The following is a 262,735-nucleotide window of genomic DNA, read 5'->3' as shown; positions in this document are numbered from 1 at the left end:
AAAGTTGAGGCAACTAGATATTGTTTTGAATAATAATAAAATTATCAAATTCAAATTAATATAAAAAATTAATTGAACTTATAGATTAATTTTTTAATTGAAATCAAAGTGAAATTTTATAATTTTAATAAAAAAATATTTAATATTTAATAACTTATAAAACTCTGGTCAATACATTTTAATATATGTACTCCCTCCGTACCGCCAGGAAGTTTACGTACACTGTTTGCATGTATTTTGAGACTCTCGTAAAATATAGTTCATTTTTAATTTTTTTTGAATAAAAGTTTAAATTTCAAACTTTTTTTCTGAATTATAAAAAATATATATATATAATATAAGTATGCTTTATAAAACTCTTAAAATGCGTGTAAACAGTAAACGTAAAGAATCTAGTGGAACGGATGGAGTATAAGATTAGGGCGGATAACTAATTTAATATTAATATCAAAGTAGATTTATTAATTTATTATGAATAGTCAGATTTTGACAACGGAGCTCTGGAGATGCTCTGATCCGTTCAAATGTCAATGATGCCTCAATGGAGGCGGTTGCTTAAATAATGTCAGTGTGCAGGTAAATGTGTAAATAAATGGCCTAAAATGAGTCAAAGTCAAATTTAATATTCTGTTCTATTTACAAATTAATTTGATTTTTGATAAAATATTTATATAGCTTAATAGTGTAAATTATTGTTTTAAATTTTTTTGATTGAGTAGCATACATAGTAAAATCGAATTTGTAAAAAGCAATAAAATTTTATTTTATTATACAATTGAATTGTCTAATTTAAGTGTCAGAGAATACTAGTAATGCCGATTGCAGATAATTATAATGGCCGTGTTTTGGAAGTTAACGGGTTGAGAAAAAATTAGAGGTTTGGGATAAGTCAGAGGTTTGACCATTTCAATCCGTTAATGATAGTGTTTGATAGTTAACGGAGTGAAATAGAAGTTTGAGCTCAAAAAGTTAATTTTCAAAAAGCTACTTTGAGGAGTTTTTTGGTTAGCGGTTTTGGTATGTGTCATAAAAAGCTAAAAAAACAACTATTTGTCAAACAGTTTTACATGAAACGCTAATTCAATCCGATAATCAAAACATCTATTTCAATCGGCTAATCAAAACATCTAGTTCAATCCGCTGACAGCTAACCACTAATTCTCGAACAGGGGCCAATGACAGGGAACACATTCAAAGCAACATAGCCACGGGTAAGGTCTGGGCTGGTTTTGGTAGTAGCAAATATTTTTAAATGTGAGAGGGTAATATTGGGCCACATTTCTAAGTGGGCTGGGCTTAGTTTCAGTTAGTTAAGGCCAACTAGTCTGGGCTGGTTTTGGTAGTAGCAAATACTTTTAAATGTGAGAGGGTAATATTAGGCCACATTTCTAAGTGGGCTGGGCTTAGTTTCAGTTAGTAAAGGCCAACTATTTATATTTAGGGCGTTGGATCAATTTTTTGTTGGTGTGAAGAGTCAAAATAGATTTTCTGCATTTTCTCAGAAAATGCATAAGAACTGGTTTGTAAACATTTTACTTTTTTAATTATTGTATTGTTCTGCTGTGGTATAAGTATAACTACAGTGTTCTCGTACCAAAGACGGGTTATGTGTATTTGTTTTTAAACTTTCTTTTTTTTCAAAATGTTACTTACTTGTAAGATTTGTTAACTCATGTATCTGGCAATTAAATTGATATAAGTATTAATTTCACCTAAATATGCAGCGGACTCGCATGTGTGACATGACTCGTGAGACTAACAAGAGTGTTGTATCATTAGTGCTTCCAAGATTTTCTTAACTCCTACCCCTCCGTCTATTTTTAGTTTTTCACATTTAATTTTATCCCGATTAAATGAATCAAATTTGACTGAAATATATTAATATTTTATCAATTGATAAAATAAAAAAAAATATGTCATTGAAAATAACTTTTAATCTATTTTAAATGTAATTTTCAGTTTTTAAAATAATGAAAGAGCGACTTATAATCTATGATAAAAAATTAGTCAATTTGACCAATAAAAATAAAAATGTGACAACTAAAAAGTAACAGAGAGAATACATTTCTAAACAAAATTAATTTAAATTCCACTCGACTTCTCCATTTTTAAATTAATTAAATTTATATTCACATGAACATGTGATATGTCACTTGAGACATTAATGATAGTTATTAAATTATTTTTCTAGCAAAATGAAGAACATATAATATGGTTGATCAATAATGGGAGGTGCACTCTTTTAATATAATACTACTAATTGTTTTAAAGATAATTTTTCGATTGACCTAAACACAAAATTTTGACTTACCTTGAATTTACTCAAAAAATTAATTTTAGATTAAATTCCAGCCCAAAATACCTAAAACCCAACTTTTATCGTAGAAATCATGTTTCATATTTAATTTATTTATCACTAAACCAGGTAAAGAAAATTGAGTGATGAAAGAACAGTGAAGCATCACGCAAGAACTATGTAGAACAGTCCAGACACCCCCTCCGAGTCACAAAATATCTTGCCAACCTGCGCAGCAGACACATCATCATGTACTAAGATACTTAAGATTACTTCCTCTGTCCTATTAAGGTTTTCTTTTCTCTCTCGTTTTGAGAGCCGACTCCCGTATTAGGGTTTCAGCCGTCACTTCTCCGCCTCCCAGATCTTCATCTTCTCATCAATTAACCCCTTCGCTCTCTCATCCCCTCTATCTACTTCTGTATATTAAAAGAGAACAAGGGGCAAAAAGAGCCAATAAAATGGCTGTGAAATGACTAACATATCCTTATTCAACAAAAAATAACAAAAATGCCACCATTTTATCATAAATGCAAAAATTGATTAATTTTATTGTAGTGAGCATTCAAACCTCTATCCTCGAGAATTTAATGCAAGATCATAACTTAATAAATCAGTAAATCTTTTAAGATGCTTTTGATTTTATTATAACTTTTAAATAATATTACGGTTATCCTATTTTCATATATTAAAAGAGGACTATGGGTAAACGTAACCTATAGAAAATTATTGTTATATCCTTATTTAACAAAAAAATAATAAATATGATAATATTTTATGATTATTGTTAAAAATAGATTAAATATTATTGTTATGGGATTGTTAAAATCAGACAGCACTCTCATAATATATATTGTATTTATATTAATTATTATTATTATTGAATAATATAATTTGATTTTATTATATATATATATATAATATGTTTTGTTACGTAAATGCACATTATTTATCATATCATAATTTTATTTGTTGTAAGAATTTTCAAATAATATAAATTAGTTTAATTTTTTATTATGACATTACATATAAATAATAGATGTAAATTCAATTGTGAAGTTAAGTTTGTTATTTTTGTTATTAGACTTATGTTGTTTGAGTTTAAGTTTTATGCGAAATGAGTCAAATTTGAATCACTTGTGAACACCTCAAACAATTTCAATATTTTATTTTATTTTTTTAGTTTTGGTTCGTCTAGAATTTTGATTTAACATTATTAATTTAAAAAAACTTATTAAATGAATTCCAATATAATATTACCCAATATCGCAAGGAAAAAGTGTACAAGAAAAATATAAAAAGATATAATAAAAATTATTTATTTTTATCTATAACCAACTCGAGTACGAGTTTAAAGGTTGAGTTTGAATTTACACAATAATAAAACTCTACTCAAATTCCTTAACGAACAGTTTTTGTTGTTTGAACTCGACAATGAACCGAGTCGAGTCGAGTTCCTGACAAACATTTGTGTTTGTTTACGGTCCTAATTTCATTCTTCTTCTTCTTTTTTTTCAACTAAAAAGTCTAAAATCTTCAAACATAGGAAAATCGAAGATCTCATTTCGATATTGGTCAAAAGTTAGGGACAAGACATGTACGATTACCTTCATAACACAGAATATAAAAATTGTCCCTAAGAGCACGATTTTTTTTTCCATAAATAGGATGTGGATATTAAAGAGAACGTGATCAGCGTAGAAGCATTGGTAAAAAGTCTATTATCGATACTAGAAATATCCTTCTTCAAAGATCGCAAGAACGTCTTTAAAAGAGTGTATGAATATATCTTAACGTGCATGATGAAATATGTCACTTATATGATTTTAAAATGTCCACTCAACTTGAAAGAGAATTTGATTATTATTCGATTATAAAAACTTTATGTTCATTTTCAATCTAAAATTAATAAATAGTCCGACCACTTGAATAAAAAGAGCATAAGTGGATGTAACATATGATATTGAATATAAGTTTAATTTTCTCATGTCGAACACCATCAAGCTTTTTTTGTCTAACCGATATATAAATTTTGTCAATAATTTCACATCTGGCATCATTTACATTTTTCAAGTACAAAAATATATTAAAAAAAATAGATGAATTAATAAATATATATTTCAAAAATAAAAAAGTATCAAAATTTAAATTTGTTAAATAAATTAAATAACAAATTTAGAATGTGATTTTAAATCAGAGACCCGTGCCTTGCACGGGTTTCTACGCTAGTTATTTCACTAGTTTTTCAATAAAACCAAAATCCAATCTTGTTTGAGTGCCTTGTTATCAAGGTTGTGTGCCCATCGTTTTGGGATGTTAGTGTGTGCCTTTTTTGGGATGTCAGTGTGTTATGTTTTCGTATTTTTATGTGTCTTGATGTGTCGTTCGATTATCAATCTGAAAAGGATTTATACGGTATTTTGGGAGATCGGTAAGACTCGCATCGATTTCGGAACGATGGTGGATACCGCAAGAGCTCACCTTTCACAACAAATAATTGTTCATGTTTTGGGAACGTTTGGTGCTCCAGGATCAGTTGATTTGACTGATAGTTCTGAACATTGGGCTACAGATGATGCTTACGTGAAGGTTAATTGCGAGACTACTAGTTTCATAAGTGATGTAGGTTGGATTGCTCGAGATATCATTGTAATACTTTTTAGATCAAAGAATATGAATATTCTATTTGTTAAGCGATCTGAAAACAAAACGACTATTTATTTAGTTCGTTCTTTGTTTCACAATCAGATTGTAGTTGACAGTTCGGGGATTTGTCCCGGTTGGATTTGCGATTCGTATTAATAAAATCCTTTGTTTGTCAAAAAAGATAGTAAGATTTGACACATGTACAAAATTTCAGACCAAAGGGCAAAACACCTTCTCTAGAACTTTCCACACCGCCTCTTATACACCCTCCTCTTCTTCATTACTCTCACCTCACCATAAAAATTAAAAAATATAAAATAAAATCCCCTCTAATGTTTCTGATCATTCCAAAAAAACCCAGATCACAAAATAAAAAATCTTGAAAAATGGAAAATTTCAAGAATAAAGCAGAAGAAATGGAAGTGAAGGTGAAAGAAGAAGCTGTAATGTTACATGGTAATCAATCTGCTCCTGCTCCTGCATCTTCTTCATCATCTTCTTCAACACCACAGCCAATGGAAGGGCTACATGAAGTGGGCCCACCTCCATTTTTGATCAAGATTTTCGACATGGTGGAGGACCCTAATACTGATGATGTGGTTTCTTGGAGTCAAGCAAGGAATAGCTTCATTGTTTGGGACTCTCACACATTTTGTGTCTCCATGCTTCCTAAATTCTTCAAGCATAATAATTTTTCTAGCTTTGTGCGCCAGCTCAATACTTATGTAAGTCTTTCTGATCAAACCCTTTAAAATTTTAGGGTTTTTGCATGATTTGTGCTTTTGTTGTGATAATTTGTGCTTGTGATGTGCTTGGATTGTGTTATTTTCAGCTGGGTTGGGCCAGAAATCTCATATTTCTTTTGTATTGTGCTTGAATTATAAAAATATTATGTGGGGTTTTCGAAATTTGTGTTTATGTATGTTCTTTGAGTGTGATTATTATATGTTTAAATTTCAGACCAGTAGTTACATTGAGTGACTGTACTGAACATCTCTGATAGTACCAGGAGTGAATGAGATTGTGTGGTCTTTTGTTTTTAATGGCCTGATTGCTGAACATATATACTTTTTGTATTGATAAAATATGTGATTATGAGTACTTGTATTTCTGGTAATTAAGCATGTCATGATGTTAATTATGTATCGACTATGCGAAAACGTGTTTATAGTGATAATTTGCGATGCAATTCTGGCATCTATTGGGAGTGTATTGTTGTGCATTGGTTGCTGATCAAATATATGTTGTAATCAAATAGAAGATGTTGTGTCTTGTGTTAATAATTATGTTGTTGGATGTTGAAACTTTGTAGTGTCATTGTTTTTGCGAAGTACTATGATTCTGACTTAGTTATATATGCCTAATTGGTATAGGGTTTCAGAAAAGTGGATCCTGATAGATGGGAATTTGCACATGAGGGTTTCCTGGGAGGGCAGAAGCATCTCCTGAAGACGATAAAGAGGAGAAGGAATGTATCACAGGGGATGCAACCAAAAGGAGGAGGACCTTGTGTCGAATTAGGCCATTATGGGATTGATGGGGAGTTTGAAAGATTAAGGAGGGATAGGAACATGTTGATGGCAGAAGTTGTAAAGCTCCGCCAACAGCAGCAGGATTCCAAGAATCTAATTATTGCGATGGATAATAGGATCCAGGCGACAGAAGCTAAGCAACAAAGTATGATGAATTTCCTTGCCATGGCTATCCGCAATCCTCTATTCCTCCAGCAATATATGGAGAAGCATGGAGTGGATCCAAAAAAAATTGAGATTGGAAGGAAAAGAAGGTTGACGCTAAGCCCTAGTGTGGACAATCTTGAGAACCAAATTTCGGATTATACAAGTCAGCAGCAAGAAGCGGCCAGTAATGCTGAAACTGAAATGGAGTCATTCTTGTCAGCTGCAGAGGATAACGAGTCAAGTGATAATATCAGGGTCCCAAAGGTACCTACGGATGATGAGTACTTGGATGCCTTCAATGAAAATATGTGGGAGGAATTACTTGGTGATGATCTTAGAATTGGGAACAAAGATGAAGCTATAGCAAGTGATCAGCCTAGAGTGGAAGTTGACAATCTAGCAAAATCATTGAGTTGGGATATTGATGGGCTAAAAGACCTTGTTGATCAGTTGGAATATCTCAGGTCGGATCCGTGACTGGCTAAACTTTACACAGATGAATGAAGTGGTATATTATGTTTGCATTTTGGTAAAGGAAATTGGTTGGTCTCTGCAACTTCATCCCTGTACCTTAAAAATCATCACTACATACTTTTTTACTTATTTTTTTTTACTTTCCTCTTATGGCTAATCGCATAATTTGTGTCATACAGCAAGGGAAGGGGATGATGAAAGTTGCAAGGAGGCTTATGTGTCATGAACCCTTGAAGATATCGAATCATCTAATAGTTCACTATTATTATTAATAAATTTTCTTTTCTCCATTTCAGTTTCAGCTTCTGCAGACATCTTTGGTGTCTCTGTGGTTGTGGTGCTTATGTTTGTTCTGTACATTTTGCAGGAACCAGGAAGGTACTGTCTCTAGAGTCTGGAAGTCTTGAACGACAACGGCTGCGGTTATCTCTATAAAAGGGTTCTTGCTTATTGTTAGTGTCTTTGTGTCATATGAAGCTTACCTTCATGTTCAGACCACTATGGTTTCTGTGTTTTATCAGTGTCATTCCAAAATAACCGTGTATGTAGTTGTGTCTTGAAACATTAAGGTTGTGTTGTATTATGATTCTGGTATGTAGAAGTATATTGTTACACTTTTTTTTTTTTTTTATATGTTATCTACTTTCTTTTCTAGACATACTAAGCTTCAATCTGTAAGAATCATTTTTGCTAGAAGATTATGGAGTACCTGATATTTTTTGTATTTTGAAATCCAAAGTTGTAACTTGTAACCGTGGTTGTAGAAATTGAGAATAGGTTGTAGAAATTGAGAATAGGAACTAATCTGTTGGAGAATTTTCAGTCAAATTGGAGTAAATTTTCTTAAGAATTAATGGATGATTGATTAATTAGAATTTTTCAATATATCAGAGATCTTTAGAACCTTGCTTGCAACACATTTAACTGAAAGAATTATTGCCAAATTTAAGTTAAAAGGACTGTCGCAAGGTATAAAATGAACCATTTAATGTTTTTATTGAATACACAAGAGGTCTTGCAAAGAGATATCATGTCTGGTTAATGAACAATGGCTCTGATTGGCGGCTCACAGAATAATTTACATCCTCATTGGGATTTCTTACCAATGGAGGATTGTTCCTAGGCAAAGATTGCTACAGTTGTCAAAAATTCTGTTTACATATGGCATGATAACAAAAATCAGTTAAATTTCATCCAATGGTCTACTCAAGTCGGAACAAAATTAAATCCGAACATAATCTACTCAGCTCAGTTATACAGAACAAGTCATTAGACAGGAACAGAATCCGATATGATTTCACAATGGCCAGGAGAAATCTCATGACCAGTTGCTGTTTGCTCATCCTCGGGACACGACTGCTGTAGGAGACATATATCTTTGTTTAGCGGTAGCTGCTTTAGTCGGGTTCATATACCTTGGCTTGCTAACACTGTTGTCGCCAGTTCTATTTGATGCCATGTTTTTGTTTCTGGAAAGAGTCGTCGATGTGCAGAATGAAGGCGATGCTGAGCTCTTGCAATGAAATTCAGAGCTTGGACTCGAAGATGAACGAGTGCTTTGCTCAGTAATAGAAGGTTTAGCTGAAATCCTTGTGGTTATATTGTTTTTTCTGATTTTCAGAGAGCATGGTTCCGAAGATTTTGAAATGCTAGCTTTGATATTGTCGTTTATGTAGGCTTTAGGAGGTGGAGTTACTTCTAGAGGATCAGATTCAACTTTATTCATTAGTCGATTCTCCCATGGTTTCGCTGACATCCATCGCTCTAACCAACTCCAGCCCAAACTATTTTTAGGGGATGCCATCAATAAACTAGTCTGTGAGTTAGAGCTTTGAATAGATTTCCGCTGCTGAAATGAAAGAAGTTAAGATTTTGATCCTTATTTGGTAAGAGAACATTCAGTGATCAAATTTGCAATTGATATACCTTTTGAGCATGAGAATATGCAAGGGCTCTTTCTCTTTTGAAGGCTCCATCTTGCCTCATTTTTATCTTTGCTTTCACTTCTTGAATAGTGCCTCTCCTGTCACACCATCCCTCCTGAATTTTTGAAAGATGAATCGTCACACAAGTAAAAAGAGATTTTTTTTTAATATATTTTTTTAAGACCAGAAGAGATTTTAGTTTGACAACAGACTTCAAAAGAAGCATTCAATGATGAAAATAAACAAAAAATTGTACCTCAGCATCTTTTAGGAGTTCAGCCTTGCTGCGGCGTTCATTTAGCATGTCGTGCACAGCCTGTCCTTCCATGGACATACGTACACGTCGAGCTCTGACTCTTGCTTGAACGCGAACCAGTGCCTGCATACACCTGAGGGTTACAGCAGCTTGCTTTCTCACTTGTCTGCCTCATACTAAAGCTTGAATCCTAACCACAGCTTTTAAGGCCCTTAAAGCTCTTCTTGCCTACATTCACCACATTTATCAAATTAGGAACAGTTGCTCAAATTCTAAACACCATATTAAACTATCAAAATATAAATTATGGTCACTGTAAAACATCTACAATTAGCAAGTTCAAGGAAAAAGGCATATAAAAATAACTAAATATATAACAGACAACTGCTCGACGTCTCCACAAACTAAGGTAAAAAAAAAAAACGCACTGGCAAGCAACAACTAAACTCCGCTATCATTTCAAGTAGAGAATTACATATCATACGATATGGAGTAGCTTGAATTAATAATCAAGTGGCTCAAAACCATACTAATACTGTCTGACAGCCACGTTGTACCCATTTAAGATTTAATATCGATCTTTTCATCATGAAGATATTAGAATAGAAAAACAGACACTCATACAAAGTATCTGACAGTTCAATTTAAATGCGTAATGAAAAACTGGGGAGCTTCAGGACATAATCTGTCACTAGTTTCAGTAAATTCTATACCTGGAGGGATTTCACAAACAACAAGATAAAACTACATCAGTATTCGGTGTGTCCCCCTCGGAAGAGGGTTACAGTTACACTAAGGTAAAAGGATCAAAACGAATATCCCTTCTTATTGCAAGTCCTAGAGAGTTTCTTCTTATCCAGCTCCCGGTGAATGCCTAATAAGGCTGGCCCCATGTCAGAGTCTGATAAATGTATAATCTTACCTTATTGTGAAGATAGAGGTTGTTTAAGATAAAACACTTACAAGAAAAATATTTATGATTGAAATTACTTGGATTTTATAATAAGTATTTGCAATTTTCTGACAGTCAGTATGAAGGAACCTACTAATTCTACTACACATTGCCGCATTTCTTAAGAGACAAACTGATAACCAAATGAAATATGACAAGATCATACCATAGTTTCATTCAAACCGCCACTAAATTTTAAACATCTACACAATTAATCAGATTGTAAATAAAATAAACACATACCAGAAATCCACGAAAAGCTGTTTGAATCCGAATGGCTGCCCATTCTTTCCTAACAACCTTGAAATCCCTAGGAGGAGCTCTAACTACAGTAGCAACAGCAGCAGTGAAAGCAGGATCACCACCCCTAATTGATGATATATCAGAACCGTTCGAATAAGTAATCGATCTATAATGACGGTTTCCTGTGAACCCCTTCCAAGCTGATGACACTAAATCCCCAGATGAACTCCTCCACATCTTCCATTTCTTGCCCTTTCCCCCACCTTTTTCCTACACAAAACACAGACACAGAACTATGCTACATTATTCGAAACACACATTTATGCACACTTCTTAGCTAGGAGTACCTTTTAAAACACATTCAAGATGATATTCTTACTCAGAAAACAAAGCTGAACACACACAAAAATATGCTTCTCAGTTATTCTACATAAACAATGTAAACATGAAAATTACACAATATCTCACACACACACACACACACACACACACACACACACACACACGGTCACTCACTTCCTAGCTACACTAGCATAATTTTATTCATAATACAAATTCTCTCCCCTCCCCCCCCTCCCTCTCTACCTCCCTCCCTTTCTCTCTACCTCTCTGACAGACACTCTTAGTTAATATAAAGATGCAATTTTAATGCAACACACAATGTTGGCTACCATACAAACACACAAATTTTCTTAGCCATCATATAAAACATAGTAAAGATGAGATTTTTATTTTTATTCAAGAAAAATGCATACCTGGGCATCCTTTTCGGGCTTTTTGAGCCCAATTATTGTTTTTACCCATTTTCCAGAAGCACCCATTTCGCCTAAGTTCTTGATTAGTAGATTTAAGCTTAGAAGTCTGCAGAAAAACTATAAAACTTTCATGGCCCTTGAAAAAAAGAGTTAGAATTAATAAAGAAAGATGGTGAGTAAAACAGAGGTCAGAAGAGGGCTAAAAAGAGAAATGAAATTAAAATTTAGGGAGAGATTTTTATTTTATTTTTTTTGCCAGGAAATCTAGGGAGAGATTTGTGTTTATCGGGAGATGGGTACAAGAAGAGTGGGCAGAGTGGTGTGCAAATGAAAAGCCGCTTCATTTTTGAATTTTAAACATTGAAAACAAGAGGCAAGACAAGAGTCCAGGAGGACACATGGAAAGTAGCAGTAGCACAGGATGACAGGAATTTTCTTAAATGGTTTTCTTCAAAATCAAACCGAATCGAACTCGAATTCTATCAAATCAAAGTTTGATTTTGAAACTTTAATTCGTTCAAATTTATTTCTCATCCATCCCGGATTTCCTGAGTAAATAAATAAATTTCTCTTTTATCTAAGTAAGCTGATTGTTATCAAGAAATTATGTTATTTCTATATAAGTTAACATAACTAATTAATAATTTTGAAACAAATGCACCAGACAATATAGACATAATTGAATGGATAATATAATTAAGATTTGGGAGTCTATCGAAATTCATTATTATACTTAATTAGTACTATATATCTTTGTCCGTCGGAAATGCCAGCCGCAATTTTTTTATTATTACATAAATTCAAAATTACTTCTACATGTTTAATAAAATAGATACAGGTAGATAAAAATCAGATTTAGGATTTGTCCGTCTGTTGACAGGTAAGAAAACTGAGAAGGGAAGGGAGCGGAATAAAACTAAATGATATTATTTTTTATGGGAATTTTAAAAATGAATTCGTGCCAAATATATATAACTCATCAAGACAAGACAGAGAAATTAAGAAATAAGTCAAAATCACCCTGCGAACAAAACAATCTCAGGCAAAATAAACAGCTAATAGCCGGGATACATTCGCAAGCAAATCATCACAAATTTTCGAATATTAGGAGTATGAGCGTGTGTTTTTAAGTTATTTGATATCCATAGTTACTGATTAAAAAAGAAGATACATATTTCTGTTTTCTGGGGGGAAAGAAAAAGTAAAGAAGAAATGACTAATAAAGAGCAGTGTTGTAAAAAATGATAATCAGACTTAATCGGTGAAGTCATATAACAAAGATTAATCGAGGATTAATTGAATTGATCAGAGATTAATCAGATTGATCGGTGATTAATCGGAGATTTAATCAATTCAACGAGCTACTAAACAAAGATTAATCAGCGATTTTTAGAACAAAGATAAAGAGTGATCGGCCTCATGGAAATGCGGCACAGAGATCACTCAAATCATATCAAAAGACTAGAAATGGCCGCATAATAGGTATGTTTGGCAACAATTTTTTAAAAAAAGTTAATACCATTTTTTTGAAAAATATTTTTTCTTATTATTTTTATGTAAACTAGTTGAGAATCCGCGCGTTGCGGCGGCATATAAAAATTACATTAATGATTGAAAATTAATATTTATAGAATAAAATCAATTTGCGGCGACTTATAAAAATTATATTAATGATTCAAAATTAATATTTATAGAATAAAATAAATTTTATATTATAAACATCTCGATAATACCAATATTAATTTTTAAAATTGCAAAATTGGACTATAATTCATATGTGAAAAAAATGATAATAAGTTTCCACATGTAATTAACGATTTAAAGCACGACGAATCTTAATTTTAATTATGTTTTTCTTTTTGAAAAGTAATCATGTTCTTGACTAACATTGTCATTAACTTTTCCAAACACTGCTTCTTAGACACATACACCACTACCTGCATATAAAAAGCATACGACTCTAGTGATTGATGACATCAATAAAACAGACACTAAGCTTGCAAACAACAACAAATACGTCCGACGACCAAAACAAATATTATAAAAGAATCACCAACAAACATATATCATTGTAATTAGGGGTTAACCGAAACTGAAATTCTATGAAACCGCGGTTAAAAAACCGGATAACCGAAAAATGAAAATTTGGTTACCGAAAACCGAACCGAAATATAAATTTCGATTAACCGAACCGAAATTATTTTGATTATTCGGTTCGATATTCGGTTAACCGAACCGAATGCACACCTTTAACTGTGGTATTGAGAGACAGTGTATGTTGTGTTTAGATGATCCAAAACCCCACAACCTATAAGGGTATTTATAGGTGCCGAGAAACTTGTGCGCTACTCTTTTCCATAATTAAATAATTTGAAATAGAATCAGATTAAAAAATTTGCAAGCTACTATATTCCATAAATAATCTGAAATAAAATCAGATTAATACTTTCAATTTATTATATTCCATAAATAATCTGAAACAGAATCAGATTAATTTATGCCAAGATATATACCATATCAATGAATCTGAAACAATTTTTTTTTGATATCTTTCATCCAAAAATTCCGGAAAATTAGAAAAATAGAACGGAGCTATCTGAGAGGCGCCACCTACACGCCCCTCGCTTCTCCTTTATATAAGTATATTGATGTTGAATAGTTAATTTTTATTCGTTATTTGTCAAAAATATAAAAATTATTTCAAAAAAAAAATAGAGTTCAATGTACTATTTTTCAGAATTGAGTATTTATTTTTGAAAAATAAAATTAGTCAAACAACATCACTATCCTATATATAAACAGGACCGGCTCAACTCACTCTAAGGCCTTAAGCAAGATTTTAATGTAGGCCTTTTTATATATATATAAATATTTTTATTTTATTTAATATATAAAATTATATATTATTTCTAATAAATTTTTATGTAATACTTATTTTTTTATATTTGAAATAGTTTATATTTTGGATTCTTATAAATGATTATACATATATTTTTTATGAGAACATAATAATTATATTTACATTTTACTCAAAATTTATACATCATTTATATATTTTTATTTTTTTAGGTTAATTTATATATTAATATAAAATTTAAGCTAATTAAAATTTTCAAGAATACTATACCAGAAAAGATAGAAATCACATAATTTATAATAACGTAAAACTTACGAAAAACAAAATAGATATTATTTATTTCAAGAGTATATATACTACATTTATCAAGTACTTGCACATATTACTGAAATATTCAGAATCATTTGCTCCATCTAATTCTCATTTTTTAAGTTAATCTTATTTATATTACTAATATTATATTATTATTATTATATATATATATTTAAATTAAAATAAATTATATTTATTTTAAATATTTATTTTCATAAATACAAATCAAAATTTAACTATTATAACATAAACATATATATAAAATTATATAAAATTTGAGGCCCTTTTAGAGCTTGGGGCCCTAAGCAACCGCTTAGTTGGCTTCACTGTTGAGCTGACCCCGATATAAACACTCTTTTAAGGGCAGTAAGAAAAATCAATTCTTACGACACGTGTAAATTAGAGCAGACTAGAGTACAAGACCTGATTGATTTCGGAGTTAAAAACTTATTTCAATATATAATTTTGTTTTTTTACAGAAAATGATCAAACATTTTCCTCTCTCTGGTCATTGAAGTGTGACCGCGATAATACAGAATTCCTGAAAGAAAGATAATGTGATGGCGTTTATTTGCTAAAAGATCATGATAGAGGTGTTGCATTCATACATTTTATGTGATATTTGTTTTAAATATTCGTCTTGCAATGCTCCATTTTCTATTATTTGCGTCTCTCAATTTTATTAAATAGTATCATCATAAAAATGTAAAATTTTATATTCATGATATTGGTGAAAGTTAAATATATACTTAGTCATTATCTTTATCATTATTAACTGTCTGAATTGAAATTTAAGTCACGGATCCTATTTTAAAAACTGAGGGATAATTTGTTTGTGAAATTGTGAGAAGATCAGTGATAGTTTGTTCGTGAAATTGTGAGAGGGATAATTTGTTTGTGAAATTGTGAGAAGATCAGTGATAGTTTGTTCGTGAAATTGTGAGAGTTCCTTCAAAGACGGTTCACTTTTGCTCATAATTTTTTCTATAATAAATAAAATGAAAATGTGCTCAGTAAGTGGAATTGCAAAGGCCATTATTACATTTATTTAACTTAAAATAAGTATTTAATACTTATGATAGATATTTATTTATAAGTGAAAAATAGTTTTTATTTTATGTTTTTGGATAATTTTTTTGATACATATAAATTATCAGGTATAATAATAAAATATTATAAATTATCTTTTACAATTATTGTTTACATTTTTTAAAATCAAATTTTGAACATAAAAATAAATCACAAAAAACTAAAACTTTTGATTTATCAAATTTGACTTAAAAATTAAAAATTCCTGCTCGCAGAGGTTTGGACCATCGTACCAGTTACCAGATATGCTAGGCGATCAGCACAATGAATAAAATCACTTCAGAATATCATATAAAAGTGGATGCCATACTTTTTTCCTCCAATGTCTCTAAACTCTGTTTGCTGTTATTACTCCTCAAAAATACTTCAACAATCCTAAAGATGCATACCTCATTTCTGAACCTTTGATGTTTGATTTATGGCTTTGACGGTCTAACTTTCCATCTGACGTGTTTCACAGTTTCAGAACATCTTAATTTATGTACCAAAAAAAAAGTTGAGGTAAAAGATTGTTTTTAGCATTCTTGGATAGAGAGTGGATCACAAGCTTGCATTTTTTTAAAATAATTTTATTTTCATGTTCATAATTTATATAATCGACTGTGTTTGAACATAATGTTCTGTCTATAATCCTAGACAGAGATACTTACTATCTGTCATGTTGTTAACAAGAGGTCGATTGTTCAAGATTAAGCATAAAGACGGGCTGTCCAGAGAAATGAATTGTAAATAATATAACAAGTATGATCTAAGGCTATAAGTTTCCATACTACTTAAAAATATGGATCCAGAAGCAAAACAGCAAGCAGAATCTCGAGGTGAAACACAAAAGACAGATTAAAGAATGAGAACAGAAACGAAGAATTTAATTCAGAACCACTCATAGAACCTATTCTTAAGCCAGCTGAAACTCTTCTTAAAAGACCCTTTAACTTTCCCTTCAACAGAATAAACTTTATAGCTAGCAACTCTCCTCTTCCTCTGAAACTCTGGATCACTGAATATAGATGATCTCGATGCTGTCCCGTTTACACTTGTGCCCTTCTTGAACTGCATTTCCTTGTTTCGTGTAGACGAGGGAGCTGTATACGTTGAAGTGTATGCAGAAGCACTGTAAGACCTGAAATCGTGAGGATTTGCTGTGGTGCTTCTGGCTCCGTAGTATCTTTCCATCTGCAGACCTCCATGACCGTATGAATTTGTTCTGTAATCTCCCATTATAGGTCTCGAAACAAGAAGAGAGGAGACTCAGATGCCTTGATTCTTGTTTTGAAGGCTCTGTGTGAGCAGAGAAGAGGGAAAAGTAAAGAACTGAACAGGGTGATGGAATTATATATACTCAGCCAACCTGTTATCAGTAGATAAGAATCATGTCTGACAATCTGGATTCCACTGATACTCTGTTTTACTGCTTGGAATCTACTGATGAATATTTGTTTATTCGATTTGCTGACAGTAAAATATTGAATTATGAAAGTAAGATTCAAGAAAATAAAATGTTATTTGATTTCCTCCGAACGTATGATATTAGATAAATGAATATTTATCGAATCGTTGTTAATCGTACACCGATCATGTACAGAATAATATCATATTACTGCCAATAATTACACATAATTCACTTTAATTAGTGGGGACATCTCTCATCTCTTACTTGCCTTTACCTCCTATTTACCTGCATATCACATGGATTAAACATAGACAGCGTGTTTAGTGGACGCTTATGTGCTAATCATTGTGTCTAAAACGAAGTTAGCTTGACTAGTCAACAGATAATTGAGCAAAATCAGTGAGCATTATACTTTTTTTGACAAATATAACTTATAGCCTTTCAAATGAAATGAGTATCTGTTCTAAGATATTCTCGAGTGAGCATTATACTTTTAATTCATGCTCCTATTCGAATAAAACGCTCCATAGAACACGGCATCTAATTGTATCTTCAAACACGATAATTGCCAACAGGAGAATTTTTCTGGTTTCGTGTTTCCTAGCCATATACAACAAATCTACTTAATTTATTCAGCAACAAGTTAAGCTTAATCATACAAGTTGATGAACAGATGAAAACAGCAAATATTCAGATAAAATAATACACCGCCAGCCCCTTTCATCATAAAACTACAAAATCTGGTGTCCCCAAAAGTCCAATATTCACCAACCCTTCCCCCATACTCTTCCCATGCTAATACTATAAGAATAAGGCCAGCAAAGCTACATCACACTTTCTCCGTAAATATGTCAGTTCCTCGGAGTATTTCAATTTAACACACTTTAGCAAGAACTATGAGGTAGTTTATAAAGATATCATGCTACAAATGTACAATAACACCAGTTGATTTTCACAAAGTCGCCGTATGGCACTTCAACGTCAAACTGACCACAGAAGAACAGAGGTCAAGAGATAACATTAGTAATCCTGATGTAAACAAGCCAAGACCAAATACAAACCCACCACGAGATGAAATGGAACACAACTTCCAGTTAAGTCCGAGTAGCAAAGGATTTATTGATATGGCAATACATTAATAATATATTTAAACTATCATTGTTTCCATGTATCATTGAAGAAACTACAAATGAGATGGGAGCAAGACATCGACGCAGACTAATTTCAGATTCTGAATATATACAAGTGTCAAGCAGAATAACAAATTAGTACACCTTCATAGAAAATTAACTTATGCATGAATATAGTAAAATTTAAATATCAGCTATTTAGATCATTGCTGCAGGTTCAAACATCCCACAACACAAGTTGAAGGGTAAACAACATATAAATCCACCAAAATTTGCAAAGGTTAAAATACAACAAAATGCGCAAGGGTTGTCCCAATCAAAGTCCAAAATCCAATATATGTGTCTAGTAAACCCCGACTAGATAGGATAGCGAATCACTTTTAGAAAACATTTACCTCATTACATCAATTCCAAACTAAAGAAGATCAGCAACATTAGCTGGCAGCTCCTCAACTACTACATTATAGAACTTCTGTATGTCAACCAACATCCTGTCATCATCCTTGGTAACAAAGTTGATCGCAACACCTTTCCTTCCAAAACGTCCACTACGCCCAATCCTATGAAGGTAGTTCTCTGGCTGAGTCGGCAGGTCATAGTTTATCACAAGGGAGACTTGCTGGACATCTATACCACGTGCCAGGAGATCAGTTGTAATGAGAACACGAGAGGAACCAGAGCGAAATTCGCGCATAATTATATCTCTAGTATTCTGATCCATGTCTCCATGAGTGGCGGAGACTGTGTGATCACGGCTGCGCATTTTGTCAGTCAGCCAATCAACCTTTCGCCTGGTGTTGACGAAAATCACACTCTGAGTAATAGCCAAAGTCTCGTAAAGATCACACAGTGTCTCCAGTTTCCATTCCTCCTTGTCAACGTTCACATAAAACTGTTTAATACCCTCAAGAGTAAGCTCATCTCGCTTGACGAGAATCCTCACAGGCTTATTCATAAATTTCCTAGTGATTTCAAGAGCCTCGGGAGGCATAGTGGCAGAAAAAACTCCAACCTGAACTTTTGGTGGTAGCAACTGAAAGATATCATAAATCTGCAACAATGAAGTAAACATTAGAAGAAATGGATCCACCTTTAGCAATATACAGTTTTTATTAGTATATGAAACACAGCAGCTTCTACAGTGATAAAAGAGCATTCAAATGAGACAACATACACCTAGGTTAAATATGTTCGAGCGACATGTTACAACACTATATTATAAAAAACAGATTGAAATCATGCATTATGTACAAATATAGTTTAAACAAATATAAGCTGGTATAGTTGCATCAGATACAGCAACACCCATGAATTGATTACTATACAAATCATATATTATAGGTAAGACAGATACCTGATCCTTGAACCCTCTTGAGAGCATTTCATCTGCTTCATCCAGAACAAACATCTTGATGTAATCTGAACGAAGTGATTGTCTTCGCAACATGTCAAATACACGACCAGGAGTACCAACCACGACATGAACTCCACTTGAGAGAATTCGCTGATCTTCGCGGACACTAGTTCCACCCACACAAGCATGAACCTTCACACCAAGATAGTCACCTAGTGCTCGCATAACCTTCTCAATTTGTTGCGCAAGTTCACGAGTCGGAGCAAGAACCAGAGCTTGACATTCAACAACATTAAAATCAAGCTGCTGCAAAACCCCAGAGCAGAAAGTTGCTGTTTTCCCAGTACCAGATTGTGCCTGCTGAATAACATCTAGCCCCTTGCAGAATGGAACAATCCCCCTCTGTTGAATTGCGGATGGCTTCTCAAAACCTTAAGGAAGGACAGAAACGAAAACATAAATTTAGACAACCACAGTAAACAGTTTCTAATAACAAATCAAAAGGTCATTCATTCGTTAATAATATAATAAAATAAAACATCGCCAACACACTGCAACCCCCATAGAAAAACAAGCCACAAAAAGTTCTAAAGGAGATTTTGAAATCTCAAGCTAGAATTGGAAGAACATTATAAGAGATCATCAGATTAATCATCAAGTCAACTGATGTATAGGTTACTGCTGAGGCATAAACAACCCTTAAGTAGTAATTAAACCAGTGTAATATTCATTAAATACAGGATACTATTGTTAGACATTATAAAATTTACAATACATAAGTAGAAGCACCATATTGAAAAACAAATTAAAGTGTCATGTACCGTAAGCATAGATGCCTCTCAAAAGGTTTTCCTGCAGTCCCATAGCATCAAAACTATCATAGACCTCATCATATGATGTGAAGAATTCTTCTCCCTCGGCACCAAGTCTGCTCCAATGAGTTCATTAACCGAATAAGAATATTGTTGTGATCATATCCAATCAAATACACTAAGTTTTCATTAAAAAAAATATAATGGACAAAGACAAACATATTTCACTTACATCTCAGTCATTTTTGCATCAAATTGCCGTGCATCAAATTGAGAACCTTCAGGTGCAGCTCCAGCCATGATTACTATAATTATAAGAGATACATTTTCCTCATCAGAAGGTTAAATAATAATCAAACATAGTAAGTATGGGGCATGTAATCGTATATTGATCATCTACGTCAATATATAGATAAAAAGACAAGGCCATCACTAATTGCCTTTTCAAAGAATATGAATTGTTTTAGAAGTTCAAAAAGGAATAAAAAAGTAAATGAGGAAAGCGCACTCTCATACTCCCTGTCCTTTTATTACTTGAAAGGAAGAAATATTACCTTAAGAAATCCTATACTTCTTAGGAATAATTTTTGAGAGTTGTATATATATGGCACAATAGTGTATACGTACACTCCTAGCGCTGACCAAGCCAAATTTAGTATCAAAATAAAGAGCTTGCTGAAAAAAGAATACACCCAAGCAGCTTTGGCCATTTGCAAAAGTAAAATATGCCAATTAGAAGGCCTCCATATAATTGTGGTAAATTGATCATAAACACTTTCAGAACTACACTATTTTTAGCCCTTCAATAGAAGTGGAGTCAAAAATATTTAGTGGAGAAAAATCTAAGCACATATTTTTTATTAGTAACAGTTGCTACATTACTAGTTGCTGTCCTCAGCTACAAGTCTTACATCACAACTCAGCTTTAAAAAAAGGATCACACAATACATAGATATTAACTATTCATATTCAAGAATACATATTCATTACCTTTTCCCACCAAAATAAGTACACGTGAATGCATGAAAACCTCTCTATGCACCATTAGCAAAGCAAGTATCCAGATTCTAAACTAGAAACACATTCCTTCTACAAGTAATTAAATTCTTATCTTGCCTAATTATATACGCAGCATTCTCCCAAAAACAAACACATATAAAATTTAACTTGTTATACCAGATTATCTATTTAATAACACATGTCAGTTCACATGATTTAAATCATTCGGAGATAAATCAATAAAACTCTAAAATCATCCCAAGACATATTAATAGAACTCTAGAAACAACAGCTCCAACTATAACCACTATCAGCTCTTACTATAATCACAATCTTAATGAACTATAATCGATATAAGTATTTCCCAATATAATCCACCTACATACAACCTTAAACAGTATATATCCAATTCATGCTTAATCAAACATAATAACACACAAGAACATCAATCCAAATAAACCCACATATAAATTTATCAACTTTGTCATAATTTCACACAAGAACATCATAAAGTTATCAACTTTATTATATTCTACTAAAAAGAAGCAAACCCAATAATTTTACTACAAAACCCCCCATTAAAATTGAATAAAAATCCAATCAATCAAGAACACAAAAAATCCAATATCAAGAAATCAAGAAGCTACATCTGACACAAATAAACACATTAATATATACATAAGCAACATACAGATATACTTATTTGATTAATAAGCTTGAAATACTTACAGATTGCAGAGAAAAATTGATTTGAGAAAGGTAGGGTTAGGGTTTAGACAAACTCCTAGGATGTACGCCGCAGGAGCTGAAAGACTTGCAAGAGAAAGAGATAGACGAGTGTGTCTCAACTTTTGTTTTGTATTGACGGGGGTATGACTGTATAATTACTTTTGTGTTTTTTCTCATATTTTTCCTGGGTTTTATAGATAATTTAGTTTTTTCGATCCTAAATCGAATTTGAATTTGAATTTGAATATGAATATGAATATGATTAATAATTAAAAGTTATTTAATTTTAAATATCGTTTTTAATCGTCGGGATAAAGACTTAATCCATATTGACTTGAGATATAAAATAAGATGTTTATAATATATATATCGGAAAAGATCGATATATCTAATAAAGTCGAAAAATCTCTCAAATCCGGCCCAAAATTTTATAATCCGATTCTCATCTTTTGATTATTGTTATTCCAGCAATATGTAAATTTATTATAACCACATTTTTGTGTTAATATGATCATATGTTTCATGCATTTCAATCTATAAAATTTATAATGAACGGGTAGTTAGGAGTGAAATTATATAAAATTATTTTATAAAAATATTATATCAAAAAGAAACATTAGTGGAGTGAGATGGTATTGTTGCTTTTTTCGTCGATCCTTCGTGTCCTCTGGTCCTGCAGATCGTTCATAGTGGTTGCCGAGTGGTATTTACTCGATTGCAAAAGTATCTCGTAGCTTTTGTTTAGACTTTAGTTATAACAAAATAATTTACACTCGAGTACTATATACTCGCCATATTTTCTTGAGGTACTATATACTAGCCATATTTCTCCTAATCCAAATTAAAGTACTGTATACTCCGTCCCATGGATTCTTTACTTGCTTTTTAACATGTATTTTACAATTTATATAAAATATAATTTCAAAATACTTTTTAAAAAAATTTCTTCTCTGAATAAAAATTTGACGTTAAATTTTTATTCAAAGAATAAAAAATAAAAAAAATATTATGAAACTATATTTTATAAAATCTCAAAATGCGTGCAAACAGTAAATATAAACAATCCGATGAGATTGAGGGAGTATATAATTTCACGAAGTCATATTCCTCGAATTCAGGTACTATCCTCAACTCTCAAGAAAGAAATATTTCCTTAAAACAACCGCCTCGAAAGATCCAGGCTTCTGTAAAACCTTCTGTGAAGCATTCATTATTCACATCAAAAGCAAAAGTTTCTACTCTATCCAGATAATTTAACTCTTTTAACACATGAGCAGGTCTCCACAGCCCTGGTTGCAATACCATGGGGATAGCTAGGTACTGGGACTGGTTAACAGAATTTAAGAAGCTTACAGCATCATCCTTAGAATCGAAGTGTCCCGTCACCAGAATTGTGTAGTTTCCAGCCCAAATCGAAGTGTCCCGTCAACAGAATTGTGTAGTTTCCAGCCCACACCACAAAATCATCAACGGCCGAGACATAGAATTTCCTGACAGTAATTTCTGCAACATATATTATCATATTCATGTTGAAGATGGAATGAATGAAGCTGTTACTGGAGATTTATAGAGGGTCGAAGTCTCTACTAGTATTCAACTATAGTTTTATAATTGGCCTACATTGCAGGCGGGTTTTAATCTATCATGTCGTGATCTATCCTCCAAATATTGGCATATGACGATAATCTTTCAAACACATATGAAGACTGATAGTAAAGTAAATATAACATTCAACGCTTGGGAATGCTCTCACCGTATGATATTTTTTGATCAACTGTTCATAATGCTGTAAGAAGTCAGAGCATCATCCAAGGATGAGACCACATTACAACTGAACCTGTAGTGTATCTACAGCCCAGCGTGTTGCTAATACTGATAAATGTACACAACATGATTAAGTTAGGTTCGTGAAAGATCCGCCCACCAGTATTATAGCACTCTAAGGAGCTAGCACTCTAAGAAGCAACATTATGTGACATTTTTCCTCCTTAAATATAAAGCCAATAAATAACCGAGTCCGCCATCAACTGAAGACAGAGCAACAATAAGCAATGCTACAATAACAAGTGTTAGAGTAGCAGTCTTCAGCTGCATACAAAATTACAAAGTTAACAGCATATCTACCATAGCATATCTACAAATGACAGAAATTAGGAATACGAATGCAATTAGCATGAAACCATTAGTATCACTTGGAATGGGAAAAAAAAGCTTCAAATTTAACGTTATCAAGGCGGTAAGCAAACTAGTTAAGCTCGTATTAACATATTCCACAATAGATATACGTATTAAACATTTAAGAAATCTCTGTGACAGGGGTACAACTAACCCGTCCCATCTGAAACTCTAAAGTTGGAGAAACATTGTAACATTTAAAGTACCACAGGTAAAACGTAGTGCTATCAAACATTTTCATCACTGAGTAAAGCATGTGTATCTAGTACTCACCGTGCTCTGGAAACTTGGCCACTCTATGTATTTCAATTGACCGGGTTGCTCAGCCAAAAATGCAAGTAATAACCGCAAACCTCTGAAAAATGATCATAAAACAGACACTCAAATAAAGCGATGTCTTTTCTCCTCAGATCCTATGATGATAGTGTTTAACTTTAAAGTGATTGCATTAATATTCTAGTACTACATATTATAATATACCTTAAAAATTCCTTCAACTTGACTGACCAGTGGGATTCTTTACTCACATCATCATCATAAGTAAACTCAAGACGGTTACTTCCAACTGATTGAACATATCTGGTGCCACCACCCCTCTGAAAAGAATGGTGCATTGTTAATCTATGAGAAACAAAGAGTTAACTGACATCTAAAAGTTATGAATCATGAATCCTTCTTCACACTTTCAAGAAAAAGAATTACTCTTTCCAAAATTTGAGGGAAACTAATGATTTTGTGCCTGCTCCAAAAAGTAGGTCGAATAGGGTGTACCCCTTGAATTTTGAATAACAGCTTTGGGTGGACTGTACAATCAAAAAATCTAATAAGTTTATACACATCAAAAAAGGAATAAATACAAACACCATATAAAAGAACCTGCAAAATTGGTTAATAATCCAGAACTGACAGCCATCCTATAAAATAAAAAAACAATAATAATAAATCAATTTTACAAAAATAAGAGATAAATAAAAGGACAGATAAGCTACAAATCTTCAAATTCTTTCAAAGCAAACAAAATTAAGGTATCGTTCACCAAATAAGTGAGCTTGCAACAAATTCTAATCTTTATTCAAGATTTTGCAAACCGAAATGGAGAAACACCTTATAACCCAGTGTGTGACTAATTTATATTCTGCAAAGAGCATTTTTATAAACAAAAAACAATTAATTTTTAATTCAAAGTGATTTCATTAACACCACTAGTCCTAGAGAGTAGAGACTACATCAAACAAGTAAAATCAAATGAGATTCATGAAAGGTCATTGGTTTAAATCCTGATCATCATTTCCCCTCGTGGTATAAGTGTATAGCTAATATCCAACACATAAAAACTGCAATCAAATTCTAGATACAAAGCATATTTAGAAAAGACAAGCTAGATAAAATATATTCAGCGATCAATAAACAAAATTACAGCTGAGCAATTTAAGCACGACGGTTACCAAAATCAATATTATAATTATGTCTGTATGATTCCAACTCTAACTTCTAACTGAAGTTGCAAACTTTAACAAGGAAAAGAAAAAGCAAATGAATAAAATTGTTGGTTAGGACTTATATGTTTTCATGACCATAAATGAGGCACGTTATATTGGTGAAATGGAGAACACTCAAACAGCTCCGTTCACTGGGAAAAGAAGGAAATATGCTAAAATTGAATGCTTATATATACCGCATGCTGCATGGCATCTCTATCATAATTATTTTTACAACTAATTAAACTCAAGAGAGCTTCAAAATTACACGGTTTTTATAACTTCATTAGTGGAGTCGAATTTAAGTTGCATCCCGAGCTATAAAGAATAGCTCTGATTTAGGTAACAAATCACTAACTGATGTATATTCCACCAAATGTATTTCTTAATTTTCAACAAACGCGAGTGCGCAACACTGCAAGAAAAAAACTCTATACACCATTACCAGAGCAAGTATCTGAATTTTAATTAAAATAAATTATTTCTTGCTACAATCGTGTAATCATACACACAACCAGTTCTTATCCAGCCCAATTATACACGCGGAAATTCCCCAAACAACGCGTCTACAACAATCAGCTTCAGATACCAGCTATTCTAGTCAATAAAAGGCCAATTCACATGATTGAAATTGTTCCAGGGTTGAACATCAACAAAACGCAAAAACCTGCTTAATCAAACAAAATCACACCCAAGAACATCAATCCAAATAAACCCACATAAAAAGTTTTCATCTTTAACACAATCTAGCAGAAAGAAACAGAAAAAGTTTATCTTTTTTATAAATTCAGCCTAAACGGATAAAAAACCCCTAAAGAATGAAAAGAAACTCAATGAATCAAGTATACTGATTCCCACATCTGATGTAGATGAAAAGATCAATCTAAACATAAATAAATACATAGCTATATTATATATATTGTGCTAATTGACTTACTGATTGTTGAAGAGAAATTGAGTTGAGAGTGGACGCCCCAGGGATAAGAGAGGCTCATTCGTGTATGTATACAGCATTTGCTTGTTTCTTCGAGTTCTGGAGAAAAATGGCAGGAATTCAAAAAAAAAAAAAATTAATTTTTTTAGATATTTCGTGTGTAAAAAAATTAATTCGTGTGTAAAAAATTAATTTTTAATGGACCTGACGCTACTTTTTTCTCTTTGATACTTCCAATTCTTTTTTGCAGGGTACTTTAATCATATATTGTTATTATTATTTTTCTTTTAAAAGTTTCAAAATAAAATATTCTCTTTGTCCCCGGAGTTATATACATTGGGGATTAGAATGTGGCACATACTTTAATAATTCCGTAAAGTATAGTTCCGTAACTTAATTTCAAGATTTTTTTTTCTGAATAAAAATTCGAATGTTATATTTTTGTTCAAAAAAAATAAAATTTTAAAAATAAGTGATAGAATAATATTTTATAGGAGAATTGAAGCGTGTGTTGAGTAGTGAAAAAAAACGCACAGAATTAAATGGGACATGAGGAGTATAACTAACATTATAATTCAATAAAATAAAATATTAAAAATAGCAATATGGTCAAAAAATTATAAAAATATTTGTTAAAAGATCAAGCCACTAATATGATAAAAAACCGGGTGATATTATTTGATGATTAATTCTAAAAAATTATATATGTAATTTGATCATTTAAATTTGTAAATTAACTTGCAATAGCTATAACATTTTTCCGAAGGTAATTAACGAAAACTAGTTAGTTAAAAATTTGGCATAACTAACTAATAATGGATCTTTTTTTCATTTACACAAATTGGTCATCAATTTCATAATACAAGTTCTTTTTTTGAGAAAATATACAAGTGAAGAGAAATGTAGATTTGAACCAATAGTTTCGGACATTACTTGGAGTGCCTTCTCTTCTCAGCTGTCACCACAAGGTCAAGAAACTATTGAGAAATCATTTTACAGAATCCTCCTGATGATTTTTCTGCAAGGACGTTGAGCCTAAGAGCATCCCAACCCACAGGAGTAAAAGCAAAAACCGGGCATAGCCCGGTAAACTCCTGCTACCTGTGCTTATTTTTGGTCCTTATGCATTCATTTGTACAATCTTTATAAATGTGCATCTACTTTTACATTCTTATTCTTCAAATCCAAATTCTCAAGTTCCAAATGCTTGAGAATTATATTATAAATTAAAACAATATTATATAAAGAAAGATAAGATTTGATGTACTCATCTGTAAGTGGAAATGGGCTCGTGCATTGAAGCAGTGTGACCGGGGTCTTTTTAAAATCCACTGGATGATGCTTATGTAACATTAAAAAGGACCCACATGCTCTAAAGAGCTGATTCCCTTAACATTAGCCCAGGTGATTTGCATGTGTGCTGGTTCTCCTTAGGAAGTGCTTTTATCTTGAAACTCCAGTCTCTTACATTTGCCACAATAATCTAGCAGGGAGCAGTTTAGAAGACGAATCAGTTTTACACGGTAAGCTGATAAGTCTTTGCAACCATAATTAGTACTTATTTTTCATCTCCAACTAAAAAAATATATATCATATTTCTCTTTAATCCCCGCCCTATCAAATTTTTTTAAATCCGGACATGTTATAGATGTTTGTAAATAGAGCTGTATCATGCTTATAAAACGAGAATGTCACCGACAAACAAGAATGAGAAAAAACTAAAAATGAAGTTTTAACCTCGATATTAAAATTTGACATACCAAATATTTCAACTATTCCTTCAGATATTCAATTTCAGACTGAGTTGCCGGCTCTATCACTCTGTTAACAGACTTGGAACTCTCCTTCAAAGGGAGTTGTAGCTTGACTTCAGTCTCGATCATGAATGAAAAGCTCAAACTGTTTAAGTGGCTCGAACCCATTCACTGTAAAGAAGACAGTTACACTCAGACAACAGAAAACATGCACTTACTCAATCAGAATCCATAGTAAAACAACATTACAGATATTTTTCAGATATCAAACAATATTATGCTAAATTCTGGCAATGTTGTAGATGCCACACAGATGTAACAAAGAAATGGGATTGAATATTTTGGCGACAGTAAATAAGAAAAGAATGAATCAACCACTGTAGAACTTTAAGGTCTGTCCATGTCGAGCTTCTACAGCAGGCCAACAGCAGGAACAAATAAAAATTTAAAGCATCACGCTTCTCAGCGGGAGCTTTGATGTAACAGTAAGAGAAAGAAGAAACTGAAGACAATATTTTAAATGTTGGAAGCTACCACATAAATGTAAAAAAGAAAGCACTTGAAGAAGCGCATTATATGAGTCACACCGCACAAGCAGCAGAAACCTGAAAAGAACTTAGAAATACTTATATGATCCAAGAATTCAAAACAACGTGCTTAAAACAAATTGAATCTACTTCCCATGACTTATCTTCTACATATATAGGTTGTAAGAAAACTCAATCAATTTAGTAGTTAATCTTAGAACAGTAGACAAATAAGCAGGAAGCGTAATTTTTCTACCAAGTACAGCAGTAACCTATAGTAAAAACCAACGCCCTACGATCAAAAGCAGATTCAGATACTGAATAAGACTAAGCTATTCATTACAATTTCTCTTACGGATACATTTGTTTGCAGCACTGCTATTTGGTATCAAATCTATTTTCTCGACAAAATTTCCCAAGAACTATTCAGAAAAGTAGAAGGCGGCTGGGATTATACATAAATTTTGGTAAAAATGTGGCTTAGAAGAGTTTATTTACACTTACAGTAAAACTGTACATGCCAATTAGGCAATCACAACTTACAGAGCAATCGCTTCTGAAATAGAAGTTCTCACTGATCTTTTGACCCTTCGAAGCAAGTCTTCCTGTCAAGTAAACATACAGCTAGCGAAGGAATGCAAACATAACACATATAATCAATGCCTACATCTATGTAAATTTCAGAGGATTCAATTGTGGCTTAGTTTGTTAAGGGCTTATTGTTCAACAACTCAATTATAAACAGGACAAAAACACTTGGTATTAATCAAAAGGACAACAAATCTCCTTGAACAAGATATAATTTTCCACACTAACCTGATTATAGATTACTAGAGCTGGAAATAAACGATTTGCATACGAGCCATGAGAAAATGCAGGATATTGGGGACCAATGCTATTTTGTTTTTTTCAGTCTGCATAATCAATTGAGATACATTAATATGAACTAACTTAATTAGAATAAACCAACTTACATATAATTTAGGAAACCTATCCTAGTAAGTGGTGGACCACGTCTATTTTAAAAGCAAATTTTATATCTCGACTAACTAATAGATAATCTACAAACATGACCTTCTATTAAAAATAATTCATTTTTTTGTAGTTAGCTTTGAGTTAATTCTCAGCACTCCCTTTCAACAAAGTGCAATGCTTACCAACCCTTCCACTCATACTCTTCCAAAGCAACTTATAAGAAAAGGCCACACAAAGCTAACTTCTCTTTTACAAAATTCCAGTAAGAATCCATAAATTTTGTCAATTTTTTTCAAGACATTGTTACCCACATCAATGTGAAGAATCCTCTGTAAACCAGCCAAAATCTATATAAAGGACCACTAGAAAAAAATCTGAAGAGGTAGTAGAATGAAGCACAGCTTTCAGCCGATAATTCGCATGTTGGGCACTTTCAACCAAGTATGGGTAAAACAGGTTGATACTGAAAATACAAAATACTTGGTAAAAATATCACTGCATTTATTTTCTTTCACATGTAAGTAAATTTGTAGAACCTATAAACTCGGCAGGAGCAAGATATCAAAAAATTTCTTCCAATTCCGAATATAAACAAGTTTCAAGCAGAATAATAGATAATCACACCTTTATAAAATCAAATTATACATGAACAGAGTTAAATGTAAAATTGTTGCTGGTTCAAACATCCCATACTACAAGTTGTAGGGAGAAAATAGGACACGTATAAATCCACCAATATTTGCAGAAATTAGAATACAACAAAATGCACAAGGGTTGTCACAATCAAAGTCCAGATCCAAATATGTGTCTAGTAAGCCGTGACTAGATAGGATATCAAGTAACTTTCAAAAACTTGTACCTTGTCACATCAGTTCCACACTAAAGAAGATCGGCAACATTTGCTGGCAGCTCCTCGACCAACACATTATAGAACTTCTGTATGTCGACCAACATCCTGTCATCATCCCTGGTAACAAAGTTGATCGCAACACCCTTCCTTCCAAAACGGCCACTGCGTCCAATCCGATGAAGGTAGTTCTCTGGCTGAGTCGGCAGGTCATAGTTTATCACAAGGGACACTTGCTGGACATCTATACCACGTGCCAGGAGATCAGTTGTAATGAGCACGCGGGAAGAACCAGAGCGAAACTCACGCATAATTATGTCTCTCGTATTCTGATCCATGTCACCATGAGTGGCAGACACTGTGTGATCACGGCTGCGCATTTGGTCAGTCAGCCAATCAACCTTGCGCCTGGTATTGATGAAAATCACACTCTGGGTAATGGCCAAAGTCTCGTATAAATCACATAGTGTTTCCAGTTTCCATTCCTCCTTGTCAACATTCACATAAAACTGTTTAATACCCTCAAGAGTAAGCTCATCTCTTTTTACGAGAATCCTCACAGGCTTATTCAGGAACTTTCTAGTAATTTCAAGAGCCTCGGGAGGCATAGTAGCGGAAAAAACTCCAACCTGAACTTTCGATGGTAGCAACTGAAATATATCATAAATCTGCAAAATTAAGTAGATATTAGAAGAGATTGATCAGCCTTTAGCAGTATGCAGTCTTAGATAGTATTATAAAATGTAACAGCCTCCACAATTATGAGAACATATTCAAATGACAATATACCCTCAGAGCAAGACGTGTTTAGCTAATGTTAGAAGCACTAATATATTTAAGAAAAGGAAAAAAAACCAGAAATCATGCATTAGTAGTGGTAGAGTAGCATCAGATAGCCTATTAAATAAGCAACCCACACAAATTGATGACCATGCAGATCATAGGAAACACAAAAACCTGATCCTTGAAACCTCTTGAGAGCATTTCATCTGCTTCATCGAGAACAAACATCTTGATGTAATCTGAGCGAAGTGATTGTCTACGCAACATGTCGAATACACGGCCAGGAGTACCAACCACGACATGAACTCCACTTGACAGAATTCGTTGATCTTCGCGGACAACAGTCCCACCCACACAAGTATGAACCCTTACACCGAGATAGTCACCAAGTGCTCGCATAACCTTTTCAATTTGTTGTGCTAGTTCACGAGTGGGAGCAAGAACCAATGCTTGACATTCAATAACACCATAATCAAGCTGCTGCAGAACTCCAGAGCAGAAAGTTGCTGTTTTCCCTGTACCAGATTGTGCCTGTTGAATAACATCTAGCCCCTTGCAGAATGGAACAATCCCTCGCTGCTGAATTGCGGATGGCTTTTCAAAACCTTAAAATTGATGAAAACAAAACGACAAATTTGGACAATATTATCAGTTTCTGCTTATCAGAAAGTTGTTCAGTGATAGTAAATAATAAACAAAAAGAATCAGTGGATACATTCCCATGGCAAAACAAGCCAAAGAATGTTTTGAAGGACAGTTGAAAGACTTAAGCTAGAACTAGAAGAATGATCCATGAAAACATTATATTAATCATTAAGTATACTGTTGGATAAGCTACTGGCAGAGGCATAAGTAACCCTTGAAGTCATGGAAATTGGTGAGTTGTTTTTTTAATTTCAGGATGTCATCATACAATTTTATAATATATAGCTGCAAGCACCGCATGAAAGAAAACAAATTAAACTATCTGTTACCAGCTTACCGTAAGCATAGATGCCCCTCAAAAGGTTTTCGTGCAATCCCATAGCATCAAAACTGTCATGAACTTCATCATATGATGTGAAAAATTCTTCTCCCTCAGTATTAAGTCTGCTCCAATGAGTTCATCGAGCGAAAGAGGAACAGAGTGAAAAAGACAATAATATTTGCATATGACCGGAAAAACTGATCAAGTAAAAACAATAAACTGATCACTTACATCTCAGTCATTTTTGCGTCAAATTGGCGTGCATCAAATTGAGAACCTTCTGCAGCCCCAGCCATGATTACTGTACATAGAAGAGATGCATTTTCTTCACAAGAAAGTAAAAAAGCAATCAAACATGTAAAGTACAGATTTGACCCCCAATTAAACCCAGACCACTGATGCAAATATATGATTTAATGAAGTAAAATAGTATATCAAAAGAAATGATATGTTTTGCAGAGTAGAAAAAGTTGTATAATAACGATCAAAAATATATGAGACTACTAGCAGCCTAGCACAATCAAACGAAAAGCCTCTTTATATGCTGATTATTTTATTTTTATGTAAAAATATAAAAGCAGAAAACACTCAAGCAGCTTGGCGCCTTGGCCATTGAACAAAAAAGAAATATGCTAAACAGAAGGCCGAAGTATACTGCATGATAAATTGATCAGAAAACAATTTACAACTAATTGAAATGGAGCTACAGAAGTTTAGCACTTCAAGAGGACTGGCGTTGAAAATATATTTTGGGGGCAAAAATATGTGCATATAATTTTGTAAGCTCCCTGCTACCAGCTGCTACTTTACTACTTTACTAATTGCTTACTCAGCTACCAGTCCACAACATGACATCGAAAAATGAACCCGATGAATGATGATGATGTAAGCATTCACATATTATTAGTTCTTCGACAAAATTAGGTACACAACACTTCATGAAAACCTCTCTATTCACCATAACCACTGTAAGTCTGTAAGTGTCCGAATTCCACGACAAACCCGCATCAGAATCAACTTAATATACCAATTTTTTTCCTTAATAACAGGGGACTTAACATATTTATTATCACTACAAGTCTACAACCATAGTATACTCCAGTTCAACCTTTTAGCAATCAGCTGCTACTATAACACAGTGCTGAACAAAACTATAAGCTATACAAAAATTTCCTTTACAAAGTCCATGCCAGATTAAGCCTTAAACATCATAATCCAATAAAAATGATTTCTTGAAGTAAAAAATCCTACTTTTATTATATGAAATCATCATATTATTAGAATATGATCCTGATAAGCCCTCTTCCTAACACCTTGAAGTTTTAGGAGAATTGATCACTTAATATGGTATCAGAGCTTAGGCTCGGGAGACTCGAAGTGATCCACTCTCGACCCATAAATGAGTTTTCGAGTGAGGGGAATGTTAGAATATGATCATGGTATGCCCTTCTCCTAACACCTACCTTCACGTTCAAGGAGAATCGGTCACTTAACACATATCATCAACAAGAACTTCATTCCAAATAAGCCCACATAAAAAGTTTTCAACTTTATTGTAATCAACAAAAAAAACCCATCACAAAGTGAAAAAAGAATTGAATAACTTACTATGCATACAGACATATCAAAGAACCAAAAACTACAGCTGATTCATATAAACACATCAAACTGTAAATAGATATTGAATAACTTACTGATTGCAGATAGAAAGTCTCTTGATTAAAGATTTCAAAGTAAGGTTAGAATTTTTTTTTTGAGATGTTGAGAAATGTTGATCAAACTAGTTTGTGCAAGTTTTGTTTTATGCAGAGAAAGTGTGACTTGTATACTTCATGTTCTGCTTTTCCAATTTCTTATACTCAATACTAAATATTATATAAAAAGAATATTCCATCGAAAGAATTTAGGATTTTCTGAAAAATAATACAAGGAAAATAGCAAATACACACCTTTTTTAACGTAATGATTGCAAAATTAGTGTCGTCTTGATTCTATTACAAGTTTACGATTTTTGAAAGAGAAGAGTTAAAAACTTGGCAAAAATATGTTAGCAACATCAGTCTCTCCCTTCTCTTCTTTACTTCTCCGCTGATCTTTCTAGCTCTCTATCTCTTTCCCTCTCTCGCTCCCCCTCTTTTTACTTCTCTCTCTAGCTCTGTGCTACTTCATTATTTCTGGTCGTTATTTCTCTCACTTTCTTTCTCATCAAAATTTGAGTTGGGAAAATGAATTGATTAATTAGGATTTTAAAATTTGAGAAAATCAAAAGTTGAATCAGACTCGGTTAAAGGACATAAGTGTATGTATATAATTATGTGTATATGCTTGTATGTGTGATTGTGTTGTTGGTTGATTATGAGGATTAATTGTTAGTTGTTATGGCTGTTAATTTTGATTTTATAGTTGTTTTTGTAGTTGCTTTTCAGATATTATCATTTTCGGCTATGAATATCATCATTTTCCAAAGGTTTAGGGGTCGTTTGGTTCTATTGTAGTTGTTAATTCTATTGTAGTAGATATCTTGGACGCAGAAGAGAGCTTACATTTATAGTATTCTTATGATTTTTATTTGAAAAATTATATTTTTACAAATAATTCAAAAATTATAATATTTTAGCAAAAATCTTTTCAAATTTGGACATTTACAAAAAGTCCCTACTATTTTTTTCATAATAAGTACTCCCACCAGCTAGTTTACGTTCACTGTTTGCACGCATTTTGAGGCTATCATAAAGTATAGTTTCATAATCTTTTTTCAAAATTTTCTTTTTTTGAATAGAAGTTTATATATCAAATTTTTATTCAGAACAAAATTTTTTTTAAAATATATTATGGAACTATACTATAAATTAAGGTTGAAAAGCATGCCAAAAAATAACTTAAAAAAATGAGAGGAGAGATAGAGTAACAGGTCTGTTTGCTTACGTGTCACGCGTGGGCGTGGCCCGTGGGGATGGGGAGGGTGTTTTTACTCTTTAATTGTAGAGCTCCGGTGGCAGTAATTTTGTTGGACCGGACTGGATCCACATGTCATGGGCTTGGTAAAACGAACTAGAGAATTTATAGTCCGTTTCCTTCCATCTTTATATCCTTGCTAAATAATGATGCCCGTCCCAAATTTAATTTATCTGATTTATATTCAATACAGAGATTATGTCAAAATAATAAATACGGGTATTTATTTTTCTTTTTCATAAAATAAAGACCTCTTTCGAGAAAAAAACATATGATATAATATTTATTGATATTAAATATTCAAATAGATATTTTTTATTTATAAAAATAAGTTACTTATTTGAAAAATAATATACACATTTATATATGTACTGTTTTCACAAATAATAAGACAAACAAGATCTAAAACTGGCCCAGATATTCTATAATTAGTTGGGACGATGTGGAAATGATCATATTAAATTCTATAAAAGTCCAGATTATCTGTTTACATGCATATCGTTCGTGATATTAAAACATTTTATCACGAAAAGATCGGGTTAATTTTTGGCACTGTGAAAATGCAGTGAGTTATCATAATTTTTAATCTTTTTTTTTAAAATTTTAACGATTTCAGTACCTTATTCGTTGAGTACAATTTATTGACTGGCTTGTGCTTTAAAAAAACTACCTCTTCATTTTTTTTTTACAAATTAGTCTTAAATATTTTTTATATAAATATTTGTTCTGATACTTATTCAATTAGCCAGAATTCAATGCGCAAGGGTCAGGACGAGACAATATAGAATAAACCCACCCTTTGAACTATTTGATCGTACCGACTAATTAACTAAACTTGATTCATTCACCAACAAATTAAATCCACCCAACAATACAGCCTTTGCACATAATTATGCGTGATGATAATGAAGAAACCACTGGAGCTATTGCAGTAGCTTGCAAATCTCGGAAAATGAAACGAAAGATAGTCGAATAAATAAAAAAGAGAAGAAAGAGTGAAAGAAACAGAAGCATGTGGATGGGGAGGTATACACAAAGGCTCACCCCAAGAAGCCATGTGGAACAGTGGAAGATAGGGAGGGGACCTCCCCCACCATGGGCCGAAAGTATTCTAAATGCTTGTTCGTTGTGTGTGTGTGAGGAATTATGAGACCCAGAGAGAACATGCTTATCAAATCTTGACTGCATAACTGCATTATCTTGCTCGATCAATCCCATTAGGGCTACCACCATTATATAGAATAAAAGGAGGTGGATGTGCCTTTATTTTGCTTGCCAGAAAAGATGCTGCTGCCGTATGTACAAATTTTTGTGAGTTGTGACCCCTTTTATGCACACATATATTTATTCTTGAGACGAAAATGAACTCTGCCTTCCTGAAAAAAGAGCGAATTAATGAGTCCGGTTAACGAAAATCGAAATTTTAAATTAACATGTTCGTATTTGAATTAGTGATTTTGGGATATGTAATAAGAACTCATTTTCACTTGATGAATAAATCATATTTCCACGGTCCTTAAAATACTCATCGTCATACTTTTTATTTTCATTTCCATCAACTGTCCAAATGACTTTCTTCCATTCACTTGTAAAAGTTATACTTACACTGTGTGTACATGTTAATGTTATGTTTATATGTTAGGATATACATCTTTCTCGCTTTCTTCCGAGAATTTTAATTATGTAGTAATAATTTAAGTTTTATTCCAATTAAACAACTCATTCATCTCCCACTTCCCAAAAGGGCCAACTCATATATATGGAGTATGACCAAATCAGTTTTAACGATCATTTAATTATTATTAATTATTTTGAGGAGAACAATTATGAAATAATTAATTAATGTTGATACCTAGTTAGTCGTCAGTTAGATTAATCATGCTCTTCAGTGGGAAGGCCTGACGTACTAGCTAACAAATGTCAAATGATTCTACATGCTTTACATGCATATAATTATACATAAATATTAGTGTTAATGAAAAGCATGCATACTTTAAAGTGCTTTGTTGAAAGGGTCTTTCTAGTGTGTGCCCAAGGGCACACATTAAGCTCTAAATTTGATGAGTTTAGTGGATTTTGATTGGTGGAGTTGGTGTAAATGCAAGGGGGCCATCCATATTTATGATTACATGACCAATAAGAATGCACCAAACTCATAAAAATTAGTGCTTAGTGTGTGCCCTTGGGCACACCATAGAAAAACCGTTGTTGAAATACAAGATCTTCGCATGGCCTTCGTACTGATGATCTTCTTCATCTTTGTTAGGGTGTGTATAACTGATTATATTTTTTAATTGTTAACTTTAACTTTTTAATAGAGACAACGGGGCGGTCGTCACTGCAATTTGTTATTAATCACTTCCAAAGTTAACGAGAATTTGGATGTTCAAAGTAAAATTAATTAAAAGTATATCAAGATCATCTCCAACCATAATTTTCACCATAATTTTCAGTTAAAAATTATAAATATATACTTTAAATTAAAAATGTAAATATTTTATTAAAAAAATCAACTCTCATGATACATTCTTGTTTTTATAAATATATATAGTCTACCTCATGATGTTTGTTATATTTGTCAAAACTCTATAAACAATAGAATGCGAACATGAAAAACTAGACTTACCTAATTTATTATAAACATATTTGGGCTCAATGATTGGACAATGCAAACATAAAAACTTTTTGTTAGATAAATAAACAAATAGATGATCCATATTTGTATCGCTCATGATATATAAGTCGACCATCTATTCTAAAATATTAATAACATTTTATTTTTAAAATATAATCAATTTATATTGTCGAAACATAATATCTTATCCGTTCAATAAACTTTAGAGATATGGATTATGTAAAAACAACACTTTGAAATATGTTTCAAAAGTCATAGCGACATATAAAAAATAACGGAGGAAGTATATTCCGAGCACGTGCACTTTCCCGATATTCTGAGCTTGTTTTTCGATAAATGAGTTTATTCAATAATAAAAAGTCATACGGCATCTACATAAACCGTCGCAATCACTGATTAATCCATTATTCTTGGAGATAAAATCACGTGATTTGTTGAAGATGATATATACACATGCTTCACCACTTTCACTTCTGCCGTAACCAGTTTGAGCTATACCTTTGACGACTTCCGCCATAACCAATTTGAGCTATCGACTGATGAGAATGCAATCCCCTAACAACTTTTATCACTAAATCAAACACTACTCACACAAATGGTGAGAAAATAACAAACTTCACCCAAACTCTTCCGAGCTTGTTAATGTGTATTGAAATTTGACTAGCTAGCTGAGGATTTTTCAACTTAAAACTCCAATTTAACTCATAATTAGATCATTATTAATAAATTTAGTTTTGGTAACATAAAGCTTATTTATGTAAAATTAAATTGTATATTCTCTCTCTCTAAAACTCATCTAAGACATTTATATGTTCTTACAAATTATAACAGAAATAGTGCTCACACAAACCACTATCACAAATTAAAACAAGACTATGGAACATTTGAATCTGGAAGATAGGCTAGGGTTAGAAGACGAGAACGGCTAGCGATCTCTGCAACCCAACGGTTGGGGTTTCAAGCATCTAGCTTTTTGAATTTCACAATAGTGGAACATATATATCCATTATCATTCTGGTCCTACAAATCGATGCTCTCATGCCGGTACTTTAGCTAGATCAATCCTTCGATCTTTTGCACTTCACTATTTCAATAACATAAATCTTAGATAACACCTTTCCTTTTTGGTCAGGAGATCTTAGAAAACTTGAAAGAACATTTTATTCCTGAAAAAAGAGAGAGAAGAGAACAGTGTATTTATATCTTAAAATGGATATAATATGTATTGTTAAATTAAATTAATTTAAAAAGAATTAAATATAATATGTTTTAAAAGAATCATAAATAGAGCTATTATTAAATTTTAAATCAACTTTAAAATGTAATAGCACACGTATTAAATATATAAAAAGATAAACATGGACTTTCCTATATACTACTTCGTCCGTCCCAACCATTTGTATACATTTAATTGGGATACGGAGACCAAGAAAAAATATAAAAAATGAGTAAAGTTAGATGAAAAGTAGGTATAGTGGTGGGACTCATTTATATTTAATAATAAATTTGAGATAGTGGAGGAAAGTAGTGAGTATAATAGTGTTTATATTATTATTAAATGGAGATAGTGATAGAAAGTAATTGGTAGTAATGGTATTTTATATTATAGAAGAAGGGTTTTGGTCCCTGACAACTGATTGTCAGGGAGGCTTTATCTAACACACAGCTCCATTACCATTATCTAGATCTGTATTTCAAGGGTCAGGATTGAAACCCATTTTTTTAAGTATGCGCTATAATTTTCCGCGGATAAGGAAAGTTTCTATCCACGGAAAATTTCCACGGATAGGAACTTTCCCTATCCGCGGAAAATTATAGCGGATATTTAAAAAAACGAAATTCTAATCTGGATCCTTGAAATATAGATCCGACGGTTCTGAAAGTGTGTGTTAAATAACCTGTACCCCTGACAACTGGTTCAGAGACCATGACTTATAAAAGAATATATACAATTGGTGTCACAGCAAAAAAAATAAACTGTATATAAATGAATGAGACAGAAGGAGTAAGTCTACAACCAAATACAGTATTAATATTATAAACAGGCCTATTGATACACAACAACACATAGCATATATTCTTTTATTCTAATATTTATCTCTTGCCCAATTAAAGGGAACCTCTCTTCCTCTCACTTTCCAGTTCTATATAAAGCACAGCACCCATAACATTTCATCTCACATCAAATGTAGCTCTATCTACATTCAGCTAGTAGTAGTACCATTTCAGTCAATCAAAACATGAAGTCCTCCCTCTCTCACCCTTCCCACACACATATATAGCTATACTTATTTTAAATATTTTCGAAGCATTTCATTCTAGGGCTTATTCGGCTGCAACAACAATGGCAAGTTCCATGTATTCATTTAGGGTGTTTATAAAGAGGGTAAGATTGGGAGGTGACAGAAGAAAGTGAGCACACATCAACTTTTGGCATTTTTATGTTCAAATTTATGCGTGCTCACTCTCTATCTGTCACCCCCGCCACTTCGTTAATCTCTCTCTCTCTCTCTCTCTCTCTCTCTCCCTCCCTCCCTCCCTCTCTCTCCCTCCCTCCCTCCCTCTCTCTCTCTCCCCCCCCCCCTCTCTCTCCCTCCCTCGGGGGCAAGGAAGATGACAGAAGAGAGTGAGCACACATAGTAATTTTCTTGCAAGATGGATATGCTGGAAGCTCTGTGTGCTCACCCTCTATCTGTCATCCCATCCGTCTCCCAGCTTAGTCTGTATGATCTCTTTGGTCATCTGTCTATCTTCATCTCGCTGATTGGATGTGTGTACAGGTAGATGCAATTGAAGGCCACGCCAAACAGCCTCCTAATTTACTTCATATTAGGTCTAACACTTTATTATATTTATATGATTCACCAATTGCTTGTTTATATATACTACATAATTAACTAAGTTTATATTTTGGTAGTATTGAAGTGATTTTTTATTGATTAAAAGGAATAATAGATTTTTAGCAGACGCTTGATGAAATGGGTCGATTATGTACCTGCTTTTCGGCTTCATTATTAGTAATTATTACATATATTACATATCCTATATGAATCGATAACAGCAAATATTGTTCGGCAAAGGGATGTGCTGCACTTGTGATTTTGCAGGTCTAGTCTCAACTTCTTTTGCGGTGGGTGATCAATCTGCTGAACAACAAATCAACTTCTTTTATTATATCTTAAGTTGATCCTGAACAACAAATCAATAATGTTTGTAATGAATTGTATATGTAGAGATCCTTGTTATTTGATGACAATATAATTAATATTTTTGATCGTCAAATTATATTTAATATAATATAAAGGACAAAATAGGTATTGTCTGTTAGTGTGCCTTTTACTTAAATCATCATTATCGATAAACTGTATATGCCTGAATGTCAACTCATGCGACATGAATTCGCAATAAAGCTTGAAAGAGCTCTAATTAGTTATCATGAAACGGAAGAAGACAGACACCATCTGGCTATAATTGCCGATCTAAAGATGAAATCATGATGGAATAATTGTTCCTTGTACATTAACCAATATTTTTGAAAAAAAATCGATTTATTATTCTGTAACACAAAATTTCTTGAAAGAATTGAGTTATTATTATGTAACCAAACATTTCTAAATTAAAAAGAATGATTTATTATTATGAATAGTACACCAAAGTACTCATTGGACAGTACAACCAACCGTCTTCCTCACCATCGATTTTATATTTGGTTTTATAGCCGAACATAATCAATCAATTCTATGCGATCAATTTTAATTGGTTCTTTCTGCTGTGTTCACGACACTGACAACTAGCGTCCCTATTTATCTGTTCATTTTGAAAGTAAAAATTTGTCCCTGTTTGTTTGTCTATTTATATAATCAAAGCAAAATATTTCATTTTTACCCTTATTTATGTTTTCAATGTGACTGATAAACATGTTAGTTTAATGCCAATAACTCATATAAAAACGTGAAGAGTCTTTGATTTTGTTCTTCTACCTATAAATATCATGACTATTACTCACTGATTCATTAAATTTGTATTCGATAATGGAGTAATCCCACCAATATTTCCCAACAATTAAGGCATTAAATAAGGATATTGCTGTACGTTTCTTATAAACTTAAATTTTCTTAATATGCGTGAAAATGTTAAAAATGGACAGATAAATAGGGACGGAGGGAGTATCTTTTATATATTTAAATATATACTTAGGAGATTTTGATTGGTCAGAATTTTTGTGCATGTAAGAGTGTCGTCATTATTAAGGTGGGATGAGAGTCAATCAAAATACACCAACCAGTGGCGCACACTAGAAAACCTTATTTTAATTTTATTGTGATATTAAATTACGTGTTCAAAAACTATTAACTCATGTTTTGAAAAGAAATATTTTCTCCATAATTTTAAAAATATGATACTGTAAGAGGTTTTAGTGTAGTAAATTTTTTTTAAAAAAATTATTGAATAATCCATGATCATGTAACGGCTCACTTTAAGATTACGGTATTTGGTTAGTTTTAAAAAGTCCCGTTCCTATATTTATAAATCAAAAATAGTTTATTTATAAATAAAAAAAATCAATAAAGTCAATTGCTGAACTGTAAGTCAGAATTGAATAAGTTGATAATCCTAACATTTTTAGTGACTTATTTTTATTTTTAAAATTTTATTTTCTAAAAATATAAATGTCCATTTTAAAGAATAAATTATAATATTTTATTATAATATTAATAATTTTTATACCGATAATTTATAAATATAAAAAATTATCCAATTCAAACACATAAAATGAAACTAGTCCATTGAAATTGAGAATATTACGCCAAACCTCGAATGTTAAGAACCTGTCTATCTAAAATCTTAAAATATTAGAAGTAGACTCAAATGGATCTTATGCTATATTTCAATGATATCAAACTGCCCCAATATTACTTTTTTTTTAAATTTCTTTTTGTCGGTATAGTTTGGTGTATACTCTTGCTCGATCATATTCAGGTTTGTGAAACCAAATTTGACTCAAAGCTGATCCATTCATTAGCGGCGGCTCTGATAACAATCTATAAGCCTGTGCCCAAAATGTGAGATGATAGTGAAGAAATTACATGGGAGTAGAAGTGGAGAACCCTGCAAATCTCAAAAGAAAAAACTAAAGATACATGATAATAAAAAAATAAAAAAATGTAAAAGAAAAAGAAGCATGTGTGGATGGGGATCGAGGTACGTATACACAGCACAAAGGGTCACCCCAAGAAGCCATGTGGAAGATAGGGAGGGGACCTCAGCTCCCCACCATGTATGTCTCATCGTGGCCGAAAGTATTCTAAATGCTTCTTCTTTGTGTGTGTGTATGTGTGTGTGATGAATTATGAGACCCGGAGAGAACATGCTTATAATCAAATCTTGCTTGCAGTCAAAACGGACTTTATTATCTTGCTCGATCGATCATTCCCATCAGGGGCTGCCACCATTATGTATAGAATAAAGGGCTTTAATCTTTGCCAGGGAAGAAGATGCTTCTACCATTAATATGTGATTGCTATTTGCTGATGACCGCCTTCCAGTGGATACCTCATTTACATGAACGTCGTTTCAAAATATATGTTCATTTTTTTTTAAAAAATTCAATATAATTAACATAATATAATTCATTATTTATATCACATATTAATAATTTATATTTTTGTGATCACTATATGCCACAATAAATATGATTATGAATGAAATTTTCTCTAAACAATTTAAAAAAATATATTATATAATATTTTAAAAATGGGCGCGTGTATAACAGAGGGAGTGACTGTGAAGAAGTCCAAGTTTAATGATGGAACACTAGGCATAAAGTAATTTACGAGTTAGTGCCATTTAGATTATCTCTCAAAAAAAATATATACATAATTAACTTATATGTGAGAAGTTATTTATAATTGAGAACTAATTTTTGATTTTTTATTAAGATATTTATTTTTGATATACATAGACACCCCTGCATTATCTCAAATTCTCAATTAATAGAAGATGAAAAAGTACATACAAATTGGCTGATCAGAGCTTTGAATCGGCACCCAAGTCTAGCAAAATACCAGTGCATGTGTTATCACGACAGAAAATGTATAAAAAAGAATTACTCACAAAAGTTGTCATCTTTTTTCCAAATACTCTTTAGTTATTGTAATAAATTAATCCCATCATCTTAAACCTTTGTTATACATCTTAAATATATAAATTATCATTATATGAATTCATAGTTTAATCATAGTTTTAGTTCATTTTCGTAGAATTATAATATGAAGAAAGTATTATATTTCATAGAAGCAAAAAAAGGTAATTGTAATATAATTTCATGAGATTATAATTTTTTCAATTAAAATTAATAATATAATCAACCTGCAGTGAGTATAATCTATTTAAACAGATATGATTGTAGTGTTTTAATTAACTAATCTTGTTTTACCCTAATTAAAAATTAAAAATCACTGGTTAAAAGTATAAACACGGTCTATATTTTAGAGAAAAAAAGTTCAACTAGCTAGCTGGCGGCGCAGTCTTGCATGATAACTGCCTCAAGATGCTTAACCATCTTTCAATTCATATCTGCTTTAAGGATCAATTAATCCTCAGTAGTACTAATTTTGAGTAATTAATTATTTTTATATTGATAATTGTACGTTAATAAGATACCTAGTCAGTTCGATTAATCATACTCTTCAGTGGGAATCGCCTGACGTACTAACAAATGTCAAACGATTCTATATGCTTTACAAGCATAAATTATACATAAATATTAGTGTTTAGTAATTGGTTTATTAATGAAAAGCATGCATACTTTAAACGCTGCTTTTAAGCATGCATACTTTAGTGTATGATTTTTCTAGTATTATTCTAACAATTCAATCAATATATGAGTTTAGAAAAATTAACGAAAGAAATTAGAATGAATTTTCAAAAATAAAATTATTATCAAGACGCAATCTTCTTATCTAAAAATAGTTCGAGCTTTTATATTTAGAAATATTAATTTATAATTTTATAAACTTTCCAGAATAATCATATTAATTTATTATGCGGTCAATAAGTATAAGTGTTAATTACCCATAAAAAATGATGGGAGTACCAATTAATTAAGAATTGTAACAAATCTAATCTATGTCAAGAGGAATATATTCATGTTAAAAGCTGTGCGAAAATATTTTAAACGTGATTATACAAGTACAGAATCGTTTGTTCTTTCCCAATCTCTATGGCCTATTAGGGTTTATATTTGTCTCTAGAGCGCATCATATGGGTGTCCTTTGCCTCCTAGCCAGTGGTTTCCACTTTCCTCGGCTTAATAAAAGAAACAAGGTGGGGTGTCTAATTCATTAGGTTGCAATTCGATGCATGAGAATGAGATTTCTAACATAAAAATGTATTTCAAGTTTGCAAAATAATCATTCTTACTTACAAAGGTTGTTAATAATTTTTGTGGTTTAAACATTCCATTGCAATTACTTATAAATTAAACTTAAAAAGTTAATCATCAACTAAGAATTTCTACCTAATACATTGGATTATAACCAAAAGGGAACAAGAAATTTAAGATATATGCATCTTAACTATCTTTACTTAGACTGAAAAATAAATTACATAATAAATTTTGATATTTAGCGGATTTCTTTTTGTTATGTTTCCACCATAGAAGAATGGGTTATTTTTGACTGTCATAAAATAATCTAAAAAGACTATTTTCGGCCTTCTACAGTCGAAAAAAATCATTTTCGACCGTGACAGAACTGGTCGAAATTATACTAATCGAAAATATGGGTTCGGTTGAAAAATAATTAAATTCAATTGCTATTTTCGACTGTCTTTTTCGACCTAAAAAATATTTTCGTTGGAAATTTGAATTTTCTGCTCAAAATTTTTAAAAAGGTTCCCACCGCGTAGATATTTTTGGTCGGAAATTATTATTGACCAAACTCGTAGACGGCAAGAATGGAGGCTTATTCTCGACTGGATACATTCGATCGGTTCTTTTTTCGACCAAAAACGGTCATTTATAATATACACTACTAGAAAAGCGGGCATTTCCGACCAAAATTTCCGACCGACCAAAGTGGTCGGAAAAAAAGCGGTCATTTCCGACCGACTTACCGACCAAACGCGATCGGCCGTAAAAAATGGCGTCATTTACGACCGTTTATCGACCGCGACAAATCGGTCGGTTATAATGGGCGTGGGTCCCGCTCACCAACGTTCTTCAGCTGACATGAACGCCACGTCGGTAAAACCGACCGACCCATTTCCGACCGCATGTGATCATTTCCGCCCACCTTGACTGGTTTAAAATAATTGGTAAGTTTTTAACTAGTTCTTCAACCTGTTGTTTTTAATCAGGTCGAAATTCGTCACTTTTCTTACGGTGTTCATTTGCTTTCTTGCTCTACTGCTTTTTCAGTCTTTTTGCCGGCACTTTCGTTAAATTTTCCTCCATTTCCTGTAACTACGGTTAACATGAGCAAAATAGATTAGATTTTACAGCTTCTAACACAGAAAATTCAGAACAAAATATTGTTTGGTTTAATATAATTTTATTTAACATGTTAAATATGTTTTTGATAATAAGAAGAGTCAAAATATTTACAAATAAAATGACCTTTATAATGAGATGTTCATGTGTGTTCTACTTATATAAAAAAATTCCTTTAAAACATGTTATTAACTAAAAAGGCATATAAACTGTCTAAATACCGATCGATGACAAATTTTTTTAATGCTTCAGTTTTAATATATTATTAAAACTGAAACTTTAATATATATTTTTAAAATAAATTATAATTTCCCTTATCATAAAATTTTTTAGTTTCCGTTGCTTTCATAATAAAACTCACATTTATTTTAATTTTTGGGATAAATATATTTGTAAGTTCTGTAGCAAGATTAATACTACTTAGTGCACATACAAACCGCTATCACAAGTTGTAGGTACCAAGAATGTTGACTACAGAACTTTGGAATTTGGAATATGGGCTAGGGTTAGAAGATGAGAAAGAAAGGCTGGTGATTTGCAATCCAACGATTGGGGTTAAAAGCATCTAGCTTTTTGAATTTGCAATAATGGATATATATTCATATTCATTCTGGTCCTCCAGATTAAAAGGTTGGAAGCCGGTAATGGATGAGCAGTGATCAGCAGCAGAAGTTAATGAACGTTTTGGAAATTTAGAATTACGAGAAACATAGGTAAGCGTAATGTACATAAGCTTTTTTGACTTTTTTTTTCATAATTAAGACACTTTTAGGTGAATGAGTTGCACGTGAGTACAATAACCGAAAGGAATGACTTCTTTACATGAAGAAAAATATTTTCATCTAACCGAAGGGCATGCATGATGTCCCCGGAAATTTAGATAAAAAACCCCTCAATGTCAAAAAGAAAACAACCGAAAGAAAAGCAACCCGCAAAAGAAAGAATCGGACAATATCAAACACTAAAGTCCACCATCTAACCGAAATAACCCGAAAGTTTAGATAGTGAAACTTCAGGGCATGAAATTACCCAAAAAAGTACCCAATATCTTTTTTGACTTCTAGTTGATAAAATATCGTACTCAAGCAAAATAAGTCATAAAGAGATATAAATAAGGTTATAAATCAAATATTTTTTCTAATTTAATTTTACAAAATATTTTTGAACAAAAATTATCTACAATCACAATTTATTTATAAATTACTTTTATTTTTAATAATTTATAAATTATTAATAAATTAAAATTATTCAACCAAATATTTTAAACTCATAACTGATGAGGTAAATACCATCATACATCAGATGATACTAAGTCACAATTATAATGTTACCAAACAACCTATCATCTGCTATGGCATGAGGATTGACCGATATTGTGGTGATGGAAAAAGCTGAGCAGCTCAAGCCCATCCCCAGATATATATATATATATATTTATTCCATCTCTTCCATGCCCAATTAAAGGGAACCTCTCTTGCTGTCACTTTTGAACCCTATATAAAGCACAGCACCCATAACATTTCTTTTCACATCAAAGGCAGGCAGCTCTATACTTAGCTACTAAGAGTGAGTAGTCTTAGAATATATTATTAAGATAAATCGTGAAGTTTCTCTCCCTTTTACTGTATATATAGCTACTTAATTAACTTTGGAAGCATGCCATATTAGGGCTTTGTCGGCAGCAACAACAACTGCGTGTTACATTTGTGCATGTATATGTGGTGTTTAAGAGGGTAAGATTGGGAGGTGACAGAAGAGAGTGAGCACACATCAACTTCTTGCATCTCAATGCTTGAACTTATGCGTGCTCACCCTCTATCTGTCACCCCCGCTATTTCATTAATCTCTCCCTCTCCCTCTCCCTCCCTCTCTCTCTCTCTCTCTCTCTCTCTCCCTGCCCCTTCACCCCCCCTTCCCTTCCCTTCCCTCGGGGGCAAGGAAGATGACAGAAGAGAGTGAGCACACAAAGTAATTTCTTGCATGAAGGATGCTGGAAGCTCTGCGTGCTCACCCTCTATCTGTCATATCCATCCCCTCGATCACTCTGTATCAGGAATTGCTTTGAGATCTCTCCGTCATCTGTATGTCTTGTTCTCGCTGTTGCTGATTGTATGTGTGTCCTATTGCCTATTTATAAGTGACCAGTGTTTATCTATACTCCATAATTGAATTATTGAATATATATAATATGTTTATGAGTGAACTTGTGGCCAAAATTTACACCGATTTTGAAACGTTGATCAGTGTTTCAAATTCTTAAAAAGGTGGCAAATTTTGACTCCGTTTTTTAAAAGTGTGGCTCCCGTTAAATGTCACTCAACGGGAGCCACACTTTTAGAAAGGGAGCCAAAGTTTGGCCACCTTTATGAGAATTTGGAACTCAATTTATCCCTTTGTCCGTTATTCTCGTTAGTGACACTTAAAGGCATCCGCACTTTTAAAAAGCGGAACCTAAGTTTGGCCATCTTCATGAGAATTTGAAACTCCGGCCAATATTTTGAAAATCGGTGTAAACTTTGGCCACAACTTTTGAAGTTTACTCAATGTTTATTGATTAAACAACTGTACGTATAAATTGTTAGCAAACTTATGCTTGCTGAAATGGATAAATTATTTACTTGGGTTTTGTTTATTAAAAATGTGAGCAAAGGATTTTGCAGGTTGTCTCAGTTTTACTTGCGGTGGGTGATCGATATATTGTGCTAGCTGCTCAACTCAAACAGCCATACCGGTGGTGTGGTACTAAACCTGGATCAGGATGTCTGTTCAAGGTTTTCTTGACATTGTGTATTGTTGTAATTTGGCCTATATTTTGAAAGTTATATATATATATGGTCGCACTCAAGAGAGAACCACTACTTAAAATAGAAGTTTAGTTACACTAAAGAAATCCTAAATTTTAAATAGATTTTCAGGATCTAAATCTAAATACATATTTTTTTGCATAGTTGTTTGTGTTCAAAAATAATCTTACATATTTTTAACATCATTGTATTTGTTCAAAAATAATTTCAAACTATAGTATATAAATACGACATTCCTTACGTGTGCAGTTCTGCTGCAGAACTCTAATTAATACTAGAAATGATGCTGAAGGTTTTAAAGATTCTTAGACTAAGGTTAATGATTCTAAGCGGAACATGACTCATAAGCACTTTGTTATCAAACAATAGATTAATTCTGTTGTTGGACTTGATTTCACTCATAGTAGTAAAAAATATATCACACGAATTAGGAATAAGATATATTCGGTTTTTAATCAGAAAAAGAAAATTTTAAAAGTGTGTCTAAATCGTGGATGAGTTCATGAACCTGCGTTCACACACATAAAAACTGCATAGAAAACCTAATACAAATGTCTTTCCACCATGAAATAGAAAACCTAAATCGTGATGCAGGCTGAGACATCGCCCTTTAACACGAGAGGAGATAGCGGCAGTGTGGCTGAGGCGACCACATCACACCATTAAACAAGATATATATCTTTGAAATAAATAGTATTAAACGTCAACCTGTTGTGACTAAAAGCTTTATTTGTTAGTTTTAGAAATCTTATCAATTATGTTTAAACAAGATCACTAATTTTTCATTTTCCGAAAACTATATTTCATAAAATTCTATCTAGACAAGACTATTAATTTTTCATTTTCAAATAAAACTACTATTCAGATTAGTTGCTTTTGACTTTATCAAATTTTTGCTGAAAAATTGTTGTTACCGTTTAAAATAGCAATATCATAAATTAATCTATATTAGTATTTTTGGAGAGCCGGATTCCCAAATTGATATATTGTTGAGTCACTTTAAATAACAGTATTTTATATCGACACCTTTCGCATACAAACATGATCTGCTGGTATATATTGTATTTCCTACTAAACTTTAAGAATTCCGTTATACTAACTTAGACTTCTCACAATTCTTTGCCTCCACATTCTAATTTAAATGCATCTAATAGGTAGATTTTCGTATAGCATAGACACACGAAAATTAAACTTTGCTGAGCAAAAATACACAACCAATCTTCTCAATGAACAAACCTCAGGCGACAGAAATGGCAACTTCCACAATTTCATTCCACAAGATGAATTCGACATTGTCATTGCTATTACTGACATGTATGAGATGTAGCAATATTCATGTTACAAAACAATGTACTGTAAAATCAGCGTTATACGAGACTCAAACAGGTATGGGATACATCCCCAAAACGGGACTAACAACTATCCTGCGTTCCATAAATTTCAGTATGCTATAGATAATTTCTAAACAAGTTTGAACTGGTTACGATATAGTGAAGTACATAATATTCAACGCTTTACTGGGAAGGCACTCATCTTCAGTATCTTCTTTGAACCAATCACTGATAATGCTATGAGAAGAGGCAGTCACAGATTCATCGGGCCACCTAGCAATGAGCCTAAAACCAAATTTAGAAGCAGCTGAAAGTATAGAGGGTTCATCAACTCTGCGAAATATATGGCATAATATAAAAGCTGGTTCTGATTCTTGATTGATGTTTTTGTTAGATGAAATCAATTCTTTCGCAGTTGCAAACAAGGGCAAAATAGCTTCTGCAACATAAGTGACATCTGTTCCTATAATGACATCGAACCCACCTGATTTTAAATCCTTAATTTCTTCTATATGGTCTTTATTACCCCACTCTAGCCTCTTCACGATAAGTTTGGATAGTGAAGAGGATTGGAGATTTGAACTAACATTTTCGGACATTAGTTCAAGTGCCTTTTCATCTCCATCAGTTGCCACAACAAGGTCAGCAGATTCAGTAGAAATCATTGAACAGATTCCTCCGCACCCACAACCCAGCTCTAACACCTTTTTCCCTGCAACAATATGTTGATTTGTTGCAAGGACATGAGCCATAAGATGAGCTGATTCCCATAGCATCAAACCAGTTGATTTGCATGTGTGCTGGTTCTCTTTAGGAAGTACTTTTATCTTGAAACTCCAGTCTCTTACATTTACCTCAATAATCTAGCAGGGAGATGTTTAGAAGACGAGAATCAGTTTTAACCCAAGCTAATAAGTCTTTGCAACCATTATAAAGCTCATTCCCCATTCCCAACCGGAAAAAAAAAACAGTCACATTTCCCTTTAATCCCCGCCCTTACAAGTTCCCCTTTAATCAGGCCATTCTGCCATATTATATAAATGAGACAGAGCTGTATCATTTAAGAAAAAGGAAAATGCCACTGACAAAATAAGAATGACAGAAAACTAAAATCTTACCTCATTTCTAGAATTTGACATACCAAACATTTCAATAATTCCTTCTGACACGTCAATCTCAGAATCAGTTGCAGACTCTATCACTCTGTTATCAGACTTAGAACTCTCCTTCGAAAGGAGTTGTAGCTTAATTTCAGTCTCAGTGATGGATGAGTAGCTCAAACTGTTTAATTGGAAGACAGCCTGAACCCATCGCCTGTAATCAGAAGACAGTTACACTCAGACTAGTAGACTACGAAAACCATGCACTTATTTTAAATCAGAACTCATTAAAATAATACAGATATTTTTCAGATAAAAAATGATACTATCCCAAATTATTATCAATGTCATAAATACTACAGATGTAGCACAGGAATTAGGATATAATATTTTAGTTTTACTAAGGTCTATTAAGATTCTACAACAGGCCAACAGCAAGAAAAAAAGTAATTAAAAGCAACATGTTGCTACACAGGAGCTTTTATGTAACAGTACGAAAACCAAGAAACAGAGGAGAATATTACGAATGGAGGAAGCTTCTACTGAAAATTGTAGCACGAAAAAAAAGTAAAGAGGAAGCCCTTGAAGAAGTGCATTACTCAAATCACAAATGGCCATGCAGCAGAGAATAAGAGCGAAGTTAAAATAAATATGTGCCCAACAACTCAAAAGACTAGAGCTTCCTTGTAAATATAATAGAATATTACTTCAAATGCCTTGCCTTCTACATAAGCTAGCAAAGTCATGCAATTCATTAAACAATGTTTTTATAAATGTTAACAAATAAACAGGGAGCCTGGTTGTCCTACTAACTACACCAATAACCTATATGCATAGAAACTGACAATATTACAATCTAAACCAGAATCACAGACTGACTAACCGATTCATAACTATTTCTCGTGAACGATTTTCCACTTGCTTGCAGTGTATACTGTGCTCTTTGGTATCAAATCCAATTTGCTTGACCAACTTTCGCAAGAATTCTTCAGAAAAGTAGAACGCGCGCTGGATTTTACATACAGTTCAATGAAAATGTGGCTTAGAAAGTGGAAAGAAAAGGTAGCTTGGAAGATCCTATTTACACTAACAATAGAACTCTTCATGCCAATCACAACTTACAGTGCCATCACCCCTGACATAGAAGTTCTCACTGATCTTTTGATCCTTCGAAGCAAGTCTTTCCTGGTCAATTGACATACAGCTAATGAAAGGATGCAAGCAGAACATGTATTTATTAAATGCTTATTCTATGCAAATTTATTAAAATTTAATGTGGCCTTTTTTTGTAGGACTAGTTGTTCAACAACTCAATTATAAACAGGGCATAAACCCTTTTTACTGGTCACAAGGAAAACATATATCCTCGAACACGGAATTTTCCATACTAACTTATAAACTTTTAAGCTGGAGATAAACAATTTGCACACAAGACATTAGAAAAAGCAGGATACTGGTGACTATAAAGTACAAATTATAGTGGAGCATCACAAATCACAGCATAAGATTATACTGCAAAGGCAGTTTTAGATTATTCCACTATAAATAATGACATGAAAACTGAAGCAACTGTTTTTTTTTTTTTCCTGCACACTTGTATCTTCTCTTGGGAATGCTATTCCAAAATAAAGATTTAAATATTAGGTATGTAGATATCAAATGTTTATCATGAGGTAATGCATTCAAAATTTATACAAGTAGCCATCACAAGCTTTTACTTAATATCATAATATCAGCGCCAATTATAAAATTTAGACATTAAATGCAAGTACGCAACCATATAGTGGTATCAAGATCATTCAGTAGAAGTAAACCTGAGCGAGGTCCCCGGCAGCATAGTCGCGGAACAAAACAAAACCATTAGGCTGGAAAGAGGGAAAAAGGCAATCATATTAGACGAAAGAATAAAAAGTAAATGAACAATAATAAGAAAAACTTTAATATTTCTGCAAATCAAATGATACACATTTATATAATGTCAGTTGCTCGTTTATCCAATTCAATGATCTTGTTGACAAATATTATAAATTAAATCGATAATTCATCAGATTTAATACGGAACTGGGGAACAGGTTGGGTTGACAATTCTAATTAATGGTTTTGGCATCTAGAAAAAAAAGGTTAGTTTTAAAAAAAAGTTTCTTTTTGTTCATTCTTCATTTTTAATCTAAGCTCGTTTAGTGACCATCATAAAATCATAAGTCTGTTCGGTTAAGCTGAGTCTAGATAAATTTATATTGGTTGATATACATATCTTACCTTGAGAACCATTTTTATGTTTTGCAACACTTGAGACATCTTCTCAGGGGATACTGCAGATAAGACAAATATCTGCTTTACAAGTCAGCTTCAAGCACAAGAATATAAAACTATAATTGTGATATGATACAGGCGAAAGACCATCAAGAAGTATGCACTTCAGCACGTTGCTGTTCAGCTATACTTCAATTTTTATCATAGGGGTTCTGATAAATACCATGGTGACAATGTCAACTGAAGCTGGAGATATTTGCTTAGTTAGGTCCTCAGCTGTCAGATCACAAACAAATGCATTCACCCGAGTCTCTATAAAATCTTTATGCGTCTGAAGGGAAAGGAAAAGTTGACCATTAATTGATGTAGATCAACAAATAAAGACAAGTTTCATTGTCTCCAGCTCATATTATTAGTAAGAGCATTATCTATGTATTGGGATGCAAAATGCCATCTAAGCTAGAAATGCCAACAAAGTGTTATGTGGCATTCCTGATAAGCAAAAATTATCAGACAGACCTACAAAAATCTGGTACTATATAACATACATTACAGCAAGAGCATTTTCTTAAGTAGTTAACAAAAACTTTTTGAAGTATAAAGGGTAGTATGACCCTGAGACCACATACACCCACAGTCTTCCTACATTAAATGATGAAAATGGAGGCTTGTAGCAGGTATTAGAAGATTAATTATGCAAGTGAAGATACCAGACTACGTAGGTGCTACATTTTGATTTAATTAAGAGTTAATTGCAAATTGCACCCCCTTGGTTTCGCCTATTAGCAAAATAGGTTCAATAGTTTTACATTAGACACTTTACATCCCTTTATTTTGTTTGAAAAATCACTTTGCACCCTTTCCGTTAATTCTAACCGTTACCGTTAACTTTTGCAGGGGCATTTTGAGAAATTTATTATATTTAATTAAAATCAGACCTTTATTTAAATTTTTTTACCATCTAAACGATATTTTTCGGAAAAACTTAAAGAACGAAAGTTGTAGAGAATAAAAAGATCTTCTTAGAACTATAAGGTTCAAAATTATCGTAATTCTTTTTATAATTATTCAGGGTAAAATTCAAAAATTAGCAATCTTGTAAAAATGAACAATCGTTTTTAGATAATTATGATAATTGTGAACCTTATTGTTTTAAAAAGATCTTTTTATTCTCTACAACTTTCGTTCTTTAAGTTTTTCCGAAAAATATCGTTTAGATGGTCAAAAAATTTAAATAAAGGTCTGATTTTAATTAAATATAATAAAATTTCCCAAAATGCCCCTGCAAAAGTTAACGGTAGTGGTTAGAATTAACGGAAAGGGTGCAAAGTGTAGCGCGGTTAAAAGTAAGGGGCTGCAAAGTGTTTATTCCAAAACTATTAGGTGCAATGTGCAATAAGCTTAAACCAAAAGGGTGTCAAATGCAATTAACTCTTTAATTAATATTTTTTGCTGAGATATTAGTGACTGTTTAAGTCTTTTCAGTAAACCAATTATAAATATATAAGAAATATTTTATCTAAATCATACATAAAGAAGATGAAGATTCCATATTGAATCCAGATTAAACAAAGGCCATGTTTGGGGATTAGCTGTTAGCGGATTGAATTAGATGTTTTGACTAGCTGATTCAAATAGATTATTTGACTAGCGGATTAGATTAGCGGTTTATTGTAAAAATGTTTGGAAAATAGCTGTTTGATTAGTTTTTTGTGACACATATCAAAACCTCTAACCCAAAAAGCAAAGCTCCTCCAAGTAGCTTTTTGAAAATTAGCTTTTTGAGTCAAAACCTCTATTTCAATTCGCTAACAACCAAACACTAGCATTAGCGGATTGAAATGGTCAAACCTCTAATTTTACCCCAAACCTCTAACTTCCAAACAGGGCCAAAAAGAAAGTTGCCTTGCAATCATGGTGAGGAATCAAACCTTAACCAACTCCACAGCCCGCGGTGAGAAATCACATGCATGAACATAAATATCCGGATACGTAGCAACTAAAGGAAAGACTGTGTTTCCAGCTCCACAGCCAATCTGCTCGGCAAGAATAATAAATGTAAATTAACAATATAAACACTCCAAAACAACGACAATTAATGTCAGTAGCAAGAAAATGCAGATCCAATACGGATATGGGAAACAGATGTGTCATAAGAATGACCAGCCTCGCAAGACGAAGATAAGTTGGTCATATACAATATTTGTACTTCTAAAAATACAGCTTTGTTTTCTTTTGTAAACAACTTTCAAAATTTGTATGTGCATATGTTAATTTGCATTTCTCAATATCATGCGTGTAGCCAAATGTAAAGTCGTATTAAAATTTTTTATATACAAAATAGTCAAAAAATATCTAGTGTTAACCTTGATTTTAGACAAGCATGCAGACAAAGAAATTATCAACAAATGTGTATCATTTCTCCTAATTTCTTAACTAATCAATTCATCTCAAGCTCATTTTGTTCAAATTCAATGCAGAGACAACAAAGCCTTATCTAGCTCGTCACTGGTCAAAATGCATATGGCAAAAACAAATACATCTAAACTTCAAAATGAAAACAATGTATACAATAATGAAATATAAATAGCTTGGGTGCTTCACTTAAATGAATAGGAACGCAGGGCATAGTGAAATAGTAAAACTTGCCTCCAATACAACTTTCTTTCCCGCTCCCTGAACACCCAAAAAAGAAAATGTAAACAAATTTTAAAGATAGACATACATGCATTATGACAACAACAACCATAAGAATATCGTTATGTTTATTACACTCACAGAAAAGTATTGTCCCCATTCTTTGTCCAAGTAGTGTCGATCCTTGAAAAACTGATAAAAGAAAAATGTGAACCAATATGAGCCACATAGCTGCTTAAAAAACAGTGAAGATGGATTCCTTTATTTTATATATTTTTAAGTAACTGTAGAATTCAGGTCGATAAACACCACTAATGAGAGAATATAGAATAGGTACAGGTCTAAGAACGACTATAAAAAGCTCAATTTTCCAAGACTACAAGGAGAATATATATCTACATGTCATGTTACTAAATTAAAAATAGTTTCCCTTTTTTCCATTATAACTTTAAAAAGTAACGAAAAGCGGATGAGGTCTACCCTGTCTTGATGGCGCTTGTAGAAATTATCCCAGTACTTCTTCGCTTCTCTTTCATACTTCACTGCCACAGAGAAAGACGCAGTTATAGCAAATGGAATAGTGCATACAAGGGTTTGTGCATCCATACAAGCTATCAGAAATGTGTTTGTGAAGTGTGATACAGAAAGAGGAGAGGGACAGAGACGTCTCCAGAATGGGGGAACTTCATTGCTTGGGGTGGGATATATCTGTATCCTCTGCGGTGGTTCCTGCTTCAACTCCACACTGCCTTGTGTATCAGATGCCATTTCGAAACTATTGCAAGCATAACACGGAATATGATTCCTAGTGAGATTATATACAGGAACTATTCAAAATGTAAGCAAACAGTATGGAAAATATGCATATGGCATCAAATATATTTTGCGGCCTTGCGGGTGACATGTTCCGCAACCACTTAAATCTGGCATAATTCATAGTAAGAATTGACAATGAAGTAGAACCTCCGTACACATGCAGAACACATAAGAAGTAGATATATGCAAAATTTTGACTAATTTGGATTACCCTAGTAATGACAACTTTGTTAAACTCAGTCTTACAGGTTGTGAGAACACCAATTAAATCTTGGAAAGGTGATGTACCCTAGAGCAAATACCTACTTTTTACTATTTGAATTTTACAATTGGCATAGCACATTGGCAGACAACCTGGGAAGGGGAAAGGAGAACATAAAGCCGCCAGGAGAAACCACTCAGAAATTAGATTACATATTTGATCCGAGTTTATCTTGGACATAAGTTTTAGGCTGTCTCTTTTCATCTTTCTAAAACAGAACTAATTATTTCTTTACTAAATATTAGAAATACCTATATCTATTAATTATTAAAACAGTATATCTTCCTTATTACTCTATTTCTCCATCAACAGCTTCTTCCAGAGCTTGCGTTTGATTTTTTATTCCCCCCATGATATGAAATAAGATAACGTTCCCAAGCAGATTATAAGTTGTTGTAGAAGGAACTATCAGAAGGTAACATTTTCTTTAAGGTGACAAATTTTATTAGTATCACAAACTCAATATTGACCAGAATGTTTCTCACTAATCAAAACATCTATCTTGAGGAAGTTGAGTCTGCATCCTATGCTCTCTGCCACTATAATAGATTTATAACTCTAGCAATGATGTAGCACAGTATGAAGCATAAGGATACAAATAAAAACAAGAAAATAACAACATTTGGTGAACTGCAGAAAATCTACCACCCCAAGCATATCTCAGAACAGTCTTACTATTGATACCAAAGTCTCTGATAATTAGGTCTGTGAGCTCCTCTAATATGTGGCAGAATTAATGATACGTGTCAGACTTTAATTCTAACAAAGTACAAATTGACCAAGATGTGAACATTTGGACTCATTCGACATAATCTTTCTGCAGCCCTCCTTAACCAACAATAAGGACTCCAATGCCAATTATTGGGGTTGTTCATGAACCACGATAAGCCTCAGGACTAATTATAAAAAAGGTTGAGGTATGCCCAAACATACTTTGAAAAATAAATTGCAAAAATGTCGACTTGAGTATATCCAACAATTACCACGATTCCAAAAACAAGAAATTCCAAGAATTCCCAAAGAGCAACAGTACTCTTCAAAACACAATAATCTTTTCCCAGAAAATTGCTAAAACCGAAAAGTTCAAAACTTTCAAACTAACTTCAAAACCCACATCAAACACTACATCATAACACAATATCTGCAAACAATTCAGCAATGAATGAATACTACCACAAACATAAAGAAAGATATCCAATTATGAGAATTACAAAAGATCCAACTGATAACTGATTCAAGATACTTAAAGAGACAACTTTATGAACTAGCGATATAGAGAGTTACATAGATATATTACAGTCGATCTTGAAAGGGTAAGAAAAATACCAATCTTGCTTGCTGAGATCTGGGTCTGCTGCTTTATTCAGCGTGTGTGTTTAGTGTCTGTAAGTGAAGACAGTTGAGTTTGATAAACTGCCGCCAGTAGCTTCTGTCCTTAGACACGGTCTGGGTGTCAAACTGGAAAATTAAAACCCTGATTTGCTTTGTTTATTTTGATTGATACACAAAAAATGGCAATCGTAAGTCCTAACTAATCTGAAACTCGTCAAAATTTGGGTTTTGGCCCCATATAACCATATTTAGCTTCAAAATGCCCTAAATAACCAAATACCCGGAAGATGGCCCTCAATAACCAATAGAGACGTTTTTGGAGTAGCGTTTTTGTTAAAACAACAAAAACGCTACATCGTGTAGCGTCTCAGTTGAATAAATACTTTAAAACGCTACATCGTGTAGCGTCTCAGTTAAATAAATATTTTAAAACACTAAAACGCTACACGTAAAAGCGTTTAAGTGTTTATATTTTTGTTAAATTTCAAAACGCTACTTGTAGTAGGGTCTTATTAAGCGATTAATTCAGTCTTTCTAAAACCCAAACCTAAACCCTAAATGTTAACAGTTATAAAATTATCATTCTGCCAGCGTCTCGGCTTCAGGGCCTTCGGCCCTTCAGCCTCGCTTAATTAGGGTTTAGGCTCGAGGGAGTAGGGCCTACCGGCCCTACACCCTCAATCCTAAACCCTAACCGTCGGCCAATTTATATAAAGTATGAATTAATCTTTCTAAAACCCAAACTTAAACCCTAAATGTTAACGGTTATAAAATTATCATTCCGCCGGCGTCTCGGCTTCAGGGCCTTCGGCCCTTCAGCCTCGCTTAATTAGGGTTTAGGCTCGAGGGAGTAGGGCCTACCGGCCCTACACCCTCAATCCTAAACCCTAATCGTCGGCCAATTTATATACAGTATGAATTAATCTTTCTAAAACCCAAACCTAAACCCTAAATGTTAACGGTTATAAAATTATATATAAATTTATGAATAATTGTTTTTTGTTTGAAATATATATATATATTCTGATAAAAGTAAAAACGCGACTCCGTGTAGCGTTTTCCGTTATAGTAAAATGTGAAAACGCTGCACGATTTAGCGTTCCGCTGTAACATAGAAAACGCTATTTCATTTGCGTCTCTTTTGGTCATTGAGGGCCAATATTTTGATATCGGTTATTTAGGGCAATTTGACTCTAAATCCGGTTATTTGGGGCCTTTTTTCTCAAAATTTACTGGAATTTGTCTAAAATTTTAATATTTTAGAGTTTTTAGTTAAATTTAAATATATCCTGATTTTAGTAATTGATAATTAATGATATAAATTCTAAAAATAAATTAGAAATTTTTAAACAAATCGGATTCTCAAAATATTTATTGATGAACTGTTTTGATTATTAGTATAAAAAATACGAATAAATATTCGGTTTTTTATAAATAGTTATTAACTTGATTAGTTTTTTATAAATAGTTATTAACTTGATTGGTTATTAGTATACTAAATTAATTTATATCAACCGAAAACGGAGAATTCAAAAGACACCGTCCAATTAGATAATTCGGACTAATCAAAACTTAATAAAATTTAATTTATTATTCTAGTTTTGTGTACATTGATTAAAATTCATTTTTTATTTAATTAAATTAATTACACTTGTAACCTTTTTATATATGATCTATATTTAATTGTTTATTCAAAATACCGAGTTGATTTCCATTAGCAGTATATAATTCTCAAAGAGTATAGTGATAATTTTTTTTTATTTTTTTTTATCATCATGATTATTATCGGACATTATTTAAAAATACACATTGTGCATTTGTAACACCAACTATACTCAGCGCAACCCGAAACCCGAAACCCGACACGAACCCGGCCCAACCCGAAATGACCCGAAATTATAATTTTATTTCTAATAACTTCAATTTTCAGTTTTATTCAATTTCAAGTGATTTTAGCTTGACCCGAAATCGACCCGGACACGAACACGACCCGTTACTCGAAATTACCGCCCCTAACTCAACGTTCAGAATCAGTGCATTTTTCGTCCAAAAACCATACAAATTATACAAACTAGAAAGTTAAACGTTACAAGCTTTAAGAGTTAGAACTACAACTCACTTCACTTTCACTTTCACATTTTACTCTGGAAATTAATATACAACTATCACCAAACAATAATTATTTTTAGTTCTAAACAGCTAGGAACATTGCTAGACAAACAATAAAATGAAAGAGAAATGCAAAGTGAAAAGAAATGCAACAGCCCTGTGAGATGTTGTAGTAATAGTAAGGAAAGGTGAAACTCCTTTGCTGCCCTGTCCCTGGCGGCCCTTGACCTGCAACATAGTTTGGTGGGACCGGAGGCGAAACTGCATAAGGATTATTGCTCCATGCAGCAGCATATGGTGGTGGTGGTGGCGGAAATGCTGGTAAAAGAGGTGCTGGTTGATCAAAAATGTAAGGTTCTGGTGGCGAGAAATTGATTGGAGGCAGAGGTGGTGGTTGATCATAATAGTAAGGTTCTGGTGGCGAGAAAGTGATACGAGGCAAAGGTGGTGGCTGATCAAAGTAGTTTGATTCTGGTGGGGAGAGGTTGATGTGAGGCAAAGGTGGTGGTTGGTCAAAATTGTAAGGTTCTGGTGGTGAGAGACTGATTGGAGGCAAAGGCAAATGTCGCGGTGATTTAGAAGGCATTGCTGGTGGAGCTGGTGGAGGCGGTGAGCAGATAAAAGGGCAAGTTGCACAATTACTATAGCATAGTAGACTTGAACTTACCGGAGGTGCTTTGAAGATATGATCTTGAGATCTTGCAGTAGAGAAGTTAACCATTTCGAAAATCCCATGCATGAAGAGAAAAACCAAGTAGAATCTTGGCATTATTACTTTACTCATGGGATTTTTCATTTGGGTGATTATTTACACCTATTGTCAGTGTGTATGTTCCAGCTATACCTGGCTGGGATCCACAACTAGTACTCTTTTTGTGTGTGTGCACGCGCGTGTGCTAATAAGGCCTTTAATTTTATCTGCTCATAGGCTGTCTGGGACAAAAGATGGGTGGTGAGGAAATTAGGTTTAGAGGAATAAAGATGGTAACTTTTGAGTTGAGAAGAAATGATGAATTGAAGGAGATCTTAATAGTGATTTTGACTTCAAATTTCAAATATTTGCTTTCGGTGGTGATTGATGCACAGATGGATTCAGTATAGTGTAGTAAAAAGTGATCTGGAGTTTTACCAAGGGGCAATATCATGAAGTTGAATGTCTGTGACACAAATTTGGCGACAATGGTGAAGAATGGGACCTTAAGAGCAATGGCAGCAACTTTTTCCTTTTTTACTTACTTTCTAGCTAAGTGAAAGAGAACCTTGCTTATAACAATTATGTATGATTTGAACATAACAATTTAACTACATGAATATTGAAATTTATCTTTTGTTTTTCTTCTTTGTGTTATGTATAAGCATGCAAAGAAAAAAAGATACTGCAATAAAAACTTTCAAACGCGATGTACTTAAATTTTTGTCACTATTTAAAACTGTATGCCCAAAATTCCAAGAAAGACTCGCATGTACATGGAAAAAGATCAAATTCTGAATCTTGAAGAACAAGAACCTGTCTGGTATTGGCAATCCAGTTCTATCGTTTCCAGCAGCGTTAATGTCATGGTGTGCTATCTTCTTTCAGGAGATGTAGCAACACTTTCCTTGGTTTCCTGACCATTCAAAAAAGTTGAAAATTTAGAAAAGTATATTTGCTACTGCTAGCTACACTGAAATATGGCAAGAAACACTAAAACATAAAAAGTGTCATAGTTCCTTCTTCTGCTGCAGTTTTTAATAATCCGATTTTGTTTTTCCGTTGAAGGCCCTCAAACATATGCCTTAATAGTAGTTTTAGGGCCTTTGATGACTTCACCGGAAAATTTTACTAGAAATATACACCGACATACTGCTATCAGAGGCAAAAAAAAAATTTAATGCACGAAGATCTGCTGGATGACAGATTCGCTTGATTCAGTGACACTGTCCAATGGACAACTGGTATCAATACTAGTATATACTCTACTCATTCTGAGCAAATTAAAAATAGATTTCACCTTAACAAGAATATCCAGTAATAAGAATGTTAGAAACTGACTTACTGCCACTATCATGCATTGGTTACTTTTACATATATAATGTGAACTGAAGTGTCATGAGACTTCAGTATGATTAATCCTCTCTGGAATGTGAGGGAGCTCATTAATCACTAGAATAAAAGGTCTTAAGCATAACTTTTCAAGACTAGACATGACAGAAAATTTTTAGAATCCCCCCTCCCCTCCCTTTTGTTTCTAAATAAATATGGTAATACTATAAAAATTTAGAACTATTTACTGTGTAATAAGTGCTTCACCTACCTGCATATCATTTAGAACAGGGCCTTGACTTGATTTTCTCTTTCCGAATTCTCTTAAACGGTTAAGCTCAGGCAAAACATCTGAACCAAGATTTGGTCTGTCTTTCTTCTTTAGCTCAGCACATTTCAGTGCTAGTTTCGCAAAGCTAAGAGCCTCTTCCACAGGCCAATCTGGCACGGACGGGTCAAGTATACTTTTAAATGCTCCCGCTGTGATGGCTTTCTCTACTTGGTGAGTGAGACCCATTGGGGGCCTTGCAGTTATAATCTGAAGCAGCATTATTCCAAAAGAGTATACGTCTGATTTAACACCCAATCTACCCGTTTGTTGGTATTCAGGATCAATGTAACAAAATGTTCCTGCTGCTGCAGTCATCCGATATTGTGAGACATTGTCAGCTACTGGAGCTGGGACTAATCTTGATAAACCAACATCACTAATTTTACATGTATAGTTACGGTCCAAAAGGATGTTGGCCGGCTTGAGGTCACGGTGCACAAGGGGTTCTGGTTTTGCATTGTGCAGAAACAGAAGTCCAGTGGCAATCTCAGCTGCTATTTTAAAACGAACTCTCCATGGGATTGTAGGGGTGTTTCCTTTACGGAACAGTCTATCTTCCAAGCTGCCATAATTCATATATTCATATACTAAACATCCATACTTGGGACAGGCGCCTAAAAGAAGGACCATGTTGGGATGCCTCATGGAACTTAGAACCTCGATCTGTACATGACATCAACAGCTTTTACATGACTTAAATAGCACAACAGAAATAGTATGCTAAGCATTTTGTGTGCTAGCAAAAGTCAGTTATGGATGCATTAAAGAAAAATTTGCAACCTATTAAGTGTATAAGACCCGAATATAATAGAGTACTAGGATAAATCTTAAGCAGCAATACCTCTTGTTGGTATTGTCGTTTCCCTTGGGCAGCAGCACCACCACCTGATCTAAGAACTTTGATGGCAACTGCAGTGTGGTCAAGCTTGCCTTTATAAACTGGTCCATATCCACCTTCACCGATCATTAAGGAATCTGAGAACTTATCAGTAGCTGCCTCAATCTCTTCCAAGGTGTACTTTCTGTACCGAACATCATTTTTAGATAAAACATTCAAAGCCCTCTTCTTTGCTGCAGCATCTTTCTTGACCTTTAACTCTGCATACAATCTTCTCTGTGCTTCAATATCAGCTAGCCTTTTTGCTTTTTCAGCTGCTTCAGTTGCAGCCCTGCATTTCACCTTTTCCACCTTGGCCAAAACGAGTGCTGCCTCATGAGCAAGCCGCACTTGCTCATATTTTGGAGCTTCTTTTTGTTTCCATTGGTGAATCTCTTTGACCTGAATTTTTTTATCACATATAACTATCTGTCTACAGAAAATAAAATTAGGAATATAAAATTCATAAGATTACTTGCCAAAATATGAAGGCAGAATTAAACAAACCCCTGAACTCTGACCAGATTATTCATGACCACAGATTGACTAACAAGAGTATAGAGAAGTTGCATCATGATATTATTTTTTTCGTCAGCCATTAGGGTTATACTATAGGGAAAATGTCCCATACTCATCGTCGTTATTTTCATTATTTATGATATCAACAGACCTTAATTAGAACTTATTAAAATGAAATTATTCGTCAGGAAATGATCAAAGCTCTATTAAGAAGTCTGTTACCATCCTTTTTGCTCTAGCGGCTTCTCTGCAAGCTGATTTATACATGCTTATGGTTTGCTTCAGCTCGTGCTTCAGTCTTTTCAACTCTGCATCCGAATCTTTCTGCCAATTTCAGATAAAAATATGTCAGATAATATATTGAGCCTTTCTCTATGGAAGCAATAACTCCTACATCATGTCGTTTGCACTTACAATGGACAATGGTTGAGTTGCATCCTCGTCATTTTCAGATAATTTGTTAGAAGTTACGTCTTGGGCAACAACAATGGCTCCAGATGGCTCTGGGAAATCTTTATCATCATGAGGGGACTCACAACTATCATCCCTATTGCACATATGAAAGATCAGTAGTTTCTAGTCATCACTGTAGTCAAAAACTATTGTGCTTGCCAAAAAATCTTAAGAAAATATTAAAAGGTTAATAATTTCAAAGATACCTAACATCATTGTCTTGTTTATAATGCTCTACTGAAACTTCAGGCGGTGTCGTCTCAGGACTGGAAAGATTTTCGACATCCAATGTTGCTGGTCTAACAGACTGTAGCTTGTCATTTGCAACAACATACACTGAACAAAACTCTGGTGCAGATTCTGTGACCATTTTCGCAACATCACTGCTCCAACATTAATGCATATTTGATTAACATTAGTAAGATAACATCATATATGTCCTTGTGTGCAAGTAAGTGAGAAATTATGTTTGATAAATACCCGGTTGATGATACACCAAGAACAATATTGTTAATCCTTTTCTCAGTTATATACTGCACAAGTGACTTGGAAACATCGTTATCTTCGAGGACAACTGCTTGTTGTTTAAACTGAAACAGAACTCATTGAACATCAAAAGTCAGTTAAGATGTTAACTCAGCAGATTTTAAATGTTTTGCAAATTTGCAGACATAATTAGGACATTTCTAACTCATTAATCAGTAATTTGCAGCAGTTATCGAAATGATACCACATTTTCTTGTACATTTATAAATCACAACATTGACTTACCCCTTTTCGCGTGCAGTACGTACTAAATGTTTTGATGAGCTTTGATGTTTCGTTTTCATATGATTCACCATTCGCATTTGTATCAGTACTATCAATATCAGAAGAATCTGCAAATTAATCGGTACCTCAAATATCAGAATTAAAAAAAAAAAAAAAAAAAAAACGAGCCTAATCACATACTTTTCCTAATTTGTTTTTTTCAAAAATATCCAAGTTGCTTTCAGAAATACGATGCAACCTCGTTTGCAACGCCACTAATTTGAAAATCAACCGTTTTCAACCAATGTTCAACCTCATTTACAAATTCGACCGTATTTCTGAAAATAAGTTTCAAAACACGGGTATTTTTGCAAATTTTCCTATTTTATCATGGCAGCATGCATGCATAACGTACCATTTTGTTTCTTGACATGAATCAGAAGAAGTGCAGGGGAATCGCTGTTGCGAGTCAAGAGATTGTTGATAGCCCACCTAGCGGCATTCTGGCTGCTTTTGCTTTTCGCAATGGCCACGGCCACGACATTGTTGGCCGAGGCAGAAACGCTGCTGTCTTCCGGTGGGAGAGGGTGGCTCATTTTCGAACAGATGAATGTGCAACAATCAAAGAACAATCAAAATTTTATTTGATCGCAACAAAATCAAATATTTATTTGATTTGATTGTCTGTTTTAATCTAGTTGTTGCTCTTGATCACCATCTGCTCCTCTCCCACCGGAATTTTATTTATTTTTGCAGCTTGGTTTCTTTGAACGAACAAAGCCCCGATATAAACAACTTCGTATTCTCGTTTATATACTTGTGTTTATTCACGCTTTGCCATTTTAGCCTTTTTCTTCTTTTGTTAAATTAGCCTTCATATTTATTTTTCTTTTATTTAATTCTAGTAAAATATTTTGCTTTAGATAATGAAGATGAATATATTTCTCAATCTTCTACTTACGAACATGCTAAATCATACTCTTTCCGTCCTTAATTCTTAACATTGGATATGGGAGACGAAATTCGGTACGCAAACTCTTATAAAATATAATTTGATAAATTATTTTTAAGTCTTTGAATAAAAATTAATGTTTAAATTTTTATATAGAATAATTTTTTTTAAAAAAAGGATGTATGAAAAACTAAGCTTAGTATACGTCTTAAAATAGTAGTTAAAAAAATGTTAAAACTAGACGGACAGAAGGAGTATCATTCAGTAAACTCAACCGTGATTTGGTTGTATGCAGGTAAGGAATTAGGGAAATAGAATTCAGGACGTGGAATTTTAAACATTTTTCTTAAATAATTTTCAAAGCATATAATCTGTAACATTATAAATTCTATAATATTTTAATTACAAAATAATATAACAATGTATATTTGTTAAAGTAAGTAGTGTTGATGAAAAAAACAATAATAAAAGTTAGGATTAATTTGTTCAAAATTAAAGTTGAGGAGCACATAAGTTAATTTATAATGTATATATGACTACTCTTATATAATTAGTTAATTTGTATAACTAATTGATTGGTAAATATATTTCTCTTTTTGATTAAGTTTCATAATAATTTATATAACTAATGAACTACTTAGAAAGTAATTTGAATCATAATTTATTAAAAAAATTCATTAAATGAAATACTTTTGGAAATTTGACAAATACTAACTTTTGGATAATTATTTGCAAATATATTATCTTGTCTAAAATGTTACAAATTTATTATCTTTTAAAACATACAAACAAGTAAATTGTAAATATATCTTGTTTTACTTCGCATATGATAATATATTGTTGTAAGAATATGAAAGTTGCATTTGTATTCAGTTACACAGTATATTCGCAATTATTTTGAAATATAAATTTAACCACAAATACATAAACGAAAATCACAAAACACCCCCCCCCCCCCACCCCCACACACATATTCAAATAATTGTAATCGTAACCACTTGCAATTAACTTATTATGCAAATAAATGTAATTTTCAACAGATTTTTTCAAAATTGTATTTGTGGTTGCATGCATGATTGCTAGTAGTTGCAGATATGGTTGAAAATGCAACCTCCGTATTTTTGCAAATATTGTTTGGATTGTAATATATTTATTATTTTTTTTAAAATGTGACAGTATATTTGCGAAAATTCTTTTAAATTTTCAAATAATAATCGTCTCTTCAATCGTAAACACACGCATCTCTATAATGGATATTATAATTTTTTTTCAATGGTATTTGAAAGACCCGACATACATAATCTATCCCAATTCTCTGTACATTAATCTCGAATTGAAAATAACTATTCTCATCCCAACGTAAACAACATGATTTGCTTAATTTTTAAAACATATTTTCTCATATTTTAAATAACCGTCATCATCCCAACCGTAAACACACAAATTTCTACTATGGATATTGTATTCTTTTTCCTCAAATTAAAATAATATAAATGTGTTTAAACTGGTGTCTAACTAAAGATGTGTTTTAAGTTAGACTTTATTTTACTTTCATACCCGGTCTTCCGCATAGTAAAAGATCATACTTCCTTTTCTCTTTATGTAACACACACACTTTTTATTAATTATTAATTATTGAATACTACTATTCTTTAGTATCTTTTCTCTTTATGTAACACACACACTTTTTATTAATTATTAATTATTGAATACTACTATTCTTTAGTATCCTTACATGGAAAAGTTATATAGAGTCGAACGTTTATGCTTGAGTCTTACAATCTTCGTAATTGCATAAATTATAATCAGATGGCTTCAATCTAAGTTTTTTTATTCTACAATATATTTAAACATCCCATAACCTAAATTTTAGGTTAACAATGTAATCAACAAGTAGAATTATTATTTTTATAAATTACAGAATACTATATTTTACAATATAACTACTAACCAAAACAATGACTTAATGATTGTCAAAGTTGGAAAATGTTAATGATTAATTGATAATGATGTTTAAGATTATTTAGAAATGATAAATTATATATAAAATTTGATAATGAAATATATTATTTATGATTAAATTGAAATAATTATGAATGATAATTCCAAGACTCCAGTTTATATATCAACTTATGTTCTTGTTTCATTTATTTTTTATATTTAGGAGGATCCTTAGATAAAGATTTTAGATGTATTCGGTTAATAGATATTAAAGTCTTATTATCTTTGCATGTTTTTCGATTAGATTATAACTTTTTTTTGAATGAAAAGAAATCCCTTCTAAAGGTCATTATATCTCGAGTCACGACTCATCGTAGATACATATCCTCAGAATAAAATGTCGTCACCATTTTCAATAAACTAAACTCATATTATGAATAACTGCTGTCATCCCAACTTTCAAAAAATTTAATTTCGAATATTAAATTATCGTTGTCTCAACCGTAAACGCGTTCAATTTATCCCAACGGACACAATTTCTTCAAACATTTAATAAATTAATTAATATGAGATCTCAAATAATTGTCGAGTCCCAACTGTAAACGCATAATATGCTTTAATTTTCTTCAAATTCATTTCAAATTTTAAATAACTGTCGTCTCCCCAACCGTAAACGCACATAATCTATCCCAATTATTTATAAATTTATCTCAGATTTCAAATAATTATGAGCGTTCCAACCGTAAACGTACATAATATGTTGAATTTTCAATGAATTAATATCAAATTTTAAATAACAATCGTCACCTCAACTGTAAACGCACACATCTCTACGATGGATATTATAATTTTTTCACTGATATCATATATTAAAATTAAATAAATGCATCTAAACCTGCGAGTCTCTCTGTTCACTGTATATACCCGGAAGATGTATGACAAATTGTGTACCTTTTTCAATAGATATTTGACAAAGTTAGTTCTATGTTATAATGACATGTTGTTGAGTAGCTTCTTGAACCACCTAAATTCTCAAAAACGTGTAAAACCCACTCCCTATAAATCAAATACCATCCTCTCCTCCCAAAATACGCAAAACCAAACTGTCCAACCGCGTAGTCTCTCATTAGTCACCGTCTTTTACCTGCACACACCTGTGTGTGTATTTTACACACACATATAAATACATTTCACCATTTTCTCATTTCCCTCGAAGCTTCCTTTCATATCAAGCCCCTTGCTTTCACACTACTGCTTCCCTTCTTTTCAACTCCCCATTTCCCATACATCTCTCTCTCTCTCTCTCTCTCTCTCTCTCTCTGCCGAAATATGTACCTGTCAGATTATTTGTCAACGTAATCTCGTAACGCGTTCACACATTTTTTTCATTCAGACAATTGGTCGAACATTTCAACTGCAACTACTTTTTATTACTATTCTTTTAGCTTTCCTATATGAAACTCCCATCTTTCTTCGAAGAAGGCGATTCTTATATTCACAACTTGCTTAAAGAGACATCATTGGGTCAAATGAACGAGAATAGTGGAGAGATTTTGGGGAATAAAAGGCAAAGAAGAGTGAATAAGGGTAGAGATGGTGGTGGTGGTGATGACGGTGGTTATAATGGAATTGGAGGAGATGGGGTTGATGGGGGGAGTGTAAGAACAAAAGGGTTGAAGGAGATTATCACGACTTTGTTGTTGCTTGAGGATCAAGAAAAGGGTGATAATCAAGAAAGAGAGAGAATTAGGGTTCAAGAAAAGGGGGAGTTTGAGGAGAATTATAAGAAGAGGAGGGAAGTTATGATGGAGTGTTATGATAAAGTTCAAGGGTTTGATGAGAATTTGGAGAATTCTGATGGGGTTCGGAAGAGGAAGTCGAGAAGTGTTGTGGCTGCTGCTGCTGCTGCGGTCGTTGGTGAGGTTGGGAATTCGAGTGATGTGGCAGGTACTAGTGGAGGTGGGGTTGGAGGTGTTGGAGGTGTTGCGGGTGGCGGTCCGCAGAGACGGCTGTGGGTGAAGAATAGGTCGAAAGCGTGGTGGGATCAATGTAACAGTGCTGAGTTTCCGGAGGAAGAGTTTAAGAAGGCGTTTCGGATGGGGAAAGATACGTTTGAGATGATTTGTAATGAGTTAACTTCTGCAGTGGCCAAGGAGAATACTATGTTGAGGGATGCTGTTCCGGTTAGGCAACGTGTGGCGGTTTGTATATGGAGGTTAGCAACCGGGGAGCCACTTAGGCTTGTCTCGAAAAGATTTGGATTGGGGATTTCGACTTGTCATAAGCTTGTACTTGAGGTTTGTTTGGCAATTAGGACCGTTTTGATGCCTAAGTATCTTCAATGGCCTGATGAGGAGAAATTGAAAAAGATTACAGACGAGTATGAATTGGTTTCGGGTATTCCTAATGTGGTTGGAGCAATGTATACTACACATATACCTATAATTGCACCTAAGATTAGTGTGGCAGCTTATTTCAATAAGCGTCACACAGAGAGAAATCAGAAGACTTCTTACTCAATTACTGTTCAAGGTGTTGTGGATCCAAATGGGGTGTTTACTGATGTGTGTATTGGTTGGCCGGGTTCTATGCCTGATGATCAGGTTTTGGAGAAATCTGCGCTTTATCAGAGAGCTAATGGAGGGCTTTTGAAAAACATGTGGATAGTTGGCAGTTCTGGGTACCCTTTGATGGACTGGGTGTTGGTCCCTTATGCACAGCAGCATTTGACCTGGACTCAACATGCTTTTAACGAAAAGATTCGGGATATACAGATGGTTTCGAAAAATGCATTTGCGCGGTTGAAAGGAAGGTGGACTTGCTTGCAAAAACGAACAGAAGTGAAACTTCAGGACTTGCCTGTGGTGCTTGGGGCATGTTGTGTTTTGCACAATATCTGTGAGATGAGGAATGAGGAGATGGATCCAGAGTTAATTTATGAGCTTGTGGATGATGAGATGGTTCCTGAGATTGCATTGAGGTCGGGAAGTGCAATCAAGGCAAGGGATTCAATTGCTCATAATCTTTTGCACCATAATCATGCCGGCACTTCCTTTTTGTCTTGAATACTTGTTGGAACATTTTGTACCCTGAAGCGTATACCTTTAGTTTTTTGTTGTTTGCTTGTGTTATATCATGTAGGACTTTGTTTCGCACTAGAATGCATACACAGGATTCACCACAGTTCCTATACTTGAATTAACAACTGACATATATGTATTGTTAATTTGTTATCATTTTAATACACATTACTTGATTGAATATAATTTCATGTCATCAGTGCTATCAACTTATCACATTACTTGTACTCAGAGAATGTTAGATCATGGATCAGGAACTGTTACAGCTTGATTGTCATATAGCCATATCTGTATACAGCTTGATCTTACTGTTAGTTCTAATGACAGTTGGGGCTGACTCGGTGATTGTAACCAGCTAGTTTTTTCTTTATTCTGCTATTTCACTTGCTGTATATGAATTATGGATACTACTAGTATGTATTTTGGGTACTGTCACTTTGCAAGAAATTTTAATACTCATATTTGTCTCCATTGAGACTCGAGTTCTCGACCTCTGGAGCATCACTAGCCTTGCAGATTAATGATAAATCAGGAGGTGATATACTTCAGAGTTTTTTGTCAGGTTCTCTAAGTCGATTTACAAGATCAAAGATTACTTAATATGTTCTGTTGGATTCCAAGTTTTGTCCATCTTGTTGATTTATAGATACAAGTTATGTGTGTGGTTAATACAATAGAACATCGCTTTCAGATTCAATTTGTGAATTGCGTAGTTCATGCCTGACATGCATCCCTTTCATGCTAGATTAAAATACATTGCATTGGGTTTTTTGAGTAAACTAAGAGGGGACTTTGTGTGCTGAGATGGGTAAAGAAGATACCTTGAATAGGATTATAGAAAGTCCTCTTGGCTAATTTTGTTTTGTCAAAAGTTTGTTAATTTTCGCTGCTAGAACTTGTCAGTGATGATGACTCGATGACTAATTTTATTTACTTCTGGCTTATTATTATCTGAATTTAAAAAATTACTCCTTCCGTTTTGAAATATAGATCGTTTGATTTTTTGGCACACACTTCTGAGTCCTTTGACCGCATAACTAAAATCATTATTTTTTAAAAAAAAAATATTCTGAATTATAATATTAATCATATATTTTTATTAAAAAAAAATTCTGAAAATAATGATTTTAACTATGCGGTCAAAATACTTAAAAGTGCGTGCCAAATAGTCAAACGACTATATTTCAAAACAGAGAGAGTATAAACAAAAAATACATCTATACTATACTATTAAAGCCGAAACATTAAAAGTTTGGTCGGTCGGTACGCGGGCTTTTATACAGACTTTTATAATTAACGGGCTCCAAACAAAATTAGTGGGCTTCAAACAAAATATAAACAAATCAAAACATAAAACAAATATACAATCGCTTAAATACTATACTATTAAAGCCAAAACATTAAAAATTTGATCGGTCGGTACACGGGCTTTAATACGGACTTTTATAATTAGCCGGTTTCAAACAAAATTAGTGGGCTTCAAACAAAATATAAACAAATCAAAACATAAAACAAATATAAGATCAAAACATAAAACAAATTTAGGACCTATTTGACTATACCAAAAACTAAAGTTAAACCTTAAAAATATATACGCATCCATACTATACTATATTATTAAAACCAAAACATTGAAAGTTTAGTCAGTCGGTGCTTGGGCTAAAATACGGGCCTATTTATATGCCAATTATTCTTTTTAACTAAAATATGTTATTTTTTTATATATTTTCTAACTAAAAAAACTCCATTATTTAAAATAACATCGAAAAACTTAGTAATTACCTTTTTAACTAAAACACATTATCTTTTTTATATATTCCGATTAAAAAAAATGGATTATCTACAATTAACACGGGCTACATATATCATAATTTTATTCTCACAATAATATTATTTTACTATACTATTAAAGCCGAAACATTAAAAATTTATTCGGTCGCTACTTGGACCAAATTATGGGCCTACTTATATAATCAATTATCTTTATAACTAAATCTATTATCTTTTTTTATATTTTCTAACTAAAAAAAACTCAATTTTCTAAAAATAATATTGGACAACATAGCAACTACTTTTTTTAACTAAAACACATTATCTTTTTCAGAATCCTAACTTAAAAATCGATTTTCCAAAAATAACACATGCAACAGTCATATAAAAATGATATTATATATCTATATTATTATACCTTTAAAACCGAAACATTGAAAGTTTGGTCAGTCGGTACTTGAGCCAAAACATGCAACATTCATATAAAAATGATATTATATATCTATATTATTATACCATTAAAACCGAAACATTGAAAGTTTGGTCAGTCAGTACTTAAGCCAAAATACGGGCCGATCTATATACCAATTATTCTTTTTAATTAAAATATGTTATCTTTTTTTAACTAAAAAAACTCCATCATTTAAAATAACATCGAGAAGCATAGTAATTACCTTTTTAACTAAAACACATTATCATTTTTATATTTTCTAACTAAAAAACAAATATTATACAATTAACACGAGCTACATATATAAAAATATAATATTATTATATATAATTATTAATAAATAACCTGTGATATTTTTCAACCAAAAGACATTAACATTATTTTTAAATACACTCATGGACTCACTTTAAAAATAATATTATAAATTTATAATATACTATAATAATGTTAAATCCGAAACATGAAAAGCTCAGTTAGTCGGTAGGTCAGTCGAGTTCGATGAGCCAGTTGGTATTCGACCCACGAACCTCCTTAATTTATAACATGTTATAATATATGTTTTATTATCTATTAAACCAAAACATCTAGGTTAGTATGATGGGTCGGTATTTGGTTTGATGTGACTTTTTTAATGTGATATGTTCCATACTATATTATTAATTATTAATAATGAAATATTAAAAGATTGATTTATCATATGTTAAATAAAAAATTTATTTAATCATATTATTCTATCATGATTTTATTCTCATAATAATATTAGTTTAAGTTAAAATATATATAATAAAATAGCAACTATTATAACCGCCCGTGCATTGCACGGGTTATAAGCTAGTAAAATGTTAATAGCTAATCAGTGACTTCACAATTGCCCTCTTTCCCTTTCTGAAGGTTTTATTCTCGTTGATGAGCATCAAGTCATTGTTATGGGCCTGCATCTCTATAGAAAGTCAAGAAAGATTGTTTTTTGTGGCACTGTTTGTCAAAAATATTGAATGTCACATTTGACCTTCTCAACCACCACAATGCTTTCTCCTGTCTTTAATTTATGGGGACATTCTCCTGGTCCCCGTCGGCACATAATGCACTGCTTCTTATTCAGCTGGGCTCCCAGATGGTCATGATCATCTCTTCACATAATCTATAGAAAATTACGACATTAAGGATTACAAAAGTTCCAAGGCACACAAGAAAACTGAAGCAGACTGCCTAGAAGCGGTAAGCTGGGCAGGACAGTAAAGTTATTTATAAATAAAAAATAATTTTTAATTTTTTAATTTATCGGATATAAAAATTATTCATATAATATTAAAATATCATAAATTATTTTTAAAATGTTTGAAAAATCAATTTAAAAAATAAATATAAGTAATTAATAAATCTAGAGTTTTCAACTTCCTATAAATTTGTGAATTGATTTATTAATTTTCTTACGAATAAACTGTTTCGCAGCCAGGTACGCAAACTAGACCCGACCAAACCCGCACGTGAGTCACGTGACTAATAATCGGCAGCTGTACTCTGATTTACATGTACAGATATAAGAGCAAAAGAAAACAGAGTACTAGAGTAGGATAACTATAAACAGAGTAAGATTTAAGAAAAGCCGATATTTTTCTTCGGGCTTTCCGGTGTTTCCTGATACATGGGTTGGAGGCTAAAATAAAAAAATGGAGTAAGAAGCGAGAAGTTTCGGTGCTGCAATCCATATGCCCTAAAGCAAATCAACTTCGGTTCTATTAAGTGGAATTCCAAGCTGTTCCTGGATGGTTGGTAAGAAAGTTGTGTGAGACAACTATAGAATTTTCGTTTTAGCGCTCCTAATTAAGTTCTTTTTAAGCTTAATCATATAAGTCTCTGTAAGATTCTGATTACAAAAATTATTTCACATAGTTTCGGTACGTATTTAACTTTTCCCGACTATTTTCACTATTACTCCCTCTGTGCCTTTATTATACGTCTGAAATTGATGGCTCAACATACTTCTTAAGATTTGTATGAAAATATAATTTTGTATTTTAAAAACCAAATTTTTAAAAATAAATTATAAAATTACTTTATAAAAGTTGATCAAAAAAAATAAAATTACTTTATAAAAAGTCTTAAAATACATGTCTAACAATGAAAAAAAAAACCGTGGACGGTGAGAGTGAGAGTTGCTGACATCAAACCTTGGTAATTCCGTTAAAAGTCAAACTAATCACGATTTTTGGTCTCATACAACATTGTGAGAGAAGCAGAAATACAACCAGGTGAAGAGCAGTCTCACCCTTTGAGTTGGTCTGTAATAGTAGTGATTCATCGGCACTTAGAATCTCTTTCACGCATGCTATACTCCCGTGTTGGCATGCAAGATGAAGCACCGTATTGTTGACAGGTGTCAGCTGATCGTGTTTGAGGTGCAGAATGGCGAAGAGAACACCAGATATCTTAAGTTTGGTAAAAAAATTGAGTCAATTTTGTAATCATAGACTCACTTGATACATTTATGCAGTAAGTGACCTGCTTGATGATTAACCAATATATATACCTGGTTGTCTGTAGTATTGGATAAAATGGATTAAACTGAACTAGTAATGAATTTCATATGATGGCAAAACAAAAAGGAATTATCACGTAAAAACAAAACATTGTGATATACTGTATCTTATTACATCTCAGCTATTGCAGTCATGGAACTTGAATTTCTATCACCAAACCTTTACACACACTGTCGCTATCTAAACAATTGGTAACAAACTAACTGTTTTAATTTGCCGCAATCTAAGATTGATGACACCACCTTCAGCTGTTTGTGCCACCAGCAGCATCTATAACTTCCACATCCGTGAAGCTAGAAAAGTCACCACGCCTTGTCCTAATTCGTCTCAAAATTCTCCGGAAAGGTGTATACAATACTCTCCACAGACTGGCGTCAAGTGTGTTTTTAGACCAACTATACATCTCACCAAGGTAAGCGTAAAATAGGAGTATCACAGGCATGTACTTTCTGAAAAAAGGGACGATAAAAGAAAAGACGAGAAGAAGGAATAAAGAAGAGACCATACAAACAATAATGGCCAGAGCTAATGAGTGATACAGCAGGGCAAAAGTGCCTGCAATAAAAGCCACCATCATTGCTGCAATCGATATAACGTTGAGCACTACAGCGCTCGTGAGCAACAAAAAAGTGACACTCGGCCGCTTGTATCTGAGTGATGTTGTGAAGTAAAGAAACAGTGCGGAAATTGAAAATAGGAGGGCCACTGTATCTGCTATCATAAATATCTTGAAGGCCGGCTTTCTTAGAAGCAGCGGGGAGCCTTGGCTGCTGTCAAAACCACCGGGCACAGTGAATCCTGCTGTCAAGGCTACTGTGGTCACTAGTGCAGCCACTATCATATGGCTGTTCGCCATCTGTTGGTGCATCGTGATTCTTTCTTTGGCAGGTACCGGATCATACTTATATACTGTTTGCACTGTACCTTGAGTCCAAGCGTTCCAAAACTTATAAATCTCGTCTCTACTTGGATGTACTCCAACCACCTCCTAGAAGATCGTTAAAATAAGAACAGCCAGATGTTAGAAAGTATATAAATTTTTTCAGGGCTAAATTGCAAACTGTTTGCCTCAATTATGGAGTTGGTGCACTTTGTATACCTCAGTTATGGAAACTAGCAAAATGCATGGTGAACTAATGAAAACAGTGCAAAGTGTGTATTGTCGTTAGTTTACTCCTTAACACCGTTAATTTGCTGCAATGCTCATCGTCTTACCCAGCTTGGTGCTTTTATTCTTCTGTTTGCTAACTATGGTAATACTCATGGCCAACAAATCACTGATACACTTGCTAACTATGAGATATGTATCATATCTTCGACTTGTATATAAGCTAAGATATGAGATAGTCCTCGTCAATCTACAACCCTAATCATAAGTCATTCCGGTGAATAATGTTATACTCATACATTGGATGTTCATTAATTATATTAGGTGATGTATTAAACAATACTCCTTCTGTCTCAAAATAATAGTCTTATACGATTTTTTAATAGTCAAATTGACCCATCTTTCATCATGCAGTAATTAGAGCATTTGGAAGTCATATTAAATTCGTTATACGTACCGCATCCATTATAGCCCGAGAAAAATTCTGGTAAACCACTTCTGATGGAGTCAAATTTGTGTTGTCTACTATATATTGATCAGTCTTCTGTAGCCACTCCCGCATTTCGGGAACATTATATCCAAGCTTGGCAACTAAGTGAAAAGGCGTATTCCCTTCCTGGTCTCTTTGTATAATAAGAGTATTCAAAGTATCAAATTTTCGAGTTTTCGATAATATGAATTTGAGCAGGGGCTTCTTGTATTGTTGCACGGCAATGTGCAATATATTTTGACCATTTCCATCTACACTCTCCCACATATCAGGCAAATATTCCAGAAGTTTCTCTACCACCTTATGATATCCCTTATATGCTGCAACATGAAGGGCTGTCTTCTTATATTTGTTATCTGGTAGGTAAGCCACATTGCTGTTGACTCCCAATAAAAATCCAATTGAATAGTACTGATTGTTATCTGCGGCAAAATGAAATGGCGTCCATCCATCATTATCTGCTACACAGATAAGGTGGCTGTTGCTTTCCAGTAGAAGTCTCATGCATTCTAATATTATATCATCAAAACGAAATTCATAAGAAGAGGTCATCATAAATAGCTTAACCTGTGCCTCGAGGACACATGATAGACAATCGAAAAAATATATACCTTTTCATTAATAAGGAAACCTATTTAGTAGAATTATTTAATTTTGATTAATTTAACTCATTGTATTTATTTATAATGGGAAAATTACTCAAAATTGAAAATACTACAATTTTAAAAGTATTCTTAAAAAGACTGTCAGTTTGAAACTTTCAAAATTAATACTTTTTAAGTTTGATTTTGAAAAATATGATTTGCCACTTATTCTGCAACTCAAGTTATAATTTTTGATTTAATTTTTGAAAAAGTTGATTTATGTGGGTTGATTTTAATGATTGCAGTTGGGAAGCAAAAGGTAGGCCTCTACCAAAGCCTAACAGTCTTGTAGCTCCATATCAATATCATATCATTACAAATCAATATCGTATGATTACCATATTATTAACAATTGTGCTTGTACTTCTAGCAGATGTTACATATCGAAATTTTCACCAACTGTACGCTTCCAAGTTCCAACTCTACCTCTCACGGATGTTACACTCAACTTATGCAAATCATATCAATTACACACTTCCAACTATACCTCTAGCAGATGTTTTCATATTGATACGTTAAGTATCATTGAAATTTTAAGTTGGAAGATGAAAAAAAATACAAAAAGTCAGATTTCAAAAAAGATCACCGATAAGAAAATTCAAATTAAACACGGAAGGGATCTTATGAAACCATGTGTGGCAAATTGTATATTGATTGTGTGTGACAAATTCTATGGGGCCATTAAATTATATTCATCCAAAAATTTATATTAAGGGTTTATATTAAGTTTTGTAATTTATACACTTATGCTTATATATATATCGTACGTACCATGTCCTCTTTTACTCACGGTTGCAGCATGCAAGGCAGTTCGTCCACAAGGACCGCCGAACGTTGGCGATTCACAATTATCAAGAACTACTTCTATGACACCATAATAACCCCTAACTGCAGCCAGGTAAAGTGGAGTCTCATCAAACCTGTTCCGAGGATACGAGAAACCTGGATCTTCTTTTACTAACAGTCCAACTACTTTCTGGTGATTGTATCGAACTGCCGCATGCAAGGCAGTTTCAAATTCCAGATTCGATGTTCTAATCAGATTTTGCAGAACCGTAGTTGTGTTTTCAAGATCAACAGGTTGCCGGTCCGAAGACTTGGCCTTAGTAATAAGTGCTTCAACCGCGTCAAAGTGCCCCTGTCTTGCTGCTTGATGAAGAGCTGTCTCACCTCTCGAGTTGATCTTTAATAGTAGTGATTCATCAGCACGCCCTAGTATCTCTTGCACGCATTTCCTACTCCCGTGTTGGCATGCAACATGAAGCACCGAATTATTTGCAGGTGTGAGGTGACCACCGACTTCACGCCAGTCCTTCCTCTTTAGGACATCAATGTCATCATCAATGAGAGCTACATATAGTTCGCTGTCCATTTGTTTTACTGTCTTGTATTGAATACCCACCCAAAAATATGCAAAACTAGGAAAGGAAGATCGTTTATATTTAAGCTAGGATAGATGTGTTGCTCCCTAATTAATTTAACTTTTGAATGAATATGGAGCTGATCTGTCTAAGTAAATTAATTACTGCTGTTTTCATTATGTAGACCTAGAGTCAACTAAACTATGTATATTTAAACAAAATAATTGGGATGTTAATTAATTACTTCATCTAGAAATACATATCCCTTTCAATTTTCAAGAAATCAAATCAACCTATCTTTCAACTTATATATATAATGGATGAGAAAGAATATAAAATTTGAAATACAATTAAATTAAGAAATTTCGTAAACAATTGAACATGACGAGCCCGTTATCCGCGACTACCTTCCTAACAATAGTGACCTCGAGTTGATTGTCTTTAAAGTCAACGACGGTAACTTATGATCAGGCACCACACCATGATTGATGATCAGGTACCCCATAAAAATAGTCAAGCTGACTAAGTTCATTTTTTTAAATGAAAACAATAATATTTAGACCTATTAAATTTCAACACATTTCATTCTTTCCGGATTATTAAAATTATATCATGCATACATATATGTCAGCCTTATCAGGTAACTACAGAGAATATATCAGCCTGGTGTATACTCTTTGAAGACCTTAACTATGACCTGGTGTATACTCTTTTTGAGAGAACAGAGTGAGAACAATGTCCATTTACAAGCAATAAGATATCTTCTTGTAAAATTAATTTTATGTACTTCACGGAATGAAGTTTATAACATTACATAGTTACATGGTTGGAGATCAGGCCCTAATCGCTCATAGCATAGGCTACTTTCTTATATCTAGTGTAGATTTTCCTGAAAAATTTAATGCACACATAAAAAACAAGGAGAAAGAATAAAGAAGAGATGATACAAACACTAATCCGCAGAAAGGATGAGTGAGCTAGCACAGCATAAGTCCCTGCAATGAAAGCAAGCATCATTGCTGTAATGGAAACAACGTTGAGCACTACAGCAGCACTGATCAGGGGTCCTAATACACGAGTGGCATCATACATTGCTGTCAAGAAGTACAGAAATAGCGAAGAAATGGAGAACAGGAGGGCGATTGTATCAGCTACCATAAATATCTTAAAGGCAGTTTTTCTTGAAAGTACTGCAGACCCTTGGTTCGGTCCTTGGTTCCCGTCAAAGCCACCTGGCATATCGAATCCTGCTGTCAAGGCTACCGTAGTTATCAGAGCAGCCACTATAACATGAGTGTTCACCATTTGTCTTTGCCATTTGATGCTTTCCTCGTCAACTCTTTCAACTTCTACTACTTTTCTTCCAACCCAGTGGTTCCAATGATTTCCAACAGTGTCTAAACTGATTGTCCCTCCAACTAGCCCCTGGACAATTGTTAACATAATGATCGTGAGATAAGTATGTCAAGTTCAATTTTGTTAGTGTAAAACAATATTTCTATAAAATTATCATTTCCTCCGTCTCAATTCAAATGGCTACAATCAGCGTGGCTCATGGGTTCTAAAATCGAACAACCTGACCCGACCCCCCTTATTTAGACCGAATAACCTGAACCAATCAAACCCAAAATTTTCACAAGTCTTAAACCCAGCCCAATCATGAATAGTCCATGAACATTTATCCTGATTTTAGAGTCCGCTTTAGATTGAGACTTGCGAGTTGAGAGACTTACAAACTGAGTCAACGGAATTAACTAACTTTAACTGCCACATGATGTTGATCTTACTGATTAATATGATGTCATAGTAATACTTGTTATACTTGTATAAAAATGGTAGGAAGTATTAATCTGTTGTTTTATTTTTTTCAATTAATAAGTTAAAATATGATACTTATTGTTACCATCAGTATTCAATAAGATCAACAAAACAAAGCAACTATGCACACAACTCGCTGTGTCAATTATGAAAAAATATGTATTAAGCAACTTATGACTAACTAATGAGCGACATAGTTCTTTGCTCGTACTCCCACCGTTTCAAATTACATAATGTTTCAAATTAGTTGTCCACTTCAACTTTCAATGTAGTGTAGTTCATTATTTGTATCTTCAAGATCAATTTTATACCACATATTTTGTATTTAAATTTCCAAGATCAACTATATTCCACATATAATATTTGGTCAAAGCAATATATATGACTATAAATGAAAATTTCTATGGAATTAAAATTTGCTTAATATGCGTAATTTTTTAAAAGTGGACATGTAATTGAAACGGATGGAGTATATATGTACATACCTCGTCAATAAGGGCACCGGTTTCTTTTTCATAAAGCGCTTCGAAGATAGTGATATTTTTGTTGTTTACTGTATCCCAGTCAGGTCTCCAGTATAATGCATCCACAAGTTCGGGAAAAAACAATCCACGCTCAGCAATTAGATGGAGAGGCGTACATCCAAACTTGTCTCTTTGACTAAGAAGGCTACTCTTCATTTCAAAATCTCCAGATACAATGAATTGAATCACAGATTTTTGCTCCTGTAATACTGCAATATGCAATATATTATGACCATTTCCGTCGACACTCTCCCAAGCATCTGGCAATATATTCAGAATTTCCTTCATCACTTCTAATTTTCCTTTATATGCTGCTACATGGAGAGCTGTTCTCTTAAGTATTTTATCTGGTAGGTAGGCAACAGATTTATTTACACTTAACAAATATTTAGCTGATCTAACAAGATCATTATGTGCAACATAATGAAATGCCGTCCACCCATTATTCTCTGCTACGTTTATAAGATCATTGTTATTTTCCAGTAGACGCATCATACATCCTGAATATCACAAAGAAATTTATAAATTTTTAAAGTGGAATTGTATATATAGCTATGCAAGCCAGAAACTTATAGCTAAAAGGAAGATCATAAAATGCTACTCTATTTACCAAGGTTGGACTAAGGAAACTTCTGGAATTAATAGTTAGCGATACAGAATTCATAAGCTGACATACAAGCATATGAATTGATTTATAAGTAAGGACATTATGTAATGGGGGTCACGCTCAAGAGGGAACCAATCCTTAAAATAGAACCTTAGAACCACTAAGGTTCTGCTGCAGAATCCTAAATTTTAAATAGATTTCAGGATGTAAATCTAAATACATGTTTTTTGCATCGTTGTGTGTGTTCAAAAATAATTTCAAAATATAATACATAAACACGACATTTTTTGCATGTGCAGTTCTACTGCAGAACCCTGATTAATACCAGAAATAAGGCTAAGGGTTCTAAGAGGAACATGACCCAATGTAATAGATAAAGCTGTACTTTTTCCACTTTACACATTTACTGTTGGCATATAAATTTGTGTAACACCCTACATATTTGCCATCCATTTCAAACTGAAGTAACTTGTGCATCCTTAATAATTATTCACACAGATAATTAAACATTTTTAAATTGTAAAGAAAAAACCTACCAAATTAAACGGGAATCTGTAGATATAAAATTACTAAACTAGGGGCATAAAGCAGACTGAGAATCGGAACTAGACCAAGAACCGCAAGAAATCGCACCATACAAAGGCAAACCGAAGAAAAAACTGCACCGATAGGTTTTCAGTATATTTCCAAAGTGCATCCCACCATAAACCGAATTGAACTGCACTTAATTAATAATATATATTTATTATATATGATATAAATTTTTCATAAATCTAACTTTCTATTTATACAGAGAGAACACCAATAACAGATAAAATAGCAAGTTATAATGGGTCATTCATAATTACCAATCTACAAGTATATGACTTAATATCTTAATGTATGAGTTTTGCAAATGCAAATCCATTTCTTGTCACATGCAAATTATTAAAATGAGATATTATAGAATCCATAACAAAATCCAAAATAGAGTTTAGAATAGAATCATATATATATATATATATATATATATATATATATTATTTTTATTTTTCGATAAATTTTACATAGAATCATGTTACTTTTAATTCATATTTAGAGTTAATTGCAATTGGCACCCCTTTGGTTTCGGCTTATTGCACCTAATAGTTTGGGAAAATACACTTTGCAGCCCCAGACTTTTAACCGCGCTACATTTAACACCCTTTCCGTTAATTTCTGCCGTTACCGTTAACTTTTGCAAGGGCATTTTAGGAAATTTTATTATATTTAATTAAAATCAGACTTTTATTTAAATTTTCTGACCATCTAAACGATATTTTTCGGAAAAACTTAAAGAACGAAAGTTGTAGAGAATAAAAAAATCTTTTTAGAACAATAAGGTTCAAAATTTAAATAATTATTTAAAAACGATTGTTCATTTTTACAAGATTGCTAATTTTAGAATTTTTTAAAAATAATTATAAAAAGAATTACGAAAATTTTGAACCTTATAGTTCTAAGAAGATCTTTTTATTCTCTACAACTTTCGTTCTTTAAGTTTTTCTGAAAAATATCGTTTAGATGGTCAGAAAATTTAAATAAAGGTCTGATTTTAATTAAATATAATAAAATTTCCCAAAATGCCCCTACAAAAGTTAACGGTAACGGCAGAAATTAACGGAAAGGGTGTTAAATGTCGCGCGGTTAAAAGTATGGGGCTGCAAAGTGTATTTTCCAAAACTATTAGATGCAATGTGCAATAAGCCGAAACCAAAGGGGTGCCAATTGCAATTAACTCTTCATATTTATTGTTAAACATGTTAGATAGTATAATAATTCATAATGAAAGATTAATTAGTTTAGAATCAGAATTTAATTCAAATTTTAGATAAGATTCTATATCCGATTTTAGAGTGTTCTTCTTTTAAGGGTATCCTTCTTTGAGCAATGGCATGTGTGTGTGTGTGTGTGTGTGTGTGTGTGTGTGTGTGTGTGTGTGTGAGTGTGAGGACCGGTCACCATCACAAAGCCAAAGAATTAGATATGGGAAAAATGGGAAATTAATATCCATTATATGTAGATAGTATAACTAATAACGTGGATCTTGTATTCTTGTGTGACTAGTTAGAAAGCTATTTGAGACGGCAGGGGGTACCATTCGCAGCCTTGTTTACCATTATCATATTCTTAGACAACTTAAAGCTAAGAAAATAATAGATTCTTATTGTATGCTAATTTGATCAAGAAAATTGGAAATAAACAATATTGGACCCAAAACGCCAATCAATATAAACTTAAACATAAGCAAAATAGATTAACACGAAAACAGAATACGGCTCATGTAATAAATCAGCATGGAAGAGCAATCAAGTTGGGTTAAACTGTAAGATGGTATATATATGTTGCACTTACCATATCCGCCATAACTCATTGATGCAGCATGCAAAGCCGTTCTTCCATTGGGACCATCAAAGCTTGGTGATTGACAATTGTCGAGAATAATATTGACAGAATCGGTGTAACGCCTAACAGAAGCCAGGTAGAGTGGAGTTTCAAAATACTTGTTCTGAGGATATGAATAACTTGGATCTTCTTTTGCTAACAGTTCAACCACGTCGTTGTGATTGTATCGAACTGCAACGTGCAAGGCAGTGTCAAGTTCCGCATTGGGTGCTCTAATAAGATCTTGCAGGAGCGTAGATGATTCCTTTTGGAGATTATTAGGTTTTAGTACCGAAGACCTGGCCTTACGAATGAGTGCTTCAACTGCACCATAGTGCCCTCCTCTTGCTGCTATGTGAAGAGCGGTCTCACCTCTTGAGTTGATCCGTATTAGTAGTGATTCATGAGAACTTAGAATTTCTTCGACACATCTTGTCCTCCCATGTCGGCATGCAAGATGAAGCACCGTATTATTTCCAGGTGTCAATTGTTCGTGCACATTAGGCCAGTCACTCCCCTTTAGAGCATCAACGTCATCACAGGTGACAACATTATACAAGTCAGAATCCATATGAGTTACTGTATATATGATCGCCAAAAATTGCAATTCGAGCCAATGAAGAAAGTTTAAGTTTATAGACTGTGCTGACTATTCATACATGCACAAAGGCAAGGTGAATATATATAAATGATAATGGTGTCTGTAACTAACAATAATTAGTCAATCACTCTTAAAAAATACTCATTAGTCCAGAGTTAATTAAGTACAGATACAAGTAACTTGTTTCTAACTAACAATAATTAGTAAAATAAGTTGATCATGTGCAGATGTGAATGAACATGAAACTTATCAAAACTTCTGACTGTTTTATGCTCTTACAAGCATTTTATTTCTCAACCAAACAAAAAGAGTAAATTGATTTAAACACCTTCAAAAATGTTAAATATAAGTCAACTATATACTTATATTAACCACTGTACATAGAGTAATCGATTTTTGATTAATTAAGTAATAACCAAGTAGAAGGATACATCATACATGATTAATTAATTTCAACTCTATCACATTATCACATGTGAACTCAAGTTCGGTTTCATCAGATTCCGAGTATACGATAATTGTCCTCGGAAAATAGGCTGTAGACAGCTGCCTGGAACACAAATTCAGCAAGCCACACTAATATTAAGACAAAGCATATGCTTGTGCAATGCAAGTGGTAGAATTAGTACTTAAAGAATGACTAATAGTATTGACCTGGTTTTTTCTATACAGAGGCATTTTATCAAACACCTTTCACTCCTTCCTCAAGATCACAAATATATAATATCATAGGCATGAAGACTGTTAATATAACATTTATGAGAATGGCTAAATACAAAGAAGAATATTAAATCAATACCTCCGTCCAACTCGCCGCAAATTTGAACGACGACTAAGCCGCTGGAGACTGTAGATGAGAGACGTTAAGTTGCATTGTAATCAAAATTGTTAGATGTATTCGGTTGTAAGTTGTTACGATGGTATTGGATCAAAATTGATCCATTTTGGCAAGTACTTGCTTTGAAACTTAGGAGGCTCGGCTGTGGTTTCATGGTAAAAAGTATTTTGAAATCTATACTATTATATACTTATATATAATAAGCAGGGAGATAATTTGGTCGCATGGTCACATGGTCCAAAAGCTTATCATCCGTTGGATCGTATATTGAGCAAATAAGTACTGTTAGATTAGAACAAAATTAACTATTAATTCTATAAGGCAACTGATATCTAATTGCATCTTTATAATTCCTTTTCTGAATTCAAAACAAATTCTGTCTTTCACATGTTTATGATTTTTTTAATCCGAAATAAATATATCCTACCAGCTTTAATTGTGGAATCATATAAATCGCACCGTCACAAAATTATTTTTATCTAATATATTTTAAAATTAATAAGCCGAATATTTTAATCCAAAATAAATATTTCCTACCAGTTTTAATTGTAGAATCATATAAATCGCACTGTCACAAAATTATTTTTATCTAATATATTTTAAAATTAGTAAGCCAAATTTAAATCATATTATAATAATTCTAATATAAAATACATTTATAAATAAAATCTAATGGAAGTTGACGTCACATATTCTACTCAATATATATTAAAATTTGATAGAAAAAAATTAATACTTTGGCATGATACATGAGAGAAAAGGAATGGCTTGATTACAATAGTTTATTTGAAACCATTGATGACTGTGACGGTATATTTTATACGGCATCGCCACTGTCGGATGATGCAACATGTGTAACCAGTTTTTTTTTTACAGAAACAAGTCTGAAAAGTAGAACCTATATATTTTTACAATAGTTCTGACTTATAAACAAATCATAATTTCAAATTTTATTTAATTAAAAATTTTAATTTATTATTTATAAATTAAATTCTTTCACACCACTTACAATATATTTAAAAAGTTTATAAATAATTAAAAAGCTCGCGTGCCTTGCACGGGCTATAAGCTAGTACTATTAAAGCCGAAACATTAAAAGTTTGGTCAGTCGGTACATGGGCTTTTAAACGGATTTTTATAATTAGTTGACTTCATATAATTAGTGGACTTCAAAATATAAACAAGTCCAAACATAAAACAAATACAAGACCTTTTCCTACGCTTTTTAGACTGTGTTTGGTTTTCACTATGCAATTGCTTCCTCCGGTTTCTTTCGGATTTAACCAACCTTTTCCTGTTTATTTATTTTATTTTTTAAATTAAATAATATGAAAATTATAATTTATAAGACACTAAATTTATTAATACTATTCTTGTCCTCACTATATGCCCACATAACTACCCTTTTTAACTAAAACACACATGCAACATACACATATAAAAAAATAATATATAAAATTATTAATATACAATTGATAATATGTTTCAACTAATTACATTAATGTTATTTTAATTACTTCATGATATCACTTTAAAGGTAATGCGGTCGAGTTTTATCAGCCGGTCGATATTATTTTACGGGTCGATAAAATTTATTTAATCATATTATTCTATCATAATTTTATTCTCACAATAATATCAGTTTAGGTAAAATTATATACAATAAAATAACAAATATTATAACCTCCCGTGCATTGCACGGGTTTTAAGCTAGTATTTATACAAAAACTCAGAGCGGAAATCAAATTACGCTGGAAACTAAACATTACCGTTTTAAAACCAAATTCTATCCCAATTTCCAACCATCTTATTCAAATATATTCAAATATAAATCTAAATTCATTCATCTTTATAATATATATATTTTTTGATTTTAAATATTTTAAAATATGATTAACTAATTTCATCATTAATTATAATAATACGATTAACGACTAGACAAAGATAAAATATTATAAAATAATTCGAAAAAGACAAAACGGTAAATAAAAATAAAATTAAGTATTAAAAATTACATTAAAATACTAATTCTCGGAATTAGTATATTATTCCCACAAATGTTCAATTAGTGCATTTCAAAGTTCAAGATGGGCATCTTTATCTTTGATTTTTCTATAATGATTGATAAATTGTTGAAATTTTATGTATTTTGAAATTTTAAATTATAATTAATCGTTGTTTTAATTATATTCTAAACTTAATTAATTTATCTTTAATAACATTAACAAAATCAATAAATAATAAAGTAGCAATATTTTAATGTTAAAAAGATTTGGATCAGTGAATAGTAGTGATCCAAATTTGGACCACTGAATATCACTGATCCAAATTTGGATCACTTTTTATTCCACGGTTAGAGTGGTTTGGGGTAAAACGCCTCAAATTTGGATTTTGAATCACGGTTGGAGATACCTAAATATAATTGGTCTAAGATTAAATATAATTAAAATTGTTTGATTAGTTGCAGGTTGGTTAAAAAACTTAAAAGAAAAAAGTGAAAGACTGATATCTAATTGGTTAAAATTATATCAAATATCATTGATCGATTAACTGATTATAGTAAAGGGTTATAACTCATCACTCTAAGTATAAAAAAAATGGAGGTAACTGATTTCATTTGATTACCGCACGGAAAGGATAGGAAGGCCCTGCTCCCGAGTATTTTTTAGAAAAGAAAGTAAGTGAAACTAAACATGTTTTCATTTTCATCTCATTTTGGGAGTAAAACTTTTGGAATGAAAGTATACTATATTTGCATCCATTTCCAATTGTTTTCCACCTCTTAAAAAACTCGAGAGCACAAACAGGAGTGAAAGTTACATAACTTTACTTCTTTTTACTTGGTTTCCTCCCTAATTATAACTCGGGAGAAGGGCGTTAAAACATTGAAATGTGCTTGACAAAATAAAATTTATGAGAGTATTATTTTACAGTTCAGAGATTTTAGACTAAGTCTTTAAAAACAATTCCGGAATGACGATCATTCGCTGATTGGCGTGGTCTCCACACGATATCCCGGAATCGGCACATCCTCACAATCACAAAATTTCGGAAGTGAAATTTAATACCGTGATATATCCGGCGAAGCCACAAACGTATTCGAATTATAGGAATCGTAACATGTTTATCGAAATTTTATAGCTAAGAGGAAAGACAATGAGAAGGAATAAAGAAGAGAGGGTAGAAACACCAATGGCCAGGACTAATGAGTGTGCCAGCACCGCATAAGTCCCTGCAATGAAAGCCACCATCATTGCTATAATTGAGGCAATGTTGAGCTCCACAGCAAAAGCGAACGAGGTAAAAAAAGATTTCTTCTTGAGTTGGAATGATGATAATGAGAAGTAAAGAAACAGAGAAGAAATTGAAAATACGAGGGCGAATGCATCTGCTACCACAAATATATTAAAGGCGGGCTTTCCTAGAAGTAACGGGGAGCCTTGATCGGGTCCTAAATTTCGTCCGGTCGGTTTTAAGTCGACACTTTTTTTTGGCGGTCGGTTTTAGCCGGTCGGTTTTGTCCTGTTTTTTTGTAGTGTTCACTAACTGATAAGACCAAAAATGCCGCACCTCTGCTGATGATGACCGGGCTTCTCGTGACAGTATAGTGTGGTAGTGATGGTAAGGAACCTGCAAAACAATGCAAGATCGGGGGTGGGGACCGATTCGCACCTCCGGCGTGACAATCAGTCTTAGCGTCTTTCAGAGAAAATGATAGTGGAATTGTTTGTGAGCGTACCTGACTTCTCTTTCTCTTCCTCTATTTATACTCCTTGAGGATTCTTTGTCGTCAGCCCACATTGGTGACGTCATGGCTTGACCTCCTGAAACCCGCATGTGTGATGACGGGTAGTTGTGATGTCGGGGATCATGCTTCAGAGTCCCGTTCTCCCTGTCCGGGTTCATTGGTTCCCGTAGTTTAAAGGGATACTTATCATTGCCCCCCTGCTTCTTCATGTAGGCCCTAGGGTCTTCGTGGTGAAGCATATATTAGGATAACCCGGGTGAGGCCTTCACTTTTTGTGAGGTGGGGTGTTTCTTTATGTGGGTCTATATATATGTGGCCTTTGGCTCTTCATTTCGCACATTAACTTTTTCTTGTTTGTTATCTTCTCTTTTTCATCAGCCATGAGTCGTTCGCTGGACGAGTGTGATGCTATTCTGGACAACATGTGCGACTGCTATCGCATGAGTGCTGAGAAGACACGTTGGTATGGCGACAACATTGGTCGCCGTTTCCGTGAATGTGCTGAGGATATTTGCGGGTTTCACAAGTGGGTGGATCCTCCAGTTTGTACTCGCGGCCGTGAAGCTCTTAGGGATCTTCAGCGGCGCCATGAGGTTGAGTATGAGAAGTGGTGTCGTCGCAGGGATACGTTGTCAGCTTGGTATGAGAGCCGTCTCGTGGACGAGAAGCGTAAGTTCACTGAGACTCTTGCGGGGCTGTCCATCCTCTGTGATGTGGTGAAGGATCTTGTTCGAGAGGCTACCGACACCGTAGATCCTGCTCCTCCCGCTCCTATGTCTGTCTCCGATGCGGAGGAGTGGGAGTAGGTTTCTATGTAACCCGGACAGTGTTTTATTTTGACGTTTCCTTTTGCTATCGCAGTTTAATGTACCGCCTTTAAGGCGTAGTTTTCAGTTGTTTTGGTTTATATCCATTTCGCTTATTGTCTAGCTTTCCTCTTGACGCTGTCGGGTAGTTTGTATAATGCATGGCATATATTTTATTCTGGTTTTCCCTTTATCATCTTGTCGTTTGTCCTCGTTTGTTTCTATTTTAATATTCTTGAATGCTGACCGCATGTGTGTGGCTTTGCCCCCCAAGTAGGGGGTAGGAGAAGGTGTGAGAAATATTTTTGTTCAACACAGCTGAATCCTGGCTACTACTTTTGGTAAGATGTTCTGGTTTCTTCATTGCCCCCCAGATCTAGCTGTGGTGATGTGGGGAGATTAAGGGTTGACGGGCTCTGTGGGGATGGCTGTCATGAATTGTATGACTCAATAATAATGGTGTTGTTGTATCGGTATCTGTGCCGCGCAAATTGTAGCGGGTAGAAAGTGTGGTGACGATACGAGTAAAAATAAAAATCAAAATCCAAATCAAGATAAAACTAAGAAAAATGAAATATAAGTATACGGATCTGTATGGCTCTGACGCCTCCCCACATATGAATGTGAATAATAAAAATAGGGTAAGGAAATACGACTAGTGGTGTATTTAAGAAATGGTTAAATACGTCACGAGGATATATTTTCGAGATTTTTAATCGGGCTTGCGCGCTACATTCGACATTCGATGTTTCGTATATGAAAATTGTGATCATGCTTCAGAGTCCCGTTCTCCCTGTCCGGGTTCATTGGTTCCCGTAGTTTAAAGGGATACTTATCATTGCCCCCCTGCTTCTTCATGTAGGCCCTAGGGTCTTCGTGGTGAAGCATATATTAGGATAACCCGGGTGAGGCCTTCACTTTTTGTGAGGTGGGGTGTTTCTTTATGTGGGTCTATATATATGTGGCCTTTGGCTCTTCATTTCGCACATTAACTTTTTCTTGTTTGTTATCTTCTCTTTTTCATCAGCCATGAGTCGTTCGCTGGACGAGTGTGATGCTATTCTGGACAACATGTGCGACTGCTATCGCATGAGTGCTGAGAAGACACGTTGGTATGGCGACAACATTGGTCGCCGTTTCCGTGAATGTGCTGAGGATATTTGCGGGTTTCACAAGTGGGTGGATCCTCCAGTTTGTACTCGCGGCCGTGAAGCTCTTAGGGATCTTCAGCGGCGCCATGAGGTTGAGTATGAGAAGTGGTGTCGTCGCAGGGATACGTTGTCAGCTTGGTATGAGAGCCGTCTCGTGGACGAGAAGCGTAAGTTCACTGAGACTCTTGCGGGGCTGTCCATCCTCTGTGATGTGGTGAAGGATCTTGTTCGAGAGGCTACCGACACCGTAGATCCTGCTCCTCCCGCTCCTATGTCTGTCTCCGATGCGGAGGAGTGGGAGTAGGTTTCTATGTAACCCGGACAGTGTTTTATTTTGACGTTTCCTTTTGCTATCGCAGTTTAATGTACCGCCTTTAAGGCGTAGTTTTCAGTTGTTTTGGTTTATATCCATTTCGCTTATTGTCTAGCTTTCCTCTTGACGCTGTCGGGTAGTTTGTATAATGCATGGCATATATTTTATTCTGGTTTTCCCTTTATCATCTTGTCGTTTGTCCTCGTTTGTTTCTATTTTAATATTCTTGAATGCTGACCGCATGTGTGTGGCTTTGCCCCCCAAGTAGGGGGTAGGAGAAGGTGTGAGAAATATTTTTGTTCAACACAGCTGAATCCTGGCTACTACTTTTGGTAAGATGTTCTGGTTTCTTCATTGCCCCCCAGATCTAGCTGTGGTGATGTGGGGAGATTAAGGGTTGACGGGCTCTGTGGGGATGGCTGTCATGAATTGTATGACTCAATAATAATGGTGTTGTTGTATCGGTATCTGTGCCGCGCAAATTGTAGCGGGTAGAAAGTGTGGTGACGATACGAGTAAAAATAAAAATCAAAATCCAAATCAAGATAAAACTAAGAAAAATGAAATATAAGTATACGGATCTGTATGGCTCTGACGCCTCCCCACATATGAATGTGAATAATAAAAATAGGGTAAGGAAATACGACTAGTGGTGTATTTAAGAAATGGTTAAATACGTCACGAGGATATATTTTCGAGATTTTTAATCGGGCTTGCGCGCTACATTCGACATTCGATGTTTCGTATATGAAAATTGTGTGACGTTAACGTTACTTGGGGGAGGCGAAGCGTGCCTAGAGTATTAGGTGTAGGTTAGTGGTAAAAAAGGAGTTGATCAGTCTTTCAATTTGAAGTGATAAAAAGCCCACCTCTCACATTACTTGTCTTTTCTTTAACTTGGTAGATGTGTTGTGGAGCTCTTCTTCATCTTATACTTACAGCCAAGCCGCGAAGCGCGTGATTTTCGGAAAATAGAGGTGAATCTTCTTTACTGACGGGTGTGATTTTGCTTTTCTCGTATGTATATCCTTGTCATTTTGTTTATTGTCAATGAATCTGTCATGTTTGTGAAATTAGGGTTTGACTATGTGTTCTTGACTCGGTGTCTTGTTGTATACTCTTGTATATTTGCCTTCGGTAGTCTTTAACTCGTAGTGTTGCTCTTGTTGTGGTGTTTGTGTTCTTCAGTTTCTGAAAGTTCTTTCCGTTGTATGTATTGTCGAGTTGGGATGCATGTGTTGATCGATTGTTACTTTTGGGTGTGTTGTCGTATATTTATTCGTTGTGGGTATGTACGTCATATTGTGGGTATGTTGTCTCATTTATAGATGTCTGATCGTGGTGGCGCGTCTGTCGTTCAATCGAACGTACGCACCGTTGTGAGTTTGTTGAATGAAGACGGGTCTTGGTCTGACTCTGCTCGTTTTCAAGTGCCGGAAGTTGAACAGTTGGACAAGGAGGAATTATTCAAAAGTTATCATGAGTATAATCGTACCCATGGTGTGCCTCTGCCCGTTTTTGACGGGGGGGCTCTGAAGAGAGATTTCAGTCATTATGACAGCTTACAATACCCCAGTAGTTTCGATGTACAAAGGCATGGTGATAAGGTATCTCGTGCCTTTCAGATTGGAGGGGGGTATTCATGGCGGGCAGCCAGTAGTGAGGAGAGACTATATTCTCGTCCAAGCGATGGGGCCATTGCCATTCCGCTGTCTCATTTTAAAGCTGGTTTGAGGGTTCGTCCCCATCGCTTCTTTGTGGCTTTGTTCAAACAGGAGTTTCGTTGTTCGCCTGCGCAATTTTCGCCCAATGCCATTCGATTGATTTTGTGGTTCATCGCTGCTTGCAATCGCTTACACAAACAGCCGACTTTCAAAACTTTTTTCTCTATCTTCTATGTGAAAGCTTCAAAGAAAGAGCCTTTCTATGAGCTCGTGCAATTTTCACGGAATACGAAGTTGGGTGCCGTGGTGTCGGGGTATAGTCCGATAAAGAAACCTCGTTGCATGAAGAATTGGTGGAATGAGTATGTAATGTTATTGGGTGGTGAGTGGGCGTATATGCCGGGGTTTTGCACGGGGAGTTTAGTAACCTATAAGGTTCCGTCGGAATTACATACAAAGGAGGTTCTCGAGTGGTTGTATCAAGTGTTGAGGGTTTTTGGCGAGGCTTGGGACGCGTCAGTATTTCATCAAGTGTCTCACCTTAAGCAGCACAATTGTGAGTGAGCTTAGTTGGTTTTCGTGTGGTATCCCGTCTGTTTTCTGTTTGAATATGTGTCTGTCTTCTTGGATGGTAGATGTGGCGTACGACTTATATGATTTAACATGTAACCATGCTCTGAGTTTAATGAATATTTATGTCTGTCATATATATGTTGATTGTTTGCTTTGTGTGATGCAGTGTATCCTCCTCATTCCATGGATAATGAAGGGTTTAGTTGGAATGTGGATGATTCAACCTTAACGAGTTTCATGACTAGTTATCCTCGAGTGCCTGAACACCTTCGCAAGAGGAAAGGAGGCGGAGGTAGTCGAGGTGGCCTGGTGGATCCGGGTGAATTAGAGAGTGGGACGACTGGGATGGAGGTCGACGATGTTCCCCCAGGAAATACTGGGAATGATGAGTCATTGCCTTCCCCGGATGAGGATTGGGAAGATAACCAACCTTTGGCTAAATTAGGGCGGGCCCGTCGTCGACTCACGAAACGTGGGACACGTGTCGGTCACCAAGAAATGTCTGGCCCAACTCCCGAGGTTATTATATTGAATGCATCTGTAAGGATATGTATCTCCGTACTTTATAAATACTGTCGTCTGCTTTTAACCGAGACTCCTTTGTTTTTGCCTTGGGTATTGTTTTGGCTCGTTCGGGTCCTGATTTTGTTCTCGTTTTTTTGCTTCTTGCTAAATGTCTGTTCATTTTATGCAGGATGAGAATATTCCCGTAGATGTCTTTGACTATACTGGGCCTTTGGAACCTAACTCTGGGGATTTCTTTATGGGACTCTCCGATGAAGTAGACCCTACCGCTGGATTGCCCCCCACTGATGTGACTATGGGTGATCCAGAAGATCTGGTGTCTGTGGATCACTGTGGCCAAGGGACTGCTGATACGGATAAGCAGCCGGTGGGTGGTGCTTCTCCCTTGCACTTGCCTAAATCTGGGGGTGTGCCGGGGAAATCTCCTGTTGTGAACGTTACAGATGGGTCTGAGATTGGTGATAAGGTCGGGAAAGAAGCGTTCGATATTGAAGCCTGTTCTTCGAGGAAGCCGGTGTCTGTTATTGGTAGGGACGAAAGTGGCAAGTTGACGGGTAAACGTGCAAGGCCTAAGAAGTTAGTTCCTTCGCGGAGTGTGGGCATGTTGACCCGTGAGCAAGTTAGGAGTCGAAGTCAGGTGGTTCATACAAGCTCATCGGAGGATGAGTATGAGCAATTTCCCGAGACTGGGGAGAGGCGAAAACGGGTTGGATTCTTATTTCGCACTGCACCGTATCCACTTCTTCCTGATTTTCTGACCGGAGATGATCAATGGAAGTTGGAGGGTTGTCCAATTCAGAAACGTGTAAAACGTGCTGAGCGCTTGGCAGGGCTGGTTGTGTTTACTTACTTTACCTGTGTCTTTTGATTTTACTTCATCCTGTTATCTGCTTAGTTCTCATGCTTCTGTTTTTGTGTATGTGTTAGGTTGTTGGTGAGTTGGCTGGGTTGACTTCTGCTTTGACAACGGAACGGGCCCGTTGTGACAGACTACACCAACACCGACAAGGATTGGAGACGGATCTCGAGAAAATGAAAGCTGACCTTGCTAATGTGGTATCTTCTGAGAAAAACGACTTTGAAAAACGCATGGAGGCTGTTCTAAAGGAAAGGGATGATTTACGGGTACAACTGGCCCGGGCTGAGGGAAGTCTTGTTTCTATGAAAAACACGTCAACTGAAGTTAGTCAGCGGTTGAAGAAGAGTGAGGATGCCCGTCGACAAGCGGATGAGTCACTCGTGTCTCTGGGGGTAATGGTAGAGGGACTAAAGGATGCACTGGCTGAAGTGCCTACTCGTGAAGCTGTTATAGACAGCTACAAGTCTAGCGGCGAGTACAAGAGGGAAATTGTTGATGCTCGTTTAGCAGCTGTCGGGTCGTTCAAAGAGAGTGAAGAATTTGCTGAAGAGCTTAATCGTGCGATGGCTCGTGGTGTTGAAGAATATAAGCGGAGTGTTGCCGGGGTCAGGGATCGGGAGGAAGTGGGTCGTGAAGCTGTGGCTGCGTTCCGGGCAAGTATCGCTTTTAAACAAGCTGTCGGCACTGAGGCGGGTAGGATGTCAGTTCAGATCGTGGAAGGTTGCCGTGAGTTTTTTAAGGAGGATATTCATCGTCCCGTGCAGGAATTTGGGCTTTTCTTTACTGAGTTTGTCCGTCAGCGTCGTGACCATTCGAGTGGCAAGCTTGTTCCTGGGTCATCCAGCGTTTCTCCACCCCTTTAAACTATGTTTCATCGTGTGTATTATCTTTTGTATTGTCGTATGTAATTGGATTAAGCCTTGCTGTGCTGATTGATGTTTGCAGAAACTGCGCCCTCTCTCCGTTTAGTCGTGAAATATGTAATCTTTTTTGTCAGCACTGTTATCGTTTATGTACTCGGAATGGGGCATCTCTGGTCGATGTTGGTATTATTTGTTTTTTTTGCCTGAGTATGATACTTTTATGACAGTATTATTTGGTTTTTTGCCTTGATTATGTCTGTTTCTGCGAATATGTTGAAGTATTTGAATATTGTGTTTTGTCCGAAATGTTCTTATTTGTCTGCTGCGTTGTTTTGTTTTTGTCTGAGTAATTTGTCTATGTTTGGGGACTATTTTATGTGTCTGTGAATATAATCACGATTGCGACAAAAGATTCATATTGCATTTCGATGACCAAGATTGTGCCTGTGGTTTACATTGACTTGTTGTTCAATTACGACGGATATGACATAGTTCCGCCTGACTTTTTAGGGAAAATAAAAACTACTAGTGCTGTGGCTCTTTCATGCGTAGAACTTCCTTAGCTTTTCTCCATGCCACGTGTTGTTCACTTCCGTTCCGTCCATGCGCTGGAGTTTATAGGAGCCAGGGCGAAGGACCTCGCGAATTTTGTATGGTCCTTCCCACTTCGGCATCAATTTCCCAGTGTGCCGCGGGTCAGACGCTTCTGTGGCGCGTAGCACCATGTCCCCCGTCGTGAATGTCCTGACCCTTGTCTTCTTTGCAAAATATTCCTTCGTTTTTTCCTTGTATCGGGCCATATTTTCCACCGCCCTCTCGCGTGTTTCTTCAAGCAAGACCAGGTTGGTTTTCAAACCGCAATCATTATCTGTCTCATCGTAGTGGATTAGACGATGTGATGGGGACCCAATTTCTACGGGTAGCAGGGCTTCTGTCCCGAATGACAACTTGTAAGGAGTTTCTTGTGTACTCGTTCGCGCAGTGGTCCTGTATGACCACAGGACACTTGACAACTCTTCAGGCCATTTCTTCTTTAGACCATGCAGACGTTTTTCTAGCCCCCGGACGATGATCCTATTGGTCACCTCCACTTGCCCGTTGCTCTGCGGGTGGCATACGGACGCCCTTTTATGCTTGATGCCTAAGTCGGATAGGTACTTGGTGAATTTTCTCCCGACGAACTGGGTCCCGTTGTCTGACACAAGGACTACGGGTATACCGAACCTGCTGACTACGTGCTCCTGGACAAATTTGATGGCGTCCTCCTGCGTGATATGCCGGAGTGCTTTGGCCTCTGCCCACTTCGTCATGTAATCGATTGCCACCATCACATATTGAAGTTCGTTTCTTGCCTTGGGAAACGGTCCCATGATATCGATCCCCCACATAGCGAAAGGTATGGGAGATAAGATTGACGCTGGGAGTGTCGGTGATTGTCGTGGCATATTGGCGAACTTCTGGCAGCTGTCACATCGCTTCACGAAGTCTTTGCAATCCGTTGACATGGTAGGCCAAAAGAATCCTTGCCTGATGATTTTATGGGTCAACGCCTTTGCTGCCATGTGATCCCCACAAATGCCCTCGTGAACCTCACGCATACAATAATTCGCTTCTTCCGCGTCGATACATTTTAGGATGGGAGCATCAAAACTTTTTTTGTATAGGCAGTCATTTTCAATGAAGTATTTGGCGGCCTGCCGTCGTACCTTGTCCGCGATGTCTTTGTCCGCGGGCAGCTGGTTGTCTTTTAGGAAATTGATGACGGGTGTCATCCACGTGGCGTCGTCTTGGTGAATTTCAAGTATCTGACTACCCTCTGTGGTTGGTGCGTGTAGAATTTCAAAGTATACTGATGACTCTAAAGCCTCCTTTTCAGATTCAGCCAGTCGAGATAAGAGGTCCGCCATCGTGTTATCTGTGCGGTCAACTTGGCGTAATTCATGCCTGCGAAAGCCTTCAAGTAGACTGCGGGCGACGGCTTGGTATTTCGCCAAAACCAGATCGTTGGTCGCATATTCTCCCGTGGACTGACGGACGACCACCTGTGAGTCGCTGAAAACTGCAATATTGCGGGCCTGCAGATGTTTGGCCAGTCTTAGTCCCGCTATAAGTGCCTCATACTCCGCCTGGTTATTCGTGGCGTGAAAGTTGAACCTTATTGCCTGCAGGATTTGGAAGCCGTCGGGGCTAATGAGGACGACGCCCGCTCCACAGCGATCTTTGGTAGATGATCCGTCGACGAAAAGTTTCCAAGACTTTTGAGTCTCATTGTCATCACTGAGTGTGTGCTTTGTTTCGGGATGAGTGTCCAGCTCTGCGAATGTGCATTCCGTCACGAAATCCGCTAGGGCTTGGCCCTTAATAGCTTTCCGGGGTGTGTAGATGATGTTGAACTGACTGAGCTCCACCGCCCAGTTGATCAGCCTACCCGACATGTCTGCCTTGTTTAATATCTTCTTCAACGGTTGATCAGTTATAACCTTTATATCTCTGCCTTGAAAGTAGTGTCGCAGCTTCCTGCTTGCCGTGATCAATGCGTAAACCACCTTTTGCACGGGAGGATAGCGTATCTCGTAATCTTTAAGGACTTGGCTTACGTAGTATACGGGCTGTTGTCCTGCGCTTCCTTCCTTGATGAGTACTGCACCGACTGCCCGCTCCGAAGCTGAGAGGTATAGTGATAGTGTCTCAGCGGGTCCTGCAGTAGCCAATAGCGGGGGTGCAACCAGATAAGCTTTCAGGTCTTCAAAAGCCTGCTGACACTCTTCCGTCCACTCAATTTTTCGTGAAGTGGATGCTCCCTTCAAGGTTGCGAAAAAAGGCAAACACCTATCGGCCAGGCGGGGTATGAATCGTCGAAGTGCTGCCAAACTACCCGTCAACCGTTGTATTTCCTTTGCCGTCCTTGGCGCCTGCATGTCGATGATTGCCTTAATCTTTTCCGGATTAGCTTCGATTCCTCTTTCGCTAACGAGATATCCCAAGAATTTTCCGGATCCCAACGCAAAAGTGCACTTGCTAGGGTTCAATTTCATGTCGCTCGCACGTAATTTATTGAAGCATTCCTGCAGGTCCGAGAGATGTGTTTCAGCTTTCAGTGATTTTACGATCATGTCGTCAACATAAACCTCCATATTGCGCCCCAATTGATCTGCAAACACTTTGTTCATCATCCGTTGGTATGTGGCTCCTGCGTTGATTAAACCAAAAGGCATGACCTTGTAACAATAGACCCCCCTGTGTGTAATGAAGGCGGTTTTTTTCCCTATCTTCTGGGGCCAATTTGATTTGATTATACCCCGAAAAGGCGTCCATAAAGCTAAGCATCAAGTGCCCCGCTGTCGCATCTATGAGTTGGTCGATGGAGGGGAGTGGGAAAGGGTCCTTAGGACATGCTGCGTTCAGGTCCGTGTAGTCCACACATACCCGCCATTTCCCGTTGGCCTTTTTGACTAGGACCACGTTAGCCACCCAATTCGGGTATGTGACTTCACATATCAGACCAGCCTCTAACATTTTGTCTATTTCTTCGTCGATCGCCTTTTGTCGTTCTGGTGCAAAATTTCTTCTTTTTTGGATTTTGGGTTTTGCTCCCGTGTGCACATTCAACTTGTGTATAGCGACTGATTCGTTAAGTCCTGGCATGTCCTTCGGATGCCATGCGAACACATCTGCATACTCCCGTAAGAGGTTTGTCAGCCCCTCTCTCATTACAACATCTAACCCGGCGCCTATGCTGATAACTCTTTCTGTATTTCCCGGAACAAGCTCTATCGTTTCGACAGCAGTGGCGGGGATTATGACGGGTGTCTTGTCTCTTGCTAAACATGTCTTTAAACATGGGTTAATGTTTTGACTTTCTTCGTCTTCGTGGTCGTGCTCTTGTATCCCCGGTGACGGGGAATCTCCTTGCTCGATTGTTTGGATTTCCTTCCTTTTTTTGTACTTGCCTGGATTTCTTTCTTCCCGTTCTTGTTTTCTTTCCTTCCTTTTCTCCTCAGCTTTTTCGCGCTTCCAGTTCGAGGGTTCTGTCTGCGCCATCATTAACGCCGACCCGTAACATGCCCGCGATGCTGCGGTATCACCTCGAAGCTCTCCTGTTCCTGTTCGTGTCGGGAATTTCATCCTCAAGTGCGTGATAGACAAGACAGCCCGTAAGGTAGCCAACGCCGGCCGACCGAGAATTATGTTGTAGGCTGACGGGAGGTTAACCACATACAACTTAACTTCTTTGGTCGTCGAATTAGGGAAGGTTCCGAATTGTACCGGGACCCGCACCACTCCTTCGATGGGTACCGCGTTATTATCGAAACCATACAATCTTTGACTCGGGGGGCACGGCTTAAGTTCATACCCTTGTAGCTTCATCCTTTCCCAACAATGTGTGAATAATATGTCTACTGATGACCCGGTGTCGACCAACACCTTTTTGATGACGTTATCCAAAATCTCTACACTGACTACTAATGCTTCAGTGTGCCCGGGTTGGGTTCCTTTTAGGTCAGCGTCTGAGAAGACAACAGTGTGGTCTACCGCCGTGTCCTGCTCTACAGCGTAAATGTTGTTCCCTTGTGCGTGAGGGGGAGACGAGCTGCCTCCAATTACCACATTAATGACATTTTTTCCTTTGTCGCTTGCGTTGGTTCCAGATGACCCGGGAGTCCCGTGCTGGTATCCTGTGTTCACTATCTGTCGAGGCAGGTATTGGTTAACATGCCCCTGCCTTAGTAGTCGCTCCAAGAAGTGTTTCAAGGACTTGCAGCTCTCCGTTGTGTGCCCATGCGTGTCGTGATATTCGCAATGTTTAGAATTGTCTCGGTCAGTGGCCGACGTCCACATCGGTGGAGGTGGGACAAAGAATGGTTTATTGCGGATTTCCCTGAGGATGTCTTCCCTGGGCATGCTGAATACCGTGAATTCTGGTTCAGGCCTTTTCTCTCGCCTGTCCGGTGGCGGTGGTGGCGGAGACGCAAGGTGCGTTTTGTCTATGACAGGGATGGTCATGCTTTTGACTAAGGCTTCCCCGGCTGTTTGTGCCGCCGATGCTTCCTGATATTTCGAGTGATTGTCACGGGTTCTTTGGTAAGACACTTGCTCCCTCTGATAATTATGTCGCGACTGGGTCTGCGGGGCTCTCGTTTGCTTTAAGACTTTCATCGTTTCTGCCTCCGTTATAAAACGTGACGCCAAGGCGTAGGCCTTAGACAAGGTGTCGGGCTTCTGATTCATGAGCTCGCAGATATATTTTTCACATTCATACGGATTTAGTCCCCTTCTGAGGTGTATCAGTGCCTCTGTCTCGTTGACCACCTCTATCTTGTCTACTGCTTCCTTGAAACGTTTTAGATAACTTCCCAAGTCTTCTAGGTCTCCTTGCCTAATGGACTCCAGGTATACTGTGTGGATCTCATGCGGTTTGTTGGCCCTGAACTTCGCCAGGAAAAGTTTTTTAAACTCCATCCATGTGTCGATGGTCCTCGGAGGGATTCTATTGAACCATCGTTGCGCGTTCCCCTTTAGGCTAGTAGCGAAAAAGCGACAACTGGTTAGGTCCTTGTAGTCATAAAACTTTCCCAGCTGATCAAACTGGTTGAGATGGTCCTCGGGGTCTCCTTCCCCGTCATAAGCATCTATGTTGGGGTGTTTCAGGTGCCTTTGCTTCCTTTCATCTTCGAGCCTCTGTGTGAACGGGGATTCTCCTTCCAAGGGGTTAATTTCTCCTTCCACTCTTTTCTTGAGCGCGTCGATAGTGTTGAGGAGGTCTTGACGGGCATTTGTCTCCGGGGTCTTCCCCGATCCTTTGTCTTCAGTCTTACTTTCCTTGCGGGCTTCTTCTCGCTTTCTTTTCCTTTCCGCCCTGTCTTTCTCTTCTTCTCTTTTCTTGCGCAGATCTCTCCAAGTTTCTTCTCTATGGTGGTCTCCGCCATGCCTTACGTGTGATGTGGCTTCCGAAGACCCTAGGCGGGAAAACACTGACTGTTCCCTCTCGCTGCGACTGGGGTTCCTCTTCTGCGATGGTGGTTTATCATTCCTGTGGGATTCTCCTTCTCCTTCTTTCCATTTCGCCTTCAGTCCTTCCAATGTCTCTCTCAGATCTTTCGTCTGTTTCGCAGTTAATCCTTCTAAGTTCATTTCCTCCCACTTGATTCGTCCTGAGGACTGCTCTTCGGATCGGTCGTTGTGGCTCTTTTCCGCAGTTGTCTTTTCTGGGTTTGGGTTAGTATGATCATGGGCCCTTTTGGTTCGGGATTCTGTTGCGGTCCTTACAGATGCCATGCTTCTTCTCTGTTTCCTAAGCAGTGAAGATCAGGGGAGGAACTTCCTTCACACCACCCCCTTCCTGGCGCGCCAAATGATAAGACCAAAAATGCCGCACCTCTGCTGATGATGACCGGGCTTCTCGTGACAGTATAGTGTGGTAGTGATGGTAAGGAACCTGCAAAACAATGCAAGATCGGGGGTGGGGACCGATTCGCACCTCCGGCGTGACAATCAGTCTTAGCGTCTTTCAGAGAAAATGATAGTGGAATTGTTTGTGAGCGTACCTGACTTCTCTTTCTCTTCCTCTATTTATACTCCTTGAGGATTCTTTGTCGTCAGCCCACATTGGTGACGTCATGGCTTGACCTCCTGAAACCCGCATGTGTGATGACGGGTAGTTGTGATGTCGGGGATCATGCTTCAGAGTCCCGTTCTCCCTGTCCGGGTTCATTGGTTCCCGTAGTTTAAAGGGATACTTATCACTAACAGTTCAACAACTTTCTGGTGATTGTATCGAACTGCCGCATGCAAGGCAGTTTCGAACTCCACATTCGATGATCTAATCAGATTTTGCAGAACTGTGGTTGTGTTTTCGAGATCATTAGGTTGCTGCTCCAAAGACTTGGCCTTACTAATAAGTGCTTCAACAGCGTCAAAGTGCCCCTGTCTTGCTGCTAGATGAAGAGCTGTCTCACCTCTCGAGTTGGTCTGCAATAGTAGTGATTCATCGTCACGTCCTAGTATCTCTTCCACACAGCTCTTACTCCCGTGTTGGCATGCAACATGAAGCACCGTATTATTTGCATATGTGAGTTGATCACGCCAGTCCATTCACTTTAGGAAATTAACTTGATCATCCAGGAGAGCTGAATACATGCGTCTATCCATATGCTTCATAGATAAAATTAGAATTATGTATATAATCGCGCGATTCAATTTGCAACACAAGGAGCGGGGGAACATCTACATTTATAGACTCCACCGTTATTCATAGATTATACTGTGCAAATGTACTTTAACATTTAATTGGAGCAAGATGCAAATATTTAAATGACAGTGGTATGTGCCATGTGGTGCCTAACAACAATTTTTCAACTGTACCTAATAAACACGATATGACACAATCAAAATACCGAGTTAATTGTAAATTTAAAAAGTAATTTAATATAAGTGAATTATTTTTAGTTAATTTTTTGTTATTTTTATATTATATTTTTGATAAAATTTTATAAATTTAAAGAAACTTATTGAATTTATAGTTGACATCAAAATTTGAACATAAACATCGATATTATTATAAAATTTCAGAAATTAGGTATATAATAATGAAGATATAATTTTAACTATTCTCTGGATATACAAAATTGGTACTCCCTCCGTCCCTAAATACTTTTCCCGTTTGCCTTTATCACGTTTGCCAACACACACTTTCTATCATTAATATCTTTAATTTCGTATTAGTATTAAATATAAAAATTTCACCGTATTAAAGTACTCATAAATACGAATCCAACAAGATCACTCATGACTATATTTCGTCTTATAGATTAGACGTAAATAAGTAATTTGTCTCATGTCATGAACAGTCCCGACATATGAAACGGGAAACGTTTAAAGAAACAGAGGGAGTACAATATTAATTTGATCAATCAATACCGCTGTCCAACTCTTTCACATGATCACGATCTGGTACCCATAAAAATAGTCAAGCTGACGGGTGCATTCACATGAATGACAATGGACCGTGACATATATATGTGCCAGTAACCTCGTACTCCCTCTATTTTATTTGAACAGAGAAGATTTGTTAGTGTCAAAACCTAATATATGTTGAATGATTTTACTTAATTTTATATGTTAAATATTTTATATTTAAAATACAGTATAATTGGCTTTTAAACATATTTTTTTTAATATTTTAACCTCATTATAAATTTTTTATTTTTTGAATAAAATTATATGACTGACATTTTAATATTAAATTTTTTTAACAATAATGATATTAATTATGTGATAAAAATTTAAAATTATATACTAAAAATTTAAACAAAATATATTTCTAAATAGATTAAATACTATCTAACTAAAAATAATCTCCAGACTGAATTAATTATATGAAGCGTACAGAGTAAACGAGAGTAATGCGTACTCGCTAAATTTAAGTTAACATGGATCGCACTTGCCTAGTTGCCTTTCATTTTCCCATGTGCCGCGAGAAGTGGATCTGCTTAAGGTCATCAGCACGTTACAATCCCGTACAATAAAACACATGTTTTTCAGTAGTTTTAATAAAATATTAGAGACCTTAAAATAATCTAATCTTAATAAATCTAGTTGTTACTTCTTTGATCTTTCTATTATATGATGATATGATCACGATGGTACCCCATGAAAATAGTCAAGCTGCACTCTACAGGGCGCATTCACATAAATGACAATGCCCCGTGACATGTGCTAGTAAGCTAAATCCTCTGCTTTTGCTATATATACAATATTCGGTATGCAATTATTATATTATATATTACATACTTATATATAATAAGCATAAGTGAGATAATTTGATCGTATGATTATATAGTCATGTTATTATTAAAAGTTTTGTCCGTTAAATCATATACAGGACATATAAGCACCGTTAAATTAGAGAAAGAAAAGTTGTTCTATCCTATATGGCAACTGATATCTCCTTGCATATTTATGATTCTTTTTCCTAATCCAAATAAATTCGGTAATCAATTTGTTGATGATTTCTTTTATAATTCAAAATAAATTTATTATCTACCAATTTTTCTGAAAACATATAAATCACACGGTCACAATATTAAATTTTATAAGCAGAATTTAATCCCCGCATAATAAATAGTTAATATCACAAAAAACTTAAAAATTTGAAAACAAAATAATTAATAGTTAATATCATGAAATTATTTTAATTAAAAAATTCAAAACATTATCAAATTTGGGAAAAAAGTTTGTTCCTTGACCAACTTAAAACTGATCAACATCTCGAATATAAACCACCCCACATCAGGCTTACTAACTTTCCTTCTCACTTCTGTAAAAATCATTATATAAATATAAAATTTTATTAATATCAAAATATGAATATGTCAGAGGGATTAAAAAAATAGGAATACAATATTTCATGAAGAATATCTAATATCAATGATAAAAATAAGTCGCGACCAAAGGACTAGACAATAGTTTAATACTGCACAAGTAGTTCTGACTTAAAAAAATATTATTTCATATTTTATTTTTATTTAATTATATAATTTATTATTGATAAATAATTTTTTCTTCATTCTAAATATATTAACTATAAAAATTAAGTTGAGCTAGCTCTCTGCTAGTACATGCACGTACCTCGTCGATTAGGGCACCGGACTATTTTTGATGAAACACCTTCTGTAGGAGTTAATTTTGTGTCGTTTACTGAATCCCAGTCAACTTTCCAGTCATTCGTATTCTGGAGTTCAGGAATGTAACATTCAAACTTTTTTTTTTGTTGCTAATTATAACATTCAAACTTAGCAATCAGGTGAAGAGTTGTATTTCTATCTTTGTCTTTTTGAATAAGAAGGGCATTCTTGATATCAAATTTTAGTATTCCTGACAAAATGAATCCGATCAAGTTTTTTTGGTCTTGCATGACTGCGATATGCAAAATAATCTGACCATTTCCGTCTACACTCTCCCAAGCATCTGGTAAACATTCCACAAGTACCTTTAGCACAGAGTCGTGTCCTTTATCTGCTGCTACATGAATAGCTGTTCTCTCGTATTTTTTATCCTTCAGGTAAGCCACAGATTTGTCCAGTTGCAGTAAAAATTTTACCATTAATTCAGAAAGATTGTTATGTGCCGCGTAGTGAAATGCCGTCCACCCATTATTATCTGCTACCTTTATGAGGTCTTTGTTCTTTCGTTGATTGGTTGCAGGTTGGTTAAAGTCCGTAAAGAAGAAAGTTAAAGACTGTGATATCTAATTGGTTAAAACTCTTTTGAATATCCTTGATTGATTAAATGATTACAATAAAGGGTTACTCCCTCCGTCCCCCTCATTTGTTTACATCGATAGACGGGAGCTCGGCACGCATTTTAATACTCTCGTAAAATATTATTCGATAAATTATTTTGAACTTTTTTTCTTCTGAATAAAAATTTGATGTTTAAATTTTTATACAAAAAAGAAAAATTTTAAAAATAAGTTATAAAACTATGTTTTATATGCGTCTTAAAATGCGTGTCCGAGCAGTGTGAAAAAACTATAAGAAAATGAGAGGGGCAGAGGGCGTACAATTCATCACTGTAAATATACAAAAATGGGGTAGTAGATTTCATTTAATTGCCGCACACAAAGGATCATCTTGTAATATTATTAAAATGTGCTTGACAGAATAAAATTCATGAAAGCATTATTTTACAGTTCAGACTAAGTTTGTACAAACAGGGCTCGCTGGTTGGCATGGTTTCCTGACAATACCCCAGTGTCGCCACCTCCTCACAACACCTGAATTTCGGTACTGATTTCTAATATTGCGATACAACTGGCGAAGCCACGAACGTGATAGAACTATAGGAACTGTTAACATGTTTATTGAAGTTCTAAAGCTAAGAGGAAAGACAAGGAGAAAGAATAAAGAAGAGAGGGTAGAAACAGCAATGGCCAGAACTAATGAGTGTGACAGCACACCGTAAGTCCCTGCAATGAAAGCCACCATCATTGCTGCAATTGATGCAATGTTGAGCACTACAGCCAATGCGAACAACGTAAAAAAGGCTTTCTTCTTGGGATGGAATGATAACGAGAAGTAAAGAAACAGAGAGGAAATTGAGAATAAGAGAGCAACCGTATCTGCAACCACAAATATATTAAAGGCGGGCTTTCTTAGAAGTAATGGGGACCCTTGATCGGGTCCCAGATTGCCGTTAAAACCACCTGGCATGGCGAAGCCTGCTGTTAAGGCGACTGTGGTCACAAGTGCAGCCACTACCATATGTGTGTTCGCCCTTTGTCTTTGTATCTCGATCCTTTCTTTGGAACCTCTTAGATCAGATCGATCCATCTTTGGCATCTTACCGCCAGTCCAATTGTCCCAAAAACTATAAAAAATGTCTCTAATTGGATGTGATCCACCGTTCTCCTGGACATGGTCATATAAACAATGGCGAGTACTAATCGATAAATTTAACAACAAACTTTATCATGTTACCAATTAAAACCATATGAAATTGAAATTCAATTTGTCACACGTACCTCATCATCCCTTAAGATTGGAGAATAATACTGATAAAGCGCTTCTGCGGGAGTCAAATTTGTGTCGTCTACTACTTCCTGGTCAATCTTCTGTATCCATTGCGGCAATCCAGGAATATGATATCCAAGCTTGCCAATTAGGTGAAGTGGTGTATTCCCTTCCTTGTCTTTTTGTATGATAAGTGTATTTAAAGTATCAAATTTCCAAGTTTTTGATAAAATGAATTTCAAAAGGGAGTCCTGGTTTTGCTTCAAGGCTATATGGAACATATTTTGACCATTTCCATCTACACTATCCACAATATCCGGCAAATACTTTAAAAGTTTCTTTATCACTTTCGTGTATCCTTTATATGCTGCTACATGAAGAGCCGTCATCTTATCTTTTTTATCTGCTATATATGCCACACTTCTGTTGGCATCCAATAAATATCCAATAGAACGCCGAAGATTGTTGTCTGCCACAAAATGAAACGCTGTCCATCCATTATCATCTAATACCTCAATGAGGTCTGCGTTGCTTCTCAACAGAAATCTCATGCATTCTGTCATATCATCACAAAATTGATAATTACCATCTAAATAGAGGTGCTTATATGTAAGCCAGCCAAGTCACGAACTTCACAGAAAGAAATGAAATACTCACTCCGTCTCTTTTTAGTTGTCACCTTTGGTTTTGTGCCGGTCAAATTGATCAAAGTTTGATTAAAATTTATTAATATTTTATTAATTGAAAAAATAGAAAAATTATGTCATCGAAAATAAATTTTAATCTACTTTAAGATGTAACTTTCAGTTTTTTAAAATAATGAACGAGTGACTCATAATCTTTGGTCAAAAATTAGTCAATTTGACCAACAAAAATAGAAATATGAAAACCAAAAAGGGACGGAGGGAGTAATATTTAGACAGATATAGAGTTAAAAATATATATAGAAAGAGAGAAACTAATATAAATCATTACATCAATCTAATTTACTAGGGTGTATTCGATTGGGATTTTAATACATTGTTTTTTAGCTATAGATTTTAATGGATTGTATGGGATTTTGATTTTGTGCGGATTCTTGACGAAATGTCGCAGAGTTGATAGGATTTAGGTACAATGCTTCAAAATCCCATTGAATTTGGTGGGATTTCAAAAAACTTAAAATACATTGAAGAATGCCACAAAATCCATCATTTTATGAAATGAAAAAAAATCCATCAGCATTTGAATACCATCAGATTTTAATGGATTTCAAACAATCTCAATCGAATACCTTCGGATTTTAAAGCATAATTTAAAATCCCAATTGAATACCACCAGATTTTGTAGCATAATTTAAAATCTCAATTGAATACCTCAAGATTTTAATGGATTTCAAAAAATCCCAATCGAATACCCTCGGATTTCATGAATGCAAAAAAATGCTTTAAAATCCCAATCCAATATACCCCTCTTAATCTAATGCACTTCTAAAATTCACCACACACGATAAATTTGTACATGATTTCACAGAATCCCTCCATTTTTAATTTGATTTTTTCCGTCAATCGGTTCCCTTTCTTTTGAAATCCGACTTTATTTTTCTGTGTATCAACAAACCTTCCATAATTTTAAAACTATTTAATTGTGTATTAATATAAAATTATATCTATACATTATACAGTACGTACCGTATCCTCTTGAACTCATCAGAGCACCATGCAAAGCAGTTCGTCCATGGGGACCCCCGAATGTTGGTGATTCACACTTCTTAAGAATTACTTTGGTCACACCCCCGTAACCCCTAGCGGCAGCCAAGTAAAGTGGAGTTTCGTCAGACTTGTTCCGAGGATACGAATAACCTGGATCTTCTTTTACTAACACTCTAACTACTTTCTTGTGATTGTATCGAACAGCCGCATGCAACGCAGTCTCAAATTCCACATTCGAAGCTCTAATCAGCTTTTGCAGAAGCGTAGTTGTGTTTTCGAGATCATTAGGTTGCTGCTCCCAAGACTTGGCCTTACTAATAAGTGCTTCAACAGAGTCAAAGTGCCCCTGCATGTCTTGCTGCTAGATGAAGAGCTGTCTCGCCTCTCGAGTTGGGCTTAAGTAGTAGTGATTCATCGGCACGTTCAAGTATCTCTTGCACGCATTTGTGACTCCCGTGTTGGCATGCAACATGAAGCACCGAATTATTTGTAGGTGTCATTTGATCACGTACTTGAAGCCAGTCTCTCCCCTTTAGGACATCAATGCCATCTTCAGTGAGAGCTAAATATAGTTCCCTGTCCATATGTTTTACTGTGTATGTATTGAATACCCACCCAAAATTATTGTAAAGCTAGGATTAGGAAAGGAAGATCGTTCACATTTAAGCTAGAATAGCTGCAAAGTTGTGTTGCTTCCTAATTAATTTAATGACTCAATTGCCCTTGAATTATTGGTCGACTGGCCCGCCTCTTAAGAGCATCTCCAATGTGAGGTGCCAACCAAAGTTGCTAAACATGCTTATTCATCAAAAATATCAATATCTTATTTTCTCTTTCTTTTAAGTTGCTTTTGGCACCCCTCTTATCAATATTCACTCCAATGGTTGGCAACTAAAGTTGTCAAAAATACTATAATTTTGTTTATCTAAAACTAGATAGGATATTATAGGCTTTTATGACAATAAATGAATTTTTCCCATTTTGGGAGGGTGCCAAAGGGTGCCAAAAATTGGCAACTTTGCTTGGCACCTCTATCACTCCAATGGGTAGCCAAAAAGATTGTTATGCCATGTCATGCCACATGGTATTTTGGCACCTCTCTTGACACCCCCATTGGAGATGCTCTAATAATGCAGAAATTTGTATGAACATGGACCCGATATGTCTCCGTAAAGTAATTAACTTTGTTTTTTAGACGTCAAGTTAGTTACAGTATCGTTTCCTTTTTTAACGTCTCGTTCGATTAAATACGTTTTTAATATAATAATATAAAATATAGAATTTTAATTTTATTTATTAGTTTTTGACTTTTTTCACTAAACTCACATTATATTTTAAATAGAGATTATTACACTTTGTACTCCTAGATTTGGGTCATTAGCAAAACAGTACCCGCACTTTGAAACGTGATAATTTGTACCCAAAATTGAAGTTTTTAGTTTGTAACCCTGACCCCTTAAAAACTAAGGGTAAGGTCAAGTATGTGACGGGTAACGATGTGTATATTAGTTTCTAACAGCTATTTTATCTCATGTGACCCTCAAAGTTTATGTATTATATTTTAAAATTATTTTTAAACACACACGATGTATAAAATTAGGGATTTAGATTTATTTTTTAAATACATATTTGAAATAAATTTTCAAATTCTAAATCAAAATATATATTTTTTACATTTTTTTACTGATCGACACGTATTTTAAGACACATATAAAATATAATTTTATAAATTTTTTGTAAAATATTCTTTATAAAAAATTAGATATTGAATTTTTATTTGAAAAAATACATAATAATTCATCCAATTGTATTTTATATAAATATTAAAATACATGTCGAATTCTCAGTATAAATATTCGACAATATAAACACCTGAGGTTACGTACACAGTAAGATTAGCAAGCCACCTGTGTATCTTGGCAGTCATCTCTTCGTATAATGGTGACATAAACATGCTGACAAGGGCCCGGGCAAATAATAATTATGGTGGGTGACAGCACTGTGACTCTGCCTAATCAATGGTAGCACATTCTCACTGCAACCAGGTCCCATCAAATTATATACTCCTGTATTGAGTTTGAAAAATGTAAAAAAAATGTGTAAACTTAAGTGAAAAGTGGCTGGTGGAATTTATTCATATTTAATAATAGATTTGAAGTAATGAAAAAAAATAACAGGTTAATAGCGTTTATATCATTATAGAATAATGATAGTGGAACTAGTATGTGTGATGGTGTTATATATTATTAAAAATTATTATAGTTGAAATATATAAAAATGATGGGACATAAAAAAAACTGTATTGAAATGAATGAGAAGTAATTTTCTCTCCCACTCAATAATATATACTCCATCTGTTCCAGCATATTATTGACGTTTAGTGTTTGCATGTATTTTGAAACTCATGTAAAGTATAGTTTCATAATGTTATTTTAATTTTATCATTTTTAATAAAAATATAAATGTCAAATTTTTATTCAAGAAAAAATAATATAAAAAAACATATTATGGAATTATATTTTATAGGAGAATCAAAATGCGTGGCAAAAAGTAACATAAAAAATTGGCTGGGAAAAAGTAAGTATTGAAATATAGGGATTTCACCTGCATTTTAAAACTCTTAGAAAATATAATTTTTACTTATTTTCTGAAAAAATATGAATATAAATATACTTTTCAAACATTTATTTAGTGAAAGAAAATTCTAAAATAAAAATATATTTTATAAAAATATTAAAATGTATATTGAACAATGGAAAAGAACATATATAAAACTGAATGGGATAAGGAGACCGAAAACTTATGGAAAGTACTGACCAATTATTAACCAAGGCACATGGGTATTTACTTATTGAAGGACTCCTTCTGGGCTACCCATGTATTTTTATTTGGGTCGATAAGTATCGAATTTCCAAAGGAAGTTTTGGTTTTGCTTTATATGCAACATATTTTGATCATTTTTAATTTACAGTATCCAAAATATCCGGCAAATATTCTAAAAGTTTCTCGATCACCTCCGCGTATCCTTATATTTTTTATCTGCTATATATGTATATCTAATTTTGTCTAACCCTCTAACTTCCATACATGCTTAAATATTTCGCTTCCGACCACCTCACAGAAATCATTAAAAAGCAAGTTTCATCTCAATAATAATTTATTATATTCTTCCTAACAACTTTTTTTGTACGGAGAAGCATAAAATTTTAATTGTTTAAAGTTCAAAATATAATCAGTAACAGATCGCATCATAACAAAGAAAAGTAAACAAGATATATGTATTGTTTATTGACCAAATACAAATCTTAAATACATTATACACTACATACTATATTCTCTCTAAATCACCTCCCGAATCGTTTATTTTGCTTTACTGTTGAACCGACCTTTGATTTTTAATATTAACGGCACGAGTTTATGTATATTTATTGGAAGGGTTGCAAACTGTTTTCGCGGGTTAAACTAATAGGGTGCAATTTGAATCATTTAAAGTAGTAGTATAAAATCGTTTTTGAACGATAGTAAAGAAGTGCGTTATGCAATTATCTCCCTATTTTATGTAATAACATGTTCAAGTTTGATCAGCGTATAAGAAGTTGTTTTGACCAAACTATTTCTGTTTACCCGCAGCCGGCAGGTGGTGACGGCGGCTCAAGATCCGTATCGAACTTCAGTGGAAATAATTAATATTGCTACGGTTGTTCTAATGTTATGTTTAATTTGATTAGGGTGAAAGAAATAAAATGAGTGAAGGAGTAGAAACTCTTTAAATTGATACTCGGTAAATTAATAAACACTCTAAAATAATAAATTTGTCTGGTCCCGATTTGGGCAAATGTAAAAAATTGAAAAACTCGATAAAATAATAAGATAATAATTTTTCGGGAAATCTTTTTATAATTTTTGGTCCCAAGAAAATCATTAATAATTCATAGAAGTTTGCTTAAGAATACCATACATTGAACACATATATTCCTCCTGCTTACATTTACTGTACATTATTTCAAAAAGTCATTATTGATATCCAATACATATAAACACAGTAGTTATTAATTTATGTTAAGTCCCAAGATTCGCAGCAATATAATTCTAAGAGGCATAGACGAATTTACCATTTTGTTTGATATGTACAGTATAATCGGTTAGAAACTCTTTAAATTAATAATTATTAATTTATCGATAAATTAATAACTCTCTAAATTAATAAATTTCTCCGGTCCCAACATTATTAATTTATAGAGTTTTTACTGTAAAAGAAAATAACAAAGGATAGAATGGAGACTTAAGAAAGAATGAGTGCGCGTAAATTTTATATGATAAAATTTGACTATAAAATAGGTATGATGTGGAATGAAATATTATTTTACAAAATAAAATAGTTGAGCTTAACCAAGAAGGACAAAAAAAAGTGGACAGAATGAAATTAGTGAACTACTAAACATTTATTAAATTATAGTTCCAATTCCATTCTATTAGTTCTATTTTCATTCCCCGCCAAACACAACATAATATTTCACTGATTTTTCTTAAGAACTTTGTAAGGAATATCCCATCCAACCTCCAGACTTACAAAACTTGAGGTGCGAATACGTGTCGTTCTGTGTGCTGTTTGGCTGCCTTTATAGATTATTATGTGCGAATTAAGGCTATCAGCTGAATTACAAGTAATCCAGGGAAAACTGTTGTTTCGGATGTATTAAAAAATATAAAATAAAAAAGTATAAACAATATTGTTGGAATTCGATTAAAATATACTAGCATCTCAAAAATCATATATTTTATATTATATTTATGAGCCATTTAAGACTATCAGCTGAATTACAAGTAATCCAGGGAAAACTGTTGTTTTGGATGTGGCCATCTAGCATTTTCCGGGTATGTACCTCACTCGGGGGTTCTCTATATTATTGGATAAAATGGATTAAACTGAACTAGTAATGAATTTCATTTGATAGCAAAATAAAAAAGGAATCATCATGTAGAAATAAAACATTGTGATATACTGTATCTTATAATTACATCTCAGCTGCTATTGCAGTAATGGAACTTGAATTTTTATCACCAATTAAACCTTCACACACACCGACGGTATCTAAACAATTGGTAACAAACCAGCGGTTTTAATTTGCCAGCTCACATTGTTGACTCGTCACCTTCAGCTGTTTCATTGATCTGTTCCGTATACGCCCTCGAAGCAACCATGACCATTTGTCTTAAGACGTCTCTATCAATATTTTCTGCGGAAAAGTCACGAGTATTTGTCCCAGCTGCTGGTCTCGAATTTATCCGGAAACGGGTGTTCAATATTCTCCTCAAAAAGGTGCCGAGTGTGTATTTAAACGAACTATACATCCCACGAAGGTCACCGTATAATTGCAATATCACAGGGATGTAGCTTCTGATAAAAGGGACGCTAAAAGAAAAGATGAGAAGAAGGAATAAAGAAGAGAGCGTAGAAACAATAATGGCCAGAGCTAATGAATGATAGAGCACGGCAAAAGTGCCTGCAATAAAAGCCACCATCATCGCTGCAATAGAAATAACGTTGAGCACTACAGCGCTGGTGAGCAACAAAAAAGTGACACTCAGTCGCGTGTGTTTGAATGATATTGAGAAGTAAAGAAACAGTGCGGAAATTGAGAATAGGAGGGCCAATGTATCTGCTATCATAAATATCTTGAAGGCCGGCTTTCTTAGAAGCAGCGGGGATCCTCGGTTGCTGTCAAAACCACCAGGCACAGTGAAACCGGCTGTCAAGGCCACGGTGGTCACTAGTGCAGCCACTATCATATGGCTGTTCGCCATTTGTTGACGCATCATGATCTTTTCTTTTGCAGGTATCGGTTCATATCTATCTGTTGCTTGCACTCTACCTTGAGTCCAAGCGTTCCAGATATCATGAATCTGGTCTTTACTTGAATATACTCCAACCACTTCCTGGAAGATCGTGAAAATAAGGACCGCTAGGTATTAGACAAGTATATAAACATCTGAGTAAATGACAAAATGGTGGATGTAGTTTTCCACTAATGGCCGGAGTATACTCCCGCTTTTTAATAAGATGACATGTAGTTTTCCACTAATGGCCGGAGTATACTCCCGCTTTTTAATAAGATGACAACCGTGAACCTCTGTTAAATTTCCTCTCTTAACTCCAAGAGTTAACGACAAAGTGGTGGAAATCCAGCCAACATTTTGTAAAACAGGGAAAACTACATCCACCATTTTGTCGTTTACTCTTTTATTTTAGAAATCTAAATTTATATAATTTTGAATTGTTCATGGTTTGTGAAAATTGCTATCATATGAGTGTGTTGGTGATTTAAGTTTCTATTTGACTACTTGAACTTTAAGTTTAGATAATACTAACATCTTCAAAATTGCTTTGATATAAACATCAAGAACTTTAGTTTTCCGATTATAAGACTGACTGTCAGAATCTTTTTAATGAAAGGATTTGGATTATAAAAAGTGACCCAATAAACGGAATCTTTAATTTAGAAACTTATACAATCAATTATCAATAATTCATAGACCAATATTTCAATTTTCCCTTTATAATATTAAGCACTAAGGGCATGTCAGCATATGTTATGTTTAGAAGTGGAAATGAACAGTCCAACATCACCCCTCACCATTTCATTTAACTTTGACTGAATTATTTATATATTATATAATTAAAAAATATTTAAAAACTATATCTTTATAAAGTATATAGTATCTATTTTAAAATATAATTTATAATTTTTTAAAATAATGAAAAAATTGTCCATAATTTTTGGTCAAAAAAGATCAATTTAATCATTAAAAGTCATAAATTTTAATGCACCCTAAAAAGAGACGGAGGTACTTTAAGAGAGACCTGTACATAAATTTATTGCACCCTAAAATTAGTACATAGACCAACAAAGATGGGACTGTCCAAAATAAGAATCAGCTTAGCATTACCATTACAAGTTAACCATAGGCTTAATTTCACTGAAAAAAGTCAAGAAAAACCGATCAATAAGTGTGGGATACTGCTGGGCAGGAGCGTTTTAGAGCTGTTACTTCTGCTTATTACAGAGGTGCTTTTGGTTTATGTTATTACTAGGAGACCCACTTCTGAGAGTATCAGACGATGGCTTTCTTTCTATCTCTCATCAACTACACCGGAGACCGCCGCTGGTGGCCACGGCGGGACTCCCTTGCTACAAATTTTCTTCCCTGATTACTTCTTTCCCACTGTCAAACACTAGCCCCAACCTAATTCAGTCAATCATTTATGAATTTATAAAAAATCCCAATTAGAAATATACACTCTAATTTTAACACAAACCTTACAAATTCGTTTTTTACCCCTCTTTCCATTACTTCTTATGTGATATATGACAGAAGCCACCCTTTTAAAACGCGGAGACAAAAGTGGCCGCCTTTCAGAGAATCTGACCAACTTTTTGTGACTCGATATAAAGTTTGGGCACAACTTTAAAATTTACTCTTTTTTTAAGAACTTTAAAATTTACCTTTAATATTATTAAGTGACGTATTCAACAATATTTAACAATAACTTTTATTATGTTTGAGTGTATTCTTGACAATTCAACTACAAAATTTATCATGTCATAGTATGAATATGAAAGTCATATTAAAATCGTAATTATACGTACCTCATTCATCATGTCGTTATAAAAATTCCGGTAAATCACATCTGATGGAGCTAAATTGGTGTTGTCTACTATATAATGATCAATCTTCTGTAGCCACTCCCCGATCTCAGGAATATTATATCCAAACTTGGCAGCTAAGTGAAGAGGGGTATTCCCTTCCTGGTCTCTTTGTATAATAAGAGTATTCAAAATATCAAATTTTTGGGTTTTTGATAATATGAATTTGAGCAGGGGCTTCTTGTATTGTTGCACGGCAATGTGCAATATATTTTGACCATTTCCATCTACACTCTCCCACGCATCAGGCAAATATTTCAAAAGTTGCTCTACCACCTTGTGGTATCCTTTATATGCTGCTATATGAAGTGCCGTCTTCTTATATTTTTGATCTGGTAGATGAGCCACATATTTGTTGACTCCCAGTAAAAGTTCAATTGAGTAGCACTGGTTGTTATCTGCGGCGAAATGAAATGCCGTCCATCCATCATTGTCTGCTACATTGATTAGGTCTTCGTTTCTTTTCATCAGGAGTTTCATACATCCTAACATATCATCAAAGTGAATTTCATGATTATGTAATTTACAGAGGTACTTATATGCAGCTGGCTGACCACAAAATTCGTTAAAAGGAGTAAAGAATTATATACTAAATAATTTTGTATATATCTTATTAAATCACATAAAATTCGACAGGGAGGTTGTTTGCTAGTAACAATTTGTGTAACCATACAGGCTGCAGTACTCATTTTAAATAAAAGTTAGCATTCTTCTTTACACAAACAAACAGGTCAAGAAAAGTCAAACGTACCATGTCCTGTATAACTCATTGCTGCAGCATGCAAGGCAGTTCGTCCATGAGGACCGCCAAACGTTGGCGAATCACAATTATCAAGAATGACCTGAGTTACATCATCATAACCCCTGACCGCAGCCAAGTAAAGTGGAGTCTCGTCAAACTTGTTCCGAGGATACGCGAAACCTGGATCTTTTCTTACTAACAGCTCAACTACTTTCTGGTGATTGTATCGAACTGCCGCATGCAAGGCAGTTTCGAATTCCACATTGGATGCTCTAATCAGATTTTGCAGCGCCGTAGTTGTGTTTCCGAGATTATTAGGACGCTTATCGAAAATCTTGGCCATCCTGATAAGTACAGAAACCGTGTCATAGTGCCCCTGTCTAGCTGCCAGATGAAGAGCTGTCTCACCTCTCGAGTTGGTCTTTAATAGTACTGATTCATCGGCACGTAGTATCTCTGTAACGCATGATATACTCCCGTGCTGACATGCAACATGAAGCACCGTATTATTTGCAGGTGTGAGTTGATCACGGACTTCAGGCCAGTCCTTTCCCCTTAGGACACCAAAGTCATCTTCAGTGAGAGCTACATATAGTTCGCTGTCCATATGTTTTACTGTGTATGGATTGAATAGCTAGCCACCCAAAAAATATTGTACACCAGGATTAGGAAAGGAAGATCGTTCACATTTAATCTAGGATACATCATACGTACATATAGGCAAGCTGCAAAGATGTGTTAATTAGTTTAATTACTCATTTGCCCTTGAATTATTGGCCGACTGGCCCGCCTCAGTTAATAATGCAGAAATTTGAATCAACATGGACCAGATGACCAGATCTGTCTCCGTAGAATAATTAAAGTTGGTTTCATTACGTGACCGTTTGACTAATTTTATTTTTTAAAAATGCATCTTTTTAGAGAAATTATAATATAGAACTATATTTTTTTCTGAAATAAATTATTATTATTTTATTAATTAATGAATATAAAATACAATTTAATATTTATATATATAAATATTAAATATATATATTATTTTTTAAAAAATAAATCCTTATATTTGAAATGAAAAATTTGATCCAAACAACACCCGCGTATATGTGTACCTAGGTCTAGGGGAGAGCGTGGGTCGGTTCGGCTCGGTTTTTGGATAAAACCGGAACCGCAACCATATATCTTCGGTTTCAAAAATCGAAAACCGCAACCGCCGGTTCGGATTCGGTTTCGGTTTCGGTTTAAAAAACTCCGGTTCGGTTATAATCGGCTCGGTTCGGTTTTAAAACCGATAACAATAAAATTGAAAAATATCTCATCGGCACGTTCAAGTATCTCTTGCACGCATTTGTGACTCCCGTGTTGGCATGCAACATGAAGCACCGAATTATTTGTAGGTGTCATTTGATCACGTACTTGAAGCCAGTCTCTCCCCTTTAGGACATCAATGCCATCTTCAGTGAGAGCTAAATATAGTTCCCTGTCCATATGTTTTACTGTGTATGTATTGAATACCCACCCAGAAATATTGCAAAGCTACGAAACGAAGAACGTGTCATACATATACGCAATAACGCAAGCTGCAAATTGTGTTGCTCTCTAATTAATTTAATTACTCAATTGCCCTTCAATTATTGGCGGACACAATCAATTACGGAGAAATGTATGAATCAGAAATTGAAAGTAATCGATTGATCTTTTGGTTAAGTATTTTTAAAATATCAATTAAATTTTTTTTGCATAAATTAAGGATTTTAGTCAAATAATCATCAAATTAATTAGTTGATTTTGTTAAGAATTAATAAAAAATAATCATCAAATTAGTCTAAAGAGAGTCTAATTAACAAATACATTCAAACAGATACACTCAGAGCAACTAGATCATGCAGACTGTATGATGCATGCTGAGTACTTTGTACATTAGAAAAATAATATAAAATATAGTTAAGAGGGAAAGTGTGCTCCTCATTGTTGAGGAAGCAAATTGAGCTCTTAAGTTCTTGAAGAGGTGCTAAGAAACATAGAGCTACTACTTTGTATTGGCTCTTTGGATCCTAGAAATTAATTTTCAAATTTCAATAACTCAAAACTGGTCTGCCTTGCACAATCTTATCCAAATGATTTCTCTTTACTAGACTTGGAGTTGTTGCCAAATCAGTTACACAATTTTATCTATGATATGAGAGTGGAGATTAATCTGGACTTTAAATTATAGGAAATCTTTCTGTCATGATGGTTAAAACACACAGACACACTATTCATCCCTTAGTTTATCTTCTGGTTGAGTTAACTCTGGGTTTACCGGTTGTATTGCTATTGTTGAGAGAGTTTTTTTTTGCTATGAAAACAATTAAGACTTATCAGCGTAGTAGGATGGAAGATGCATGAATGAATGATAGTATGATGATATATATTGAGAAAGCTATTTATACAAGTATAGATGACGAAATATTTTTCAGCCCCCTTAACTTTTAGTCCTGGTTCCGCCACTGATCATGGGTTTGTGTTATATCGGTGCTCCTAGTCAGGTAGGTGGTAAAACTACACTTCACTCACCGACTTTTAAAAAAACTAATTAACGGTGTTAAGCAACAATTAACATTTGTACACACTATGTATAGTTTGTCAAAGTCGGTGTACGCTTTGCTATAATCGAAAATACAGGTACACACATCGGATATGTCGGAAACTCCAGGTACACAATTTGTAATTTACTCTAAAAAAGAAGCAAAAGTTGTGCTTCTTTTTCTTTACCCAAACGGGTAAAGAAAAATAAAAGTCAGAAGCAGAAGTTACATCTGGCTCCTAAACAGGCACATATATTAATTAATAGTAGATCCCTGCATATACAACAACCACGCCGATTAATCAAATTGATCAATAACATATGAATATAGTGTTTAGCATTTACTCATAAGCCCACACTAATAATTATATAATAACTACAAGAATACAAGTAAATTCAAGTGATGTTTCATCAGATTTTACGGATTATTTTTCTATAAAATATTCCAACCATCCCATTCAATAATTGTTTTATCAAATCTTTTTCATATGTTTGTCTTTCTATGTAGTTCAATATAAATATTATACAAACAAAAGACACAATTGTGCGTCCGCTAGGTGAAACAATCCAACGGCACTAGCTAAAGGCTGAGAAAGCCACCCTGCTATTTTCGAAGTATGGCCATTATAGAGATCTGAGATATTGAAGATATGACCCAACACAAGTCACTTAACACACTACCGTTGCGGTCCTTGCTGTTGCGGAGGTATGAAATAAATTAAGATTTCAAATCTGACAGGCCATTTAATTAGCTAGTCAGCCTGCTGGTAACAGGTTGCACATGGATCATTTCTTTCTTCTACACTTGAACAAACAGATTCTTGCCGGTAAACGAAGAGTAGTGCTAGGTGCACATAATTGTGTACAGAAATTTTGTATATAATGATGTGGCAAGTGATGTGGTGGATTTTAATTGGGGTGGTTGGTGTAAATGCAGGGGGCCATTTAATTAAAATCTGTCACATGTCATTATGCACATGTTTTTGTACACAATTATATGCACCAAGCATTTTCGGTAAACAAAACTAACTGCCACTGCCCACTAGGATAACTGGAATTACGGAGCGTCATTTTCGCTTGTTTCTGTCGTCACATTAACATCATGTACTCCCTCTGTCCCAGTCAATTGTATACGTTTCTTTTTCACTGCTCGACACGCTTTTTAAGGCTCTTATAAAACATAGTTCCACAACTTATTTTTAAGATTTTCTTTTTTTTATAAAAATATAAATGTTATACTTTTATACAAAAAAAGAAAATCTTAAAAATAATTTACAGAACTATACTATATTGAAGCATTAAAGTCCGTGCCGCGCCCCCGTCCCCCAATGTATACTATTGACCGGGACGGAGGGAGTAATACTTTTAACACGTTGTACATGATTGGTCTAACATTTAGCTGTGAAACAATTAATATGGATTTTTTCACTTTTCGACACACACTTTAATGTTCTTATAAATTATTATTCTACAACTTATTTTTAAAATTTCTTTTTCTAAATAAAATTTAAATGTTATATTTCAATTTCGAAAAAAAATATTAAAAAAAAATCACTAAACTATAAATTATAAAAGTATTAAAATACGTGTCGCGTCCCCATACTCCAATATTTATAATACTTAGGGAATCATTTGTTAAATCTTGACAATATTTTTTGAACGAATAAAATTCTAAACCATTAACAAATCTGAATGACGAAGAGATGATGTTATTTGTTAGTGCGGTTTTTATTTTTTCTGAATGACACAACTTATTATGTTAAATTCTTTATTTAAATATTTGGATAAAAGACTATTATTATTTATTCTAATGAATGTGCAAACTATCATGATGATAAAAAATTACTTGTTCAGTCCAGCTTGACTGGTTCACCTGTAAACAAATGCCCCTTTGGGGGACGGAGAGGGTAGGTGTTGTCTCTAATTAATTAGTTAAAAATAAAATAAAATTCTTACATGCCGGTTAAACTTTTTAAAAAAAGAAAGTCAAAGAAGAAAATCAAAGACTGAGATATCTGATTGGTTAAAACTCTTTTAAAAATCATATAAACTGATTACAATAAAGGATTACAAATTTACAATTCATGAATGCAAGAATACAAGAATGGCGGTAGTAGATTTCATTTGATTGCCACACAGAAAGGATCATCTTATAAAATTAGCAAAATGTGCTTGACAGAATAAAATTTATGAGAGTATTATTTTACAGTTCAGACTAAGTCTGAACAAACAGAGCTGGAATGATGGTCGCTCGCTGGTAGGCATGGTCTCCACCCAATATCCCAACGGTACCTCAGCAGAAAACCGAACATCGGTAGTGATTTTAAATATTACTTATAATACATCCGGTAAAGCCAATGACGTATTCGAACTATAGGACACACTAACATGTTTATTGAAGTTATATACTCCCTCCTTCCTTCTAACAAGTATACATATGCATCGAACACGAAGACTAAAAAAAGTGTATAAAATAATATAAAGTGATGAGAAATGAAAGAAAAGTAGGTAAATTAGTGGGTCCCATCAATATATAATTGATAAATTTGAAAAAGTAGCTGAAAGTAGTGGGTGAGTGTGGTTTTTATATTATAAAAATTTACTATTTTGGGAAAGTTGTGAAATGTATAAAATTAAGTGGGACATCCAAAAGAGGAAAGTGTATAGAATTAAATGGGACGGAGGGAGTACTCTTTTGTCCCGGCCAATTCTTTACATTTGGTCTAAGCATGGAGTTTAAGAAATATATATAAAGTAGTGAAAAAAAAAGTGGGTGAAGCGGTGAGACCATTAATTTTTAATGTATAAAAGTGAGATAGTGGAGCAAAAATAGTTTGAAAAGGGAGGAAAAATTAGACAGTATGGGATCTATCAACTATTTTTGGTAAGATTTGAAATATAAAAAATTAGATGTATCATTCTAAAAAAAACTATAAAAAATTTAGTGAGACGGAGCAAGTAGCGGAGAAAAAAATAAAGAAGAGAGGGTAGAAACACCAATGGCCAGAACTAATGAGTGTGACGGCACCACATAAGTCCCTGCAATAAAAGCCACCGTCATTGCTACTACAATTGATGCAATGTTGAGCACTACAGCCAATGCGAACAAGGCAAGAAAGGTCTTCCTCTCGGTTGGGCGGGCAATTTCGGGTTTCGAGTCGGGTTCGGATCGGGTTGACAGTCATGAGTTAAAAATTTTACCCAAACCGAATTCAATCCGAAATTTTAATGGGTCAGAATGCCCAACCCGAACCCGGCCCGCACTCACGAGTAACCCGAACCCGACCCGAAATATAATACTTATTAATAAATATATTTTTTAAATAATAAATAAATATTATTTTAATTCAATTAAATTAATTTATATTAAATTAAATAATTTGTTATTAAATTTAAGTAATAAATATTACAAAAAATATAAATATATATCTTATATAAATATATAATATTTATATTATATATTAATTTTCGGATAATTTCGGGTCAATTTCGGGTAACCCGAATTCAACCCGAAAATGACCCATTTTTTTGGGGTTGATTTTGGGCCAACTCGAATTCAACCTGAACCCGAAAAATTTCAACCCGAATTCGTATTTTACAGGTCGAATTCTTGTCGGGTTATTGGGTCGGGTCCAATATTACCACCCCTACATCTCGGGGTGCAATGATAATGAGAAGTAAAGAAACACAGAAGAGATTGAAAATAAAAGGTTATTTTCATACACCATTGATTTCATATAAATTATTATATCAAAGTAATCACCATTCTCATAAAACACTATTGATCTCTACGGACTCATTTAAGCCATCATAATTACTATAGATCATTTCGAGGATCAAATAAGTGCTTCTTACTTAAGGTAAAAAGATGAAGTAGAAGTTAGAAGTAAGTAAAAACTTATAAGTGATAAATTGTTTAAGAAATAAGTAGAATTCATGAAATAAAAGTTAGTATTCTTAGTTTTTTATAAGTACTTCTTGTATTTTTACACGAACGGTACAAATAAGTGCTTCTAACTTATAACTCCACGAGTCAGGCTTAAAACCCGACCAAACACCCACTATATAAATCGTCACATTAAATATTGATGAAAAAGTTAATGAATAGATGATGTGTTTGTTACGGTCATTTTATATTCTATCATAATCTCCAGTTCTAGTTCCTTTTTATGTTCCATGTGATTAGAAATTTAAATATAATTTTTCAAAATTTAATATAATGATATATATAGCGATTTTAGTGGCTAATCACGATCGGATAGTTATTTCACAATTTTTGTCTTAAAATGGTGTACACTTTGATATAAAATCCAATATATTAACGTTGTATTAATCACTGAATTTTATTTCTATTTCTCATGCTGTATAGCAATGTTTAAAAAAGCAAAAATTTGAATTAATAATAATAATAATAATAATAATAATTTAAACGTATAATATTATTAATAATTTTTTTTTAATATTTTCTTCACATACTTATAGTATATAAAAATTAAAATTAAAAATAAATTAACAAGTCAACATCATTTTGACTACTTATTCCATTTAATGACGGTTTAAATTATTTAAAAGGTCATCTAATTTTAAACAACACTTAATGACCCGCTTAATATAAAATTGAAACGTCTAGCACATCGATTACGTTTAGATGGTCGCTTAGCCTTTTTTAAGAACGCACTGATATAGAGTAAGAAATTGTGTCATTTTTAAATTAATATAGTAAGTCATGTTAATTCTTTTTCTAGCTAGCTATATATTACTCCCTCCGTTCTAATTTTTTGGTCTTATTTGATATTTTGTGATTAAATTGATCAAATTTTGACTGACAATAATTAATTATTCTTATATGATTTTTAAAAATCAAAAAGTACATCTTAAAGCAGAATAAATGTAGATTTTAATAATATATTTTTTTAAAATTCAATATATATGGATATCAATTAAAATTAGTCAATTTGATCGCAAAACGTTAAACAAGACAAAAAAAAAATGAAACGGGAGGTGTATATCTGACTTATGAATTTTAATGGTTCGAACCTATAGGCCTCGTTTTTTTAGTTTACTACCCTGCCACTTGTCTAATTGTACTCAAACAAGTTTGTAAGGGGCTGTTCCGTCTTTGTGTGCAGTATATATATTTCATACTCCCTCCGTTCCAGTCATTTGTATACAAATGATTGGGACACAGAGACCAGAAAATTGTATAAGAAATAACTAAAGTTAGATTTGAGATAGTAGAGGAACTATAGAATAAATATAGTGGAAGAAAGTAGTTAGTATAATAACATATTATATTATAAAAAAGTTTACTATTTTTGGAATGTATACAATTGGTGGGACGTCCCAAAAAAGAAACTGTATACAATTCATTGCGACGGAGGGAGTACCTACGTCCCGGTCAATAATATACATTGGGGGACGGGGCCGCGACACGAACTTTAATGCTTCAATATAGTATAGTTCTATAAATTATTTTTAAGATTTTCTTTTTTTGTATAAGAGTATAACATTTATATTTTTATACAAAAAGAAATATTTTAAAAATAAGTTGTAGAACTATGTTTTATAATAGCCTTAAAAAGAGTGTTAAGCAGTGAAACACAAACGTATACAATTGACTGGGACAGAGGGAGTAATGATTATTTTGCTAATTTCACACATGTTGGAAGAGGATTAAATTACTGACATTCTTTATTTCTATTTAAATTGTACTCCCTCCGTCCCACCACGTTCTTTACGTTACTTTTGGGCACGCATTTTAAGACTCTTATAAAGTATAGTTCCATATTATATTTTTTTTTTAAAAAAATCCTGAAAAAAAGTTAGATGTTTAAACTTAAATTCAAAAAAAAAATATTTTAAAAAAACATTATCGAACTATACTTTATAAGAGCCTCAAAATGCGTGCAAACAGTGAACGTAAACAATCTGTTGGGACGGAGGGAGTACATATTAATTTTAATCAACGGTTATACAATAATGAAAGATTCATTTAATAAGATACTCTCTCAGTTTCAAATTAGATGTCCACTTAAAAAAATCACACAGTTTAAGAAAAGTGTTTGTTCACAAATTAATTGCATTAAATGATCAAAATATGTAGAGTGAGATTGATGTAGGAAATATAAATAATAGATATGTGAAGTAGAATTGACTTCGGAAATATGATTTTGCATTAAAAGTTGTAGTGGACAAGTAATTTAAGACAAAAAAAATTTCTTGAAAGTAGACATGTAAATTGAAACGGATGGAGTATCAATTTTCAGGCAGGTACTCAGAATACCCCGCCTCAGATTTGATCAGATACGCAATTGTATATGTAGTACTCTTTTGCGGAAAGCACATTAAAAACTGAGCTGAATTACGCGCAATACAGGGAAAACTGTTGTTTTGGATATAGTGCATTTTCCCGGCGTGTCCCTCACTGACTCGGTGGTTCTTTGTATTATTCGATTATGTGGATCAACTAAACTAGTAATGAATGCCATTTGATAGTACTCTCTCCGTCCCTTTTTATTTGTCCATTTTGGAAAAAAAAACACATACCAAGGAATAATTGATTGTGTAAATTTTTTCATTAAATACCTCTAATTAATATCTTGAAAATGGTGGAATACCCCTACTTTATGTCTTGAAAACATGAATTCAACCAAGTTTTAAATAAGTCAAGCCTTGAAAATTGAAATTATGGAGATATATTTGAAAAACTATCTTTAAATTAGTTTTGAAAATATAAATGGACAGATAAATAGGGACAAATTTTTACTTCCAAAGTGGACAGATAAATAGGGACGGAGGGAGTAGCAAAATAAAAAGAAATCATGATCATGTAAAAAGAAGACATTGTGATATACTGTATCTTATTACATCTCAGCTGCTATTGCAGTAATGGAACTTGAATTTCTATCACCAAACCTTTACACACACCGACGCTATCCAAACAACTGGTAACAAAGTAACAAACTAACTGTTTAAATTTGCCGCTATCTCACATTGTTGAGTTGCCACCTTGAGCTGTTTGTGTCACCAGCAGCATCTATAACTTCCACATCTGTGAAGCTAGAAAAGTCACGACGCCTTGTCCTAATTCGTCTCAAAATTTTCCGCAAAATGGCGGCATGTGTGTATTTAAACCAACTATACATCTCACCAAGGTAAGCGTAAAATAGGAGTATCACAGGCATGTACTTTCTGAAAAAAGGGACGCTAAAAGAAAAGACGAGAAGAAGGAATAAAGAAGAGATCGTGCAAACAATAATGGCCAGAGCTAATGAGTGATACAGCACGGCAAAAGTTCCTGCAATAAAAGCCACCATCATTGCTGCAATCGATATAACGTTGAGCACTACAGCGCTCGTGAGCAACAAAAAAGTGACACTCGGCCGCTTGTATCTGAGTGATGTTGTGAAGTAAAGAAACAGTGCGGAAATTGAAAATAGGAGGGCCACTGTATCTGCTATCATAAATATCTTGAAGGCCGGCTTTCTTAGAAGCAGCGGGGAGCCTTGGCTGCTGTCAAAACCACCGGGCACAGTGAATCCTGCTGTCAAGGCTACTGTGGTCACTAGTGCAGCCACTATCATATGGCTGTTCGCCATCTGTTGGTGCATCGTGATTCTTTCTTTGGCAGGTACCGGATCATACTTATATACTGTTTGCACTGTACCTTGAGTCCAAGCGTTCCAAAACTTATAAATCTCTTCTCTACTTGGATGTACTCCAACCACCTCCTAGAAGATCGTTAAAATAAGAACAGCCAGATGTTAGAAAGTATATAAATTTTTTCAGGGCTAAATTGCAAACTGTTTGCCTCAATTATGGAGTTGGTGCACTTTGTATACCTCAGTTATGGAAACTAGCAAAATGCATGGTGAACTAATGAAAACAGTGCAAAGTGTGTATTGTCGTTAGTTTACTCCTTAACACCGTTAATTTGCTGCAATGCTCATCGTCTTACCCAGCTTGGTGCTTTTATTCTTCTGTTTGCTAACTATGGTAATACTCATGGCCAACAAATCACTGATACACTTGCTAACTATGAGATGTATCATATCTTCGACTTGTATATAAGCTAAGATATGAGATAGTCCTCGTCAATCTACAGCCCTAATCATAAGTCATTCCGGTGAATAATGTTATACTCATACATTGGATGTTCATTAATTATATTAGGTGATGTATTAAACAATACTCCTTCTGTCTCAAAATAATAGTCTTATACGATTTTTTAATAGTCAAATTGACCCATCTTTCATCATGCAGTAATTAGAGCATTTGGAAGTCATATTAAATTCGTTATACGTACCGCATCCATTATAGCCCGAGAAAAATTCTGGTAAACCACTTCTGATGGAGTCAAATTTGTGTTGTCTACTATATATTGATCAGTCTTCTGTAGCCACTCCCGCATTTCGGGAACATTATATCCAAGCTTGGCAACTAAGTGAAAAGGCGTATTCCCTTCCTGGTCTCTTTGTATAATAAGAGTATTCAAAGTATCAAATTTTCGAGTTTTCGATAATATGAATTTGAGCAGGGGCTTCTTGTATTGTTGCACGGCAATGTGCAATATATTTTGACCATTTCCATCTACACTCTCCCACATATCAGGCAAATATTCCAGAAGTTTCTCTACCACCTTATGATATCCCTTATATGCTGCAACATGAAGGGCTGTCTTCTTATATTTGTTATCTGGTAGGTAAGCCACATTGCTGTTGACTCCCAATAAAAATCCAATTGAATAGTACTGATTGTTATCTGCGGCAAAATGAAATGGCGTCCATCCATCATTATCTGCTACACAGATAAGGTGGCTGTTGCTTTCCAGTAGAAGTCTCATGCATTCTAATATTATATCATCAAAACGAAATTCATAAGTAGTTGCGCCAGAGAAGAAGTCATCATAAATAGCTTAACCTGTGCCTCGAGGACACATGATAGACAATCGAAAAAATATATACCTTTTCATTAATAAGGAAACCTATTTAGTAGAATTATTTAATTTTGATTAATTTAACTCATTGTATTTATTTATAATGGGAAAATTACTCAAAATTGAAAATACTACAATTTTAAAAGTATTCTTAAAAAGACTGTCAGTTTGAAACTTTCAAAATTAATACTTTTTAAGTTTGATTTTGAAAAATATGATTTGCCACTTATTCTGCAACTCAAGTTATAATTTTTGATTTAATTTTTGAAAAAGTTGATTTATGTGGGTTGATTTTAATGATTGCAGTTGGGAAGCAAAAGGTAGGCCTCTACCAAAGCCTAACAGTCTTGTAGCTCCATATCAATATCATATCATTACAAATCAATATCGTATGATTACCATATTATTAACAATTGTGCTTGTACTTCTAGCAGATGTTACATATCGAAATTTTCACCAACTGTACGCTTCCAAGTTCCAACTCTACCTCTCACGGATGTTACACTCAACTTATGCAAATCATATCAATTACACACTTCCAACTATACCTCTAGCAGATGTTTTCATATTGATACGTTAAGTATCATTGAAATTTTAAGTTGGAAGATGAAAAAAAATACAAAAAATCAGATTTCAAAAAAGATCACCGATAAGAAAATTCAAATTAAACACGGAAGGGATCTTATGAAACCATGTGTGGCAAATTGTATATTGATTGTGTGTGACAAATTCTATGGGGTCATTAAATTATATTCATCTAAAAATTTATATTTAGGGTTTATATTAAGTTTTGTAATTTATACACTTATGCTTATATATATATCGTACGTACCATGTCCTCTTTTACTCACGGTTGCAGCATGCAAGGCAGTTCGTCCACAAGGACCGCCGAACGTTGGCGATTCACAATTATCAAGAACTACTTCTATGACACCATAATAACCCCTAACTGCAGCCAGGTAAAGTGGAGTCTCATCAAACCTGTTCCGAGGATACGAGAAACCTGGATCTTCTTTTACTAACAGTCCAACTACTTTCTGGTGATTGTATCGAACTGCCGCATGCAAGGCAGTTTCAAATTCCAGATTCGATGTTCTAATCAGATTTTGCAGAACCGTAGTTGTGTTTTCAAGATCAACAGGTTGCCGGTCCGAAGACTTGGCCTTAGTAATAAGTGCTTCAACCGCGTCAAAGTGCCCCTGTCTTGCTGCTTGATGAAGAGCTGTCTCACCTCTCGAGTTGATCTTTAATAGTAGTGATTCATCAGCACGCCCTAGTATCTCTTGCACGCATTTCCTACTCCCGTGTTGGCATGCAACATGAAGCACCGAATTATTTGCAGGTGTGAGGTGACCACCGACTTCACGCCAGTCCTTCCTCTTTAGGACATCAATGTCATCATCAATGAGAGCTACATATAGTTCGCTGTCCATTTGTTTTACTGTCTTGTATTGAATACCCACCCAAAAATATGCAAAACTAGGAAAGGAAGATCGTTTATATTTAAGCTAGGATAGATGTGTTGCTCCCTAATTAATTTAACTTTTGAATGAATATGGAGCTGATCTGTCTAAGTAAATTAATTACTGCTGTTTTCATTATGTAGACCTAGAGTCAACTAAACTATGTATATTTAAACAAAATAATTGGGATGTTAATTAATTACTTCATCTAGAAATACATATCCCTTTCAATTTTCAAGAAATCAAATCAACCTATCTTTCAACTTATATATATAATGGATGAGAAAGAATATAAAATTTGAAATACAATTAAATTAAGAAATTTCGTAAACAATTGAACATGACGAGCCCGTTATCCGCGACTACCTTCCTAACAATAGTGACCTCGAGTTGATTGTCTTTAAAGTCAACGACGGTAACTTATGATCAGGCACCACACCATGATTGATGATCAGGTACCCCATAAAAATAGTCAAGCTGACTAAGTTCATTTTTTTAAATGAAAACAATAATATTTAGACCTATTAAATTTCAACACATTTCATTCTTTCCGGATTATTAAAATTATATCATGCATACATATATGTCAGCCTTATCAGGTAACTACAGAGAATATATCAGCCTGGTGTATACTCTTTGAAGACCTTAACTATGACCTGGTGTATACTCTTTTTGAGAGAACAGAGTGAGAACAATGTCCATTTACAAGCAATAAGATATCTTCTTGTAAAATTAATTTTATGTACTTCACGGAATGAAGTTTATAACATTACATAGTTACATGGTTGGAGATCAGGCCCTAATCGCTCATAGCATAGGCTACTTTCTTATATCTAGTGTAGATTTTCCTGAAAAATTTAATGCACACATAAAAAACAAGGAGAAAGAATAAAGAAGAGATGATACAAACACTAATCCGCAGAAAGGATGAGTGAGCTAGCACAGCATAAGTCCCTGCAATGAAAGCAAGCATCATTGCTGTAATGGAAACAACGTTGAGCACTACAGCAGCACTGATCAGGGGTCCTAATACACGAGTGGCATCATACATTGCTGTCAAGAAGTACAGAAATAGCGAAGAAATGGAGAACAGGAGGGCGATTGTATCAGCTACCATAAATATCTTAAAGGCAGTTTTTCTTGAAAGTACTGCAGACCCTTGGTTCGGTCCTTGGTTCCCGTCAAAGCCACCTGGCATAGCGAATCCTGCTGTCAAGGCTACCGTAGTTATCAGAGCAGCCACTATAACATGAGTGTTCACCATTTGTCTTTGCCATTTGATGCTTTCCTCGTCAACTCTTTCAACTTCTACTACTTTTCTTCCAACCCAGTGGTTCCAATGATTTCCAACAGTGTCTAAACTGATTGTCCCTCCAACTAGCCCCTGGACAATTGTTAACATAATGATCGTGAGATAAGTATGTCAAGTTCAATTTTGTTAGTGTAAAACAATATTTCTATAGAATTATCATTTCCTCCGTCTCAATTCAAATGGCTACAATCAGCGTGGCTCATGGGTTCTAAAATCGAACAACCTGACCCGACCCCCCTTATTTAGACCGAATAACCTGAACCAATCAAACCCAAAATTTTCACAAGTCTTAAACCCAGCCCAATCATGAATAGTCCATGAACATTTATCCTGATTTTAGAGTCCGCTTTAGATTGAGACTTGCGAGTTGAGAGACTTACAAACTGAGTCAACGGAATTAACTAACTTTAACTGCCACATGATGTTGATCTTACTGATTAATATGATGTCATAGTAATACTTGTTATACTTGTATAAAAATGGTAGGAAGTATTAATCTGTTGTTTTATTTTTTCAATTAATAAGTTAAAATATGATACTTATTGTTACCATCAGTATTCAATAAGATCAACAAAACAAAGCAACTATGCACACAACTCGCTGTGTCAATTATGAAAAAATATGTATTAAGCAACTTATGACTAACTAATGAGCGACATAGTTCTTTGCTCGTACTCCCACCGTTTCAAATTACATAATGTTTCAAATTAGTTGTCCACTTCAACTTTCAATGTAGTGTAGTTCATTATTTGTATCTTCAAGATCAATTTTATACCACATATTTTGTATTTAAATTTCCAAGATCAACTATATTCCACATATAATATTTGGTCAAAGCAATATATATGACTATAAATGAAAATTTCTATGGAATTAAAATTTGCTTAATATGCGTAATTTTTTAAAAGTGGACATGTAATTGAAACGGATGGAGTATATATGTACATACCTCGTCAATAAGGGCACCGGTTTCTTTTTCATAAAGCGCTTCGAAGATAGTGATATTTTTGTTGTTTACTGTATCCCAGTCAGGTCTCCAGTATAATGCATCCACAAGTTCGGGAAAAAACAATCCACGCTCAGCAATTAGATGGAGAGGCGTACATCCAAACTTGTCTCTTTGACTAAGAAGGCTACTCTTCATTTCAAAATCTCCAGATACAATGAATTGAATCACAGATTTTTGCTCCTGTAATACTGCAATATGCAATATATTATGACCATTTCCGTCGACACTCTCCCAAGCATCTGGCAATATATTCAGAATTTCCTTCATCACTTCTAATTTTCCTTTATATGCTGCTACATGGAGAGCTGTTCTCTTAAGTATTTTATCTGGTAGGTAGGCAACAGATTTATTTACACTTAACAAATATTTAGCTGATCTAACAAGATCATTATGTGCAACATAATGAAATGCCGTCCACCCATTATTCTCTGCTACGTTTATAAGATCATTGTTATTTTCCAGTAGACGCATCATACATCCTGAATATCACAAAGAAATTTATAAATTTTTAAAGTGGAATTGTATATATAGCTATGCAAGCCAGAAACTTATAGCTAAAAGGAAGATCATAAAATGCTACTCTATTTACCAAGGTTGGACTAAGGAAACTTCTGGAATTAATAGTTAGTGATACAGAATTCATAAGCTGACATACAAGCATATGAATTGATTTATAAGTAAGGACATTATGTAATGGGGGTCACGCTCAAGAGGGAACCAATCCTTAAAATAGAACCTTAGAACCACTAAGGTTCTGCTGCAGAATCCTAAATTTTAAATAGATTTTAGGATGTAAATCTAAATACATGTTTTTTGCATCGTTGTGTGTGTTCAAAAATAATTTCAAAATATAATACATAAACACGACATTTTTTGCATGTGCAGTTCTACTGCAGAACCCTGATTAATACCAGAAATAAGGCTAAGGGTTCTAAGAGGAACATGACCCAATGTAATAGATAAAGCTGTACTTTTTCCACTTTACACATTTACTGTTGGCATATAAATTTGTGTAACACCCTACATATTTGCCATCCATTTCAAACTGAAGTAACTTGTGCATCCTTAATAATTATTCACACAGATAATTAAACATTTTTAAATTGTAAAGAAAAAACCTACCAAATTAAACGGGAATCTGTAGATATAAAATTACTAAACTAGGGGCATAAAGCAGACTGAGAATCGGAACTAGACCAAGAACCGCAAGAAATCGCACCATACAAAGGCAAACCGAAGAAAAAACTGCACCGATAGGTTTTCAGTATATTTCCAAAGTGCATCCCACCATAAACCGAATTGAACTGCACTTAATTAATAATATATATTTATTATATATGATATAAATTTTTCATAAATCTAACTTTCTATTTATACAGAGAGAACACCAATAACAGATAAAATAGCAAGTTATAATGGGTCATTCATAATTACCAATCTACAAGTATATGACTTAATATCTTAATGTATGAGTTTTGCAAATGCAAATCCATTTCTTGTCACATGCAAATTATTAAAATGAGATATTATAGAATCCATAACAAAATCCAAAATAGAGTTTAGAATAGAATCATATATATATATATATATATATATATATATATATTATTTTTATTTTTTTTGCTCGATAAATTTTACATAGAATCATGTTACTTTTAATTCATATTTAGAGTTAATTGCAATTGGCACCCCTTTGGTTTCGGCTTATTGCACCTAATAGTTTTGGAAAATACACTTTGCAGCCCCAGACTTTTAACCGCGCTACATTTAACACCCTTTCCGTTAATTTCTGCCGTTACCGTTAACTTTTGCAAGGGCATTTTAGGAAATTTTATTATATTTAATTAAAATCAGACTTTTATTTAAATTTTCTGACCATCTAAACGATATTTTTCGGAAAAACTTAAAGAACGAAAGTTGTAGAGAATAAAAAAATCTTTTTGGAACAATAAGGTTCAAAATTTAAATAATTATTTAAAAACGATTGTTCATTTTTACAAGATTGCTAATTTTAGAATTTTTTAAAAATAATTATAAAAAGAATTACGAAAATTTTGAACCTTATAGTTCTAAGAAGATCTTTTTATTCTCTACAACTTTCGTTCTTTAAGTTTTTCTGAAAAATATCGTTTAGATGGTCAGAAAATTTAAATAAAGGTCTGATTTTAATTAAATATAATAAAATTTCCCAAAATGCCCCTACAAAAGTTAACGGTAACGGCAGAAATTAACGGAAAGGGTGTTAAATGTCGCGCGGTTAAAAGTATGGGGCTGCAAAGTGTATTTTCCAAAACTATTAGATGCAATGTGCAATAAGCCGAAACCAAAGGGGTGCCAATTGCAATTAACTCTTCATATTTATTGTTAAACATGTTAGATAGTATAATAATTCATAATGAAAGATTAATTAGTTTAGAATCAGAATTTAATTCAAATTTTAGATAAGATTCTATATCCGATTTTAGAGTGTTCTTCTTTTAAGGGTATCCTTCTTTGAGCAATGGCATATGTGTGTGTGTGTGTGTGTGTGTGTGTGTGTGTGTGTGTGTGAGGACCGGTCACCATCACAAAGCCAAAGAATTAGATATGGGAAAAATGGGAAATTAATATCCATTATATGTAGATAGTATAACTAATAACGTGGATCTTGTATTCTTGTGTGACTAGTTAGAAAGCTATTTGAGACGGCAGGGGGTACCATTCGCAGCCTTGTTTACCATTATCATATTCTTAGACAACTTAAAGCTAAGAAAATAATAGATTCTTATTGTATGCTAATTTGATCAAGAAAATTGGAAATAAACAATATTGGACCCAAAACGCCAATCAATATAAACTTAAACATAAGCAAAATAGATTAACACGAAAACAGAATACGGCTCATGTAATAAATCAGCATGGAAGAGCAATCAAGTTGGGTTAAACTGTAAGATGGTATATATATGTTGCACTTACCATATCCGCCATAACTCATTGATGCAGCATGCAAAGCCGTTCTTCCATTGGGACCATCAAAGCTTGGTGATTGACAATTGTCGAGAATAATATTGACAGAATCGGTGTAACGCCTAACAGAAGCCAGGTAGAGTGGAGTTTCAAAATACTTGTTCTGAGGATATGAATAACTTGGATCTTCTTTTGCTAACAGTTCAACCACGTCGTTGTGATTGTATCGAACTGCAACGTGCAAGGCAGTGTCAAGTTCCGCATTGGGTGCTCTAATAAGATCTTGCAGGAGCGTAGATGATTCCTTTTGGAGATTATTAGGTTTTAGTACCGAAGACCTGGCCTTACGAATGAGTGCTTCAACCGCACCATAGTGCCCTCCTCTTGCTGCTATGTGAAGAGCGGTCTCACCTCTTGAGTTGATCCGTATTAGTAGTGATTCATGAGAACTTAGAATTTCTTCGACACATCTTGTCCTCCCATGTCGGCATGCAAGATGAAGCACCGTATTATTTCCAGGTGTCAATTGTTCGTGCACATTAGGCCAGTCACTCCCCTTTAGAGCATCAACGTCATCACAGGTGACAACATTATACAAGTCAGAATCCATATGAGTTACTGTATATATGATCGCCAAAAATTGCAATTCGAGCCAATGAAGAAAGTTTAAGTTTATAGACTGTGCTGACTATTCATACATGCACAAAGGCAAGGTGAATATATATAAATGATAATGGTGTCTGTAACTAACAATAATTAGTCAATCACTCTTAAAAAATACTCATTAGTCCAGAGTTAATTAAGTACAGATACAAGTAACTTGTTTCTAACTAACAATAATTAGTAAAATAAGTTGATCATGTGCAGATGTGAATGAACATGAAACTTATCAAAACTTCTGACTGTTTTATGCTCTTACAAGCATTTTATTTCTCAACCAAACAAAAAGAGTAAATTGATTTAAACACCTTCAAAAATGTTAAATATAAGTCAACTATATACTTATATTAACCACTGTACATAGAGTAATCGATTTTTGATTAATTAAGTAATAACCAAGTAGAAGGATACATCATACATGATTAATTAATTTCAACTCTATCACATTATCACATGTGAACTCAAGTTCGGTTTCATCAGATTCAGAGTATACGATAATTGTCCTCGGAAAATAGGCTGTAGACAGCTGCCTGGAACACAAATTCAGCAAGCTACACTAATATTAAGACAAAGCATATGCTTGTGCAATGCAAGTGGTAGAATTAGTACTTAAAGAATGACTAATAGTATTGACCTGGTTTTTTCTATACAGAGGCATTTTATCAAACACCTTTCACTCCTTCCTCAAGATCACAAATATATAATATTATAGGCATGAAGACTGTTAATATAACATCTATGAGAATGGCTAAATATAAAGAAGAATATTGAATCAATACCTCCGTCCAACTCGCCGCAAATTAGAACGACGGCTAAGTCGCCGGGAGACTGTAGATTGAGAGTCGTCAAGTTGCATTGTGAATTGTGATCAAAATTGTTAGATATGTTCGGTTGTTAATTTTTGTTGCGTCTGAGTGGGCGAATGAATTTGGATAGAGTATGTGGTGGGAAGTTAAGGTTTGGGCCTTTGGGCTGTTTCAATCCGCTATAATTTGATAATCAGCGGATTAAAATAAAAGTTTGTTAAGTTAATTTTCAAAGATCTATTTTAATTTTTGAGTTACAGATTTGTCATAAAAAATTATTAAAGAATTTTCTAAAATATCCATAGCTTAAGAATTTATCAAAAATGCCACTTTTTCTAAACCTTTTAAAAATTGGAAAAATACTAAGTTTTTAGGAAAAATTTGCAAAAATACGGTTTGCAACTAGGTGCAACCAGATGCAAATTCAGTTAATTGGCCCCGCAGGGGTTGCAAATATGGTTGCATCTGGTTACAAGTATGCTTGCATGTGGTTGCAACGAGTTGCTTACACTATTTTTGTAAATATTTTCAAAAGTTTGATATTTTTGCAAAATATTGAAAAAAGATGTAGTATCTTTGCAAAAATAATTTTGGCCTTAGGTATTTATGAGAAAATCTCTTTATTTTTAGTTTGTATAAATATTAAATAATATTATATGTAGGTTGCATTATAAAATTTCATACAAAATGACATGATAATTGAGATGTGATATTTAATGGTGCTTTTTATGTGAACAAGAGTCACATTTCAATTAAAACTTAAAACATATTACTCCGTGAATGATTTTTTTTTCAATTTTGTGCTTTAAGTATTTACTCCCGAGTCCCGACCAAGTCTCAAATTGTGCATCACCGTGAGGCTATGTTTGGTTGTGCTTAGAGCTGTAATTCAAATCGGGCGGCTCGCGAGCTCGCCCGGCTCGAACTCGTTTAAATGCGCTCGGTTCGACTCGACTCGTTAAACGAGCTGAGTTCGGGCAAAGGTTTCGGCTCGTTTAATTAAACGAGCCGAGTTCGGGTAGAGGTTTGGGCTCGATTAAGTGTAAAATTATACGATCTGGCTCGCTCGACTCGTTAAAATCGGCTCGTTTAGCTAAACGAGCCGGCTCGACTCGACTCGTGAAATTAATCGAGTCGAGTTCGGGCAAAGATTTAGGCTCAATTAGTTAACCGAGCCGGCTCGGCTCGACTTGATTAAACTTGGCTCGATTAGGCTCGGCTCGAAACTCGCCCGGCTCGGCTCGAATTACAGCCCTAGTTGTGCTTTTAATAATTATTCTACTGTCAGAAACAATGTTTATAAAAAAAATGGTGTCGTAGAAATCAGATAGTTGTTTGGATTTTTTTTATTTTTGATATTTGCATATTTTGAGTTATAATAAAAAAAAAATAGTTTTTATGAGTTTTTTTTAACGTAGTAACCTGCAGCCGCTACTGTTTGGGTGCGCACTGGATAAACCCACGGGCTAACGCAATAGTCTGCAAACTACGTGAACCAGGTAAATCGCACTTAAGCGATAGGCTCTGGTCGAAGAGGCATAATCACAAATTCTTCTCCCTTCGAGAATCGAACCTACGTTTGATTGTGAGGTCTATGTCTAGCTTCAACAAAAACTGTAAAACAATTTTTTATAAAAGCATGGAAGATCTGCTTTTGCTAAAAACAGCTTTTTAGCTAAAGAAATGATGTTCAGAAAAGCTGTTTTTAAGTTAAACATATATTTTTTTACCCATTTCAAGTAAAAACTGTTGTTTACGACAAAAACGTCAGACAATACTTAACTGATACTCCATCCATCCCAGTCGATTGTTTACGGTTGGTTTGAATCATATCCGGAGGTTAAGAAATGTGTATAAAGTAACAGAATAGAGAAAGAAAGAAAGAAAAGTGGGTGAAGTAGTGTGACCCATTTATTTTTAATGTGTAAATAAGATAGTAGAGGAAAACTTTTGTAAAAAGAAAGAAAAAGTGAGGAAATGATGGACCTATGACTATTTTTAATAAGTTTTGTAATGTAAATAACGAGATAGAACACTTAAAAAAATTGTAAAAAATGACAGGGAAAAAGTAAGTATCAGATACATTGCAGAGGGAAATGGGTTCCATATAAATTTACAATTGACTCAGTCCCGTGTTTATTCGGAGCAGTTGAATAGTTGTTGTTAGGCACCGCGGACCACTATCATATAAATATTTGCACCTTGCTCCAATTAAAAAAGAAGAAGCGCATTATCTATCAATGTGTGGAGTCTATAAATGTAGATGTTCCTCCGTTCCTTGCGTTGCAATTCTAGTGCGCGATTATATACACAATTCTAATATTATCTATGAATCATTACATATCTAAGTTATTGGTTGAATAAAAATGTCATTGTATCTAGTCTAGAAATAATTGGTAGAAATTACAACTGAAACACCGGAAAGCCCGAAGAAAAATATCGGCTTTTCTTAAATCTTACTCTGTTTTTTTTTTGCTTGGTAATGTAAGAATTATATACACAAAAAGATTAGGGGATAGCCATGATAGAGTTTTTTTATTGTATACATAAAATCATTATTTTTATTTTTTTATAAATTAAATCATCAAACGTATATTTTTTTCAAAAAAATAATTTTAACAATATGTTAAAAAATAATTTAAAGTACGCGTTAAAAATTCAAACAATCTATAATTTAAGGAAAAATGTTTGAAACACAAAATTAAATATGAGATCTTTAACAAAATAGGGTATAATAAATTTTGATTATAATAAACCTTCTATGTTTACGTAAATGCATCAATTATTTAATACATATAAATCTTAGTCAAAATTTAGTCAATTTGACAAAAAAGTCAAAAATAAGATAAAAAAAATTAGGACGGAGGGAGTATAAAATTACCCGAATTTTATATATATAGCAAAAGCAAAGTTTAGTACATGCAAATCTTAGTCAAAATTTAGTCAATTTAACCACAAAAAGTCAAATAAGACAAAAAAATTGAGACGGAAAGAGTATAAATTTATCGAATTTTATATATATATAGCAAAAGCAGAGGGAGTACGAGGTTACTACGTACTTACTAGCACATGTCACGGTCCATGTCATTTATGTGAATGCACCCGGCAGCTTGACTATTTTTATGAGTACCATCGTGATCATATAAGAGCATCTCCAGTTTCTTAAGATTAGATTATTTTAAGGCTAATATTTGATTAAAACTAATGAAAAACATGTGTTTTGTACGGGATTGTCATGTGATGACCTTAAGCAGATCCACTTCTCGCGGCACAGGGGAAATGAAAGGCAACTAGGCAAGTGCGATCCATGTTAACTTAAATTTAAGGCAGTTGACTCGATTCATTATTGTTAGGTACGCATTACTCTCGTTTACTCTGTACGGTTCATATAATTAATCCAGTCTGGAGATTATTTTTTAGTTAGATAGTATTCAATCTATTTAGAAATATAATTTGTTTAAATTTTTAGTATATAATTTTAAATTTTTTATCACATAATTAATATCATTATTCTTCTTTTTTTGAAATAATATCATCTTTCTAATATTCTTTTAATATTAAAATATCAGTCATATAATTTTATTCAAAAAATAAGAATTTTAATAATGAGGTTAAAATATGAAGGAAAAAAAACATGTTTAATAGCCAAACAAACTGTATTTTAAATATAAAATATTTATCATATAAAATTAAGTAAAATCATTCAACATATATTAAAGTTTGACACTAACAAATCTTCTCTGTTCAAATGAAATAGAGGGAGTACGAGGTTACTGGCACATATATATGTCACGGTCCATTGTCATTCATGTGAATGCACCCGTCAGCCTGACTTATTTATTTATTTATTTTTAATCCTGACTATTTTTATGGGTGCCTGATATGATCATGTGAAAGAGTTGGACAGCGTGTTAATTGATCAAATCAATATTGTATTAATGGTGTATATTCAGAGAATAGTTAAAATTATATCATATTTATTATTATATACCTAATTTCTGAAATTTTATAATAATATACTGTTCAAATTTTAATGTCAACTATAAATTCAATAACTTTCTTTAAATTTAATTATCAAATTTTATCATAAATATAATACAAAAATAACAAAAATTAACTAAAAATAATTCACTTATTAAATTACTTTTAAATCTACAATTAACTCGGTATCTTGATTGTCTCATTACCGTGTTTGTTAGGAGAATTATTATTAGGTACACCGACCAGTGTCATTTAAATATTTGCACCTTGCTCCTATTAAAAATACAGAAAAGGATATTTGCACATCACCTGTCAATAATGTGCGGAGTCTATAAATTAATGTAGATATGTTCCTCCACTCCTTGCATTGGAATTCAAATTTTTTATAATGAATCATATGGATAGAGGCTTGTATTCAGCTCTCATTGATGATGACGTTGATTTCCTAAGGGGAAAGGAATGGCTTGAAGTCTGTGATCAACTCACACCTACAAATAATTCGGTGCTTCATGTTGCATGCCAACACGGGAGTCACAAATGCGTGCAAGAGATACTTGAACGTGCGGATGAATCACTACTATTTAAGCCCAACTCGAGAGGCGAGACAGCTCTTCATCTAGCAGCAAGACAGGGGCACTACGTTGCGGTTAAACCACTTATTAGTAAAGCCAAGTCTTCGGACCAGCAATCTGATGATCTCGAAAACACAACTACGGCGCTGCAAAATCTGATTAGAGCACCTAATGTGGAATTTGAAACTGCCTTGCATGCGGCAGTTCGATACAATCACGAGAAAGTAGTTGGAGTGTTGGTAAAAGCGGATCCAGGTTATTCGTATCCTCGGAACAAGTCTGATGAAACTCCACTTTACCTGGCTGCCGCTAGGGGTTATGCTGGTGTGACCAAAGTAATTCTCGACAACTGTGAATCGCCGACGTTTGGCGGTCCTCATGGACGAACTGCCTTGCATGCTGCCCTAATGAGTTTTAGAGGAAGGGGTATGTACAATTCATATAATTCTCCAATTTTTCGCTAGCTTGTTTCGATTCTATGCTCTGATGTGATTTCTTACAATTTTATCTCTGCTTGTTAGTTGTTGCTTATCTGTACGAAAATCACTCTCACATGCTCCTCCTCCCTTGTTTGTCCTTATGTTTTATAGGTAGTTTTGGCTTTGAAGATTTGACTGTAGCTAAAAGTCTAGAACTATAATTATTATTATTCTAAAAGAAGTTTGAGGTATAATTTTTTATGGAAAAAATTAATATTGTTACTATATATGCGGTCAAATGCGTGTGCCAGATATATATAAAATTACTTGAAAAATAAAAATCAAGAATGGAACGCGATCTCAAAAACAACTTTTTCCAATAATAATTATTATTTTATACTTTCTAAATCTTTAGATATATGTGTCAATTAATGTGGAAAAATATGATTACGGCCGCTATTTGTTTTCGATAGATGTTAATATAAGATGACTACAAAATGTATGGTTAAGGAACTAGCAAACAACCAGCCGCCCGCGCGTCCAATTTTATGTGAATTAATACAATGTATATTAAATTGATTAGTAAATTAATTGATGATAAATAATTAATATATGTGTTTAAGCAAAATATATTTTAAATTAAAAAAAGCATTCTATCTGTCACCCTCATAAATAAATACATAAATAAAGAAACAAATTTATAATTAGAATCTGAATTGCACTTCTAGTAGAAGAGGTACTAGCTAGAAAATCTTCAACCATGAAGAGTCATTAGCTAAAAACTGAGTTCGGCAGATCAAAAACTAAAAAATATAGCAAATCTCTTCATAAAATCATACTCTAACCATACTCACCTCTTATCTATAATTTTAGCCTAACATTCTTTGAATGCATACCCACCCTTGTCTATAATTCTAGCCTAACACACCTTTCATGTCCGTAAGAAATTTGAAATCTGTAAGAATATTACATATCATTTTTTACCATATTTAACTGATATATTTTATTTATAACCATATAAATATAATAACATAGTGTTTTTAAATTATAACCAACCAATATAATCAATACCATCGAAGCACAATGTACTATAGGCTGTCCAACAAATTTTGCACAATGCTTTAAAAGTCCAACGTAACCAACGAATATAGCCAACTTCGTTGGAGATGCTTTTACATGATTCTTAAGCGAAATATATAACAATTTTATTATTATCAAAAATATTCTGAGCTTGATCAGTTCGTTTCATGATTAAGAGTTTGCTGCAAATGTATGAGTTCGTTCCTCGATTAAGTTGAGTTTGTTCCATGATAATGTGCCATCCACTTAGCATCTATGTGTCATCTATGGCATGTTTAGAGAATATATTACTTTGATTGCTTCTGCTTGCACTAGACTCTTGAACTTATAAATGCTGCAAATGTCGACTTGATCATATATTCCGTTAAATAAATTTAACGAACTGCTTCGTATATGTTGACGTTTGGTGCACTGGTCTGGTTCATAAATGGCAACACTGAAATTGAACTTTGAACCGTCTTTAATAAATAATTATGATCAGTCAGTTCCGACTTAAAATGCTTCACTTAGTGATTATAAATAATCAAGAGATCGATACTGAAATTCATTGGCACTTGATATTGAATCTATAGACGATTGTTGTTCCCTGAAGCATTCTAGATCTTTATTATTCACTAATACTTGAAGACATTAATGAACTTTTTCTAGTGACTTGTGATTGCCGCAGTTTATAGAATGTCAGATTTTGTATCTACCTATTCTTTGGTCTGTGAATTCTTGTATCATGCTTGGTTATTATTTTCTAGTCATGTATAGTGTTGAATTATCGCTATTACATAATAGGTTACATTATAGCTTTGTTAGCCTATCGATTTGTGTCATATTGTTATTTAAAACCGCGATGCTCTTGGAATAAATTCAGGGAAGAAGTAATAGTGTGAGTATTGGATAATTGAAATATTGCTGTTATTGCATATATTAAGTTATGATATAAAAATGTTCTCGTAAGGTTTGATATTTATATATGTGATAGTTTTCCACAAAAGCTAAAAGCAGTTTATTCCAAAACTATACGAGCAGTTATATTATCTAAAAGCATATTTTAAGTTAAAAAATACGACTCAGAAAATATGCTTTTATGTTTGTCAAACAAGTTTTTTCTACCTTTCAACAAAAATTCTGTTATTAGTGTTTGTACCAACAATACCAAACAAATCCTAAATAATTTTTGTATGATAAAATTTATTTTTTAATGTTTGAAATATAAAAATTGAAAAAACATCTATAGAAGGAAATCGTAAAAAGAAAATGGAGCGAGAAACAAAGTGAGGATACAACTTTATTAGGTTAATATTTTCAACTTAAATAGTAGCTTACAATTTTTTCTTCATCTCATTAGACTTGGAATTATGGAGCTTGGCTTGAAAATTTATATTTGGGATTAATAAGCCATAAAAATTTCGTAAACTAATCTAAAGGAACAAGTCCATTATATTACTTAGATATTATATATATAGCCTTCTCAGTGAGGAACTTGTTAAAATGGTGATCTAAGAATTATTTTCAAAAACACGTGGGTGGTAACGGTTGCACTATAAATTGTGCTAGGGTTACTTGAGTTCTGTATTATTATGATAGCGGTTACTATTAAGTGTTATATACATAATTATATTCCAAACACAGATATATTTGAGAATATAATTAATATTTTTATGTCTTGTAAAATTATAGAAAAAATTTTGTTTTTGTTTGGTTCGCATCTGTGTTCTAAATCTAATTATATTTTATAAAAATAAATATTCATTTATAAAATAAAATATTGCATCAGGTATATAATATCGTGTTCTGTATATTATTATATTTTGAATAAAATTATGATTATAAATACAACTATTTATTCATAAACTTATGTATTGTAAACAAAATATAATATGTGTCCTGCAAATTAATTACAGTCATATTTACACATTTAAATAATATTTTTAAAATATGTTCTATCTTTTTATGTTTTGATATTATATATATCAGTATGCGTTTGAGAATAAGTTTAGGCATGTGACTAGGTATTTTAGATTTACAGGTCTATAGTTGCTGAGATGCAAAGTTACTTATTTACCCATACTTATTTATCCGAATAAAGGAGTTCCTCGTTGAACTATCCATACGCGTGCACACACATAGATTTATTGTTGTTACTATAATATAATATGAAATAGTATTATTAAATTTTATTTAAAATATAGCTTTTATAAATTTTGCTTGATTTTCTGTGATATTTATATTTAATGATTTAATGCTGTACACTGCAATATTCACATAAATTTTAACTTTTATATGTAATTGTTGATATTAAAATGAAGGATGGATTCACACTTGATTTTACGTATATAATTAAGGAGATGCACATTGGATTCATCCAAATATGACATCCTTTAAAGTTAAGTGTTCTGTATTTACAATATATCAATACAACCAACTATTATGTTGCCTTATCTTACTCTATATGTTTCTAAATATTATTGCATTTCTTTCTGCGAAGTTCGTGCTTGGCTGGCTTGCAAATAAGCACCAGTTAGATAATTATCAATTTTGTGATGATGATATGACAGAATGCATGAGACTTCTGGTGAGAAGCAACCCAGACCTCACGGATGTATTAGATAATAATGGATGGTCGGCGTTTCATTTTGCGGCTGATAACGATCTACCGTATTCTGTTGACTTTTTATTATCGTGGGCCAATATAAATGTGGCATATATAGCTGATAAAAAATACAAGAAGACAGCTTTTCATGTAGCAGCATATAAAGGATACACGAATGTGATTGAGAAATTTTTAGAATATTTACCGGATATTGTGGACAGTGTAGATGGAAATGGTCAAAATATATTGCATATAGCCATCAAGCAAAACCAGAACTTCCTTTTGAAATTCATTTTATCAAAAACTTGGAAATTTGATACTTTAAATACACTTATGATACAAAAAGACATAGAAGGGAATACGCCACTTCACCTAATTGCCAAGCTTGGATATTATATTCCTGAATTGCGGGAATGGATACAGAAGACGGACCAGGAAGTAGTAGACAACACAAATTTGACTCCATCAGAAGCGCTTTACCAGTATTATTCTCCGGTCATCAGGGATGATGAGGTATGTGTATTACATTCAATTTGAATTTCATATGAGTTTAGTTAGTAACATTAATAAAGTTTGTAGTTAAATTTATCGATTAGTACTCGGTATGACTAAAATTAATGCTATAATTTTTATTCTCAAGATTTCAATTTAACCGTTATTGATTTTTGTATACATAATTTATTTTTACCATTTTTTCTTCAAAATTCGTTGAAAATTAATCATAATATCTTAACTGGTTCTATCGTAGAACCATTTATATTTGTCCAAAATGGTTCTGCAGTAAAATCAAATTAAAAAAAACAAAATTTTTGCATAGACTTTAGGTGTTAAATTGTTCATGCATATTATATATGATGTTTTCTACATTAGAATTAAGTCTTATGCATAATTTTGAGTAATTTTAATATTATTAGTGAAATTTTGAAGTAGAAAAAATAATTTTCCATGACACTCTATATAAGCTGATAGTTCACTGTTGAAAAAGTACCCATATGTATATGTATATAAGTCAGACTCCATGCGGAATAATCTTATATAGTTATATAGTGTCTAATACAGAATACCTATATATACAGACAAAAAAGATGTATCAATCTCATTATTTATCTAATATATAATTAGTAAATCAAAAAAAAAGTTTCATCATGTTTCCACCAAAAATTGTTGAAAATTTATTATAACATCCAAACTATTTTTACGGTAGAACCATATTCATTTAAAATGATTTTATAGTAGAACCAAAATAGAAAATCAAAATTTTGGCTTAGATTACATGAGTTAAATGGTTTATGCATGTTATGTGTGATTAATATACATTAAAATCAAATTTTATGCATAAGTCTAACTAATTTTAAAATTATTAGTGAAATCTTAAAATAGAACAAATAATTCTTTACTGGACCCTGTATTAGATAATTATGTATGGAATAATGACTTATATATTTGTTCATATTCTACTAGAAACCGAAACTAACATAAAAGATTATTTTAATCACATCAAAATATAGCACATATGGTATTTAAATTGATCTTTGAGATATGAAAAAGAACCGAGTAAAATCAGATTTCAAAAACAATTCAATGATTGATGAAAAAGATCAAATAAAAATAGTACGTGAGATGTTTTATTTTAATTGTGTGTGGTGAATTCTAGAGAATTGTTAGATTGGATTTATTTAAAAAAATTAAATTAGTTTCTAGTTTTATTTAATTTTTAATTAGTTGCGATTTTTATTTTTAATTTCTAGGTTCAATTTTAGATTTCACATTAGTTTGTACAATTTTCATGAGCTCTCCCCAAATACCATTGAAGTGAAATCTATATACTTGATTGACTCACCCTCGTTTATATAATGATGTCCAGGAAGTGGGTGGAGTACATCCCAAGAGAGACAATTTTTATTATTTTTGGAACGACTGGTGTGGCGGTAAGTTGACATTCATGGATAGATCTGATCTCAGAAGTGTCAAAGTAAGGATCGAGATGCTTACACAACAGGCGAATACACACATGATAGTGGCTGCACTTGTGACCACAGTAGCCTTAACAGCAGGATTTGCCATGCCAGGTGGTTTTAATGGCACTCTAGGACCCGATCAAGGCTCCCCATTACTTCTAAGAAAGCCTGCTTTTAATATATTTGTGGTTGCGGATACAGTCGCCCTCTTATTTTCAATTTCCTCTCTGTTTCTTTACTTCTCATTATCATTCCATCGCAAGAAGAAGGCCTTTTTTACCTTGTTCGCATTTGCAGTAACGCTCAACATTGCCTCAATTGCAGCAATGATGGTGGCTTTCATCGCAGGGACTTATGCGGTGCTGTCACACTCATTAGTTCTGGCCATTGCTGTTTCTTTCCTCTCTTCTTTATTTCTTCTCCTTGTCTTTCCTCTTAGCTACAGAACTTTCATAACCATGTTAAGAGTTCCTATAGGTCGAATACGTTCGTGGCTTCGCCCGGTGTATCGCAATATTAGAAATTACTATGGAAATTTGGTTTTTGTGCGGAGGAGGCCCCCCTTCGATATTGATTTTGTGAGGAGGCCAAGCTCACCAGCGAGCGACGGTCATTCCAGCTCTGTTCGTACAGACTCATCAGTCTGAACTGTAAAATAATACTCTCAGAAATTTTATCCTGTCAAGCACATTTTAACAAATTTTACAAGATGGTCCTTTCTGTGCGGCAAATAAATGAAATCTACTACCCCCATTTTTGTATTATTACAGTGATGAATTGTAATCTGCTATTATAATCACTTAACCGATCAATGATATTTAAAATGATAGTGCGTTAGTGTTCGTCATATCTTCATTTCAGTTTCAGATCTCGATAATGGCCATACCTCGAAAATGGCAGGGTGGCTTTCTTAGCCTTTTGCTAGTAAAGATTGTTTTACCTAGAGGACGCACAAAGATGAGTTTACACATACCAAGTGTGCTTTATATCACTTTTACAAGCTCAAGTTCAATTCCTTTGAAGTCTTTTAAAAGCAATATTTTTATTTTGAAATTCCAAGCTAATTTGGAAATCATTTGAATTTTGTAAAGTTTAATTCATCAAAGTTACGTACCATATATATAATCTTGTAAGCACATCATCGACCTATTAGTAATTATAACGACATATTAATCTATAACGGCAGCCAAACACCAACACAGAAGACACGTATTCGCACCTCATGTTTTGCATGTCTGCAATTTGGATCAAATGATTCTCGCAAAATTTTTATGAGATTGACAAAATATTAGTGTGCGCATGATATATGGTCCCAAACGAATATATACAGACATTCTCTACAGAAAAAAAAACAATCTGTTCACGACCGGAGATTTTCGACGAATTCAGTCGGTTTGGACTGGGATGTCTCTCTCATTTCTTTACGTTACTATAAATAGTAAGTTTTTCTCATCATTACCCTCACTATCTTCCCCTACTATCTCATATTTAACAATAAAAATTACTATTACACCCACTACTTTCCTCCACTATCTCAAATCTATTATTATTAAATATTGGTAGGTCACATCACTTTACCCACTTTTCATCTAACTTTACTCATTTTTCATACATTGTCTTGGTCTCCGTGTCCCCCTCCAATGTAAACAATTGAGGGGGACGGAGGGAGTATTAATTATTTCCACCGAAGTTCGATGGATCTTGAGCCGCCACCACCTACCGGTAAGCAGAAACACGTTGGTCAAAACAGCTTTTATTTGTCGTCTAATTAAATTGCGCGCTATCAGTTTTTAAGTACTGTGGAAATAGCCATGACACATGAAAGAGTAAAGAGAGCGTTTGTTAGCTTATAGTAGTATTTAAATAATAGTATTACTAGAGAAAGTTAAAAAGGACGTTTACCAGCTCTAATAGAGCGTGTGTTTACTTATTCTACGATTTATTTGTAGTTTGTATAGTTTCAACGAGTTGTCTATCCTGTGCCCTCAAGGCACAGGTTAAGCTGTAATAAATATTCTTTTTTTCTGTAACTACTTTCCTTCTCTCCTGCTTTTCCAATAATTCATTAATTAATGTCTCTTTGATTATTGTGTTTTCTTCTTTAACCACACACTTTACTATTTTTACATATTATATTTAAAAAAAATAGTATTTATAAATTATATACAAGTTAAAATTTTATTAAATACTAAACAACTTTTAATTAATTTCGTCCCACAAATAATAACGAGCCCCTGCATACACACTAATTTTTTAATTAAAATCATCCAATTTGATATTTAATAAAAAAAATTAGTTAATAACGAGACCCCCTGCATATACACTAATTTTCTAATTAAAATCATCTTCTAACTAATTTTTTTAGCTCTCACTGAAGATGGCATTGATGTCCTAAAGGAGAAAGACAGGCTTCAAGTACGTGATCAAAGCACCTACAAATAATTCGGTGCTTCATCTTGCATGCCGACACGGGAGTAAGAAATGCGTGGAAGAGATACTAGGACGTGCGGATGAATCACTACTATTAAAGGCCAACTCGAGAGGTGAGACAGTTCTTCATCTAGCAGCAAGATAACGGCACCATCACGCGGTTGAAGCTCTTATTAGTAAGGCCAAGTCTTTGGAGCAGCAACCTAATGATCTGGAAAACACAACTCCGGCGCTGCAAAATCTGATCCGAGCACCCTGTGTGGAACTGGAAACTGCCTTGCATGCGGCAGTTCGATACAATCACAAGAAAGTAGTTGGACTGTTGGTAAAAGAAGATCCAGCTTATTCGTATCCTCGGAACAAGTTTGACGAGACTCCACTTTACTTGGCTGCAGTCAGGGGTTTTGATGGTGTTACTCGAGCCAACGTTTGGCGGTCCTCATGGACGAACTGCCTTGCATGCTGCAGCAATGACTTATGACGGAGAGGGTACGTACAATAAATAAATAAATAAATAATATATATTATTAATACTAGCTTATAGCCCGTGCAAGGCACGGGAGCTTTTTAATTATTTATAAATTTTTAAAATATATTTTAAATGATGTGAAAAAATTTAATTTATAAATAATAAATTAAAATTGTGTGTATTACGCCAAAGTATTAAATTCTTTCTATCAAATTTTAAATTATTTTAAGTAGAATATGTGATGCCAACTCCTATTAGATTATATTTATAAATATATTTTATATTAGAATTATTATAATGTGATTTAAATATTTTTCTAAAAATTTTTATGGTTCGAGATTAAAATAGACACAATTTGTTTTGAATTAAGAAGATGAATCATAAACATGTAATAAGATGGTAGAATTTGTTTTGGATTAAGAAAAAGTGTTTGTATTCGTTCCTCACATAAATCGGTTTTATTAATTTTAAAATATATTAGATAAAAATAATTTTGTGACGGTGCGATTTATATGATTTTACAAATAAAATTGGTAGAAAATATTTATTTTGGATTAAAAAAAATCATAAACACGTGAAATACAAAATTTATTTGGATTCAGAAGAAGAATTATAAACATGCAAGTAGATATCAGTTGTCTTATGGAACAGAAGTTGATTTTTTTCTAATCTAACGGTACTTATTTGTTCAATATACGATCCGATGGATAAAAATAATTTTGTGACGGTGCGATTTATACGATTCTACAATTAAAATTTGTAAGAAATATTTATTTTGGATTAAAAAAAACCAAAAACACATGAAAGACAGAATTTGTTTAGGATTCAGAGAAGGAATTATAAACATGCAAGTAGATGTCAGTTTTCTTATAGAACAAAATTTAATTTTGTTCTAATCTAACGGTGCTTATTTGTTCAATATACGATCCAACGAATGATAAGCTTTTGGACCGTAGGACCATGCGACCAAATTATCTCCCTTACGCTTATTATATATAAGTATATAATTATTTTGATAATTATGTTATGTTTTTTGAGAAGACAAATGAATTATGTTAATCAAAATTTAATAATTCTATTGAATAGGTTTCCTTAGAGCAAGCCCAAGAGATGCCCTATATGATGTTCTAAGACATAATTTAGGGCATTTAGTAAAAAAACTTAATCCAACAATGTCCTAGTGATGCCTTATATCACTAGGACAAGTTCTTCGAGCCTTATTTTTGAGGCACATTTTTGCTTGCCCTATCCTAGATTTTATAATAAAATATTACCCACCCTCTCTTTCTCTCTTTTCTTTTTATTGTTCTTTAATGATGAAAGAAAATTTTTAATAATTATATACTTATATATAATAAGCGTAAGGGAGATAATTTGGTCGCATGGTCACATGGTCCAAAAGCTTATCATCCGTTGGATCGTATATTGAACAAATAAGTACCGTTAGATTATAACAAAATTAACTTCTATTTCTATAAGGCAACTGATATGCATGTTTATAATTCCTTTTCTGAATCCAAAACAAATTCTGTCTTTCACATGTTTATGATTTTTTTTTAATCCAAGATAAATATTTCCTATGAGCTTTAATTGTAGAATCATATAAATTGCACCGTCACAAAATTATTTTTATCTAATATATTTTAAAATTAATAAGCCGGATATTTTAATTCAAAATAAATATTTCCTGCCAGTTTTAATTGTAGAATCATATAAATCGCACTGTCACAAAATTATTTTTATCAAATATATTTTAAAATTAGTAAGCCAATCTTATTATAATAATTCTTATATAAAATATATTTATAAATATAATTTAATGAAAGTTGATGTCACATATTTTTCTCAATATATATTAAAATTTGATAGAAAAAATATAATACTTTGGCATGATACATAAGAGAAAAGTAATGGTTTGATTACAATAGTTTACTTGAAGCCATTAATGAGTGTGACGGTGTATTTTATACCGCATCGTCGGATGATCCAACATGTGTAACCAGTTTTTTTTTACAGAAACAAGTAGAAACTATATATTTTTACAATAGTTCTGACTTACAAACAAATCATAATTTTAAATTTTATTTAAATGAAAATTTTAATTTATTATTTATAAATTAAATTCTTTCACACCACTTACAATATATTTAAAAAGTTTATAAATAATTAAAAAGTTCCCGTGCCTTGCACGGGCTATAAGCTAGTAAACTATTAAATATGTAATGAGGATAAGGCACATTGTTGCAGTTGAAATTTATTAAGCATGTCTTAAATCACAAGGACATTATTTTTTATATTATATTTAAGACCTCAACTATGACACTCGTACTTAGCTCTTATTAATTGAAAAGTATATATTAAGTCAGCTGTGGGAGTCCTTAAACTCAATGTTTTTACTTACAAACCGGTTAGAAATACTATTTTCCATTTCTTTCTACGAATTTTACGGCTGGCTTAAGGTAATTATGAATTTTTCTTTGATGATATACTAGAATGCATAAGACTTCTACTGCAAAGCAACAAAGACTTGATATGTGTAGCAGTTAATGATGGATGGACGCCATATCATGTTGCCGCAGATAACAATCGGTGTGATTCAATTGAATATTTATTGAAAGCCAACCAATACGTGGCTTACCTACCAGATAAAAAATATAAGAAGACATCACTTCATGTTGCAGCATATAAAGGATACCATGAGGTGGTAGAGAAACTTCTGGAATATTTGCCTGATATGTGGGAGAGTACAGATGGAAATGGTCAAAATATATTGCACATTGCCGTGCAACATTAATACAACAAGCCCCTGCTCAAATTCATATTATCTAGAACTTGGAAATTTGAAATTTTGAATACTCTTTTTATACAGAGAGACCAGGAAGGGAGTACCCCTCTTCACTTAGCTGCCAAGTTTGGATATAATGTTCACGAGACGCGAGAGTGGTTCCACAAGACTGATCACTATATAGTAGATAACACAAATTTGACTTCATCGGAGGTGTTTTATAACCTGAACCTTTCTCGGACCATAATGGATGAGGTACTTAAAACGAACTTAATATGACTTTCAAATGCTCTAACTACCACATATGATAAATTTTGTAGTTGAAATGCTAAGTTTATTAATTAATGAACATCTCATGATGATGCATGTATATATATATAGGAATGGCTAACTGGTGCCTTCAGCGCACATGATAGGTCATTATTACTATCGGTAAACACTCTTTAACTTGCATGAATATCAGTGCATATAGGTACTCCCTCCGTCCCTATTTATCTGTCCACTTTGGAAGTAAAAATTTGTCCCTATTTATTTGTCCATTTATACTTTCAAAACTAATTTAATGATAATTTTTCAAATATATCTCCATAATTTCAATTTTCAAGGCTTGACTTATTTAAAACTTGGTTGAATTCATGTTTTCAAAACATAAAGTAGGGGTATTCCACCATTTTCAAGATATTAATTAGAGGTATTTAATAAAAAAGTTCATACAATCAATTATTCCTTGGTATACGTTCTTTTTTCCAAAATGGACAAATAAAAAGGGACGGAGGGAGTATAATTATTCAAAATTTTATTTATAATAAAATATTATTTTATTTTTAATAAATGTGGGAGAACATAAAATAATTTAAATAATGATTTTAATGATAATGTGATCAAACAAAAAGACATTACACTTCTAACAAAACATAAATTAAAAACGTTATTTAAACCTGTGATTGATACAATTCATAAGCTAGTACTTTGAGACTGGATTTTCTCACCAAGTTTAGTGAAATAACTCGAGTCACAAAGGGCCTATCTCGTGTCGTTGTTTGCTAGAACACGTTCATGTTTTTTATTCTTTTTGTCCCACTTATTTCTATATATTCTTTTACTGCTCGGTGTCATTTTAATGTTCTATAGTTTTTTTAAATTTTTATCTAAAAAATTTATATACTTATCTAATACCTAGTGGTCCTTAATTTTTACTATATATATTCCAGGAAGTGGTCGGAGTTTGTCCGACTAGAGACCAGATTTATGGTACGTGGATCGGTTGATCTCTAGGTAGAGGGCAAATAGGAGATACATATGATCGGATACCTGCCAAAGAAAAGATCACCATGTACCAACAAATGGCGAACAGCCATATGATAGTGGCTGCACTGGTCACCACAGTAGCCTTGACAGCAGGATTCACAGTGCCTGGTGGTTTTGACAGCAACCGAGGATCCCCGCTGCTTCTAAGACAGCCGGTGTAACACCCCAGTTCCACATCGAGTCGTGTGGAGACTTTAGTTCAGTTTATAAACATAAGTACTACTACCAATTGCACCAATAAATCATGATCTTTTGAGGGCCTGTGGTGGGCTTGTGGATTACCCAAGTTGTTGCAATTGGATCAGTTTATTTCGGCTTATTTTCGGATTCGGATTTCGGGACTTGACCCGATTTTCGAAAAAGACTCGGGATTTGACTCGGGTTGTTGCATATGGTATTCAGAGCAGGCTCTCGAAAGCTTGATTCGTCAAGTTGCCGGAGGTGGGGACACGAAGGCTGGTGGTATTATCCCGCAATGGACAGAGATCCGGAGGCGGGGACACGAAGCCAGCTGGTGTTATCCCACAATTGCTAGAGAGGTTCGATCTGGGCCTATGGGCTATCCGTTTCGGCCTGACGAGGACGTCAGGAATTTAAGTGGGGGAGTTTGTAACACCCCAGTCCCACATCGAGTCGTGTGGAGACTTTAGTTCAGTTTATAAGCATAAGTGTAACACCCGTGAAATTCAAAATTTCGTAAAAGTACAACTATTCAATTTAATTATTATTGTGCGAAAAGACTATTTATTAGTCTTAACAAAAATTTATGAGGCATGAGGTATTAATTAAAAATATTATAATTTCGAGAATACTAGTAAACATGTGGGTTATGTTGTGTGGGCCCGTCGTTAATTTAAATATGTACGTTAACCCGAGAGCTGTGTTTAGTTGAAAAATATAGTAGACGTGATTATTTATTTACCGATTTCTGAATAAATGTTAAGTTTTAGCTGAGACGATAATTTATCTTTATTATTTTATAAATTTAGGAATTGGCCAGAAAATATTAAATAATCAATAATTTACTTATATAATTATGTTGGGTAATATTTAAATATTTATTAATACCGATACGAGAAAAATAGCAGCCGGGCGTTTTTAATAATTTTGGCAAAACGTTACTTAGACCGCAAGCAATATTACTTAGTGCCCAAGTAATGCTACTTGGGGGCCAAGTAATCCCTTCATTAGGATATAAATATGAGGGTTATTAAGTGCTAATTGTAATTAGCAAAATAGTATAAAAGCCAAGGCAATAAAACACTTTCACAGAAACTAGCAAAGGAGACTTAAGGAGAAGAAAATCTACAGGAGATTTGAGAGTTGAGAATCAAAGGAAAAAGGAAGTGGAGCTAGCGACTAAGGTAAGTTCATAGACATAAATGCTTGTTTTCCTTAATTTAATCAACAAAACAATTGTGTAGAGAGAATTATGAATTTATGAGATAGTCATGAGCTAGAAAGGACCCACTGGTGTCTATTTTAATGAGGTAAATTTTGTCCCCTCAAGTTGGTGTGTACTGCTTTGGAATAAACAGAACATGTATATTATAAACACATAAACACAAATGAATTGGGATTTCGTTTAAACTACTTTAAATTAGGGTTTATGCTTAATTTGGGGATTATATTGAATGATGAAATATTGATGGTGTGAATTGTTGGTTGAAGCTTGTTGAAGGAGTTGGTCGGAGGGGATTGGCCGGAGCTCACGTCGGCGTCGCCGACGGAGTCTCCCGGCGGAGTAAAAAGGGGAAGGGGCGGTAAGCAAGGGAGAGAGATGACGGCGGTGAGTCGCCAGAGCTACGCTCCGGCCGGCTATGGTGGCTGCTGGGCAGAAGGAGGAAGGTGATGTGGGGAGAGATGGAGGAGAGAGCAGTTAGTAAATTAATTAAAAATTAGTTCTGATAAATAATTCGCTGGGCATCAATTTGATGTTGGATTGTAAAATAAAAATCATATTTAGATTCCTTGTGAAAAAACAGATGAAATGGACTCTTGAATCATGTGATTTGGATAAAATATGAGAAAGTTATGGTTGGTCAAAGTTTGGCCATGGATGTTGACTTCGGGGAGAGAGAAAATAAGATGGGTGTGTTGGAGAAGATGATGATGTGGCAGCTTTTGATTGGCTAGAATATTGAAGACTTGTATTTAATTAATTTGAGTGATTAAATGGTGAAATCGGTAAAAGTGTAAAACATGAAAGTTTAAGTAAATAATTTTTCGGATTTAATGGTGAAGCCTAATTTTGGGTTCGAGAGATATTAAATAAATTTATAATTAGGGTGATTTAATAGATAATTAGTTTAATTGGTGGATTTAGTCAATAATTGAATAAAAAAAAGGGTTATTTAGAAGAATGAGATATTTAGGATAATAACATGAGTCAGTAAGGAATATTTTACTTAAATCAATAATAAGAGAAGAATAAATGAGAAGCGATCTAAATGAGGAATTTTAAGTAGATTTTACGAGATCGTCATTTTAAGATAAGATTCTAAGTTTATTATTTTGTGACATAGAAGATTGACTATCTGGAAGGCGAGGTTGATTAATCAACTTGAACTGGAAGTTGTGCACTGTAAGTATATACTGTACCCTTCACTGTTGATATTTTATGATGTTTTGGTGAACATATTGTTGATGATTTTCTTATGAGGAATGAGTATTCTTGCATTGATACTTGATGAACTGATGATGATGCTTCCTTATTGGAAGTAAAGCTAAACCGATTGTTTAGCTGGCCGGGATCCCAACTTGATGAATTGATGAACTAATCGTGCTTGAATACTCATACTCATACTCATCTTGATGTGTGAAACTGTTTTGATGACGCTGATGAAATATTGATTTGGTTCACCAAGTTTTGTGAATAAAACTCAGTTGAATCGTACGTATATGCTTACTGAGCTTTATGAGCTCATCCTTTTTTATGTACTAACTTTACAGGGAAGAATTCTGGAGAAGAATATTCAGGCAAGGGTAAAAGTGTGATGAGATGAAGTGCTAGACTTGGTTGGATTTGTAAGTAGAAGTTTAGTAGAATTATTATGTAATCGAAAAGAAATATTTGTGAACTTTTAGAAGAGTGATGTAAGACTCTGATGTAAGGTAAAAAAAAAAATGCTTTTAAGTTATATCAAGTTTAAGATTATGAAGATATATTTCGGTGTGTTCAGTAGAATGGCACCCCCGGACCGGGTTGCTGAGGTCATCCCGGGCCGGGGGCGTCACAGGTGGTATCAGAGCTATAGGTTCGAGAATCGGAGAAAGTAAGATTAAGACCTTAAACTAGTGTGATTTTAAGTTAGAAAAGAGGTCTAAGGGATATATGGAACTTAGTTGTGAAGGTGTGGAATAAACTATGTGGTTAGTACTTACTATAGTTGGAACCCTCAGAGAAAAAGGGACTGTAGATACTGTTGAGGCCAAGATATGGCTAAGTGAAATAAAAAAGACTTTTAAAATAGTTGGTTCAGAAGAGGATAAGAAAACTATCTTTGATGCTTATATGCTTAATGGAGAGGCCAATTATTGATGGAAGCTAAGCAAGTTGTAGAAGAGTCTATTGTGATATAGAAATAGCTGACCAAGAAGTAATTATAGTGGATCAAGTTTGTCCAAGTTGAGAGATAACTGTTTAAAAGAAAATCTTTAAGAAAAATCTTATTTCCTTGATATTTCTTTCATCTGATTGGGATGAACAACCCTAATTATAGGGGACACAAGGTATACCTGTCTGTGTGATAGGAGTTGGATGGGACGCCATCACTTGTGTGTGTTGTGATTACAAGAAGGTTAACAACCTTTAGTAGTGTCTTAATTTAGACACGCAACACTTAGTTCACTTGATCATAATTGATCTCCCAGTTATCCTTATTTCAAATGAAAGCTATTTTGAAAACTCATTGATCGGTGATTACCATTGTGAATGACCTCTATATCCAAGAAAGATTTTAAAATTCTTATTTCCTTTGAGTTCTCTTCAAAATGCTCAAATTTCAAATCCTTTGATTCTGGTTTGTTTTGAAAAAGAGTTTTAAGAAAGTGTTGTATGGTGACGTCAGATCCAGACCCACAGATTTGAAGAATGCCACATAGATTATTGAGAATTAAATAAGATGACCTTTGACCTAGGGTTGATGATTTATTTGACCAATTGAAGGGAACATCTTACTTTTCTAAGATAGACTTGAGATCTGAATACCATCAATTAAGGATCAGACCTGAATATATACCTAAGACAACCTTTAGGACTCGACATGAACATTGTAAGTTCTTTGAGATGTCTTTCAGAATGATTAATACACTTATAGCATTTATGGATCTTATGAATAGGGTATTTAAGATATATTTGGATAAGTTTGTTATTATATTTATCCATAATATTTTTATCCTTTGGCCAAGGTGATTAGGAAAGAAGAGAAGTTTGAATGGACTAAGTGCGAGTAAAGCTTTCAGGAATCAAAGAAGCGACTACAATGGCCACCGTGTTAATCTTACCTGACGAGACATGAACTTTTGTGATTTATAGTAATCATCTCACAAGGGACTAGGACGTGTTCTTATACAATATGGAAAAGTGATAGTATATGATTTAAGACAATTTAAGGATTTCAAGTTGAGATATCCTACCCATGATCTAGAATTAACTACTATAATATCTGCTTTAAAAATTTGGCGACCTTATTTGTATGGTGGGAAGTGTGAGATATTTACATATCATAAGAATTTAAAATACTTATTTACTCAAAAAGAGTTAAATATGAGACAAATGATATAGTTAGAATTGATAAAGGACTATGACTGTATGATTAACTATCACACATGAAAACAAATGTAGTTGAGGCATTAAGTAAGAAAGAAAGAGTTAATGTTATGTCGTTACCAAAGGAATTGATTAAGGAAATGAAAAAGCTTGGATTAGGAAGTCAGAGCATAAGGAGGGAAGAATTTATGAGAGGTTAGTGCAACTAGAGTTAATAAAAAGAAGTCACGTGGGAATTAGATGATGTGATGAGAAAAAGCTACCCAGAGTTGTTTAGCACCAATCGGGATTCCGAGGACGGAATCCTATAAGGAGGGAAGAATGTAACACCCGTGAAATTCAAAATTTCGTAAAAGTACAACTATTCAATTTAATTATTATTGTGCGAAAAGACTATTTATTAGTCTTAACAAAAATTTATGAGGCATGAGGTATTAATTAAAAATATTATAATTTCGAGAATACTAGTAAACATGTGGGTTATGTTGTGTGGGCCCGTCGTTAATTTAAATATGTACGTTAACCCGAGAGCTGTGTTTAGTTGAAAAATATAGTAGACGTGATTATTTATTTACCGATTTCTGAATAAATGTTAAGTTTTAGCTGAGACGATAATTTATCTTTATTATTATATAAATTTAGGAATTGGCCAGAAAATATTAAATAATCAATAATCTACTTATATAATTATGTTGGGTAATATTTAAATATTTATTAATACCGATACGAGAAAAATAGCAGCCGGGCGTTTTTAATAATTTTGGCAAAACGTTACTTAGACCGCAAGCAATATTACTTAGTGCCCAAGTAATGCTACTTGGGGGCCAAGTAATCCCTTCATTAGGATATAAATATGAGGGTTATTAAGTGCTAATTGTAATTAGCAAAATAGTATAAAAGCCAAGGCAATAAAACACTTTCACAGAAACTAGCAAAGGAGACTTAAGGAGAAGAAAATCTACAGGAGATTTGAGAGTTGAGAATCAAAGGAAAAAGGAAGTGGAGCTAGCGACTAAGGTAAGTTCATAGACATAAATGCTTGTTTTCCTTAATTTAATCAACAAAACAATTGTGTAGAGAGAATTATGAATTTATGAGATAGTCATGAGCTAGAAAGGACCCACTGGTGTCTATTTTAATGAGGTAAATTTTGTCCCCTCAAGTTGGTGTGTACTGCTTTGGAATAAACAGAACATGTATATTATAAACACATAAACACAAATGAATTGGGATTTCGTTTAAACTACTTTAAATTAGGGTTTATGCTTAATTTGGGGATTATATTGAATGATGAAATATTGATGGTGTGAATTGTTGGTTGAAGCTTGTTGAAGGAGTTGGTCGGAGGGGATTGGCCGGAGCTCACGTCGGCGTCGCCGACGGAGTCTCCCGGCGGAGTAAAAAGGGGAAGGGGCGGTAAGCAAGGGAGAGAGATGACGGCGGTGAGTCGCCAGAGCTACGCTCCGGCCGGCTATGGTGGCTGCTGGGCAGAAGGAGGAAGGTGATGTGGGGAGAGATGGAGGAGAGAGCAGTTAGTAAATTAATTAAAAATTAGTTCTGATAAATAATTCGCTGGGCATCAATTTGATGTTGGATTGTAAAATAAAAATCATATTTAGATTCCTTGTGAAAAAACAGATGAAATGGACTCTTGAATCATGTGATTTGGATAAAATATGAGAAAGTTATGGTTGGTCAAAGTTTGGCCATGGATGTTGACTTCGGGGAGAGAGAAAATAAGATGGGTGTGTTGGAGAAGATGATGATGTGGCAGCTTTTGATTGGCTAGAATATTGAAGACTTGTATTTAATTAATTTGAGTGATTAAATGGTGAAATCGGTAAAAGTGTAAAACATGAAAGTTTAAGTAAATAATTTTTCGGATTTAATGGTGAAGCCTAATTTTGGGTTCGAGAGATATTAAATAAATTTATAATTAGGGTGATTTAATAGATAATTAGTTTAATTGGTGGATTTAGTCAATAATTGAATAAAAAAAAGGGTTATTTAGAAGAATGAGATATTTAGGATAATAACATGAGTCAGTAAGGAATATTTTACTTAAATCAATAATAAGAGAAGAATAAATGAGAAGCGATCTAAATGAGGAATTTTAAGTAGATTTTACGAGATCGTCATTTTAAGATAAGATTCTAAGTTTATTATTTTGTGACATAGAAGATTGACTATCTGGAAGGCGAGGTTGATTAATCAACTTGAACTGGAAGTTGTGCACTGTAAGTATATACTGTACCCTTCACTGTTGATATTTTATGATGTTTTGGTGAACATATTGTTGATGATTTTCTTATGAGGAATGAGTATTCTTGCATTGATACTTGATGAACTGATGATGATGCTTCCTTATTGGAAGTAAAGCTAAACCGATTGTTTAGCTGGCCGGGATCCCAACTTGATGAATTGATGAACTAATCGTGCTTGAATACTCATACTCATACTCATCTTGATGTGTGAAACTGTTTTGATGACGCTGATGAAATATTGATTTGGTTCACCAAGTTTTGTGAATAAAACTCAGTTGAATCGTACGTATATGCTTACTGAGCTTTATGAGCTCATCCTTTTTTATGTACTAACTTTACAGGGAAGAATTCTGGAGAAGAATATTCAGGCAAGGGTAAAAGTGTGATGAGATGAAGTGCTAGACTTGGTTGGATTTGTAAGTAGAAGTTTAGTAGAATTATTATGTAATCGAAAAGAAATATTTGTGAACTTTTAGAAGAGTGATGTAAGACTCTGATGTAAGGTAAAAAAAAAATGCTTTTAAGTTATATCAAGTTTAAGATTATGAAGATATATTTCGGTGTGTTCAGTAGAATGGCACCCCCGGACCGGGTTGCTGAGGTCATCCCGGGCCGGGGGCGTCACAGGTGGTATCAGAGCTATAGGTTCGAGAATCGGAGAAAGTAAGATTAAGACCTTAAACTAGTGTGATTTTAAGTTAGAAAAGAGGTCTAAGGGATATATGGAACTTAGTTGTGAAGGTGTGGAATAAACTATGTGGTTAGTACTTACTATAGTTGGAACCCTCAGAGAAAAAGGGACTGTAGATACTGTTGAGGCCAAGATATGGCTAAGTGAAATAAAAAAGACTTTTAAAATAGTTGGTTCAGAAGAGGATAAGAAAACTATCTTTGATGCTTATATGCTTAATGGAGAGGCCAATTATTGATGGAAGCTAAGCAAGTTGTAGAAGAGTCTATTGTGATATAGAAATAGCTGACCAAGAAGTAATTATAGTGGATCAAGTTTGTCCAAGTTGAGAGATAACTGTTTAAAAGAAAATCTTTAAGAAAAATCTTATTTCCTTGATATTTCTTTCATCTGATTGGGATGAACAACCCTAATTATAGGGGACACAAGGTATACCTGTCTGTGTGATAGGAGTTGGATGGGACGCCATCACTTGTGTGTGTTGTGATTACAAGAAGGTTAACAACCTTTAGTAGTGTCTTAATTTAGACACGCAACACTTAGTTCACTTGATCATAATTGATCTCCCAGTTATCCTTATTTCAAATGAAAGCTATTTTGAAAACTCATTGATCGGTGATTACCATTGTGAATGACCTCTATATCCAAGAAAGATTTTAAAATTCTTATTTCCTTTGAGTTCTCTTCAAAATGCTCAAATTTCAAATCCTTTGATTCTGGTTTGTTTTGAAAAAGAGTTTTAAGAAAGTGTTGTATGGTGACGTCAGATCCAGACCCACAGATTTGAAGAATGCCACATAGATTATTGAGAATTAAATAAGATGACCTTTGACCTAGGGTTGATGATTTATTTGACCAATTGAAGGGAACATCTTACTTTTCTAAGATAGACTTGAGATCTGAATACCATCAATTAAGGATCAGACCTGAATATATACCTAAGACAACCTTTAGGACTCGACATGAACATTGTAAGTTCTTTGAGATGTCTTTCAGAATGATTAATACACTTATAGCATTTATGGATCTTATGAATAGGGTATTTAAGATATATTTGGATAAGTTTGTTATTATATTTATCCATAATATTTTTATCCTTTGGCCAAGGTGATTAGGAAAGAAGAGAAGTTTGAATGGACTAAGTGCGAGTAAAGCTTTCAGGAATCAAAGAAGCGACTACAATGGCCACCGTGTTAATCTTACCTGACGAGACATGAACTTTTGTGATTTATAGTAATCATCTCACAAGGGACTAGGACGTGTTCTTATACAATATGGAAAAGTGATAGTATATGATTTAAGACAATTTAAGGATTTCAAGTTGAGATATCCTACCCATGATCTAGAATTAACTACTATAATATCTGCTTTAAAAATTTGGCGACCTTATTTGTATGGTGGGAAGTGTGAGATATTTACATATCATAAGAATTTAAAATACTTATTTACTCAAAAAGAGTTAAATATGAGACAAATGATATAGTTAGAATTGATAAAGGACTATGACTGTATGATTAACTATCACACATGAAAACAAATGTAGTTGAGGCATTAAGTAAGAAAGAAAGAGTTAATGTTATGTCGTTACCAAAGGAATTGATTAAGGAAATGAAAAAGCTTGGATTAGGAAGTCAGAGCATAAGGAGGGAAGAATTTATGAGAGGTTAGTGCAACTAGAGTTAATAAAAAGAAGTCACGTGGGAATTAGATGATGTGATGAGAAAAAGCTACCCAGAGTTGTTTAGCACCAATCGGGATTCCGAGGACGGAATCCTATAAGGAGGGAAGAATGTAACACCCGTGAAATTCAAAATTTCGTAAAAGTACAACTATTCAATTTAATTATTATTGTGCGAAAAGACTATTTATTAGTCTTAACAAAAATTTATGAGGCATGAGGTATTAATTAAAAATATTATAATTTCGAGAATACTAGTAAACATGTGGGTTATGTTGTGTGGGCCCGTCGTTAATTTAAATATGTACGTTAACCCGAGAGCTGTGTTTAGTTGAAAAATATAGTAGACGTGATTATTTATTTACCGATTTCTGAATAAATGTTAAGTTTTAGCTGAGACGATAATTTATCTTTATTATTTTATAAATTTAGGAATTGGCCAGAAAATATTAAATAATCAATAATCTACTTATATAATTATGTTGGGTAATATTTAAATATTTATTAATACCGATACGAGAAAAATAGCAGCCGGGCGTTTTTAATAATTTTGGCAAAACGTTACTTAGACCGCAAGCAATATTACTTAGTGCCCAAGTAATGCTACTTGGGGGCCAAGTAATCCCTTCATTAGGATATAAATATGAGGGTTATTAAGTGCTAATTGTAATTAGCAAAATAGTATAAAAGCCAAGGCAATAAAACACTTTCACAGAAACTAGCAAAGGAGACTTAAGGAGAAGAAAATCTACAGGAGATTTGAGAGTTGAGAATCAAAGGAAAAAGGAAGTGGAGCTAGCGACTAAGGTAAGTTCATAGACATAAATGCTTGTTTTCCTTAATTTAATCAACAAAACAATTGTGTAGAGAGAATTATGAATTTATGAGATAGTCATGAGCTAGAAAGGACCCACTGGTGTCTATTTTAATGAGGTAAATTTTGTCCCCTCAAGTTGGTGTGTACTGCTTTGGAATAAACAGAACATGTATATTATAAACACATAAACACAAATGAATTGGGATTTCGTTTAAACTACTTTAAATTAGGGTTTATGCTTAATTTGGGGATTATATTGAATGATGAAATATTGATGGTGTGAATTGTTGGTTGAAGCTTGTTGAAGGAGTTGGTCGGAGGGGATTGGCCGGAGCTCACGTCGGCGTCGCCGACGGAGTCTCCCGGCGGAGTAAAAAGGGGAAGGGGCGGTAAGCAAGGGAGAGAGATGACGGCGGTGAGTCGCCAGAGCTACGCTCCGGCCGGCTATGGTGGCTGCTGGGCAGAAGGAGGAAGGTGATGTGGGGAGAGATGGAGGAGAGAGCAGTTAGTAAATTAATTAAAAATTAGTTCTGATAAATAATTCGCTGGGCATCAATTTGATGTTGGATTGTAAAATAAAAATCATATTTAGATTCCTTGTGAAAAAACAGATGAAATGGACTCTTGAATCATGTGATTTGGATAAAATATGAGAAAGTTATGGTTGGTCAAAGTTTGGCCATGGATGTTGACTTCGGGGAGAGAGAAAATAAGATGGGTGTGTTGGAGAAGATGATGATGTGGCAGCTTTTGATTGGCTAGAATATTGAAGACTTGTATTTAATTAATTTGAGTGATTAAATGGTGAAATCGGTAAAAGTGTAAAACATGAAAGTTTAAGTAAATAATTTTTCGGATTTAATGGTGAAGCCTAATTTTGGGTTCGAGAGATATTAAATAAATTTATAATTAGGGTGATTTAATAGATAATTAGTTTAATTGGTGGATTTAGTCAATAATTGAATAAAAAAAAGGGTTATTTAGAAGAATGAGATATTTAGGATAATAACATGAGTCAGTAAGGAATATTTTACTTAAATCAATAATAAGAGAAGAATAAATGAGAAGCGATCTAAATGAGGAATTTTAAGTAGATTTTACGAGATCGTCATTTTAAGATAAGATTCTAAGTTTATTATTTTGTGACATAGAAGATTGACTATCTGGAAGGCGAGGTTGATTAATCAACTTGAACTGGAAGTTGTGCACTGTAAGTATATACTTTACCCTTCACTGTTGATATTTTATGATGTTTTGGTGAACATATTGTTGATGATTTTCTTATGAGGAATGAGTATTCTTGCATTGATACTTGATGAACTGATGATGATGCTTCCTTATTGGAAGTAAAGCTAAACCGATTGTTTAGCTGGCCGGGATCCCAACTTGATGAATTGATGAACTAATCGTGCTTGAATACTCATACTCATACTCATCTTGATGTGTGAAACTGTTTTGATGACGCTGATGAAATATTGATTTGGTTCACCAAGTTTTGTGAATAAAACTCAGTTGAATCGTACGTATATGCTTACTGAGCTTTATGAGCTCATCCTTTTTTATGTACTAACTTTACAGGGAAGAATTCTGGAGAAGAATATTCAGGCAAGGGTAAAAGTGTGATGAGATGAAGTGCTAGACTTGGTTGGATTTGTAAGTAGAAGTTTAGTAGAATTATTATGTAATCGAAAAGAAATATTTGTGAACTTTTAGAAGAGTGATGTAAGACTCTGATGTAAGGTAAAAAAAAAAATGCTTTTAAGTTATATCAAGTTTAAGATTATGAAGATATATTTCGGTGTGTTCAGTAGAATGGCACCCCCGGACCGGGTTGCTGAGGTCATCCCGGGCCGGGGGCGTCACAATAAGTACTACTACGAATTGCACCAATAAATCATGATCTTTTGGGGGCCTGTGTTGGGCTTGTGAATTACCCAAGTTGTTGAAATTGGGCCAGTTTATTTCGGCTTATTTTCGGATTCGGATTTCGGGACTTGACCCGATTTTCGAAAAAGACTCGGGATTTGACCCGGGTTGTTGCAGCCGGCCTTCAAGATATTCATGATAGCCGATACATTGGCCCTCCTTTTTTCAATTTCCGAACTTTTTCTTTACTTTTCAATATCATTCAACCGCAAGGGGCTGGGTGTCACTTTTTTGTTGCTCATGAGCGCAGTAGTGCTCAATGTTGTTTCGATTGCAGCAATGATGGTGGCTTTTATTGCAGGCACTTTTGCCGTGCTGTATCACTCATTAGTTCTGGCCATTATTGTTTCTACGGCCTCTTCTTTATTCCTTCTTCTCGTCTTTTCTTTTAGCGTCCATTATATCAGAAACTACGGGGCCGTTTGGGTTAGCTTAAAAGAAGTGATTTCTTACTTAAACTAAAGAAGTGGAATAGAAGTGAGAAGTAAATAAGTTAATAAAGTGTTTGGAAAAGAAGCAGAAGCTGTGAGACAGAAGCTAGTATTCTCAGCTTTTTAAAAGTGCTTCTACTTTTTTACACAAACGGATCAAAAGAAGCAGAAGCCAGAAGAAGCTTCTACTTCTTCACCCCAAACACGCCCTACATCCCTGTGATATTGCAATTATATCATTCCCTTGGTTGGATATATCGTTGGTTGAAATACAGAGTACGCTATACCTTTTTCTCGAGAATAAGGAGAATTTTTTAGACGGCTGAGGACGAGTCCTCTGTTGGTGATATTACATAATTATATATTTTGTGTATATATATTATCCAGCTGTCATGTACAGGCTGGCTCCTACTCAGCATAGTTAGTTACAAAGTCTGGTAGTTAGTTACAAGATAGTGGCTCGGGTTCTGTATATAAAGCACTCGTTATGTACATTCATGTAACAAGTAATAGTATAATCAATACAATATGTTTTCTCTTTTCCTCTCAAATCACGAACTCTTCTGGATTTCATGAAGTTCATCATCCTCGAGGTGATCAAACAAGCTGAAGGTGGCAAGTCAACAATGTGAGCTTTTGGTCTAAGAAATTCAAGTTCGATTACTACAATAGTGAGATGTAATAAGATACAGTATATCACAATGTTTTATTTCTACATGATGATTCCTTTTTTATATTTTGCTATCAAATGAAATTCATTTGATAGCAAAATAAAAGTATCTACAGCGTCGGTTCTGTTTTTAACCGACGCTAAAGGGGCGATGCTGAAAGTTATTTTTGTACTAGTGCTAGTTCAGTTTAATCCATTTTGCCCAGAAATACAGAGAACCCCCGAGTGAGGTACATACCCGGAAAATGCTAGTTGGCCAAATCCGAAACAACAGTTTTCCCTGGATTACTTGTAATTCAGCTGATAGCCTTAATTCGCACATAATAATCTATAAATGCAGCCAAACAGCACACAGAACGACACGTATTCGCAGTTTCGCACCTCAAGTTTTGTAAGTCTGGAGGTTAGATGGGATATTCCTTACAAAGTTCTTAAGAAAAACCAGTAAAATATTATGTTGTGTTTGGCCGGGGAATGAAAATAGAACTAATGGAATGGAACTGGAACTATAATTTATTAAATGTTTAGTAGTTCACTAATTTCATTCCGTCCACATTTTTTTGTCATTCTCAGCTACAGGCTACAGCTCAACTCTTCTATTTTGTGAAATAATACTTCATTCCTCATCATACCTAATTTATGCCAAATTTTATCATATGAAATTTATGCTTCTTAAATCTCCATTCTATCCTTTTGTTATTTTCTTTTATCTTCACTCATTTTATTTCATTCACCCCAACCAAATTAAACATAACATTAGTACAGAACATAGCGGTAAAAAACGTATAAATACAAACATTCTGTAGAAAAATAATCTTTTCACGACCGGGTTTTTTTTGATCGAATTCCATCCGTTCGGTAACTGTAGCAATATTAATTATTTCTACTGAAGTTCGATATGGATCTTTAGCCGCCGCCACCACCTGCCGGCTGCGGCTAAGCAGAAACAGTTTGGTGATCAAAACAATTTTTACTAATACACCAATCAAACTTAAACATGTTATTACATAAAATAGGGAGATAATTGCCTATCGCGCTTTTTTACTATCGTTCAGAAACAGATTTGTACCACTACTTTGAATAATTTCAATCGCACCTTATTGATTTAACCCGCGAAAACAGTTTACACCACTTCCATTAAATATGCATAAACTCGTGGCATTAATGTAAAAAATCAAAGGCCGACTTAACAGTAAAGCAAAATAAACGGCCCAAGAAGTGATTTAGAGAGGATACAATACGTACTGTATAATGTATTTAAAATTTGTATTTGGTGTCAATAAACAATACATATATCTTGTTTACTTTTCTTTGTTATGATGCGATGTGTTACAATTATATTTTGAACTTTAAACAATTAAAATTTTTTTGCTTCTCCGTATAAAAAAAGTTGTTAAGGAACAATATAATAGATTATTATTGAGATGAAATTTGTTTTCTAATGATTTCTGTGAGGTGGTCGGAAGCGAAATATTTAGACATGTTTGGAAGTCTGACGGTTGGCAAAATCAGATATACATATGTAGCAGATAAAAAATATAAGAAGACCGCTCTTCATGTAGCATATAAAAAGATACGCGGAGGTGATCGAGAAATTTTTAGAATATTTGCCGGATATTTTGGACACTGTAGATTAAAAAGGTTAAAATATGTTGCATATAAAGGGTATGAGTTTTCGAGACTTCAGAGATTTCAACTTAGCTATGCTAGGCAAACAGCAGGGGTGGCGATTTATGTCTAATCCTAATAGTCTGGCTACTCGAATCTACAAAGCGAGATATTTTCCTAATTGCCAGTTCATTGACGCTTCATTGGGAAATAATCCCAGCTTTATATTGCGCAGTATATTGGAAGCGAAAGATGATGTTGTGGTTGAAGGGTTGCGTTGGCGAGTTGGCACAGGAAAAGACATCAATATTCTTGACCAGGCTTGGTTGTTGGATGATCGGAACCCTTATGTTACTTCATCACATCCAGGCCTTGTTGATCAAAAGGTTTCATCGCTTATGAAAATGGATGGCAGAGGGTGGGATGAGGAAATTTTAAAGGATCTATTTAATGAAAGAGATAGTAGCTGTATAAGAAATATTCCAGTTGGAGAAGAGCAGGAGATGGATTCGGTGTATTGGTGTAAGGAGCCTTCAGGAAATTACTCAGTGCGTAGTGCTTATAGAATTCTCCAGGCTCGTAAGGAGGCATGGAGGCGAGAGCACAATGACAGCTTTTGGCGGAAAATTTGGCGTTTAAAAGCTCCGCCTAAAGTCCTTAATTTTGTATGGCGCTCATTATCTCACTGTCTTCCGACGATGGTGCAATTGCAAAGTAAACATGTGGCAGTTCAGAGCTGTTGTCCAGTGTGTCGATATGGTGACGAGACGATATATCATGCTGTGGTAAGTTGCTCTTTTGCAGCTCTGTGTTGGCAAATCAGTAAGGTTCACTGGTATGAAGGCGAGGAGTTGTACCAATGGTGGGAGAGAATTTTGGCTACATATGACAAGGAGAAATGTGCCGAAATTGCTACTGTTAGTTGGGCAATCTGGAAAGCAAGGAACGATTTAGTTTGGAATGGTAAGTATACTCGTGCTCATGTTGTGATTGCAAAAGCTAAGCAATATCTTACACAATGGAGATTATCCCAAAGAGATTTGTTGTGCACCCGTTTTCCTAATCTTATTGACGGAGATGGGGATTGTACTTGGGTTAAACCACAGGAGGCTAAACGTAAGATATCAGTGGATGCGGCAACATTTGATGAGTATAATTCTACAGGAATTGGAATGATTGTTCGAGATTATCATGGGGAGGTACTTTTTGCTAGAACAGTGTGTATGTACAGCTTATTCCCTCCCGAAATGGCCGAAGCTTTAGCCATAAAGGAAGCTCTCAGCTGGGTTAAGGCACAAGGATGGCAGCAAATCATAGTGGAGTCCGATTGTCAGGGCCGTCTGGGAGAATTTTGGGGCCCTGTGCTATAATATGAATTATGCCTCAAATAATAATAAAAAATATGTATATTATAAAAATAAATAAATAATAAAAATATTATTTTTTTATAAAATTAAAACATGTCACTTAAAATAAGATAAATAATGTTATTAAATAATAGTAATTTTAATATTTTAAACAAAATTAATATGAATTTATATGAGATATATCTATATGTCATTGAAAAGAATGAAATTTATAGTACATATGAAAAAATATCATATGTAAAAAACATTATGAAAACATTTAATAAAAGAGAAATTATTGTATAAAAAGTAAAGATACAACATAAAAGATTTAAAATGCAAATAGACATAATAAACTAATCTATTAGATTATGTAATTATTTATCTATAAATAAACAGAATTAAAATAAATATATAATTTTCAATTTTCAATTTCATTTTTCAAATTTAATTTTATTAAATAAAACATTGATTTCTAAATTTTGAGGCCCCTATAGTTTTGGGGCCCTGTGCCGTCGCCCACCTTGCACGCCTCAAAAACCGGCCCTGCCGATTGTTTGGTAGCTGTCCAAGCAATTCGTAGCAGTGCTAAGATGGTTTCTCCATTTGGTAAGGTAGTAATGGATTGTCGCAATCTGTTGAAAGAGTTAAACACAGTTGAGTTGTTTTTTATTAAACGTTCCGCTAATATAGCTGCTCATGAACTAGCCAGAGAGTCATATTCTTATCCGGATCGAGTGTTCGACAGGAGGTCTGTTCCTAGTCGAGTTGATTATGCATTGACGGTTGATGTCCAGAGTTAATAAAATTTTCTTGTTTGTCAAAAAAAAAAAAAAAACTTCCTTTGAAAATTCATTTTATCAAAAACTTGGAAATTCGATACTTACAGACCCAAATAAAAATACATGGGTAGCCCAGAAGGATACCCATGTGCCTAGGTTAATAATTGGTCAGTAGTTTCCATAAGTTTTCGGTCTCTTCCCCTTCAGTTTTATATGTATTCTTTTTCATTGCTCAACATACATTTTAATATTGTTATGAAATATATTTTTATTTTAATATTTTTTTTCTAAATAAAAATTTGAAAAATATATTTATTTTCATATTTTTTCAGTAAATAAGAAAAAAATTAGATTTTCTAATAATTTTAAAATGCATGTGACGTCCCTATATTTCAATAATTACTCTTTCCCCGTCGGTTATTTACGTTATTTTTTGCCACGCATTTTGAGACTTTTATAAAATATAATTCCATAATATGTTTTTTATATTGTTTTTTCCTGAATAAAAATTTGTCATTTATATTTTTATTAAAAAAGATATATTTAAAATAACGTTATGAAACTATACCATACAAGAATTTCAAAATACATGCAAACACTGAACGTAAATAATTTGCTAGAATAGAGGAAGTATACATATATTTTTATACGTTTCAACTATAATAACTTTTAATAATATATAACACTATCATACATACTTGTTCCACTATCTTTATTCTATAATGAAATAAACATTATTACCCTGCTATTTTTCTTGTTTACCTCAAATCTATTACTCCCTCCGTTTCTTTATTCTTTTCTCGTTTCATATGTCGGGACTGTTTATAACATAAGACAAATTACTAATTTATGTGTAATCTATAAAACTAAATATAGTCGTGACGGATCTTGTTGGATTCGTATTCACGAGTACTTTAATACAATGAAGTTTTTATATTTAATATCAATACGAAATTAATGATATTAAGGATCAAAAGTGTGTATTGGCAAACGTGCTGAAGAGAAACAGGAAAAGTAATAAGAGACGGAGGAAGTATTAAATATGAGTAATCTTTTTTTTACGGATAAATATGAATAAATCCCACCAGGCACTTTTCATTAAAATTTACACATTTTGTTACATTTTTCACACTCAATACAGGAGTATATAATTTGATGGGACCTAGTTATTATTGGTTGCACTGAGAATGTGCTACTACTATTGAGTACTGATTAGGCAGAGTCACAGTGCTGTCACCCACCATAATTATTACTCCCTCTCTCTCAATTATTTACATTAGAGGAGGACACAGAAATCAAGACAATGACTATTTATAGTAACGTAAAGAAATGAGAGGGACATCCCAAAATAGTAACGGTAAAAAAATGAGAGGGACAGAGGGAGTAATTGGGTTGTCTAGTGTGTGCTCATGGGCACGTTCTAAGCACTAACATTTATAAAATTAGAGGGTTTTGATTGATATGGTTGTTGTAACTGCAGAGGATCCATTATTATTAAAAATGGAGCCAATAAAAATTATCCAAATTCATGAATTTTGATGCTTAGTGTGTGCACATGACAACATCATGAAAAACTGCTACTCCCCCATCCCATTTTAAGTGTCCACTTTGCAAATTTCACACATATTAAGAAACAATTAATGTAATGTTTTGAACATTATCTTCCCACAACTAATCAGCTTAGTTTTCATACATATTAATTGCGCACCTCATTAATTACTCTCCATTGGACCTTTCTTCATTTCAAATTACACTATACATTCATAATCTTTCTAAATATATTTATGAGGGGCTTGTTGGTTGCATTTAATACTATATTGAAAATACTATAAATTTTACATGGGTTAAAGAGTATGACACATATTGTGGGAAGTTTTTTTTTGCTACGTACCCTCATGTGTTTATATTGTGGAATATTTATATGACCGTTCGACACGTATTTTAATATCCATATAAGGTATAATTTGATAAATTATTATGTATTTTTTTAAATAAAAATTTAATATCGAATTTTTTTATAAAGAATATTGTAGAAAAAACTTATAAAATTATATTTTATATGTGTCTTAAAATACGTGTCGACCAGTAAAAAAATGCAAAAATTATGTATTCTGATTTTAGATCTGAAAATTATTTCAAATATGTATTTAAAAAATAAATCTAACTCTAAATCCATATTTTATACATCGTATGTATGTTTAAAAATAATTTTAAAATATAATACATAAACTTTGGGGTTACATCAGATTAAGTAGCTGTTAGAAACTAATATACACATTGTTACCCCTCAGATACTGGACCTTACCCTTAGTTTTTAACGGAATGGGGGTCAGGATTACAAACTGAAAGCTTCAATTTTGGGTACAAATTATCACGTTTCAAAGTGCGAGTACTGTTTTGCTAATAAGTGAGTTTAGTGAAAAAGGTCAAAAACTAATAAATAAAATTACAATTCTACATTTTATATTATTATATTAAAAACGTATTTAATCGAACGAGACGTTAAAAAAGGAAACGATACTGTAACTAACTTGAGGTCTAGATAACTGTAAACAAAGTTAATTACTTTACGGAGACATATCGGGTCCATGTTCATACAAATTTCTGCATTATTAAGAGGCGGGCCAGTCTGACCAATAATTCAAGGGTAATTGAGTAATTAAATTAATTAGGAAGCAACACAACTTTGCAGCTTGCCTATATGTATGATGTATTGTATCCTAGCTTAAATGTGAACGTTCAATATTTTTGGGTATTCAACACATACAAAGTAGTAAAACATATGGACAGGGAACTATATTTAGCTCTCACTGAAGATGGCATTGATGTCCTAAAGGAGAAAGACTGGCTTCAAGCACGTGATCAAATGACACCTACAAATAATTCGGTGCTTCATGTTGCATGCCAACACGGGAGTCACAAATGCGTGCAAGAGATACTTGAACGTGCGGATGAATCACTACTATTACAGACCAACTCGAGAGGTGAGACAGCTCTTCATCTAGCAGCAAGACAGGGGCACTTTGACTCTGTTGAAGCACTTATTAGTAAGGCCAAGTCTTCGGACCACCAACCTAATGATCTGGAAAACACAACTACGCTTCTGCAAAAGCTGATTAGAGCTTCGAATGTGGAATTTGAAACTGCCTTGCATGCGGCTGTTCGATACAATCAGAAGAAAGTAGTTAGACTGTTAGTAAAAGAAAATTCAGGTTATTCGTATTCTCGGAACAAGTCTGATGAAACTCCACTTTACTTGGCTGCCGCTAGGGGTTACGGGGGTGTCACCAAAGTAATTCTTAAGAAGTGTGAATCACCAACATTCGGGGGTCCCCACTTTACGGGGGTACGTACTCTATAATGTATAGATATACTTTTATTTTAATAGAAAAATTAAATATTTTTAAAATTATGGAAAAGTTTGTTGATATAAAGAAAAATATAGTGAAATCGGATTTTAAAAAAAAAATGAACCGATTGACGGGAAATATCAAATTAGAAACGGAGGGATTATGTGAAATCATATGTGAGAGGATATAGGTTTATTGTGTGTGGTGAATTTAGGTGACCATTAGATTAAATTAGATTGATTTAGTGATTTAAATTAGTTTGTATTTTGTATTTTGGTTTTAGATAATTTGTATTTGATCACCGTGCTCTTTATCTCTCTCTGTATATATATTTTTAACTCTATATGTGTCTAAATATTATTTCATTTCTTTCTGTGAAGTTTGTGACTTGGCTGGCTTACATATAAGCACCTCTGTTTAGATGGTAATTATCAATTTTGTGATGATATGACAAAATGCATGAGATTTCTATTGAGAAGCAACTCAGACCTCATCAAGGTATTAGATGATAATGGAAATGGACAGCGTTTCATTTTGCGGCAGACAACAATCTTCGGCGTTCTATTGGATTTTTATTGGATGCCAACAGAAGTGTGGCATATATAGCAGATAAAAAAGATAAGATGACGCCTCTTCATGTAGCAGCATATAAAGGATACACGAAGGTGATAAAGAAACTTTTAAAGTATTTGCCGGATATTGTGGATAGTGTAGATGGAAGTGGTCAAAATATTTTCCACATAGCCCTGAAGCAAAACCAAGACTCCCTTTTGAAATTCATTTTATCAAAAACTTGGAAATTTGATACTTTAAATACACTCATCATACAAAAAGACAAGGAAGGGAATACGCCACTTCACCTAGTTGGCAAGCTTGGATATCATATTCCTGGATTGCCGCAATGGATACAGAAGATTGACCAAGAAGTAGTAGACGACACCAATTTGACTCCAGCAGAAGCGCTTTATCAGTATTATTCTCCAATCTTAAGGGATGATGAGGTACGTGTGACAGATTGAATTTAAATTTCATATGGTTTTAATTGGTAACATGATAAAGTTTGTTGTTAAATTTATCGATTAGTACTCGCCATTGTTTATATGACCATGTCCAGGAGAACGGTGGATCACATCCAAGTAGGGACACTTTTTATAATTTTTGGGACAATTGAACTGGCGGTAAGATACCAAAGATGGATCGATCTGATCTAAGAGGTTTCAAAGAAAGGATCGAGATACAAAGACAAAGGGCGAACACACATATGGTAGTGGCTGCACTTGTGACCACAGTAGCCTTAACAGCAGGCTTCGCCATGCCAGGTGGTTTTAACGGCAATCTGGGACCCGATCAAGGGTCCCCATTACTTCTAAGAAAGCCCGCCTTTAATATATTTGTGGTTGCAGATACGGTTGCTCTCTTATTCTCGATTTCCTCTCTGTTTCTTTACTTCTCATTATCATTCCATCCGAAGAAGAAGGCCTTTTTTACGTTGTTCGCATTGGCTGTAGTGTTCAACATTGCATCAATTGTAGCAATGATGGTGGCTTTTATTGCAGGGACTTATGGTGTACTGTCACACTCCTTAGTTCTGGCCATTTGTGTTTGTAGCCTCTCTTCTTTATTCTTTCTCCTTGTCTTTCCTCTTAGCTTTAGAACTTCAATAAACATGTTAACAGTTCCTATAGTTCTATCACGTTCGTGGCTTCGCCAGTTGTATCGCAATGTTAGAAATCGGTACCGAAATTCGGGTATTGTGTGGAGGTGGCGACACTGGGGTATTGTCAGGAAACCATGCCAACCAGCGAGCCCTGTTTGTACAAACTTAGTCTGAACTGTAAAATAATGCTTTCATGAATTTTATTCTGTCAAGCACATTTTAATAATATTACAAGATGATCCTTTGTGTGCGGCAATTAAATGAAATCTACTACCCCATTTTTGTATATTTAATTGTACACCCTCTGTCCCTCTCATTTCTTTATAGTTTTTTCACACTGTTCGGACACGTATTTTATGGTTCATATAAAACATAGTTCTATAACTTATTTTTAAATTTTTTTTTTTTGTATAAAAATTTAAACATCAAATTTTTATTCAGAAGAATAAAAGTTCAAAATAATTTATCGAATAATGTTTTACGAGAGTATTAGAATGTGTGCCGAGCCTCCGTCTGCCGATGTAAATAAATGAGGGCGGGGGACGGAGGGAGTAATCCTTTATTGTAATCATTTAATCAATCAATGATATTCAAAAGAGTTTTAACCAATTAGATATCACAGTCTTTGACTTTCTTCTTTAAGGAGTTGAACCAACCTGCAACCGATCAACGAAAGAACAAAAACCTCGTAAAGGTAGCAGATAATAATAGGTGGACGGCATTTCACTACGCGGCACATAACAATCTTTCTGAATTGGTTAAATTTTTACTGCAACTGGACAAATCAGTGGCTTACCTGAAGGATAAAAAATACGAGAGAACAGCTATTCATGTAGCAGCATATAAAGGACACGACATTGTGCTAAAGCCTAAAGGTACTTCTGGAATATTTACCAGATGCTTGGGAGAGTGTAGATGGAAATGGTCAGAATTTTTTTGCATATCGCAGTAATGCAAGACCAGAAGTACTTGATCGGATTCATTTTGTCAGGAATTCTAAAATTTGATATCAAGAATGCCCTTCTTATTCAAAAAGACAAAGATGAAAATACACCTCTTCACCTAATTGCTAAGTTCGAATGTTACATTCCTGAACTCTAGAATACGAACTGGGATTCAGTAAACGGCACAAATTAACTCCTACAGAAGTGTTTCATCAAAAACAGACCCGTACCCTAATCGACCAGATACGTGCATGCATTAGCAGAGAGCTAGCACATGCATTCATAAAATTGGAATCAAGACTTAACACCTGCCATTGTATGGAAAAAATTTGTATCGAATTTTGTGCATGAAATATTTTCCCTTGCAATAAATATACTCTCTGGATGTTTGATTTTTTACACGTATCTTTAGGAGGTTTGACCACATGTTTAAAATCGGTATTTTTAAAATTCTCCTTTTCTAAATAAAAATATTTATGCTATATTTTTATTCAGAAAAAATATTACAAAAATATTAATATTTGCTATATAGTCAAAACATCTAAGGCTACGTGTAAAAAGTCAAATGACTTATATAATGGACCACACAGTGTATATAACTTACACTCTTTAATTATGTTAATAATTATCCAGGCTCTCGTTGTAGTTACAGTTGAGAGAACCGGTGTGAAATTCTACCGGGATAAATGGATTAAAGATGAAGTGCCAGACATTGAAAATGGAACTTAGGGCTGAGCATAATTATCCGAAACCGATCCAAACCGTCCAAACCGAATATTTCGGTTTCTTAACGGTTTGGTTTGGTTTTGGTTTGGGTAATTAGAAAACCGAATATTTTCGGTTTGGTTTCGGTTTTCACTTTCAAACCGACCGAAATATCTGAACCGAACCGTTATCACATATGTTATGTAATTAATTTTATAAATTTAATTTAGGTATTTAAGTTCAAGTGTTGATCAATATTATGGATATTTCTTACTTTTTAAAATTATTCTTCCCTTTTTTCTCCATTCTTATTTTATCTACTCGTCATTAATAATAAACCTTTCTTTTTTCTCTTTTAAATAAATTTTTTTTAGTTTTAAAATAAAATGAATTATTTATTTTCATAACAACGTATAAGGGTAGCACCTAAAATTATTTATATCAAATAATTATACAAGTTTCATCTTTATCTTTTGTTAAGTATGTTGTTAAGTGACAAAAAAGGGAGCACGTGGAATTATTTTAATTGATAAAAGTTTATGATATTTTTAATATTTTGGTATTAAACCGAAACCGAACCGAACCGAGGTTTGGATTGGTTTTTACAACATTCGGTTTGGTTATGGTTTGTGCATTTTCCAAACCGAAAAATTCGGTTTAGTTCGATTTGGACCTCCAAAACCGTCCAAACCGAACCGTGCTCACCCCTGATGGAACTGGTGAGGAAGAATGCGAGAAAATAGAAATGGCATAAAGAAATGGTGAACACCCATATGATAGTGGCTGCACTCATAACCACGGTAGCCTTGACAGAAGGATTCGCCATGCCAGGTGGTTTTGATGGGAACCAATGAGCGACCAGGGGTCCGCATTACTCTTAAGAAAGACGAGTCCCAAACGAATAAATACAGATATTCTGTAGAAAAAAAAAACAATCTTTTCTCGCCGGGTTTTTCGATCGAATTCAGTCGCGTTTCACATCTGTAATACTATCAATTATTTCCACCGAAGTTCGTTACGGATCTTGAGCCGCCACCACCTCCCGGGAAGCAGAAACAGGTTGGTCAAATACTTAACTTTAATGAATTTAATTTTACAAAATAAATATTAAACAAAAAATACTTTTTCTAGTAGACTTCAAATAAAATTCAACAAAAATTATGGTACATAAATTTAATGAATTAAACTTTACAAAGTTTAGTTGATTTCCAAATTAGCTCGAATTTCAAGACAAAAATACTGCTTTTAATAGACTTCAAAGAAATTGAATTTGAGCTTGGATAAGTGATATCCTCTTGATCCCGCTCAATTATTTATATTGGGGATGAACCTCGACAGTATTATAAGACTCTCACAAAAAATATAATTTGATAGAGTATTTTGACTTATTTCTTATAAATAAAAATTTAATGTTTAATTTTTATACTGAACATGAAAATTTTTAACAAGATTGTGAAGTTATATATTATATGTACTATAAAATTAGTGTTAAACGGTTCAAACAAGAGCGTAAAGAAATGAAATGGATTGAGAAATATAAAGCACCGTTTGGCATGTGTAAACTCATCTTTGTGCGTCCGCTACGTGAAACAGCCAGCCTGGCATTTTCGATTTATTACCGTTATGGAGATCTGAAGTGAAGATATGACCTACGGTAACACAATACCGTTATGGAGATATGAGATATATTTCTCCTTTTGTCCCGTCAGATTTTTTATGTTATTTTTGGCATGTAGTTTAAGACTCTAACAAAGTATAGCTTCATAATATTTTTAAAATTTTTCTTATTTCTTCAATAAAAATTTAATGTTTAAATTTTTATTAAAAAAAATAATTTAAAAAAACATTATGAAACTATATATACTTTAGAAGAGACTCAAAATTCGTGTAAACAATACAAGTATACGTAAACAATTCGCCGGGAGATTTTAAATCTGACAGGCCATTAAGTCAGCCTGGTAACAGGTTGCAGTTTGCACATAGACCCTTTCTTTTTTTTACACTTGAGCAAACAGATTCTTGTCCGTAAACAAAACTATTACAGATGATACTACTATAGCTGCTAATGTAATAGTAGGATCAGCAAAGCAGCAATATAAAGCAACTATTGCTCTAGCTTTGACTTCACAAGTCAATAACAGTTTAGTGGAATGTGTGTGGGGTTAGTTAGTACAGCTGTCATATTCTGTTAGCTGTCATATTCTGTTAGCTGTCAAGTGTGATTGTATATATACTCTGCTGGTGTGTAACTTTGCTACTTGAACATTTTATCAATATCAGAAATTCTCTCTCTAGAAAATATGTAAGCTCAGCTTCTTATTCTAATATGGTATCAGAGCCGAACATGGCTGATTTTCTACTCGATTCTCTTCGTCAATGTCTTGAAGGTTCATTTCTCTTCTCTACATCGATCATCGTCTTCATATCTGCGATTTCTGCTTTCGATCTGTGTACATAAGGTGCTTCGTTCTCAAACCCTAATTGTCCGTACAGTTCTTGTTCTTGTTCTTGTGAATCAGTCATGCTGCATAATAGTTTTGCTAATGTTGTTCAAGGTGTGCATTCTTCTAATGCTAATCCTCATGCTAGTACATCTAATCCGGATGGATCTCAGTCTCAGTTTAATCACAATTTGATAGAAAACAATTCACATCCTCTATATGTGCATAATAGTGATCATCCAGGTCTGATCTTAATTGCTAAGAAATTGACTGGACCGGATAATTTTGGTCCTTGGAGTCGATCAATGCAGATTGCATTGAATGCTAGACACAAGTTTGTGATTGTATCTGGTAGCTTTGAGAAGCCTGCCTTGGATTCTCCTTTGTTGCCTCAATGGGAGAGAGTTAATGATATGATCATTACTTGGATCCTCAATACTGTTGCTGATGATATCAGTGATGGTTTGAGTTATGTGACTACTGCAAAAGAAGTTTGGAATGAACTTCATGAGAGGTTTTCTGGAACCAATGGACACAGAGTCTATCAAGTTCTTAAAGATATCCATGTTTTAGAACAGGGTACTGCTTCTGTGGAAGTGTATTTTAACAAACTCAAAGGATTATGGGATGAGTATGCTGTGTTGGAGCCAAGCTTCACATGTGTTTGTGGATCACATAAGCAACAATCTGAGAGAGAACAGAAGAGGAGACTTCTGCAATTCTTGATGGGATTACATGAGAGCAATGCTACTGTTCGAGGTCAAATTCTCATGATGAATCCTTTACCTTCCATCTCTCAGGCTTATTCTTTCATCAAACAGGATGAGAGATCTAGACAGAGTTACAATAATTTGGCTGCTGTTTCTTCTCCACTTGCTAATTCAACTGTAACTAATGTTGATAACAAGAAATTTGGTACTTCTAAAGCTGGTACAGGCTCTGTTCAGCAGAAATCCAATCTCAAGTGTGCCTATTGCAATTTCAATGGACATACCAAAGAACAGTGTTATAAGCTGATAGGTTATCCTCCAAACTGGAAGAAAAAGGAGAAGACACAGTCATCTGCTGGTTTTCGTACCATGCCTAAGGCTAATCTTGCTAGTACAGATGGTTCTGAATTGTCACAGTCAGATCATATGCTTCAGATGCAACAACAATTGACTCAGCTGAACAAAATGATGAGTATGTTTAGTGGAATGTCTCAAAATTCTGCTCTCAAATGTCCTGAAGATCATGTGGCAGGTATGGCCATAGCTTGTTCCAATTCTGTCTTTGCCAATACTACCTCCCACACCTGGTTAATTGATACAGGTGCAACTGATCATATGTGTTGCATTCTTGACATAATGACTGCTGTTGTCAAACTTGCAAATCCAGTCAATGTAGCTCTTCCTAATGGTTCATCTATTTTGGTGACTAGAGTTGGTTCTGTACACTTCAGTGATACTTTTCACATTAGTAATGTGTTGTATGTGCCAAGTTTTCACTACAATCTATTCTCTGTACCAAAGTGGTCCATGGATACTGGAGGTTCTGTGATTTTCACTCATGACAAGTGTATTTTTCAGGCCCTGAACCTGCAGACAGCATTAGCCACTGGTAGTCTGCAACATGGCTTGTATCATCTGGAGCCATCTTCTTACAAGTATGCTCTTCCTCCCATTCCTGTTATTAGCAATTCAGTTTCTAAACAGCATTTAAATGCTCTTTGGCATATGAGACTAGGACATGTTTCTTCACCTGTGATGCATAAGATTTCATCTATTTCTTCATTCATTATTGATGATGCAAACAAGCAGTGTCCTATTTGTCCTATCTCTAAACAGACCAAGCTGCCTTTTGTTTTAAGCAATTCTCATGCTAAATCGCCTTTTGATTTAGTTCACCTAGATGTTTGGGGACCATATGCTCATGAAACATTCAATGGTTGTAAATATTTTTTAACAATTGTTGATGATTTTTCTAGAGCTATCTGGACTATTTTGTTAGCCACCAAACAGCATGTGTTTTCTCAGATTAGGTATTTCTGTGCTTATGTGTCTAACCATTTTAAGACCTCAATCAAAACCTTCAGAACTGACCATGGGACTGAGTTCTTTAACAGTTCATTCTTGTCTTTTATGCTTGAAAATGGCATTTCACACCAATCTTCATGTGTCAATACACCAGCACAGAATGGAAGGGTTGAGAGAAAACATAGACAATTGTTGGATATAGCCAGATCTTTAAGATTTCAGTCAGGTCTACCCATTAGATTTTGGGGGGAATGTCTTTTGACTGCTACTTATTTGATAAATAGACTTCCAACACCAGTCTTGAATTTTAAAACTCCTTATGAGAGTCTGTTTCATGAGGCCCCAGATTACAATCTTCTTAGAGTATTTGGGTGCTTGTGTTTTGCATCTGTTCATGAGTCAGATAAATTCAGTCACAGAGCTGCTAGGTGTGTCTTCATTGGATATCCTCATGGAGAGAAAGGGTATAAACTTTTGAATTTAGAAACTAAACAACAGTTTGTTTCTAGACATGTGGTATTTCATGAAAATGTGTTTCCATTCTTGGATGGTATTCATACTGCCAAGTCTAGTGACCCTCATTTTTCTTCTCATTGGGCACAATTTAATGAACATTTTGTACCTGAACCTCCCATTCCAACACAGACACCAGTTACATCTCATGTGCAGCCTTCTGAAAATGTTCAACCTGAAAATTCTCAACCTGAAAATTCTCAATCTAGTCCTGTTGTTCCTTCAGAATCTGTTGAGACAGTTAACAATTATTCTGATGATTCTGCCAATTTTATGGATAATTCACCACCAGATTTTGACACTTTGGTCAGTCTGGAACATAATTTCCCAGAGTCTGAACACATTGATATTAGAATATCAACTAGAACTAGACAAGTACCTCACTGGTGGAATGATTACTCAGTTAAGAATCCTAAAGCTGCTAATGTGGTTGAGTCTAAATACTCTATGGATCAGTTTCTGTCTCCTCATGCTTTCACACATGATCATGCTGCTTTTCTCACTAAAATTGTTCAACATTCAGAGCCAAAATCTTTTGCTCAAGCTGTATTAGATCCAAATTGGATCACAGCTATGAACAAAGAACTGGATGCTTTAGAAGCAAACCATACATGGGATTTAGTTCCCTTGCCACCTGGAAAGAAAACTGTAGGATGTAGGTGGGTCTACAAAATCAAATATCATGCTAATGGTGAAATTGAAAGGTATAAGGCTAGATTAGTGGCAAAGGGATATACTCAAGAACTTGGAGTAGATTTTCATGATACTTTCTCACCTGTGGCAAAAGGTGTCACTGTCAAGGCAGTATTTGCTATTGCTGCTTCAAAACAGTGGATAGTGTCTCAGCTGGATATTAATAATGCCTTTCTTCATGGTGATCTTGAAGAAGAGGTTTATATGGATCTTCCTTTAGGATATATTTTGCCTCCTGGTTCTCCTGCTTTGGTGTGCAGATTAGTAAAATCCATCTATGGTCTTAGACAAGCTTCTAGACAATGGAATTCTAAACTTTGTGCTTTTCTGCTAGATTATGGTTTTACTCAATCTTTAGCAGATTATTCCTTGTTTACTTTTAAGCAAGGATCATTGTTTACTATAGCTGTGGTGTATGTTGATGACATTTTGCTTACTGGTGATAATGTCACCATGATTGCTGACCTTAAAATTGCTTTGGATAAGGCATTCAGTATTAAGGATTTAGGAGAGGCAAAATATTATCTGGGATTAGAAGTGGCAAGGAATGATACTGGTATTTTCCTTAGTCAGAAGAAATTCATATTGGACATGCTTAGTTCTGCTGATATGGTTGATGCTAAACCACTGTCTATTCCTTTGGATCAAAATATCAAGCTTTATGATTCTGATAAGTCTGGTTCTGTGATTACTAATCAGTCCTTTTATAGAAGCTTGGTTGGAAAACTTCTCTATCTCACTTTTACCAGACCTGATATCAGTTTTTCAGTGCATTTGCTTAGCCAGTTTATGCATAATCCCAGAGAACAGCATCTTAAAGCTGTGTTGAGGGTCCTTAGATATCTGAAGTGCACTGTTGGTTTGGGACTCTATTTTCCAGTCCTTAATAATCTTACCTTACAAGGTTTCTGTGATAGTGATTGGGGAGGGTGCACTTTTACTGGCAGATCTGTTACAGGTTATTGTCTTCAGTTAGGACCAGCATTGATTTCCTGGCAAGCAAAGAAGCAATCTGTTACTTCCATGAGTTCAGCAGAAGCTGAATACAGGGCTTTGGCTACTATAACTACAGAAATCATGTGGCTTAAATATCTGCTTGCAGACTTGCTTATTGATTGTTCTAAGCCTGTAACTGTTTTTTGTGATAATCAGGCTGCTCTTGAAATAGCCATGAATCCTGTGCAACATGCTCGTACTAAGCACATTGAGCTGGATTGTCATTTCATTCGTGAAAAGGTTCAGAATGGAGTCATTTGTCCTGTCAAAATTTCAACAAAGTTGCAGCTGGCAGATATACTTACTAAAGCTCTTGGAGGTCGATCTCACTGGTTTATATGTTCCAAGCTGGGATTACACAATCCTTGTGTATCTCCACCTTGTGGGGGGCGTATTACAGATGATACTACTATAGCTGCTAATGTAATAGTAGGATCAGCAAAGCAGCAATATAAAGCAACTATTGCTCTAGCTTTGACTTCACAAGTCAATAACAGTTTAGTGGAATGTGTGTGGGGTTAGTTAGTACAGCTGTCATATTCTGTTAGCTGTCATATTCTGTTAGCTGTCAAGTGTGATTGTATATATACTCTGCTGGTGTGTAACTTTGCTACTTGAACATTTTATCAATATCAGAAATTCTCTCTCTAGAAAATATGTAAGCTCAGCTTCTTATTCTAATAAAAACATACTACAAGAAGGATAACTGGAATTACGAAGGGACATTCTCGCTTGTTTCCGTCGTCACATTAAGGTTGGGTTCACTTCATCGAATGGAATAAGCGGAAAATGGAATGAAATTTGTATTATAAATTGTGAGTGATTAGTGAAATTGTTTATAATTTTCATTTTTGCAATCATTCCATTCTAACTATTTTAACGAAAAATCTAACCTACATGTTTTGAAAGGAATGTTGATTCCATTTGTTCTTCATCTTTTTCTATCATCTTCTTCATGAAAAATTTCAACTCACTCATGTTTAATCATTATTGCCTCATACTCTCTCCAATCTCCATAAAACTTGTTCATATAGTTTCATTTCATTCTCCCCTCATTCCATTCCATGAAGTGAACACAACCTAACAGTCTCAAACAGAATATCCTTGCGTACAAATTTTTTTTAAGTAATATTTTGGACACATTAGGAGTGGTTTGGTTGATGGATATGTGTACGAGGTTTATTCATTCCAAACTCATACCTATTTAGTTGGTTAAACTTCTTAGAAAGAAAACAAAGTCCAAAAACTGTGATATCTAATTGGTTAAAACTATTTTAATATCATTGAGGGGTTAACTGATTATAAAGGATTACAATTCATCACTGTAGGTATACAAAAATGGCGGTAGCAGAGTTGATTGCCGCACAGTCGCACAGAACGGATCATCTTGTAAAAGTATTAAAATGTGCTTGACAGTAAAATTTATGAGAGTATTATTATACAGTTTAGACTAAGTCTGAACCATCAGATTTGGCAGGATGGTCAATCGATCGCTCACATAATCTCCGCACAATATCCCAGCGTCGGCTTCTCCAAACAATATAGTAATACATGCGGCAAAGCCACCAACGTGTTTCATGTATAGGAAACCTTAACATGTTTATTGAAGTTCTATAGCTAAGAGAAAAGACAAGGAGAAGGAATAAAGAAGAGAGGGTAGAAACAGCAATGGCCAGAACTAATGAGTGTGACAGCACCGCGTAAGTCCCTGCAATGAAAGCCACCATCATTGCTGCAATCGAGGCAATGTTGAGCACTACAGCAAAGGAGAAAGAGGTAATAAAGGCCTTCCTCTTGAGTTTGAATGATAATGTGAAGTAAAGAAACAGAGAGGAAATTGAAAACAAGAGAGCGACCGTATCTGCAACCACAAATATATTAAAGGCGGGCTTTCTTAGAAGTAATGGGGAGCCTTGCTCGGGTCCTAGATTGCCGTTAAAACCACCTGGCATGGCGAATCCCGCTGTTAAGGCTACTGTTGTCACAAGTGCAGCCACTACCATATGTGTATTCGCCCTTTGTCTCCGCATCTCGGTCCTTACATCGTGACTTTTTACATCAGATCTATCGATATTTTGCATCTTACCGCCAGTCCATTTGTCCCAAATATCATTAAAGTTGTCTCTATGTGGATGTAGTCCACCCACGTCCTGGACATCGTCATATAACGTGAGGACGAGTCGATTAAATATGAGTGATGCTAGGTCTACACAAATATATACAGAAATATGCAAAGAATGACTTGAATTCCACTACATTCTGCTCTATCTTGTTGTACTTCTTTTTAGCTCTGCATTGTGTTCTGTTTTTCTGTCACGAGTCTTGAAGTCTACCGACTACCGGTATCTTCTATTATACACATATATTATATATTTAATATTTTTTGACAAAATTTTTTTATAAACAAATATATTTGTATTATATTTTTGATATATTTCTTTTCACCTCTATTATCCAATATATTTATTATACGTGTATATATAACATTTTTCTTTCTTCTATTAGATAATTATTCACTGGACTTTTGATAAGAAAATATTGTTTTAGATTCCAAAATTTTAAGTAGCTATTTTATCACTTATACTTTAGCTTCGGCAACATATTTATTATACATGTAATATTTCTGTACAATTATAATTTTGTAATAATATTTATGTTTAAATTAAGATACTCAATATTTTAAAATTTTAAATGCTAACTGTTTACCAAGACAAGTTTACTATAAATATTGATAAACTTACAAATTTCATAACAAATAATATTAGTACTTTATATTTTAATAGTATAAATATATTTTGAATGTTTGACCATTTTTTATTATATAAATGAATTGACAACTTATAATTTATATATATATATATATATATATATATATATATTTGTATTTATTTTATATTTGATTTATTTTTGGTCTCTCAATTAACGAATATATTTATCATAAGAAACTTATTTATTTGTATTATGAAAAGTGAAAACTTATAAATATTTGTTTTATTATTCATTAATGAATCATAATAACAAATTTATGGTAAATAAAATATATTTACAATATTATATATAAAATAATAATATTATTTGCTATGTGATGGTATACAATAAAAAGAAAACTTGATTTGGTAGACGTTTAAAAGTTTAAAATTTAAAATACTTTAATTATTACATCACAAGTCATACTAGCAGTTGAACTTCATAGGTTATATATGAAATTACACACCTAGAGGGGGGTGAATAGGTGTTATGGCTAATATACCCGATTTTTATAAGTTACCGAATAATTAATCTGTCAAAGACAGCCTGCTGTTAAATTTCAGAGTAAACAGTTAGCCTGCTAATAAGATAAATGCAATGCAGATAATGTAAAGCAGTATGTTAGCAACACCAAGAATTTTAGCCAGGTTCGACCCCTAACCCTAATGGTCTACGTCCTGGTCCCCTACCAACTGGTAAGAGATTATATTATTAATCAATAATATCAACGATTACAAGATTCAATAATATAACTCCCTTTCTCCCTTGTTCCTGTTATCAGCCTGCTGAAACCCCTGAACCACGAACCAAAAGCTCTCCAAGACCTATACTTCCCAAGTATACTCTTCTAGCTAACTAGTCCCCTTGTTCTCTTGTTTCACAAGCTCGATACACAGCAACAAAACATTACACTTTGAACAATACAATGTGTGAGTGTAATACAACCGAAACTATGAACTCTCAATATAGATATATATGCAAATATAAGTACTAGAGCTCAATAAAAGATTTAGCAATGTAAAGAGTTGTATTTCAGAAAGCTTGGTGTGTTCTCCTTGTTCTCTACCGAAAATGAAAGCACACACAAATTTATATACATCATACCAACGGTCATACTCCAACAAATTTCCCAACGATCTTGGTAACAACCTCACGTTTAAATTTGAATTGAATGATGAACGTTTGAATGAAGTAAGATTACTGAGTAAAGGATAAATCACGTTTGAAATCATCTCAGTAAAGTATTTAAAATAAAACCCGTTTGAAACAAAATAGAAGTTTGTTAAAGATAAGATTCTTTGAGATAAAATCTCCTATTTGTTAGGAAAACGTTTTTGAACAAAACTCTTTATAAAACTGAGCTCTAATATTTATATAAGATATATACAAATATTAGAATCCTTACAAAGTCGTTTCCTATTAAATCTCCATGAAAATAGACTTTGATCTTTATCCGATTGTTTCTCTGTTCTCGCTGTAAACCTGCTGATAGCTTGTAAATATTCCTGTAAGCTTGCTGACAGCTATAATCATGCTAACATCCTGAAATACTGTTAGTCCGCATAAACAACCTTTGATAGCATGCTAACACATATCAGTTTCACGTTATTAGCTTGCTGTTAGTGTCATCATCAAAACCTTGAGAGTATCAATATATACGTGCACGTGCATGCGAGATGTCATTCACATTATTCGGGGCTTTCTTAGTTTTATTGTTTATTATCCTATTATATTATATTAAGTACCATCTAATTTTTTTAACATGTATATTAAAATATTAAAAATTAATAATAATATTTAATTTTAATTTTAGTTCTTATATCAAATTAAAATTTGAATTTAAAAGTTAGGTCTGAATTTTTATTTGAAATAAATTTTATAAAAATAATTATATTTATTCGAGATATTTTTTAACACTTTAAATTATGTGTTTAGAAATTTAACAACCATTAAAATGAAATTTAGAGAATAAAAACTATAGCATTAATCGTTGTTATGGCAAGTTCTAATGATAAATTTAACTACAAACTTTATCATGTTACCAATTAAAATCATACGAAATAAAATTGAATTTGATACGTACCTCACCAATTACTAGTAAGGGCGAATAATACTGGTAAAGTGCTTCTGCTGGAGTCAAATTTGTGTTGTCTACCACTTCCTGATCCGTCTTCGGTATCCATTGCGGCAATCTGGGAATATAATATCCCAGCTTGGCAATCAGGTGAAGTGGCGTATTCCCTTCCATATCTTTTTGTATGATAAGTGCATTTAAAGTATCAAATTTCCAAGTTTCTGATAAAATGAATTTCAGAAGGAGGCTTTGGTCTTGCTTCAGGGCTATATGGAACATATTTTGACCATTTCCATCTACACTGTCCACAATATCCGGTAAATAGTTTAAAAGTTTCATAATCACCCTAGTGTATCCTTTATACGCTGCTATATGAAGAGGCGTCTTCTTATCTTTTTTATCTGCTATATATGCCACCCTTCTATTGGCATTCAATAAAAATTCAATGGAATTCAAAAGATCATTTTCTGCTGCGAAATGAAACGCTGTCCATCCATTATGATCTAATTTCTTAATGAGATCTGGGTTGCTTCTCGCTAGAAATCTCATGCATTCTGTCATATCATCACAAAATTGATAATTATCTAAATAGAGGTGCTTATATGCAAGCCAGCCAAGACACGCAGAAAGAAATGAAATATTATTTAGACACGTGTAGAGTTAAGAAGTTGAAAAAATAAATATAACTCTTTTCATAAGTGAACTAAAGTTCAAATCAGTTTCAATTTTTGGATAAGGAATGAAAATAAAAAAGAGGTGTACCAGTGGCCGACAAAAGTAAAATACTTTTTTCTCGAGACTTTGATGTAAAAATTTAGACATAAATATTAAACAATTATCAAATGTAACAAATAAATTATTTAAGTGAAATGTAAATAATATAAAAAAATTATAAGTATTGAATATAAAAAGATATGAATAGTAAAAAAAATTGAAAAGTGTAAGAAAAGTAAAACCAAATATAATATTTTATAAGTGAACTGGAACGCCAATTTCAATTTCAATAAGAAAATGAAAACGAAAAATAGATGTACAAATATAGTGACCCACCAAAATAATTATTGTTATAATTCGGTAACGGGCATGTAGAATTACACAAATATGTTTTTTTTTTTGATATATATATACAATACGTACCGTATCCTCTTGAACTCATTAGTGCACCATGCAAGGCAGTTCGTCCATGGGGACCACCGAATGTTGGTGATTCACAGTTGTCAAGAATTACTTTGGTCACACCAGCGTAACCCCTAGCGGCAGCCAAGTAAAGTGGAGTTTCATCAGACTTGTTCCGAGGATACGAATAACCTGGATCTTCTTTGACTAGCACTCCAACTATTTTTTCGTGATTGTATCGAACTGCAGCATGCAAGGCAGTTTCCAATTCCACATTGGGTGCTCTAATCAGCTTTTGCAGCCTCGTAGTTGGGTTTTCCAGATCATCATCAGATAGATGGTCCGAAGACTTGGCCTTGCTAAGAAGTGCTTCAACCGCGTGATGGTGCCCCTGTCTTGCTGCTAGATGAAGAGCCGTCTCACCTCTCGAGGTGGTCTGTAATAGTAGTGGTTCATCCGCACGTTCAAGTATCTCTTGCACGCATTTGTTACTCCCGTGTTGGCATGCAACATGAAGCACCGAATTATTTGTAGGTGTCACTTGATCACGTACTTGAAGCCAGTCTCTCAACTTTAGGACATCAATGTCATCTTCAGTGAGAGCTAAATATAGTTCCCTGTCCATATCTTTTACTGTGTTGTTTTGAATACCCAAAAATATTGCAAAGCTAGGATTAGGAAAGGAAGATCGTTCACATTTAAGCTAGGATACAATACATCATACATATAGGCAAGCTGCAAAGTTGTGTTGCTTCCTAATTGATTTAATGACTCAATTGCCCTTGAATTATTGGCCGACTGGTCCGCCTCTTAATAATGCAGAAATTTGTATGAACATGGACCCGATATGTCTCTTAAAGTGTGCACAAAATTGGGTACAGAATTTTGCACAAAATGATGTGGCAACTGAGGTGGGAAGTCTTAATTGGTACTATTAATGCATATACAGGGGGCCCATTTCAATCAAAAGTTGACACATACTCATTATGTGAATGTTTTTGTACTCAATTCTGTGCCTCTAGCATTTTCCTTAATTTTATACCTGTAGCACTACTCTAATATAAAAATGAGTAGTGCTAGGTGCACATAATTGTGTACAGAATTTTTATACATAATGATGTGGTGAGTTTTAATTGGGGTTGTTGATGTAAATGCAGGGGTCCATTCCAATTAAAACCCACCACATATCATTATGTACATATTTTTGTACACAATTATGTGCACCAAGCATTTTCCTATAAAAATACATGCTCTTAACATTTGGTTCTTAATTACCCCTATGTCCCAAATTACATGTCTCTTTTAATTTTCAACAAGTCAAATTGACCGATCTTTGACCATATATTAAAAATTATTTATTTATTATTTTAAAAAATAAAAAATTACACTTTGAAATAGATTAAATGTACTTTCCAATGATATAATCTTTTCTATTTTTTTCTATTATTTAATATATAAAAGTTTGAGTCAAAATATTGTAAATTTAACCGGTCAAAATTCAAAAAAGACATGTATTTTGGGACAGAGGGAGTATAATTTATAAAATATAATTATTTATATAATTGCAAAGCAAGGAGCGGTAACATCTACATTTATAGATTCTACACATTATTGATAGATAACGTGCAAGTGTGCTGCTTTTTTTAATTAATTGGAGCAAGGTGCAAATATTTAAATGACAGTGGTCTTAAGTAAACTGAGCGTACCTAACAATAATTAGTGAATCGAGTCAACTGCCCTAAATTTAAGTTAACAAGCCTTTCATGTGCCACTATGCCGCAGGATTTGAATCCGGTTACGATCATCACATCATATTCACGTATAAAGTTCATCATTTTAATTAGTTTTAATCAAATATAAAAAAAATAGATGCCTTAAAATAATGTAATCTTGAATTTTATGTAGTACGTATTTATTAACAGATATTTATCAGATACCATGTTAACACATTAATTCACCTACATATACAATAGCATGAAAATACCTACTTAAGAATTAAAAAAAATTGGATATGTAGTGCTTTCTCAGTTTGGGTATGCCAGTTTCTTTAATTTTTTACACATATTTTTAAAAGAATTTTGACACTTTCTCTAACAAAAATATTAATATCATATATATATTTTTGACACAATATCATATTTTATTTAAAAAGTTTAAAAAATAATATATGATCAAAATTTTTAAAAAATACGTGAAAAATTTAAGAGAATGACATAACCAACATCCAAAAGGTAACACAGCTGAACACAAAGCTTTCACTTGTTCATAATCATAATCATGGTGACCTTGAGTAGATTGTCTTTAATTAATAAAGTCAACGACGGTGAATTGTTTTAAAATACTACTTTCTAATATAATTATTTCTTTAAATTAATTTAAAATAATTATATACAAACGGGATCCATATTAGTAATTCTTAAGGAAATTAAAACTTAAACTCTTGAGCCCATTTATATATTGATAGATAACGTGCAAGTGTGCTGCTTTTTTTTTTTTAATTAATTGGAGCAAGGTGCAAATATTTAAATGACAGTGGTCTTAAGTAAACTGAGCGTACCTAACGATAATTAGTGAATCGAGTCAACTGCCCTAAATCCATGATTTATTTTTAAAAAAAATAATATTTATTAATCACTACCACTCCACCAAAAATAGATATAATTAAATTTATAAATTAAATATTACAATTATAACTTGTAAGATTTATATTAAATATATATATATATTATAAATATGAATTAATATTATATATTGTATGTACTATTTGGTCTATTCAATCTATTTGGTTCGAATCGAAATAATTTTATAGAACGGACCGGACCAAACAGATGGAGTTTTCAAAAAATTAGAACGGAACGAAATTGAATTTGCACGGTTGGTGCGACTTTTAGATTTTGGTTCGATTTTGCTCTGATTAGCAAACTATCTTTGTCCGTAGGCTGACATGAACAAGCTGACGAGGGCGCCGTGCCTAACCAATGCTACAAATTTATCAAAACTGCTGACCAGGTCCCTTTCGAGCATTTTATATTTTTATCTGTGTGAAATTGATTTAAATATGATTATGAGTATATGACAATGTTGTTTGAATTAAATTCTCTGAGGACCAGCCGCCTCCCTGGTGTCCGGCATGTAATTCATGCGATTGATGTTTATGAATATTAGGCTAACAATGATTTTTTATGTGATATAGTGAATTGCGATGTTATTATTTTCAAAAATGTTAACGTAATTTTTAAATTGTATGTGTTAAACGATCAGGAAACAAATGATTTAATTATTTTTAGTATGTTATTTATTTTATCACCTAGTTATAGTTGTATCGACAGTTGAGAGTTTATCCCGACATTATTATATTGAAGTTAATGAAACTTTCTTGTATTTGTCGAAAAAAGAGTCGACTATTTAAGTAATAATTAAATAATTAACCAATGCACATGGGTATTTGATTATTTAAGTAATAATTAAATAATAACTACAAGAATACAAGTAAATTCAAGTGATGTTTTATTAGATGCCGAGTATATCGATTATTGTCCTATAAAATATTCCATCCATCCCATTCGATAATTGTTTTATCAAATCTTTTTTTATGTATTTGTCTTTCTATTCAGTTCACTATATATACACACACGCTAACTTATGACATGTGCCAGGCACGGATAATTTATAGTATTTTTTAATTTTATTATTTATATTTCAAATTTTATTGAAATACAAATCGATAATACTGACCAAATTTTTAAATGTTTTGAATTAATTATTTTTTATGAGATGAAGTTAATAAAAATCTGTCACCGGACTCAAAAAATGGTTATTAGTGTGTATTCGCTAGAAAATTTGATATAAAAATTATACAAAATTATGACAACAATTTTGTTTTTTATTTTGGCCATATTTAGAGCAGATTTCATTAATATCTTGAAAAAAACTCAATGAGGACGAACCCCCATCATGTAACCAGGTTGAAAAACAAATAAACAAGCTAAATAATCAGCCGTTTCGTTTCCGGATTGCTTAACTAACTCAATACAAATATTCTCAAAATTAAAATGAAGATAATAGTTTTTCGAGCAATCCAGTCTACATCTCCCCCGAAAACAGTAACTTGATAGTTCATCCTTACATTAATTTCATTAATAGTACAAAGTTCAGAATTTTCGGAACTTTCAATACACCGTAAAATTCATTTTCGACGCAATTTCGCTTGAACCGAGACACATCACACAAAGTTAGACACTCAAACACACAAACAATAACTCAAACAAAAATATACGAAAAAAAATCCAATTGGTTTTTCGAATTTCTTAACAAAAGTCAAATTTATTTAAAAGAAAACAAATAAAAGAAAATATTTATTGATGGAAAATTAAAAAAAAAAAAAAAAAAGGCGTTGTATGGATGGAAAAACAGTGGCTAAAAATTGAGATTGATAAGAGAGAGTTGCAATGTGATGGGAGGGAAGGTCAGCCGGTCAGGGATATGGAGGGTACTAGGGTCAGAGCGAGATGGAGGTTCGAGGTTATTAGAATTAGAGGGGAACCGGAGATGGGATAGTTGACCGGAGAGAGAGGATATTAGGTATCAAATTTGCCGGTGACAACAATTTTAATCAATTTATACTATTTATATGAATTATATTACGCAACGGAGGAAAATGGGTGCTACGCATCTTCCACAAAAGCAGAGTTTTCTCGAATGTCTGAGAAAATTTTCGAGAGGTTGTTTAAAATTAGTTGACTAAATTGGATGTGGATTATATAAAGTTGTTGAGATAGTATATTTTGATTATATTCAAAAAATAATAATATTATTAATATCTCAGATTTTTATCTCAGATTATTATAAATAAAATATATCAGTTCAGTGTGATAATAACTAACACAAAATTTTCTTAAAAATTATCTAGAGATCGATTAGATTTTCAACAGATATAATCAACACCAATAAGTTGGAGATATTGTTAGAGTTAGATTTTCGTATATAATCTTTAAAGCACAAATTAAGAATTTGTAAATAAAATTATGTATGTGGAAATACAACTAATCTAATAATATTGACAAAATTGAATTTGTCAATAATATTAAAAATTGAATTTTATTTTTATAATTTTTAATAATTTCATTAACTATCTATCAAATGCATTTCTGTTATTATATTTTTAATAGTGAATATATCCTTTTTAATAAAATATTAATTATATAAATTTTGAAAAGTCATTTTCATCAGGTAATATATTTTTTTTTTTATTATTTATTATTACTTTTTAACAACACGAATTTGTGAGGTTTGCAGTTTGCATTGTATTGTTTGTGTTATAACGAGATTGAAAGATGTTCAAAATTGAAATCTTGTTCAGGAGATATGGATAATTTCAAGTGGCCAAGAGCTTTCAATCTCCGAAAGTGATCGGATGGTTCAGAGCGTGAGATGATAACCTAGGTTCTGAATTCTTTACCTATATCGCTATCTTTCAATGTTCGCAGAATCACTTGTATAATTGCTCTCTTAAGCAGTTAATTTTACCTGAATTTCTCAATGTGTTGTTTGCCTTGTTTTTCTGTGGTAAAGAATAAAGCAAATTATAATTGTGATGAAGCTTGCAATTGGTAATAATCTTAGATCAAATCAATTATCGAAGCACAAGTAGAAATAGGGCAGCTCCCTCCCTGTTTAATTCGGTAAGACATCAATTGATAATTCTGAATTTAGTTTGATTCGAAGCACCAGATTAGAGTAACTGAGTAATGAATGCGCCTCTGTGTAGTTTTATTGAGATTAGGATATCAAGAAGATCAACTCGTGTAATCTAAGACTCATGAGCAATTCCGACATAATATGATCTCCATGGGATCAGGAATGAAGCTTGGTGCCCGCCTTCCAGTAATCATGTTTGTGCCAACACATTTGATCTGTTAGGTTCGTTTTAGCTCCATTGATGCAATCACCTGAATGAATACGATATATGTTAACTTATTGGTATATATGTTGTTTGGAAAACTGAGATTTCAGAGGGAGAGAGGTTATAATATCTTTGTGTGTAGATTGTAGACTGTAGAGAAAATTTAGAACGACTAAGTTCCTAACTAGGGTTCTAGAAAAGTGTGACACCCCTTGAAATAGAGTTTGATTTGAGGGATGAAAATAGATATAATTTTGTTAACAAGAAAAGAGGGTAGATCGAATTAGAATCTTAATTGAGCTGTAGTTGCCAACTGAGTGTTGGATGTTAATTCACAAATTACTTATCCGGCAAACATGGCAGGTTGATAAGAGGAGCGTATCCCAGGCCTCTAGTTTAGGTATAATAATTGGGCAGTTTAAAAGGCACTTTTCAGTATAGTTTGCAGCCTCAAGGTGATATGTGAAGCTTATCTAATTTTAACACCAATATTGATGTTGTATGAGTGGATGGCAAGCTTTTCTAGAATGAGAAACTTGTGCATTTGGTATTCAGGTGTGGGTTTACAGCGCTTTGTGTCTATGTAGTACGTATTCAAGTATGTACAGTGAGTGAGTTTGTCAGACACATTATCCCTTATCTGACACGTAATTCGTTGGCAGTGATATAAGATAGTAAGATACTATATGTCAGTCCAGATAGTTTAAACTTTATAATCCTTTTCAGAAAAATGAATGCCAGCAGGCATATTTTCTACTTGTAGAGTTGTAGTGGCCTGATTGGTGTATTAGTGTTGGTTAGCTTGAAGCGACAATGTTGAGTGTTTAGGTTTCTGAGGAAAAGTCGGTTGGCTTGTCCAGAAAGCTGTCCAGTAGACGGTTAAAGGTCAGCAAATGGGTAAGATTGGGCCGAGATGGAAGAGAGAAGGATCTAAACCATCAACACAAAAATCTAACTATCTGCTTCTTAGAACGTTGCTTGTTAGGACAGGAGAGAAAGAAGAGGGATAATAGAGATCACAGATTCTAAAGAACCTGATCTGCTTCTTCATCTCATTTCTTCTCTTATATTTTCTTTTATACAGATTACGTTACAGCCACATGAACACTTGCACATATATATAATCTTTGTTAGGTATTATCTGTTGATTTTTCTGAATCAAATTATACACTTAGTATATCTGTTTGTTTTCAAACTATACACATTTTGAATTTTTCTGTTTTATATTGTTTTATATCAAACTGTTTATACTTGTATGCAGCTTGTATAGAACAATGATACCTGGAATACAACCTTTCTCTTTACTGTTACAACAAGCCATCAATTACTAGCATATATATAATGCTCCCACCTCAAGAAGCAGAACAAGAGCTTATAGACTTATATACAAATTTAAATACATAATTCTTGGTTGTATTTGGGTTGAGATTCAAGGCTGGGGACATGGGAAATATATCGCATACTATATTTTTATGTTCCGTGACTTCCATCTTGATGTTTTTGAGCTGCACTGTTACTTAAATCGAGGGGCAATGTAGTGACAGAGTGTCCTTTTGCCTCACCCAATGGAAAGCTTATCAAGATATATGTAGCTGTTCCTCAAATGTTTTCAGTCTCTTCTCCTCTTCAATTTTTAATTTTGGGAGCTCCCTACAATTTATTCTTTTTGCTTTCTTTTAATTTTAAATTAAGATAATAACTTTGGTATTAGTTTTTAAATCAATAAACTTTGAAGATACTCTCTTATGTCTTCATTTGATATATTTTTGTTGATGTATAATACTTATAGCAATAATAAATTAATAATAACATATTGGATAATATATTGTTGGCCAAAACACATATATAATATATTTATTTAGATAATATGTTGTTGGCCAAAACACTTATATTTATGAACTAATTTACAAAAAGACAAGTTAATTATATTATTTGATGGGACTTTTGGATATGTTTCAACATAACACAGCTTATAAATGATGTTTTAAAATATTTAATTATACCAATCAAGTGGTCTCAAGTTTTGGATAGGTACCAATTAAAACCCTCATAAGTCATATCCCTAGATTCTCAAATGTTAATTTGGACAAAAATTGATTATTTCCTTGAGATGGATTCCAGAGTATGCAAATAGGCTTTTTTAAGTGAAAGGAGTGTTAAGATAATATCTGGTCTGATAAGTATATAACTTTAACATAATCTCACATATGCGGTTTGTGCGACTTGAATTTTCTCTTTATTTTTCAGGGAAGTGATTGATGAGTCAAATTTAGTAAGGCAGCTTAGCTACGGGGTTACATGCAAGCATATCAATATTCTGTAACAAATGTATATAGCCGTGTACTTTTTGATTTTTATTGTTTTAAGTATTTGATTGTTTCCATACCTTAAGGCTAATATAACTATGGTGCGCAGGGTGCAACAGGTCGTGAGCTGTGGGAGAAACTTGAAAATTTGGCAGTGCACCGTGTGAGTTCATTCTTCTTCCTTTTCTTTCAAGTTCGTCCATATTGAAATCGATGTTCTTCAGGCCAAGGTTTTCATGGCTTTTTATATAGTCGGGTAACATGTCATTCATTCTAGGGTCGATAAAGTGATGAAACTTGGCTGACAAACAATATATAATGTTAGATGTCTTAATCATCACTCTATTGTGACTTCGACATAGGTGATAATAGTGGTGGCTAGTAGCAAATAACAGTCTGTCAGTCTTTAGTCAGCTTCTTCTGCGTGAAATATTTCAAACGCTATTTGGACATAATGCTATTACAAATTGATTATTTAGAATGATTTCGATTTCATTGATGCTTGACCAATATATCTTGTATCAATAACCAATGTAAATATGCTGGTCGTTGGAATATGGACGGTTAAATATTTTAGTCGTTGAAGAGTAGCCATTAAATATTATTGTTGTTGGAGTATGTATAGCCATTAAAATATTAACATTAAATATAATTTACTTTCTTATCAATTTAATAAGCATAATTATTATATACGCCATCTCTCATGCACTCCCTTTCCCTTCAATGCACCAAAGTCATGCTAAGTTCCCTGATCACTCTACACCAACCAACATATTAGTCTCATCAGACAGAAGAAAAGTAGGAAATTCATACTTCTCCATGTAACCTAAAAGATATATACCTAGGTATTATAACTACGCCTACACATTACACTAACAGTATGTGCTGTGATTCTGTTATGGTGGAATGCTATGTTGTTGATTAGTCATATTGTACATTCTTAAACAAATCCTAAAATGAAAGCCTAAAAGAAAGTTATTTTACAAAGCTAGCTAAGTTATTTCTACTCTCTTCTTGCAGTTTGGTGGACTATCAAAGCTTGGTTTATCAGCTTCAGCTTATTTCTAGTAAAGAGGCACAAGGATATAAAGGTACAAAAGGGATCCCCTATTAACATCTCCATTAATAAAGCACGTTTGTCATAATTAGTACTCTCTAATAGATTCTTCCCTATATGCAGTCCTTGTCCTAACCATCACAGTGAATCCAACCCATATGCTTATAACTTCTGGAGTAACTATTGTTATATATACTATTTGAATATAAGATAAAATAAACTTTCATCATCATTATGAAGAAAACAGTTTCAAGAGAGGGATTTAACTCGGTATCTTCAGTTTTTGTACTTCCTCTACCATAAACAATACCATAAACTAGACAGCAAAGAGTCAAAGATATAGGTTATAGACCTTGGTGTTGCATGCTGCTTAGAGTATTTTGATTTTAAGTGTATCTTAAATTCTTAATCCGATAAGTAACAGAATTATGTTAAACCATGTTAAAATATTATATAATTATATATAATAACTTGTTTGTAATACAAAAAATCATAATATAATCAAATGAACTAAGTTGTATGAATTAGATTTTAGGACACTGATTCCAAATTACTACTCCCTTCATCCCATAAGTCCCATTTACATCTGCACATATTTCAATATGTTAATTAATATTTTTGAATTTTCATTATGTGTATAAAAATTTGGATATTTAATTGATATATAGAAAAAGTAAAATTTAAAAATATAACGTGCATGTATTTTTTACACCTTAGAATGCGTGAAAAAGTTAACTGTGACAATTATTGTGAGGAGGATGTAATATTTATGCAAGTTATGATAAAAAGTACAGAGAAGTTGTTTCTTGCTCCGCTTACCGGAGGTCGAGGGTTCAAATTTTGTCAAAGACAAGATGAGCATGTGAGTGTGTTTAATTATCAAGAAAAAAATGAATTTGTTTTTTAATAAATATTTTGTATGCCATATATATTTAGGTGGAGGGATACAAAAAGCATTATTTATCATAGAAGAAAAATCATATCGGTATTTTTATGTTCTCTTTTTCAATGTATTATATGCGAACATTAAATTGAGCCCAGTGCAGAGTTTCCTACCTATTGTGTATGTATATATAGAGAGAGACCCGTTGAAAGGAACTTATACATATATAGCTAAAAGAAAGCTCAGCGATGCCTTCAAATACATTAATATAGAAAATGCAAGTAATGAAATACACAAAGATCCCACACACTAGCACATGATAAAACATACACCTCCAGAACCCAGCCACAAAGAGAAAATGATTATAAGAACCTTCTCGACATACATATTGGCTATTGCTCATTTAGGAAGTAGTGGTGAAATTAAAGTTGGCACAAGTTACACGTCTGAACAACAGAGAATTGCTAAATCCTAGCGTGGACTTTGCAAGATCGAACTGAAGAAGATTATCTTCCAACTGGAGTGCGCCAATCACAATTGGAATTTTAGGCCGTAACCCTCCATCCACAAACCCCAAGCATAGTACATCTGGTCTTGCCTGCACCATTGAGTTTGCTCCAGCTATTTTCCAAGTAACATTTCCACTTTGTAGAACAAGGTCGATACTTGGAACTGCAGGCCCAACTCTAGTCCCTGATATCTTACTTGAGTTGAAACAGACACCAAAAGGAGACACTGGTGGTTGAATTTGAGGTGCCCAAGATAGCTGATCAGCAAAGACCTTAACTATAGCCATGAAAATGGAGTGCTTAAGAGTGGTGTAAGGTGTCGTTGTACTAAGCAAAGCATTGGGGAAGGATGCTTGCTTGTTTTCTGAAAGCGTAGACATGTCAAAGGGGAGAGCTTTGTTGTTAATGTTTATTGAATTCACTTGTATGTAGTATTCTCCTCTAGGTCCCACAGTAATTGGAGTAAACCCTACCGGATCTGAAATATCTACCCCAGGATTCAGCTTATAAGGCCCCTTGCCGAAGAAAATGACACCATTAGCTTTGTTCGATGAAGTGAGACACAAGGCAAATTTTGGGTGAAATCCATAATGTGAAGCTAGTTGGTATGGTATAGAACCTGGATTGTGCCCCAATCCAGCTACTCCTACAACATTCGTTGGTAAAGGCCCGGTCAATAGTTTAGGAGGTGCACATGAAAATATAAACTGTGTTACAGTAACAAATGGGCCGGAATTTGCCCCTTGGGCCGATTGCACTGAGACGGTATCTTGGCCGAGCTCACCTAAGATGGTCAACTGTGTGAGGGGGTTTGTTGTCATAACACCACATGTATTGTTATGGCAACCTGGTCTAGCCGGAGCTAAGCATTTGTGGCAATAATGGTTACCGACTCGTGAGCACTGAGTTGAGTGACAAAATGGAAATCGGTAACTAGTGGATGAGTAGTTTCTTTCACAATCTCTCCATAAAAACTTGTTGTTTAGATCAACGACAAGTGGAGTTGCTTGGAAAGGAGTTCCTTTCCGAATATTTGTGACATGGAGATTCGTTGCACTATCTTTACTTACCGGCAGTACAAGTGTGTTAGGCTTATAGGGGAGTCGAGATTTGCACAGTGCAAGTGGTGGTAGGATGGAGAAGATGATTAGTAAGAGTTTAAGGACTGAAGTAGCCATTGTAGATGCTTATAGCCTTGTAGAAATGTTATGTCTGTTTACTAGTAACAATGGTATTTGGGGGTATTTATATAATTATTTGTGCATATATGGATATAATATTATATTTTCAGTTTTAAAAGTGGCAATTTTTTCGTGCTTGGTGGGGGTTACTTGGCATGCATATGGAAGGCAGTTACAAAAGTTTTGGCTTTTTTAGAGAAAAGTCCGGTGCTTTCGATACAGGTGTGACAATACATGTGAAGGTTGCATGCCCGTTTTATCATGTAGTGATCAGGAGAGTGATGATTATCTCTCTCTTTTTTCCTATCTGTTGTAAGCTGAGTGATGATTATCTCTTTACATGCATGTTTGCAGAAGGCTGAAGACAAAGCTTCTTCATGAGTATCTGTATGTATATGTCAGTTTCAGTTTTAGATAAACTTGACTAGGTGTAAGCTGATCCTGCCTTGTATCATACACTTACATATGTTGCCATTGTACTGATCAAATGAATATAATTATTGATTTATTTTTATTCATATTGTGATGTTATGGGATTTTTTATTATTTAATTGCATTTACTATGTTATTTCATTAAAAATATCAGGAGGGTAAAAAGTAGTAAAGAGGGCCTACCTGAGTTTTAATTAAAATGGAAACAGAATCAAACTAATATCGTATTAACTAGTTGTAGAATTTATAATTTTGAAATAGATGCTGTCTAAAAAATAAACTAGTTGGTTTGTAGGATTTTGATGATGACATTAATTTCTTTGGCCATTGTATTATTAATACACACACGTATAAATATGTATTTTTTTTATACTAGGTAACTAAGGCGCATTGTGCAGTTTTCCCTTTAAAAATGATCTTATTTTCATATCTAATCGACAATAAATTCTTGAAAATAATTATATACGTTTAATACTTTTATTATAGTCATTCTAATGTGTGTTGCGTACTAATATGTATCCAGGCTAGATGTTTGTTTGAAAGAACTGAGAAGGTATGTTATTTCAATTTTTATTTTCATATAGAATATTATGTTTTGATACGAGTTAAATCAACTTCTTATTTGCATTTATAGGATAAGCATTTTAATATGTTCCATAGCTCTGCAAACGAGAATATTGCAAGTGGCATAATGAATAAAGATTTAATCTTATGATTTTCACAATACGAAACATTACTCAAAGAAGGGGTCTATTGTTTGCATTGTTTTGCTGCCTAACAATAAAACTTGTACTACTGACTTCCAAATCCTGACTTCTAATCCTGAAGGAATGTGATATTGTTTAATCATGTCAATATCTAAGTTAAATCTGTATCAATCCATTTTTACTTGTCATGATGATTTAAGGTGCTGTTTAAGCTACGAGTATGATTATTCTAATTTGCTGGGGGCACAAACACTAGAATTTATACTGTTTTTAGTAAATTGTTTAGTGAATTACAACATCTTTTTCCCAAGGAGGGTCTTTTAAGAAACTGATCAGTAAATATCCTGTCATTAAAGCAGTGTAGGCGTCTTTCGGTTCTCTTATGATTGTAACAGTACTTTGCATGAATTTTGCATATGTTCTGCATAATTCTGTTTTACCCTTCACTTAAACCCTCTGCACATGACTGGTTAATCTTATGCAGTCAATGTAATGAAGATATGCTCATTGCAATTGTTTGGTTATAGGTCAGGTCAGCTGTCAGCATTCAGAAACGAGTGCTGTAAGAATCGAGGGTGTTCAAATGTGAATTTATTTCACGTGGGATGCGAATGTAGCATATTATTACTCTTCCTTGATAAGCATTATATTTGACCCTTGGCGCTTTGTATCATACTATCATGGGATTCCAAACTGATTAATGGGGATGAGAATGAGATTTCAGTACAAATTATGTATTGAATTCTCATCTCCATTCCCATTCCCGTCGGCCAGTTGAAATCTTATGACTCCAACAGCAACAGACTCTGGACTCTGTAATTGTGGATTTCATAGTTTAGTGTGTAATAATAACCACAGTAAATATTAATTGTTGTGTTGAATCTTTGATGAGGTACTTAGTAAGTTACTAGTATATTTAACTTTTCTTTTTAAACTGATTATATGATTCGCAATTGTTCATCCCTGCACTTTCAGAGCTTAGATATATGTCAAAGCAGAACTTCCTTAACTCAGTCAGCCAGATATGAGATGATAAAATGTTGCAAAAAGTTTTTTGCAAATGTTTCTGTAGTTCACGCCAATAGTGGATTTGGTAGTGAGAAATCACACCTAACTAGAGAAAATTTTGTTTAACAGAGGTCTTTACTGAAATTGGTGATCGGATTTGGGGCTGCTTAAGTTTAAGGAAAATGTATTTTTGATCAATTTTTCTCTATTCTGCAGGTTTTTGTTATTAAAGTATTATACATGTTCTGAATTTTTATATCGTATGATGTTATATTATATTTCAAAAGAAATTTTGTGCTATACATAATGCATTTCTATTACAAATAATTTTATGCTGATAAAAAAATTTCGGCATTTCACACACACGTGACGAAAGTCGTCTAAAATTATAGTAGAATAATAATTAAGGGGTCATCCTTTTCATTATGCAACTATATATTATATGAAAGATATATTATTTCTACTAAACATAGCCCGTGCAATGCAATAGTTTATTTTGAAAAAAATAATTTTCCTATATATATTTAAATTATTTAATATGTTGAGAGAATTTAAATCTTAAATTTCTAAAAGTATCTTAAATATGAAAATATTACATTTCCCAGTAGTTCTGCTATATGACTATATGTGATATATGAAATCTACCGTAATATTTGATTTTATCATACTAATTTATCAGATTTTTGTACGCTCGGTTTTAACGATTTAATTCTCCCTTAGTCCTGAAAAATGACATTTTGTATAATTTGAAAGTTGAATTAAGCTAACTTTCATTGATAATATCAATTACCATCGGACACAGAATTATGAAAAAAATGTCATTACAAGTGATTTTAATATGATAACTTACTTTGTTTTGTAAGTGATTTTTAAAAAACGGTCTTTCTAATGTGTGCCCAAGGGCACACAATAAACACTAAATTCTATAAAAATGGCTTATTTTGATTGGTGGAGTTGATGTGAATGCAGGGGGACCATCATCATTTATTGTTCATCCACCAATCAAAATAAGCTATTTTTATTGGAGTTAGGGACTATTGTGTGCCCTTGGGCACACCATAGAAAATCCCTTTAAAAAAATACAGTAATGGTTACTGAGATGTGTGACCTTTGACATCTTTGACTACACTTACTTTTTTTATATAATGTTTATTTTAAGAAAAAAGTATTACACCTACATAATTTTTATGAAAACGATTATTTAGGAGATGCTTAATAATAGTTATATTAGTTATTATAAAAATAAATATTTGTTTAAAATAAATAAAAATATTATATTGACATATATTCCTCACAACTTTAACAAATATCCTTTAATTCTAAATTACAACAAAACAAAGTGTCAGAATCGATAAATTTTATTAATTTACGAAGATTAATGATTAAATTGATGTTAAATGCGTGTTAGCTGTTATTATGTTGACAACAAAAATTTATAGTTCAACTATTATTATATCGCGATTAATAAGCACTCGAGATTTTTTTGTCAAAAAAATAAAAATAAATAAGCACTCGAGATTTTAGTGTAGATGTGTTACTTAAATTTTGACACGTCTAATTAGATGTATCAAAGTAAATTTTTTTTTTTTTTTTTTTATAAAACTGACTTGTTGAAACGGACGGGTATAGTTGGAAATTATTTTTCATGGAATATCTTCTTCAATAATTCATAATTGAAAACTTGATTAAATATATATGGATTTGGTTAATGTTATAAAATTTTTAATTATTTTTTAGATGACGAATCCTTCCAATTCCTAGACATAAACAAAATTAAAATCTGTATAAAGCTCTTCCTGGCTAAGAGCATCTCCAACCATCTAAAATCTTTGGCTAAAAGGTGAGTTGGAATACTTAAAATAAAAAAATTTAGCCAACAGCTTCACAAACTCAACTCCAACTATGCTCTTAGCCAACCTCCTATGGATGGCTAAATTTGTCGAACCTCTACAGGTCTGTAAGAAAATCTGTAGGAAGATTATACATCATTTATTACCATATAGAACTGATATATTCTATTTTAACAATTAAAAATATTAATAACATACTATTTCTAAATTATAGCCAACCAATATAGTCAGTACCATTGAAGCAAAATGTCTTACAGGTTCAACAAATTTTACGTAATGTCTTATAAGTCTAATCTAGCCAACGATTACAACCAACGTTATTGGAGATGCTCTAAGTGCAGGCAGAGATAAAGTAAATTTCTAGCATAATGCGATAGAAAATAAATAGACATTTTAAGTTGCTTGCAGTTCCAAGAGTTCGGATCTTGCACATTTATTGCGACAAAATCTAAATCATTAACTAAAATAAGTACTGTAATTCCACAAACTTTAAAAGGACACCAAAAATTTGATGGGTTGAAGATTTGTATAGGCAAGGCTATATGATTGTGGGCGAGATTAGAGCGACAAAAATTTACCATCTGCTTACAAAACTTTTTAACCGTTATTAATATCCTTAGAGCATCTCCAACCGTACAAAACTCTTGGCTAAAAAATGAGCTGGCATTCCAAAATTAAAAAATATAGCCAACGTTATGAAAAAACAGCACTCCAATCACGTGAACCTGTTGTCTATAATTTTAGCCAACCCGGATGGTTAAATTTGTCGAACCTCTACATGTCTGTAAGAAATCTGTAAGAAGATTGCACATCATTTATTACCATATTAAATTGATATATTCTATTTTGACAATCTAAAATATTTTAACATACCATTTTTAAATTATAGCCAACCAGTATAGCCAATACCATTGAAACAAAATGTCATACAAGTTCAGCAAATTTTACATAATGTCTTACAGGTCCAATTTAGTCAACGATTATAGCCAACACCGTTGGAGATGCTTTTATAAAGACATATTTAAATAAATTTATCTCTTAGAACATCTCCAGCGGTGTTGGTTATAATCATTGACTAAATGGATCCTGCAAGACATTATGTAAAATTTGTTGAACCTGCAAGACATTTTGCTTCAATGATATTAGCTATATTGGTTGACTATAATTTAAGAATAATATGTTATTAATATTTTAAATTGTTAAAATAAAATATATCAGTTCAATATGGTAATAAATGATGTGCAATCTTCTTACAGATTTCTTACAGACGTGTAGAGATTCGACAAATTTAGCCATCCGTTGGCTAAAATTATAGACAACAGCTGTGTATGGTCGGAGTATGAGTTTTTCAAAGTGTTGGCTAAATTTTTTTATTTTTGTATGCCAACTCATCTTTTAGATAAAAGATTTTCAATGGTTGGAGATACTCTTACCAATCAAATTATTATTATTATTTTTTTTTTGACAAATATGGCTTATAGCCTTACAAGTGAGTATCTGTTCTAAGATATTCTCGAGATGAGCCAGGGTCGAACCCAAGACCTGGGACGACAGAGGATAAGCCCTTAACCACTGGGGTATCCAACCAATCAAATTATAAATTTATTATGCCTCACCAAATATTACATCAACACTAAATCCACAAAGTAAAGATATCCCTTATCGATCAGATTATAAATTTATGACTCACCGGATATCATATCAATATGAGTATTATTAATAAGTTTTGATACACACTAAAACTCCGTAAGATTTCCTCGTCTCTTATCTATAACTAATTCAATTCTCTCTCGTCAGAATTATATTAACAATTTAGTAGCAGTAGGACTATATTAATGAATTTTTAAAAAATATTTAGTTGAACTTAAAGTGTGAATGTGGATAAATCATTGCATCGACAAGAATAAATCTGTCAAGAAACATAAATAAACACAACACAGCTGTCACGCCAGTTGTACAATCCACAGTCTTGTCTCCTTGACCGTCAAGCAGCAGATAAACACCCAAACCCCCCATGCTTTTCACTCTCTCATGACCTCAGCCTAGTCAGATCAAACGACCCCGTTTCACTCCCCTACCAATACACACACACTCTTCTAGAGAGAGAAACCCACTGTCTTGTTTGTTTGGTGCTGAAATCTAGAGAGAGAGACAAGATGGAAGAGGAACAAGAAGTGCTGGGCTCAAGCTTGACAATGGAGAAAGTGGCTGCTGCTAAACAGTACATTGAGAATCATTATAAGGCCCAGATGAAGAATATTCAAGAAAGGAAAGAAAGGTTGGATTTTTATTTGTTTTCTTGCTTGTTAAGTTAGTGTTTTGTGTTTTTTGGTTGTTTTGTGAAGATGGGTTTGTGAGATCTAGTGCTTTTTTGGTTCTTTCTGTGTTTTATTTATGTGGGCTTGTTTTTTGGTTGCTTGTTTTATTGTATACATGTTGTCCTTATTGCTAATTAGCTGTTTTTGGACTTGGGTTTTGGTGGAAGTGGTGATTTGTGCTTAATTAGGGAGATTGGGAGTCTAGATACCTAAATTGAATTCATGGGTGTTGGTCATTCATTCAGTAGTTAAAGTTTGCTGCTTTGGGTTTGGGTTTGTGTTTGCTCGGTGGCGGAACCATGGGGAGGTTAGGTTATGCTCCGGTCTCATCGGGAAAAGAACTTTTTACTAAAACACAGCTGGGTTTTTTAAGGGCTCTTTTAAAAGTGAAGAAAAAGGCTTGGTCTGGTTATGCCCCTGTTGTATACTGATGGATAAGTAGGTTTAGGGTTTAAATGATTCAAGTTGGCAGTGTTATAAATTTTTAGGGTTGCGATATGATAACGTGGAATAGGGTTTCTTGGCACAATAAGGAAGTGTTATCTGATTTTGGCGGACAAAAAACAGTATGTTTCTAGCAAATAGAGATAAAACTAAAAGAAGAAATGTAGTAAGAGGACTTATAGGTAGTTGTGGAAGGTTTATTTGGAATTCAAGATACAGTGATATTTGTATTTTTGAATTTAACCACATGAGTTTTTAATGCCTTCCTCTCTTTATGTCTAGTATAAACTGCATATAATATGGGCGAATAAAACCATTTAAATATTTTGCTTGTCTGACCCTTTCGGGTCCCGATATATATGTCACATTTAGTTTTTGAACACAATCTAATATAAGGTTTGAGTTCCTTTTGAATTCCGGACTTCACAAATCTGTATATATATATATAGAAAATTGTTTTGAAACTTGATATATACTTTGAAGTTTTGCGGATTTCTGTGTTATATAGCGGAAGAAGTTACTTTGTGGACTCTCTTCACTTAAGATGTTCTGTTGTAATAATAGAAAGCATGGATTCTTCACTTACCCGCCGCATTGCGCACTCGATACTTGGGGATTCTTTGGTGCACGGGGATTCTTGGGGATTCTTCTCTCACCCACAAGGGAGAGAAAATAATGAAAATACGTAAAAACATAATTGATTAAGTACGTTAAAATGCATCAGTTGTGTTATCAAGTAAAAATGACACATATTAATATATTATTAAGGATAATGAACTTATTTGGTTGACTATTTAGTATAATTTTAATGAAACTCTTGAAATATATATACTACATATATATTTAATATGTTAATATATGCCGAATCACCCCGCACCCGAATCCCCATAATTTTAAATTTGCCGAATTTGTGTATCCCCACACTAAGCACCCCCGCACCCGCACTCATGCTTCCTATTTGTAGATATGGGATTTATTGTTAAATGTAAGACAACTGATATTTTGAGTTATATCTTCAAATGGATAGATATGCAGTAGTACACCAAAGAAGGAAATATGGGTAAAAGTATCTAGAACAGATAATAGAAGTGTATAAAACTGTTCATTACTAAATGCCTCTATCCTCTTTTAACTCTCTATGTTTATAATTAATTGGATGTTAAAATTTCTCCCTAATTTCATGTTAAACTTTCTATCTTTCCAGGAGATGGATGCTTGAAAGAAACTTAGCTTCTTCAGATGTGCCTGTGGAGGAGCAGAAAAATCTGATCAAAGATTTGGAACGAAAGGAGACAGAATTTATAAGACTAAAAAGGCAGAAGACATGTGTTGAAGATTTTGATCTTTTGACCATCATTGGGAGAGGAGCCTTTGGCGAGGTTAGTAGTGTTGATAAAATACATAAAAATGCTTTTATCAGCTTGTAGAGTTTTTTTCATCGGAACTGCTGATGTATTAACCAAGCAAGCTGAGTGTACGCAGAGATTGAGAATATGTAGCTCTTCATGCAGAAAAAACAAAAAAATACATTTCCTTGTCTACTCATTTTAATGTAGTTATAGTTGGATTATCCACATATTTTTAAATTCATAATCTTGAGACTTGATTAAGTATATTCATGATCTTATTGTTTCACACTACTTTTTACCTATCTTAGCACCATCATTTTACTAATTATGCAGGTTCGATTATGCCGGGAGAAGAAATCGGGCATCATATATGCAATGAAGAAACTGAAGAAGACTGAAATGGTGAAAAGGGGACAGGTGAGCTAAATAAAGAACTGGTAATTCAGTTATGATGCGTCCTCTCACCATTTTCACAATAATTTCACTAATCTTTCTGAGTAGCATTGGACCAGAAAGAACATTTTCTTGATATCCATATCTTAGTGATACTTAATGAAAGCGTTTTTATTAAACCTATGATTTTAGTTCAGTGCAAATTTTTTTTTTTCAAGTTGAATGCTGTTGCTGTCGCTGATTTTTTCTTTGAGTTCTCTTGAAATGCTTAGTTATTTGCCTACGAGTATAACTGCCTTCATTCTTCTCATATACTCCCTCTGTCCCTCTCATCTCTTTACTGTATTTTTTTACATTGCTTGGCACACATTTTAAGGTGCATATAAAATATAATTTCATAACTTATTTTTGACATTTTCTTTTTCTGTATAAATATTTAAACATTAAACTTTTATTCAGAAGAAAAAAAATTAATTTGTGAAACTACATTTTACAAGTGTCTTAAAATGCGTGCCAAAGCCCCTTCCCCTAAGGTAAACTACCTTGGGGGACAGAGAGAGTATTTAATTATGGTTAGCAACTACATTTTCGATGTGGCTTTATTAATGATAAGCTAAATGCTTCGATAACAATACAACTCTTTCCTTCACAGGTGGAACATGTCAGATCTGAGAGGAACTTGCTGGCAGAAGTTGCCAGTAACTTCATAGTAAAGCTATACTACTCATTCCAAGACGACGACTACTTATATCTAATAATGGAATACCTTCCCGGTGGTGATATGATGACTTTGCTGATGAGAGAAGACACACTTACCGAAGGCGTGGCAAAGTTTTACATAGCTCAAACTGTCCTGGCCATCGAGTCCATTCACAAACATAATTACATCCATAGGTCCTTGCATTGCTCTGAAAACATTTTGTAATTAATTACATACTTACATCTACATTTTGCAATAAATTCTGGTGAACCTTGGAAGTTTAACCATCGGACCTGCATTATATCTCCAGGGATATTAAACCAGATAACCTTCTTCTTGATAAGAATGGGCACATGAAACTCTCAGATTTTGGTCTTTCTAAGCCTCTGGAATGTAGAGCTTTATCCACACTGAATGAGAATGAACCCATGTATGATGAGAATTTAAGAGATCCAATGGATATTGATGGCTCAATTCCTAATACAGATAACGGAAGTAGATGGAGAAGCCCTCAAGAGCAGCTCCAGCATTGGCAGATGAACAGGAGGAAGCTGGTATGCAAATTTGTCTTACATAATATGGAAAGTAATAATCTTTATCGTTTAAAGATTGAATTTGAATCCTCTTCTTTTTAATAAACTCTCTCTCTTCTCTCCAGTAAAATAATAAGAATAAGATTTTCACAGTTTGAAAGATTATATGGGTCCTCTCACTTAAATCCTCAAGTTAAACTGCACATGATTTATTTTTAAATTCCCGTTTTTAGCAGTGGAGGTTTTAATGCAGCACAGAAAGGGTCCAAAAAATCTCCAATAGCTTGCATAAATAAGCGAGGGTATAGCATGTAATTTGAAATAGTTAAGATTTAAGAATCTTGCAATTGAGTAATTGCCTAATGCTTGGAGTTGTAATGGAAACCTTAATGCCATATGTTACTTTAACAAGCCTCTCTCTCTCTCTCTCTCTCTCTCTCTCTCTCTCTCTCTCTCTCTCTCTCTCTCTCTCTCTCTCTCGTGTGTGTAGGCATATTCTACAGTTGGAACACCAGACTACATTGCTCCTGAGGTGCTACTTAAGAGAGGATATGCCATGGAGTGTGATTGGTAAGTCTGTACTCTACCACGTCTTGTGCGTTAATAGAAGTTTCGACTCTGATATAATAGTTAGAGCAATGTTAGAAGTTTAATACAAGTTTTTCATACTTAGAGATCTTAACTGAACTTGTCATAATTACATCAGTGAAGTCTTAATTTTTTCATTACGAACTATCCACCTACTGAGGACACATGTATATAAGGCTAAAAAAGTTTAGAATTCAAATGAGCAGGCTTATCTAATCTTTGTATTATGTTATCTTATTTAACCCAGATTCAGCTTGAAGTGTCTAACTTTATAAGCCCATCCAAGTGTGACACTCGTCACTATATTGGAAATTTTAAAAGTTTATGGCCTGATACGAAGTATCAACTATTTCAGCTAGGTAATTGCGCCGATGTAAAAAGTCCAGGTTACGTACCGTATGTGCCGTGTTTCTTAAGCTGTAAAACTTTATATCCCCTAGTAATTGCTAAAGCAAAAACTTTGGCAGGTCTCAATTCGATAATCTTCTGCTGTTTGAGTGGCTAACCTATTAGATGTGCTAAGAGCTGCAGACTAATAAATGTCTTGATCTTCATATAAAGTTATAAACTGGATATATCAAAAATATTTTTTCAAGTTTCACATGTTATGCGTCTTACTTGATACGGATCTCTTGAGATAAGCATTGATCTACGTATATTACCAAAAGAAAAAGAACAATTGTCGGTGGAACCAATCAAAAAATCAAACAGACCCTTTCAGCTCTTAGAGCAGGGTCGGGTCTGGTCTGGGGAGGGTGAAAGATGTATGCCTGGTCATAGATGGAATGTATTAAAAAATTCTTGGATTATGTCACTAGCTGTTTCTGAAGCAAATTGAAGTGTTCATGCCATACGTATTCATTTAATCTTGCTACATTCATGCAGGTGGTCTTTAGGTGCAATAATGTATGAGATGCTTGTGGGTTATCCCCCATTTTATTCTGATGATCCTGCATCCACTTGCAGAAAGGTATTGTGCTCCTGTTGTGTTTGCTATTGTGATTTGTGCTTACGTATGATCATGATATTTTATTTATTTATTGTAATCTGTTCTATATTATAGTTTGTAATGGCGCTATTATCAAAATTGGCATTGAATATCTTCAGTTATCATTTCACCTTGCTGTAAGATCTTTAGATAAGAGCAAAATGTCATCAAGTTATCTTTGCCATTCTACTGGCTAAACAACACAACATAAAAAGGGTTAAGAAAAAAACAGTTGATGGACTTACTAAAAATCTTTAGATATTCCTTATGGAAAGGGATTAAGTTGGATAATGATCTGCCATACATGTATTAATAGAACTCACTTATATTGATATGGAACTTAGTTACTAAAACTGATGACTAAGCAGGAGATGCATTCCATCTAAAAGCTGTAGCTGCAGTAGATACCATTTATGTTCCGCATTCGGAATTCTTTCAACACAAATAAATATTTGAATGCATTTGATGCCTGGTATTATATCCGATTTGCACTGTATATTCGTAGTAATTGTTGTTTACGGGGTCAAGACATTGGTTATGTATTGGTAGAAAAGTAACTGACACACACACTCATATATATAGTATGTCAAAGCTGAGGACTAGTTATATGCATTCTTAGGTATGTTGGCCATCTAATTAGACTGACAAATATTTTATATGGTTGTCAGATTGTTCACTGGAGAACTTACCTGAAATTTCCAGAAGATGCAAAATTGTCACATGAGGCTAAGGATCTAATTTGTAGATTGCTGTGTGATGTTGAACATAGGCTGGGTACTGGTGGTGCACACCAAATTAAGGTATTGATTTGTCTAGATTCATTTTTTGTTGTATTTGTAAATCTCTATCGTCATATAACTACATGAGTCTACTATCAGGCCCACCCTTGGTTCAAGGACGTGTTATGGGATAAACTTTATGAGATGGAGGCAGCATTTAAACCAGAAGTCAACGGGGAGCTGGACACCCAGAATTTCATGAAGTTTGATGAAGTATCATCTACAATTATCTCTTGTTTAACATATATATATATATATATATTATATTTTAATAGGTGGTCAAAGCTTTTTATATCTTTTCATACTAAGTGGCATATTGAGGATTTCTATACGATCATTAATACAAATTCCTTTTATAATATATATTAATATGTATATGTTACGATATTACTGATCATGTCATTCCCAATTTAAACTTAGGAATTGTGTACTAGGGATCAGTTACCTAGTTTGGGATCAGTTGCCTAGTTTTCTGTAGGTAATAATTGTTGAAAATATTATACCTTGTACTCATAATCGCACGTGCGAATTTCTGGTGATTCTGTTTCAGTTTATAATGTTTCATGCTTCTTGTATTGGCGTCCAATTGATAATTATCATTAATGTTCTGAAAATGGAAATTGCATTGCTAAACAATCTGCTTAAAAAAAATAATTTTTTTTTGGCCATGAAGAGATCCTGTCATTTTTTTGGAAAACTTTTTTCCATTGATAGAAAGTTCATCTTGGATTCCCTAGTATCTGCATTGACTGTTCTGCTCAAATGCCCATTAAATGACTTTTTAAAATTTGCTCAGCCTCTGTTTACTTTGGATGTACTGTTGCATGTGATAAGAATCATTTACCCAATTATTTTGTTTCTGTTTGCTGTTTAAAAGTACTTATTTTACAATACCTTAATTTTTTTGTTAGTTGATACCTCCAGCTCCAGCAAGAACAAGCTCAGGACCCACACGGAAGGTATATTACTGCTTTTATTCAAATCTTGGTATTTGCATAAATATACCATGAATTGGTAGTTGTGATCATCATGTTTTCTGAAAATTGCATTTTATGTGATAGACAAGTAATCAAGACCTACTTGTGTGTGAATTTTAGGGGGAAATCTTGTAGCTAATCTTAAAATTTTTGAAGTCAACATTTGATAAACTCTTTTATCTTTCTTCCTATAATTTCCTGACTGCACATGTAATGACTCAGTAACTGATGGCGAATAATTTATATTATTTTCTTTGCAAACATGTATTTTAGTAATAAAAATCCGCAGGACCAATAGGTTTAAAAGGTTCCGGGGACCAGGAGCCAATCCGGTCCAGTTGGCCTTATAAATTGGAATACTCTGCCTGATTTAACCACCAAATCAGTGTAAAAATTACTGGGTTTTTCTTAACTACTTTTTAACTAGTACTTTTTTTGAATTAGGAGCCAGGCATGTATTGAAACTATGGGATGAATACTAATAAGAATAGAAATGATGTGTTCTGTGTGGGGAATAAGCAGTCATTAGGTGCTGTAAGTTTAAAACAAGTGTCTATAGGGTTCCAGAGAGGCTAGCAGTGATAGAGTTGCTGCTCAAGGTCATATGTATTTCTATCCTAGGCAGGACTGTATAACATACATATTTAAGTAGGCTGGCACGGCCTTTGATGCCAAAGGATCTTACTTTAGTCATTTTATGCACATTTATGTACTGTAATGTCCCGACATTCTGTATGAGAAAATTCAGTCCCATATAGTGAGCTAATACTGTAGATGATAGTTCTACATCATTACTCACATTTAAGTTCTGACTGCATTTGTTCAAGTGCATGGCTTGACAGATTCTAATATGCTTATGAAAGTGAATTTTGGAAAATTTTGATATAATGATTAAATGTGCTTATACTTTGCATATATCCATAATTACCCAACACAGCTTTACAACGCTACTCTGTATCTACTGTCTATATATCACGTGCGCTCGGTGCTATTGCATTCACAGTTCATTACTCCAAACATAAGCTATGTATGACCTCAGCACATGCGATATTTTTTTCTACCTTGTGCTCCATCGTATCTAAATATGTCTTTGTACAACTTATTTCAGATTCCATCAACTCCAAAAGACTTAAGTTTCGTGGGGTATACTTACAAGAACTTTGATGCTGTCAAGGCATTACGAAATTCTTCTGGTGTGTTTCATATATCTATTCTGCAGTCTTCATTAGCCATGTCTATAGCAGTAATACCAAGATTTTATATCAATTTAAGCTATTACTTCTATAATAAACTAATATACTTGATGGTAGTGTAGTTAATTATTTGTTTTTAATTTTTCTATATACTATCATTATACATTTTATGTGCTTTTGCTACACATCGGTTTTTAGTTTGTGGTTGTCTAGTTTTGTTGGGTGTCTAAAAAAAGACAACTAATTTTATTTTCCTACTTATACTGTTGATGTGGAATAAATTAAATATGTTATCCCGTAACTGTTCATATAATATTACTACATGAAAAGCCAAGACAAGGTTACAATAGCAATTTTCATATCCTTCTATTGCTGTCCCTAATTCCCTATACAAAAGCTTGAGACGAAATTTAGGGTAATCACAGATATAAACTAACAATTTATATGGTTGCCCGACCGTGATTGATTTAAACTCAAGTGACAGTGATTCTGGTAATAGCCCTTTGCTTTCAACGGCTTCTCATCTATGAGTATGTTAACACGAAACCTAGTTCATAAGCTCGCAATGAGTAGAAGAGATATGTTGTTGCTACTAGATTCACATAGGACGCGATATCAACTATATTAATGGTTTTCTGCTTCAGTAAACAAAGAAGAAACACTTGGATAGTCTGGTTATATTTTCATTGTCTGTATGTGGAGACAACCGTACATACTCAGATGTAACTAGAACATAACAATTAATTTGTGCTATCATAAATTAATTTTTATAGAAATAATAAGAGTTTTGGAATTGGTTATTTTAACCTGCTATCACTAAGTCTGTTTGCTCGCTAGGATAGTGATGTCATGAGAACAAAGTTTTACCGACAGGTTTGAAGATTCGTGTAGTCTTAATTCTTATACTATTAGGTTATTAATAACTGAATTTGGTTTCTTGTGTTAGAGGAAAAACCGAATGATTTTTTTGGTTGTATGAAGGTTGTATATTTGTTGTCTTCATGCTTGAACATTTGCAACATTGGCCTGTTCACCTTAAAGTTATCTGGGGTGTGTTTTTTGAGATGTGTGTATTAAAATTCACTCCAGTTTTTCCCTGCAATTCTTACAGATTTTATGAGTGCACCACCAGAGCAGCCAGTCATCGATTCAATACATGGTAGGACTACGAGGAATTCCATTTACTGACTCAATGCTTATGTTTGTTACTATTACCAACACTTTAAGATGATTCACCTGCAGGCAATTCTACTGTTGATCACACAATCAAGTGGAAAGTAGAGGAACCTGATGTGCAGATGTTGGCCACTACATCTGGTGCAATGTCACCGTAATGTGACTCATACATGCTAAATGATTAAAGCCTTTGAAAGAAACCATGACTCCATGAGCCTCATAAGTCTGTTTATTCAGGTCATTACCGTCATCTTTGTACAGTGCTGTTTGAAAACTTCATAAAGGCCTAATGATGTGTAAACTGATAGGAATCGTTCTCTCCCAGTAGAAGAGTTTTGCGTTAACAGTTTACTTACAGGTCAATGGTAGTCGGTGACCTGGCTGCCCAGGATGGCAATATATAAAACTTGCCATCTCTTGTGGCAGTTTCTGGTCAAAATGTTTACTCAAAGTTAAACTCGGTCTTCTCTGTAGTTTTTATGTTGAATGCTCGCTCGTTAATGTTCTAATCTCTGCTCTTAGTTGGATAATGCTTATAGTAGAAGTTTCTTAACTTAACGCGCTTTTGTAGTTGAAATTATACTTTTATATGGTCTAATGTTGTATGATAGTGATTTGTAGTATTGTGCATGTACTTGTTGAGGAGATGTTTCGAGGCACCATTGTCCTTGCAACTCATATCAGTTGAAGAGAACTGCTCTGTTTCAAAATAATTACTGTTGGACAACTTTGCTTGTATGTACTGTGTCCACTATCTCACAACATACCAGTTACCACTCTCGCCTGATAGGTAGTAAAAATTAGAGATCAGACCAGATGCGAATTTTCACTGCAAAATATAAATTCGGGCTAGGAGTTTTTAAGGTTTGGGTCATTTTTGGATTTGTTTTTTGGGTTATTCAAAATATATGGGTCAAATTTCTAGGGATACTAGATCTTGTACTACCTCGTAGATCATATATGTACATGTAAACAGATCCCTATAAAATATATTATTCCCTCCGTCCAGGGCCGTCTGGGACTTTTTTGAGGCTTTGTGCTGACTTTAAGAATGAGACCCTTTCAAATGACAAACAAAATTTTAATATATTTAAAATAACAAGATATCATAAACAAAATTAGACTACTACAACTGAAAAATTGTTTGTTTTTTGAGTAGTTAGACTTAAATATATGTGTACAGTTTACTAGTTTGTGGGGGGAGAGAAGGAATAAGAAGAGACGTGCAAGGCTGGGTCTTGGAGTTGAGAAATGATTAGTGTTTAAATAAAATAATGGTAAAAATTAAAGAGATATTAATTTTATATTATATTTATCATGAGTATATCAAAAGATAGAAAGAAGTCGTCATAAATTGGGGGTCCTAAATTTTCATGGGCCCTGTGCTGTTGCACTTGTTGCACTCCCTCAAAACCGGCCCCGCCTCCGTCCTCCTCTTACGCATTTTAATGCTCATAGTTTGATAAATTATTTTGAATTTTTTATTCTGAATAAAAGTTTAATGTTATAAATTTTATAAAAGAGGAATTTTTTTTAAAATAGTTATGGTCTCAAAGATTTTAATAAAATAATAATATTTATATAATTTTCCTCCCATAAATAACATCTGTATGTTTTATATACAGTATTATTTTATTTCTACATATAAATACCTTTTAGTCTAATTTAAATTAATTTATAAGATTATAATAATATTTAATTATTTATAATGTGTTGCATATATATATATTAATGATTTGCTATCGTATTAGGTTGGGTTTGGGTTTGCACGAATAATTTTGATATTGTGATTCATTAAAATTTCAGATTGAATTGAGGTTGGAACCCGACTTGCGGCAAAAGCCTGATAATCAAATATTCTGTAAAATATAATAAAATTTATGACATCGGAAACCTGAAATTGAAATTTCTCATTTTGTTTGACTCAATCTCATATTATAAGTTGAACTAACTACTAAGGGGCCGTTTGGCTTAACTTAAAAGAAGTTGCTTATTGCTTTAAAGTGATTTCTTGATTAAAAGTGATAAGTAATTTTGTACTTATAAGCTGTTTAAGTGTTTGGATAAATTCATTAAAATTCACGACTTATTAGGTATAAAAATTGCTAAAATAATAATAAAATATTATAAACTATCTTTTAGAATGATCATACACATCGTTGTGAAGTTAAATTTCGAAAAAAAAAATAAGTCAAGAAAAAAACTAGCATTTCTAACTTCCAAAACTCCAGCTTATAAGTCGCCAAAAGTGCTTATAATTTCTTTACCCAAACACTACGAAATAAGTAGAAGTTGACTTATAAGCTAGAAGCTGGGCTTAAAAGCCCAGCCAAACACCCCCTAAGTTTACCCATCATCGAAGCATGACAAAATGTATTATTAGAAAGAATAAACCACCACAAGAAAATTTTCAGAGATTCATATTTTCTTTTTGTGTGCTAAAAAGTGAGACCTAAATGATTCACAAAATATCAAAGAGAGTTTAGAAACTTGAAAGAGATAAATTGAGAAAAAGAAAAAGGGTTATAGTTTGATGTGTACAACTAGAATCCGTGGCATCCGGGGAAAAGACCAGGTTCTTCACTGTGATGGACACATCAACACCGTCCAACCAATAATCTACACAGCTGGACTATTCTGCACCAACCGTCTTATTTATTTCTAAATTATTATCTTCTTCTGCATGTGATGCCAAAAATATCGTTCTTCTTTTTCTTTTCTTATTTTCATATTTTTACTTACCAATATATCATATTCTTCGACCTACTTTAATTACTCTACGTATATGCTAAATATATTGAAATCAAAAATTAACTTTTATATATTTTTACTGAAATTGACAGAATCAAAAATTAACCCAGACTCAAATCTCGGCTTATATGTCACGATTTATTTGTTTCTCCCTTTAAAATGGTTATAATTTTTTCTAGGCCATAACTATTCTCAAATTATTAATAAACTATCATCATTCCACCACTTTGAGTATAGCAATATTTAAGTGTTACTTTTCCCAATTTCTAAATATATCAATTTAAAGAATACTAAAAAAAAAGATGTTGAAGAATTTTGAGAATAAATCTTAGTTTTCTTAATATTAAAAACAAAGATTAGATTTTAAATAAAATACTAAAAAGGGATCTCTTTATAAATTGATGCTGAAAAGGACATCAAGTGTTTTGGGTTGAAGAAACAAAGGGGCAAGAGCATGAAAAATGGGTGGAGCTGTTTTTATACTATGTTTCTTTCTCCTTTCATGATTTGACACCTGTCCTTTTATTGCACTTATTGTAATAACATTATTAATTATTACACATCTAATATTTTTTGTTTTTTCATTTTCTCTGTTTCATCTTTAGTATCTTTCACTCTTTCTTGCTGTTCCTAACCAAGTCTAAAATATCTCTAATTTTTTCTTTATTTTCTTTAAAGAAAATCAAGAAAAGGGTACCCTTTGAGTGATCACATACATACATTGAGTTGTGTCTCACTTTTTACATTCCTAAGCTACCCATTTCTTGATTCTTTAATTCTTTTGGTCTTTTGTGAAGTCTTTTTATATGGATTTGAAGCTGTGAACAAGGGCTCTACTGTTTGTTGATGAGCAAGAAGATTAGGTAGTGATTCTTGAAATCTTTGCTTTAATTATATGCTTTCTTTAATGTTTTCAAGTGATGCTAATTGTTTTTAGGAGATGGATAGATAGATGTATGTATAGATGTAGATATGCTTTAATCAAGAGGTTGATATGGGTTGCCTCAGATCCAGGGAACTTGAAATTATTGTAAAAAAGTGAACTTTATGTGTTGTTAATCTGTGGTTTTCTTGTGATTCTTGGGACTTTAGGTTGCTTTTCCTAGGTTCTTTCTCATGAACTAGCTCACTTTTGTGTCTTTCTTGCAAATACAGAAAAAGGGTTGGAGTTTAAGGCACTTTTTAGAGTGTAATGGTTGTGATTTTATTGAATTTTGTGGATTTATAGCTCTTCGTTTCACTGTAGTTGATAGTGGTAGATAAAGAAGAGTCCAGAGGAGTTTGACCTGTCGAAGTGTGGTTAGTTTTTTCTACAAATGGAAGTAGGTATACATATTTGTTTACCAGATCTGACTAATCATTTCCATTTCGAGGACTAGTAAAGAGACGGGGCAACAAACTTCATTTACTTATAGTTGTGTTGAGCTCGAACATGTTCTGTTCTCAACTACTGTCATGTGTCGAGACTGTTCTGGGTGTTAGTAGAAGGTGATGAATTAGTTAAATGATGACAGGCTGTTTAACTTTAGAGGGGCTGGAAGGTAACTTTTTCTACAACCCGAATAGTGATATTGATGGAGGAGATGGCCTCGGCTGTTGCTTTACCATTTAGATTAGGTAATTTAATATGCGATAACACAACTACAAGAACCCATATGGATATTACTAAGCTCAAGTTGATGACAGACAATACAGGTTTATTGGCTGACTCTGTAACTAAAAGTCCTGCCGAGTGTACTTCGGGTAAGAGTGAGGTCATCATCTGTGATGATTCTGAGATGGACTCTAATTGCGTAGGGGTGTCTCTGCCTGCAGAAAGTAGTGCCGGACCTTCGGTATCTGGAAAGGAAAATGACCTGATTTCTAATGATGCTGTAATCCAGGAAAGCGAGGAAGATGATCTTTTATCAGTGGAAGGTGATAATATCCTAGATAGCTCCTTTTCTTTCTCAGCGATAAGCGATTCTAGCAGCATCGGCGCTGACGAAATTTTAGCTTTTGAAGCTCTGTCTGATATGGGAAGACCAAGTACTTTAGTTGCCGATAAAAATGTCGGCGGTACTGTGGTTATAACCAAGCCCGGAGGTTTCATAGAGTCGGACGTCACAATGGATGTGAAGGATTCACTTGCTGTCACTGTGGGTATTGAAGATAATCTTGCCAATGGGCCTGATCACAAACCAGCTGCAGTTGTCCAGTTACCCCCAGAACAAGGATCTGGTGGACCTGCTGTACGCAGTGTTTTTGAGATTGATTATGTACCCCTCTGGGGATTCACATCTTTATGTGGACGGAGACCAGAAATGGAAGATGCACTTGCAACCGTACCCAGGTTTATGAAAATTCCTATTCAAATGCTAATCGGTGATCGAGCACTTGATGGAGTGACGAAATGTTTAAGTCACTTGACAGCTCACTTCTTTGGAGTCTATGATGGTCATGGTGGCTCTCAGGTAGCTCCATCTCCCCCTCCTCATTTCCCTCTCAGTCTTATTCTTCTTCCTCTATATGCTTGTTAATTTTCTTTTGAGAACTTATGTGTTGTTTACGGTTCTGGCGATCTGATCTTATATTGGTTCTGAACTTTCAGGTTGCAAACTATTGTCGGGAGCGATTCCATTCTGCTTTGGCTGAGGAGTTGGACCTTCTTATGGCCAAATTGAAGGAAGGAAGTACTAATGATGATTGCCAAGAACAGTGGAGGAAAGCATTTAGCAATACTTTTCTCAAGGTTGATGCTGAGATTGGAGGAGAAGCTAATGGTGCACCTGTTGCTCCTGAAACTGTTGGCTCTACTGCCGCTGTTGCTATTGTTTGCTCCTCTCATATCATTGTGGCTAATTGTGGTGATTCTAGAGTGGTCCTGTGCCGTGGAAAAGAACCCTTGGCACTGTCAGTGGATCATAAAGTAACCTTTCTGCTTTCTTATTTGCACTTGGCATACAGTAATTTTTATAACTCACCTAAAATATCTACTTCATTTTATTTCGTGGGTGCCTAACGTAGCCAAATCGTGAAGACGAATATGCGAGGATTGAAGCGGCTGGAGGCAAAGTCATACAGTGGAATGGCCATCGTGTGTTTGGTGTTCTTGCAATGTCAAGGTCCATAGGTATGTATATCCTAACAATAATTATGCGTAAAACTAGAAAGATTCACGAGATAGTAGGACTTTCAACTAAAAAAATTATCTATTAGTATGTTCTTGTGGATGGATTTGTAAATTTTGGATTTGTGGGCAGAGTTGTATATTCCGGAGTTTCATTTTTTTCTCAGCTATTTTAATTATGAAGGTAATATAAAAAACCGATAAGTCCGTATTAGGACTGTGCACAGGTACGACCTATTCCGTAATTTGACCACACCTTATAAATTGGAGTTGCTAAATAGTTGTAGCATGTATTACTTGAGGGGTAACAGTGGATATATGCTGCACTCAATCTTATGAAAGTACAAGGTATCTTTTCAATTGAGTTTAGTGATACCTAAATGGCCAACTATCCAAATTGGCGTGTTCTTCATTTTATAAGTCATTTTATAGAAATAGGATAGCTGGATTGAGCACTTGACATGGGAATACCTCAACATCTTACGAGTTCGGTAATTTGTTCTGTTATTCTTCCCATCGATATGAAGGCAAATAAAAGAACCTACGATGTTGCAAGTAAAACTGATTAATTATCTTTATTGACATTAAGGCAAGAACATGTTAAAGACAAATTTATTGAAATATATTAGTCTTAACTCTTAACTTCTAAGAAACTAGTAGTATATGCTAGGAAAATTATGAATATTATTCTTTGTTATGGAAATATATGTTCTGAAGGAAAATGTTTACTTTACATCTTCTGTTTAGCCGAAGTAGGGTTTTGTTATCATCCCATAAGTATAGTGCAACTTTAGTTTGACGTCAACTTAAAATCAAGAATCTTGCTGGAAATAGAAATGACATTTAATAGTGTATTTATAGTTGCAAAAACATGCACTTTCTGGAAGCTGCTTTAGATCTTTATTCCACCCTTTCTGGACATGGCTTTTTGTATTTATCTGTATTTCTTGGTAGGAAAGATAAAGTATCCCTGTCAAGAAATGAAGTAAACATCGTGCATGCAGTTATATTTCATCTTTGGGCTAAACATTAGTTATTCTTATGTTCATGCTCAATAGAAATTCATCTTAGAATGTGAGGCGAACTTAGGAGATTGTTAAAGTAGTGTTTCAATTGTCATTGCTTTTGGTTGCAGGTGATAGGTATCTAAAACCCTGGATTATACCTGATCCTGAAGTCATGTTTATACCTCGAACCAGAGATGATGAATGCCTCATTCTTGCGAGCGATGGTTTATGGGATGTTATGAGCAATGAGGAGGTTTGTGAAATGGCTCGAAAACGGATTCTCCTCTGGCATAAAAAAAATGGTGTCACACTTCCCATGGAGAGGGGTGAAATAATTGATCCTGCAGCTCAAGCAGCAGCGGAGTGCCTCTCGAATCGTGCTCTTCAAAAGGGTAGCAAGGACAACATAACTGTGATCGTGGTGGATTTGAAAGCGCAAAGAAAGTTTAAAAGCAAATCATAAGCACAGGTTCCTCAGGTTATAGGTCTACAATATAAGATTCTTATATGCTTAAAAATATAGTTATCAGCCCATCTGGTTTTTTCACCTGGGCTTTGGCTTACTAGTGCAGCATTCCGTAAGTACCATGCAAGAGATGAATCATCCTGCGGAGTCATTTTAGGTAATGCCATTGTATATGTTATTAGCCGTTTGAATTGATAAATAGGATAGGAGCTTCCTTCCCTTGCTTCGTAGTAGGAATGACATTGTTTCCAATTGTATTTGCGTTGTTGCGCCTCCGAGTTAAATGCTCTGTGAGGCATTCTACAATTTATTATTTTTGACAATGTAGTAATTGTAAAAGGAATTAGCAAATGTGGAAAAATAGTATTTTATATATTATTAATCAGTGTTTGATGTATGGGCTGTGCATGTTTTGTTTCATTTTGTTCCAATTGTAATGCAATTGGTGTGGTGTTGCATGAATACATGTCAATGCATTTATATGCCATCAGTACATACTTTGAACCTCATTCACTTGACTCTTGTAAATTTGTTGTTCTGGTTATCTCACCTTGAGCTTTCTCCATAGAAATTCCTTATACAGAGTATGTGCACATATATTTACTTCAGATTTTTTTGTTAATCTCATTACATGTTGGGTCCAATAAGGCAGTGAAAAATTACCTATTTCTAAAAAAATTTCATATCGAGCACTTTTTCCTCCTATGTTATAGACCACTGGTCTTGTATAATCAGCTTATGTATTATTGTTGTTGTCAATTCTAGTTTAATATTTTTTAAAAATAAGTATTTTATTTAATTTACAACAAGTTATTAATCTCGTCCCTTTTAGAAATGATCAGAAGAATTAACAAGTTGTATATCTGTTTGTAACTTATATTTCATTAATCCAAAGACTTTAGCACGAATACCAGCAGTCATTTATATCATGTAACTTGTAAGTCAGTGCAACAGTTTTTTTTTTTTTTTTCTTTTATCCAAAAAATAAAATAAAATCTTTTGCCTACTTCAGAACTACATTCAGGTGAAAACTTACATTTTTGATTTCGGTTAGAAGAAGCTCTATTTCGTTATTTTGTCTCTTCATAAATGAGCGGTGATATATGCTCTTCCTAATTATTATTTTTGAATTAGATTACTTCCGACTTTATCATTTACACATTTTTTTATAATTTTAATTTTCACAATTCCCTTACAAAGTATCTGTTTTTATATTTTTCGAAGTGAACAGAAGTCGAATCGGACAACAAACGATACACCCATCATTTATAAAAAATTAATTGGATTTAAAACAAAATTATGATATGAACTGAAAATTTTCGGATGCAACATAATCATCCTTGCAAATCAGTAGTCCGCCACGTGTTCAGTCACCCAACACGCCACGTCTTGACTCACCTCGATAACCTAAAAGCTTTCCCTATTTATTTCCGTTGCACCTTTTCTTTTACTTTTATTCACTAAATTTTTTCTTTTTTGTTCATTTTTCGTAACTGCCTCTAAAATTTCCTGGTGAGTGATGTTCTTACATATATTTGCAAGTACTATATGAACACCACCATGCACGTTTGCTACTTGTCTAGCAACTTCAGACTCTAGTTCACTAATCTCACCACCACATATAACATGTCTATGTATTAAATTCTTTAAGTTTGAGCTCGACCCTTTTGAAAATATATAATCTTGGGATCATGGTTTGCTTTAGTTTTATTGTCTAAGTACTTCGCTGATATTTTGTTAAGTGACCAGTTATCCTGAAATTTCGGGAGCCAGGAAATGACCTTTTATGGGATGATTATATTCTAACAAATTTAGACAGAGTAGTATACTAGAGGAGCTGTGTTGAGAGTTGTAAAATGAGTTTGAGGGGTGCTAGAGATGAAACATGTGTTGATATTCATATTCCTGATGATATAGATTGGAAAAGGCTTGATAAGTCCAGGTTTTTCTGCCTAGGTAGTGTTCTTTTTTCAGGTGTTTCAGGGGCTTTGTATCCAATTGTTGTGTTGAAAACAAGGCAACAGGTTCTAGTTAATGGTACTCCTTGTTATAAATTGGCTGGTTTGATACTGAGAAATGAAGGGATTCGAGGGTTTTATCGCGGTTTTAGTACTTCCTTGATGGGTACAATTCCGGCTAGATCACTTTACATGGGTACCCTTGAGATTGCTAAGAGTAATGTGAGTTCTCTGGCTGTTAATTTTGGGTTTTCGGAAGTGGCTGCAGCTCCGATTGCCAATGCTGCTGCTGGATTGAGTGCTGCTATGGTGGCGCAGCTGGTTTGGACTCCGGTTGATGTTGTTAGTCAGAGGCTAATGGTACAAGGGGGGAGTAATTTGAGTTCTGCTATGGTTAAGTATAGTGGAGGAATTGATGCATTTCGGAAAATTGTGTATTCGGATGGTTTGAGGGGACTTTATAGGGGATTTGGGATATCGATTTTTACCTATGCACCATCGAATGCAATGTGGTGGGGATCTTACTCTGTGGCTAATAGATTCATTTGGAGTGGAGTTGGATGTTATAACCGGAATAAAGATGGAGGGGGCTTTAGGCCGAGTTCAACGTCTGTGGTGGCTGTGCAGACTGTGAGTTCAGTAATGGCTAGCGGAGTTTCAGCCTTGGTGACAATGCCACTTGATACTGTCAAGACAAGAATGCAGGTTTTGGATGAAGGAGGAGGGCGTCCAAAGGTTATTCAGACGGTGAGGAATCTGTTGAATGATGGCGGATTTTGTGCTTGTTATAGAGGGCTGATTCCAAGGTGGATTTCAATGTCGATGTCTGCAACAACTATGATCACTACTTACGAGTTTCTTAAGAGAATGTCTACCAGAAAACCAGAGAATCGGTAAATTCAAATGTCCTTATGTCCTTCTCAATCTTATCGTTGTTACTCTTCATATATATCAATAAGTTTGATATAAAATTTACAAGAAATTGAGTGCCCGTTAATTTAACTTAATACAATGCAAATATTGTTCACATCCTGGTCTTGGTTTATATTTGAATGATATCTTTCATCGGTTAATTCTTCCGGCAAGCACACAAGAAAAAAATCTGTAAGATATTTTCCGACAAACAGACGAAGAGAGTAGATGAATTAGTTTTACCATTTATACTATGATGACTGTTGATAGTTGTTGCAAGATGAAGAGAAGATGATCTTCCAAAAATATGACAGCCCCTAACTATACATGTGATGTCCATCAGTTGGGCTCACATAAGCATGGGTGATGGGTCTGCAGTTTCTTGCCGTTGTCAATAACTTTTACATGCCAAAAGCTTCTCTGTCGTTGGATTATAAATTATAGCGTTTTTTTCAAAAATATCCAAGTTGCAGAAATTATTTTCAAAATACTGTGCAACCTCATTTGTAACAGTTTAGGCGTTGCAACCTCATTTGCAATTTCGGTCATATTTTTGTAATAATTTTGAAAATATTTATAGATTTCCTTAATTTCTACTCATCCTTCCTGGCCTATCTATTTCTTTGAGAAGTTGCAGTTTTACATTTCTTCAATGGAGATGCTCGGAGCAAGTATAATTTCAATTCTAACACTACTCCGCTCCACGCCTTTACCACCAGGGTGTCCGGGATCGTCCCTGAGAGTTTTAACTTTTGACATTTCCGACACAATATATATTCGACGTTTGTGTGAAAACAGGGGGGACTTCTATACAAAATTATTGCAGAGAAGAATGAGATCATGCATTATCTATTCATAGAAAAAGCTTAACCGTCCGACAGCTACAGGAACAAGCATACGTTTTTGAAACTAAATTGTACTCCCTCCGTCCCCTTTTACTTGTCCCTTTTGAAAAAATAACGCATCTTAAGAAAATGTTAGGTGGATATCTTGTTTTCATACATATCCCTAATAAATGTGATGAATTAGATAGAGTTGTGTATATATATATGCTAGTCAAACATTGGAAGTTGTTATATTTTGAAAAAACATACAAAAAGTTGCTTTGAAAAGAGAAGTGGACAAGTAATTTGGGACAAGATTTTTTTTCAAAAGGGACATGTAAAAGGGGACGGAGGGAGTACATACAATAATCTCATTGCCAATTATTGAGTGGAAGAAGTTAGTTTTTAGTTGGTTAGCCTATGTAATATATGTTTTGTTCACCAGCAGACACCACAAGTGAAATCATTGAAGGATAAGAGTGCAATATAACAGTATAATGCTTCTGGGGCCATATATTCCTGCAGAAAATGAAAACAATGTGCGCAAGGGAAATGTCATGTCCGGAGCAAAGTTTTTATTTTCGGAACATATTCAACTATCTTCCTAGTGTATCGTATCGTGTATGCACGTAAAACACCCAATTCTGATCCAAATTACTCGAGAATTTATTAAAAAAAACTACTCTAGAAATACATTTTCGGGTTCGAAGTGGATAATCTAGCAGCAGATTTTGCATTTCTATGATAATGGACCACTGCAATGGTGCAGATACAGGTTCTACTGCCTGTCCTGGACCACCTCCCTAACTTAGATAAAAACCAAAAGACTCTGCATCTTGCACTAACTCACATAAACAGACAAACAAGTAGCATATTACTGAAAAAATTGCCAAGAGCAATTTTTACAAGCTCATAAATGTTGAGCCAATATCTTCTGTCATTGCTTTAGCTACCAGCCTACCAGGCCATTGTATCGGCCAGTTGCTAAATAGCCACTTACCTGAGAACACAGACAAACAGGGTTTTATCCCGGAAATTACTACAATCCTACAAGACCATCTCACACTTGCTCAGATAGTCAAATTATTTCCTGAATCGAAAGGATAAAAATTTTCTGCATAAACGGAAGCTTGATGCAAAGGCATAAAAACTAAAAAGCAAACTCATTTCATAACGGCATATAATGAACAGAAAGCGAAGTAAGGTCAAAAGTAGAAAAGGCCAACATGTTTACACCGCAAGAATTATATATTGAGCCCACTGCCCACCCAGGTCAGCCTTGATAATGTCATATTTATCTGGTACCACTTTCAGTTTCTTAGTTCTTACCACCCTCAACTTGAAGCTGAAAACAGTGGGCACAACAAAATATAAAAAGGTAACGCCATACCTGCGAGGAGACCAATTGAATGAACATGCACTTGCGACTTTTGAAGAACCAGAGACCAGAATCAACATAAAATTTATGCTCCTACAGCTCCTTATTTCAAGAGTGTAATCTCACATATAATCCAGAACTAATATGCTCAAATGATGACTAGTTAATAACTATATGGAAGGCAATGCTGAGAAAACATGCATGAAATCATACTAGAACTAACATATAATCTTAACTGAGAAGGTGAAATTATTGTCCTGATTTATAATGAAAAGGTAAAGGATCATGTTGCAACCTACACAGAGTCATCAAACTTCAAATCTTCAAGCTACAGAATCAATCCAACATTTAAAGACCTACAACCATATCTAAGAGTGAATTATCAAATGCATTTTTCATTGCCAGAATAAGAACCCATAAATTAGCTAATTAAGAGATCTGAAGCCCTGCGTAGCTGTCAAGTACGTGCCCTCTTGTTGCTGCAAGAAGGGCATTTGTACTGCTTGATATGCTCAGCCCTGGCTGGAGTGATCTTTACGCACTTTCCATGGAACCACTTTTCGCAGATATCACAGCAAATCCAGAACTCATCTTGCCCATAGTTTTCTCCACATGCTCCGCACAGTGCATCACCATGCTCATCTTCCTCTTCTTCCAAGCCTTCCTCATCCTCATCATCATCTTTTAGTTGTAAACTCTTTGGAACCTCCCTTTGAGATTCTGTCACTCGCTGCTTACCCACAAATATTACAAGAACAAACAAACAAAAAATTGATTAGCAATCAAAGAGTAATTTATATGTTCACTAGGTTTCATTTCATATCACATCTTCTGTAGAAAATAAACAAAGATAGAAAATATGGTATAATGATATATAATAAATTGTTTGAAATCATATTCACGCTATAAAACAAAAGTTCTACCCTTATCCACTGCATGAGCGTGATTAGAGCAGTGTGAGACAAGATGTTTAACATTTCAGGATATGGTCATAATAAAACAAAAATTCTGACTCATGCCACAAAAATTGAAATGCAAAAATTTTGCACACTACTGCTACTCTAACATCCTTACTTCTTTTGATATGCTTTTAGTAATTATTATGGTTTACTTTGGCACATAGTGTTGGTATATTCACTAAAACAGTATCCACACCAGGAATAGACCTTACAATCATACAATGTTCCAACTGGATTATCATCCAAAAACCACCACAGTTATCACAATGGAATTTACAAGGGAGGATGTAAAAGGGTTTACTCTACCTTTGGATTTGGCTTCGCTTTGCTGCTACTGTGATTTGACACGGCCGATTTCTCCTTTGACTGCTTCTTGGCAGCCCCCGTCACAACTTCATATATTGTTGGGAGATCATTTATCATGTTGAAAAGTCGCTTCCTGAAATGAATTACCATACCAATGTCATAAACAGAAAGATGAACCATATAGCAACTTGTCCTTAAGAAACACTGAACAAATTTTCTAGCAACAGTGAAAAGCGCACAATCCAGCACGAATTAAAATCCAAGGTGTACCCTAGTAGTGGAGCAAATTTCACCCCCGACAGATCCTTCTTACTCCGTAAACCACTAGCAGACAGTAGTTTATCTCATTTACAAAATTATAAAGAACACTACCACAACTCACGAGTATTGTACAGGGAAAACAGAAAATTACCTTTTTTATCTATCCTAGAAATTATGTCATTTTACACTCAAAACATATCAAAAAGTAATATTTTAATACTCTACAGAAGCTACATCCAAGTCATCAACTTATTCAAAAGCACTATATTCCAGGTTGTGTTAAACAGCTATGTATTAAGTATTACCGCAGCAGAGTGCAGAGTGAGCTTATCTAATTAAATATATGTTTTTTTACTGAGAAAATAATAAAAGCATATACTCAAGTATTATCTTCCTCTTTTTTGACATGGTAAACAAGGTACAAATACACACACATGAGGATATGCAATATTTACTCACTTTACCACAAATACCTTACAAATTACAATACAATCATAGCATGAAAAAAAGGTGCATTAACAAACATAACTATATAAATGGCGGCGCACCACATAATAGAATGAAATATATAAACATTATCAAACTACATATCACTTTTAAAGTAGATACTGAGAGGGAAAAATTAACACACTGCTCGGAAAACATAACTGAATCTATACAAGGTTCCAGGTATGGAAATTGTTTATTTTACTTGGAAGTTTTGTACGCATGTAAAACCAATCATCAGGGACAGAAACAAAGAAAACTACTATACCTATCAGCTTTATCAAATCCAAATCTAGCACCAAAGTAGAATGCAACAGCAAGCAACCATGCATCACTGTGAACAGCAACCAAAGATAACCAATCCTTCTCTTGCATTCCATCTCTAGCAAAATTAATACCAAGTGCAGGCTCTGGGAGCTCTGGAGGAACCTCTTCAGCAGGTAAATTGACTTCCCATCGCTCATTGGGAAACCCATAGAGGCAGAGGTTTTCCTTCTCTGTCATCCAAAAGAGGAAAAAGTTATACATGCGATAATTATTATCTGCCTAGCAAATCAAGGATCTCAATATAATACATAACTAAGAGGTCGTTTGGTTGACATGAAGATATCGAGGAAGTTGAAATTCCTAGGAAATATGTAAAACTAAAGTTGTTTGTTTGACAAAAAGAAAGGAAGTGTAACTTCCATGGAAGTGTGAATACCCACGAAACATGGAAAGTTACTTACCCACCTCCCCCTTGGTTACTTGCACTTCCTATACGAATTTAAAAAACTATATACCAACCAAACACAAATCTCAACTTCCCGTTTATTACAATTTCCATAGTTAACTCAAATTACATTGAAAATAAGTTCCTATTGTCAACCAAACGAGCACTAAGTATTCTAAGTTCAGGAACAAGACAGATTGATACTAGGTGAAAACAGACAAATTTGTGCTCCTGATAAGATAATTTTGAACAAAAAGTCAGAGTCTACATGTCTAGATTTAAGTGTTCAATAGAAAATTGTAAGAGTTACTCAGAACCGCGAGACCAAAATAACTTAAAGAAAGATTTTGGGGAACTTTTTGTACATTAAAATAATTATGTACTAGTTTACTAGATTAATCAACACAAGCCAATTTAGGCACATGAGTTCTATACAGTAAACATAGTTATTAATGCATCATCACCACCAACACAGAAAAATATAATAAAAACATACTGTTCAACAAAATTCCAAGATAAGCAAAAGCTAAGTTTTTACATGAAAACCAATAGGGGCAGATATTTGAATATGTCTTGTATCACTCTAGACTCTAGTATATCTGCATTGTTTCTGTCTTTATTTAAAAGTTCAGAACAGTTTTCAAGAGAAACTTGCCTACTTTTCATAACGACGACATGAATATCACTTGTTTCAATATTTGGCACATCTAAACTTCATTTGTCTAGGCATGCAATGTAAAAGTAAATTACGACGAGGCAAATTATTAATAACTGGACCACGGTTGTTAGGAGGGACTCACACTTACTTAAAAATTAATTATTTCACTATTTGGTATGTTATAACTTCATTTTAATTGGCATGCAGTGTACATGTGATTTACGGAGAAGCAAATCATTAATAAGTGAACAACTGTCACCAAATACAATTGGACCAGCATCCAATTCAAACACATTATACACCATACATAAAATGCTCAATGTCTCAATCTAACCTGCTCCATTTCAAACACTGTTTGTACTACTGAGGCACATATAAAGAACATTTTATAACAAGACCCGAATATTTATAATGCACAATTCCTAAAATACCAAAAACCAACAATTTACGAGTATATATTACAGTAAAAAATCACATATTAAATTCTTGACAGTAATTTAAAGTACAATCAATTCAAAAACAATGACAATAACACAGTAAAAACCAACCCGGGTCACACTGCTGGAAGAAATCTTCAACATCTGCAAAACCCACAAAAATCACGCGTAATTGATCACTAATTTTCACCAAACCCCATAATTAAAAACCCAAAAAAATAATAATTTAAAAATGTTCTTTAGAAAATCAAGAAAAAGATGCAAACTTTACCAGTGGTGAGGGCTTTAATCATGCCAGCTCTACGGCTCTTGAAATCCCTGAAGACCTCCTCAACAGTTCGAGGATTATACTGCTGACCACCGTCCATGAGTGCTGGATACAGATTAAAAATGGGTTCTTTTTGAAACCACAATTTCAAGAAAATAGATCAAGACAATTGTGTGTGTGTGTGTAATGTTTGTATGTATAGGTTTGCAGAGAGAGGGGATAGGAGGGAAATATATGGGAATTTATTTTGACCTTGATGAGAGAGAGAGAGAGATGAGAGAGAGGGGTAGAAGGTGAATGTGATTGGAAGTCTGGTATTAATTGGATTTCAGAGATGTGGGAAGAGTCCGGATTTATCAAAATTGTTTGATGTATATGCAGTTTTGGGCCGATTTGGGCCTAACCAGTATTACTTTTCTGGGCCTGATTGGGTTTTGGGTATTTAGTGTTTGGGCCTGTTCGTAACGGATCAGGTCACTCCTGCAGTTTTAACCTGCACTCAATGGTTTGAAAATTTGTATCAACTTGATCATTGAAAAGTTTAAATTTGATATCAATTTAGTTATTAACATATGATTTACTCATATAAAATTTCAAGCTAGTGATCAAATTGAGTCAATTTTGAAATGAGTGACTAATTTGATATATTTGAATCAGACGAATGATGAGTTTGATATTAAAAAAAATAAAATTAACTTTAGTTTCAAAATACGGTAATAGAAAAATGACACATATTAAAAATCTAAACAGTAAACAGAGATCATAACTCGTGAACAAAAGAAAAACATAGATCATAACTTGAGTTATGTTCAAACAGTCATTGTCATTGTTCAGTTCAGTTCAATCTTTGGAGTTGCTGACCTTTTTTCGCATTAGAGTGTGCAGAATCAGAAGAACATTGGATTTTTCAGATCGAAAAAAATGGTTTGGAGTACAATGCAGTGCTAAATTTACTTGAAGAATGTTATGCAGAATCTCTTTAGATACTTCGAACTCTTAAATGTTAGGTCAGTAGTACTAAATAATTTCAGAAAGCTTTCAGAGTTTATGCATCTCAAGTTTCCAGACAATGTTGAGTGAAAATAACTGTTAATAATCTCCATCACATTGATTCGTAAAATCTAGCAGACCAGTCTATGAATGCATCACATCTTGATTTACTGAACAATAATCAAATATTTACAGCTACGGAAGGAGAAGAAACATATCTAAAGACTTCCCTGCAGCCTGATCAAAGTTACAATATTTTACAATCTTACTATATGTGGTAGTGATCATTTGTCTTTGAATGTTGGAGCCAAAAGACTTGCTATCTCTTGCTCCAATTCAATTATCTCGGCCTCAACACGTCTCTTTTCTTTGGCATCAACTGATGAATTCAGAACTGCCCTATTTCTCTTTATCTGCCTTTCACACTTTTTTATCTGCAAAACGCAAATTTTAGCAGGCGCGAAAGGGAAAGAAGTAAATACGTAGTTGTATCGTGAATTTAGTTATGCACAGGAAGAATTGGAAACCTTTTCATATGGCCAGGTAAAACTTTTACGATCACATAGGTTTTTAAGTGCACGAGAGGAGATATCGTATTTTTTAGCAGCAGCATACATCGGAAGATGCAAGTAATCGGCAAAATCTTTCATTTCCAATTGACTAGTGAAGACCCTCTGTATTATTCAGGAAGTAACACTATACAGATAAGCTAACAAGTGGAACATGCATCATGCCTTGAAAAATTCGCAGATTTTTAGAATAGAATTAGTCTTGGTTCAAAATTTATAAATTCTAATTGTTATAGAAGTGATTGCACGCTGTAAATAGCGAAGATGAAGTTCCAACCTGTTCTTTGTAAATCCTTCGGCCCTCTTTATAGATACTTTTGGCCTTATTCTTCGTTCTTTTGCTCACTTTTTTGCTCGCTTCATTGACCACTAATTTGCCCTTCCCCTTTGACCCCTTTGATCCCTTTTCATTGGCCACTAATTTGCCTTTCCCCTTCGATCCCTTTTCAGTGACCACTAATTTGCCCTTCCCCTTTGATCCCTTTTCATTGCGTCGAGCCTGAGGTTGAGAATCGTCAGGTTCTTCTGGTGGTTGCCCTGTATTATCATCTGCAGAAAAGCAAAGCATAACATGTACTCAAACACAGTATCTGTACCCTCAAGTGATCTTCTAAAAGCTATAATGATATATACCGGGGAAATAAAACTTAAAGAGTACTAATAAAGAAACCGAGACCTATATCCATCAGAGATCCAAGAGAAAATTCATCAGCATTAGGATCATAATCCCAATCTGATCCGATATTCAAGGCTTCATTAAATTCCAAAAGTGGATCTTTCACCATTGTGTAACCAGCATCTGTTCTGTCTTCGCAGTATTGAACTAGGAATGCCTTTATATCAAGTATAGTTTCCTTGCAAAAACTAAGCAAGGACATGAGTACATTTGAATGGAAATAATGGTATTAAAATTAAAATGCTCAAAATCAAACTTACTCAAACATTTGGTACACTTTATATGGAGGATGCACATCACGGCGACAAATTTCAAGAATTCCATGAAAAATCTCTCCGACCCTTCCATGAATCTCAAACTTCCTACTTTCTCCATCTAAAATATAACGAAGCAAATCATAAATCTTAATTAAACTGTATTAAGTACGGAATCAGAAACACATGTACATTTGAACATGTTACATACCGATAGTATGGATGATTTCTCTTAGTACTTGACAACAAGAGCAGCTATAAGGCTGTTCAGGGACAGGCCACTGCGCGAGTGGAGTAGGATTTCCAAAATTTGAAAAATCCCGGTTTAAGTTCCCGCTCAGATCTTCGTTACTTTGTCCATTTAGACCACCAGAAGGCCCTGTCTGCGAAGTATCTAGTCCAATTTGTATCACATCTTCATTCAACATTTTTTTTCTGCGTTCCTGCACAAGTTTAGTGACATCCTCATCCAACATTATGTTTTCGCCACTAGGAGGAGAAAATTGAAAATCAAAGCCGAGAGATTCGTCAGAGTTGTGTTCGGGGTCATGGTGATCAGGGACATGTGTATTAGGGTCTGCCATTTGTTAAGAATGGAGGGAATGAAAAATACTGCAGGAAGAGGCAGTTATTACGGTTATATATTAGTTGTGATTCGAATAGGTGTGACCATACAAAAACATATAAACGATTTGTAAATTGGAAGGACAAAATAAAACAAGAAAACTTGTAACTGCTACTTAAAATTAAATTACAATTATCTTTTTATAGTATATCAAAGATCAAAGATGGGACTTCATATAGCATTGTATCAACGTACTATGTGAATATGTGATGATTTTGATTATTTTTTTTATGAGTAAACATAAATTTATATAGTAACTAATTTGGTACTCATTTAAGCATTTTGTTCGCTGTGAATAGGATTTAAGAACTTTAGAATGTTCATAAAATAAGTTTGATGGGGAAAATTACTCACGTATGGAGAGTTTTATTATGAAAATTATAATCTTGGCTTCTTGAAACTACATACAAAGGTACACAAAGATTATGCATTTGGTATAAATACATCCAATTCTCACGTGGAGGGTTCCAAACTTGTCCATGAACAAATCCTCTAAACCAAACATACTCAGTATCCCGCTTAGTGTGTTAGATGTACGCGGACCCAAGCCCCTTCTCTAAAAGAGTAAGGAGGGCCGCTGAGTATAAGACTATAAGGGATGGTTTTCAGAACAGTCTACACAATATGTTGGATTACTCTATGCTAAAGTTGTAATAATGATGTACACTAATGTTGTAGCCCTCAGCAGGTGCAGAGGTTTTCTGAAGTTTGTATTTCCACAATTGGAAAGAAGCTTCGTTACGAAGCCCTTTCTACTCTTAGATAATGTGCATTTGAAATGACAGTGTTGGTCACAATTAACAATCAAATCATCCATAGCACCATTTGACTATCTTGACTCAGTATATATGTAAAGGATCGACGATTGTCAGTAGGAAAGCATCAGATTTACAACACAAGGTTTGTCTTTGGATACATCAGATAAATCACTACCAATATATCTACAGCCTAAAATCTATTGTGTATGAAATTGCCAGAATTCAATTTCCACAGCTATATAAAGAAGAGCCAAAAATATCTAAAGACTAAAGTCTTCCAGTATGATCAACTTGCAACATTTTGCAGGAGTACATATAGAATTGAGTATTATGTATATGGAGGATAAAATGAAGCAATCTCTCGCCTAAAGTTCTGTATATCGGCCTCAGCACGTGCTCTTTCTTCAGGATTAGCGGCATTCAGACTTCTGCTACTCACCTCTATTTTGTTCTGAAGGCTTTTTATCTACAAAATGAGAATCACTGTGACTGGAATGCACATTTTAGCGTGACCTTACAAGAAGTATAGTCATATTTTCAGTTGAAAGTGTGAAGAAACGACCTTTCTAAATGGCCATCTTTTCAGACCTGCATTGCGACAAATTTTCTTACATACAGTGGCCGAAACTCCAACTTCTTTAGCAGCATCATTTTGTGGAAGATGAAAAAATGGCGAGAAATCATTTAGTGTTAGAGTCTTAGTTCTCTCCCTCTGCATCAGTCAACAATTTACACATTATAAATAATACGACATAAAATATTATGATATAATCTGGCATGGACATGAAAAGATTAACAAATTTATACAGACAAAACCTGTTGTTTATAGTTCCTCGTATTTGGTCTCACTTCATTGCTCTGAGCCTCGGGTTGTTGAACATTAGATTGCCCTCTATCACCTGCAGAAAATTAAAAGAATTACGAGTACTCGAAGACAATTGCAGTACCCTTGAATGAACTCACCGAAAGAATAACAACAAAAATATGCTAGGAAAAGAGGAGTGCAACTAGTATTAGAGGGCGTTTGGAAAAGTGCATTTCATTTTAAATGACAGAATTTGAGTTTTCATTTCAAATTCTCAGATTTATACTAATATTTGAATGTCCTGAATTTCATTTAAAATCCAAATCCATATTCCCTAACAGGTTATTTGTTCAAATTCAGAATTTCAAATGAAATCCAAATTCCAAGCGGACAAAAAAAATCAGACCTATGTGTAACGGAGATCCTTGAAGAAAGTCAAGGTCATTTATATCGAAACCTAAATTCCAATCAATTCCAACTGACATGGCCTGATAGAATGTCAAAATGGGATCTTTCACTATGGTGTAGCCTGCCCCTTTTTGCTTTTCGCAATATTGTTCCAGGAACATCCTCACCCTATCTATACTTTCCCTGCAAAAACTATGTACAATACTATAAGTAATTCAAAGACTTCAAATTTGCCTAAGTGTATGCAGTCTTGTAGCCAAAAAAAAATTAAACTTACTCATAAAAGTGATGCTCTTTGTTAGGATCAGTCATATTACCGCGACATATTTCAAGGATTCCATGAGAAATCATACCAAGTCTTCCATGAATCTCAAACTTCCTGGATTCTCCCTCTGAAATATGGTAAAACAAAACATAAATCTAGAAATAAACCGCACAAAATTGCGTAAATAATTATACATGTGCATACCAATAGTATGAATAATTTCTCTTATAACTTGACAACAACTGCAAGCATATGGCTTTTCAGGGACTGGCCACTCGGCAACTAAAATAGGATTTTCACCACCGGAAATTTCTGGATTTAACATCCCGGGAATTCGTGCATTAAATTGATCATTAACATGAGAAGTGCCGGCTTGTGATGTACTCTGTCCAAATTGATTCATGTTTTCATCCGACATTCTGTTTTCGTCAATAGGATGGTCATGTCCTAATTGGTTCCTGTCCACATTTGACACTATGTTTTCGCCAATTGGTTGATCATGTCCAAATTGGTTCATGTCCTCATTTAACATTATGTTTTCGCCAATTGGTTGATCGTTTAGGCCTTCGTATTCAAATCCTAGAGACCCTTCCGGTATCAACATCTCATCAAAATTTGTAATTGGGATATCATAATCAGGGACATCACTATTAGGGTCTGCCATTTGGAAATGACAGTGGACCAAGTGCCGTGGTGGCGGTTTTCGATGGTTTAAGTACCACAGACAATGCAAGAACTTGATTGAAGAGTAGAATTTTGGAGAAACTGGGAATGGAGGGAAAGAAAAATTTGGCGGGGAAGTGGCAGTTATTACCGTTATATAGTAGTTGGGATTCAAATAGGTGTGATCCATTATAAAATAAAACGACACAAACTACTGTAGTTCTGTTGAGAAAAGTTGACTTTATATTGACCCGATTTAATATAAGGAAACCCCCAAAAAATAATTTCAGAGACAGCATTTTGAATGTTGATTTTCAGTTTTTAAATTTCCATCTTCCGTTTTTTGTTTATATACTTGTATGTTTTTATCTCTTCACTTATTCCCTTATATCTTCATATGTTTTAATTTCGGGTTTTGGTTCGTGTTCTAGGTATAAATGTGTCTATTTCGTGTTGATGTTAGAATACTTAGTTTAGCGGTTATTTTGTTATACTTTCACTAAAGTGTTAAGTTGCCCAAATTCCTCAAAACCAGACATTTTAGTCCTCTTGCTGGTTATATCATAGAAAATTAGCTTCTGATATCCGCTAAACGCCAGCCACTAATTGCCAAACATGGCCAGCAGGGGCGGATGCAGAAGGGGGGCTCAGGGGGCTTGAGCCCACCCCTGAGTCCATACCACCTTCATTTTATTTTTAAAATCTGTCTATTTATACAATGAGCCCACCCCAACTGAAATGAGTGCATCCATTTTCATATTGAGCCGAGCCCATTAACTAAAACTATTTACACTATATATACCAGATTTGGATGTCGTGAAGTGAAAAGATTAAAAAAAAAATTGCTCTCTCATTTCTCTACTGCCTCCTGCTCTTCCTCCAAACCTCAGTCTTTAGTGTGCTTCCCTTTCGGCAATTTTTTTTAATACTAATAAAGCCCCCTCCTTTGTAAAATTCTGGATCCGCCACTGATGGCCAGTATCTATCTCGATAATCGATGAATTGATATCTTCTATCATCTTAAGTTCATGTTAAAGTTACCATATTTGTATCAGTTCTGTAACAAGTAAAATGTTTATCAATGTAACAGGATGTGTGAAATTTTTGGACTATACAGAACCATATATTAAATTTGTAAATACTGAGATCTCTAAATATTGAGTTCGTGACTGAGACAAGTAAATTATATGCTTAATAGGTGCTTATTTAATTTGTTATCCTGGGGCTTTTAACATGACTACTGGAGAGTTGCTCCGGAGTTATCACAGAGGGCAAGGTACTGGAGACTAATCGTGGCGTTTTTTATGGTCTATAGGATATTGCAGAAGCTTTTAGAACTCCATCTACATGTCAGTTCTATAGAAGTTTAAACGAAATTTGAGTATTTCATTGTTGTCATCGCGTGCTTTATCATCTGATAACCTAGTTATGGTTGGCTCCTTGGCTGCTGGTGTACTTTACCAGAATGCATTAAGAGCACCTTTGTCAAACGACTATTTTTTTGGAATGGAAGGAGCAGCTACAACCGAACATGATGAGGCAATAATCAATCCGAGATCGACTACTCACAATAAAACAGAGGAGCTGACAACCATCTAACATCATCAATGAGTGATCATCTACTGTACTATAGTCTTCTTTAAGTAATTAGTAATATTGTTGGGTTCTTAATATGTATCCAGGACAAACCTACCGCTACAAAATCAATGTCCCTGTGATCTTAACAGTTGGTGGATGTTCAAAAATCGAACCCTCAACAAAAAGGTGCTATCCTGCTACCATACTCAGAGATCCTGTCTAAATTTTTGTTTCAGCTTTGTGTTTGGTGATCTGCAATAAAGCATCAGAATTGGGAAAAATATATGATATGGTTGTTAGTTGTCGATGGAAGATTTTTTACAATGAGATATGGGCAAGTGGTTAATGTTTTTCTTTTTGCGACTTTCTTGGTTCTTGTACCTCAATTCTGTTATTTCTTAATTCAATCTTTTCATAGGTAACATGGATGACAAACACCCATTCCCTTGTTTTAGTACTAGTTGTGATCTACTGATCTGCAGCACTTCTGTTATACCGATATTATTGGATAATAATAGTGAATAAAATATATGTCCAATTCATGATCATGAGATATTGAGTTTGACTCTTGTATCAAACTTATGATCAGAAGGGTTCGTCTAGTGTAGGCTCGTGGGCACATACTAAGCATAGAATTTTATATATTTGGGAGATTTTGATTAGTGTGATGGTTGCATGTGCAGGGGAGTCTACCATTATTAAGAGATGATGAGCCAATGAAAATAAGTCAAACTTATAAAATTCTGCGCTTAGCATGTGCCATGAACAGTATTCCGTATTCCAAAATCACAAGTACAACCTCCTAGTAGTTCAGTTAGTGAAATTTAAATAATAAGAACACATTTTTAAATATCTCAAGTGGGTGAATCTATTTTCCATGCGACCAGCTTTTTGAGATGGGTATGGTCCCTTTGTTCCCCAGTGTTTCCCCACAAACTAAAGAACATGTCCCAAACGCAGGGATTCGAAATAAATAGGATAGGCCCTCTCATCCACGTGTCGATCTCTTACTTGACGAGCTGTCTCTGTCCGTGCAATATGGATGACGTCATCGTCCCATAAAGCAACACCAGACAACAGGGCACCATGTCAGAGTTGGTTTTTCACGTGGACTCTCCCGGTCCTACCTCGTGAAAGAATCACATTCCTCAACAGGACGCGCGTGGGGGCTGTTACAGCAGTAAATCATTACTGCCACGTGGAAATTCACTGCTGACATGTACAGATTTTTTTTTTTTTTTTTACGAAAAGAGAAGAATTTAATAAATAACTGAAACTCAGCTGAGACAAACCCTCGAACTGTCAATTACAACCTGATTAAGAAATAAAAAATGAGCTAAACATATAGTCGTTTTGTTTTCGGATCGCTTAACAAATAGAATATTTAAATTCTTTAAACTAAAAAGTATTACAGTCAAATCTCGAACAATCCAACCTACATCAGTTTTGAACATAGTAGCATCGCAATTGACCTTCACATAAGCAGCAGCATCTGTAGCCCAATGTTCAGAATTATCAGTTAAATCAACCGATATTGGATCAACAAATGACCCCAAAAGATGAACAATTTTATGTCGTGAAAGGTGAGCTCTTACGATATTCATCACCGTGCCATATCTGATACAAGCCTTACGGATTACCCAAAATATTATGTAACTCCTTTTTAGAAACATTACCGAGACTCATAACAAAACACACAGAAACATCAAAACAGACACAGACATCCCAAAAAGATGGGCACGACCTTGATGACAAGTTATTCAACAAGAACTCACCCAAAATGATTAAATCTTGGTTTTATTGAAAAAACTAATAAATATGAGAGAAGATGGAAGAACGAAGATGATTAATCAGTAGGGGATGAAAGATAATGAGCGGAGAAGTGGAGGTTAGAACTTGGAGTCGACTCTCAATACAGATTTTTAATTTCTTGAAAATCTAGTAAACATTTTTTGTTGATTAATTGGATTTATATTCTTCTAATTGTAGAATATATTACATTTCTCATGCAGAATATAAATTTGAAGAAATTAATTTAGAGTACAATTTTTCTGAGATTATCTTCGTTGACGGAATGAGGAAAATAATAAAAATTATATAAATAGTGATTTAAAATCTAATTTTGTAATGATTTCTAACAAAAAGTCATAATTTATAAACTAAATTTTATTTTGATTTTCAAAAATGAACAAGAAAAATTGATCTAAATTTATCACCTTAATATCGTTCCTGATTTATTTCAATAAAAAATAAATATAACGTATCATAACATATATAAATAGACTATATATCTACTTGATAAAATATATATATATACAACCTACTTGTCATAACATTTCTCTGCATTTACTTACCTCAAGGAATTCTGCGCCCGTGAGAAAACTATTTTTATTAAATGGTATATTATATTATGTAAATTATATATATATATATATATATATATATATATATATATATATTACTACTTAAATAAATATTGGTCATACAATATATTCTATTATATGTAAAATATATTACGATCATAAATAAATATTTCCTCCATCATGTGATGTTTTATAAAATTTCAAGGGAAATTAAGCTAATTTTAACTAAAAATTAATAATTATTACTAAATACAAAGTCATGAAAAATGTCAATAAAAATAACAAATCTATCATTCGACACTATTTCTAAGAAAAATTTATATATAAATAATACATAATTTGTATTTATTTGAGTTTGTTTGACTTAAAAATTTTGTAAATAACAGACATATATAGAGGAGCAGTTCGGCTCGGCTCATTTACACCCCCTAACATATATATATATATAGGCAATTACTCAAATAGAAACCACTAAAATAAAAACTATGGGCCTGTTTGGGAAGCAGAAACGACTTCTGCTTCTGGCTTCTGCTTTTCTTAACCCGTTTGTGTAAAGAAGTAGAAGCACTTTTAAGAAGCTGAGAATGGTAGCTTCTCTCTCACAGCTTCTGCTTCTTTTCCAAACACTTTATTAACTTATTTACTTCTCACTTCTACTCCACTTCTTCAATTTAAGCAAGAAGTCACTTCTTTTAAGCTAACCCAAACGGCCCCTATATGTCATCACCTACCTAGGGCTCACCCCTATATGTCATCACCTACCTAGGGCTCACCCTCACCCCCACTCAATCCACCCCGGGCCCACTAGGGCCTCGCCAAGGCTCCTCACAGGCCCTGGACAGGCTCCAGACATTCTTAAAGATCCAAACCTTGGCCCCACCATATGGTCCCACTAGGCCCCGACCCGGCCCTATTAGGCCCCACTTAGATCCCGTCTAGGCCCATCTCGGGTCCATCCCGATTCCAAAACCCGCATCATTCTACTTAATCGCATTGGTTTCTATTTAGTTTCTATTCTAGTAGTTTCTATTGGAGTAGGACCCTATGTATATATGTGTCGAAAATGACATGTAAACTTGTATACTTACTATTTTTAATATAAATAAAAATTTAAAGTCGAGAATCATATTCATAATTTTGACAATAAAAAAGTTCTTTCCACCTGGATTATCTAACCCTGATTTGTCGATTGAATTTTGTTCGTATATAATTTGTATAAATATCTTCCATGATCTGTATAATCGAAGAAAACGGACCTGAAAACATATTTAATAGATTCGAAATGATAAAAGATTTTGACGTACCGGTACAAATGTTGGCCTGCACGTGGATGAAGTAAACCGTACATGAAGCAGCGTTGGCCATGGTCGTGCAATGTACTGAGACAGATATTCGCTCTTCTGTATCTTAATTTTGTATTCAATAGGCTTCAAGAGCAGTGGTCCAATTTTTGTCCCTGTGAGAAAATTATTTGGAAATTTAAAGAAAGTGGTCCAATAAAATATTATTTCATTTATTATTTATCTATGTCACCACCTATAATGTTTCTCGAAATTATTTGATTCTCCTTCTGACACTGCAGCTGGATCAATAATGCTACATTTGCAGTTGTTTTTCTAGAAAATTTCTCATTTGTTACATTCATAATGAAAAATCATATTTATTTCTCAGTATGTTATGACATAACATTGCGGAAGATTATAGGAGTGTTTGGTCGTGCTTATAAAAAACTTCTCGGTTTATAATTCAAAAACAACTTATTCATATTATTTATTAACGAATATATAAATCAATTTTTAAGTTAGAATCTAAAAAGTTGAAAATCGTATTTTTTTAAGTAACTTATTATTATTTTTGAATTTGATTTTACAAATATGTTCATAATCACATTAAAATAATTTATAATTATATTTATAATCTGTATACCAAATAAGCTGTGAACGTCAAAAAAAATTATTCAAATACATAAAATAAAAATTAATTCTTACTGATAATTAACTTCTTACTTACAAGTAATATATTTCTTTAAAATTACTTCTTATATTTCTTTTTGAAATGAAAAAAAGAAATATAATTCTTATATTTCTTAGTTATGTTATGATGAATTTGAAATAAACTGGATTTGTGATAACTCAGGAACAGTGAGTCTGTTATGTGTCGAGGAGATTGAAGAAAGGATAAACCAAAAGAAGAAAGCACGTGAAGGTTCCATCCTATTGATAAAATTAATACTGTAGGGCTTCAGTGCCAGGCAAGAAGCACCTCCATATGCTTCTGCTGAAAGTAAGCTACATTGCTACATATGCATGCATATATTTATTTTGTATCATCAGAAGGTCCACTATTCCTACATACATCCTTTTCTGCCTCTGATCACTTGAATTATGTTGTTGGTTTTCAAATCTTGGAGATCACTTCCATCTTCAAAACTCAATCCCCCCCTCCCTGCAATTTTGTAGCTATCCTTGTATACGTTGATGACTCATTCTCGAATTCAGATTGATATGTGAAAAATACTTGATTATGTGTTTTTTCATGAAATATTGACGGTATATCGTTAAAGTACAATATGATCATGAGATCGTGTGTTATAATACAATATGATCCTGATCTTCATAAATTTTTCCGCCCAACACTTTAAAATTTTGAGAAATTGATCAATAATATGGTATCAGAGAATTGATCACTAATATGATATCAGAACTCGGGCTCTGAACACTCGTATTCGACTATCTATAATATTTTGGAGAGAATTAATCACTTAAGATCGAGAACATGGACGAGAATCATAAGGTGCCTTATGTTAGTATGATACTTTTAGGGGAGTGCTACCTTACCATGAAATTGTGACTATAAAAAGCTATTAACTTGATCCAAGAACCTAAATTTCTAGAACACTATACTAGGTGTAGCCGTTCAAAAACTGGAGTCATTCCAAACAGCTTTTTCTTTCCAAAAGCATGCTAAAGAGTAGAGTACAAACACTACTACTAGTAAAAAATTAATGTATGTGAACAACTAGTAAATTTACTAGCAGTACTGTTCCAGTGATTGCCACCCCACTATGCTACACTTTCACTAAAACAGATATCTTTATCAGATCCATCAATGTGTGGACCCTTTTTCACATTCTTACCCCACAGTAAAGGCAACTGTGCACAATAAATCTCACATTCTCACCCTTTTTTATTTAGGTTTTTGATGTTAGCCCAATCTTTTTAACATTTGTTCACACTTAGCAAGATCATCTTGCTACTTTAATTACATTTATTTGACCATATTGGACCATGAGTAATATTTCATTGAAATTCTTAATTTAATTTCAATCACTTAATTCTCTCGATCCGTTAAGTCGTTTATTTGGTACAATTTATTATATGCTACTTTTCATTTAATTATCGTATATTAAAATAATGGTCCTGCCAATGAGATAATGAAACAAGGGCTTTTAGCAATAGACTGATTGGTCATTAATGTATATTATTTATATTATTCGTCACAACTACATCAGTTTTGATCAAAATGAATAATATTTATAAATTTCAATTTTATTTATGACTCGATAAGAAAACGCCGCATTGTTAAATTTTATCAATCCGTTCAACAAAACAGCTTTGATTGCATAATTCTTACTCCCTCTAGACAAAATTTATGGGTGAAAGCCAACATAGACATGCCCTCTATCTCGTTTAATTGTTTATCTTGAGAAATGGAACTTGACAAAATGTTTATATAAATAGGGATTTCAAAATTTAATTATGAAGTTATATTTTTATATATTTTAAAGTGCGTGTCAATGTAAAAAATATTAACAATGAGAGGGACTTGGGAATAAAAATACTACGTTTGTTTGGTTTTAATTTATTCTTACATTTATCTGGATTAATACTTCGAACACTTGGCCAGTTGGCCTTTATAAGTGTCTGCCTCTTCATTCTATATTCTTCACTTTCATTCTCCTTCAAGTTTCCTCCTAACAAGGCGTGAAAGATTGCTCTCATTGCACTCTCTCTCTAAAAAAAACAATTCTCTCCTTCTTTTCAATCGTCTCTATACACCCTTTTCCTCATTTTTAGTATACTTTCACTACCCAAGAATTTAAACACAAAGCATACACACACAGAGAAAATGTATGCTTGGGAGAGAACAGAGAAGGTGAGGAAAAATCCGAAAAGCCCTTCATTTTCTTCGAGCCTTCTCGATGAAATCTACCGTGAAATTGACGGTAGTGATGATAGTTACAAGGGTTTTGAGCAGCAGAAAGAGAAGAATGTGAAGAATTTGCATTGCAGCAAGAATTATGTCAATGGTGGTGGTGACAGAGCAAAGGCTAGTGGCAGGACTGTTGAGGATGAAGAAATGACAAGCCTTCGACGGGCTTGTTTGATCGAGAAATGGATGGAAAAGAAGGTTAATGACAAGGTCTCGGCTAGAAAAGGATCATTGGTGCCTGAATTTGACGAGAAGTACTTAATTCAGGACAATGACCCTCTTTTTTTTAGCTCGAGTTCTTGTTCTTCGGATTCTAGTTTCGGAGGATTTTCATCCTCCGAAACCGAATCTTTTGGAGTGGGGAACTGGAAATCTAGTTCACTCCCTGCTCCAAAACCAATTAGGACTAATGTCCAGAAACACGATCAGTTTTATTTGTTTGATGATTACCGTAATCATCAAACAAATAAAACAAAAGACGGACTGATCAAGTCAAAAACCAGAGCCGTCAAGATTTACGAAAATCTGAAGAAAATGAAGCAGCCTATCTCACCGGGTGGTCGGCTCACTGGCTTCATCAACTCCCTCTTCACACATGGTGATCCAAAGAAAACCAAGAATTCACATCAAAATCACAATGAGGCTTATGACTTGAACGCGGTTTACGACTTGAGCTCTCACAGGACACGAAATTCATCCAAATGTTCATCAGCTTCTTCTTTTTCAAGGTCTTGTTTAAGCAAGGATTCAGCAAGGTCCAAGGAGAGACTCAACAATGGGATCAAAAGGACAGTAAGTTTCTTTCCAGTGAGTGTCATAGTTGATGAACATTCTCGTCCTTGCGGTAATAAATACTTCGAAAAAGGCGGTGAGAAATCGCAACGAAATCAGAACGCAAACGATTTTGTTTCCACAAAATATTGCAAAGAAAATGATGCGGATGCTGATGATGATTATGAAGACGATGCGGCTAGTGATTCGAGTTCGGATTTATTCGAACTCGATCATTTGTCACTTTTTAAGACGGATACATTTTGTGACGATCTTCCTGTGTATGAAACTACCTACATGGAAAAGAACCGTGCCATAGCAGGCAAATTCATCAAATGAGTTAACTTTTATTATTAATAGAGTTTCTAGTTCTCTTTTTCTCATTAGCTAATAGTATTTGATCTCTGTTTTATCGATCGTGTCTGTTTTATTCCTTGAAATTTTGTGAACAAATGCTAACTGGTTTGAATCCTCGAACTCTATTGAATGAAGCGAGAGGGATATTGAGCTCGTTTGACTGAGTTTATGACTTACGACTTAACGGAACAGATGCTATCTGACCAAGAGGTCGGGGTATTATTATTAACAATGTGTTAAAACTTAAGACAGGAAACAAAATGGAATTAAGAAGCAAAATATATAAAAGTGGAAGGCAGATCTTCTCCGTGGGAATGGGGAATAGGGAAAGTGAAAGCTTTTGATTCCTTTCTCTCTATTCTCTAGCTTTGGAATACATGTGTTTTTATGATGTCGCTTCTATGATGTTGCGAAAAATGGCCCGTTTTCTTTGTCATGGGGATTCGGGCACACTTTCATCATTCCATACACTCCGATATCTAGAAATCACTATGCCACTCGCATGTGATTCATACATTTGGAATCTGGGTGGGATGTACACTGATCTTATTTTCGGTAATACCGGATTTTTGTTATTAAAAAAAAAAAATTCATCGAGATGAGATGTACACTGATCTTATTTCCGGTAATATCAGACTTTTGTTACAAAAAACAGAACCATCATTGAGAAAAAATAAACAAAAACCAAAAACTGATAGTATCAAATTGGTACAGCAAAAATGAGACAGCTCTAAGGTAGAAAATGATACTGTAATACAATGCTGGAAAAAACATCTACAGGCACTCAGGCAGTGGTCTTAATAATAAGGGTAAAAAACCATGTGAATGATTGACATTTGATAGGTTTTGAGAACCACTTTTACTGAGAACAGAGTGAAAATCAACAGGTGTGGTGAAAAACTCAGAGTTCATCAGCAGTAAACTGTAAAAAGAAGAATGCCTGCCTGGAAAAGTTACAAAAGCATCATATTAAGACAGTTTATTTTGTTGGAATAGAGATGCAACAGCTCTTCACTTTAGTTCTATATTGCTTTTGCTTTCTGATGAGAGACAAATCAATACTACCATGACTACTGTTTTTGTGTATATATGTTGTTGATCCCTAGGCCAGTCAGTTTCCACTGAAGTCTCATTTACTCACTTTAGTTTTTTTTTTCTTTTTTGCCGGAGACTCCATCAAACTTCGACACAAACCAAAATTAAGAGGCATAGGCTTCGGATTAATTGATATGAAACCGGGGCGGATCTAGGAAAAAGTATGGGGATACGTGTCCCCCTAAAATTTCTTTTACGTTCTTTTATCGTTCTAATTTTTGCAAAATTATAAAAATATCCTCACAAAATTTTAAAATATATCCTCTCTCTGTCCCCTCATTTCTTCACGTTACCTTTCGGCACGCTTTTCCACACTCATTTAAAGTATAGTTTCATCATATATTTTTAAAAAAATTTTCTCTGAATAAAAATTTGATATTTAAACTTTTATTCAAAAAAAGAAAATTTTAGAATAAAGTTGTACAACTATACTTTATAAAAGTCTCAAATAGATGTTTTGTGAATATTTGCTCGGTTTTCCCTAAAACTCCTCCCCTTACCGAACCCAAAATTTTGGAATATATAAAAATTTTCGTTTCATATACAGAACTATACTACTATTGTTGCATATGCTTACCAGAGTATATTTTAGTGCTTTATTATAAAGTGATGTGCAAATACATGGGCAAGCAGGACTGCTGGAATAAGAAATGATAGAAACCATGCAGATATGAAGGTTTTGGGCATGGGCATGCATTATTAAAATTAGTTAGAGATGAAGGTTTTGTGGAAGGAGAGAGACGAGAAGGGAGAGAAAGATGGTTTCTCGCTCTCTTGCAGACTTTCTATGATGTTCGCTCCTACTATCCTCCATAGCACTGAAACCGTCAAAATCTTTAATTCGTTTCATCATCTACTTGTGATGAATTTATTTTTTTTTGCCAGAGTTGTGATGAATGTTTAATTAAGCATTGTTATCTGTTCTGATAATGAAAGACTTATCTTAAACATCGGGAGTATTAGATAGTATTAGATGAACTACCTTCTTGAATGAAAGAAATTCTGTCCATCCTTCTGTCCATCCGGATAATAAACCATGGGTATGCTATCTGTCAAAGCTACATCATGCTCCTCATTTTTAAACCTCATTTCATGCTGCAATTATATTTATTGATCCTGCTAAATGCTTATGGTTAGAACTATATATGTTAATTTTTTTAATGTAATCTCTGTATTTATGGGCGTCCAAAAGCAATAATTAAACATGATCTCAATTTTAAATTTTGAAGTTGTTTTGTGACTGATATTGGTTTATAAGTTGTAAATCATATTTTTGAAAATATTAAATTCAGTATTTTTGAAAATACTTTTATTCCTAAAAAGAATTTTGAAAATATTTTTCAAAACTTGGATTTTGTAAAAAATTCTTAAATTTTTACCAAATTTCGCACTCAATCAAATAGGGGTGATCGCGGTCCGGTTTGGTTCGGTTTGGAGGTAGAACCGGAACCAAACCATACATTAGCGGTTTTTTAAAATCTCAAACCAACCCGTGACCCGCAAACCAATTAACCCGGACCAAGCGGTGCGGTTTTTGATGGTTCGGTTAAGCGGATTGATCGGTTTATAACTAAGGCTTATAATCAGAGATGAGGATTCATGAATAATATTAGAAAATAAAGTATCATTTTGTCTCCATTTACACAATTTCACATAGTTAAATTAAAATAAAAAATTTAGTCTAATAAAATGCATAAACTTGAATATTCGAAGTCGTGAATTACTGAATTGATATGACTCGTAGTTGGTATTGATAAGTTAAGTACCTAAACAACAACCTAACAAGTATAAACTAAAAAATTAATATATTTATATAAAATTAATATTTTGTATATATATAATATTAAATATTTATATTGTATATATAGAAATATGCGGTTCGGTTTTATAACGGGTTGGGTTAATATAAAACCGAAACCAACCCACAAACCACGGTTTTTTAAATTAGTCGAACCGAAACCGTAAACCTCATTTCGGTTTCGGTTTGGATTGGATTAATATCGGATTGGGTTATGCGGATTTTGCGGTTTAAACCAGACCGTGATCACCCCTACAATCAAATGTTGCTATTATAATTCTAAAACCGTGACTTATTCAAAACATGAACCTGTGAAGGCAGAACGAAAGGGAACCAAAATACTCCCTCCATTTCAAAATAATAGTCGCTTTTACTTTGTGCACGTATTTTGAGGTGTAAAAAAACATAGTTCTACATATTATTTTTGAAATTTTCTTTTTCTGAATAAAAGTAGAGATGTTAAACTTTTATTCAGAAAAAGAAAATTTCAAAAATAATATGTATGATTTTTTAAAACTTCAAAATACGTGCACAAAGTCAAAGCGACTATTATTTTGGAATGGAGGGAGTAAAATATACGAACAAAATAAGAATATTGTATTTATTTTAGGCAATAAATATATGCATCAAAAATTATTTTTTATTATGGATGGTTTAAAGAGCTGACAACTACTTTTCTATTATCAATGCTCGGGAAACAACAAAATCCCAAACAACATTTCATCGGAGGAATACAAATCGGAGGACATGAAAAACCTGCACAAAAAATTCATCCGTATTAATTTCTTAAAATGCACGTAATAATTATGAAAAAATTATATACATATTTTCATATGTGTGCATATAATTTTTCTTTCCTTTTAAAATAATATTCATTTTGACTTTTACATGTATTTTATAGTGAAAAATAAATATTTTTTTATATATTACTTTTCAAATTTTCTTTTTTTAATAAAAATATAGATAATAAAATTCAATTCGGAAAGAAAATTCGGAAAATAATATATAAAATTATATACTTTAATATTTGAGGTTAGAGCATCAACTATCATTTTGGAATGAAAGCTGATAACCAAAGAAGTGATGAGCTTACTGAGATAAGGATGAGGAAGGTCTGCAACTTCGTTAGGAGACAAAATTCTGCTAATTGCCGCCTCGGTTTGATTATAGGAAGTTGTGAATAATATGAAAAGGATGCCTGAAATTAGAAGCCCCGAATTTGTCATCTTTGCAGGTGAGTCTGTAGAAAAACTTGCTCGTCAGTTCCAACGTTTGGTAAGTTTTACTTCTTAATGGTAGACATCATGAAAATGGAATATATTAGATGTCCAGTTATAATAAATCACATAAGAAAAGTGAATGTTTATAAATTAATTGTATTAAATAATTGCAATATGTGGAATAAGGTTTATATAGGAGATATAAATAAGTACAATTGATTTTGAAAATATAATTTCACATTGACATTTGAAGTGTAACTAAATTAAAACAAATTTTATTCGTAAAAATGGACAGGTAAATTAAAAGGAGGGCGTATATATTAAATCGGTTTTTCTAATGTGTGCCCAAGGGCACACAATAAGCACCAACTTTCATGAAAATGGCTTGTTTTGATTGGTGGAATTGATGTGAATGCAGGGGGGGCCATTTACATTTATTATTCATCCACCAATCAAAAGCTAGAATTTTCATGGGAGTTAGTGACTATTGTGTGCCCTTGGGCACACCATAGAAAATTCGATATTAAATTTATGGATTCAATGATCTTTACTTTCTAAAAATATATATGGGGGAGCGAGGAAAGATCCGTGTAGTTGGTTGGCATAATTATTTTTATAGATAATAACTGCAATAAAAGTTCTGGTTAGTTGGAGAACTATATGTAGTTGTTGGTTGACATAATTATCTTTATAAATAATAATTGCAAATAAAACATGTGATATAATTTAGTTGGAGAGATATAATTTAGTTGGAGAACTGAAGACCATGCTACACCATCCATCTACATTTAATATATGGTTATTGAAAATTTATATTTACAATTATCGTGCAACAATATATACTATACCTATTATATATACCGGCGTCTTATTTATGTTTACGTATTGATAGTTTATTGATTTATATAGAGTTAATTTTTTAATAAAAATTTCAAATATAAATTATTTAGACATCATTTATATAATTCTATTACACAAATATAAATATAATTTAATTTTATGAAAATATTTCTCATGTACTCTTAATTTCTAAAAATGTATCAACAAAATATATAATAAATCATATTTTTTTTAATCAAATATCATATATAAGCTTTTTTTTTCTTCCCAATTTCGAAACCCATAATCTGTACTCCCGATCCTCATATCCGCCACGATGTCGATTTGATATTAGTTTGTTATTCAATCCCATTCTAAAGGACAATAAAGATATTAAAATTTTAAAAAGATAGATATATTTGATTTTTTTATATTTACTTTCAAGAGCTAAAATAATGGAAATTTTGTTTTAATAAATCATGTTGTACATTTAATATCAGAATATTGTTTTAATAATAAAATATTAAACAAGGAACGCATATAAGAAATATATTTGGAGATGAAACTGCCTTTTGATGTTTTAGGATCTAATTTTTTTATATTATATTTAGGTAATGTATTAAGATACTGACTTGCATGATTACTGAGAAAAATCCCCACACACACACACACACAGATATATATATATAGAGTCATGCTCCAGTGAGAACCAATGTTATTGTGAGATATGAGATCTAATCTTAGCCACACGTTTTATATCTTATATCAATCTCTCACCTCCCATTAATTTTTAATATTTAAATATTTTATCACCATCTTCATTCTAATTCCACCACCTGCCACCACCACGTCCAGCGACCATCGGAAAATCACCACCGACAAACATAAAATCACCACTGTCAAACCGAAAATCACCACGAAAAACTAAAAATCACCCCTGGAAAAATAAAATCCACTGTCATAAAATGAAAATCACCACATCACCACCATCTACAGACCTCCACCACCATCTACAAACCCCCAAAAATGAAAAACACCAACTACAAAGCAAAATCAGCACCAGAAAACAAAAATCACCACCGTAACATTAAAAATCACCACTAGAAACGGAAAAAATCAACGTCGTCAACTACACACACAATGTCTGCAGACAATTCATCATCAGACAAGATGATATACCAACACACAGAGATATGAAACTCCGCATCTTGGAAGCGCTTTCACTCCCAAACATGGACTTAATCACTCCCAAATCTCTCTCTGCATCTCTCTCATTTCCTGCCGCCGTGCTCCCTCCCCCGTCGACCGTAAGATCGGCCGCCAGCGTAAGAAATTACTAAGAGAGAAAGCGGAGGGAGAGAAACCGTCGGTGGAAGGTCGGGGATGAAGGCAGGGTCGGCGAAACGATGGCGCCCATCCGCGGAGATGTTGGGGAGACTGCTGCAGATCTGGTGGCGGCGACACCACAACAGTTGTGCGGAGAAAGAGGGAGAGATAAGGCAGTGGTGGGTGGTGTGGGTGGTGAATGGAAGAGCGATGAAAAAACAAAATGGGGCAGCTAGCAGCAATGAAGATACCATAAGAAATAAGGGGCTCAGATTAAATTTTTTTATATAAAATGGAGGGTTGAGATTAGATCTCATATCTCACGTTAACTGGGGTTCTCATTTGAGCACTTGCCTATATATATATATATATATTTCAAAGGAAATCCTTATATTAGAATAATTAACCTCATAAATACACTGTAGTTACATCCATATCTTTTTTTATTGACAAAATCTAAGGATATCCTATTTATAAAATGCAGTAATATACAATAATATCTTCAAAATTGATGGTAACATATATTTAAATATTTAAAAATTGAAATTTGATTTCAAATTTTCATAAAGAAACATGGTAATGACTGAATTCGATTCTTCAGCATTCAAAAATCAATGTAAAATATCATGATAATATTAATTTATACTATAACTAGTCTTATATCATACTATTCATATAGTATATAAACTAATCACGGTTTTTCTCTTCATTGGAATCAGAGGTCGCAGTCAAGATAAAACAAAATAATTTTTTTTAATATTATTGACCTTTGACAATCCTATACGATCATTTATAATATTTCTTATCGAGAAGAAATATCTATTGATCATGAACATTTTTTTATCGTGAACACATACTTATATGATCATGTAAAGATAAAAACATATATATATCTTATATATCTATTTGAATCATCTGTAAAATTCACATATATCCTTTGAGAGAATCTTAATAAAATCAAGATCAGCTATATATAAAGTAGAATATAGTCGTCTTCCATCTCCAACAACTAATATTACCGAGAAAATTTTTAGCATATATAAAGGATTTTTATAAAAATGACATTTCCTAGACTCCTAGTTTGCACCATCTTCTTAATGATCTTGACAACGTTATATATCCAGTCGAAGGCTGCTGGTAGCCGGGTTCCAAAGCTGTTCAAAGTAGCAAGTCCCTTTGATCATCCTCGTTCTTCAAAAGGTAAGCAAGCTAATGTGAAACAAATAGATGATATATATGCTATTATGTTTATTAAATCCTGCTAATTATTTTTTTTATGATAATGATAGATGGTGGCGTAGAAAGTATTTGTGAATACTGTACTAGCGGAAAATGCTGTTGGGTGATATTTTGTTGTCCTCACAAAAATGACATAACCCTTTAATTAACCTTCAAAAAAAGGAAGACCATTTGAGATGAATTGAATATCATCACATATTCTATTGTCTAATAATAAATTCAATTGATTTGTATTCATCGTCTCAGTAATAATTTTTGATTTCAATATTCCTTTTATCTATAGTTATCATATTTAACAATTAAGATTATTAAAATTTTAATATGTCAAACTCATATATATATATATATGAGAGCGCGCACACATATATAGAGTCTTACTCAAATACAAATCAAATCAAAGTACAAATTAAAAATGATCAATTTTAAATCACTATTTTTAACTACGAAAATCATCAATTTGTACATCACAAATCACTGTTTTTTTGTCATAAAACGGTTATATTATACCAAGATTGGAAGTTACAATATCAGGATGGACAGAATTTCAAAAAAAAGATCAACTTTTCGTTACCATTACCTTTAATGAATTTTGTAATAAAAAATTGATATTTCATTTTCGAGGGAAAAATTGTATAGAGATTATTGTTTTATTGGAGGCCACATATATTTTTAATCAAAGGATTACAAAATTTATTATTTTGTAAAGTATGTTTTATAAATATCACTTTTTTTCCCGGTTTATTAGAAATCATTCTTATACAATAAGCACATATAACGTTAATTTTTGAAACGTCGTTGTTTTGGACTTCTACAAGACTATATTTACTAATATTTCATGAAATTTACGACATGTTCAACTATGTATCAAGAAAATATAATCTCATAGAGCAAGTGATTTTATTAAATAAATTTCGTTACTCGAGTAATTAAAAAAAATTAGTTTTTTGCTTTTTTGATGTTGTGATTCACGAGAGCTTGAATAATCTCTCCCCTAAAGGAGATGTTCATTGCCTGAAAAGTATGTGCACTGGAATCTATCATAAGCATTCATATGTAGGTAGATATAATTATATCTCGGTCAACTCAATATTTTGATATGAATTTAAAGTTGTCATTTATTTCTAGACATTACAATATTAATTCAACCGCTCATATTAGATGCACATGGAACTGATTTAATCTAGTTTTTTATATCAAGATGGTTCAAAGGGGTGACAACTTCTTTATTCGCAGCTTCTTGACAACAAAATATCCACCAACAACATTCTCCTGTAGGAACACATGTCGGACATGAAGTTCCTGCACCATAATATAACAAAATTTAATTTCTTTGATTGTGTGCAAGTATGATCATATTAAAACATAAACTTATTAATTTTCAAAAATCTCAATGGCATGATTTGTATTTGTTGCTAGCTTACTTTTCAAAGGATGTTCAGCCGGGCTTCCGACTTGATTGAGAGCTGGAACTCGGCTAACTGCAGCCTCCGATTGTATATAGATAATTGAAAAAAGCATTAAGAAGAAGATGAGCCTACAAGAGAGTGTCATTTGTGTAGATAGCTATATGTTGAAGGTGAAGACAAATGCTACAACTTATTGTTAGCACTAGTCTATATGGTTATATATATGCATGACAGACTACATGCCATCGATATAAATTTAATGTGAAATTTAATTAATATTATCTTTTTCAACGGATCACGTTGATTCCATTAAATATTTAGAGATATCTATAGTTTGACTGTTATATGGAGTAACATATGTGTTGAACGAAGATACGATATACATTGTATCGAGACACGCTTACATTTTCTGACATTTAATGGTTGGTTGGGGATATTATAGAGTCATTCATGACAAGATTATATTCCTACAGTTAGCATATATTAGTCTTTTGACTTTCTTTCACATATTTTTAAGAGTTTGATTGCACCTTTAAACAATATTATTTTTTTTAAAAAATTGTGAATAAAAATATGACACTAATATTTTTATTCACAAAAAAAAAATTTAGAAATAATAATTTTAAGCGTGCATTTAAAAATTTTACAAGTATGTGCAGAAAAGTAATATTGTAAAAAACGCATTAAGCGGCTGTTTAAGCCGAATCGGTCCTAAAACGTTTCGATTTTGTAATAAGCGGTGATTAAGCGTTTTTGAAAATTAAACGGACTATTAAGAGGATTAGCGGTCATTAAATGGATTAAGCGGTAATTAAGCGGTCAAGATGATGTTGACTTGCTAATTTCTTAATTTTAAAATATTAATTTTTTTATAATATAACTATAGTTATATTAAAAAATTAATAATATATATTTCATCAGAAAAATTAATATTAAATTCTTACCACAACATAATACTATTTTTAAATATATTGATATTACAACAAAATTCAATTATATATTATTAATCTGGCGCGCCTAAACTTACCACGGAAATTAGGAATCTACCTTAAGCTGTTATGATGAAAAGCCAATCCATCATAAATATAAGATTTTAGTCATTAAATTATAGCGAAAAGCATTTAAATAATGAGAATTTTTCTCGCGGAAATAAATGACATCGGAAAAATTACGACAGATGTCATACTCCGTCATAAGTTACTTATTTAAATGTTTTTCTTAATTACAAAACAATTAGAAAAGTGCCGGATTTAAGCCCGACGCTGTTTTTAATTACATTAAAACTTACGACATATGTCATACCGTCATAAGCTATTAGTTATTTACGACTTACTTTTGAATAGCGTCAAAACTTCTGATTTTTTTACGACTGATTGTTGAATATCGTCGTAAATTCTAGATTACTTATGACGGATGTTTAATACATGGTAAGTTATTTTGGTTTTAATTTTTATTTTGGACAATAAAATCTATTATTTAAGTTGTGAGGAATAATTTTTTAATATCAACATCAGCTAAAATTTATTATACAACAACTTAAAATTTAAGAACATCATTGACGATTATGAATATTAACAATATTCATCTAATCTCTTAATAGTACTACTAGTAAGTATACAAACAATTATTATGTTTTGGGCTTATGATGCATTTGTAGATTAGGGAAGTTGTTGTATTGGGCTGTACTTCAGTTTATGTCTTATCTTTCTATATTAAAAAAAATTTATAGTTGATCCTCATTGTCATTGGAAGGATGTAAAAGACCATTCAAGGATTGTGCAAATTTAGTTTACTACAAAATATGATTTTAAAAAAGTCCCTTTTTTGATTATTTTGCTCTTTTGAAATTACATAAAATGAATTATTGATGGCCATTTTCTGAAACAACTACACTTTCCTTATATTGTTGTAGCATATCCAAAACATGAACCAAAGCAAGGTCCATTTGAGTAAATAAGTTTA

The 262,735-nt window shown here is 33.8% G+C and overlaps 26 protein-coding genes and 2 long non-coding RNA genes across 52 annotated transcripts; 9 read left to right on the top strand and 19 right to left on the bottom strand.

Moving 5' to 3' along the window:
- The first annotated feature begins 5,160 nt into the window (after positions 1-5,160).
- On the top strand, positions 5,161-7,753 carry LOC108205335 (heat shock factor protein HSF30). 4 transcript variants are annotated; one of them, XM_064086048.1, is made up of 3 exons: positions 5,161-5,667; positions 6,316-7,129; positions 7,463-7,753. In XM_064086048.1, the coding sequence occupies exons 1-2, from the start codon at positions 5,329-5,331 to the stop codon at positions 7,096-7,098; spliced, it is 1,122 nt and encodes a 373-aa protein (XP_063942118.1). In that variant the 5' UTR covers positions 5,161-5,328; the 3' UTR covers positions 7,099-7,129; positions 7,463-7,753. The 4 variants fall into 4 exon arrangements, 3 of the variants coding, with proteins under 3 accessions (XP_063942118.1, XP_063942117.1, XP_017230754.1); XM_064086047.1 differs by having other exon boundaries at positions 7,275-7,753; XR_001803933.2 differs by having other exon boundaries at positions 5,162-5,667; positions 6,316-7,163; positions 7,275-7,753.
- Positions 7,754-8,093: 340 nt separating this feature from the next.
- Positions 8,094-11,636, bottom strand: LOC108196224 (protein IQ-DOMAIN 6). The gene is given in 5 exon segments (XM_064086046.1): positions 8,094-8,944; positions 9,022-9,135; positions 9,277-9,504; positions 10,472-10,741; positions 11,227-11,636. Coding segments are annotated over 5 exon segments (1,188 nt in total). The 5' UTR covers positions 11,293-11,636; the 3' UTR covers positions 8,094-8,434.
- A 4,718-nt stretch (positions 11,637-16,354) lies between these two features.
- Positions 16,355-16,702, bottom strand: LOC108204682 (uncharacterized). The gene has a single exon (XM_017374246.2). The coding sequence runs from the start codon at positions 16,700-16,702 to the stop codon at positions 16,355-16,357; it is 348 nt and encodes a 115-aa protein (XP_017229735.1).
- A 1,476-nt stretch (positions 16,703-18,178) lies between these two features.
- Positions 18,179-22,063, bottom strand: LOC108204681 (eukaryotic initiation factor 4A-2-like). The gene is made up of 5 exons (XM_017374244.2): positions 21,899-22,063; positions 20,403-20,475; positions 20,180-20,286; positions 19,359-19,789; positions 18,179-19,055 (listed from the first exon to the last, which is right to left on the bottom strand). The coding sequence occupies exons 2-5, from the start codon at positions 20,468-20,470 to the stop codon at positions 18,420-18,422; spliced, it is 1,242 nt and encodes a 413-aa protein (XP_017229733.1). The 5' UTR covers positions 20,471-20,475; positions 21,899-22,063; the 3' UTR covers positions 18,179-18,419.
- An 887-nt stretch (positions 22,064-22,950) lies between these two features.
- LOC108204291 (uncharacterized) lies at positions 22,951-26,623 on the bottom strand. 4 transcript variants are annotated; one of them, XR_010288194.1, is made up of 7 exons: positions 26,489-26,621; positions 24,950-24,987; positions 24,776-24,876; positions 24,554-24,669; positions 24,347-24,428; positions 23,652-23,986; positions 22,951-23,401 (listed from the first exon to the last, which is right to left on the bottom strand). XR_010288194.1 is itself a non-coding variant. In XM_017373652.2 (6 exons), exons 1-6 carry the CDS (start codon positions 26,563-26,565, stop codon positions 23,867-23,869), a joined length of 534 nt encoding a protein of 177 aa, XP_017229141.1. In that variant the 5' UTR covers positions 26,566-26,621; the 3' UTR covers positions 23,612-23,866. The 4 variants fall into 4 exon arrangements, 2 of the variants coding, with proteins under 2 accessions (XP_017229141.1, XP_017229142.1); XR_010288195.1 differs by having other exon boundaries at positions 22,951-23,388; XM_017373652.2 differs by lacking the exon at positions 22,951-23,401 and having other exon boundaries at positions 23,612-23,986.
- A 668-nt stretch (positions 26,624-27,291) lies between these two features.
- Positions 27,292-34,518, bottom strand: LOC108204290 (eukaryotic initiation factor 4A-2-like). 8 transcript variants are annotated; one of them, XR_010288191.1, is made up of 9 exons: positions 34,033-34,196; positions 32,570-32,639; positions 32,354-32,460; positions 31,546-31,976; positions 30,601-31,256; positions 29,583-29,680; positions 29,310-29,371; positions 28,246-28,410; positions 27,292-27,968 (listed from the first exon to the last, which is right to left on the bottom strand). XR_010288191.1 is itself a non-coding variant. In XM_017373650.2 (5 exons), the coding sequence occupies exons 2-5, from the start codon at positions 32,632-32,634 to the stop codon at positions 30,621-30,623; spliced, it is 1,239 nt and encodes a 412-aa protein (XP_017229139.1). In that variant the 5' UTR covers positions 32,635-32,639; positions 34,033-34,196; the 3' UTR covers positions 30,338-30,620. The 8 variants fall into 8 exon arrangements, 1 of the variants encoding a protein (XP_017229139.1); XR_010288190.1 differs by having other exon boundaries at positions 29,310-29,680; XR_010288189.1 differs by having other exon boundaries at positions 28,246-29,371.
- Positions 34,519-50,466: 15,948 nt separating this feature from the next.
- LOC108205237 (tRNA N(3)-methylcytidine methyltransferase trm141) lies at positions 50,467-59,167 on the bottom strand. Of its 4 annotated transcripts, none has more exons than XM_017375111.2 (13): positions 58,949-59,167; positions 57,210-57,319; positions 57,025-57,086; positions 56,686-56,736; positions 56,557-56,583; positions 55,839-55,943; positions 54,131-54,238; positions 53,914-53,985; positions 53,469-53,519; positions 52,777-52,839; positions 52,538-52,662; positions 51,673-51,868; positions 50,467-51,417 (listed from the first exon to the last, which is right to left on the bottom strand). In XM_017375111.2, exons 2-13 carry the CDS (start codon positions 57,310-57,312, stop codon positions 50,704-50,706), a joined length of 1,677 nt encoding a protein of 558 aa, XP_017230600.1. In that variant the 5' UTR covers positions 57,313-57,319; positions 58,949-59,167; the 3' UTR covers positions 50,467-50,703. The 4 variants fall into 4 exon arrangements, with proteins under 4 accessions (XP_017230600.1, XP_063942114.1, XP_063942115.1 ...); XM_064086044.1 differs by having other exon boundaries at positions 57,210-57,349; positions 58,949-59,075; XM_017375113.2 differs by having other exon boundaries at positions 50,690-50,839.
- Positions 59,168-61,145: 1,978 nt separating this feature from the next.
- Positions 61,146-61,784, bottom strand: LOC108224726 (leucine-rich repeat extensin-like protein 2). Its single transcript, XM_017399438.1, has one exon. The coding sequence runs from the start codon at positions 61,782-61,784 to the stop codon at positions 61,146-61,148; it is 639 nt and encodes a 212-aa protein (XP_017254927.1).
- A 638-nt stretch (positions 61,785-62,422) lies between these two features.
- LOC108197009 (U-box domain-containing protein 51) lies at positions 62,423-66,831 on the bottom strand. Its single transcript, XM_017364475.2, has 9 exons — positions 66,432-66,831; positions 66,038-66,144; positions 65,747-65,856; positions 65,473-65,649; positions 65,228-65,360; positions 65,036-65,137; positions 64,259-64,696; positions 63,358-64,080; positions 62,423-62,670 (listed from the first exon to the last, which is right to left on the bottom strand). The coding sequence occupies exons 1-9, from the start codon at positions 66,610-66,612 to the stop codon at positions 62,629-62,631; spliced, it is 2,013 nt and encodes a 670-aa protein (XP_017219964.1). The 5' UTR covers positions 66,613-66,831; the 3' UTR covers positions 62,423-62,628.
- A 3,165-nt stretch (positions 66,832-69,996) lies between these two features.
- LOC108205488 (protein ALP1-like) lies at positions 69,997-72,175 on the top strand. Its single transcript, XM_017375469.2, has one exon. It carries the CDS (start codon positions 70,364-70,366, stop codon positions 71,972-71,974), a length of 1,611 nt encoding a protein of 536 aa, XP_017230958.1. The 5' UTR covers positions 69,997-70,363; the 3' UTR covers positions 71,975-72,175.
- Positions 72,176-76,994: 4,819 nt separating this feature from the next.
- LOC108224721 (ankyrin repeat-containing protein At5g02620-like) lies at positions 76,995-80,405 on the bottom strand. Its single transcript, XM_017399427.2, has 3 exons — positions 79,764-80,405; positions 78,316-78,857; positions 76,995-77,738 (listed from the first exon to the last, which is right to left on the bottom strand). Exons 1-3 carry the CDS (start codon positions 80,362-80,364, stop codon positions 76,995-76,997), a joined length of 1,887 nt encoding a protein of 628 aa, XP_017254916.2. The 5' UTR covers positions 80,365-80,405.
- Positions 80,406-81,080: 675 nt separating this feature from the next.
- On the bottom strand, positions 81,081-86,825 carry LOC108214768 (protein ACCELERATED CELL DEATH 6-like). Of its 2 annotated transcripts, none has more exons than XM_017386959.2 (3): positions 85,676-86,825; positions 82,657-82,904; positions 81,081-81,778 (listed from the first exon to the last, which is right to left on the bottom strand). In XM_017386959.2, the coding sequence occupies exons 1-3, from the start codon at positions 86,274-86,276 to the stop codon at positions 81,194-81,196; spliced, it is 1,434 nt and encodes a 477-aa protein (XP_017242448.2). In that variant the 5' UTR covers positions 86,277-86,825; the 3' UTR covers positions 81,081-81,193. The 2 variants fall into 2 exon arrangements, with proteins under 2 accessions (XP_017242448.2, XP_017242440.2); XM_017386951.2 differs by having other exon boundaries at positions 82,657-83,195; positions 85,676-86,821.
- An 11,363-nt stretch (positions 86,826-98,188) lies between these two features.
- LOC108224716 (uncharacterized) lies at positions 98,189-100,681 on the bottom strand. Its single transcript, XM_017399417.1, has one exon. The coding sequence runs from the start codon at positions 100,679-100,681 to the stop codon at positions 98,189-98,191; it is 2,493 nt and encodes an 830-aa protein (XP_017254906.1).
- Positions 100,682-108,215: 7,534 nt separating this feature from the next.
- LOC108209171 (ankyrin repeat-containing protein At5g02620-like) lies at positions 108,216-111,508 on the bottom strand. The gene is made up of 3 exons (XM_017379954.2): positions 110,827-111,508; positions 109,168-109,712; positions 108,216-109,054 (listed from the first exon to the last, which is right to left on the bottom strand). Exons 1-3 carry the CDS (start codon positions 111,197-111,199, stop codon positions 108,338-108,340), a joined length of 1,635 nt encoding a protein of 544 aa, XP_017235443.1. The 5' UTR covers positions 111,200-111,508; the 3' UTR covers positions 108,216-108,337.
- A 4,260-nt stretch (positions 111,509-115,768) lies between these two features.
- LOC108210135 (ankyrin repeat-containing protein At5g02620-like) lies at positions 115,769-119,996 on the bottom strand. 2 transcript variants are annotated; one of them, XM_017381443.2, is made up of 3 exons: positions 119,305-119,996; positions 118,497-119,038; positions 115,769-116,784 (listed from the first exon to the last, which is right to left on the bottom strand). In XM_017381443.2, exons 1-3 carry the CDS (start codon positions 119,900-119,902, stop codon positions 115,981-115,983), a joined length of 1,944 nt encoding a protein of 647 aa, XP_017236932.1. In that variant the 5' UTR covers positions 119,903-119,996; the 3' UTR covers positions 115,769-115,980. The 2 variants fall into 2 exon arrangements, with proteins under 2 accessions (XP_017236932.1, XP_017237007.1); XM_017381518.2 differs by lacking the exon at positions 115,769-116,784 and adding an exon at positions 117,766-118,092 and having other exon boundaries at positions 119,305-119,981.
- Positions 119,997-128,778: 8,782 nt separating this feature from the next.
- On the bottom strand, positions 128,779-132,267 carry LOC108203657 (ankyrin repeat-containing protein At5g02620-like). Its single transcript, XM_064086043.1, has 3 exons — positions 131,626-132,267; positions 130,164-130,705; positions 128,779-129,588 (listed from the first exon to the last, which is right to left on the bottom strand). Exons 1-3 carry the CDS (start codon positions 132,224-132,226, stop codon positions 128,842-128,844), a joined length of 1,890 nt encoding a protein of 629 aa, XP_063942113.1. The 5' UTR covers positions 132,227-132,267; the 3' UTR covers positions 128,779-128,841.
- Positions 132,268-132,942: 675 nt separating this feature from the next.
- Positions 132,943-138,884, bottom strand: LOC108214962 (protein ACCELERATED CELL DEATH 6-like). Of its 2 annotated transcripts, none has more exons than XM_017387248.2 (3): positions 137,533-138,884; positions 134,518-134,765; positions 132,943-133,640 (listed from the first exon to the last, which is right to left on the bottom strand). In XM_017387248.2, exons 1-3 carry the CDS (start codon positions 138,131-138,133, stop codon positions 133,056-133,058), a joined length of 1,434 nt encoding a protein of 477 aa, XP_017242737.1. In that variant the 5' UTR covers positions 138,134-138,884; the 3' UTR covers positions 132,943-133,055. The 2 variants fall into 2 exon arrangements, with proteins under 2 accessions (XP_017242737.1, XP_017242729.1); XM_017387240.2 differs by having other exon boundaries at positions 134,518-135,056; positions 137,533-138,879.
- Positions 138,885-143,298: 4,414 nt separating this feature from the next.
- On the top strand, positions 143,299-150,405 carry LOC108204779 (ankyrin repeat-containing protein At5g02620-like). Its single transcript, XM_017374389.2, has 3 exons — positions 143,299-143,968; positions 147,591-148,138; positions 149,490-150,405. The coding sequence occupies exons 1-3, from the start codon at positions 143,359-143,361 to the stop codon at positions 150,228-150,230; spliced, it is 1,899 nt and encodes a 632-aa protein (XP_017229878.1). The 5' UTR covers positions 143,299-143,358; the 3' UTR covers positions 150,231-150,405.
- A 25,867-nt stretch (positions 150,406-176,272) lies between these two features.
- Positions 176,273-178,852, top strand: LOC108204781 (protein ACCELERATED CELL DEATH 6-like). The gene is made up of 3 exons (XM_064087182.1): positions 176,273-176,905; positions 177,290-177,916; positions 178,081-178,852. Exons 2-3 carry the CDS (start codon positions 177,533-177,535, stop codon positions 178,738-178,740), a joined length of 1,044 nt encoding a protein of 347 aa, XP_063943252.1. The 5' UTR covers positions 176,273-176,905; positions 177,290-177,532; the 3' UTR covers positions 178,741-178,852.
- A 9,385-nt stretch (positions 178,853-188,237) lies between these two features.
- Positions 188,238-193,590, bottom strand: LOC108204780 (protein ACCELERATED CELL DEATH 6-like). The gene is made up of 3 exons (XM_017374390.2): positions 192,833-193,590; positions 191,705-192,249; positions 188,238-189,023 (listed from the first exon to the last, which is right to left on the bottom strand). The coding sequence occupies exons 1-3, from the start codon at positions 193,434-193,436 to the stop codon at positions 188,319-188,321; spliced, it is 1,854 nt and encodes a 617-aa protein (XP_017229879.2). The 5' UTR covers positions 193,437-193,590; the 3' UTR covers positions 188,238-188,318.
- A 4,503-nt stretch (positions 193,591-198,093) lies between these two features.
- LOC108204853 (uncharacterized) lies at positions 198,094-206,722 on the top strand. Of its 3 annotated transcripts, XR_010288188.1 has the most exons (6): positions 198,094-198,253; positions 200,961-201,041; positions 201,129-201,182; positions 202,040-202,110; positions 205,605-205,634; positions 206,316-206,722. It is a non-coding gene; the product is annotated as an uncharacterized LOC108204853 (long non-coding RNA). The 3 variants fall into 3 exon arrangements; XR_001803859.2 differs by lacking the exon at positions 205,605-205,634; XR_010288187.1 differs by lacking the exon at positions 205,605-205,634 and having other exon boundaries at positions 206,273-206,722.
- Positions 206,723-210,605: 3,883 nt separating this feature from the next.
- On the top strand, positions 210,606-220,642 carry LOC108204793 (uncharacterized). The gene is made up of 13 exons (XM_017374408.2): positions 210,606-210,924; positions 212,613-212,787; positions 213,091-213,174; positions 213,803-214,044; positions 214,161-214,404; positions 214,874-214,953; positions 215,857-215,941; positions 216,628-216,759; positions 216,838-216,951; positions 217,650-217,697; positions 218,824-218,908; positions 220,020-220,067; positions 220,151-220,642. Exons 1-13 carry the CDS (start codon positions 210,803-210,805, stop codon positions 220,240-220,242), a joined length of 1,551 nt encoding a protein of 516 aa, XP_017229897.1. The 5' UTR covers positions 210,606-210,802; the 3' UTR covers positions 220,243-220,642.
- A 2,752-nt stretch (positions 220,643-223,394) lies between these two features.
- Positions 223,395-227,814, top strand: LOC108204284 (protein phosphatase 2C 53). Of its 4 annotated transcripts, none has more exons than XM_017373634.2 (5): positions 223,395-223,698; positions 224,082-225,288; positions 225,426-225,743; positions 225,842-225,947; positions 227,080-227,814. In XM_017373634.2, exons 2-5 carry the CDS (start codon positions 224,410-224,412, stop codon positions 227,412-227,414), a joined length of 1,638 nt encoding a protein of 545 aa, XP_017229123.1. In that variant the 5' UTR covers positions 223,395-223,698; positions 224,082-224,409; the 3' UTR covers positions 227,415-227,814. The 4 variants fall into 4 exon arrangements, with proteins under 4 accessions (XP_017229123.1, XP_017229127.1, XP_017229122.1 ...); XM_017373638.2 differs by having other exon boundaries at positions 223,472-223,698; positions 224,522-225,288; XM_017373637.2 differs by having other exon boundaries at positions 223,559-223,698; positions 224,350-225,288.
- A 1,321-nt stretch (positions 227,815-229,135) lies between these two features.
- Positions 229,136-230,402, top strand: LOC108204285 (uncharacterized). Its single transcript, XM_017373639.2, has one exon. It carries the CDS (start codon positions 229,274-229,276, stop codon positions 230,270-230,272), a length of 999 nt encoding a protein of 332 aa, XP_017229128.1. The 5' UTR covers positions 229,136-229,273; the 3' UTR covers positions 230,273-230,402.
- Positions 230,403-232,725: 2,323 nt separating this feature from the next.
- Positions 232,726-236,905, bottom strand: LOC108211399 (PHD finger protein ALFIN-LIKE 4). Its single transcript, XM_017383028.2, has 5 exons — positions 236,580-236,905; positions 236,420-236,452; positions 234,770-234,998; positions 233,755-233,887; positions 232,726-233,219 (listed from the first exon to the last, which is right to left on the bottom strand). Exons 1-5 carry the CDS (start codon positions 236,674-236,676, stop codon positions 232,947-232,949), a joined length of 765 nt encoding a protein of 254 aa, XP_017238517.1. The 5' UTR covers positions 236,677-236,905; the 3' UTR covers positions 232,726-232,946.
- A 3,871-nt stretch (positions 236,906-240,776) lies between these two features.
- On the bottom strand, positions 240,777-242,590 carry LOC108224673 (uncharacterized). Its single transcript, XM_064087179.1, has 6 exons — positions 242,131-242,590; positions 241,939-242,053; positions 241,660-241,844; positions 241,265-241,347; positions 241,065-241,160; positions 240,777-240,914 (listed from the first exon to the last, which is right to left on the bottom strand). The coding sequence occupies exons 1-6, from the start codon at positions 242,588-242,590 to the stop codon at positions 240,777-240,779; spliced, it is 1,077 nt and encodes a 358-aa protein (XP_063943249.1).
- Positions 242,591-250,461: 7,871 nt separating this feature from the next.
- On the top strand, positions 250,462-251,927 carry LOC108224662 (protein BIG GRAIN 1-like B). Its single transcript, XM_017399351.2, has one exon. It carries the CDS (start codon positions 250,659-250,661, stop codon positions 251,850-251,852), a length of 1,194 nt encoding a protein of 397 aa, XP_017254840.1. The 5' UTR covers positions 250,462-250,658; the 3' UTR covers positions 251,853-251,927.
- Positions 251,928-260,456: 8,529 nt separating this feature from the next.
- Positions 260,457-260,949, bottom strand: LOC108200562 (uncharacterized). Its single transcript, XR_001802751.1, has 2 exons — positions 260,789-260,949; positions 260,457-260,666 (listed from the first exon to the last, which is right to left on the bottom strand). It is a non-coding gene; the product is annotated as an uncharacterized LOC108200562 (long non-coding RNA).
- Positions 260,950-262,735: the final 1,786 nt, after the last annotated feature.

This window comes from Daucus carota, chromosome 1 (genome assembly GCF_001625215.2).
Source record: "Daucus carota subsp. sativus chromosome 1, DH1 v3.0, whole genome shotgun sequence".
Classification (NCBI taxonomy): Eukaryota; Viridiplantae; Streptophyta; class Magnoliopsida; order Apiales; family Apiaceae; genus Daucus; species Daucus carota.
The sequence above is the reverse complement of the archived record's forward strand: the minus strand, read 5'-3'. Positions and strand labels throughout refer to the sequence as shown.

What these genes read in the sequence shown, in the direction of transcription:
- LOC108224662 (XM_017399351.2), top strand. Translation starts at nt 250,659, where the DNA reads ATGTATGCTTGGGAGAGAACAGAGAAGGTGAGGAAAAATCCGAAAAGC.
- LOC108204682 (XM_017374246.2), bottom strand. Translation starts at nt 16,702, where the DNA reads ATGGGAGATTACAGAACAAATTCATACGGTCATGGAGGTCTGCAGATG.
- LOC108224673 (XM_064087179.1), bottom strand. Translation starts at nt 242,590, where the DNA reads ATGGCAGACCCTAATAGTGATGTCCCTGATTATGATATCCCAATTACA. An exon ending in AGAAATTATTCATACTATTG is followed by an intron (nt 242,054 to 242,130) that starts GTATGCACATGT and finishes ACCATATTTCAG; the next exon opens with AGGGAGAATCCAGGAAGTTT. An exon ending in AAGTTGGAGTTTCGGCCACT is followed by an intron (nt 240,915 to 241,064) that starts GTATGTAAGAAA and finishes CTCATTTTGTAG; the next exon opens with ATAAAAAGCCTTCAGAACAA.
- LOC108204285 (XM_017373639.2), top strand. Translation starts at nt 229,274, where the DNA reads ATGAGTTTGAGGGGTGCTAGAGATGAAACATGTGTTGATATTCATATT.
- LOC108205488 (XM_017375469.2), top strand. Translation starts at nt 70,364, where the DNA reads ATGAAACTCCCATCTTTCTTCGAAGAAGGCGATTCTTATATTCACAAC.
- LOC108210135 (XM_017381443.2), bottom strand. Translation starts at nt 119,902, where the DNA reads ATGGACAGCGAACTATATGTAGCTCTCACTGAAGATGACTTTGGTGTC. An exon ending in AATGAGTTATACAGGACATG is followed by an intron (nt 119,039 to 119,304) that starts GTACGTTTGACT and finishes ATGATATGTTAG; the next exon opens with GATGTATGAAACTCCTGATG. An exon ending in ATAACGACATGATGAATGAG is followed by an intron (nt 116,785 to 118,496) that starts GTACGTATAATT and finishes ACGATCTTCCAG; the next exon opens with GAAGTGGTTGGAGTATATTC.
- LOC108211399 (XM_017383028.2), bottom strand. Translation starts at nt 236,676, where the DNA reads ATGGACGGTGGTCAGCAGTATAATCCTCGAACTGTTGAGGAGGTCTTC. An exon ending in GGATTTGATAAAGCTGATAG is followed by an intron (nt 233,888 to 234,769) that starts GTATAGTAGTTT and finishes AATTCATTTCAG; the next exon opens with GAAGCGACTTTTCAACATGA. An exon ending in AAGCGAAGCCAAATCCAAAG is followed by an intron (nt 233,220 to 233,754) that starts GTAGAGTAAACC and finishes GTGGGTAAGCAG; the next exon opens with CGAGTGACAGAATCTCAAAG.
- LOC108204779 (XM_017374389.2), top strand. Translation starts at nt 143,359, where the DNA reads ATGAATCATATGGATAGAGGCTTGTATTCAGCTCTCATTGATGATGAC. An exon ending in AATGAGTTTTAGAGGAAGGG is followed by an intron (nt 143,969 to 147,590) that starts GTATGTACAATT and finishes ATGATATGACAG; the next exon opens with AATGCATGAGACTTCTGGTG. An exon ending in CGGTCATCAGGGATGATGAG is followed by an intron (nt 148,139 to 149,489) that starts GTATGTGTATTA and finishes AATGATGTCCAG; the next exon opens with GAAGTGGGTGGAGTACATCC.
- LOC108209171 (XM_017379954.2), bottom strand. Translation starts at nt 111,199, where the DNA reads ATGCAGGGGCACTTTGACTCTGTTGAAGCACTTATTAGTAAGGCCAAG. An exon ending in GATGAGTTCAAGAGGATACG is followed by an intron (nt 109,713 to 110,826) that starts GTACGTACTGTA and finishes ATGATATGACAG; the next exon opens with AATGCATGAGATTTCTGTTG. An exon ending in CAATCTTAAGGGATGATGAG is followed by an intron (nt 109,055 to 109,167) that starts GTACGTGTGACA and finishes GACCATGTCCAG; the next exon opens with GAGAACGGTGGATCACATCC.
- LOC108214962 (XM_017387240.2), bottom strand. Translation starts at nt 138,133, where the DNA reads ATGGATTCTGACTTGTATAATGTTGTCACCTGTGATGACGTTGATGCT. An exon ending in AATGAGTTATGGCGGATATG is followed by an intron (nt 135,057 to 137,532) that starts GTAAGTGCAACA and finishes TGTGATATTCAG; the next exon opens with GATGTATGATGCGTCTACTG. An exon ending in CCGGTGCCCTTATTGACGAG is followed by an intron (nt 133,641 to 134,517) that starts GTATGTACATAT and finishes ACAATTGTCCAG; the next exon opens with GGGCTAGTTGGAGGGACAAT.
- LOC108203657 (XM_064086043.1), bottom strand. Translation starts at nt 132,226, where the DNA reads ATGGACAGCGAACTATATGTAGCTCTCATTGATGATGACATTGATGTC. An exon ending in CGTGAGTAAAAGAGGACATG is followed by an intron (nt 130,706 to 131,625) that starts GTACGTACGATA and finishes ATATAATATTAG; the next exon opens with AATGCATGAGACTTCTACTG. An exon ending in CTCGGGCTATAATGGATGCG is followed by an intron (nt 129,589 to 130,163) that starts GTACGTATAACG and finishes ACGATCTTCTAG; the next exon opens with GAGGTGGTTGGAGTACATCC.
- LOC108204284 (XM_017373634.2), top strand. Translation starts at nt 224,410, where the DNA reads ATGGAGGAGATGGCCTCGGCTGTTGCTTTACCATTTAGATTAGGTAAT. An exon ending in ATGGTCATGGTGGCTCTCAG is followed by an intron (nt 225,289 to 225,425) that starts GTAGCTCCATCT and finishes CTGAACTTTCAG; the next exon opens with GTTGCAAACTATTGTCGGGA. An exon ending in CACTGTCAGTGGATCATAAA is followed by an intron (nt 225,744 to 225,841) that starts GTAACCTTTCTG and finishes TGCCTAACGTAG; the next exon opens with CCAAATCGTGAAGACGAATA.
- LOC108204290 (XM_017373650.2), bottom strand. Translation starts at nt 32,634, where the DNA reads ATGGCTGGGGCTGCAGAAGGTTCTCAATTTGATGCACGCCAATTTGAC. An exon ending in GACGCAAAAATGACTGAGAT is followed by an intron (nt 32,461 to 32,569) that starts GTAAGTGATCAG and finishes TCATTGGAGCAG; the next exon opens with ACTTAATACTGAGGGAGAAG. An exon ending in GAGGGGCATCTATGCTTACG is followed by an intron (nt 31,977 to 32,353) that starts GTAAGCTGGTAA and finishes ATCAATTTTAAG; the next exon opens with GTTTTGAAAAGCCATCCGCA.
- LOC108204681 (XM_017374244.2), bottom strand. Translation starts at nt 20,470, where the DNA reads ATGGCTGGAGCTGCACCTGAAGGTTCTCAATTTGATGCACGGCAATTT. An exon ending in GATGCAAAAATGACTGAGAT is followed by an intron (nt 20,287 to 20,402) that starts GTAAGTGAAATA and finishes TCATTGGAGCAG; the next exon opens with ACTTGGTGCCGAGGGAGAAG. An exon ending in GAGAGGCATCTATGCTTACG is followed by an intron (nt 19,790 to 20,179) that starts GTACATGACACT and finishes TCCTTCCTTAAG; the next exon opens with GTTTTGAGAAGCCATCCGCA.
- LOC108214768 (XM_017386951.2), bottom strand. Translation starts at nt 86,276, where the DNA reads ATGGATTCTGACTTGTATAATGTTGTCACCTGTGATGACGTTGATGCT. An exon ending in AATGAGTTATGGCGGATATG is followed by an intron (nt 83,196 to 85,675) that starts GTAAGTGCAACA and finishes TGTGATATTCAG; the next exon opens with GATGTATGATGCGTCTACTG. An exon ending in CCGGTGCCCTTATTGACGAG is followed by an intron (nt 81,779 to 82,656) that starts GTATGTACATAT and finishes ACAATTGTCCAG; the next exon opens with GGGCTAGTTGGAGGGACAAT.
- LOC108205335 (XM_064086048.1), top strand. Translation starts at nt 5,329, where the DNA reads ATGGAAAATTTCAAGAATAAAGCAGAAGAAATGGAAGTGAAGGTGAAA. An exon ending in TGCGCCAGCTCAATACTTAT is followed by an intron (nt 5,668 to 6,315) that starts GTAAGTCTTTCT and finishes TAATTGGTATAG; the next exon opens with GGTTTCAGAAAAGTGGATCC.
- LOC108224726 (XM_017399438.1), bottom strand. Translation starts at nt 61,784, where the DNA reads ATGGTTAACTTCTCTACTGCAAGATCTCAAGATCATATCTTCAAAGCA.
- LOC108205237 (XM_017375111.2), bottom strand. Translation starts at nt 57,312, where the DNA reads ATGGCATCTGATACACAAGGCAGTGTGGAGTTGAAGCAGGAACCACCG. An exon ending in CAGTTGACATTGTCACCATG is followed by an intron (nt 53,986 to 54,130) that starts GTATTTATCAGA and finishes CTTGTAAAGCAG; the next exon opens with ATATTTGTCTTATCTGCAGT. An exon ending in ACATAAAAATGGTTCTCAAG is followed by an intron (nt 53,520 to 53,913) that starts GTAAGATATGTA and finishes CCCTCTTTCCAG; the next exon opens with CCTAATGGTTTTGTTTTGTT.
- LOC108197009 (XM_017364475.2), bottom strand. Translation starts at nt 66,612, where the DNA reads ATGAGCCACCCTCTCCCACCGGAAGACAGCAGCGTTTCTGCCTCGGCC. An exon ending in CTTGGTGTATCATCAACCGG is followed by an intron (nt 65,650 to 65,746) that starts GTATTTATCAAA and finishes ATGTTGGAGCAG; the next exon opens with TGATGTTGCGAAAATGGTCA. An exon ending in AAACAAGACAATGATGTTAG is followed by an intron (nt 65,361 to 65,472) that starts GTATCTTTGAAA and finishes TATGTGCAATAG; the next exon opens with GGATGATAGTTGTGAGTCCC.
- LOC108224721 (XM_017399427.2), bottom strand. Translation starts at nt 80,364, where the DNA reads ATGGACAGCGAACTATATGTAGCTCTCATTGATGATGACATTGATGTC. An exon ending in CGTGAGTAAAAGAGGACATG is followed by an intron (nt 78,858 to 79,763) that starts GTACGTACGATA and finishes ATATAATATTAG; the next exon opens with AATGCATGAGACTTCTACTG. An exon ending in CTCGGGCTATAATGGATGCG is followed by an intron (nt 77,739 to 78,315) that starts GTACGTATAACG and finishes ACGATCTTCTAG; the next exon opens with GAGGTGGTTGGAGTACATCC.
- LOC108204291 (XM_017373652.2), bottom strand. Translation starts at nt 26,565, where the DNA reads ATGCTGTATACATACACGAATGAGCCTCTCTTATCCCTGGGGCGTCCA. An exon ending in ATTATTAACCAATTTTGCAG is followed by an intron (nt 24,877 to 24,949) that starts GTTCTTTTATAT and finishes TTGATTGTACAG; the next exon opens with TCCACCCAAAGCTGTTATTC. An exon ending in GGCCAAGTTTCCAGAGCACG is followed by an intron (nt 23,987 to 24,346) that starts GTGAGTACTAGA and finishes TTTTGTATGCAG; the next exon opens with CTGAAGACTGCTACTCTAAC.
- LOC108224716 (XM_017399417.1), bottom strand. Translation starts at nt 100,681, where the DNA reads ATGAAATTGAACCCTAGCAAGTGCACTTTTGCGTTGGGATCCGGAAAA.
- LOC108204793 (XM_017374408.2), top strand. Translation starts at nt 210,803, where the DNA reads ATGGAAGAGGAACAAGAAGTGCTGGGCTCAAGCTTGACAATGGAGAAA. An exon ending in ATTCAAGAAAGGAAAGAAAG is followed by an intron (nt 210,925 to 212,612) that starts GTTGGATTTTTA and finishes CTATCTTTCCAG; the next exon opens with GAGATGGATGCTTGAAAGAA. An exon ending in AAACATAATTACATCCATAG is followed by an intron (nt 214,045 to 214,160) that starts GTCCTTGCATTG and finishes TTATATCTCCAG; the next exon opens with GGATATTAAACCAGATAACC.
- LOC108204781 (XM_064087182.1), top strand. Translation starts at nt 177,533, where the DNA reads ATGACGCCTCTTCATGTAGCAGCATATAAAGGATACACGAAGGTGATA. An exon ending in TAAGGGATGATGAGGTACGT is followed by an intron (nt 177,917 to 178,080) that starts GTGACAGATTGA and finishes TGGGACAATTGA; the next exon opens with ACTGGCGGTAAGATACCAAA.
- LOC108204780 (XM_017374390.2), bottom strand. Translation starts at nt 193,436, where the DNA reads ATGGACAGGGAACTATATTTAGCTCTCACTGAAGATGACATTGATGTC. An exon ending in AATGAGTTCAAGAGGATACG is followed by an intron (nt 192,250 to 192,832) that starts GTACGTATTGTA and finishes ATGATATGACAG; the next exon opens with AATGCATGAGATTTCTAGCG. An exon ending in CCTTACTAGTAATTGGTGAG is followed by an intron (nt 189,024 to 191,704) that starts GTACGTATCAAA and finishes GACGATGTCCAG; the next exon opens with GACGTGGGTGGACTACATCC.